The following is a 233,395-nucleotide window of genomic DNA, read 5'->3' as shown; positions in this document are numbered from 1 at the left end:
AGGCTAAGGGCAGAGAAAGCTTGTTGGACACTTTGTTGTAGAGCGTTTAACACAAAATCCGGGGAGGGGCCAGCTGAGAATAAGGCTGTATCATCTGCATATAATGGGTGAGAGGGCTTCCTACTGCCTGAGCTTTGTTGTTGATGTAAATTGAGAAGAGCGAGGGGCCTAGGATCGAGGCTTGGGGTACACCCTTGGTGACTGGCAGTGGCTGAGGCAGCAGATGTTCTGACATACACTGCATTCTTTGAGAGAGGTAATTAGCAAACCAAGCCAAAGTCCCCTCAGAGACACCAATACTCCTTTTCCGCCCCACAAGAATGGAATGGTCTACCATATTAAAAGCTTTGGCCAAGTCAATAAAAATAGCAGCTTAACATTGCTAAGAATCAATGGCAATGGTGAAACCATTAAGGTTGCAGTGACACATCCATAACCTGAGCGGAAACCAGATTGCATACCAGCAAGATTACTATAGCCAGTCAGTTGATTATTGACAAGTTTTTCCAACACTTGATAAACAGGGCAAAATAGAAATAGGCCTATTTCCGCTAGATGGCCAGCTGGAAAGTCAAATTTGGCTAGGGATAGCAATGTGGTTAAGGTTAGGGTTATGTTTAAAATCTGATTTAAGTCCTTGACCACTCTGCCGAGCTGCCTCCAGGGCAAGATTCATGACAACCTGTCTTGACAATAGGGTGGTTATGGTTTCTGAACTGACACCCCCACTCATTTTTAGCCTAATATTCCAAACATTGAATAATGTACAAAAATGTCAGGGGTGAACCATTAATTCAATTGATTAGAAACAGGGACATACAGTATGCAGAATATATGCAGTATGCTGTGTCTCTCATGCACCGGGTCGTAACTTGGAAGTAATTACTACACGTGATCCACACATCAGCATTCCCTGACACACAGCTTATGTATTGTATATGCTAAGAGTCAGGAATGTGAACTTCATAATGAGAAGAAGCAGATAAATAAATCAGGAGAAGCGTACTGATTGTGAACAAAACCAATACTGCCTGAAGACTGAGGCTACTGAGAGCTAAATAAAGTGGAAGTAATCAAGGTAATGGTGAAGTCCAGATGTGCATAACAATGCGGAACAGGTATGTGTAATGATGGCTGCCAGGTGTGCGTATTGTGGGTTGCCAGGACCGGTGGTTAGTAGATCGGCGATGTTGAGCGCTGGAGAGAGTGAAAGGGAGTACATGTGACAGTACCCCCCGACGTGTGGCTCCAGCCACAGGGGGATGTCGGCCAGGAGGACGGTCCCGTGGGCGAGGAGTGTGCCAGTCCAGATGGCAGAGATGGAAACCCAGACAATTTTGTGGTCCAGGATGTCGGCCGCCAGAACCCAACAGCGTTCCTCTGGGCCATACCCCTCTCAGTCCACCAGGTACTGAAGCCGACCCCCACAACGTTGGGAATCCAGTAGGGTCTTGACGGCATTGGCAGGGGACTCATCGAGGTTCAGGGGTGGATGAGGAGGATGGGTGTTGTGGGTGATGGCATCAGCAAGGGGACCAGGAACCACCAGCCTGAGGAAGGAAACATGAAAAGAGGGTGAGATCCGGTAGTTGATGGGGAGTTGTAAACAGTAAGTTACCTCATTAACCCTCCATAGGACCTTGAAGGGCCCAGCAAACCGACGGCTCAGCTTCCGGCAGGGTAGGCGGAGCTGGAGGTTCCTGGTGAAGTGCCAGACACAATCACCAGTGTGGAACACGGGAGCCTCACTGCGGTGGAGGTCCGCCTGATCCTTCTGACGGCGGACAGAGCGCTGGAACCTCACGTGGGTGATGTCGGAACCACTCGTCCACTGCAGGGGCATCGGTCTGATTCTGAATCCACGGCGCCAGGGCCGGCAGATATCCCAGGACTCCCAAGGGAGTCAGCCCAGTGGAGGAGTGAGTTCTTGGCGTATTCTTGGCGTATTCTGCCCAAGGAATGAACCGGGCCCACTCCCACTGCCGGTCCTGGCAGTAACTCAACAGCTCCTGGTTGGTCTTTTCCACCTGCCCATTGGACTGAGGGCAGTACCCGGATGTGAGGCTGACCATGGCCCCCAGCTTCTCCAAGGCTCTCCAGGCCCGCAACGTTAGAAACCACGGTCGGAAATTATGTCCTCTGGAAGGCCATAGTGCCAGAAGACCTGCTGGAATAGTGCCTCAGCAACCTAGAGAGTGGTAGGTAGACCAGAGAGAGGGATAAACGGCAGGATTTAGAGAATCTGTCAACAATGACCATAATAGTGACAAAGCCATCAGAAAGTGGGAGATCAGTTACAAAGTCTGTGGACAGATGTGACCAAGGTCGCTGAGGCATGAGAATGGGAAGGAGTTTCACTGCTGGAGCGTGCCGGGGAGATTTGCAATAGATACACACGATGAATGAATTGACATAGTAGGCAACGTCCTGCACCAAGGTGGGCCACCAGTATTTATCAGAGAGAGAGATTGGATGGTGCGGGTGATAGCTGTGTGTCCAGTGGCAAGGGATGTTTGTGTCCAGGTCAACAGTCAATCTCTCACCCCCTTGGGGATGTAGATGCGCTCTGGAGGGCAGATAGCAGGAGTGGGTTCCCTCTCCAGAGCCTGGCGTATGCCCACATCTACATCCAACACACAGGGCCAACGATTCGCGAGTACAACAACATTGATAGGCTGGAGTGCACTCACAGGACACTCCACCAACGTGGAACCACAGGATGCAGGAAAGCAGGACCTCCGGAATCCTGGTGCCCAGGTGGTGATTCTCACCCTCGACCAGGAGATGGTGGGGTTATGAAGTTGGAGCAACGGGAGGCTGAGGATGACTTTGCTTACGGGTGTGGTGGTGAAGGGAAGCTTTTCCTGGAGCATAGGTCCCACGGTGAGGGTGAGTGGTGCTCTGATGTGTGTAATTGTATCATATCCCAATGGTTGCATTTAAATCTTGGGAAATCTTTTTGTATCCAAATCCGGCTTTAAACTTCTTCACAACAGTATCTCGGACCTGCCTGGTGTGTTCCTTGTTCTTCATGATGCTCTCTGCGCTTTTAACGGACCTCTGAGACTATCACAGTGCAGGTGCATTTATACGGAGACTTGATTACACACAGGTGGATTGTATTTATCATCATTAGTCACTTAGGTCAACATTGGATCATTCAGAGATCCTCAATGAACTTCTGGAGAGAGTTTGCTGCACTGAAAGTTAAAGGGGCTGAATAATTTTGCACGCCCAATTTTTCAGTTTTTGATTTGTTAAAAAAGTTTTAAATATCCAATAAATGTCGTTCCACTTCATGATTGCGTCCCACTTGTTGTTAATTCTTCACAAAAAAATACAGTTTTATATCTTTATGTTTGAAGCCTGAAATTTGGCAAAAGGTCGCAAAGTTCAAGGGGGCCGAATACTTTCGCAAGGCACTGTATCTACAACACAAAATCCATGTATATGTGTGTATAGTGCGTATGTTATCATGTGTGTGTATGCATGTGTCTGTGCCTGTGTTTGTGTTGTTTCACAGTCTCCACTGTTCCATAAGGTCTATTTGATCTGTTTTTTAAAATCTAATTTGACTGCTTTCATCAGTTACTTGATGTGGAATAGAGTTCCATGTAGTCATGGCTCTATGTAGTACCGTACGCCTCCCATAGTCTGTTCTGGACTTGGGGACTGTGAAGAGACCTCTGGTGGCATGTCTTGTGGGGTATGCATGGGTATCCGAGTAGTTCAAACAGACAGCTCGTTGCATTCAACATGTCAATATCTCCTCCTCTGTGAGCCAGCAGAGATTGACATGCATATTATTAATGTTTGCTCTAATGTTTGCTCTATTTGCTCTATGTACCGTGCTGCCCTGTTCTGAGCCACTTCCAATTTTCCTAAGTCCCTGTTTGTGGCACCTGACCACACGACTGAACAGTAGTCCAGGTGCGACAAAACTAGGGCCTGTAGCACCTTCCTCGTTGATTGTGCTGTTAAGAAGGTAGAGTAACACTTTATTATGAACAGACTTCTCCCCATCTTAGCTACTGTTGTATCCATATGTTTTGACCATGGCAGTTGACAGTTCTGAGTTACTCCAAGCAGTTTAGTCACCTGAAACGTTACGTTTGATTTGTTAAAATATATCCCTAAATGAAAGAAAATACTTAGTGCAGTTACCCATGCATTCCAACGATCGTTCTGACAATACTGAAACATTAACTTTCTGTTGACCATAACTGTACCATGTCCGAATAATACAGTTATAATAATGACAAGACACCACAGATGCTGCATTGAACATTTTAAATAAATATTACAATTCACACTTAAAAATAAATCAAAAATAATTCAAATTACTACAGTAAGAATTGGTACAGTGTAACATTTGTAATTACAATATATTTATGTATATATGGCATATCTGTACACTTTTTTATAACCTTTACTTGATTTCCTCATAGTGGCCAGAATGACTGTTTGGGGACTGAAATTAGAAGTATTCCCGGAGAATGTCGTAAAAATCAAGCATGATTCAATCAGATTCGCCTTAACCTGCAATAGCCGACAGACTGCATTGCATATAATTATTTTTGTTTAGGCGATGTTACAGGTGTTCTGCGTTGGAGCTGTCAAATGGCGAATGGCTGCTCTTGAGGTCATTGTCACACCAGTCCCACCTGTGTTAGAAGTTCCGAATGTGAAAGTGTAGGCTATATAAAATAATACGGATTTATATCAGCCTAATCAAGGTGTAGATTACAACACACAACAGAAAAAAACAATGATATGCTATGCAATTGTCATTTATCATGGTTTAAGGCAGATCTGATCTGAATTTTGGCCTTTGTTTCTTGGCTCAGAAGAAAAATAGGAATGATGAAGATAAAATGTAAACTTGTGACTTGGAAATACATGTCACTATTCATAGGAAGATGCTTGACAGGTGGTAGAATGAACGTGGTTTCATATCCCATGATTTCATAAGTTAGAGACACCCATTTTACAAGCATTCATTCTCACAATGTTTTACATGTTCAGTTAATTACAGTTCTTATAAACAATACATTGTGCTACAAGTTCTTGTTAGAATGTGATTCTGTGGAAGCCACATTATAAATCACTGTGTCAGAAAGCCACACAATACAATTATTTGCCCTTTTCCCTAATCCCTACCCCTTCTGTGATGGCAAATCTGAAGACTGGAAAGGTGTAGGCAATAGGGGGATGGCTCCACCTAGCCTTCCAGTGAACTTAAGGTATAAAAAACACCTCTGGTTCTATCAGAATCTACAAGCATCAAATGGGTATGAGCAATTGGTTGGTTTCAGACCAGGCCATTGTTTCCAGGCACAAACCTGTGGCCAGGAGTTGGCCATTTCCATTCCTATCTTATTATGTTGATCCTTGATCTAGTCTTACTTTATTAATTTCTTACCATCTCAACACACATGATATCTCCTCCACAAAAACAGCCTTTTTTCAACCTCTCCTATCAACACACATTGTGTTAAATCTAAATGACATAGTAGTTACAACAGTGATCCTTCATAGAGGCACTACTTGTAAAAGATACCACCCTCCCCCTGCCTTGTAATTCCTAGTCAGGCACTACCTTTAAAACTACATCTCCCATCATGCATTTCCTATACACTTCACCTTTCATTTTCTTTTTGTGAGGGTCAGAGGTAATTCCCTTTTATGTTACCAGGGTAACAGATCAAATAAAATAAAATCTAGTTATATAGCCCTTTGTACATCAGCTGATATCTCAAAGTGCTGTACAGAAACCCAGCCTAAAACCCCAAACAGCAAGCAATGCAGGTGTTGAAGCATATTGGCTAGGAAAAACTCCCTAGAAAGGCCAAAACCTAGGAGGAAACCTAGAGAGGAACCAGGCTATGATGGGTGGCCAGTCCTCTTCTGGCTGTGCCGGGTGAAGATTATAAGAGAACATGGCCAAGATGTTCAAGTGTTCATAAATGACCAGCATGGTCAAATAATAATAATCACACTAGTTGTCGAGGGTGCAGCAAGTCAGCACCTCAAGAGTAAATGTCAGTTGGCTTTTCATAGCCGATCATTACTGTAGTATCTGGGATCTACATCTGTTTAGATTAGTTACTATGCTGTTACTAAGCAGTAATGTATTACAGCAGTGTTACCTCATTACACCTAATAGGAAATGCACATGCGCACTAGGGTGCCGGGAACTGTAGAGCACGAGGGGTTTTGACTAAACGAAAACTAACTGTACTCCCGTCTCCTGCCTGGTCATTTCTCCACAACACAAATATTACAATTAAAAGTATCTCTACCACTCCTGCTGTCTCTACAGCTTGAGTAAGCATCCTTATCCTATACCCAGTTATCTGAATGGCAACCCCATCTGAACTCTCAATATGAACTCTCATTTCATGTTGAAACTGAGCATGAGAAGAACTATGAGGCAGTCCACAGTGACCCTTCCTGCAAATTAGAAGACTAAAACTACCTTTAAAAGCAAGCCAAAGCGGTTGACTGGAAACTCTGTCGTCCATCTCCTTGTTTCTGGTAATATAATTACAATACAATACAATTATATTCAATTAAGGAGTGTACCCTTAATGATTTAACAAGAATCAGTCTTCCCACAAATCAAATAATATCTAGGGTCATGTTCAGAAAAAACAAACGGAAGCATTTTCAAACAGAAAACAGTGTGAGTGCTTTTATTGGTAGGAACCCCTGTTTCAAAAGTTTGCTCTTGATTCCTTAATGTGAATATATTTGAGGGTTCTGACAGTGTACCAGATAGATGTTAAAGACACTATTCCTGGTCAACAGTGTGACCCTAATGCTTACTTGTTTTTGGTTTAGGGGGAACAAACACATGGAAAATAAGTAACAGTGTGAGCCACTGATAATTTGCCAGATCATTTGTCATCCCCTTAATTGTAAAGGATGGGGTAGGGTAATCTGATTTTAGATCGTTAGTTACCTTAGACCACAGAACTCTCCAGTGAGGCCTTATCACCCTCCCCAAACACACTGCACCATTAGCTCATGGAGAATCACTGTTTTCCTCACACAATGTAGCACACCAACATTCGAGATTCCATAGAATTAGGGATTAGAATACTCAAATACTAGTAATTTAACAAGATCTTCATTCATTTATTGATTTATTTTCCCTGACCTCCATTTGCTTTTACCTTAGCGACTATTGGTCTTTCTTCGGTTCACCAAGTCCACAAAGCCCAGTGTTCTACCTGGGATTCAAGCTCTAAATTCACAAAGATTAGTCTTAGAATACTCCAGTTCAGGGGCCTCATTTATAAAACTGTGCGGATGATTCACGTCAAAAGGTGGCGTACGGAGAAACACAGAAAGTGCTTATGCGCAAAAATATTCAGATTTATACCACAATGCGCACGCACGTCCCACACCTGTTTCCCTGTATATATCACTATCAACTCGAAATTTGGCGCACGTGTGCGAGCGTCTTGTCCCACCCTTTTAACGCCCATGGTTGCCTATAAATAGTCAGTGAAACGTTCCTAATTAATATTAATCCATACTAACTGCATGACAACAATGACAACAAATCCTGACAGAAAGGCAAAAAAAAAAAAATTCATCCAGTGTGGAATGGAGATTCTTGTAGGGGAGGTTGAAGCAAGAAAACATATATTGTTTGGTGGACACAGTGTGGGAATTACAAATGCCAAAAAGGCGTTATAGTGGCAGCATATGGCGGACGCTGTGAATGCTGCTGGCTCAGAAGGTCGGGCTTTCTCAGAAATAAAAAAAGAAGTGGTCAGACATAGAAGTGGAGGCCAATCCCCTTGCTCCTTGATGAGCGACTTGCCAGTATTATAGGGATATCCCTCCTGAGTGGAGTAGTGACGGAGGGGGACACGGACATGCAAGACGCACCGGATGATCCAGGTACAGTGGGGCAAAAAAGTATTTCGTCAGCCACCAATTGTGCAAGTTCCCCCACTTAAAAAGACGAGAGAGGCCTGTAATTTTCCTAATAGGTACACTTCAACTATGACAGACAAAATGAGAAGAAGAAAAATCCAGAAAATCACATTGTAGGATTTTTTATGAATTTATTTGCAAATTATGGTGGAAAATAAGTATTTGGTCACCTACAAACAAGTAAGATTTCTGGCTCTCACAGACCTGTAACTTCTTCATTAAGAGGCTCCTCTGTCCTCCACTCGTTACCTGTATTAATGGCACCTATTTGGACTTGTTATCAGTATAAACGACACCTGTCCACAACCTCAAACAGTCAAACTCCACTATGGCCAAGACCAAAGAGCTGTCAAAGGACGCCAGAAACAAAATTGTAGACCTGCACCAGGCTGGGAAGACTGAATCTGCAATTGGTAAGCAGCTTGGTTTGAAGAAATCAACTGTGGGAGCAATTATTAGGAAATGGAAGACATACAAGACCACTGATAATCTCCCTCGATCTGGGGCTCCACGCAAGATCTCACCCCGTGGGGTCAAAATTATCACAAGAATGGTGAGCAAAAATCCTAGAACCACACGGGGGGACCTAGTGAATGACCTGCAGAGAGCTGGGACCAAAGTAACAAAGCCTACCATCAGTAACACACTACGCCGCCAGGAACTCAAATCCTGCAGTGTCAGACGTGTCCCCCTGCTTTAATAAGCCAGTACATGTCCAGGCCCGTCTGAAGTTTGCTTGAGAGCATTTGGATGATCCAGAATAAGATTGGGAGAATGTCATATGGTCAGATGAAACCAAAATATAACTTTTTGGTAAAACTCAACTCGTCGTGTTTGGAGGACAAAGAATGCTGAGTTGCATCCAAAGAACACCATACCTACTGTGAAGCATGGGGATGGAAACATCATGCTTTGGGGCTGTTCTTCTGCAAAGGGACCAGGACGACTGATCCATGTAAAGGAAAGAATGAATGGGGCCATGTATCATGAGATTTTGAGTGAAAACCTCCTTCCATCAGCAAGGGCAATGAAGATGAAACGTGGCTGGGTCTTTCAGCATGAAAATGATCCCAAACACACCGCCCGGGCAACGAAGGAGTGGCTTCGTAAGAAGTGTTTTAAGGTCCTGGAGTGGCCTAGCCAGTTTCCAGATCTCAACCCCATAGAAAATCTTTGGAGGGAGTTGAAAGTCCGTGTTGCCCAGCAACAGCCCCAAAACATCACTGCTCTAGAGGAGATCTGCAGGGAACAATGGGCCAAAATACCAGCAACACTGTGTGAAAACCTTGTGAAGACTTACAGAAAACGTTTGACCTCTCATTGCCAACAAAGGGAGATAAACGTTTGTTATTGACCAAATACTTTATTTATTTACACAAACAATTGTGACATTTTCGATTGTTTTTAGTCGCCGTTTGTCCCTGTGGGGTCGGTGGAGCTACAGCTGAGCAGGAGCTGAGTGCGACCAGCCTCAGCGTCTCCACTGTACCTCATGCGTCACAACCCTCCAGTGGCCATTTCCTCACAGATGCAGTCCTGCAAATGCGAAGAGACACCATCAACGCTATTAACGATGTTATCAAGGAGTTGATGTGGGACAGGCACGGCTTGGTTTCTGCAGGTGCTTCTCTGTAAAGCTGGGCCTACTACAGCACAGAGATCCAAGAGAACAGCTCTCGGTAATCAGAACCGGCTAATAAGCCACTCTTCATCATTTTCCAGTAAATCTGTCTGGTCTCTGAAAATTCACTCTCTCCGAATTCTTCCATTCGCCAAATCTTCCAACAGTGCCAAAGCAGCCAATGTGAGTCATTAAGCATTGGAATTGCATGCCTGTTTATACCCCCCCATTTGATTGTCAAAGCCACCCAATGGTGTAACACCTTCAGGTGTGGTAATTACCCTGATTGTAACTGACAATGACAGGGCCATTTTCACATTGACAGTTCTGTGCAACGAACATATGAACGCCGCAGCCCGTCTGGTGTTCAACCTTCCCAAGTTCTCTCACGTCACCCCGCTCCTCCGCTCTCTCCACTGGCTTCCAGTTGAAGCTCGCATCCGCTACAAGACCATGGTGCTTGCCTACGGAGCTGTGAGGGGAACGGCACCTCAGTACCTCCAGGCTCTGATCAGGCCCTACACCCAAACAAGGGCACTGCGTTCATCCACCTCTGGCCTGCTCGCCTCCCTACCACTGAGGAAGTACAGTTCCCGCTCAGCCCAGTCAAAACTGTTCGCTGCTCTGGCTCCCCAATGGTGGAACACACTCCCTCACGACGCCAGGACAGCGGAGTCAATCACCACCTTCCGGAGACACCTGAAACCCCACCTCTTTAAGGAATACCTAGGATAGGATAAAGTAATCCTTCTCACCCCCCCCCCTTAAAAGATTTAGATGCACTATTGTACAGTGGCTGTTCCACTGGATGCCATAAGGTGAATGCACCAATTTGTAAGTCGCTCTGGATAAGAGCGTCTGCTAAATGACTTAAATGTAATGTAAATATATGAAACTGTGCACTGGTATCTACCAGACTGAGGCATTGAAAACGGCATCAGTTTAAACGTAATTTGTCCTACTGTTCACCTTATTATTTATGAGAATACATTTCATAACATGCAAGTATTGTTTAATAATTACAGATCCAATTAAATATGATTCCCGATTAAACTATACAACATATTTGAGGGGTTATTTTGCAAAAACAGATATCTCTATTTGTATTTATTATCCTAAATCATGTTTTGTTTTTTTCCAGAGAACTCTTCATATATAAAACATGGGAGGTAATATTTCAATTTATTTTACACAATGGTATCAATTTTAAAGCATTTCTCGAGTTTCATCCTTCTGCCATCGGAGTCACAGTTTCTAATTTCTCCAGTTTATGTGCATACGTATGTGTCAAAGTGTCCATGGAGAACTGCACATTCTCCCGTCAAGTTTGTTTTTTAGAAATCCCAAAGTTTGCTTAGAAAGTGGTGTACGCCTTATTTTGTGTCTACGCAACGTTTATAAATGAGGCCCATGGTCACTATGATCTGAGCATTGTGCTTGAGTGGCACATTAATTCCCTCATCAGTGACTCCATTTTACATATTTTGGGACCCCCTCTTCAATATCTCCACTATGTTTCGATCAATGACATGTTCAATCTTCATACTGTTTAAAATCTTTGGACAAACATTAGTCACCAGTACCTCTCCTTCTTTCTCTCTCTCCATCTTTTTGTCAAATTTATTAGTTCACATTTGTTAGAATTGTTTTCTCTGTCATGCAACATTATGTTATGTTACACTGTAATGTACAAGGTTGTGGTGGAAGGCGGGGTTGGTGCTATTCCAGGTAAATATCCTCTGTCGGACAGGAGCAATCTACAAATTCCTTATAGTACAACTGGAAGGCTTTCCTGTAGAAGAGACAAGAGGGGAGAAAAGATCCGGGGGGTAGTTAATAAAAAATAAAGGTTATTCAATCACTCAGTTCCTTACCTGACAGGTATGACAACTCTGCAGAAACATACAGTTTATTAGGTTCACCCATCTAGTACCGGGTCGGAGCCCCTTTACCTCCAGAACAGCCTTAATTCTTTGAGGCATGGAAACATTGCTCAATTGGTATCAATGGCCCGAGCGTGTGCCACAAAAACATTCCACACACCATTGTACCACTGCTACCAGCCTGTACCGTTGACACCAGGCAGGATGGGGCCATGGACTCATGCTGCTTATGCCAAACCCTGACTGCCATCAGCATGATGCAACAGGAACCGGGATTCATTGTACCAGGTGATGTTTTTCCATTCCTCAATTGTCCAGTGTTGGTGATTGCGTGTGCTCTTGTTTTTAGCTGTTAGGAGTGGAACCCGATAGGGTATGGTTGTATGCTGCAATAACTAATTTGTGACAAAGACTGACAACTTGTGCACACCGAGATGCCGTTCTGCACACCACTGTTGTACTGAACCGTTATATGCCTGTGGCCCTCCTGTTAGCTTGCACGATTCTTGCCATTCTCCTTCAACCTCTCTCATCAATGAGCAGTTTTTCGCCCACAGCACTGCCGCTCACTGGGTGTTTTATCTTTGTCACACCATTCTCAGTAAAGCATAGATAGACACTGTTGTGCGTGAAAAGCCAAGGGGCCCGCAGTTTTTGAGATACTGGAACCGGCGCGCCTGGCACCGACGATCATACCACGCTCAAAGTAGCTTAGGTCACTCGTTTTTCCCATTCTAACATTCAATTAAACAGTAACTGAATGACTCAATGCCTGTCGGCCTGCTTTATAAAGTAAGCCATGTGACTCACTGTCTCGGCGCGAACCATTTTTGTGAATAGGGTGGTGTACCTAATAAACTGGCCTCTGAGTGTACTGGGCCAATTGCAACCAACAGGCAGAATTTAGCGCTGGATTTCTTAAAACACTACTAAGAGGAGATTACATGAATCTGCGTGTTAAAACACTTACTTGCAACCAAAAACACTATAATAAACTAGCAGATCAGTTGACATGATGTTGTTACTGTTTCAGTTAGATACCAGACAGTTGCGTTTAGGTTCTCTACTCTTGGCCCAATGAAATATCAGGAACATTGAAAATAGGGAGGCTGGTAATTAATAACAAACCCTTATTGTTAGAATATAGACCCAATTAATTTTAAGAAACTTGAGTACAGTAAACTCGAGCAGCGTATAGTTCAGTAGAGTACAGTAGAATACAGTACTCTACTGAAGTGAACTATACTGTACTGAACTCTACTTTCCTGTACTGTACTGAACTATACTTGAGCTTACTGTACAGTAGAGTACAGTATGCTATAGTACAGTAGAGCACAGACTGTACTGAACTCCACTCTCCTGTACTGAACTCTGCCTTTAAATCAAATTGTATTTTTCACATGCGCTGAATACAGCAGGTGCAGACTTTACTGTGAAATGCTTACTTATGAGCCATTTCCCAACAATGCATAGTTAAAAAGTAAGAACATTTGCAAAAAAATCAAATAAATAGTAACAATAAATAACAATAACGAGGCTTTATACAAGGCATACCGGTACCAAGTCAATGTTCAGGAGTATGAGGTAGTCGAGGTAATATGGACATGTATGTAGAGGTAAAAGTGACTAGGCAATCAGGAAACATAATGAACAGAGTAGCAGCAGTGTATGTGAAGACTGTGAAAGTGTGTGCCTGTGTGAGTGTACAGTATGTGTGTGTTAGACTATAAGTGTAAGTATGTTAGGGTAGAGTCCAGTGAGTGTGCATAGAGTCAGTGCAAGAGAGGGTCAATGCAAATAGTCTGGGTAGCCATTTGATTAACTGTTCAGCAGTCTTATGGCTTGGGGGTGGAAGCTGTTCAGGAGCCTTTTGGGCCCAAACATGGCTCCCCGGTACCGCTCCCCGGTAATATAATGGCCAATTGTGGTTGCAAATGAGATCAGTTGTTCTGGTGAATTTAGCGCATATTGGTGGTTTAACGAGAGATCGCCTCATGTTGAGACAGTGCTCAATGTTGGTTGTAATTGGCCCACTATGGCTAAGAACAGCTTGAATCCTCTGACAATATAAAAGCGAAGGACAAAGAGCAAAAGAGTGACATTATATTTATAAAGTTCTCAACCCTCACCCAACAGACTCTGCCAGGGGTTTAGTAGAATCTTCAGACACAAACACATGACAGGCAAATCTCTGGTCAGCTGGGTGTTTTGTGATGAAGCCAAAGTACCTAAGGGGAAACCATACAAACCACACATAGGTAAAAAAAGAAAAAATACAGGGGTAAGAGGAGTGAACCCCAAGGGGGAACCAGGTTCTGGGAGTAAAATAATTTTGAAATGTATAAATGCAGATTTTACAATGGAAGGTTCCCAAAGTGATTCTCTTTCTCCATTTCCTCCACTGCCTGCATAACGACTCCCAAAAAAGCACATTTTTATTTGAATACGGTGAGCATGACTGACAAAATGTCATCCTGGTGCAGGTACTTACTTGTTGTTCTTAGGGTGATATCCACAGAAGGAAACATTCTTCAACTGGAAGAAGTGGCTGCACTGGTTACTCTGTGATGACAGACAGACAGACAGACAGACAGACAGACAGACAGACAGACAGACATTGTATTATAAACTAGTACCGGATTTGCGTCCTTAAATTTTGGACTGACTTTCTTCATTTTGGGCTCAAAATATGCGTATTGTCTGGGACCATTCCACTGCATTTTATTTTTAAGGGGGGTCAGTAACATTGGGCAACTGTGATGTCACAATGAAATGCACACTACATACAGTATGAATGCATCATAATTATTTGGTACAAACCTCATTGGCCAAATTCTATGGCTCTGAAAAACAGGTGTTGGGGGTAAAAAAAAAAAAGTATCTACTCTCCAAGTCAACAACTGCGTTTTGTCATGGAATTTGCTATCTGCTTACACCACATCATCTGTAGGAGCTGTAGCTAGTGAACTTTATGATTGGTCAATTAGATATTAAAACAAATCATAGCCTTAATGTCAACAAAGAACCCACTGATGGTTACATAGCTTGACTTCAGTTTAGGTGGGCACCGCTATTGCCAGATTTAAATTCTCACTCTCCTCTATACAATACAACTGGATTATTATGTGTAGACTGCAATACACTTTAGTGCCCACACTGGAGTGTTATCAACCTTCTTTACTGGAAATATTCCCCTAGTGTGATCTTGCTGGTCAGAGGTTTGATTAAAAAGCCTCCATGTATCGAGTCTTGTCGTCGTACTTTGGTCCAAACTCAACTGCTGTCTTTATAAAATGCGCTGAAGGTGTGCCTGAAGAGGTGTGTGTGATGCAAATACATGTGTAGAGTGTGTACGTGTGTGTGCATAAATCTGAGTGTCTGTCTGTGTACCTGTCCTGTTTGTGTGTTGTGTGTGTGTGCGTGTATGTGTATGTGTACAATGTGTGTATTTTAGTGTGAAAGTCTTACTTTGTCAGAGGCATAGTAGTCATCCTGGACTAGGAGCTTCACGCCTTTCACGTTGATCTCAAGGATACAAGACGAAGGTGGGTTATACTGCACTGTCATCCTCCTATTGGTGGCAATCTGGTGGCAATCAAAACAGCATCATCATCCCTTGAAAAAAGCAGCAGCTGAAATGTCAAGCCTGGTTTAGATATTGAATGTATATGTAAAAACAACTTCTGCGCCCTTATTCTATAATTGGAATTTAAAACGTGAACAGGGAAAGAAGACATAGGAAAGATGTGGGTTATTAGTCTTAAAATTCTAGTGGCATCTCAGCTAGGAGCAACAACATCTCAGCCGCGAAGTGATAGGCCACACAAGCTCACATAACAGGACTGCTGTGTGTAAAAATCGTCTGTCCTCTGGAAGCAACGCCAGCACAAGAGCTTCATAAAATGGGTTTCCATGGGCGAGCAGCCGCACACAAGACTAAGATCACCATGCGCAATGCCAAGCATCAGTTGGAGTGGAATGAAGCTTGCCACCATTGGACTCTGGAGCAGTGGAAATGTGTTCTCTGGAGTGATGAATGACGCTTCACCATCTGGCAGTCCAACAGGCTAATCTAGGGTTGGTGGATGCCAGGAGAACGCTACCTGCCCCGATGCATAGTGCCAACTGTAAAGGTTTATGGAGGAGAAATAATGATCTCTGGCTGTTTTTCATGGTTCAGGCTAGGCCCCATAGTTCCAGTGAAGGGAAATCTTAATGGAACAGCAAACATGGACATTCTAGACGATTCTGTGCTTCCAACTTTGTGGCAACATTTTGGAGAATGTCCTTCCCTTGCCTGTTTCGGCATGACAATGTCCCCGTGCCCAAAGCAAGGTCCATACAGAAATGGTTTGTCGAGAAAAGGTTGTTGTTTTAATGATTTCCTGTCCAAACCTTTCTAATTTGTAATCTCAGATTCGTCTCCTGTCAATGCTTGTTTGTGTAATACAGGGTTGGGGTCAATTCTGAATTGAGATGCTCTTTAATTCCAATTCTATTCTTAAATTTTTATTTTGTTTTATTTGCCCACACCCTACAGGATATAGACTTTGAATTAGATTCTGAATTCCAACCCCAATCCTGGTGTAATAACACACTATTTTCAATAATATTTTTCTCCCCAATTATTTCCCATCTTCCTACTCACTCCATTTGTCTCTTCATCCATCTGTCTCTTCCCCCCCCCCCTCTCTCTCAGTTAAAGTTTATGGTCTTCTTTGGTAATGTGCCAGATGACATCTCTCTCATACTCTTTCTACCCTCTCTTTCTTTCACAAGAAAATGCACAGCACCGCCCATACCTTCTGCATAGCTGCACACAGAACATCGTTGCCTTTGTGGTAGGGTACTTGGACCGAGCCCAGGAATTTCATGTGGTACCGGTCTACCCAGTCACTGCTCTTCACTGTGTGGGGGAGGGGGGAAGGAGAGAGAGAGAGAAATATTAAATATGGATGTTACAGTACATTTAAAGGCGCAATATGTAGAAATATCTCTGCCATTTCCTGGTTTCTAATGACAAATGCAATATATAATGTAGAGAATAATTGTACCATCAATAACTGTCATGGACCGCATAAAGATTTATCCTAACCTGTTTTTGTATATTGCAGCTTAGTAACTAGCAACCACTTTAACTATCCTCGAGGTAGGCAACATTCCATCCTTCACCATCCTGTAACTAATCATTTGACATCTGTAAGTATTCATATTCTTTGTTAATGTGTGTTTATGTACTTATTATTTCACAATTTCTTACTTTGTATAATGTTAAAAAGATCGCTTGCTAAAACAGGTTCAGTTGATCCCATTGAAATGTATGGTGTTAAACTTGGACGTTAGCTAGCCTCATTGCTATTAATGTTTCTCTCTTTAATTGTCACGCTAAACAGTATGGATGTGTGTGTATGCAAATGTGTATTTGTGTTAGTATGCTCACCTGTGTCCCACCAGTTTTGTCTATTTTGGTTCATCCTGGATGTTCACCTCTCTGTAAATTGCCCCATCTACAAAGGACTATTGTAGCCTATACCTACCTTGTGAGACCTGTAAATCATTGTTCTCTCCTGCTGTTGTCCCAACATGTTATGTGTTACTCTTTAGCTTTGATACATCCAATTCTACATGTATCTATCTATATATGTGATAATATCATACTTACCTTTTGGCATGCTGTGCTTAGAGTTTTTGTGCGTACAGTTTTAGACTTCCCACCATTGCACATTGCAACAAATGGTAGGTTGGACCTCCCTTTATATGCGCAGAAAGATACATTTGTATATGTTCATCCACAAAGCCCTTTTGGGTAAACTCCTTCTTTACCTCTGTAGTCTGGTCTCCTTCATCACCAGGCAGTTGCCATACCCGGTCTGCTAGGTGGTTTTTACTTAACCTCCTCTGCGCACGGAACCCGGTAGCAGGACGAAATTCAACAACATACGGTGATCGCTACATAAATAGTCATATTAAACATTCATGAAAATACAAGTGTCTCACATGTTTTGAAAGCCTAGAATCTTGCTAATCCAACTGCATTGTCAGATTTAAAAAAGGATTTACTGCGAAAGAATACGATGTGATTATCTGAGGATAGAGCCCCATAAAAATATTTCAACCAGCACAGGTGTAACAAAATCACAAACTGCAATCCCAATGCTCATTGTTACACAAAGAAATGTCTATTGTTTGATCAAATACATTTTTATAGCCTAACACGAAACATTTTGTGAACCGCTTGTGTCTTGAATTCCGTCTCATTCCATTTTCGATGACACACTCGAGGTAAATACACACACAGAACGTGACTTTTTCATTCATGTTTGGATTCATTGCAATCAACTGGTTTGTTTGTAACACAACCAAACCTGATGGGTCATTTCGCAGGACGTATTGACTGAAAGAAAACAAGTAATGACATCATAGTGCATCAACGATTTGCCCGCTATTTCGTCGATTGACTGTATTTTAACCCAATGACCACTGATCGTCTTGAAATCTAGCTGGGTAGATAGCCAATGAGCTGAGGTAAACGGCAATATGTAATGTGTTGGAAGACCAACCCATGTAGTAAACTCTGGCGTAAAGAGGGTCATTTGCCATTGAAGTTTCATACCGGAAGGAGCAACGCATGTCGCGCAGAGCGTTGTTTTGGTAAAGCGCATATTCAGCTGTTTATATATCAATCAGTATGGCGACTAAGTCAGGGAAAGCTAAATCTAAGTATAGATACAGATGTACACACAATTTTAGAAGAAATTGATTGAGGACGATTAATTTAGCGATTCCCAAATAGAGGAATATTTTTTTAATGGAGAGGACATCATTTTGGACTGGTAGGTTCTTCTCATGCTAAAGCCGTTGTTTGAAATTAATAATATATATTTTTTTGTGTGAAATGAAAAAGCCTATTTGAGGCTGTTGGGGGGAGGGCATGCCCACAACAATGGACAAAGTGAAATGGAGACAGTAGATCTAGCTGGTCTGTCATAATATAATAGAGACAGTAGATCTAGCTGAAATGTCATAATATACATGAGACAGTAGATCTAGCAGGTGTATAACAATATATTCACCTTATGTTCCCAGTACTCTATATACTTTATATCTGTTTATTATACCTGTTGATACAGGGCTCATGTGTGAAACTATTCTAACTGAACATTTTCTTTCACAGTGACACTGACTCTGAATGGGAGCCCCCAGTGCCAAGGTGTCCATCCCCCACTGAAGCTGGTTCATCCAGCTCCTGCCACAAGTGGTGTTCATCTGCCCAAATGTATTTCTGCAGGCATGGCTGTGCCTCAGGGCCAAAAGGGCACAGCATGGAGGCGTTGCTGTGTTCTTTGCAAAATGAAGTCCTCCATCACCTGCACCACATGCTTGGTGACCCTCTGCTTTACAGCAGAAAGAGACTGCTATGGAACCTGGCATCAGCAGGAGCATAATATTGTGTGTAGAGGACTGAGGGTCTTCCAAATATTGAGTGTTATTTTGTAAATGTATTTTTTTCTTCATGTTTTTTCTCCATTTTATGGGGGGGGGTGTGTTAGAATACCATTTTGGTATTTTGTATAAAAACATGTATTATCTAAACCAGATCTATTGTGTTATATTCTCCTACATTCAATTCACATTTACAAACTTCAGAGTGTTTTCTTTCAAATGGTACCAAGAATATGCATATCCTTGGTTCTGTGCCTGAGCTACAGGCAGTTAGATGTGGGTATGTCTTCAGGCGGAAATGGAAAAAAGTAGGGGGGTAGCTCTAAGAGGTTTTAAAGTCCCCAGGACATTCACAGTGTTAGGCAAGACTGCTATATCTTTATATATCTATCTTCTTGTGCACCAGATGCATGGAATATTCTACAACCCATGCTTCATCTAGATGATATGTTAGTGCCACTGAATTAATTTAAAATATTGATGGGAGACTGTTACAGAGGAGTGTAAATGCTTTTTTTATGGCTGGATCATGTTGATGTGTTTTATTGTTGTATGTTGTAATTATGTCATGTATTAATTGTTGCTGCCTTCTTGGCCAGGTTTCCCTTGAAAAAGAGACTCTGGGTCTCGATGGGCTTTTCCTACATAAGAGACGCCGATGGCATTTGCTGTATGATTGATGAGGATCTCCATATTGCAAATGTACGGCCCCTTACTAGACGTCCGCAAATGTTTGTAAAATAGGCCGATGGCCTCAGGCCGTGCCCCAGGGACAGATCTTCCGGGAAGTCATCAAATGAAGTCTCTCGGACATTTGGTCTCCATTTTATAAAATGCAAAAATGTTGGTAATGTCCCCGCTGTTCTGGAAAATGAGTAATTGGCTGCTTATTGCAAATGCACAAAACATCACCAAAGTGACATGGCCATTTTGAAGACGAAACTCGGTGAGCACAGGTTTGGCCAAATGGGCTTTTAGCTCAGAAACAAGATGGCGTCGAGGCCTCAACGCTTTCTGAGTTAAGGCCCATTTTCTGGGATTAAAGGTAATAAAAGGTCATAGAGCGCTAATTTGACCGCTTCACGTCAAAGTACATAAGCCTACGGTGTCAGGAAAAAAAGAACCAGACAGTTATCTGTCGTAATTTATGAGAAATCGTACAATGTACAATTGGGGATAGTTAAAGAAATGTTTTTTTTCCCCAAAAAAACCTTATAGATCCAGTTGCAGAGTGTTCAGATGAATCAGTTAAGGTGGGTTTTGGAGCTCTACATGATTTGTGATTTTCTGAAATCACACAGTCAATGGGGAGTGACACAGTGTGGGGCTAATAGACACACAGACCCTGCAATAGTTACCTGCGTTCGAACTACCAAAGAACTGTCAAGCCTAGAGCTCTGAAACTTTATATACATGTTCTAGAGTTTAAGTCGACCGTGCACGGTGAGTTATGTGGCTCTAGAAGGTTCCCCGGCAGAGAAACAGCCTTGTACATTTGCAATGACTTCAATTCATTTTGACCATCTCAAAAATGATGACATTTAGAAAAGTCCCAGAGTCACAAGTCTATTGCATTGAAACCACCTTGGGCCATAGAGATGGACCCTAAAGTTTCTGTTCAAAAGCTCATTCAGCAACTCCCGGAAAAAGTGGATTTTCAGCACTAATTAAGGTCACTGCTCGGGCTCCGAATGACCTATCGAGCCGAAAGTTGGGATTTGGGGTAGGCCTACACATAATGTCAGAACTGACCCACAGCTAGAATTTTATGTGTTTTACATTTTTATTGTGGTTTAAACAGAAGGCTCTGTGAATTTTGGGCCTGCTATGAAATATGTGATAGTTGGCTTCTAAACATGTTGGACTAAGTGGGTTTGGTGTCAGTATGTATCAGTTTGGTGTAAAAAATTATATCTTATTGACTGATGGATGCTGACTTGATGGCTGACTTTTGTCCATTTGCAATAAGTCTAAATAGTGATGAAACATCACCAAATTGACATGCTGAAATCAACACCAACGAGCGATGGAGAGGAACCACTATCACTGCCATCCCAAGTTCAACGGGCCAGTCAATTGGGCATTTCTGCAATATATTAGAGCATGTCACATTCGTGATGGTAAATGCCCATTGAAAGACATTGCAAATGGACAGTACATGTTCAATGTTTTTAATGAGGGCTTTACCATCACTAAATGGACATGATGAAATCAACACAAGCGATGGAGAGGAACCACTATCACTGCCCGGCCATCCCAAGTTCAACGGGGCTGTCAATTGGGCATTTCTGCAGTATATTAGAGCATATCAAATTTGTGATGGTAAAGGCCCATTGTAAGACATTGCAAGTGGACAGCAGTGCACCTGGTGATCGGAACTGGTTACTAGGAGCAATGTTTTTGAATGGCTTTTAATGCCTTTAGAGGGGTGCAAGGGGTCCACGGCTGGGTAGGGAGTACCCCCCCCCACCCGTGCCCATCTAATAGGGGTCATTTTGGACCAAAACAAATATTTAAAAAAAAACAACAGACCCCCTTCTCTCTTTTCAAATATGATAAATAGACCTTCTAGGTTGATTCAGGGCTTAACATAGTGACATATATCATTTGGTCAGTATAAATGCCATTTGGACATGGTTCACAGACTTTTGGGTTCGGAAGCCGACTTCCTAGGATCATATATGGCAAATGGACATAACATCTTATTTGGTACTTTCAATACTTATGTATGGCATTTGGACATTTCTTATGCCATTTGGACATGGTTCACTGACTTTTGGGTTCGGAAACTGACTTCCTATGATCATATATGGCAAATGGACATAACATCCTGATTTGGTACGTTCAATACTTATGTATGGCATTTGGACATTTCTTATGACTTTTGGCCATGGTTCACTGACTTGTGACTTCCTATGGTCATATATTGTAAATGGACAAAACATAGGCCTTATAATTCAAAGGTATGTTCATATCGTTGTTATATATGTATTATTAACACACACACAAAAATATATATATTTGAAAAACGGTCCAGAAAGCACTTTTCTAGGAGTTCTATTTTTTAAAACATTTTAACATTTTCAAAATTTGACCCTTGGGTCTTGATTTCATGTCCATTTGCAATATGAAAATTTATGGTGGCGTGAACCCGCCATCTTTGGGATATTTTCTGTATGACACTTGGCATTTGCCATATGCCAGTTGCTATAAGCTTTGAATCAACTGCTTTGGTATTTGCGATTGTGAATATGTTTCGCCCAATGGCAATATGTTGCCATTCATTTTTGTCCATTTCATGGGGGTCTTCCCTTCTGGTTAAGTAAAGGTAAAAAAAATGTGACTTTACTTACAACGTCATGTGCTTGAATCATTTGGTTATGAGGATCAAACTATTTCATATTTGTGTTCCTTAAAGAGGCAATATGAAGTTGTTACATCTATTTTTAGACTTTTAATTTAATGATATACTGTAGGCCAATTGATTCTTGAAGAATATAACTTATACATTCACATTAGCTTAGTTTTTAACTATCAGCGTGTTTTACTCCGCTGTGTAAACATTTTAATTGTAAATATTCTCCAGTCCCATCCCTGTTTACCAAATCAGTGGCTGGGTGTTGGCTTTGTTATTGTTTGAACTACAGATTGCCCCTTTAAAGTGATACAAATACTAATTTAGCATTTCAGCACTGTGTAAATAAGCAGGGATCAAAGCACTGCACCTTTGAAGCTCTCTGGCTCCTTGGCGACCTCTATGGCGTAGTAAGCAGGGAAGATGCCGCAGGTGCCTGTACGCATGTTATAGCCTTCGTACCAGTAATCCTCTGCTTGTACCTCCACCAGTACAGGGTCATCAACCTCCAACTCCAGCTCATCATCATGGCGAGGGACAAACCTGTTGTCGTCACAGAAACAGGGACAAGCAGCCAGATATAACAACAAATCCGATTTTAGAACCTGTTCATGCTTACAGAAGCAATTTTTTAACGATATAATGTTCAAGTCCACACCTGTGTACTTTGGCTGGTAACAGATACAGAGCACTCAGCTTAGAAGATTCACAGATATTCTACTGAACTGCTTATAGTGGTCAAACACCATAGTTAACAAATATTCCTGTACTTACAATGTCATGTGCTTGAATAATTTGGTTATCAGGATCAAACTGTTTAATATTTGTCTTCCTCAAAGGGGCAATCTGCAGTTGCTACATACATTTTTTTTTACGTTTGAATTAATTATGCAGTTGTATACCCATTGATTCTTGAAGAATATAACTTGCGTCATGAGCTTATTTCTACTGTCATACCCCATCATAACCCAAAATATAAGCACGTTTTAATAACCTCTTGAAGCTAGGGGGCACTATTTTTTTGTTTGGAAAAATAACGTTCCCAAAGTAAACTGCCTATTTCTCAGGACCAGATGCTAGAATATGCATATAATTGAAATATTAGGATGGAAAACACTCTAAAGTTTCCAAAACTGTCAAAGTATTGTCTGTGAGTATACAGAACTGATATTGCAGGTGAAACCCTGAGGAAAATCAAACCAGGAAGTGGCTTCTATTTTGAAAACTCCATGTTCCATAGCCTGCCTTTGCTCCATTTAAAGGGATATCACTTCCTCAAGGTGTCAACCGTCTTTAGACATAGTTTCAGGCTTTTATTTTGAAAAATGAGCGAGACAGATAACATCACGTCATTGTATGGCCGGGTGCTAGCAGTGTGGGAAGCCATTTCCCTCTCCTACTGAAAACGACAGTTGCGGTTGATATATTATCGATTATATATTTTAAAAACAACCTAAGGATTGATTATAAGAAACGTTTGACATGTTTCTGTGGACATTACGGATACTATTTGGAATTTTTCTGCGTTGTCGTGACCGCTCTTTCCTGTGGATTTCTGAACATTACGCGCCAAACAAACGGAGGTATTTTGGACTTTAAAATAATCTTTACGGAACAAAAGGAACATTTATTGTGTAACTGGGAGTCTCGTGAGTGAAAACATCCGAAGATCATCAAAGGTAAACAATTCATTTGATTGCTTTTCTGATTTTTGTGACCGAGCTACTTGATGCTAGGTGTTCATAATGTTTTATGTCGATAAACTTACACAAACACTTGGATTGCTTTCGCTGTAAATCATATTTTCAAAATCTGACATGACAGGTGGATTAACAAAAGGCTAAGCTGTGTTTTGCTATATTGCATTTGTGATTTAATGAATATAAATATTTTTTGTAATATTATTTGAATGTGGCGCTATGCAATTGAAACATTTCTGTGGTAGTACTTCCATGAATTTCACTGTATTGTTGGTCTGTTGAACACAGACCAACAATACACCAAACAACCTGTATTGAGCAGCCCATTGGTTTTGCACATTCTGTGTCCAAATCAGTCAAACACACAATATTTATTGAAAATGTTATTTTGTTTTTTAACTTTCAGGGGGTCTGGGAAGTTTCCGAAGATCCTTGACCTGCCAAATAACATACATTTATTTAATTGTTTTTATGACTCCAGACTCCAGAATTTACCGGCTTGGGGATTCAATCCAGCAACCTTTTGGTTACTGGCCCAATGCTTAGTTTAAAGATAATTTACATTAGATCATCATAAGCTTAGCACAATTGCTGGAGGTCTACAGGTACAGTAGACCGCTCCTCTCAAAAGCATGGAAAAATACCTTCAAGCTACTCCAAAACTGGGCGTTTGGCACTTTCTATGTATTTTTACCAGTATATATAAACTATAATATTTCAATTCTATGTCACGGTCGTCATAAATAGGAGACCAAGGTGCAGTGTAGTAAGCGTACATTCTTCTTTAATAAAGAAAGAACACTGAACAAACTATCAAAACGAACCGTGAAGCTAATATGGCTAGTGCAGACAGGCAATTAAACATAGAATAAGAACCCACAAACTACCCAAGGAATATGGCTACGTAAATAGAGTCCCCATTCAGAGTCAACAATAAACAGCTGCCTCTGATTGAGAACCAATCTAGACAACCATAGACATAAACACCTAGACTACCAAAACCCCTGACATTCAAAAACACCTAGACAATACAAAACTAAACAAACCACGCTCGTCACACCCTGACCTAACCAAAATAATAAAGAAAACAAAGATAACTAAGGTCAGGGCGTGACATTCTAGTTGTTTTAAATGCAATTATACACATTTCATTCATCTGCCGTAGATGCAAGAAAAGGCTATGTGCAACCTCTCTCCATACAGCCAGCCAGCTGCGACAACAGGACACCGCTTCAGTTCTGAGCTAGATAGCTGTCCAATATAGTTTGTGAGTGTATTGTGAGAATTTATAAAATAAAAACTACTATATGGGACTATAAATTACCAACCAACCAGCTTTGGAATAGTTAGAAGGTATATTTCCCTGCTTTTGAAAGGAGCTGGTTACTGTACCTGGAGAATTCCAGCAATTGAGCTATGCTAACGATAAGCTAATGTCAATTACCTTCAAACTGCATGCAGAGACATAAAAATTATGTTGAATTCATCGGACTAGGTAAGTAGAATAAAGAGCTACTGTAAATCCCCAAATCTTGCAGTATCCCTTTAAAAAGAAATAGTTTCACCATATTAAAACAAGATTTCAGTTCACGTAACAGGGGTTGACCTTAACTTCACAATGATGGTGAAAACTATGAGAAATGTTGTGGTTAAGTGGGTTGAAATCTTCCTAGAAGTCAGAAAAACCTGGCTTCCAAAATGCAGAATTTTGGCACTTTATGAACAATGTATAGACTTGTCCATATGGTCTATATTAAAGAAAACTTCATTTTAATATATTGTAATAGTCTTTTAAAATGCAATATTTGTGCACAATCTCTACTTAACATATCAAAAGGACGCAAAATGTACTCTATTTGTGGAACGATGCAACTATGCATAGGTTTTTCTGCTCTACTGATACCAAGAGACCCATTTCGCCTGTCAAATCTATATGTCATGGAGCATAACTTACAAGTCACATTACTAAATGCTACAAAGCAAGGCAATGTGTAAATGGTCAATTACTTTAGTGGTTAAGATGACCTAAGTCATCTGAGTAGGTATGACGGGTTAGAGGTCTTTGCTTATTAATCAGTGTTAAGATATAGTTATGGGTTCAATTCCCACATCAGCTATATACTGAAAGTATGTGTTTTATAAGTATCTTTGTATAAATACTTGCCAAATTTCATTAGCAATAGTGCAGGTGACGTCGACGACAATGATGATGGTGACCAAGACAATGATGATGTGATGATGATAATAAAGGTGTATCTCACCTGTAGACGGCTCTGTGACTCTGTTCCCTCTCTTCCCCATTTATGAGGCAGGAGAACAAGCCAAACGGCTCTGCACCTGGAGAAGTCGGGAGGAAATTGTTTTTGTTTTTATTCTGAAGTATTGTTTCCAAAGTATACCTAACAGAATAAACACTGTACTTACAATAATCGCTTATTTTATTTATCCTTTATTTAATAAAAGGTATCCCGCAAGCGTCTACTCTGGGTTCAGTACTTTTTAATATCTACTGTGCCTTCAGAAAGTATTCATATACCCTTGACTTATTCCACATTCTGTTGTGTGTACAGCCTAGATGAAATTGATGTTCTCTTCCATCTACTCATAATACCCCATAATGACAAAGTGAAAAATATTTGAAGACATTTTTGCAAATGTATTGAACAGTAAATGCATAAGTATGGTGAATACATAAGTATTCACACCCCTGAGTCAATACTTTGTAGAAGCACCTTTGGCGGTGAATGCAGCGGTAAATCTTTTTGGTTAAGTCTAAGAGCTTTGCACACATGGATTGTACAATATTTGCCCATTATTCTTTTACAAATTCTTCAAGTTGATTGTTGGTCATTGGTCACAGCCATTTTCCAGTTTTGCCATAGAGTTCCAAACCAATTTAAATCAAAACTGTAACTAGGCCACTCTGGTACATTCAATGGCGTCTTGGTAAGCAACTCCAGTGTAGATCTGGCTTTGTGTTTTAGGTTATTGTCCTGCTGAATGTTGAATTAGTCTGCCAGTGTCTGTTTGTTTTCCCCTGCTTATAGCTGTTTTCCATTTATGCATTCCTTAAGCAATGGCTTTTTTCTGGACACTCTTCCGTAAAGCCCAGCTCTGTGGAGTGTATGGCTTAAAGTGGTTCTATGGACAGATACTCCAATCTTAGCTGTGGAGCTTTGCAGCTCCTTCAGTATTATCTTTGGTCTCTTTGTTGCCTCTCTGATTAATGCCCTCCGTGCCTGGTCCGTGAGTTTTGATGGGCGACCCTCTCTTGGCAGGTTTGTTGTGGTGCCATATTCTTTCCATTGTTTAATAATGGTTTTAACGGTGCTCTGTGGGTTCTTCAAAATTTCAGATATTTTTTAATAACCCAACCCTGATCTGTACTTCTCCACAACTTTGTCCCTGGCCTGTTTGGAGAGCTCCTTGGTCTTCACATGGTGCTGCTTGCTTGGTGGTACTTAGTGGTGTTGCAGACTGGGGCCTTTCAGAACAGGTGTATACAGTTGAAGTCAGACGTTTAAATGAACTTAGGTTGGAGTCATTAAAACTTGTTTTTTCAACCACTCCACAAATTTCTTGTTAACAAACTATAGTTTTGGCAAGTCTATCAGGACATCTACTTTGTGCATGACACAAATCATTTTTGTTTACAGACATATTAGTTCACTTATAATTCACTGTATCACAATTCCAGTGGGTGAGAAGTTTACATACACTAAGTTGACTGTGCCTTTAAGCAACTTGGAAAATTCCAGAAATTATGTCATGGCTTTAGGAGCTTCTGGTAGGCTAATTGACATAATTTGAATCAATTGTAGTTGTTCCTGTGGATGTATTTCAAGGCCTACCTTCAAACTCAGTGCCTATTGGCTTGACATCGTGGGAAAATCTAAATAAATCAGCCAAGACCTCAGAAAAAGATTTGTAGACCTCTACAAGTCTGATTCATTCTTGGGAGCAATTTACAAATGTCTGAAGGTACCACATTTGTAACGTTGTTCTTCGTTTGTAGAATGAGAGTCGGACCGAAATGCAGCGTAGTGGTTACCCATGACTTTAATAGAAAAAGTGACACATGAAATAACTATACAAAATACAAAACAACAAACGGAACGTGAAACCTAATTACAGCCTATCTGGTGAAACTACACAGAGACAGGAACAATCACCCACGGAATACAAAGCGAAACTCAGGCTACCTAAATATGGTTCCCAATCAGAGACAACGAGAATCACCTGACTCTGATTGAGAACCGCCTCAGGCAGCCAAGCCTATACAACACCCCTAATCAGCCGCGATCCCAAATACTACAAACCCCAATACGAAAATACAATAACATAAACCCATGTCACACCCTGGCCTGACCAAATAATAAAGAAAACACAAAATACTAAGACCAAGGCGTGACAGAACCCCCCTAAGGTGCAGACTCCCGGACGCACCTCAAAACCATAGGGAGGGTCCGAGTGGGCGTCTGTCCATAGTGGCGGTTCCGGCTCGGGACGTGGACCCCACTCCATTAATGTCCTAGTTCCTCCCCTTCGCGTCCTGGGATAATCCACCCTCGCCGCCGACCATGGCCAAATAGTCCTCACCCAGAACCCCACAGAACTGAGGAGCATATCGGGACTGAGGGGCATCTCGGGACTGAGGGACAGCTCGGGACTGAGGGGCAGCTCGGGACTGAGGGGCAGCTCGGGACTGAGGCAGCTCGGGACTGAGGGGAAGCTTGGGACTGAGGGGAAGCTTGGGACTGAGGGGAAGCTCGGGACTGAGGGGCAGCTCGGGACTGAGGGGCAGCTCAGGACTGAGGGGCAGCCCGGAACTGAGGGGCAGCCCAGAACTGAGGGGCAGCCCGGAACTGAGGGGCAGCCCGGAACTGAGGGGAAGCCCAGTACTGAGAGAAAGCCCAGTACTGAGAGGAAGCCCAGTACTGAGATGAAGCTCAGGCAGGTAGTAGGCTCCGGTAGATCCTGGCTGGCTGGCGGATCTGGAAGATTCTGGTTGACTGGCAGATCTGGAAGAGACTGGTTGACTGGCAGATCTGGAAGAGACTGGTTGACTGGCAGATCTAGAAGATCATGGCTGACAGGCGGATCTAGCTGCTCTATGCAGACTGACAGCTCCTTGCAGACTGACAGCTCTGGCAGCTCCATGCAGGCTGACAGCTCCTTGCAGACTGGCAGGTCTTTGCAGACTGACAGCTCTTTGCAGACTGACAGCTCTGGCTGCTTCATGCAGACTGACAGCTCTGGCTGCTTCGAACAGACTGACAGCTTTGACTGCTCCATGCAGGCTGACAGCTCTGGCTGCTTTATGCAGACTGATAGCTCTGACTGCTCCATGCAGGCTGACAGCACCCTGTAGACTGGTAGCTCCTTGCAGACTGACAGCTCCTTGCAGACTGGCAGCTCCTTGCAGACTGGCAGCTCTTTGCAGACTGACAGCTCTGGCTGCGTCATGCAGACTGACAGAAACTACCCAGAGACAGGAACAATCACCCACGGAATACAAAGCGAAACTCAGGCTACCTAAATACGGTTCCCAATCAGAGACAACAAGAATCACCTGACTCTGATTGAGAACCGCCTCAGGCAGCCAAGCCTATACAACACCCCTAATCAGCCGCATCCCAAATACTACAAACCCCAATACGAAAATACAATAACATAAACCCATGTCACACCCTGGCCTGACCAAATAATAAAGAAAACACAAAATACTAAGACCAAGGCGTGACAACATTCATCTGTACAAACAATAATACGCAAGTATAAACATCATGGGACCACACAGCCGTCATACCGCTCAGGAAGGAGATGCGTTCTGTCTCTTAGAGATGAACGTACTTTGGTGCGAAAAGTGCAAATCAATCCCAGAACAACAGCAAAGGATATTGTGATGATGCTGGAGGAAACAGGTACAAAAGTATCTATATCCACAGTAAAATGAGTCCTATATTGACATAACCTGAAAGGCCGTTCAGCAAGGAAGAAGCCACTGCTCCAAAACTGCCATAAAAAAAACAGACTACGGTTTGCAACTGCACATTTGGACAAAGATTGTCATTTTTGGTGAAATGTTCTCTGGTCTGATGAAACAAAAATAGAATTGTTTGGCCATAATCACCAGCGTTATGTTTGGATGAAAAAGAGGGAGGCTTGCAAGCCAAAGAACACGATCCCAACCGTGAAGCACGGGGGTGGCAGCATCCTTTTGTGAGGGTGCTTTGCTGCAGGAGGGGCTGGTGCACTTCACAAAATAGATGGCATCATGAGGGAGGAAAATTATGTGGATATATTGAAGCAATATCTCAAGACATCAGTCAGGAAGTTAAAGCTTGGTCACAAATGGGTCTTCCAAATGGACAATGACCCCAAGCATACTTCCAAAGTTGTGGCAAAATGGCTTAAGGACAACAAAGTCAAGGTGTTGGAGTGGCCATCACAAAGCCCTGACTTCAATCCTATAGAAAATGTGTGGGTAGAACTGAAATAGTGTGTGCGAGCAAGGAGACCTACAAACCTGACTCAGTTACACCAGCTCTGTCAGGAGGAATGGACAAGATTCACCCGAAATTGTGGGAAGCTTGTGGAAGGCTACCCAAAATGTTTGACCCAAGTTAAACAATTTAAAGGTAATGCTACCAAATAGTAATTGAGTGTATGTAAACTTCTGACCCACTGGGAATGTGATGAAAGAAATAAAAGCTTAAATAAATAATTCTCTCTGCTATTTTTCTGACATTTCACATTCTTAAAATAAAGTGGTGATCCTAACTGAACTAAGACAGGGAATTTTTACTAGGATTAAATGTCAGGAATTGTGAAAAACTGTATTTGGCTAAGATGTATGCAAACTTCCATTACAACTGTATATACTAAGATCATGTGACACTTAGATTGCACACAGGTGGAATTCATTTAACTAATTATGTGACTTCTGAAGGTAATTGGTTGCACCAGATCTTATTTAGGGGTTTATAGCAATGGGGGTGAATACATATGCATGTGCCACTTTTCTGTTATTTACATTTTTTTACAAGTCTTTACAAGTCTTTTTTTTCATTTCACTTCACCAATTTGGAATATTTTGTGTATGTCCATTACATGAAATCCAAATAAAAATACATTTAAATTACAGGTTTTAATGCAAAAAAAATAAGAAAAAAGCCAAGGGGATGAATACTTTTGCAAGGCACTGTATATATTTTGGAGAACTACGTTAGGCTTAAAGTTGCCCTTCAAGCCTAACGTAAGAAACTGCAGTGTCTGAACACAAGATGGTGTCATTGTGGTTCAGTGGTGGTACCTACTAGATGATCGTGACCGTCCGTTCATGAAGATGTTGAGGAACTTCTTAGAGAAGTGCAAGTTCGCCTCCGGGGTGGAGTCCTCTGACAGACAGGCGGGGGCTTCTCTCCTCACCCCTCCCACTCTCACTCTCTCCTCCTCCTCCTCCTCCTCCTCCTCCTCCACCTCCTCCTCCTCCTCCTCCACCTCCTCTTTCTCTTCTTCCTCTTCCTCCTTATACTTCTCCCCTATGGCCGACTCATACGGAGACGAGATGCAGTTGTCGTAGACGGTCGCAGAGTTGCTGTCGTCGCTGTAACATTGGTAACACTGCCTCAGACTTACCAGTTCAAGCTGCGCGTGCTCGTCCACAACGAGTGTGTACTTCACAGAGTCGTAAGACAGACCACTCGCTTCCGAGCTCATCAAAGTACTCGTGGGGGCACCACAGCCACCACGTCCCAAATACTGCCTGCCTCCCACAACCCTTACCCTCTCATCCTCACCCTCTACCCCAAATGTCTCATCTTGGGCATCTACATACTCCACCCCTGCCCCTGCCCTCACCATCGCCCCTGCTCCTCCTTCCCTCAGGCCGAGGTTCAGGGCTAAGCCTGGGGGTTCCATGGGGGGGGCGGTAGAGGGAGGGGTGAAGAGAGCCTCCACATAGGAGGTGTAGGAGGGAGGGGGCATGTAAACCTCATCCTCCTCACAAATGGAAGGGTTGGTCCGGTCGGGCAGAGGCTGGTAAGGGGGCGGGCCCTCGTTGTCAGAGCTGATTGACATGCGTCCGTGCTCTGGCTGCTGGGACAGGAATGGGTGGTCCTGCTCGGAACGGTGCACGGGAGTCAGATAGATCTCCTCGGTGGGTTCTAGGCGTACATCTGTGTGATAGCGGATCTTCTCTCTGTGTGTCCCTGGGGGGCCCAGAGGTGCGAGTGTGTAGTTTTGGGGAGGCGGGGGTGCTGGGGGCTTATCCGGCAGTTTGGAGCGTGTCCCCGCTGTGGAGCTCTCGGTGTGTCCAGAGGTGTGTTTGTATCTGCAGGGAGTGTCAGTGGATGTGCCGCGGTCCTTGGTCTGCGTCCCACCTCCGTGCTGCAGCTTGTCCTCGTCACTTAGACAGCTGTGCTCATGGGGAGAGATCAGCCCGCCTGGGGGAGGGAGACAGAGAGAGACCCAAGCATTCACAGATAGACATACAAGAAGACACAAAGACAGACATATCCACACATGTACACATTAACATAGAAAATACACAAACACATACAAGGGCACATAACATATATCCTAGTGGTTAGAGTGTTGGGCCAGTAACCAAAATGTTGCTAGATCGAATCCCTGAGCTGACATGGTAAAAATCTGTCGTTCAGCCCCTGAGCAAGGCAGTTAACCCACTGTTCCTAGGCCGTCATTGTAAGTAATACTTTTTTCTTAACTTACTTGCCTAGTTAAATGAAAAATAAAACAGATGGAAACGTATGGTGCAGTTCACATACAGTACACACAGTCAGTGCAAATACAGATCAACATGCACAGACAAACACACACAATTATCAGAAATGTCTAGTTGGTTAGGTAACACTGGGATTACACTCTTAATCCAGGTTACTCATCATATTCAGTGGGCAGCAAATAGAATGTGATTGACCTAGTACGTCATAATCCACTGTCTAATACATGCTTTGAGAGCAATGTATAAAAATATTTTAATAAATTAAGTTATAATTACAACCATTACTAATGATTGGGGGTGTGAAGCAATGAAGAGAGTCAGATACTGTCATTATAAGCAGACACATGTATCCCGGAGAGCATGTAGTTGGCCAATACAGACAATTGTACCAGGAAGTGCCATTGGAATGGAGAACTATATTTTTCAAGAGATATCTGATCAAGAAAACAGCAATATAAAGCATCAAACCAAATTGGTACTAGTGGACCTAAAGATGACACGGTTATATATTAGAGAGACATATGTAACTTCAAAAGAACGGTTTATGTGTATGTGCGTCAAGAATAAAAAGTCAACCATTTTCTATTTGATTTTGCTATCCTTTCTGTCCATGCACATTTAGTGACAGCTAGGGTAATATAAGCTTCATAGTTGTGCAGCACTGGCCATCTTTTTAACATCTGAGTCGGCGGTGCTAGTCGGTAACTCAACACACTCTCTGCTAGTTTTACATATACTGTAGTTCAGAGAGGCCATTCTAATTCATCCACAGACAGATTTTGGACAATGTTACAATGGATGAAAGGAAATATGTTTATAGTTCTAGGTGCAGTGGTTGATTCTGCAGTCACTGCTTTGTTAAAATCTACTAAATCAGCAAAATCAGCAACCCCCAAAAGATTAAAACTGGTGGTACGAGCCAGCAGTCTCCTGTAAAGTGAAGTGGTGGTGGAACAGCTCACCTGTTTTGAGGGGGGAGGATGAGAGCGAGACCTTCTCCTGCCAGCTGTACTTCTTACCAAATGAGTTGTTGTTTAATGTGTCCTGAAAGGGCAAGATAGAACGGTAAAAAAAAGAGAGATGAAGCGAGAGAGAATGACACGGCAAAAGAGAGGGAATGGAGAGATTGTGAGCGAGAGAGATTTGGATGCACAAAGTCAATGTGCACAATCTCTTTCTCTACCCTGCCACTCTCTCATTCACTGACTCACTCACTTTCACACAGACAAAGCTTTTATTCTGTTGAATGACCAGGGAGTCTTTTGTCTGTGCTCCGTGGTGTGCATTTAAAGGGACCCAATGTCCCTTTTCCAAGCTTGTGAAACACAAGCTGGGGGGCCAACAGCTCCCCTGTCTTACATCCAGAACCCCCACTGATTCTCCCCATCTGGTTTGGGGTAGAATATCTCTCTCTCTCTCTCGCTCTCTCTCTCAAACATTTAATTTTATGGCTATATGTGCTTATCTCCACTCCCCTCCAACTGGGGGTAGTTAAATACATTTTAAAAGGCGTTGCCCATTATCCCAGGTGCATTTATACCTGTGTTCTCGGTTTGTCTGTTGCCAGTTAGTCTTGTCTTGTCAAGCCTACCAGCGTGTTTTTTATTACTCCTATTTCCTTGAGTCCCTGTTTTCTAGTTTTCCCGTTATTTAATCAATCTGCCTGCCCTGAGCCTGCCTGCCGCTCTGTACCTTTCGGGCTCTGCCCTGGACTACGGACCCCTGCCTGCCCTTTGCCTGCCCCCTGTTTACATAGTAAACGTCCGTTATTCGAACGGTCTGCATCTGGGTCTTTTCCTGAGCCGTGATAGCTATATACTGAAAGATTATTGGAATCTCTGTGTGTAGCCGGAAAGGTAGGATGACTGACAATTAGTGAAGGTAAACAGGCGGTCATGGGTCAGGTGACTGAGAGGAATGGAGGAGACTGAGGCAGGAATTTACTGGATAGTATATTTTCCTGGATATTTTGTGTGTGCTGCATAACAAAGGAAACAGAATAACATGTACCAAATAAAATTCATGTTCACAAAAGTGAAATCATAACAATAATTCTCATGACTAACATAATTAGGTAATTCAGGAATTCAGTTCAATAGGAATTCAATATGAAGCATGATATAGTCATTTAGGATCATAAGGGTTCATCATAATCATGAGAATGCAAATAAATTAATCAGGTATCAATTATTCAATCAATTAATCAATTTAGGAAATATTAATTACGTTTCATACTATATACATATCAATGGCTTAATTGGCCAGTGATGATCTGTAGGGCCGTTGATTTGTGGATGCACAGAATATCTGGATTAGATGGAGTTGGGGGAGAGAAAGCAGAGAGGTCGGGCGGTGGTGATTTCCTCGTTTTAATGAATTGAGATCTCACCCAATAGATATGAGAGTTTATCAAAATTTGATTTGTTTTCAAATTCTTTATAACGTCTGTTTAATCTGAGGGAAATATGTGTCTAATATAGTCAAACATTTAGCAGGAGGTTAGGAAGTGCACCTCATTTTGTGGGTAGTGTGCACCTGTCTTCTCCTTTTTTGATAATTATTTCCAATGTGTCAAGTAATTATCTTTTAGTTTTCATATGAATTAGTTGAGTCTACATGTAATTGTGTTTCTGTCCTGGGGATCTGTGGGGTCTGTTTGTGTTTGTGAACAGAATCCAAGGACCAGCTTCCTTAGGGGACTCTTCACCAAGTTCATCTCTCTGTTCATCTCTCTGTAGGTAATGCATGTACAGAAGAATTAGTCCAATTACCGCTAATTATCAAAATCCAGAAAAGAGCCGTGAACAGGCATACCTACTCCGCCATGACCTCCGGATGAGGTCCTTTGTGTCCTACACCGCCTCGACGCCACTCGAGAGGTTTCACCTCCAACTAGTGGAGAGCCTCCTACCACGAGTCGTCTCAGCAAGCCAGCCCCCCAACCTACCCAGCAGTCCGCCCAGGGAGGCAATGCCCTGCTGTCCCTCCCGGACAAGTATTATGGGACTCCGGACTCCATCCAAATGCTGTGGCTTCCTACTCCAGTACTCCCTCTATTTCGGCCATCAGATGGGAGCCCCCACCACAAGAGGTCCAAGGTTGCCACAGTCAATTCCCTGCTGACCAGGCAGGCGTTAGAGTGGGCTACAGCCATCTGGGAGAGAGGCAAGAAAGAGCTGGGTTCCTACGAGAGGTTCATGGCTATGTTCAGGGCAGTCTTCGACAATCCACCGGAGGTCAGAGAGGGAGGTGAGCAACTATTCCAACTCCAACAGGGAGCCCAGACTGCTACTGAGTACACCCTCACCTTCCAGTCCGTGGCAGCCTCCAGTGGATGGAATGAACCAGTGCTCTGCACCCTATTTTGTATAGAGGACTACACGAGGAGGTCCAAACTGCCAGGAGTGGCACCAGCTTTAGCTGTGTCCGATGCTTCCCAACCCAGGGTCCACTGGGGCAGAGGGCCAAACCCTTCCTAGGTTCCATGACAGTTGAGAGTCCTGTAAGTGCCCTCCAGCCCATAATTCTGTCCTCCTGTATCGTTGGCCCCATGTTTTGGGATGTAGATGTGAACATCTGCCAGGATCTGGAGAGGGAACCCGCACCTGATACATGCTCTCCACAGGTGGTAAGAGACACTGGTGGGCACACACATCCCTCGCCGCTGGACATCCAGCTTTCACCTGTACCATTCAATTAATCTCTGCAAAGTACATGGCGCAGGTCATCGCCCACTTTTTCAACTCCTACTCTGTATATGCCCAAACCAAATCTCCCGGCATGCTTCAGCAGGAAAACTCATCCTTGGTCCCTTCTGTCCATAGATTTCTTACTGATCTCCATCCGTCTGGATGGTTTCACCATGGTTGTTGTGGACAACCGTTTTATCCTCTCTGGTCTCCTTACCACCCTCCAGGTCGCTGAGGCACTGTTCCAGCAGGTCTTCTGGTACTATGGAATCTGGAGGACTTGATCTCTGACCATGGTCACCAATTCTCGTTGCGGGTATGGAGAGGCTTCACGGAGAAGCTGGGGGCCATGGCCAGCCTCACATCCAGGTACTGGCCTCAGTCCAACAGGCTGGTGGAGAGGACCAACCAGGAGCAGATTCCAACCTCTCCACAATGGCCAAGACCAGAGAGCTGTGTCAGGACATCAGGGCTAAAATTGTAGACCTGCACAAGGCTGGGATGGGCTACAGGACAATAGGCAAGCAGCTTGGTGAGAAGGCAACAACTGTTGTCACAATTATTAGAAAATGGAAGAAGTTCAAGATGACTGTCAATCACCTTCGGTCTGGGGCTCCATGCAAGATCTTACCTCGTGGGGCATCAATGATCATGAGGAAGGTGAGGGATCAGCACAGAACTACATGGCAGGACCTGGTCAACGACCTGAAGAGAGCTGGGACCACAGTCTCAAAGAAAACCATTAGTAACACACTACGCCGCCATGGATTACAATCCTGCAGCGCACACAAGGTACCCCTGCTCAAGCCAGCGCATGTCCAGGCCCGTCTAAAGTTTGCCAATGACCACCTGGATGATCCAGAGGGGGAATGGGAGGAGGTCATGTGGTCTGATGAGACAAAAATTGAGCTTTTTGGTCTAAACTCCACTCGCCGTGTTTGGAGGAAGAAGAAGGATGAGTACAACCCCAAGAACACCATCCCACCCGTGAAGCATGGAGGTGGAAACATCATTCTTTGGGGATGCTTTTCTGAAAAGGGGACAGGACGACTGCACCATATTGAGGGGAGGATGGATGGGGCCATGTATCGCAAGATCTTGGCCAACAACCTCCATCCCTCAGTAAGAGCAATGAAAATGGGTCGTGGCTGGGTCTTCCAGCATGACAACGACCCGAAACACAGCCAGGGCAAGTAAGGAGTGGCTCCGTAAGGAGCATCTCAAGGTCCTGGAGTGGCCTAGCCAGTCTCCAGACCTGAACCCAATAGAAAATGTTTGAAAGTCCTGAAAGTCCGTATTGCCCTGCGACAGCCCCGAAACCTGAAGGATCTGGAGAAGGTCTGTAATGGAGGAGTGGGCCAAAATCTGCTGCAGTGTGTGCAAACCAGGTCAAGAACTACAGGAAACGTATGATCTCTGTAATTGCAAACAAAGGTTTCTGTACCAAATATTAAGTTCTGCTTTTCTGATGGATCAAATACTTATGTCATGCAATAAAATGCAAATTAATTACTTAAAAATCATACAATGTGATTTTCTGAATTTTTGGAGTTAATATCCAGTTTGTCTACGAACACATAATTTATATGTTGGATTCATATCTCCATCACCAAAAATATAAGTATAAGTTTCTAGTTATGACTTATAAAGTATCGATACATTTCATTTGCTCTGTTAAGCCTACCCATTGGAATGACTTTGACAGCAACAGTGAATCTTTCTCGTTATTAACTAGATGTTTCATAATCTCCATTAGCTATACATTTTGCTATCGCATAAAAAATGCATACAACAAAATCTCTCAATACATTTCATATTAGTCCAACATTTTTCTGACATTTGGCTTGTAGTTCTTGTGCATGAAAGAAGTGGATACCATTTTCAAGGACCACAACCCCTGGGTGTCACCGTATTCCCACAGATCAATAGTACTTGATGGAGTCCACCAGCTTGCTGCACTGGTGTAATGTTAATTTTACATATGATTTGTATATTAACATATCTATGATATTTTGGAGAAGACTTATGGATCTGTTTGACATGTAAACATTTCTGAGGTAAGGTAACAAAATGATAAATGGCAATCCTGGACAGATGGAAATACAATATACTTTGTGATATCAAATGCCTTATTTTCTCACACTTTAAAATGGGGGATGCAAGCATTCATGAAGACAAATTATCTTTAAGTATGTAGGCCCCTACCCGCTGAGTATAAAACATTATGGTTTTAATAAATACCCCAAAATCGACTGAATGGGCTTGTCATTCACACAGACATGAAAAATCAAGTGCATTTGATCTAAATATGGGTATACGAGGACATCTCGTGGTCACCAGGTTTTTCATCCTCGGTAACTAGCTATCATAAATGTGTGTCTCCTTCACAAGCTTGATGATGGGTGAGTCCCCTTTCCTAAGCAAAAAAAAACACAATTCCATATTTTATGCACTCGCATGGAATGAGATGTATTTCACGTAGATATTTACATTGCAACATGTATTGTCATTGACTAGAACAAAATATAATTGTATTAGCTATGCATTTGTGTACCAGTGTTTTTGTACCCCTCTACTATCTAGCTAGATGGAGCAGTCCTGACTCAGAGGCAGTCTGTTCATAGCTATCTTGCTAGCTAACTTAGCTCACCTACCAGTATTTTCTTTGCTATGTCTGCACAGTGCCACATATTAAAGCCTTGCATTTTGTATTTATTAAGGATCCCCATTAGCTGCTGCAAAGACAGCAGCCACTCTTCCTGGGGTCCAAACACATTAACCTCTTAAAGCCTAGGGGGCAGAAATCTGACTTTTGGATGAATAGCGCGCCCAATTTCAACTTCCTGCTACTCATGCCAAGAATATAAGATATGCATATTATTCATAGATAGAAAACACTCTGAAGTTTCTAAAACTGTTTGAATCATGTCTGTGAATATAACAGCAGGCAAAACCCTGAGGACTAACTGTTCAGATTTGTTTTCTTCCCATCTCTCTTCCCTATATTGTCTTTGCCATTGGAAATTTGATAGAAATATACTTTTAGTTCCTACATCTTCCACACGATGTCGCCAACATTTTTTCTGCAGTATTAGTAGCCATATAAGTTCAACATTAGCAAAACAACCAGTTTTCATAACTTCATAACTCTGAATATTCTTAAAATGTTTGCCAAACGGAAGAGGCATGCTTTCGCAAAAGGTTAGCACCTACATTTAGCAACAGACACAGGGTTTACGGATACTCCCGTAAAGCCCAGCTCATTGGCTATCGGAGCTAGCTTTGTTCGACCCCGATTGGTGCTTATTTGACAAGATACAGTCGTTCAAGTGAAGACGGCCCGCGTCACGGGCATGCCATGAAGGCGTCGCTCTCCGACCAAATATGGTGTCCTATAGGATATACTACACCCCTAATGATATAGTGAAGTCTTGTTGCGTTCTAGGATCTCTGAGGAATACATACAAATGTGATTTGACTCGTTGAAACAACGTTTAAGGTGATAGTTTTACAGATTCCTTTCCTTGCAAATTGAACGAGTGGAAATACAAAATGGATCGTGCATGCTATATGGACCTATTTAGGACATGAAAAATATTATATCTAACAAAACAACACTTAATGTTATCTCTGGGACCCTTTCCATGATGAATCAGGGAAAGATTTCAGAACGTAAGAACACATTTCACCTTCAGAGGTGAATTTATCAAACCTATCACGGTGAAAAAAAGTGTTTTATTGTTTGGAGCTCTCCTCAAACAGTAGCATGGCATTTTTTTCCCGCAGTAATAGCTACTGCAGAATGAACAGTTCAGTTATATTAAACACAATTTAAGCTTTCAGCCGATATAAGACACCCGTACTGTATGTAAGGGAATACCCCCCTGTATTGGACAAAAATGAATGGGATGTCATTGGCATCGGACAAACCATATACACATTGTCCAATACCACCCAATTCGGCGTTGATTCATGCAAAGTGTATTGCAAATGCCATATGGCAATTGCCAGTTGTAACACTTTAAAAATTCAACAGGTGGCGAATCCGCTCCACCATGGTTTTTCATATTGCAAATGTAACCCAAGTCAACCTCCAAAAGCAAAATGTTGAAAAAATGAATTTTTTGTCAAAAACTTCACACACCCTTAAAAAAAGTGCTATCTGGACCGTTTTTCGAAATTCTTTCTAATTTTTTTGTCAATTACACATGTGTAAGAACTGTATGAATACACTTTTGTCCAATTTTATTTATTTTTTTTTTTTTTTTTTTTTTTTTATCATGTTTGTGGTCCTTCTGTTTTTTTTTTTTTACATGCGTAGAATGTATGCATGATAAGTAATATGTTTTGTCCATTTTCAATATGATTTCATAGGAAGTCAAAAGTCAACATTTTGTAAAAAAAACTTCACACACCCTTAAAAAAGTGCTTTCTTGACCGTTTTTCGAAATTCCTTCAAATTTTGTGTCAATTACACACGTATAAGAACTGTATCAACATACTTTAGTTGTATTTTATTATCATATATTTTTTTTTTTACTTGTGCATAAGGAATATGATTTGTCCATTTACAATATGATTTCATAGGAAGTCAAAAGTCAAAGTCAAAAGTCACTTTTTTTGGGGCCAAATGCAATAAGAAATTTGACATGCTCAAAAATCCTGCAGAAATGCAACATTTACTGGCCTCATGAACTCGGGATGGCCGGGCAGTGATAGCTGTTCCTTTCCATCACTCGTTGTGTTGATTTCATCATGTCCATTTGTTTATATTTTCTTACTTTTGCAAAGTCACTGTGCATTTGCAATATGGTTCAATGGGCAGGTACCATCACGAATTTGTCATGCTATAAAAATCCTGCAGGAATGTGAAATTGACTGGCCCGATGAACTCGGGATGGCTGGGCAGTGATTCTGGTTCATCTCAATGGCTCATTCGGGTTGATTTCAGAATGTCACTTTGGTGATGGTACCTCACTGTTTAAACATATTGCAACTGGACAAGAGTCACCAGCAAGTCACCGTCCATCAGTCAATTAGATAACAAACTAATACAAACTGACACCAAACCCACTTTTTCCAACTCGTTTAGTAGCCAACTATCACATACATCAGAGCTGGCCCAAAATTCACAACGCCTTCGGTTCAAACCATAAAAAAAACATAAAACACGTAGTTACGTTTGAGCTGCGGGTCCATTTCTTATGTTACGTGTAGGCCTAGCTGAGGCGACCCCGAATCCCAAGTTTCGGCTCGATCGGTCATTTGGTGTCCGAGCAAAACCCTAATTGGTGCTGAAAATCCACTTTTTTCCATGACTTGCTACGGGGTCCTTGAATGAGCTATCGGACAGAAACGTTGGGGTCTGTCTATATGAGCCGAGACGGTCGCAATGCACCTAGTCTTGCGACTCTGGGACATTTCTAAATGTCGCCATTTTCGTGATGCAAAAATGAATTGAAGTCATTGCAAATGTACGAAGCTGTTTCTCGGTCCGAGAACCGTCTAGAGCCACATAACTCACCACGCACTATCGACCTGAGGTCTAGAACAGGATTCTAAAGTTTCGGAACTCTAGGTCTGACGGTTCTTTAAAAGTTCCAACAAGGTTAACTAATGCAGGCAGTGTATGTCGTTACGCACCCCAATGTGTCCCTACTTCCAAGCTATGTGTGTGTGTGTGTGATTTAGTTTTCCTTTGAAATTTTATGGGAAAAATGACTGATTTACAGTTCATGGGGGTTGCCTAATCACATATATGAAGTTTTGGAAATATCTGACTTTTTTAACCCCTCGAAACAGCCCAAGAAACACCAATTATGGCACTTCCGGTTGGCACAGGAAGCTATAAGTCAACACATATCCTCACTGGGGTATGCTTTTACAGAATCCTGAGTTTTAAGTCCTTACGTTAAGAATTGACTGATTTACACAGGGTTGAATGCACTATGTCTATCAAACTGCAGGCAGGGTATGGATAAACACTTTTAGGGTGATTTTAACCACTTCCGGTTGGTCCTTTACAGAATCCTGAGTTTTAAGTCTTTACGTTAAGAACTGAGTTATTTACAGAGGGTTTAGTGAGTGTGTTTTTTCAGAAAATCATAGAAAATCACAGAAATCTCGCAGAGCTCGGCAGCACACTTTAAAAAGATTCGTAAGAACACCCCGCAACTGGATCTGTAACCGTTGAAAAAAACAAACACCTATCCGTGAACATCACCAATCTGTCATCGTACGATTTCTCTTAAATGACGATAGATAAATGGCTGGTTCTTTTTTTATTGACACCGGAGGCTCCTTGACTTTGACGTGAAGTGGAAAAATAATTTCTCTATTTTCATTTTGGACCTTTAATCCCAGATAAATGGCCATAACTCAAAAACCGGTGAGGCCGAGACGCCATCTTGTTCGGGGCCAACTGCCCATTATGCCAAACCTACACTCACCGAGTTTCGGCTTCGAAATATTTTCCGTTTTCGAGATAAGGCCCCGTCGTGAATCGTGATGTTTTGTCCAATAGCAATATGATTGCTTATGCCCTCTTGTGGGATATTCCGGGACAGCGGAAAAATGACCAAAATCTTATTATTTTTGTAAAACGGAAACCGAATGTCCGACAAAGTTCATCTGATGACTTCCTGGTAGGTCCGGCCCTGCCGCTCGGCCCGACGCCGTCCGCGAATTTTACAAACGATGTTGGATGTCTAGTAAGGGACCGTGCATTTGCAATATGGACTTTCTCACTAACCATACAGCAACTGCCGAAATCTTCCCTTAAGGTATGTACCGACATTTGTTGTTTCTCTAAAATTTGCGATCTTGACATAAGGCGCTGCATGATTTACACTTTTCACAAAAACAAGTAGTGATGAAGTCAATCTCTCTTCCACTTTGAGCCATAAGAGATTGACATGCATATCATTAATGTTAGCTCCCCATGTACTTTTAAGGGCCAGCCGTGCTGCCCTGTTCTGAGCCGATTGTCATTTTTCTTTGTGGCCCTGACCACACTACTGAACTACTGTCCAGGTGCAACAAAACTAGGGCCTGTTGGACCTGCCTTGTTGATAGTGTTGTTAAGAAGGCAGAGAAGTGCTTTATTATGGACAGACTTCGCCCCATCTTAGCTACTCTTGTATCAATATGTTTACAGTGACAGTTTTACAATCCAGGGTTACTCCAAGCAATTTGCTCAATTTCCACATGAATTTCCACAACTTGCTCAATTTCCAATTTAATCATGACAATATTCAGTTGAGGGTTTAGTGAATGATTTGTCCTAAATGCAATGCCTTTTGAAATATTTAGGACTAATAATTTATTCCTGGCCACCCATTCTGAAACTAACTGCAGCCCTTTGTTAAGGTTTTCGACTCTGTCAATCACCATATTCTTATCGGCAGACTCAGTAGCCTCTGTTTTTCTAATGACTGCCTTGCCTGGTTCACCAACTACTTTGCAGACAGAGTTCAGTGTGTCAAATCGGAGGGCATGTTGTCCGGTCCTCTGGCAGTCTATGGGGGTGCCACAGGGTTCAATTCTCGGGCCGACTCTTTTCTCTGTATATATCAATGATGTTGCTCTTGCTGCGGGCGATTCCCTGATCCACCTCTACGCAGACGACACCATTCTGTATACTTCCGGCCCTTCCTCAGACACTGTGCTATCTAACCTCCAAACGAGCTTCAATGCCATACAACACTCCTTCCGTGGCCTCCAACTGGTCTTAAACGCTAGTAAAACCAAATGCATGCTTTTCAACCGTTCGCTGCCTGCCTCCCCACGCCCGACTAGCACCCGGGATGGTTCCGACCTAGAATGTGGACATCCATAAGTACCTAGGTGTCTGGCTAGACTGTAAACCCTCCTTCCTGACTCATATCAAACATCTTGCAATCTAAAATCAAATCTAGAGTCAGCGTTCTTTTTCGCAACAAAGCCTCCTTCACTCACGCCGCCAAACATACCCTAGTAAAACTGACTATCCTACTGATCCTCGACTTCGGCGATGTCATCTACAAAATAGCTTCCAATACTCTACTCAGCAAACTGGATGCAGTTTATCACAATGCCATCCGTTTTGTTACTAAAGCACCCTATACCACCCACCACTGCGACCTGTATGCTCTAGTCGGCTGGCCCTCGCTACATATTCGTCACCAGACCCACTGGCTCCACGTCATCTACAAGTCCATGCTAGGTAAAGCTCCGCCTTATCTCAGCACACTGGTCACGATGGCAACACCCACAATAGTAAACAAAGAGGGTAGCATATTTCAACCCTGCAGGCGCTACACAAAACGCAGAACTAAAATATAAAACATGCCTTACATTTGACGACCTTCTTTTGTTGGCACTCCAATATGTCCCATAAACATCACAATTGTTCCTTTTGTTCGATTAATTCTGTCCATATATCTCCAAAATGTCCATTTATTTGATGCATTTGATCCAGAAAAAAACAGCTTCCAAAATGCGCAACAAAATATTTTAAAAGTTGCCTATAAACTTTGCCAAAATATATCAAACTACTTTTTAATATAACTTTAGGTATTTTTAAACGTTAATAATCGATCAAATTGAAGACGGGTCTGTCTGTTTTCAATAGAGGATGAGAGGAAACTAACGCTACTTTTCATGTCTTGGCCAACTCTCAACAGTGTTACTCAGTTCCTTGATGGCATACTTATTCATTGCACAAATGAATAACCTCAACCAAATTCCAAAGACTGGTGACATCCAGTGGAAGCGGTAGGAACTGAAAACAGGTTGCTAACTAATATTATTTGCCAATGACAACTGACTGAACAGACATCGACCCCAAAAAATTCTGAACGGTTAAGTTATGTTATACTCACAGACATGATTCAAACAGTTTTAGAAACTTCAGAGTGTTTTCTTATCCAAATCTACTAATGATATGCATTTATTATATTCTTGGCATGAGTAGCAGGAAGTTGAAATTGGGCACGCTATTTATCCAAAAGTGAAAATGCTGCCCAAAATACCTTAAGAAGTTAAGTGTTGCAGTCATTTCAGTCGCTGTAGTAGCTGACGTGTATAGTGTTGAGTCATCTGCATACATAGACACACTGGCTTTACCCAAAGCCAATGGCATGTTGGAGGTAAAGATTTTTTTAAAAGTAAGAGGCCTAAGTCTTTATCCACAATATAGCAGGGGGTGTAAAGGAATAACACATACGTTTTTTCAGCAGCAGACTATGATTGATAATGTCAAAAGCCGCACTGAAGTCTAACAAAACAGTCTAACATTTTTCTCATCAATTTCTCTCAGCAAATCATCAATCATGTGTGTAAGTGCTTTGCTTGTTGAATGTTCTTCCCTATAAGCGTGCTGAAAGTCTGTTGTCAATTTGTTTACTGTAAAATAGCATTGTATCTTGTCATACAATTTTGTACAAAAGTTTACTAAGGGTTGGTAATAGGCTGATTGGTCGGCTGTTTGAGCCAGTAAAGGGGGCTTTACTATTCGTGGGTAGCGGAATAACTTCTGCTTCCTTCTAGGCCTGAGGGCACACACTTTCTAATATGCTTAAATTTAAAGGTATGTCAAATAGGAGTGGCAATACTGTCTGCTTTTTTCCTATCAGGTTGTCAGACCCTGGTGGCTGGTCATTGTTGATAAACAACAACAACAAAAAATCACCTCTTCCACACTCACTTTACGGAATTCAAAATTACAATGCTTGTCTATCATAATTTGGTAAAATCAAATCAAATTGGTCACATACACATGGTTTGCAGATGTTAATGCGAGTGCCGTGAAATTATTGTGCTTCTAGTTCCGACCATGCAGTAAAATCTATCAAGTAATCTAACAAATTCACAACAACTACCTTATACACACAAATGTAAAGGGATGAATAAGAATATGTACATATAAATATATGGATGAGCGATGGTCGTCCGGCATTGACGAGATGCAGTAGATGGTAAAGAATACAGTATATACATATGAGATGAGTAATGTAGGATATGTAAACATTATCAAAGTGGTGATGTGCTGTGCAGACCACACTACCCTCTGGAGAGCCTTGCGGTTGAGGGCGGTGCAATTGCCATACCAGGCGGTGATACAGCCCGACAGAATGCTCTCAATTGTGCATCTGTAAAAGTTTGTGAGTGCTTTAGGTGACAATCCACATTTATTCAGCCTACTGAGGTTGAAGAGGCACTGTTGTGCCTTCTTCACCACTCTGTCTGTGTGGGTTGACCATTTCAGTTTGTCTGTGATGTGTACACTGAGGAACTTAAAACTTTCCACCTTTGGGTGCTCCCTCTGCTGTTTCCTGAAGTCCACAATCATCTCCTTTGTTTTGTTGACATTGAGTGAGAGGTTATTATCCTGACACCACACTCCGAGGGACCTCACCTTCTTCCTGTAGGCCGTCTCGTCGTTGTTGGTAATCAGGCCTATCACTGTAGTGTCGTCTGCAAACTTGATGATTGAGTTGGAGGCGTGCATGACCATGCAGTCATGGCTGAACAGGGAGTACAGGAGAGGGCTAAGAACGCACCCTTGTGGGACCCCTGTGTTGAGGATCAGCGGGGTGGAGATGCTGTTTCCTACCTTCACCACCTGGAGGTGGCCCGTCAGAAAGTCCAGGACCCAGTTGCACAGGGTGCGGTTGAGCCCCAGGGTCTTGAGCTTAATGACGAGTTTGGAGGGTACTATGTTGTTAAATGTTGAGCTGTAGTCAATGAACAGCATTCTTACATAGGTATTCCTCTTGTCCAGATCAGATAGGGCAGTGTGCAGGCGATTGCAATGTCAGTGGACCTATTGGGACGGTAAGCAAATTGGAGTGGGTCTATGGTATCAGGCAGGGTGGTGGTGATATGATCCTTGACTAGTCTCTCAAAGAACTTCATGATGACAGAAGTGAGTGTAACGCAGCGATAGTCATTTAGTTCAGTTACCTTAGCTTTCTTGGGAACAGGAACAATGGTGGCCATCTTGAAGCATGTGGGGACAACAAATGGATAGGGATAAGGCTTGAATATGTCCGTAAACACACCAGTGAGCTGGTCTGCGCATGCTCTGAGGACGCGGCTAGGGATCGTCTGGGCCGACAGCCTTACGAGGGTTAACACGTTTAAATGTTTTACTCACATTGGCCACGGAGAAGGAGAGCCCTCAGGCTTTGGTAGCGGGCCATGTCAGTGGCACTGTATTGTCCTCAAATCGAGTAAAGAAGTTGTTTAATTTGTCTGGGAGCAAGACGTCGATGTCTGCGATAGGGCTGGTTTTCTTTTTGTAATCCGTGATTGACAGTAGACCCTGACACATACGTCTCGTGTTTGAGCCGTGTTTGAGCCATTGAACTCTACTACATCTATACTGATGCTTTGCTTGTTTGATTGCCTTGCAGAGCGAATAGATGAACTGTTTGTATTTGGTCATGTTTCCAATCACCTTGCCATGATTAAAAGCAGTGGTTGGAGCTTTCTTTTTTGCGCGAATGCTGCCATCAATCTACAGTTTCTGGTTAGGAAAGGTTTTAAGTGGGTACGACATCTCCAATGCACTTTCTAATAAACTCTCTCACTGAGTCAGCATATACATCAATGTTATTGTCTGAGGCTATCCGGAACATATCCTAGTCCACGTGATTGAAGCAATCTTGAAGCGTGGAATCCGATTGGTCAGACCAGCGTTGTATAGACCTTAGCACAGGCGTTTCCTGTTTTAGTTTCTGTCTACAGGGTAGGAGCAAAAAAATTGAGTTGTGAACAGATATGCCAAAGGCAGAGCGGGGGAGGGCTTTGTATACATCGCGGAAGTTAGAGTAGCAATAACCCAGAATGCTTCCAGCTCGTGTCGCACATTCAATATGCTGATAGAATTTAGTAGGTCTTGTTCTCTGTTTAGCTTTGTTAAAATCCCCAGCTACAATAAATGCAGCCTCAGGATGTATGGTATTCAGTTTACATAGAGTCCAGTGAAGTTCTTTCAAGGCCGATGAGGTATCTGCTTGGGGGATATATACGGCTGTGACTATAATCAAAGAGAATCCTCTTTGAATATAATGCGTTCAGCATTTGAGTGTAAGGAATTCTAGGTCAGGTGAACAAAAGGACTTGAGTTCCTGTATGTTGTTGTGATTACACCATGAGTCGTTAATCATAAATTATACACCCCGTCCTTCTTCTTGCCAGAGAGATGTTTGTTTCTGTTTGCGTGATGCATTAAGAAACCGGGTGGCTGTTCCGATTCTGACAACATATCCCGATTGAGCCATGTTCCCGTGAAACAGAGAATGTTAAAATCTCTAATGTCTCTCTGGAAGGCAACTCGTGCCCTAATTCCGTCCACCTTGTTTTCAAGAGATTGGACATTGGCAAGTAATATGCTCAGAAGTGGTGGATGATGTGCTCGCCTTCTGAGTCTGACCAGTAGGCCGCTCCATCTGCCTCTCCTGCGGCGACCGCATTGTTTTGGGTTGGCCTCTGGGATAAGATCCCACGTCCAGGGTGGAGGTCCGGACAAAGGATCCGCTTCGGGAAAGACGTATTCCTAGTCGTTACACACCACAGACCAGCAAATATTCTTGACATCATCAACATAATTATCACTGCAAAACGTATTGTATGACCACATATACATTATATTAGGCCCAGCGTTTGGAACTTTGGTTTTCCTAGATATGGCTACTATATTGTGATTGCTCCATCCTATGGATTTGGAAACTGCTTTAAAGAAAATTTTTGCAGCATTAGTAAATATATGATGAATACATGTTGATGTTTGTAACTACCCTGGTAGGTTGACTGATAACCCAAATCAAGTTTTTTTCTTGAGTGGGCAGCTTGATGAAAGCCAGTCAATATTCAAATCACCCAGAAAATAAACCTCTCTGTTGATATAACATACATTATCAAGCATTTCACACTTATAATCCAAATACTCACTTGGTGGTCTATAGCAGCTTCCCACAAGAATGGGCTTCAGGGGAGGCAGATGAACCTGTAGCCATATTACTTCAACAGTATTTAACATGAGATCCTCTCTAAGCTTTACAGGGATATAGTTCTGAAAATAGAACGCAACACCGCACCCATTGGCATTTCAGTAGATGTTATAACCATGTATTGCTACCAATGTATCATCAAATATATTAGCTAAGTGAGTTTCAGAGATAGTTAGAATATGAATGTCATCTCTTACAAGCAAGTTATTGACTTCATGAACCTTGTTTCTTGAGCTAAATACGTTGTTAAGGGCAATTTTTAGCACTTTTCTGGGTTGCTTGTTTGTTTTCAAATGCTTTCCCTTCTGTTCTTTATAGTCAACCCTGATTTCATCACAAAGAAAGAGCAACTTTTAAACAAAGTCCATCTGCTTGCTCATGATGCTCAACGCAAACTAAATACCAATTTTCATGAAGCCCTACTTTCTTGCGTTAATTCCTACTTTAAGCTTATCAGTTGACTTACTCATGTTATTTATATTGTAGCTGATAGTGATCCAACACTTCCCACACTGCCCCTACTCGGATGGTATCGCGCCGTCCCAACCTTCGCTCTCTCTCCCCCGCTACTCTCTCCTCTTCCATCCTATCATCTCTTCCCTCTGCTCAAACCTTCTCCAACCTATCTCCTGATTCTGCCTCCTCAACCCTCCTCTCCTCCCTTTCTGCATCCTTTGACTCTCTATGTCCCCTATCTTCCAGGCCGGCTCGGTCCTCCCCTCCCGCTCCGTGGCTCGACGACTCATTGCGAGCTCACAGAACAGGGCTCCGGGCAGCCGAGCGGAAATGTAGGAAAACTCGCCTCCCTGCGGACCTGGCATCCTTTCGCTCCCTCCTCTCTACATTTTCCTCCTCTGTCTCTGCTGCTAAAGCCACTTTCTACCACTCTAAATTCCAAGCATCTGCCTCTAACCATAGGAAGCTCTTTGCCACCTTCTCCTCCCTCCTGAATCCTCCTCCCCCTCCCCCCCCTCCTCCCTCTCTGCAGATGACTTCGTCAACCATTTTGAAAAGAAGGTCGACGACATCCGATCCTTGTTTGCTAAGTCAAACGACACCGCTGGTTCTGCTCACACTGCCCTACCCGGTGCTCTGACCTCTTTCTCCCCTCTCTCTCCAGATGAAATTTCGCGTCTTGTGACGGCCGGCCGCCCAACAACCTGCCCGCTCGACCCTATCCCCTCCTCTCTTCTCCAGACCATTTCCGGAGACCTTCTCCCTTACCTCACCTCGCTCATCAACTCATCCCTGACCGCTGGCTACGTCCCTTCCGTCTTCAAGAGAGCGAGAGTTGCACCCCTTCTGAAAAAACCTACACTCGATCCCTCCGATGTCAACAACTACAGACCAGTATCCCTTCTTTCTTTTCTCTCCAAAACTCTTGAACGTGCCGTCCTTGGCCAGCTCTCCCGCTATCTCTCTCAGAATGACCTTCTTGATCCAAATCAGTCAGGTTTCAAGACTAGTCATTCAACTGAGACTGCTCTTCTCTGTATCACGGAGGCGCTCCACACCACTAAAGCTAACTCTCTCTCCTCTGCTCTCATCCTTCTAGACCTATCGGCTGCCTTAGATACTGTGAACCATCAGATCCTCCTCTCCACCCTCTCCGAGTTGGGCATCTCCGGCGCGGCCCACGCTTGGATTGCGTCCTACCTGACAGGTCGCTCCTACCAGGTGGCGTGGCGAGAATCTGTCTCCTCACCACGCGCTCTCACCACTGGTGTCCCCCAGGGCTCTGTTCTAGGCCCTCTCCTATTCTCGCTATACACCAAGTCACTTGGCTCTGTCATAACCTCACATGGTCTCTCCTATCATTGCTATGCAGACGACACACAATTAATCTTCTCCTTTCCTCCTTCTGATGACCAGGTGGTGAATCGTATCTCTGCATGTCTGGCAGATATATCAGTGTGGATGACGGATCACCACCTCAAGCTGAACCTCGGCAAGACGGAGCTGCTCTTCCTCCCGGGAAGGACTGCCCGTTCCATGATCTCGCCATCACGGTTGACAACTCCATTGTGTCCTCCTCCCAGAGCGCTAAGAACCTTGGCGTGATCCTGGACAACACCCTGTCGTTCTCAACTAACATCAAGGCGGTGGCCCGTTCCTGTAGGTTCATGCTCTACAACATCCGCAGAGTACGACCCTGCCTCACACAGGAAGCGGCGCAGGTCCTAATCCAGGCACTTGTCACCTCCCGTCTGGATTACTGCAACTCGCTGTTGGCTGGGCTCCCTGCCTGTGCCATTAAACCCCTACAACTCATCCAGAATGCCGCAGCCCGTCTGGTGTTCAACCTTCCCAAGTTCTCTCACGTCACCCCGCTCCTCCGCTCTCTCCACTGGCTTCCAGTTGAAGCTCGCATCCGCTACAAGACCATGGTGCTTGCCTACGGAGCTGTGAGGGGAACGGCACCTCAGTACCTCCAGGCTCTGATCAGGCCCTACACCCAAACAAGGGCACTGCGTTCATCCACCTCTGGCCTGCTCGCCTCCCTACCACTGAGGAAGTACAGTTCCCGCTCAGCCCAGTCAAAACTGTTCGCTGCTCTGGCTCCCCAATGGTGGAACACACTCCCTCACGACGCCAGGACAGCGGAGTCAATCACCACCTTTCGGAGACACCTTAAACCCCACCTCTTTAAGGAATACCTAGGATAGGATAAAGTAATCCTTCTCACCCCCCTTAAAATATTTAGATGCACTATTGTAAAGTGGCTCTTCCACTGGATGTCATAAGGTGAATGCACCAATTTGTAAGTCGCTCTGAATAAGAACGTCTGCTAAATGACTTAAATGTAAATGTAATAGTGCACGGAGAGCTACACACAGTGGATTTCCTGCTAGGGCACACTGTCTTAGTGCATGCAGTGTGACTATAGTTCATATGCACATGATTATTGCATACAATAGCTGTAGGATTAGCAGAGGTATTCAGGGCAGTTAGGGGGACATAAATTAAAGCTTTTCAGGGATAGGTGGCAAGTTCGGATGACTGAGGTAACCAGAGTAAACTGCCTGTTATCCAGGCCCAGAAGCTAGAATATGCATATAATTGGTAGTATTGGCTAGAAAACACTCTATAGTTTTTATAGAAAATAATGTCTGTGAGTATAACAGAACTGATATGGCAGGCGAAAACCCGAGGAGAATCCATTTTATTTTTTGAGGTGACCACCCATTGAAATGCCTGTCTATGGGAAAATCAAAGGAAATCCTTCCAGATTGCGGTTCCTATGGCTTCCACTAGATGTCAACAGTCTTTAGAAAGGGTTTAAGTCTTGTTTTTTGAAAAAAAGAGCTAGAATTTGTAGATTTTCAAGGTGGCTGTCATTTTGACTGTAGTCTTATGGCGCGCGTGGATGAGGGCGCGCACTTCATTATTTATCTCCGGTATTGAACACACTATTCTCCATCTTAAATGTAATTGTAATTGTAATTTATTTACATATTAGGCTACCTGATGATTGATTAGAAATGTTGTTTGACTTGTTTGGACAAGGTTTATTGCTAACTTTTGGGATACCTTTGTATGCATATTGAACGAGGGGAACAGGTGGATTACTGAATCAAGCTCGCCAAAAAATCGACTTTTTTGGGATATAAAGAAGGACTTTATCGAACAAAATTACCATTTGTTATGTAGCTGTGACCCTTGAGATTGCAAACAGAGGAAGATCTTCAATGGTAAGTAATTTATTTTATTTTATCGCTTTTTCTGAATTTTGTGACGCCTCTGCTGGTTTGGAAAATGTTTTTAATGCTTTTGTATGCGGGGCTCTGTCCTCAGATAATAATATGGTATGCATTCGCCGTAAAGCCTTTTTGAAAGCTGAATAAGCGGCTGGATTAACAAGAAGTTACACTTTTAAATTACGTATGACACTTGTATTTTCATGAATGAATATTACGATATTTGTATTTAGAATTTTGCGCTCTGCATTTTCACCGGATGTTGGCGAGGTTGATCACTAAACTTTTTATTTGGATTTCATGTAATAGACACACACAAAATAGTCGGAAAAGTTGTGCGTGCATATGTATTCACCCACTTTGCTATGAAGCCCCTAAATAAGATATGGTGTAACCAATTAACTTCAGATGTCACATAATTAGTTAACTTCTTTGATATAGGGGGCGCTATTTTATTTTTTGAATGAAAAACTTTCCAGTTTTAAACAAGATATTTTGTCACGAAAAGATGCTCAACTATGCATATAATTGACAGCTTTGGAAAGAAAACACTCTGACGTCTCCAAAACTGCAAAGATATTGTCTGTGAACTGATGTTACAGAAAAAACCCAGATAAAAATCCAATCAGGAAGTGCCGCATTTTTTGAAACCGCCTCATGCCAATGACTCCTTATATGGCTGTGAATGGGCCACGAATGAGCTTAGGCTTTCTCTCGTTTCCCCAAGGTGTCGACAGCATTGTGATGTATTTGTAGGCATATCATTGGAAGATTGACCATAAGAGACTACATCTACCAGGTGGTCGCTTGGTGTCCTCCGTCACAATTATTGCGTAATCTCCAACTGCAGTATTTTTCCGTTTGCTTCTGATGAGAAGCCAACTGCCACCACTGATAGATTATCGAATAGATATGTGAAAAACACCTTGAGGATTGATTCTAAACAACGTTTGCCATGTTTCTGTCAATATTCTTGAGCTAATTTAGAAAAAAGTTTGGCGTTGTAAGTGACTGCATTTTCCAGTCTTTTTCTTAGCCAAACGTGATGAACAAAACGGAGCTATTTCGTCTACACAAATAATATTTTTGGAAAAAATGAACATTTGCTATCTAACTAAGAGTCTCGTCATTGAAAACACCCGAAGTTCTTCTAAGGTAAATTATTTTATTTGAATGCTTTTCTTGTTTTTGTGAAAATGTTGCCTGCTGAATGCTAGGCTTAATACTATGCTAGGCTATCAATACTCTTACACAAATGCTTGTGTAGCTTTGGTTGAAAAGCATATTTTGAAAATATGAGATGACAGTGTTGTTAACAAAAGGCTAAGCTTGTGTTTGAATATATTTATTTAATTTAATTTGCGATTTTCATGAATAGAAAACGTTGCGTTATGGTAATGAGCTTGAGGCTATGATTATGCTCCCGGATACGGGATTGCTCGTCGCTAGAGGTTAAATAAAGTCCACCTGTGTGAAATCTAAGTGGCACATGATCTGTCACATGATCTCAGTATATACAGTGGAAGTTGGAAGTTTACATACACTTAGCCAGATACATTTAATCTCAGTTTTCACAATTCCTGAATTTAATCCGAGTAAAAATTCCCTGTTTTAGGTCAGTTAGGATCACCACTTTATTTTAAGAATGTGAAATGTCAGAATAATAGTAGAGATAATTATTTATTTCAGCTAGTATTTCTTTTATCACATTCCCAGTGGGTCAGAAGTGTACATACACTCAATTAGTATTTGGTAGCATTGCCTTTAAATTTGCAAGACTTGGGTCAAATGTTTTGGGTAGCCTTCCACAAGCTTCCCACAACAAGTTGAGTGAATTTTGGCCCATTCCTCCTGACAGAGCTGGTGTAACTGAGTCAGGTTTGTAGGCCTCCTTGCTCGCACATGCTTTTTCAGTTCTTCCCACAGATGTTATATAGGATTGAGGTCAGGGCTTGTGATGGCCACTCCAATACCTTGACTTTGTTGTCCTTAAGCCATTTTGCCATGCTTGGGGTATGCTTGGGGTCATTGTCCATTTGGAAGACCCATTTGCGACCAAGCTTTAACTTCCTGACTGATGTCTTGAGATGTTGCTTCAATATATCCACATAATTTTCCTTCCTTCATGATGCCATCTATTTTGTGAAGTGCACCAGTCCCTCCTGCAGCAAAGCAACCCCACAACATGATGCTGCCACCCCCGTGCTTCAAGGTTGGGATGGTTTTCTTCGGCATGCAAGCATCCCTCTTTTTCCTCTAAACATAACGATGGTCATTATGGCCAAACAGTTCTATTTTTTTTTCATCAGACCAGAGGATATTTCTCCAAAAAGTACAATCTTTGTCCCCATGTGCAGTTGCAAACTGTAATCTGGAATTTTTTGGGCGGTATTGGAGGAGTGGCTTCTTCCTTGCTGAGCGGCCTTGCAGGTTATGTCGATATAGGACTCGTTTCATTGTGGATATAGACACTTTTGTACCTGTTTCCTCCAGCATCTTCACAAGGCCCTTTGCTGTTGTTTTGGGATTGATTTGCACTTTTCGCACCAAAGTACGTTCATCTCTTGGAGACAGAACCCGAGCGGTATGACGGCTGTGTGGTCCCATGGCGTTTATACTTGCATACTATTGTTTGTACAGATGAACGTGGTACCTTTAGGCGTTTGGAAATTGCTCCCAAGGATGAAGCAGACTTGTGGAGGTCTACAATTCCTTTTGAGGTCTTGGCTGATTTCTTTTGATTTTCCAATGATGTCAAGCAAAGAGGCACTGAGTTTGAAGGTAGGCCTTGAAATACATCCACATGTACACCTCCAATTGACTCAAATTATGTAAATTGCCCTCTCAGAAGCTTCTGAAGCCATGACACCATTTTCTGGAATTTTCTGGGAGTTGTTTAAAGGCACAGTTAACTTAGTGTATGTTAAATGTATAACTTAATTAATCTGTCTGTAAACAATTGTTGGAAAAATTACTTGTGTCATACACAACATATATGTCCTAACCAACTTGCCAAAACTATAGTTGGTTAACAAGACATTCGTGGAGTGGTTGAAAAACAAGTTTTAATGACTCCATCCTAAGTGTATGTAAACTTCTGACTTCAACTGTATACACCTGTTCTGAAAGGCCCCGGTCTGCAACACCACCAAGCAAGCGGCACTATGAAGACCAAGGAGCTCTCCAAACAGGTCAGGGACAAAGTTGTGGAAATCAGGGGTGGGATATAAATAAATAACAACTCACAGAGCACCGTTAAATCCATTATTAGAAAATGGAAAGAATATGGCACCACAACAAACATGCCAAGAGAGGGCCGCCCACCAAAACTAAAGGACCAGATAAGGAGGGCATTAATCAGAGAGAAAACAAAGAGACCAAAGATAACTCTGAAGGAGCTGCAAAGCTCCACAGCTGCGATTGGAGTATCTGTCCATATCTGACCACTTTAAGCCGTACACTCCACAGAACTGCCCTTACGGAAGAGTTGCCAGAAAAAAAGCAGCTGCTTTATTTAGGCCTCTCCATCCAGCTAGCTGGACAACTTCCGGTGAAACTGTAAGGCGCGCAATTCAAACAAATAATCATAAAAATTATGAATATTAGCATTTCGGTGCATTTAACTGTCTTATATCGGTTGAAAGCTTAAATTCCTGTTAATCTAACTGCACCGTATGACTTACAGTAGCTATTACACTGAAAGCATGACATGCGATTGGTTGAGGACGGTGCTCCTCAACAAAATATATTTCCATCGGCACAGATTTCATAAATTCATAAATAACAATGAAATATTTACTTACTTTTTGAAACTTTTCCTTTGATTTGTCATCCAAAGGGTTCCAGCTATAACATGTAGTGTCGTTTTGTTAGATAAAATCCTTCTTTATATCCCAAAAAGTCAGTTTAGTTGGCACCATCGATTTGAGTAATGCACCCGTTCATCATACAGAGAAAGGATTCTGAAAATCTACCCCTAAACTTTGTTTCAAGAGTCAAATTAAGTTTATATTTTCTCCTCAGATACCCTAAAATGTAATCAAACTCTAATATTTCTTATGGAAAGAAGTATGTTCAACATTTCTACAAACTTCAGTGTTTCTTTCCGATGGTAACAATTATATGCATATCCTGGCTTCAGGGCCTGAGCAATCGGCAGTTTACTTTGGGCACTTCATTCAGGCGGAAATTGAGAAAATGGGCCTAGCCCTAAGAAGTTAAAGAAAAAAATAAGCAAAGACGTTTGGTGTTCGCCAATAGGCATATGGAGGAAGGTTCTCTGGTCAGATGAGACTAAAATTGAGCTTTTTGGCCATCAAGGAAATCTCTATGTCTGGCGCAAACCCAACACCTCCCATCACCCCGAGAACACCATCCTGATAGTGAAGCATGGTGGTGGCATCATCATGCTGTGGGTTTGTATTCCATCGGCAGGGACTGGGAAACTAGTCAGAATTGAAGGAATGATGGATGGCGCTAAATACAGGGAAATTCTTGAGGGAAATCTGTTTGGCTTCCAGAGATTTGAGACTGGGACGGAGGTTCACCTTTCAGCAGGACAATGACCCTAAACATACTGCTAAATCAACACTCAAGTGGTTTAAAGGTGAAACATTTAAATGTCTTGGAATGGACTAGTCAAAGCCTAGACCTCAATCCAATTGAGAATCTGTGGTATGACAAAGATCGCTGTACACCAGCGGAACCCATCCAACTTGAAGGAGCTGAAGCAGTTTTGCCTTGAAGAATGGGCAAAAATCCCAGTGGCTAGATGTGCCAAGCTTATAGAGACATACCCCAAGAGACTTGCAGCTGTAATTGCTGCAAAATGTGGCTCTACAAAGTATTGCCTTTGGGGGGAGTGAATAATTATGCACGCTCAAGTCCTCTTTATTTGTATTATTTCTTTTTTTTTTCAGAATAAAAAATATGTTGCATCTTCAAGTGGTAGGAATGTTGTGTAAATCAAATGATACAAACCACCCAAAAGTCCATTTTAACTCCAGGTTGTTAAAATGGAGCAACACAATTGGAAAAATGCCAAGGGGGGTGAATACTTTCACAAGCCACTGTATGTAAGAATGATGTTCATAGACTATAGCTCAGCATTCAACACCATAGTACCCTCCAAGCTCATCATTAAGCTTGAGGCCCAGGGTCTGGACCCTGCCCTGTGCAACTGGCTCCTGGACATCCTGATGGCCCTCCCCCAGGTGGTCAAGGTAGGAAACAACACCTCCATTTTGCCGATCTTCAACACTGGGTCCCCAACAAGGGTGTGTGCTCAGCCCTCTCCTGTACTCCCTGTTCACCCATGACTGCATGGCCACGCACGCCTCCAACTCAATAATCACATTTTGCAGAACAGTAGTAGGCCTAATTACCAACCATGATGAGACATCCTAGAGGGAGGTGAGGGCCCTGGGAGTGTGGTGACAGGAAAATAACCTCTCACTCAACGTCAAAAAAATAAAGGAGCTGATCATGGACTTCAGGAAACAGCAGAGGGAGCACCCCCTATCCACATCGACTAGACCACAGTGGAGAAGGTGGAAAGCTTCAAGTTCCTCTGCGTACACATCACCGACAAGCTGAAATGGTCCATCCACACAGACAGTGTTGTGAAGAAGGCGCAACTGTGCCTCTTCAACCTCAGGAGGCTGAAGAAATTTGGCTTGTCACCGAAAACTAGAGGTCGACCTATTAGGATTTTCCTACGCCGATAACCGATACAAATTATTGGAGGACCAAAAAAAGCAGATGCCGATTAATCGGCCGATTTAAAAAAAATAAAAAAATAATTACAATTACAACAATACTGAATGAACACTTATTTTAACTTAATATAATACATCAATCCGGCTACCCGGATAAAGCACTAAATAAACTTCAGTTAGTGCTAAATACGGCTGCTAGAATCCTGACTAGAATAAAAAAAATTGATCATATTACTAGCCTCTCTACACTGGCTTCCTGTCAAAGCAAGGGCTGATTTCAAGGTTTTACTGCTAACCTACAAAGCATTACATGGGCTTGCTCCTACCTATCTCTCTGATTTGGTCCTGCCGTACATACCTACACGTACGCTACGGTCACAAGACGCAGGCCTCCTAATTGTCCCTAGAATTTCTAAGCAAACAGCTGGAGGCAGGGCTTTCTCCTATACCGGTCTGCCTACCCATGTCAGAGATGCAAACTCGGTCTCAACCTTTAAGTCTTTACTGAAGACTCATCTCTTCAGTGGGTCATATGATTGAGTGTAGTCTGGCCCAGGAGTGGGAAGGTGAACGGAAAGGCTCTGGAGCAACGAACCGCCCTTGCTGTCTCTGCCTGGCCGGTTTCCCTCTTTCCACTGGGATTCTCTGCCTCTAACCCTATTACAGGGGCTGAGTAACTGGCTTACTGGGGCTCTCTCATGCCGTCCCTGGAAGTGGTGCGTCACCTGAGTGGGTTGATTCACTGATGTGGTCATCCTGTCTGGGTTGGCGCCCCCCCTTGGGTTGTGCCATGGCGGAGATCTTTGTGGGCTATACTCAGCCTTGTCTCAGGATGGTAAGTTGGTGGTTGAAGATATTCCTCTAGTGGTGTGGGGGCTGTGCTTTGGCAAAGTGGGTGGGGTTATATCCTTCCTGTTTGGCCCTGTCCGGGGGTGTCCTCGGATGGGGCCACAGTGTCTCCTAACCCCTCCTGTCTCAGCCTCCAGTATTTATGCTGCAGTAGTTTATGTGGGGCTAGGGTCAGTTTGTTATATCTGGAGTACTTCTCCTGTCCTATTCGGTGTCCTGTGTGAATCTAAGTGTGCGTTCTCTAATTCTCTCCTTCTCTATTTCTTTCTCTCTCTCGGAGGACCTGAGCCCTAGGACCATGCCCCAGGACTACCTGACATGATGACTCCTTGCTGTCCCTCAGTCCATTTGACTGTGCTGCTGCTCCAGTTTCAACTGTTCTGCCTTATTATTATTCGACCATGCTGGTCATTTATGAACATTTGAACATCTTGGCCATGTTCTGTTATAATCTCCACCCGTCACAGCCAGAAGAGGACTGGCCACCCCACATAGCCTGGTTCCTCACTAGGTTTCTTTTGGCCTTTGTAGGGAGTTTTTCTAGCCACCGTGCTTCTACACCTGCATTGCTTGCTGTTTGGGGTTTTAGGCTGGGTTTCTGTACAGCACTTTGAGATATCAGCTGATGTACAAAGGGCTATATGAATACATTTGATTTGATTTTGATTTGATCAATAAAAATACATTTAGCCTCAAATAAATAATGAAACATGTTCAATTTGGTTTAAATAATGCAAAAACAAACTGTTGGAGAAGTAAAAGTGCAATATGTGCCATGTAATTAAGCTAACGTTTGAGTTCCTTGCTCAGAACAGGAGAACAAGCTGGTGGTTCCTTTTAACATGAGACTTCAATATTCCAAGGTAAGAGGTTTTAGGTTGTAGTTAATATAGTATTTATAGGACTATTTCTCTCTATACCATTTGTATTTATTTTACCTTCGACTATTGGATGTTCTTATAGGCACATAGTATTGCCAGTGTAACAGTATAGCTCCCGTCCCTCTCCTCGCCCCTACCTGAGCTCGAACCAGGAACACATCGACAACAGCCGCACTCGAAGTAGCGTTACCCATCTCCCTAAGTCTAAATATTCTTGTTGCATTGCACAACCTTCAATGTTATGTCATAATTACGTAAAATTCTGGCAAATGAGTTTGCAACGAGCCAGGCTGCCCAAACTGTTGCATATACCCGGACTCTGCGTGCAATGAACGCAAGAGAAATGACACAATGTCACCTGGTTAATATTGCCTGCTAACCTGGATTTCTTTTAGCTAAATATGCAGGTTTAAAAATATATACTTCTGTGTATTGATTTTAAGAAAGGCATTGGTGTTTATGGTTAGGTACAGTCGTCCAACGATTGTGCTTTTTTCGCAAATGCGCTTTTGTTAAATCATCCCCCAGCGTTGCATCAATTATATGCAACGCAGGACACGCTAGATAAACTAGTAATATCATCAACCATAACTAGTGATTTTGATTGATTGATTGATTGTTTTTTATAAGACATGTTTAATGCTAGCTAGCAACTTACCTTGGCTTCTACTGCATTCGCGTAACAGGCAGGCTCCTCGTGGAGTGCAACGAGAGGCAGGTGGTTAGAGCGTTGGACTAGTTAACTGTAAGGTTGCAAGATTGGATCCCCCGAGCTGACAAAGTAAAAATCTGTCGTTCTGCACCCGAACAGGGCAGTTATCCCACCGTTCCTAGGCGGTCATTGAAAATAAGAACGTGTTTTTAACTGTGTTGCCTAGTTAAATAAAGGTATACATTTTTTCTTTTTAAATCGGCAAAATCGGTACCCCAAAATACTGCTCTTCAAATCAAATCAAATCTAATCAAATTTATTTATATAGCCCTTCGTACATCAGCTGATATCTCAACGTGCTGTACAGAAACCCAGCCTAAAACCCCAAACAGCAAGCAATGCAGGTGTTGAAGCACATTGGCTAGGAAAAACTCCATAGAAAGGCCAAACCTAGGAAGAAACCTAGAGGAACGAGGCTATGAGGTGTGACCAGTCCTCTTCTGGCTGTGCCGGGTGGAGATTGTAACAGAACATGGCCAAGATGTTCAAATGTTCATAAATGACCAGCATGTTCAAATAATAGGTCTGGGACAGGTAACACGTCCGGTATACAGGTCAGGATTCCATAGCCGCAGGCAGAACAGTTGATCTTGGATCAGCTTTCTCCATTCAAATCTTTCCTTAACATTAGATGTTTTTCACAATACTGAGAACGGATCAAATTCTAGAGAGATATTTAGGTGGCTTATACTAATACCTACCCTATAATAAAACACAAAATCATTGCTTTGGCACTTCATTGCGCACATAATGAAATATGTTGAGACAAATTATAGACAGTAGTCTACAAGAAGCAAAATAGAACTCAATTGATTGAACATTAAATGTACAGTGCCTTCGGAAAGTATTCAGACCCCTTGACTTTTTCCACATTTTGCCTTATTCTAACAGCCTTATTCTAAAATTGATTACATTGATTTTCCCTCAATCTATACACAATAACCCATAATGACAAAGGAAAAACAGTTTTTTGAAATTTTTGCGAATTCATAAAAACTTTAAACCTGAAATATAACTTTTACATAAGTATTCAGACCCTTTACTCAGTACTTTGTTGAAGCACCTTTGGCAGCGATTTTACTGAGGAGTGGCTTCCATCTAATTGGTGGAGTGCTGCAGAGATGGTTGTCCTTCTGGAAGTTTCTCCCATCTCCACAGAGGAACTGTGGACTATCAGGTTCTTGGTCACCTCCCTGACCAAGGCCCTTCTCCCCCGATTTTTGCTCTGACATACACTGTCAACTGTGGGACCTTATATACACAGTTGTGTGCCTTTCCAAATCATGTCCACTCAATTGACTTTAACACAGGTGGACTCCAATCAAGTTGAAGAAACATCTCAAGGATGATCAATGGAAACAGGATGCACCTGAGCTCAATTTCGAGTCTCATAGCAAAGGGTCTGAAAACGTATGTAAATAATCTATTTTTGTTTTTTCGCTTTGTCATTATGGGTTATTGTATGTAGATTGCTGAGAAATTGTTTTATTGAATCATTTTTAGAATGAGGCTGTTATGTAACAAAACGTGGAAAAAGTCAAGGGGTCTGAATACTTTCCGAAGGCACTGTATTCAATATGATTGATATAGTTCTAAAGCATACTGTTTATTTTATTGCAATCATCTCGGCTTTCATTTTAAGCATATTTGTATGCGTTGCTTATTTGTGTCAATTGCAAAGCGATGGCAACTTTGTGTTTGTGGTCAACTTTGTTCTGAAGTTATTGAGAACACAGAGAGAAGGATAAACCATGTGATTCTATGTTTAGCGGAGATATTCTGTTTGTAAAGTGACGCGGGAAGGCAAAAAAACATCTAACAACGAACTTAGTAGTTCTATGAGTGGTCTAAGGCAGCTGTTAGATTTACAAGCATTTTCAAGTGCAACTTTAATTATGATGGTTTTGGGAAACAACTCAGAGATTTAAAGATGTTCCTACAAAGGTTCTAACGATAAACCATCTGTTTTCATATTTACTGTACTGCCATTTATCAAAGTGGAAATGAATGTGTGGTCTTTTGCTGGAGTTAGACAGCTGTGTACAGAATTTGTAGCTCAAGGATTTAGAGCACCTATCCAATGTCAGATTTGTAAATATGTATTCCTAAAAGTGTTTTGTACTTATCTAATGACTTTGTATTTTAGCAGGTGTTTCTCTGCAGTTTCTCATTTGTCACAGTATTTGTATCAGCAGTTACCAAAATTGCTATTGTTGAGTTATGCATGCTTTTTTGTTCAAGCCCAGTGCTACCACACCTGATTCTACTACTCAGCTTTTCATCAAGACATTGAATAGTATAATCAGGTGGACTGGGCATGAACAAGAAAGCCTGCAGAACACTGTAGCTCTTAAAGAGTTCATCCACCTCTGGCCTGCTCGCCTCCCTACCACTGAGGAAGTACAGTTCCCGCTCAGCCCAGTCAAAACTGTTCGCTGCTCTGGCCCCCCAATGGTGGAACAAACTCCCTCACGACGCCAGGACAGCGGAGTCAATCACCACCTTCCGGAGACACCTGAAACCCCACCTCTTTAAGGAATACCTAGGATAGGATAAGTAATCCTTCTCACCCCCCCCCCCCCTAAAAGATTTAGATGCACTATTGTAAAGTGGCTGTTCCACTGGATGTCATAAGGTGAATGCACCAATTTGTAAGTCGCTCTGGATAAGAGCGTCTGCTAAATGACTTAAATGAATGAAATGAAAGAGAAATTGTGGCCATAGTTAATGGGTACATGTTGATTATTTGTTTATTTTACAGGAGCTTTCTTGATTGTCTTGTTCAGAGATCAGGGAAATTCTTTGGCTTAAATGGGTTTCTGTTTTTTTGCGTCCCTCTGGAAAATCGGTTGTTAATATTAAATAAATATTAATAACTGCATAATTTTTTACATTTTTATTGTCTCATGGCTGCAACTCCCCAACGAGCTCGGGAGAGTCATGTGTCCTCCGAAACATGACCCACCTAACCGCGCTCCTTAACACTCGCCAGATTAACCTGGAAGCCAGCCGCACCAATGTGCCAAAGGAAACACCATTCAACTGGCAACCGGGGTCAGTCTGCAGGCACTCGGTCCGCCAGAAGGAGTCGCTAGGGAGTGGTGAGCCATGTAAAGCCCCTCCGGCCAAACCCTCCCCTAACCCAGACGACTCTCTGCCAATTGTGCGCCATCCTACGGGGCTCCCGGCCACGTCCGGTTGTGTCACAGCCCGGGATAATGAACTGATCTGAAGCCAAAAAAGGAAATTCACATGAGCACCACAAATGCATACTTCACCAATGCTCTACCTATGTTTTCTAACAGACAGCTTTGACCAACTACAGTAACTATGTTGGTTTATTGCACTTCCAACAATGTGTAGGCAGTTTGCTTAGGATTCAAACCTTTTCAAACAGCCTAATTCATACTCTTCTTTGTTTGTCTTTCAATAGTACTATTTGCCTGAAGAATGTAAAGACAGTTGACAGTTGACAAAGAATGTAAAGATGTTGACTGTTGCATTGGGAATATTCTGTCCAAACTGTTTTTTATACGATGACCTTTTCTTTGAATATCAAATGATGAAACCAAATATAACAGGGATATGAGAGGAGTTTGTCCAAGCATGGGCCTTGTACATACTCAGGTTGTATAACGGATGTACAACACATTTGACACAATGGTTATGATACAACATGCTTGTATAATTATTATTTTGTGCAGAAAAATGTATCACAACCATTCCATCGAATGCCTTTTAAATCAGCCTTCAAGGGATTGTGCAACAACGGAGCGCTCAGGGGCAATTATTACTTATGACAGCTCACAGACAGACAGACAGACAGACAGACAGACAGACAGACAGACAGACAGACAGACAGACAGACAGACAGACAGACAGACTTATTTCTGCTACTAATGAAAAAACACATACCTCACAAGCTCACATTATAGTGTGTCTCATGTGTGCACACACATCCACCCATAACCCCACATACTCATTATACTTCTTCCAACTGAAACAATAAATGCACAGGGTCATGACATGAATGTAAGTTAACTGAATTTACAGAAAACAAGAAACAAACATACACACACACTGTCACACATAGCCAGCAGTGGAGGTTCCTCAGATGAGAAAGGGGAGGACAATCATCAGCGAATTTAATAAAAATGTAAATAGTGGAACATTGAAAAAGTGATACTTTTTAGATAAAACTACACAAAATATATTAATGTCAATAAATTATTGATTAAAACACACTGTTTTCCAATGAAGGTCTACAGTAGCCTCAACAGCACTATGGATAGCACCATGGTGTAGCCAGAGGACAGCGAGTTTCCGTCCTCCTCTGGGTGCATTGGCTTCAATACATAACCTAGGAACGAAACTCATGGTTCTCACCACCTACGTGGTCCTTCTGTAGCTCAGTTGGTAGAGCATGGCGCTTGTAACGCCAGGGTAGTGGGTTCGATCCCCGGGACCACCCATACGTAGAATGTATGCACACATGACTGTAAGTCGCTTTGGATAAAAGCGTCTGCTAAATGGCATATATCATATATCATACCTACCATAGACTTACACAGTAATTCTGACAACTTCCGGAAGAAGTCCTACAACCTATCAGAGCTCTTGCAGCATGAACTGACCACCCAATCAAATGATCAGAGAATGAACCTACACTGAACATAAATCTAAATGCAACATGCAACAATTTCAAATATTTTACTAAGTTACAGTTCATATAAGGAAATCAGTCAATTGAAATAAATTCATGAGGTCCTAATCTATGGATTTCACATGAATAGGAATACAAGATGAGCATCTGTTGGTCACAGATACCTGAAAAAAAGGGTAGGGACGTGGATCAGAAAACCAGTCCAGTATCTGGTGTGACCACAATTTGCACTATGCAGCGCAACACATATCCTTCACTTAGAGCTGATCAGGCTGTTGATTGTGGCCTGTGGAATATTGTCCCACTCCTCTTCAATAGCTGTGCGATGTTGCTGGATATTGGTGGGAACTGGAACATGCCGGTGTAAGTACACTGTACATTGTAGCGGGTTTACTAAAGCATTAGTTACATAAAGCATTAGTTACATAACTATGTTGACTATGATGCTAGCTAATATGGTGACAATGTTGTAGGCTGTATTTAGTTGGTAGCAGTTATGATATGAAGGTTTGGCTTGGAAATGGATTTCTTTCTGGCCACAGATAGCTGATGTGTTGTGCACTGAAGTCCACAAGCAAAGGGAAAAGGTGAGAGGAGAAGAGTGTATAGACGCAAGAAGGAATCATACAATGAGCAAAGTGATCATGCTGTTTGTATCTGGACGCTATGAAAGTGAACTGTGTTTGAGTGTGATCTGGGGTGAATTCATTCCGCCAATTCTGTTGAAAAACCTTTCTTAAACGGAAGCAAATTAAACTTAATGGGGATAAACATATCTGGATTTGTCAAATAGAAACTCTCGTTTGCAACTGTTGGACTAATGATTACTCCCTAGATCAGCTCGATGCAGGCAAGGTGGTGTTGAGTGTGTCACCTTGATTGAAAAACTGTATCTCTATCTGTGTACCTACATTGTAAACTTTCATTCATAGGCTAGGTCAGGGTTTCCCAACCGAGGGTAGGCGTACCCCTAGGGATACATGGGCAGTCCCCAGGGGGTACATTGGTGGATTTTCAAAATTGTGAAGAAAAAAGTAGTTGGAAAAATATTATTCCCCAAAATATGTTCAAGTTATTTCAGTCTTTATAGGTAGGAAAACATTTACTGAGGTCACTGGTGTGAAATGTAGCTAGTTTATATTTATAGGCCTGTTTTTTTTACTTTGGGTGTGTGTGCATTTCTCTGTCTACCTGGCCTCTGTTCGCTCAATGGATGATCCTCTGCTCGCACAAAGTGCACGTGATCCTTTGCTCTGTGCACTAGAGTGCCTGCTGCTGTTATTCTAACAGAAACTATAATTGATAAGACAACAGCGGACGCACTGAAGATGGTACCATTTTCAAATAACATGATGTACTGTAGGATCAATGACATGATATCGTAGATCAAGTGGTGGAAAATGTAAAACAATTCTGGTCCATTTTCTCTGCTATTGGATGAAGCCACTGATGTCAGTAAGGTAGCCCAGTTGATTGCGTTTGTGTGATTCAAAGACATTTTGGAAATGAATGAGCATATTCTTGTCTGCAAGTTGATTTGCAGACAAGATTATGCTCATTCAGCCAATCTGTTGATTTCTGCGCTCTTCCAGATATATAGTATGAGTCTAGCCGCAATAAGAAAACACACTGAGGCAAGGCCAAACTCTTCTTTGCTAATACCTGGTGGTAAAATACACTGCTCAAAAAAATAAAGGGAACACTAAAATAACATCCTAGATCTGAATGAACAAAATATTCTTATTAAATACTTTTTTCTTTACATAGTTGAATGTGCTGACAACAAAATCACACAAAATGTATCGATGGAAATCAAATTTATCAACCCATGGAGGTCTGGATTTGGAGTCACACTCAAAATTAAAGTGGAAAACCACACTACAGGCTGATCCAACTTTGATGTAATGTCCTTAAAAGAAGTCAAAATGAGGCTCAGTAGTGTGTGTGGCCTCCACGTGCCTGTATGACCTCCCTACAATGCCTGGGCATGCTCCTGATGAGGTGGCGGATGGTCTCCCGAGGGATCTCCTCCCAGACCTGGACGAAAGCATCCACTAACTCCTGGACAGTCTGTGGTGCAACGTGGCGTTGGTGGATGGACGAGACATGATGTCCCAGATGTGCTCAATTGGATTCAGGTCTGGGGAACGGGCGGGCCAGTCCATAGCATCAATGCCTTCCTCTTGCAGGAACTGCTGACACACTCCAGCCACATGAGGTCTAGCATTATCTTGCATTAGGAGGAACCCAGGGCCAACCGCACCAGCATATGGTCTCACAAGGGGTCTGAGGATCTCATCTCGGTACCTAATGGCAGTCAGGCTACCTCTGGCGAGCACATGGAGGGCTGTGCAGCCCCCCAAAGAAATGCCACCCCACACCATGACTGACCCACCGCCAAACCGGTCATGCTGGAGGATGTTGCAGGCAGCAGAACGTTCTCCACGGCGTCTCCAGACTCTGTCACGTCTGTCACATGTGCTCAGTGCGAACCTGCTTTCATCTGTGAAGAGCACAGGACGCCAGTGGCGAATTTGCCAATCTTGGTGTTCTCTGGCAAATGCCAAACGTTCTGCACGGTGTTGGGCTGTAAGCACAACCCCCACCTGTGGACGTCGGGCCCTCATACCACCCTCATGGAGTCTGTTTCTGACCATTTGAGCAGACACATGCACTGAGAAGTGGTCTGTGGTCACCACCTGCAGAACCACTCCTTTATTGGGGGTGTCATGGTAATTGCCTATAATTTCCACCTGTTGTCTATTCCATTTGCACAACAGCATGTGAAATTTATTGTCAATCAGTGTTGCTTCCTAAGTGGACAGTTTGATTTCACAGAAGTGTGATTGACTTGGAGTTACATTGTGTTGTTTAAGTGTTCCCTTTATTTTTTTGAGCAGTGTAGATATATCCCCTAATAAGCAAAGGTGTGGGACCTCTGGGATAGGCTGTCCCACCCATTCCTCAAGCTTTTTAAGAACCTCCTTCAAAAAAGGGAGCACCTACATCACCCTTGCATTTCCAGCATAAACTATTTTGCAATAAACCCACTTAATGTAATCTAACTGGGGTCCAGTAGTATCTATGAACAATCATATAATGTACCCCTTGTATCCTTGGAACACCACCCTAAATCGGAAACAAAATTCCATACCTCCTACCTCAATGTCACAATTAACGTCCCTCTGCCAAATCAACCTTAAATTCTCACAGTTTCCATATTGTGCATATGAGACTCTTTTATAAAACACTGAAGCAGAGTGTGATATTTACATTTACATTTACATTTAAGTCATTTAGCAGACGCTCTTATCCAGAGCGACTTACAAATTGGTGCATTCACCTTATGACATCCAGTGGAACAGCCACTTTACAATAGTACATCTAAATCTTTTAAGGGGGGGTGAGAAGGATTACTTTATCCTATCCTAGGTATTCCTTAAAGAGGTGGGGTTTCAGGTGTCTCCGGAAGATATATATTCCAGGTAACATGAAATATTGTTCTAAAAACATTTAATCTCTCTGGAGGTTAATTCTCATAAGAGACCCCATGCTGCTCCTTAGTTGTAAGTATTTCCAGAAATATCCCTTATCTGGCAAATAACATTTTCCCTTCAGGTCCTGATAAGACATAAGCCCTCCTTTCTCATATACATCCCCTAGTACATGCAGGCCTTGTCTAAGCCATACCTCCCAGATAAATTAATGTTTTCCTATGCAAACCGATGGGTTGTGCCACATGGAAGAATATTTTTGTTTATACTGGGAAATGCCAAACATCTTATGACTCTTAACCCATACCTCTCGGGAATGTTGTAGAATTGTGATAATGCCTCAATAGGCTTAAACGGAGTTGTGATAGAATACCTCTCAATCTGAGTCCATCCCAAATGGGAATCATAATTGCCCCAGTGTCTGGCCAATTTGGCTACTTCAAATGATATGTTGTATAGTTCTACATTGGGAAATGCTAGTCCTCCTTTATCCCTTGGAGCATATAACTTGTTCACATTTATTCTGTTTTTTTCCCATCCCAAAGATAATTCTTAATCATTTGATTGTACTGCTTAAATGGTAAGGGAGAAATGGTCACAGGGATCATCATGGACACAAAATTAAAGTGTTGGACCAGAACCATTTGAATAGCATTGTAACGGTTTTCATCGTCTGAAGAAGAGGAATTGGACCAAAGCGCAGCGTGGTAAGTGTTCATGCTTTTTATTGAAACTGAACACTATAACAAAATAACAAAGAGAATAACTGAAACAGTCCTGTCAGGTGCAAAACACTAAACAGAAAATAACTACCCACAAAACATAGGTGGGAAAAAGCTACCTAAGTATGGTTCCCAATCAGAGACAAGGATAGTCAGCTGTCCTTGATTGAGAACCATACCCGGCCAAAACAAAGAAATTCAAAACATAGAAAAAGGAACATAGAATGCCCACCCAAATCACACCCCATAATGTAATATTAAGCAGCCTCCATTTATCAAGATCATTCTTTATTTTTTGTAGTAGTGGCATCATATTAATTTGCATGATATTCTGTGGTTCATTGCTCAATTTTATACCCAGGTATTTCATCCCTGATTACACTCATGTTATCTGTAATGAAGACATTTCAACAGGAGGACAGAATTTGGATACAGGCATAGCCTGTGGGGACTGCTGTTCTTGGATTGGAGTACAATACCTTAACTCACTTGATAAATCCTGTATTCCCACACCAAATGGCAATAAGTAAAAATAATAGAGAAGAAAAATAAATAAAACTGAAATTTTAGGAAAGTGGGAGAACAAAATGTTCTATGCAACCATATAATATCAGATCAATTAAAATAGGGTCAAGGTTGTTCGTTCCATCTACTTACTTTACCGACATCTTTCTCCTGTGGTATTGGTGCTAGGGTACGGTGAACCCGTTGAAGCTCGGATTCGTCCAGATTCCCCCCCAGAGTCTCCAAGATAATTTGTCTCACGCATTCCTGCGGCTTGCCATCCTCCAGACCTTCTTTGACTCCTAAAAGTCTTAAATTAAGGGGCCTGTCTCAGTTAGCTGCATCTTGCACGCTTCTGTAGACATCCTCATACAGTTTGGCGTTCTTCACAACGTTTTTAATCAGTCAATCGTTGTCATCCTCCAGCATTGATATCCAACCTTCTGACTCATTTAGCCTCTGTAATATGACCGATACATCTTCTTGCAAATCCATCTAAGATTGTTTGACCTAAGAAACATCTGATTCAAGAGATTCAAGAATGGTGCTGACTCTACCCATTTCTTCCATGGCCTTCTATAGGGATGATTGCAAGGCTGACAACGAGCTGGGTTCTATGTTCTGCCCTTTCAAAGTCATGCTTGCTGAATTGCTAGCAACAGAGCTAGCCTTGTTAACTGCGCTACATGTACGCGTTGAGGCTGAATTCAACGCAGACATTGTTGAAAAGCGTTGATAAAACAACTTAAATGAATTTCCCCTCCAAAAATGTTTTACTAAATGTTCTATTCTATCAAACTTCGGAGGATTTTATCGGAAGTCTCCTTTTAGACAACCATCTTGCTTTGCAGCATTACGTGACTCCAGACCACTTTACTTTTTCCACATTATTATACGTTACAGCCTTATTCTAAAATTGATTAACTTCTTGCGTCGAGCAATCCCGTATCCGGGATCGTAATCATAGCCTCAAGCTCATTATCATAACGCAACGTTAACTATTCATGAAAATCACAAATGAAATGAAATAAATATATTGTCTCACAATGCTTAGCCCTTTGTTAACAACACTGTCATCTCAGATTTTCAAAATATGCTTTTCAACCATAGCTACACAAGCATTTGTGTAAGAGTATTGATAGCTAGCATAGCATTAAGCCTAGCATTCAGCAGGCAACATTTTCACAAAAACAAGAAAAGCATTCAAATAAAATCATTTACCTTTGAAGAACTTCGGATGTTTTCAATGAGGAGACTCTCAGTTAGATAGCAAATGTTCAGTTTTTCCCAAAAGATTATTTGAGTAGGAGAAATCGCTCCGTTTTGTTCATCACGTTTGGCTAAGAAAACCCCCCGAAAATTCAAGATGGTCAATCTTCCAATGATATGCCTACAAATACGTCACAATGCTGCAGACACCTTGGGGAAACGACAGAAAGTGTAGGCTCATTCCTGGCGCATTCACAGCCATATAAGGAGACATTGGAACACAGCGCCTTCAAAATCTGGGCCATTTCCTGTTTGAAATGTCATCTTGGTTTCGCCTGTAGCATCAGTTCTGTGGCACTCACAGATAATATCTTTGCAGTTTTGGAAACGTGTTTTCTTTCCAAAGCTGTTAATTATATGCATAGTCAAGCATCTTTTCGGGAACGTTTTTTTAACCAAAAATTAAAAGAGCGCCCTCTATATCGAAGCAGTTGAATAAAACATTTCTCATCAATACCCCATAATGAAAAAGCAAAAACAGCTTTTTATCTTTTTTTGCAAATGTATTCAAAATAAAATCGGAAATACCTTATTTAAGTAAGTAACCAGACCCTTTGCTATAAGGCTTGAAATTGAGGTGCATCCTCTTTCCATTGATCATCCTTGAGATGTTTCTACAACTTGATTGGAGTCCACCTGTGGTAAATTAAATTGATTGGACATGATTTGAAAAGGCACACACCTGTATATGTAAGGTCCCACATTTGACAGTGCATGTCAGCCAAAAACCAAGCTATGAGGTCGAAGCAATTGTCCGGAGAGCTCCGAGACAGGATTGTGTCGAGAAACAGATCTGAGGAAGGGCACCAAAATTCTGCAGCATTTAATGTCCCTAAGAACACAGTTGCCTCCATCATTCTTAAATGGAAGAAGTTTGGAACCGGAAAGACTCATCCTAGAGCTGGCCGCCAGGCCAAACTGAGCAATCGGGGGAGAAGGGCCTTGGTCAGGGAGGTGAACAAAAACCTGATGGTCACTCTGACAGAGCTCCAGAGTTCCTCTGTGCAGATGGGAGAACCTTCTAGAAGGACAACCATCTCTGCAGCACTCCACAATCAGGTGTTAATGTTAGAGTGGCCTGACGGAAGCCACTCCTCAGTAAAAGGCACATGTACGCCCTCTTGGAGTATGCCAAAAGGCACCTAAAGGACTCTCAGACAATGAGAAACAAGACTCGCTGGTCTGATGAAACCAAGATTGAACTCTTTGGCCTGAATGCCAAGCGTCACTTCTGGAGGAGACCTGGCACCAGTTCTACGGTGAAGCATGGTGGTGGCAGGATCATGCTGTGGGGATGGTTTTCAGCGGCAGGGACTGGGAGACTAGCCAGGATCGAGGGAAAGATGAACAGAGCAAAGTACAGCGAGATCATTGATGAAAACCTGCTCCAGAGCGAACAGGTCCTCAGACTGGGGTGCATTTTTACCTTCCAACAGGACAACGACCCTAACCACACAGCCAAGACATGAGTGGCTTAGGCATGGCTTAGGGATCGGGTTCAATTCTGGCCTCTGGACCACCCAGACAAACATCTCTGGAGAGACCTGGAAATATCTGTGCAGCGACGCTCTTCATCCAACCTGACAAAGCTTGAGAGGATCTGCAAAGAAGAATGTGAGAAACTCCCCAAATACAGGTGTGCAAGCTCAACGCTTTAGTCGCTGCCATAGGTGCTTCAACAAAGTACTGAGTAAAGGGTCGGAATACTTATGTAAATGTGATATTTCATTTTTTTTTATACATTTGCAAAAATGTTATCAATTTTAGAGTAAGTCTGTAACATAACAACGTGGAAGAAGTCAAGGGGCCTGAACATACTTCTGTGAAGTGACATTTTCATCCATGACCCTAGCACAGGAACAGACTGGACTTGGAGAAAAGCCTGATCACTGCTGTTGCCACCCTGCCCCAAAATACTGACAGAGTATGAGTGAAAGACATGATCAAGTTTCTCACTGATTGGTGAGTCATCATGTGTCATACACAAGTCTAGAAATATGGGTTACATTTACTGGGAGAATGTGTGTAACATTTGATCTTTGTTTTTGTATAATTTTCTGGACACTTCAAGATGTGAATAAATCCTATAAAAATTATTAAACTGATGTTTGTATTTGTATTTATTATTGATTCCCATTACTCTTCCTGGGGTCAAGCAAAATTAAGGCAGTATACATTTTTTAAAACATTACAATACATTCACACAAGATTTTACAACATATTACGTGTGTGCTCTCAGGCCCCTACTCTACTAACACATATCCACAATACAAAATATGTGTGTATAGTGTGTGTTATTGTGTGTTTGTATTTATGTGTTTGTGCCTATGTTTGTGTTGCTTCACAGTCTCCGCTGTTCCATTAGATGTATTTTTATTGTTTTTTAAAATCTAATTTTACTGCTTGCATGTTAAGAGTACATGAGTGTTATTATAGTAACACATTATCCTCATTTGCAGTTAAATGACAGGCATAGACAAATAATATTGATTTTAAAATATTTTTTTTGTCTAATATAATATAGGAATCACTCCAGTACCCAAAAAAGGTTGGGAACCACTAGGCTAGATTGTAGCAACCTCATGATGGGCATAGGGAAACATGTTGTATCATGTAGTAGCCTAAACCTATCGATGTTACATTGAGCTGGGGGAATGGAATATGAATAACAGTCATCCAATATGCTGTAATAGAAATAAGGCTATGTTCGTTAAAAAAATATAATTCCTCCCTCATCTTAAATGGCACCGACCACCACTGATACAGTCACATGCCTCAGTCACACACATACACAGTTGTCACACACAAAAGGAGATGTGTACCACACTCTCTCTCCTGACAATCCCACCCATTGTTTCGACCAGCATAACACCCAGAGAAAAACAGACATGGTGTCTAGGGGGGTGATATCATCACAGCTTTGTCCCCACTGAATGTATACACACATATAGACTAGATACAGTACAGAATATCAGCTTTGTCCTCACATTCTCATACATTTTACTTTAATCATTTCAATCATCCACCCCTCCATTCTTCCAGCTATCAATATTCATTCAGCTGTCACAGAGGTTAACGAGGAAGAAAGAAAAGGGGACAGCGAGTGGGGTCAGCCAGCAGAAGGAAGGAGGTGGGTGAAAGGATGGGAAGAGTAATAAAGGGATAACGGAGGGTTCATTTGGACTCACCTGAGTGCGTGGCACCATGGGGAAAAGGTTAAGGGTCGTGGGTCTCTTTGGCCGGTATATATTCATGGTTACTAGAGGGGGGTCCTCGGTTACTGGCAGGGGTGCTGTGGAAGATGGCTTAGATGACTCCTTGTCATCGCGGTAACCATCGGCCCCGTCGATCAGATCCAAATGGAGCATCTCGGCCTGGAGCTGGCCGACAGCACCCAGCTCCTCCTTCCCCACCCCACTATTGGTCCCCTGCCTCACACAGCCCTGCAGGGATTGGAAGATACTCATGTCAGTCCAGAGAGAGAGAAAGGCAATGGGAGCTACAAGCAGAGACACACAAAGGGAGAAAGATTGAGAGAGACAGAGGAAATGGAACAAGATGAGAAGGTAGAGAGAGAGCAAAGGATGGAGGAAGGAGAGGGGGGAAGGGGGATTGAGTTGGCCAATTAGAGGCTGATCTGACATCAGCCTGCACACTGTCACTGCCAACGCTGAGCCACTTATAAAAGGGAGAGAAAGAGAGAGAGGGAAAGAGCCAAATGGAGAGATCAAGGCAGAGAGACTATTCATTGCAGCAGTTTGTTTACTGACTGTATCTACCTTAAGATATATAATGTTCATTTAATTATTGTTATTTGTAAACAATTAAGTTATAAAGCCTTATATTCTGGGTGATGATAAAGACAGTCATTAGGGTAACCTCATGAGGTATTAATTGGTTATATTCTTCAATAATGAATGGGAAAATATTAAGAATTGAAATGATGACTGAACAGCTTCTCAATTCCCAGACTGTAGCTCTAATGATACCAGAAAGAGACACCCAGGGCAGGTCTAATATGTTATGATGTGGACACTATTCTGCACCTACAATATATGCTCCTATCTCAGAGCTATATAAACTACATACACATATATGGTGCTTCTGAAAGCCACCTACATCTTCCAAAAAATCTGAACATAGTCCTTTAAAACCAAATAAAATCAAATGTATTTGTCACAAACACATGGTTAGTAGATGTTAATGCGAGTGTAGCGAAATGCTTGTGCTTCTAGTTCCGACAGTGCAGTAATAACGAACGAGTAATCTTACCTAACAATTTCAAAACTACTACCTTATACACACAAGTGTAAAGGGATAAAGAATATGTACATAAAGATATATGAATGAGTGATGGTACAGAACGGCATAGGCAAGATGCAGTATATGGTATTGAGTACAGTATATACATATGAGATGAGTAATGTAGGGTATGTAAACAAAGTGGCATAGTTTAAAGTGGCTAGTGATACATGTATTACATAAAGATTACAGTAGATAATATAGTGTACAGTGTATACATATACATATGAGATGAGTAATATAGGGTATGTAAACACTATATTAAGTAGCATTGTTTAAAGTGGCTAGTGATGTATTTTACATAAATTTCCATCAATTCCCATTGTGGCTGGAGTTGAGTCAGTGTGTTGGCAGCAGCCACTCAATGTTAGTGGTGGCTGTTCAACAGGCCTTGGGATAGAAGCTGTTTTTCAGTCTCTCGGTCCCTGCTTTGATGCACCTGTACTGACCTCGCCTTCTGGATGATAGTTGGGTGAACAGGCAGTGGCTCGGGTGGTTGTTGTCCTTGATGACAAGGTGGTCCTTGATGTGGCCTTCCTGTGACATCGGGTGGTGTAGGTGTCCTGGAGGGCAGGTAGTTTGCCCCCGGTGATGCGTTGTGCAGACCTCACTGCCCTCTGGAGAGCCTTACGGTTGTGGGCGGAGCAGTTGCCTTACCAGGCAGTGATACAGTCCGACAGGATGCTCTCGATTGTGCATCTGTAGAAGAGTGCTTTTGGTGACACGCCGAATTTCTTCAACCTCCTGAGGTGTAAGAGGCGCTGCTACGCCTTCTTCACGACGCTGTCTGTGTGGGTGGACCAATTCAGTTTGTCCATGATGTGTATGCTGAGGAACTTAAAACTTACTACCCTCTCCACTACTTTCCCATCGGTGTGGATGGGGGGTGCTTCCTCTGCGGTTTCCTGAAGTCCACAATCATCTCCTTGTTTTGTTGAAGTTGAGTGTGAGGTTAATTTCCTGACACCACACTCCGAGGGCCCTCACCTCCTCCCTGTAGGCCGCCTCATCGTTGTTGGTAATCAAGCCTACCACTGTAGTGCCGTCCGCAAACTTGATGATTGAGTTGGAGGCGTGCATGGCCACACAGTCGTGGGTGAACAAGGAGTACAGGAGAGGGCTCAAAACGCACCCTTGTGGGGCCCCAGTGTTAAGGATCAGCTGGATGGAGATGTTGTTACCTACCCTCACCACCTGGGGGCGGCCCGTCAGGAAGTCCAGTACCCAGTTGCACAGGGCGGGGTCGAGTGAGTGCTACGGGGTGGGGCGGTAGTCGTTTAGCTCAGTTACCTTAGCTTTCTTGGGAACAGGGACAATGGTGGCCCTCTTGGAGCATGTGGGAACAGCAGACTGGGATAAGGATTGATTGAATATATCCGTAAACACACCAGCCAGCTGGTCTGCGCATGCTCTGAGGACGCGACTGGGGATGCCGTCTGGGCCTGCAGCCTTGCGCGACATCCTGGTCCCTGCCACATACCTCTTGTGTCTGAGCCGTTGAATTGTGACTCTACTTTGTCTCTATACTGACGCTTAGCTTGTTTGATTGCTTTGCGGAGGGAATAGCTACACTGTTTGTATTCGGTCATGTTTCCGGTCACCTTGCCCTGGTTAAAAGCAGTGGTTCGCGCTTTCAGTTTCACGCGAATGCTGCCATCAATCCACGGGTTCTGGTTTGGGAATGTTTTAATCATTGCTATGGGAACGACATCGTCAGTGCACTTTCTAAGGAACTCGCTCACTGAATCAGCGTATTCGTCAATGTTGTTGTTGGAAGCAATATATATCCCAGTCCACGTGATCAAAGCAGTCCTGAAGCGTGGAATCAGATTGGTCGGACCAGCGTTGAACAGACCTGAGCGCGGGAGATTCTTGTTTTAGTTTTTGTCTGTAGGCAGGGAGCAACAAAATGGAGTCGTGGTCAGCTTTTCTGAAAGGAGGGCGGGGGAGGGCCTTATATGTGTCGCGGAAGTTAGAATAGCAATGATCCAAGGTTTTACCAGCCCTGGTTGCGCAATCGATATGCTGATACAATTTAGGGAGTCTTGTTTTCAGGTTAGCCTTGTTAAAATCCCCAGCTACAATGAATAGGATATGTGGTTTCCAGTTTGCAAAGAGTCAAATTAAGTTAGTTCAGGGCCATCGATGTGTCTGCTTGGGGGGGAATATATACGGCTGGGATTATAATCGAAGAGAATTCCCTTGGTAGATAATGCGGTCGACATTTGATTGTGAGGAATTTTAAGTCAGGTGAACAGAAGGACTTGAGTTCCTGTATGTTGTTGTCATCACATCACGTCTCGTTAATCATAAGACATACGCCCTGCCCCTCTTCTTACCAGAAAGATGTTTGTTTCTTTCGGCGCGATGCGTGAAGAAACAAGCTGGCTGCACCGATTCCGTTAGTGTCTCTCGAGTGAGCCATGTTTCCGTGAAGCAAAGAACGTTACAGTCTCTGATGTCTCTCTGGAATGCTTCCCTTGCTCGTACTTCATCAACCTTGTTGTCAAGAGACTGAACATTGGCGAGTAGTATGCTAGGCAGTGGTGCGCGATGTGCCCGTCTCTGATGCCTGACCAGTAGACCGCTTCGTTTGCCTCTTTTACGACGTCGTTGTTTTGGGTCACAGGCTAGGATCCATTCTGTTGTCCTGGGTGGAAGGCAGAACACAGGATCCGCTTCGCGAAAGTCATATTCCTGGTTGTACTGATGGTGAGTTGACGTTGCACTTATATTCAGTAGTTCTTCCCGACTGTCTGGCATGCGTCTGCAATGTAGTTGGGCAGGAACACCACCACAGCCTGAGGATCCTGATGCCTGGCATTGCATTGGCCAATCACCATTTTTTTGACACAGGCATACTAGACATGAACATAACATTTCTATGCACAAAAGTATGTTGACACCTGCTTGTCGAACATCTCATTCCAAAATCATGGGCATTAATATGGAGCTGGTCCCCCCCTTGCTGCTATAACAGCCTTCACTCTTCTGGGAATGCTTTTCACTAGATGTTGGAACTTTGCTGCGGGGACTTGGTCGGGCACTGATGTTGGGCGATTAGGCCTGGCTGACAGTCTGCGTTCCAATTCATCCCAAAGGTGTTAGATGGGGTTGAGTTCAGGGCTCTGTGCAGGCCAGTCAAGTTGTTCCACACTGATCTTGACAAACCACTTCTGTATGGACCTCGCTTTGTGCATGGGGGCATTGTCATTCTGAAACAGGAAAGGGCCTTCCCCAAACTGTTGCCACAAAGTTGGAAGCACAGAATCGTCTAGAATGTCATTTTATGCTGTAGCGTTAAGATTTCCTTTCACTGGAAGTAAGGGGCCTAGCCCGAACCATGAAAACAGCCCAAATGTTTGTCTATGGAGATTGCATGGCTGTGTGCCCGATTTTATACACCTGTCAGCAACGGGTGTGGCTGGAATAGCCGAATCCACTAATTTGACCACATACTTTTGTCCATATAATGTATCCTGTATATGTATGACCAAACACAAGCTACAAAAGGAAGGTTTATCTTCATAATGCTAGAAGGTTTTTGAAATAGAAGATACCAGTTCTATTATGAGCTGGCTGGTTTGATTCCTGAATGCTGCTTGGCTGACAGCCGTGGTATATCAGACCGTATACCATGGGTATGACAAAACATTTTTTTGTACTGCTGTAATTGCGTTGGTAACCAGTTTATAATAGCAATTAGGCATCTTGGGGGTTTGTGGTATGTGGCCAAGGGCTGTATCCAGGCACTCCGAGTTGCGTCGTACATAAGAAGCGTGTTCCAACGCTGCATATATTTTCAGCAATGAATCTGGCAGTAGTTGAGATAAAACTGTTGCCATGGAGATAGGTTTCCTTTTCCTCCTTGTCCGTGTTTTCGTTGGCTCATGCACACCCACACTCCACCGATATGCCCCCTTCCTCTCTCCTCCATCACCCCCCTCCCATGTCCCTCCTTCTCTTCATTTTCTCTGCTCCCTCCATCCTCCCTCCCTCATCTCCCCTCCCTTCATTTAGCTGTTTCTTCTAAAACAAAGAGGTCTCTTTGAGGAATAAAAAGTCAGCTGTTTGTCCTCTCAGCAGTGTGTGTGAGTGTGTGTGTGTGTGTGTGTGTGTGCGTGGTGTGTGTGTGTGAGTGTGTGTGTGTGTGTGTGTGTGTGTGTGTGTGTGTGTGTGTGTGCGTGTGTGTGTGTGTGGGGGCGTGCGTGCGTGCGTGTGTGTGTGTTCAGGAATAATGCAGAGAAAGTAAATGTCATTACTCTATCTCATAGCCCGATTCAGCCCTGACATTTTGTATTTTACTACATCCAAACAAATGACCGCAAATCAAATCCAATCACTCTTCACAGACATAGCATCGGGGACAAGGATGAGTGTGTGTGCGCATGTTTCTTTGTGTTGGTTGGATGTGTTTCAATTAAAAATATATATATTTATCCTTTATTTCAGTGGTACTCATTTCTTTGGACACTTTCTCACTCCAACTTATCAAACAAGAATTTATGCACAAATAAGTTAATTAAGCACCAAGAAGAATGATGAACTCCATAACAAATGCAAGCTCTCATTTGCTGTGTAGGCAACTTTTTGTTTTGCTACACTGCTAATATTGGCCCCTAGCTGTGTGATATATCCAGTAGATGAAGACGAAAACCCTGTTTTATGCGGGATGAAACAATAAGAAAATACTCAGTTATTGTAGCAGGATATATATGACAAGTAAAACTATTTGAAAGAAGGAGCCTAAAACAAGAATGCATTTTTTTCCTTTTTTTTTCTAGGCCGAATAGTTCAAATGGCTAGATTGAATGCAAAGCATTTTACAAATAGTGGCAAAGCATTTTACAAATAGTGACACATTTCTCTCCCAGAGACAGCAGGCTACCACATTTGTAACTGTAAGTAGGCCTTTTGTTGAATCTGTCTGATAAAATTAATTAAGCAGCCAATATTAGCAGTAAGTATGCAGCGATACACCATCGCATCTGGTTTCAGCTTATTGGGACTATAATTTGTTTTTCAACAGGACAATGACCCAACACACCTCCAGGCTGTGTAAGGGCTATTTGACCAAGAAGGAGAGTGATGGAGTGCTGCATCCTCCAACTCAACCCAATTGAGATGGTTTGGGATGAGTCGGACTGCAGAGTGAAGGAAATGCAGCCAACAAGTGCTCAGCATATGTGGGAACTCCTTCAAGATTGTTGGAAAAGCATGCCAGATGAAGCTGGTTGAGAGAATGCCAAGAGTGTGCAAAGCAGTCATCAAATCAAAGGGTGGATATTTGAAGAATATAAAATATAAAATATATTTACATTTGTTTAACACTTTTTTGGTTCCTACATGATTTCATATGTGTTATTTCATAGTATTGATGTCTTCACTATTATTCTACAATGTAGAAAATAGTACAAATAAAGAAAAGCCCTTGAATGAGTAGGTGTTCTAAAACTTTTGACCAGTAGTGTATATACTGTATATACAGTGCATTCGGAAAGTATTCTGAACCCTTCATTTTTTCCACATTCTGTTACGATGCAACCTTATTCTAAAATGGACAAAAAAACTCAGTCTATGCACAATACCCCACATTTTTGCCAATTTATAAAACATTACAAACAGAAATAGCTTATTTACATAAGTATTCAGACCCTTTATTGCTTTATTTATACAGGTTATCCTTTACATAGTCAGGGTATAGTTTATCGTCCAGTCATGTCCATGTGGCCTGTGTTTCTATAATAGTGTAGATACTATAATGAAATAATATGATTATCCAGCAGTCTTCACTTCTTCGTGTGTGATCCAGTTGGTGTTTCTCAAAATGCATACTACCATGCTCCAAGCATGCAAATGGTTGGAGTATGAATCCAAATCAAATTATGCTAGACTGAGCACGAAGGGCACTTCTTGGATGAGTACTTAATTTCTACACACTTTGAAGAATGAATCGATGGCATCCATTGTCGAGCTGAAGGGAGGAAATAAACTCAGACGTTGGAATGAAATGTTGCCAATTCACATCTTATATGTAAAAAAATACATGATGTGTTTATTTACGCATGCAAAGCCTTTTTGAAATCTGACACAGCAGTTGCATTAAGGAGAAGTTTATCTTTATTCGTATTTTTAACACTTGTATCGTTTATCAATGTTTATAATGAGTATTTCTGTAATTTGATGTGGCTTTCTGCACTTTCACCGGATGTTTGTTTGAGACAATGCATTTCTGAATATAACGCGCCAATGTAAACTGAGATTTTTGGATATAACTATGAACTTTATCGAACAAAAAAGGAACATTTGCTATCTAACTGGGAGTCTCCTGAGTGAAAGCATCTGAAGTTCTTCAAAGGTAAATGATTTAATTTGGTTGCTTTCTTATTTTTGTGAAAATGTTACCTGCTGCCAGCATTATGCCATGCTAAACTTACACAAATGCTTGTCTAGCGTTGGCTGTAACGCATATTTTGAAAATCTGAGATGACACAGTGTTGTTAACAAAAGGCTAAGCTTGTGTTTGAATATATTTATTTCATTTAATTTGCGATTTTCATAAATAGGAATCGTTGTGTTATGGTAATGTCCTTGAGGCTATGATTACGCTCCCGGATACGGGATTGCTCATCGCTAGAGGTTAATTATGGGACTTCTGTTGTTCTGAATTTGGCGCCCTGCAATTTCACTGGCAGTTGTCGAGGTGGGACGCTAGTGTCCCAATTGTACCAGAGAAGTTAACCTGTTAGTCCTCTAGGGGCATTATTTCATTTTTGGATAAAAAGACGTGCCCATTTTAAGAGCAATATTTTGTCACGAAAAGATGCTCGACTATGCTTGGAATTGATAGTTTTGGAAAGAAGACACTCTTACGCTTCCAGAACTGCAAAGATTTTCACTGTGAGTGCCTTATAACAAAAGCTTCAGGCAAAACCAAGATGTTTGAGCGACCAGGAAATGAACAGGATTCCTGAAGGTACGTTTTCCATGATCGCCTTATATGGCTGTGAATGCGACAGGAATGAACGGACACTTTCTAGCGTTTCCCCAAGGTGTCTGCAGCATTGTGACGTATTTGTAGGCATATCATTGGAAGATTGACCATAAGAGACTACAATTGCCAAGTGTCCCGCACGGTGTCTGCGTGGAAATTGATGCATAGTAACAAAACGGAACGATGTGTCCTACACAAGAATCTTTCAGGAAAAACTGGACATCTGCTATGTAACTGAGAGTCTCCTCATTGAAACATCTGAAGTTCTTCAAAGGTAAATTATTTTATTTGATCCCTTTGCTGGTTTTTGTGAATATGTTGCGTGCTAAATGCTAACGCTAAATGCTAAGCTCGCTATCACCACTCTTACACAAATTATTGATTTTCTCTGGTTCTAAAGCATATTTTGAAAATCTGAGACGACAGGATTGTTAAGAAAAGGATAAGCTTGAGAGCAGGCATATTTATTTCATTTCATTTGCGATTTTTAGAAATCGCTAACGTTGCGTTATGGTAATGAGCTTGAGGCTGTAGTAACGCGACCGCATGCCGGATGGGGCGGACTATGAGGTTAAAATTAAAATGAGCTTGATAGAAGATAAGCAGGTACAGAAAGTGCTTGTTAATCAATTTACTAACATGACTTATACAGTTGAAGTCGGAAGTTTACATACACCTTAGCCAAATACATTTAAACTCAGTTTTGACATTTAATCCAAGTAACAATTCCCTGTCTGAGGTCAGTTAGGATCACCACTTTATTTTAAGAATGTAACATTTCAGAATAATAGTACAGAGAATGATTTATATCAACTTTTATGCGTTATGGTAATGAGCTTGAGGCTGTAGTAACGCGACCGCATGCGGGATGGGGCGGACTATGAGGTTAAAGAAAAAAATAAGCAAACACATTTGGTGTTCGCCAAACATATGGAAGAAGGTACTCTGGTCAGATTACTAAAATTGAGATTTTTGGTCATTAAGAAAAACAAGATGTCTGACACAAACCCAACACCTCTCATCACCCCGAGAATACCATCCCCACAGTGAAGAATGGTTGTGGCAGCATCATGCTCTATGGATATTTTCCATTAGCAGGGACTGGGAAACTGGCCAGAATTGAAGGAATGATGGATGGCGAAAAATCCAGGGAAACCTGTCTTCCAGAGATTTGAGACTGGGACCGAAGTTCACCTTCCAGCAGGACAATGCCCCTAAGCATACTGCTAAAGCAACACTCGAGTGGTTTAAGAGGAAACATTTAAATGTCTTGGAATGGCCTAGTCAAAGCTTAGACCTCAATCCAATTGAGAATCTGTGGTATGACTTAAAGATTGCTGTACACCAGCGGAACTCATCCAACTTGAAGGAGCTGGAGCAGTTTTGCCTTGAAGAATGGCGAAAAATCCCAGTGGCTAGATGTGCCAAGCTTATAGAGACATACCCCAAGAGGCTTGCAGATGTAATTGCTGAAAAAGGTGGCTCTACAAAGTATTGACTTGGGGGGGTTGAATAGCTATGCATGCTATGCAAGTTTTCTGTTTTTTTGTATATTTCTTGTTAGTTTCACAATAAAAAATATTTTGCATCTTCAAGTGGTAGGCATGTTGTGTAAATCAAATGATACAACCCCCCCCCAAAAAAATCTATTTTATCTCCAACAAAATTTTAAAATGCCAAGGCACTGTACCCCATAATAACGAAGTGAAAACATGTTTTTAGATATTTTTGCAAATGTATTAAAAATACAAAACCAGAAATAACTTATATACATAAGTATTTAGACCCTTTGCTGTGAGACTCGTAATTGAGCTCAGGCGCATCCTGCTTCTATTGATCATCCTTGAGATGTTTCTACAATTTGATTGGAGCCCACCTGTGGTAAATGCAATTGATTGGACCTGATTGGACCTGATTTGTCTATATGAGGTCGCACAGTTGACAGTGCATATCAGAGCAGAAATTAAGCCAAAAGTTGAAGGAATTGTCCGTAGAGCTCCAAGTCAGGACTGTGTCATGGTACAGATCTGGAGAAGGGTACCAAAAAATGTCTGCAACATTGAAAGACCCAAGAACACTGTTGCCTCCATTGTTCTTAAATGAAAGAAGTTTGGAACCACCAAGACTCTTCCTCGAGCTGGCGGCCAGGTCAAACTGAGCATTTGGGGGAGAAGGGCCTTGGACAGGGAGGTGACCAAGATCCCGATGACCACTCTGACAGAGCTACAGACTTAATCTGTGGAGATGGGTGAACCTTCCAGAAGGACAACCATCTCTGCAGCACTCCACTAATCAAGCCTTTATTGTAGTGGCCAAATGGAAGCCACTCCCAATAAAAGGCCCAAAAGAGCCAGCTTGGAGTTTGCCAAAAGGTATCTAAAGGATTCTCAGAGCATGAGAAACAAGACTCTCTGGTCTGATGAAACCAAGATTGAACTCTTTACCCTGAATGCCAAGCGTCACGTCTGGAGTAAACCTGACTCCATCTGCATAGCGAAGAATGGTGGTGGCAGCATCATGCTGTGGGGATGTTTTTCAGCTGCAGGGACTGATGAACGGAGCAAATTACAGAGAGAACCTTGCTGAAAACCTGCTCGAGAGCACTCAGGTCCTCAGACTGGCGTGAAAGTTCACCTTCCAACAGGGCAACGACCCCAAGCACACAGCCAAGACAACGCAGTCTTCGGTACAAGTCTCTGAGTGTCCTTGAGTGGCCCAGCCAGAACCCGGACTTGAGCCCAACATCTCGATTGAGGAGAAAAGGCACCTTTCAATCGTTCTCATACAAAACCATCTCTAATCACAACCCTGTACAACCAAACCCCTTCCTCATCTCAAAGACCCATCTGTACATCTCCCCTAGCCTTTTGACTTTGACAAATCATTCTCGTCAAGAGTAGCCCTTGGTGGTTGATTTTTCTATGTGTGTATTTGTATTGTGTTTGGAGAATCTGCAGAGAGAAGAATGCGGTGGTGGTCTACTTTTGTAGTCTTGATTTGATATATTTCAGTTTCCCTTGCTAGTTTCTGTCCCACAGTTAGGTTATTTAACTTCTTAAGTTATAGGGGGCAGCATTTTCACTTTTTGATAAATAGCATGCCCAATTTCAACTTCCTGCTACTCATGCCAAGAATTTAAAATATGCATATTATTAGCAGGTTTGGATAGAAAACACTCTTAAGTTTATAAAACTGTTTGAATCATGTCTGTGAGTATAACAGAACTTATGTAGCAGGCAAAACCCAGAGGACTAACCATTCAGAATGTGTTTTTTTGAGGTCTGTCTGTTCAGTGTGTTCTCATTGGGAAACAATATTTCGTAGGCACTTGTTTTCAGTTCCTGCATCTTCCACTGGATGTCACCAGTCTTTTGAATTTGGTTGAGGTTATTCCTTTGTGCAATGAAGAAGTACGGCCATCTAGGAAATGGGTAACACTGTTGAGAGTTGCGCAGGACTTAAAAGTAGAGTTAGTTTCCTCTCGTCCTCTATTGAAAACAGATAGACCCATCTTCAATTTGATCGATTATTAACACTTAAAAATACCTTGTATTACATAAGTAGTTTGAAATGTTTTGGCAAAGTTTACAGGCAACTTTTGAAATATTTTGTAGTGACGTTGCGCAATTTTTGAAGCTGTTTTTTTCTGGATCAAACGCGCCAAATAAATGGACATTTTGGATATATATGGACGGAATTAATCGAACAAAATGACCAATTGTGATGTTTATGGGACATATTAGAGTGCCACCAAAAGAAGCTTGTCAAAGGTAAGGCATGTTTTACTTTTTATTTTTGCGTTTTGTGTAGCGCCTGCAGGGTTGAAATATGCTACTCTCTTTGTTTACTGTTGTGCTATCATCAGCTAATAGCTTCTTATGCTTTCGCCGAAAAGCCTTTTAAAAATCTGACATGTTGGCTGGATTCACAACGAGTGTAGCTTTAATTGAGTATCTTACATGTGTGATTTAATGAAAGTTAGATTTTTATATCATTTTATTTGAATTTGCCGCGCTGCATTTTCCCTGGCTTTCGGCCAAGTGGGACGCAAGCGTCCCCTATACCATAAGAAGTTAACAGTAAGGTTTGTCCCCTCCCTCATGGTCATGTACACAAAATGCTGTTGTGGGGTATTTTTCAGCAGGGCACTGTGAGTTTACAAGATGAAAAGGAGTAGATTAAATTGCTTACATGGTCTGGAAGGTACTCTGTGGTCCTCAGGCTACATCTAACCACCTGTAACCGCATTACACAAACCCATACAAACACTAACTGGCACGTGTCTTTGTTTTAGTTTGGTCAGGGAGTGAGTTGGGGTGGGTAGTCTATGTTCTTTTTTCTATGTTGTGTTTATGTCTTTGGCCTGGTATGGTTCGCAATCAGAGGCAGGTGTCGTTCCTTGTCTCTGATTGAGAATCATACTTAGGTAGCCTTTTCCCAACTGTGTTTTGTGGGTGATTATTGTCTGTCTGGGGTTTTTGGGACCTTTCAGGACTGTTTCGGTTTTAGTTTATTTCGCGTTGTTATTTTGTATTTTCAGTGTTCAGTCAGTAAACATCATGAACACATACCACGCTGCGCATTGGTCCGACATTTCTTACTCCTCTTCAGAGGAGAACAAAGAATATCGTTATACTACCAAATTCATGTTTATGCCATTATTACTGTAAATGTATTGTGCATCTGTAAAAGTTTGTGAATGTTTTAGGTGAAAAGCCAAATTTCTTCAGCCTCCTGAGGTTGAAGAGACGCTGTTGTGCCTTCTTCACCACACTGTCTGTGTGGGTGGACCATTTCAGTTTGTCCATGATGTGTACGCAGAGGAACTTAATTCATTTAAAAATCATGTGAATCTCTAAACTGTAAATACACATAGATGAAGTCCATTCAACATATTTTGTGACTTATTAAGTCATTTCTGTTCCTTGAACCTATCTTGCCATATAGCAATATATATAATATAATAATATATAATAATATAATAATATATATATGCCATTTAGCAGACGCTTTTATCCAAAGCAACTTACAGTCATGTGTGCATACATTCTACGTATGGGTGGTCCCGGGGATCGAACCCACTACCCTGGCATTACAAGCGCCATGCTCTACCAACTGAGCTACAGAAGGACCACTGAGCTACAGAAGGACCAGCAAAGGGTTCATATACTTATTCACACAATACATTTCCACTTTCTACAGAAGCGCTGACACCCAAGGAAAAAAAAAAGTTAAAAAACGTACACTCTTGGATTTTCTCGTTTGAACGACTTTTATTTTTTAGTATCTTGTTTGAACTATCTCATTTGAGCGACTTAACCCATTACAGTCAAAGCCTTGCCTAAACAGGGGAGTCTACTAAGATATAAATTATTTTTAAGAAGGTCAAATCAAGTATCATTTTGCTATTTAATTTAGAATTTTAAGACCCCCTTGAAGTATAAAAAATAAAATGATATGAAATAATATATATTTTTTAAGTGTATTTGACCTTATTGCTATTAGCCAATACAAATGCATTGAATAACAGATGCACTTACATACAGTGCATTCGGTAAGTATTCACTCCCCTTGACTTTTTCCACATTTTGCAAATGGGTCTGAATAAATAAAAAACTGTTTTCATTTTGTCATTATGGGGTATTGTGTGTAGATTGATGCGAAAAAAAAGCCAATAATCAATTTACAATAAGGCTGTAAGTCAACAAAATGTGGAAAAAGTCAAGGGGTCTGAATAATGTCTGAATGCACTGTAGAATAACAGAGAGTCCTCCCCCAAAGAAAATCGAAATTAAGATTGTTCTGAAGTGTCTGTCCTATATCTGAGAGATATAAGAAAGATCAGGAAACGTTGTTTTGTATTTAACCCCTTATTTTTGGCACTAAACAGTCTCCATACACTCTATATAGAAAAGTTTGTGGACACATACAAGTTAGTGGATTCAGCTATTTCAACCACACCCGTCACTGATAGGTGTATAAAATTGAGCACACAGCCATGCATCTCCATAGACAGACATTGGCCCATAGAATGGCTCGTACTGAAGAGCTCAGTGACTTTCAATGTGGCACCGTCATAGGATGCCACCTTTCCAACAAGTCAGTTTGTTAAATTTTGCTAGAGCTGCTCCGGTCAACTGTAAGTGCTATTATTGGGAAGTGGAAACGTCTAGGAGCAACAATGGCTCAGTCACAGAGTGGTAGGCTACACAAGCGCACAGAACGTGACCGCCGAGTGCTGAAGCGCGTAGCGTATAGAAATCGTTTGTAACCCTCACAACCGAGTTCCACACTGCTTCTGGAAGCAACTTCAGCACAATAACTGTTTGTCTGGAGTTTCGGGAAATGGGTTTCCTTGGCCGAGCAGCCGCATACAGTGGGGCAAAAAAGTATTTAGTCAGCCACCAATTGTGCAAGTTCTCAATTTGGTCTACAATTTGTTTCTGGTGTCCTGTGACAGCTCTTTGGTCTTGGCCATAGTGGAGTTTGGAGTGTGACTGTTTGAGGTTGTGGACAGGTGTCTTTTATACTGATAACAAGTTCAAACAGGTGCCATTAATACAGGAAACGAGTGCGGGACAGAGGAGCCTCTTAAAGAAGAAGTTACAAGTCTGTGAGAGCCAGAAATCTTGCTTGTTTGTAGGTGACCAAATACTTATTTTCCACCATAATTTGCATATAAATTCATAAAAAATCCTACAATGTGAATTTCTGGATTCTTTTTCTTCTCATTTTGTCTGTCATAGTGGAAGTGTACCTATGATGAAAATTACAGGCCTCTCTCATCTTTTTAAGTGGGATAACTTGCACAATTGGTGGCTGACTAAATACGTTTTTTTGCCCCACTGTACAAGCCTACGATCAACATGCCAAGCGTCAGCTGGAGTGGTGTAAAGCTCGCCGCCACTGGACTCTGGAGCAGTGGAAACATATTCTCTGGAGTGATAACTCACGCTTTACCATCTGGCAGTCCGATGGAATAATCTGGGTTTGGCGGATGCCAGGAGAAGGCTACCTGCCCGAATGAATAGTGCCAACTGTAAAGTTTGGTGGAAGAATAATGGTCTGGGGCTGTTTTTCATGGTTCGGGCTAGGCCCCTTAGATATCCTATTTCCAATAGCACCGATGATCGCAACCTAGTAATTTTAAGCCAAAGCAACAACAAAAAATATATTTGAAAGCATCCTCGAAAAGGGTCGCTGGAGACTGAGAACCATGCGTAGTGAATGGATTTGGCGGACAGGTTGCAAAATAAATCCTTGCATCGCAGGGATCAACTTGCTGTGGCAGATTTATAGCCTCATGCAGTAGAAATAATAATAATAATAATAATAATAATAATAATAATTAAAGCTGCAAGCAGCGTTGCCGATGTTCAGTTGTGTGCCCACTGTGCCACTATCAGGACACATTGGACACATTGCCCTAAAATGAGCAATTGGTGTCAGCTAAAGGGGATTTTGACATAGAAACACCAGATTTTCAGCAGTTGATAATGTTGATTAATAACTATGAAACTATGAAAAATATTAATAACCATTTGACAGCAGGAAAGGGCTACATGTTTCCTAATCCAGGACTGCTGACACAGACCGATTCGGCTATTTCAAAAACTTCAAGCCAATCAACTGGGTAAAACAAATTCTGAGGTGCGCACAGATTATCTAGACAATATTGTTGTGTGGAGTTGTTTTTATTCGCGGGAAGTATTTAAACTTAAAACTGTGTTTTAACTCTCCAGATCATTATGCGTGCGCGTGTGTGTGTGTGTGTGTGTGTGTGTGTGTGTGTGTGTGTGTGTGTGTGTGTGTGTGTGTGTGTGTGTGTGTGTGTGTGTGTGTGTGTGTGTGTGTGTGTGTGTGTGTGTGTGTGTGTGTGTGTGTGTGTGTGTGTGTTTGTGACTGTCATAAAGCAACTGCAGGTTTGAAGTGCTACTTTTTACCTTAATCTCTAGGCCCATATAGTTGAGACTCATCCCACACTCATCTGTGATCTCAGTGATCTCAGACAAGTCGTCATCTTCAAACTCATTCAGGCTGATGTCATGGGTCAACCTGGGGAGAGAAGGAGAGTGGAAGGAGATTGGGAAGGGGGTGGGATAGAATAAGAAGACACAGGGAGAGGAAATGTTAAACTCTCTGAACCCTCCAAAGCGCAATATATTTCTGTACAATCTGTCTGATCAATCTAACTGATCTTTGACATCTTCATTGACAGCAACTGTCGCTAACCCCCATGATGGACGATGTTGTTTAAAAACAATTGCCATCTATGATGTCTATGACAAAACTGAGAGTTAACATAAGATTAAAATAAATAAAATAAAGTGCAGAGCGTGTTGGAATATTTTTCAAATATTATTACTAACCATTGACACTATTATTTGACCATTGACACTATTAAAAAATATATTACTGTTGGCAAAGAAACAAGGTGGCTCTCACTCTGTGACGTTTTCTAAATGTGGGACATTGTTAGAAACTAAATAACTCACACTTTTATCCAGTTAATTTTGGGCACTATAATGCAACATTGTGAATGTCACATGTATACAGTCAGCAACATGTTCATATTACATTTTTAATACAGTAAAAAAAATGTTAACATGACATCATACAATGTGAGAATGTTTGGCTTGGATGTTCTGGATAATAACAAGGAACGTATCCAGTAAATTCGTGTTTTTGCCCATTCTTATAGCCAAACATACTGTAACTCAGGGAACTTCTGAAACATTTAGGCAAGTGGTCTGTGGAAAATATGCATAGTCAGTTTGGGAGAATTTGTGTTGATAGTCGGTCCTTCTGTAGCTCAGTTGGTAGAGCATGGCGCTTGTAACGCCAGGCTAGTGGGTTCGATTCCCGGGACCACCCATACGTAGAATGTATGCACACATGACTGTAAGTCGCTTTGGATAAAAGCGTCTGCTAAATGGCATATTTTTTTATAATTTTTTTTTTATAGTCCATATGTTGCCAAATGGCAATTGCATAAAGCACAGATTGAGCCCAGATGGTACTAGAAATGTTGTTACTTTTGTTATTTCTGTCAAATGTGTCTCACAGATCAACTCTGTCTATCTGCGCAGCTGATGTCCCCCCTATAATGCTGCACAGAAGTTAACACACTTGAATAATGCGACACGGCATGTAACAATGTTGAAACTGTTCGCAGAACTATGCTCATACAGGCTAGGACACTTTACAATGCAAGAAGATACTGGTAGCTTCCAGCTTTGTAGGCTAACTGTTCTTGCTGACTTACAGCTGAAGCTATAATCAATTCACTAACCAGGTACTATGTTTCTAATAATATGCAAACCATAACGCAAAATATGCTGATTGCCACTAAAACTTTATTAATTCACTTAATCAGTCTCTATCTCATGTCTCTCCCACAAATAATCTATTTCCTCAGCGAAGTTACTCAGGGCGCACCCCCTCTTGCCTTGTGAATGACGTCATTACTAGAACCGCCATAGGCCAACGTCCACTGATGTCCTTATTTATCCAAAATTTTATATCAAGTACAGAAAAGTATTTAGAGCCATTTTTAACACACATCACAACAGGAGAGACACAACACTACATAAAGAGAGACCAAAGTGAACAACATAACAAGGCAGCAACACATGACAACACAGCATGGTAGCAACACAACGTGACAACACCACGGTAGCAACGCAACATGGTAGCAGCACAAAAACATAGTACAAGAATTATTGGCCAAAGTCAACAGCACAAAGGTCAAGAAGGTAGAGACAGCAATACATCATACAAAGCAGCCACAACTGTCAGTAAGAGTGTCCATGATTGAGTCTTTGAATGAAGAGATTGAGATAAAACTGTCCAGTTTGAGGTGTTTGTTGCAGCTTGTTCCAGTTGCTAGCTGCAGCGAACTGAAAAGAGGAGCGACCCAGCGATGTGTGTGCTTTGGGGACCTTGAACAGAATGTGACTGGCAGAACTAGTGTTGTATGTGGAGAATGAGGGCTGCAGTAGATATCTCAGATAGGGGGGAGTGAGGCCTAAGAGGGTTTTCTAAATAAGCATCAACCAGTGGGTCTTGCGACGGGTACACAGAGATGACCAGTTTACAGAGGAGTATAGAGTGCAGTGATGTGTCCTATATGGAGCATTGGTGGCAAATCTGATGGCCGAATGGTATAGAACATCTAGCCGCTCGAGAGCACCCTTACCTGCTGACCTATAAATTATGTCTCCATAATCTAGCATGGGTAGGATGGTCATCTGAATCAGGGTTAGTTTGGCAGCTGGGGTGAAAGAGGAGCGATTACGATAGAGGAAACCAAGTATAGATTTAATTTAGCCTGCAGCTTTGATATGTTACTTAGAGAAAGACAGTGCACCGTCTAGCCATACTCCCAAGAAGCTCTAAACCCTCAGAGAAGAGCGTGGGGCCTAGGATCTAGCCTTGGGGTAATCCCTTAGTGACAGGCAGTGACTGAGACAGCAGATTTTCTGACTTTATACACTGCACTCTTTCAGAGATGAAGTTAGCAAACCAGGCTAAAGACCCAATGTATAGCAGCCAACCGGCATGCACCAATCCCATGCAATGAATGTGCTTGCTGAAAGCGAGACCTGTCTAGAACTCTTCCATACTCATATTATTTGACTTCTTCTGCTGGCTCTAGCGCTTAAACAGTTTCAGCTATCAACATAAACCAACTTTCAAATGTGCATTCTGCCCTAACTTAGATTCATTATTTTTTAAATATTATTTATACTTTTTATATGACAACCACATTTGCAGAAAACCATTCATTTCAAAGTCCAAAGACTAGAATGGTAAAACATCATTAAATTCTAGACGGTACTATGCTTTAACCGTTTAAGCTATCAATTCCAAACTAAGGCTGAAGTGTGCAGACGGACTCAACTTATTGTGCTTGCATTCAGATTTGTTATACTACTCATTATGAACTAAACTAAGAAAAAAAAGAAACATTCCTTTTTCAGGACCATGTCTTTCAAAGATAATTCATAAAAATCCAAATATCTTCACAGGTCTTCAGAGTTTAAACACTGTTTCCCATGCTTGTTCAATGAAACATAAACAATTAATGAACATGCACCTGTGGAATGGTCATTAAGACACTAACAGCTTACAGATAGTAGGCAATTAAGGTGAAAGTTCTGAAAACTTAGGACACTAAAGAAGCCTTTCTACTGACTCTGAAAAACACAAAAATAAAGATGCCCAGGGTCCCTGCTCATCTGCGTGAATGTGCCTTAGGCATGCTGCAAGGAGGCATAAGGACTGCAGATGTGGCCAGGGCAATAAATTGCAATGTCCGTACTGTGAGACGCCTAAGACAGAGCTACAGGGAGACAGGATGGACAGCTGATCGTCCTCACAGTGGCAGACCACGTATAACAACACCTGCACAGGATCGGTACATCCAAACATCACAGGTACAGAATGATACAGGTACAGGTACAGAATGACAACAAAAACTGCCTGAGTTACACCAGGAATGCACAATCCCTCCATCCGTGCTCAGACTGTCCGCCATAGGCTGAGAGAGGCTGGACTGAGGGCTTGTAGGCCTGTTATAAGGCAGGTTCTCACCAGACATCACCGGCAACAACGTTACCTATGGGCACAAACCCACCATCGCTGGACCAGACAGGACTGGCAAAAAGTGCTCTTCACTGACGAGTCCCGGTTTTGTCTCACCAGGGGTGATGGTCCGATTCACGTTTATCGTCGAAGGAATGAGCGTTACACCGAGGCCTATCCTCTGGAGTGGGATCGATTTGGAGGTGGAGGTTCTGTCATGGTCTGGGCCAGTTTGTCACAGTATCATCGGACTGAGCTTGGTGTCATTGCAGGAAGACATCCTCCTCCCTCATGTGGTACCCTTCCTGCAGGCTCATCCTGACATGACCCTCTAACATGACAATGCCACCAGCTATACTGCCCGTTCTGTGCGTGATTTCCTGCGAGACAGGAAAGTCCTTGTTCCGCCATGGCAGCGAAGAGCCCCGATCTCAATCCCATTGGGCCTGTCTGGGACCTGTTGGAATCGGAGGGTGAGGGCTAGGGCCATTCCCCCCAGAAATGTCAGGGAACTTGCAGGTGCCTTGGTGGTAGAGTGGAGTAACATCTCACAGCAAGAACTGGCAAGTCTGGTGCAGTGCATGAGGAGGAGATGCACTGCAGTACTTAATGCAGCTGGTGGCCACACCAGATACTGACTGTTACTTTAGATTTTGATCCCCCCTTTGTTCAGGGACACATTATTTCATTTCTGTTAGTCACATGTCAGTGGGATTTGTTCAGTTTATGTCTCAGTTTTTGAATCTTAAGTTCATAAAAATATTTACTAATGTTTATGTTCATACAATCTTGTTATGTTCATACAAATATTTAAATTTGCTGAAAATAAACGCAGCTGAGATAACGTTTATTTTTTTTTGTTGAGTTTTTAAGAATTCTAAATATGCATAAAATAACATTGGTTTGAATGAGGACCATAAGAATACAGTGGTATCTATTAAAAATGGTCGTGTTCCTTGAAAGTTGAAGCTCCTTGGGTGGCACATAGCCTAGCGGTTAGCACGTTGGGCCAGTAGCTGCAAGGTTGCTAGTTCAACTTCTGAGCTGACAAAGGGAGAAATCTGTTGATGTGTCCTTGAGCAAGAATTTCTCTTAACTTGTTTTTGCTTTGTCATTATAGGATATTGTATGTAGATTGATGAGGGGAAAAAACGATTTGATACATTTTGGAATAGGCTGTAACTTAATAACAACATTTGGAAAAAGTCAAGAGGTCTGAATACTTTCCTAATGCACTGTAGAACCATGACCCCACTTGGCCTGTTCTACCACTGGCCAGCTGCTTTTGGACCGTACTGCAACTCCCCACTAGTCAAGCTCCTGTTTATTTCAGGCCCTTGTTTGATCTGGCTGCTAAGTCTACCAATGTTTCCCAAACTCGGTCCTGGGGACCACAAGGGGTGGACTTTTTGGGGTTATACCCAAGCACGACTACACAGCTGATTCAGATAATCAACTCATAATCAAGCTTTGATTGTTCGAATTAGCTGTGTATTGAAGTTTTAAAAAACTGCACCCCTTTGGCGTCCCCAGAATCGAGTTTTGGAATCGCTGATCTAAAAAATATGGTGGTTCAGCATATAACTTTCAGGGATGTTTTGCTCATTGTGTGAAGGGTGGGCACAGTCAGAAAGGAGGATTCCCCACTTTCAAGACAAACCAGTAAAAACACTATTTTAACTCCAATCTCCAACTCAGGAAAGACCTGAAAGAAACAGGAGTTTGATTAGTGTGGATTTGCAGTAGGGTCCAAAAGCAGCTGATAATTGTAACCATTTATAGACTATTTAAGCCACCTGAGCTGTTTTTATCTGAACTGTCCTCATTAATGGGCTCCCGAGAGGCGCAGCGGTCTAAGGCACTGCATCTCAGTGCTAGAGACGGCACTACAGACACCCTGGTTTGATTCCAGGCTATATTACAACTGGCATTGATTTGATGTTCTATAGGGCGGCGGACAATTGGCCCAGCGTCGTCCGGGTTTGGCCGGTGTAGGCCGTACTTGTAAATAAGAATTTGTTCTTAACTGGCTTGCCTGGTAAAATAAAAAATATTAAATTAACGATGTCTGTGCCATGTCTCCGAATGTACTGTTAGATGATTTTAATATCCACGTTGACGCTATTGCAAAATGTACTTTTGCTACTGTTATTACTCTATGGTCTTGATATCTTTCAAAATGTTACAGGTCACATTTCGATTTAGTCTGCTCCGCTGGTATATATTGCTCCTTGCAATATAACTGATGTTGAGCTCCCCATCTCTGATCACAAAGCCCCCTTTTCCAAGCAAAATGTCCAACTCACCATTTCCTTTAGACATTTTTAAAACAGAAAACCCATTGATCTCATGAGCCTTATTAATACATACCCCAGTCCTGATTCCCAGTCCCCTTCTGACCTCATCACTCAAATCAATGACTGCCTTTGCTCTGCCCTGGATATTAAATCAAATTACATTTTATGTGTTACACACGCTGAATACAACAGTGAAATGCTTACTAACAAGCCCTTAACCAACAATGTAGTCTTAAGAAAAATAAGTGTTAAGAAAGTTTTTACAAAAAAAAGTAATAAATAAATAAAAAATAAAAATAACAGTAGCGAGACTATATACAGGGGGTACCGGTACAGAGTCAACGTGCGTGGGCACAGGTTAGTCAATGTAATTAAAGTATTATGTACATGTAGGTATAGGTAAAGTGACTATGCATAGATAATACACAGAGAGTAGCCGCTGCATAGAAATAGGGAGGGGGGTTCAATGCAAATAGTCCGGGTAGCCAACGATGTTAAGATGAAACAGTCAGAGGTCTTCAGTGTGTAAATCAGCTCGAAAGATATTGGCATCGAGTAATTGTCTCTGGCCCCCTCCCAGTTAGGGGGACTGATTAGCTCTACAGCAGAGTCTCACATCTCAATCGCTGGTTGAAAACTGTTTTCTGCCCCTCGCAAAATAATTTCTAGAAAAATGGCCCTCTTTCTGGGACTCACCCACAAACAGGACCAAGCCTGGCCTGCTGAGGAGTGACGGACTCTATCCTAGCTGGAAGGGTGCTCTCATCTTAACTATGAACATAGACAGGGCTCGAACTCCTCTAGCTCCACAATGAGATAGGGTGCAGGCCAGGAATCTGCCACTAGCACAGGCAGTGTAGTCAGCTCAGCTATCCCCATTGAAACCATGTCTGTGCCTCAATCAAAGTTGGGCAAATCTAACCATGGTATTTTTAGCCTTTGCAATCTCACTGGAATAAAGACCTCCCCCATTTCTGTCATTAATGAAAGAGATTGTGATATCTCACATCTCAAAATAGGGCTACTTAATGTTAGATCCCAGACTTCCAAGGCAGATATCGTCAATGAACATAATCTTGATGTGATTGGCCTGACTGAAACATGGCTTAAGTCTGATGAATTTACTGTGTTAAATGAGGCCTCTCCTCCTGGTTACACTAGTGAACATATGCCCCGCGTATCCCGCAAAGGCGGAGGTGTTGCTAACATTTAAGATGGCAAATTTCAATTTACAAAAAACAAAATGACTGTGTTTTAGTCTTTTGAGCCTCTAATCATGGAATCTATGCAGCCTACTCAATCAGTTGTTATAAAGGTAATCTCCTCGTAGCTGCTGTTTACAGGCCTCCTGGGTCGTATACAGCATTCCTCACTGAGTTCCCTGAATTCCTACCTTGTAGTAATGGCAGATAATATTCAAATTTTTGGTGACTTTAATATTCACATGGAAAAGTCTACAGACCCACTCCAAAAGGCTTTCGGAGCCATCATCGAATCAGTGGGTTGTCTCTGAACCTAACCACTGGTACAGTCATACTCTGGACCTAATACATATTGTAGATCTTAACGTTTTCCCTCATCATCCTTGACCATCAGACCACCAATTGATTACATTTGTAATTGCAACAAAACCCCAAACAAGGATCATCAAAAGCCGTGCTATAAAATCCAGACCAACCCAAAGATTCCTAGATGCCCTTCCAGACACCCTCCACCTACCCAAGGACGTCGGAGTACAAAAATCGGTTAACAACCTAACCTTGCGTAATACCCAAGATGCAGTCGCACACATAAAAACAAAAAACATTTGTAATAAGAAACTAGCTCTCTGGTATGCAGACAATATCCAAGCCCTGAAGCAAGGTTCCAGAAAAAATTGGAACGGAAATGGCGCCCCACCAAACTGGAAGTCTTCCGACTAGCTTGGGAAGACAGTACCGTACAATATCGAAGAGCACTCACTGTTGCTCGATCATCCTATTTTTCCAACTTAATTGAGGATAATAAGAACAATCCAAAATCGAATCTTAAATTCCTCTCAAACAGTTTTGAAAAAGCTAACTGCCTTCCTGAAGACAAACATATACAAAGAATGTATATGAAACGCTTCAGTCTGGTTTTAGACCCCATCATAGGACTGAGATTGTACTCGTGAAGGTAGTAAATTACTTTTTAATGGCGTCAGACCAAGGCTCTGCATCTGTCCTCGTGCTTCTAGACCTCAGTGCTGCTTTTGACACCATCGATCATGACATTATTTTGGAGAGATTGGAAACCCAAATTGGTCTACACAGACAAGTTCTGGCCTGGTTTAGATCTTATCTGTCGGAAAGATAGTGTCTCTGTGGATGGTTTGTCCTCTGACAAATCAATTGTAAGTTTCAGTGTTATTCAAGGCTCCGTTTTAGGACCACTATAGTTTTCTCTATATATTCTACCTCTTGGTGATGTCATTCTGAAACATAAAGTTAACTTTTAATGCTATGCAGATGAAGCACAGCTGTACATTCTGAGGAAACATGGTGAAGCTCCAAAATTTCCCTCCCGGGAAACCTGTGTTTCAGACATAAGGAAGTGGATGGCAGCAAATGTTTAACTTTTAAACTTGGACAAAACAGAGATCCTAGTCCTGTGTCCCAAGAAACAAAGAGATCTTCTGTTGAATCTGACAATTAATCTTGATACAGTTGTCTCAAATAAAAGAGTGAACGACCTGGTGTTACTCTTGGCCCTGATCTCTCTTTTGACAAACATGTCAAACAGCTTTTTTCCACCATCAAAACATTGCAAAAATCTGAAACTTTCTGTACAAAAATGACGCAGGAAAGTTCATCCATGTTTTTGTCACTTCTAGATTAGACTACTGCAATGTTCTACTGTACTTTCCGGCTACCCGGATAAAGCACTAAATAAACTTCAGTTAGTGCTAAACACAGCTGCTAGAATATTGACTAGAACAAAATAATTTGATCATATTACTCCAGTGCTAGCCTCTCTACACTGGCTTCCTGTAAAGGCTAGGGCTGATTTCAAGGATTTACTAATAACCTACAAAGCATTACATGGACTTGCTCCTACCCATCTCTCCGATTTGGTCCTGCCGTACATACTTACACGTACGCTACGGTCACACAATGCAGGCCTCCTTATTGTCTCTAGAATTTCTAAATAAACAGCTGGAGGCACGGATTTCTCCCATAGAGCTCAATTTTTATGGAATGGTCTGCCTAGCCATGTGGCATATGCAGACTCCGTCTCGACTTTTAAGTATTTATTGAAGACTCATCTCTTCAGTAGGTCCAATTATTGAGTGTAGTCTGGCCCAGGGAAGGTGAACGGAAAGGCACTGGAGCAACGAACCGCCCTTGTCTCGGCCAGTTGTCCTCTCTCCACCGGGATTCTCTGCCTCTAACCCTATTACGGGGGCTGAGTAGCTGGCTTTCTTGTGCTCTCTTCCATCCTGTCCCTAGGAGGGATGCTTCACTTGAGTGGGTTGAGTCACAGACGTAATCTTCATGTCTGGGTTTGGCACCCCTCTCGGGTTTGTGCCATAGGGGAGATCTTTGTGGGCTATACTCAGCCTTGTTTCAGGGTAGTAAGTTGGTGTTTTTAACCTCTTGATACTACCCATCCCGGGTCCGGGAGCATAATCATCAACTGACACTAATTAGCATAACGCAACGGACATAAATATTACTAGAAAATATTCCTTTTCATGAAATCACAAGTGAAATATATTGAAACACAGCTTAGCCTTTTGTTAATCACCCTGTCCTCTCAGATTTTGAAAATATGCTTTACAGCCAAAGCAAGACAAGCATTTGTGTAAGTTTATTGATAGCCTAGCATAGCATTATGACTAGCTAGCAGCAGGCAACCTGGTCACGAAAATCAGAAAAGTAATCAAATGAAATCGTTTACATTTGATTAGCTTCAGATGTTTTCACTCACGAGACTCCCAGTTAGATAGCAAATGTTAATTTTTTCCAAAAATATTATTTTTGTAGGCCAAATAGCTCCGTTTGCTCTTCACGTTTGGCTGAGAAATCGACCGGAAATTGCGGTCACTACAACTCCAAAAAATATTCCAAATGAGCTCCATAATAACGACAGAAACATGGCAAATGTTGTTTATAATCAATCCTCAAGGTGTTTTTCAAATATCTATTCGATAATATATCAACCGGGACTGGTGGCTTCTTAGTAGGATAGAGAGAAACAATGGACCACTGACATTTGTACATTCTTATAAAAGCCTGAACAAAACACTCTGAGAGACTTCACTGCTGACCACTGACAGAATGTTGACCTTCACTTTGGGGACGTTATTTTTGGGGACGTTATTTTTCCAAAAATGAAAATAGTGCCCCCTAGATTCAAGAGGTTGATATCCCACTAGTGGTGTGAGGGCTGTGCTTTGGCAAAGTGGGTGGGGTTATATCCTACCTGATTGTGTCTCCCGACCCCTCCTGTCTCATCCTTCAGTATTTATGCATTGGGGGGCTAGGGTCAGTCTGTTATGGCTGGAGTATTACTCCTATCTTATCCGGTGTCCTGTGTGAATTTAAGTATGCTCCCTCTAATTCTCTCTCTCTCCCTCTAACTCCCCTACATAAGGGACGCCGATGGCATTTCCCGTATGATTGATGAGGATCTCCATATTGCAAATCTACGGCCTCTTACTAGACGTCCGCAAATGTTTTAAAAATAGTCCAACAGCCTCAGGTCATGCCCCAGAGTCAGATCTTCCGGGAAATCATCAAAGAAAGCCTCTTGGACACTTGGTTTCCGCTTTATTACATTTTTAATTTTTGGTCATTTTTCCGCTGTTCCAGAAAATTCCACCAGATGGTGAATGGCTGCTTATTGCAAATGGACAAAACATCACAAAAGTGACACGGCCATTTCTCCTAAACGGAAAAGACTTTGAAGACGAAAGGTCACATCTTTCCAAAAATTAATATGTGTGATTAGGCAACCCTCATGAACTGTAAATCAGTCATTTCTCCCATCAGATGTCCAAGAAAAACTCACACACGCACATCGCCAGGATGGAGTAACACAGTGTTGGGCTTAAAGACCTACAGAGCCTGCAATAGTTACCTGCGTTTGAACTATCAAAAAACCATCAGACCTAGAGCTATGAAACTTAAATGATAAACCATCACCAAATTGACATGCTGAAATCAACACCAACGAGCGATGGAAAGGAACCACTATCACTGCCCGTCCATCCCGAGTTCAACGGGTCAGTCAATTGGGCATTTCTGCAGTATATTAGAGAATGTCAAATTTGTGAGGGTAAATGCCCATTGTAAGACATTGCTCGGAACGGGTTACCAGGAGTACATTTTTTAGATGGCTCTTAGTACCTTTAGGGGGGTGCAAGGGGTCCATGGCCGGGTAGGGAGCACACCCCACTCATGCCCATCCAATAGGGGGTGGTCATTTTGGACTTTTTTCAAAAAAATCCCACTGCTCTCATTGCATCAAATTCTTACTTCCTAATACTTCATATGATCAAACATGACAAATAGACCTTCTAGGTTGATTCAGGGATTAACATAGTGACAGTAACATATCATTTGGTCTGTATAAACGCCATTTGGACATTTGTTATGCCATTTGGACATGGTTCACTGACTTTTGGGTTCGGAAACCGACCACTTATGATCATATTTGGTAAATGGACTAAACATAGGCCTTATGGACAAACTCAATAAAATAAGACAAATGTAGGTTCATACGGTTATTATATATGTATTATTGACAAAAAAAAATTTATTTGATTGAAAAACGGTCCAGAAAGCACCTTGACCTTTGAGTCTTGATTTAGTGACCATTTGCGATATGAAACTACAATGGAGCGAACACGTCATCTTTGGGAATTTTGGGGTTTGACAAATGGCATTTGTCATGTTTCACTTGCAATATGGTTTGGATGAACTGCCATCCATTTGATTGGTATTTGCGATTGTGTATCGCCCAATGGCAATAAGTTGCCATTCATTTTTGTCCATTTCAGGGGGGTCTTCCCTTACCTCCCGGAGGATCTGATCCCTGGGACCATGCCTCAGGACTACCTGGCCTGATGACTCCTTGCTGTCCCCAGTCGACCTGGTCATGCTGCTGCTCCAGTTTCAACATTTCTGCTTGCAGCTATGGAACCCTGACCTGTTCGCCGGACGTGCTACCTTGTCATGCACCTGCTGTCTCAAACACTGATCTGAATGATCGGCTATGAAAAGCCAACTGACATTTACTCCTGAGGTGCTTACCTGTTGCACCCGCTACAACCACTGTAATTAATATTATTATTTGACCCTGCTGGTCATCTATGGACATTTGAACATCTTGGCCATGTACTGTTATAATCTCAACCCGGCACAGCCAAAAGAGTACTGACCACCTCTCAAAGTCTGGTTCCTCTCTAGGTTTCTTCCTAGGTTCCGGCCTTTCTAGGGAGTTATTCCTCGCCACCGTGTTTCTATATCTGCACTGCTTGCTGTTTGAGTTTTTTGGCTGGGTTTCTGTATAGCACTTTGTGATATCGGATGATGTAATAAGGGCTTTATAAATACATTTGATTGATTGATTTGATTAGCTGTTCAGGAGTCTTTACGGCTTGGGGGTAGAAGCTGTTAAGACACCTTTTGGATGTAGACTTGACGCTTCAGTACTGCTTGCCTTTCCGGTAGCAGAGAAAACAGTCCATGACAAGGGTGTCTGGGGTCTTTGGCAATTTATAGGGCCTTCCTCCGACACCGCCTGGTATAGAGGTCCTGGATGGCAGGAAGCTTGGCTCCAGTGATGTACTGGGTCGTACGCACTACCCTCTGTTATGCTATGCAGTCGTAGCCCGAGCAGTTGCCATTCCAGGTAGTGATGCAACTAGTCTGGATGCTCTCGATTGAGCAGCTGTCAAACTTTTGTGGATCTGAGGACCCATGCCAAATATTTTCAGGCCCCTGAGGGGGAATAGGCATTGCTGTGCCCTCTTCACGACTGACTTCATGGGTTTGAACCATAATAGTTTGTTAGCTATGTGGACACCAAGGAACTTGAACCTCTCAACCTGCTCCCCTTCAGGCCCGTCGATGAGGATGGGGGCATGCTCGATCCTCCTTTTCCTGTAGTCCACGATCACCTCCTGTGTCTCCTGTGTGATCAATTTGAGGGAGAGGTTGTTATCTTGGCACCACACTGCCAGGTCTCCTCGTTGTTGGTGATCAGGACCACCTGCTACCTGTTGGGTCGTTGGCTAAATGAATGATGTTGTTGGAGTCGTGCTTGGCCATGCAGTCATGGGTGAACAGGTAGTACAGAAGGGTACTTAGCACGCACCCCCGAGGGGCCTCCGTGTTGAGGATCATTGTGGCAGATGTGTTGTTACCTACCCTTACCACCTGGGTGCGGCACGTCAGGAAGTCCAGGATCCAATTGCAGAGGGAGGTGTTTAGTCCTAGGGCTTTTAGCTTTGAGGGCACTATGGGGTTGACCACTGAGCTGCAGTCAATGAACAGCATTCTCATGTATGTGTTCCTTTTTTCCAGGTGGGAAAGGGCAGTGTGGAGTGCAATAGATATTGTGCCATCTGTGGATCTGTAGTGGTGGAATGGACATTGTAGTGGGTCTAGGCTTTCTGGGATAATGGTGTTGATGTGAGCCATGACCAGCCTTTCAAAGCACTTCATGGCTATAGGCGCGGGTTCTATGGGTCTTTAGTCATTTAGGCAGGTTACCTTGGTGTTCTTGGGCACAGTGACTATGGTGGTCTGCTTGAAACATGTTGGTATTAAAGACTCTGTCAGGGACAGGTTGAAAATGTCAGTGAAGGCACTTGCCAGTTGGTCAGTGCATGCTCGGATTACATGTCTTGGTAATCGGTCTGGCCATGCGGCCTTGTGAATGTAGACCTGTTTAAAGGTCTTACTCACATCAGCTACAAAGAGCGTGATCACACAGTTGTCCGGAACATCTTGTGCTCTCTTGCATGCTTCAGTGCTGCTTGCCTCGAAGCGATCATTGAAGTTAGTCTGGTAGGCTCGTATCACTGGGCAGCTCCAGGCCGTCCTTCCCTTGGTAGTCCGTAATATTTGCAAGCCTAGCCACATCCGACAAGCATCGGAGCCGGTGTAGGCTTAGTCCTGTATTGAATCTTATTCCTGTATTGACACTATCTGTTTGATGGTTCATTGGAGGGCATAGCGCGATTTCTTATAAGCGTCCGCTTTGAGTTCCGCTCTTTGAAACGCGGCAGCTTTACACTTTAGCTCAGTGCGGATTTTGCCTGTAATCCATGGGTTCTGGTTAGGGGTTGTGCGTACGGTCATTGTGGGGACGATGTCATTGATGAAGCCAGTGATTGATGTGGTGTACTGCTCAATGCCATCAGAACAATCCCAGAACTTATTCCAGTCTGTGCAAAAGACTCGTGTGCAACTGAAAAATCACAGATCAGTGTGCGTGACCTACCCCTGGGAAAGATGCAACATCAAAGTTCACTTCCATTGCAATGCAGATGACACCAAGATGACACCTCCCAACAAACCCACCACTCCCCTCCCTCACACCTCCCTCATCAGCTGCCTTCAAGACATCCAGAGCTGGATGAGAATGAACCTCCTAAAATTTAACAGAAGAGGTCATGCTCATCGGCTCCAAATCCAACCTCTCCAAACAGTACAACCTCAGCATCACCATAGATGGTTTCCCAGTACCTCTGTCAACACAAGTTAAAAGCCTCTGTGTCACCCTGAAAAGTTCCCTCTCATTTGAACCCCACATAAAAACCATCACCAGGATATAATTTTCACTAAATACTCTTTCAAACACACACGGTCACGTTGTACTGTGCAATTATGGCTATTAGCAGGTCGCTGGAAAATAGACTTGCCTAGAAGGAGGGTATGGGGAGAATTCTATCGTCAAATGTATTTCTAAGTTAGGTTGGCTGTATCACGTAATTTCAGTTTAATCCACCAGAAAAGACAAAACAAATAATACCACAAACAGCATTATTATATATTATCAAGTTGATGGCACAGTCATATAGCTGGCACCTACATAAAGCTGAGTGACTCATTCATTCATGGCTTTGGATCTAAATAAATAAGTACCAACATTCTTTCTGATAGTCTTAACTTCTTGAAACGAGCAATCCCGTATCCGGGATTGTAATTATAGCCTCAAGCTCATGAAAATCGCAAATGAAATGAAAAAAATATATTGGCTCTCAAGCTTAGCCTTTTGTTAACAACACTGTCATCTCAGATTTTCAAAATATGCTTTTCAACCATAGCAAAACAAGCATTTGTGTAAGAGTATTGATAGCTAGCATAGCATTAAGCCTAGCATTCAGCAGGCAACATTTTCACAAAAACAAGAAAAGCATTCAAATAAAATCATTTACCTTTGAAGAACTTCAGATGTTTGCAATGATGAGCCTCTCAGTTAGATAGCAAATGTTCAGTTTTTCCCAAAAGATTATTTGTGTAGAAGAAATCGCTCCGTTTTGTTCATCACGTTTGGCTAAGAAAAAAACCTGAAAATTCAGTCATCAAAACGCCAAACTTTTTTCCAAATTAACTCCATAATATCGACAGAAACATGGCAAACGTTGTTTAGAATCAATCCTCAAGGTGTTTTTCACATATCTATTCGATGATATATCATTCGTGGAAGTTTGGTTTCTCCTCTGAATCACATGGAAAAATACATGCAGCTGGAGATTACGCACCAATTTCGACGGAGGACACCAGGCGGACACCTGATAAATGTAGTCTCTTATGGTCAATCTTCCAATGATATGCCTACAAATACATCACAATGCTGCAGACACCTTGGGGAAACGACAGAAAGTGTAGGCTCGTTCCTGGCGCATTCACAGCCATATAAGGAGACATTGGAACACAGCGCCTCAAAAATCTGGCTCACTTCCTGTTTGAAGTTTCATCTTGATTTCGCCTGTAGCATTAGTTCTGTGACACTCACAGACAATATCTTTGCCGTTTTGGAAACGTCAGTGTGTTTTCTTTTCAAAGCTGTCAATTATATGCATAGTCGAGCATCTTTTCGTGACAAAATATATTGTTTAAAACGGGAACGTTTTTCATCCAAAAATGAAATACTGCCCCCAGAGGTTCAAGAGGTTAAATAAATACATGTTTTGGTTATCCTGACCGGGACATTATGGGCTATTAGCAGGACAATATACCTTTACCAACACCTCACTGTATTTTGATACTTTGTGACTTTGTGGATGGGGGCTCCGGAGTGGATGGGAGCTCCCGCAGTGCAAACAGATGCAGGTTCGATACTCGTGCCGGCCTCTATATGTAATTATTGGTGGAGAGTCATGTCATATTTTTCGATATACTGTAGGCCTACTGTAGTCTCACTAGTGTTGAGCAATGTGATGTTAAAAGTGGTGTAGGTATTATTTATTTAAAGAGCATATTGAAGTTAGAAGCAATAGGATTTGAAGCAATGGCCTGCAACTCTTTTAGCACCGCAGCAAGGGTACAAAAAAGTAGGCCCAAAATGAATCCTGACCTAAATTTGAGGTGGTTTTGGGTGACAGCGGCAAAACCGTTGAGGCTAGAAACACAATTCAATCCCAGGAACGTTCCTAAGGTCTTCCCGGTCTGTGCATGCCTACCCTTGACCATGTTGAACTAACCCTTAACAGTGAAAACAGTGAGTATTTCTTCTAACAGTAGACATTGACATCTCTCTCCATAGGAAAACATTGCCTGCTGCCATAACTTCAACCTGATGCCTATGTGGATTATGATTGCCATATCAATCGTCTTCAATAACAATCCATCAGGCCACTATAAGGATGTCCTGTGTTGATTTTAAGATTCCTGGATTAACCGGAAGTGGTTAAATTGACCTCGACATTACTTTTTTATTTTTTATTTCACCTTTATTTAACCAGGTAGGCCAGTTGAGAACAAGTTTTCATGTACAACTGTGACCTGGCCAAGATAAAGCAAAGAAATGTGACAAAAACAACAACACAGAGTTACTTATAAACAAACGCACAGTCAAATAACACAATAGAAAAATCCATGTACAGTGTGTGCAGATGTAGAAGAGTAGAGAGGTAAGGCAGTAAATAGGCCATAGAGGCAAAAAAATCAATTTAACATTAACACTTAGGGATAGATGATGAGTGTGCAAGTAGAGATACTGGGGTGCAAAAGACCAAGAGGATAAGTAACAATATGGGGATGAGGTAGTTCGGTGTGCTTTTTATAGATTGGCTGTGTACAGGTACAGTGATTGGTAAGCTGCTCTGACAGCTAATGCTTAAAGTTAGAGAGGGAGATATAAGACTCCAGCTTCAGTGATATTTGCAATCAGTTCCAGTCACTGGCAGCAGAGAACTGGAAGGAAAGGCGGCCAAAGTAAATGTTGGCTTTGGGAATGACCAGTGAAATATACCTGCTGGAGCGCGTGATACCAGTGGGTGTTGCTATGGTGACCATGAGAACTGAGATAAGGCGGGGCTTTACTTAGCATATACTTATAGATGGAGCCAGTGGGTTTGGCGACGAATATGTAGTGAGGGCCAGACAACAAGAGCATACAGCTCGCAGTGGTGGGTAGTATATTGGGCTTTGGTGACAAAATTGATGGCACTGTGATAGACTACATCCAATTTGCTGACTAGAGTGTTGGAGGCTATTTTGTAAATGACATCGCCAAAGTCAAGGATCGGTAGGATAGTCAATTTTACGAGGGTATGTTTGGCAGCATGAGTGAAGGAGGCTTTGTTGCGAAATAGGATGCCGATTTTAGATTTAATTTTGGATTGGAAATGCTTAATGAGTCTGGAAGGAGAGTTTACAGTTTAAGTTCTTATGGTACAGGGGACGCTTGCGTCCCACTTGAAAAAAAAACAGGGAAAATGCAGCGCGGCAAATTCAAATAATTATAAAATCAAACGTTCAGATATGCATTAGGGGGTGCTATTAAAATTTTTGGATGAAAAACGTTCCCGTTTTAAACAAGATATTTTGTCACGAAAATATGCTCGACTATGCATATAATTGACAGCTTTGGAAAGAAAACACTCTGACGTGTTGTGCCACAGAACTGATGTTACAGGCGAAACCCAGATAAAAATCCAACCACGAAGTGCTGCATTTTTAAAAACCTTCCCATGCCAATGACTCCTTATATGGCTGTGAATGAGCTACGAATGAGCTTACGTTTTCCACGTATACCCCAAGGTGTCTACAGCATTGTGACGTATTTTTAGGCATTTCCATTGAAGAATGGCTGTAAGGGACCATATATAGCATGTGGTCACATGGTGTCTCCCGCAGAAAATCTTGCGTAAAATACTGAGGTAGCCATTTTTCCAATCGCTTCTTATGAGAAACCAATTGCCTCGACGGATATATTATTGAATATATATGTTAAAAACACCTTGAGGATGGATCTTATTAAACAACGTTTGCCGTGTTTCTGTCGATATTATGGAGCAAATTTAGAAAAAAGTTTGGCGTTATAGTTGCAGAATTTTCCGGTTGATTTCTCAGCAAAGCATGATGAAGAAACGGGAGCTATTTTGCCTACAAAAATAATATTTTTGGGAAAAAAAGGAGCATTTGCTATCTAACTGGGAGTCTCCTGAGTGAAAGCATCTGAAGTTATTCAAAGGTAAATGATTTAATTTGGTTGCTTTTCTTATTTTCGTGAAATGTTGCCTGCTGCCAGCAGAGCTAGCATAGCATTATGCCATGATAAACTTACACAAATGCTTGTCTAGCGTTGGCTGTAACGGATATTTTGAAAATCTGAGATGACAGTGTTGTTAACAAAAGGCTAAGCTTGTGTTTGAATATATTTATTTCATTTCCTTTGCAATTTTCATGAATAGGAAAAGTTTCTAGGGGTATTTATGTCCGCTGCGTTATCCTAATGCGTTTGAGGCTATGATTACGCTCCCGGATACGGGTTTGCTCGTCGCAAGAGGTTAAATCACACATGTAAGATACTCAATTAAAGCTACACTCGTTGTGAATCCAGCCAACATGTCAGATTTTGATAGCACAATGTCAATAAAGAGGGTAGCATATTTCAAACCTGCAGGCGCTACACAAAACGCTGAAATAAAATATAAATTACCTTTGACAAGCTTCTTTTGTTGGCACTCCAATATGTCCCATAAACATCACAATTGGTCCTTTTTTTCGATTAATTCCGTCCGTATATATCCAAAATGTCCATTTATTTGATGCGTTTGATCCAGAAAAAAACAGCTGACAAAAACACAACGTCACGACAAAACATTTCAAAAGTTGGCTATAAACTTTGCTAAAATATTTCAAACTACTTTTGTAATACAACTTTAGGTATTTTAAAACATTAATAATCTATCAAATTGTAGACGGGGCAATCTGTATTCAATACAGCAAGAAAACAAACCATACAACTTTTTACGTCTTGCGCAACTCTCAATAGTGTAACGTTGTTCCAGGATGTGCTTCTTCTTCGTTGCACAAATGAATAACCTCAACCAAATTCCAAAGACTGGTGACTTCCAGTGGAAGTGGTAGGAACTGAAAAATGGTTCCTATCAAATATCCCTTGGCAAAGACAACTGAGGGAGCAGTCAGAGGCAAACAAATAAAATAATTCTGAACGGTTAGTCCTCTGGGTTTTGCCTGCTACATAAGTTCTGTAATACTCACAGACATGATTTAAACAATTTTAGAAACTTCAGAGTGTTTTCTATCCACATCTACTAATAATGTGCATATCTTATATTCCTGGCATGAGTAGCAGGAAGTTGAAATTGGGCATGCTATTTATCCAAAAGTGAAAATGCTGACCCTATACCTTAAAAGGCTAACCAGACACCAAGGCACTTGTAGTTGTCCACATATTCTATGTCAGAACCGTCCAGAGCAGTGATGCTAGTCAGACGGGAGGGTGCGGGCAGCAATCGGTTGAAAAGCAAAAGAGCACTTAGTTTAACTTATCGTAAGAGTAGGGGTGGCTAAATTCCCAATCTGGCCCTCGTGCCATCATGGTCACCTAATAATCCCCAGTTTACAATTGGCTCATTCATCCCCCTCCTCTCCCCTGTCGTTGCTGTAAATGAGAACGTCTTCTCAGGCAATTTACCTGGTAAAATAACAGATTAAAAATATATTTAAAAAAAACTAACATTTAAAAGAAGTTGGAGGCCATGGAAGGAGTGGTGTATGGCACTCAAGCTCGCTTGGAGGTTTGTTAGCACAGTCTCCAAAGAAGGGCCAGATGTATACAGGATGGTGTCGTCTGCTTAGAGGTGGATCAGAGAATCACCAGCAGCAAGTGCGACGGGGTTTGGAACTCACAACCTTCCGGTTTGTCCAACATCATTGCAAGTCATATACGGCCTGGGAACAGTGGGTTACTGCCTGTTCAGCGAAAAGATTTGTACCTTGTCCCGGGGTTTGAAACAATACTGAACCCTGTGGCACCCCCATAGAGACTGCCAGAGGACAACAGGCCCTCCAATTTGACACACTGAACTCCATCTGAGAAGTAGTTGGTGAACCAGGCGAGGGAGTCATTTGAGAAGCCACGGCTATTGAGTCTGTCGATAAGAATACGGTGATTGACAGAGTAGAAAGCCTTAACCAGGTCGATAAAGACGCCTGCGCAGTACTGTCTTTTATCGATGGTGGTTATAATATAGTTTAGGACATTGAGAGTGGTTGAGGTGCACCCATAACCAGCTCGGAAACCAGATTACATTAGTGGAAAAGGGACGGTGGGATTTGAAATGGTCAGTGATCTGTTTGTTAACTTGGCTTTCAAAGATTTTAGAAAGGCAGTGCAGGATGGATATAGGTCTATAACAGTTTGGGTCTAAATTGTCTCCCCCTTTGAAGAGGGGGATGACCATGGCAGATTTCTAACTGTTGGGGATCTCAGACGATACAAAAGAAAAGTTGAATAGGCGAGTAATAGGGGTTGCAACAATTTCGGCAGATCATTTTAGAAAGAGAGGGTCTAGCCCAGCTGATTTGTAGGGATCCAGATTTTGCAGCTCTTTTAGAACATCTGCTGTCTGGATTAGGGTAAGTTGCGGCAGAAGGTGCTGACATATTGGCTGGGGTAGGGGTGGCCAGGTGGGAAACACGGCCAGCCGTAGAAAAATGCTTATTGAAATGATCGATTATCATAGCTTTATCAGTGGTGACAGTGTTTCCTATCCTCAGTGCAGTGGGCAGCTGGAGGAGGTGCTTTTATTCTCCATCGACTTTACAGTGCCCCAACACTTTTTTTAAGGCAGGATATATGCCATTTGCACATGGTTCACTGACTTTTGGGTTTGGAAGCCAACTTCTGATGATCATATATGGCAAATGGACATAACATCCTGATTTAGTACGTTCAATATTTATATAAGCCTTTTGGACATTTCACATGCCATTTGGACATGGTTCTGTTACTTTTGTGTTAGGAACCCTATGATCATGTATGGCAAATGGACATAACACCATGATTTAGTACTTTCAATACTTTGTGGCATACAGCAGGTCAGCCACCAGGGGGAGACTCATCAAGGCCTGGTGACAGACAGAGTATACATCACTAGGCGATGACTCCCTCTGCTGGACATGCCAGGTCTCGTCGGGCTCTCCAGCCAAGGCTATTTGGGGTTCATTGGGGTTGGTGAGTAATCAAGGGCGGATTTCTCACCAGCTGTATGAGTCCCATAAAGCTGCCAAAAGGGCAGTGCACAGGGGAGAGACTGGGGGAAGAAAGGTCTCCCGTAAAGTTGGGGATGATTACAGACATAACAGGAGGGAGTTCAGGATACAGGATACGGCAAGAGGATACGGCACAGGATACGGCAAGACCCGGAGCCCAGAAGATGGTATCCCAGAGAGGGTCTCATGGGGGAGACCTATTCTTTTCTTTTTAACCATTGGTTTAATAAACACCTTTGAAACTGAGCTAATCTTAATCTGTCCGTGTCTAATCCGTGTAAACGTTTTCACCCAACCCCCTGGTCTGCCACAACTTATATATGCCATTTGGACATTTCCTATGCCAGTTGGACATAGTTCTGTGACTTTTGGGTTCAGAACCCGACTTCCTTTGTATCCTTTATATGGCAAATGGACAAAACATAGGCCTTATGACAAACTCGCATAAAATAAGACAAATCTATGTCCATGCAGTTCCTACATATGTATAATTGACTAAACAATTAATTTAAAAAACGGTCCAAAACACACGTTTTACGAGGTTTTAACATTTTGAAACACTTTGAAGATTTCACACTTGAGACCTGACTTTCAGACCATTTCACATATGAAACCCTACAGTGGAGTGCGCTCGCCCCCTTTTGGATTTTTGGTTTATAACACCGAGCATCTGACATGTTCCATTTGCTATATGGTTTTGACCAACTGCCGCCCAATTGAATGGTATTTGCGATTGTGTATATGGTTGGCCCAATGCCAATAATATGCCATTCATTTGGTCCATTTCATATTACCTTCCTTCCTGGTAGGGTTAGAGTTACAGTTTTGGCCCTACCTGGCAGGTGTAAAGTGTCCAGACTGAGTGTCCTGCCCCTCATGTAGGTCCAGTTTATTCTGCCTCTCATGTAGGTCCAGTTTATTCTGCCTCCATGGTAGGTTTAGAGTTCCCATCCTTCCAGGTAGGGTTACAGTTCCCCTTCTTCCCGGGTAAGGTCAGAGTTCCCTTCTTTCCTTGTAGGGTCAGAGTTCCCTTCATTTCAAGTAGGGTCATGTTTTGAGTTCCCTGCCTTCCAAGTAAGCCAAGTATGTCATGACCCTCAAGTAGGTCTAATATATCCTGCCCTGCATGGACCGCAGACCCCCTCCTTATTGGGTACGCAGCATCCTAGCCTGCCAGGCTTAGAGCCCCCTGCGATGCTAGGCCAAAAGTTAGCTTGTTAGCCCCATCTGCAGTTCTGCAGTCTCATGCCCTGCTTAGATCTCAGCACCCTGCACAACATATTTCTTGGCTAGCTAGCAAGCAAGCCTAAATGGAGCAAAAAACAGCTAGCTGAATTTCAACAAAAAAATAAACAGATAATGATACAAATTCTTACCTCCACACCAATCGGGAAAGAGGGATTTGTCCTGCCAAAGCATCTATTGCCCTGTTTAGTCCCTGAAAGAAAACAAGTTGAAAAATAAAATTTCAAATCAAAATCAAATCACATGTTATTTGCCACATGCGCCGAATACAGTGAAATGCGTATTTACAAGCCCTTAACCAACAATGCAGTTAAGAAAATATTTACCAAAAAACTAAAGTGAATTAAAGCAAATTAAAATAACACAACAAAACTACATAACAATAACAAGGCTATACACAGGGTGTACCGGTAGCGAGTCAATGTGTGGGGGGGTACAGCATAGTCGAGGGAATTTGTAAAGTGATTATGGGTAGATTATAAACAGCGAGTAGCAGCAGTGTAAAAGTAAAATGTCATTGTGAATAATCAGGATGGCCATTTGATTAATTGTTCAGCGATCATATGGCTTGGGGGTTGAAGCTGTTAAGGAGCCTTTTGGTCCTCGACTCCGGTACCGCTTGCCGTGCGGTAGCAGAGGGAACAGTCTATGAATTGGTGGACTGGAGTCCTTAATCTTTTGGGCCATGCTCTGACACCGGCTAGTGTATACAGTTGAAGTCGGAAGTCAACATACACCTTAGCCAAATACATTTGAAGTCGTAAGTTTACATACACTTAGGTTGGAGTCATTAAAACTTGTTTTTAACCCACTCCACAAATGTCTTGTTAACAAACTATAGTTTTGGAAAGTTGGTTAAGACATTTTTCCACAATTGTTTACAGACAGATTATTTCACTTATAATTCACTGTATCACAATTACAGTGGGTCAGAAGTTTACATAAACTAAGTTGACTGTGACTCTAAATAGCTTGGAAAATTACATAAATTTATGTCATGGCTTTAGGAGCTTCTGATAGGTTAATTGACATAATTTGAGTCAATTGGAAGTGTACCTGAGGATGTATTTCAAGGCCTACCTTCGAACTCAGTGCCTCTTTGCTTGACATCATGGGAAAATCAAAAGAAAACAGCCAAGACCTCAGAAAATAAATTGTAGACCTCCACAAGTCTTGTTCATCTTTGGGAGCAATTTCCAAACACCTGAAGTTACCATGTTCATCTGTACAAACAATAGTACGCAAGCATAAACACCATGGGTCCACGCAGGCGTCATACCACTCAGGAAGGAGACTCGTTCTGTCTCCTGGAGATGAACGTACTTAGGTGCGAAAAGTGCAAATCAATCCCAGAGCAACAGCAATGGACCTTGGGAAGATTCTGGAGGAAACAGGCACAAAAGTATCTATATCCACAGTAAAACGAGTCCTATATCGACATAACCTCAAAGGCCGATCAGCAAGTAAGAAGCCACTGCTCCAAAACCGCCATATAAAAGCCAGACTACGGTTTGCAACTGCACATGGGACAAATATCGTACTTTTTGGAGAAATGTCCTCTGGTCTGATGAAACAAAAATAGAATTGTATGGCCATAATGACCATCGTTATGTTTGGAGGAAAAAGGGGGAGGCTTGCAAGCCGAAGAACACCATCCCAACCATGAAGCATGGGGGTGGCAGCATCATGTTGTGTGGGTGATTTGCTGCAGGAAGGACTGGTGCACTTCACAAAATAGATGGCTTCATGAGGAAGGACAATTATGTAGATATATTGAAGCAACATCTCAAGACATGAGTCAGGAAGTTGGTTGCAAATTGGTCTTACCATTTAAACTGAGTTTAAATGTATTTGGCTAAGGTGTATGCAAACTTTCGACATCCACTGTTTATGTAAACTCGGCAGTACAGAACAGCAGTCTCTGGTAAGACAACGGGTGACAGTCTATGTATATTTGTAATCAACAGCTGGTGCACGATATTGAAGGAAGTCTCAAGGTTTTGCTTGCTTGAGGTAGAGTATCTCATGATAAGCTGTAGACCACACTATCTACCTATTTTTTGTAGCTGTTTTGCTAGCACAGACTTGAATAAGTTCCAGGATTCTTCCGATAGCATTGAGGCGTACACCACATCAGTTACTGGCTTCATTAATAAGTGCATCGATGACGTCGTCCCCACAGTGACTGTACGTACATACCCCAACCAGATCCCATGGATTACAGGCAACATCCCCACTGAGCTAAAGGGTAGAGCTGCCACTTTCAAGGAGCAGGTCTCAAACCCAGAAGCTTATAAGAAATCCCGATATGCCCTCCTACGAACCATCAATCAGGCAAAGCGCCAATACAGGACTAAGATTGTATCGAACTACACCGGCTCCAACGCTCGTCAGATGTGGCAATGCCTGCAAAGGGAAGCAACCGAGAGCTGCCCAGTGACACGAGCATAGCAGACGAGCTAAATAACCTCTATGCTTGCTTTGAGGAAAGTAACACTGAATCATGCATGAGAGCATCAGCTGTTCCGGACGACTGTGTGATAACGCTCTTCACAGCCGATGTGAGCAAGACCTTTAAACAGGTCAACATTCACATGGCCAAAGGCCCAGGTGGATTACCAAGACGTGTACTCCGAGCATGTGCTGACCAACTGGCAAGTGTCTTCACTGACATTTTCAACCTCTGCCTGTCATAACATGTTTCAAGCAGACCACCATAGTCCCTGTGCCCAACAACACTAAGGTCACCTGCCTAAACGTCTACCAACCCGTAGCACTCATGTCTTTATCCATGAAGTGCTTTGAAAGGCTGTTCATGGCTCACATCAACACCATTATCCCAGAAACACTTGACCCAATCCAATTTGCATTACCACCCTAACAGATCCACAAATGATGCAATATCTATTGCACTCCACACTGCCCTTTCCCACCTGGACAAAAGGAACACCTATGTGAGAATGATATTCATTGACTGCAGCTCAGCATTCAACCCCATAGTGCCCTCAAAGCTCATCACTAAGCTAAGGACCCAGGGACTAAACATCTCCCTCTGCAACTGGATCCTGGACTTCCTGATGGGCCACCCCCAGGTGGTAAGGGTAGGTAACAACACATCCGGCACGCTGATCCTCAACACAGATACCCCTCAGGGTTGTGTGCTCAGTCCTCTCCTGTACTCTCTGTTCACTCATGACTGCATGGCCAGGCACGACTCCAACACCATCATTATGTTTGCCAATGACACAACAGTGGTAGGCCTGATCACCGACAACAACGAGACTGCCTATAGGGAGGAGGTCAGAGACCTGGTAGTGTGGTGCCAGGACAGCAACCTCTCCCTCAACGTGATCAAGACAAAGGAAATGATTATGGACTACAGGAAAAGGACGACCTAGCATGCCCCCATTCTCATTGACGGGGCTGTAGTGGAGCAGGTTGAGAGCTTCAAGTTCTTTGGTGTCCACATCACCAACAAACATGTTCCAAGCACGCCAAGACAGTCGTGAAGAGGGTAGGACAAAACCTATTCCCCCTCAGGAGACAGAACATATATGGCATGGGTCATCAGATCCTCAAAATGTTCTACAGCTGCACCATGGAGAGCATCCTGACTGGTTGTGTCACTGTAAAGTATGGCAACTGCTTGGCCTCCGACCACAAGGTACTACAGAGGGTAGAGCGTGCAGCCCAGTACATCACTTGGGCCAAGCTTCATGCCATCCAGGACCTCTATACCAGGCGGTGTCAGGAAGGCCCTATAAATTGTCAGACTCCAGCCACCCTAGTTATAGGCTGTTCTCTCTGCTACCGTATTTCAAGCAGTAATGAAGTGCCAAGTCTAGGTTCAAGAGGCTTCTAATCAGTGTCTACCCCCAAGCCATTAGATTCCTGAACATCTAATCAAATGGCTACCCAGACTATTTGCATTGCCCCCCCCTCACATATTACCTAAATTACCTCGACTTTCATTTCTCAATCTTGTTTTTTTTGTTATTTTTTAAAACTGCATTGTTGTTTGGGGCTTTTAAGTAAGCATTTCATTGCAAGGTCTACACATGTTGTATTCAGCACATGTGACAAATAAAATGTGATTTGATTTGATTTTGTTCTGACCTGTTGCACCCTCTACAACCACTGGGATTATTATTATTGGACCCTGCTGATCATCTATGAACATTTGAATATCTTGGCCATGTTTTGTTATAATCTCCGCCTGGCACAGCCAGAAGAGGTGTCATGTTCTGAACTTAGTTCCTTTGTTTTGTCTTTGTTTTAGTATGGTCAGGGCGTGAGTTGGGGTGTGCAGTCTATGTTCCTTTTTCTATAATTTGGGATTTCTGTGTTTGGCCTGGTATGGTTCTCAATCAGAGGCAGCTGTCAATCGTTGTCCCTGATTGAGAACCATACTTAGGTAGCCTGGTTTTACCTTTGAGTTGTGGGTGATTATTTTTCCGTTTCAGTGTTTGCACCATTCGGGACTGTTTCGGTTTTCATTTTGATTCATGGCACCGGTCCCCGGTTCGCCAGCACAGCCCAGTGCGGTCGATTCCACCTCGCTGCACTAGCCTGGCTACGGGGAGCGTCCAGTCAGGTAGGGTTGGGCAGGCTTGGTGCTCGAGACCTCCAGTGCGCCTCCACGGTCTGGTCCATCCGGTGCCTCCTACACACACCAAGCCTACGGTGGCAGCCCCACGCACCAGGCTGTCTCTCCGTCTCCTCCCTACAGAGTCTCCCATCTGTCCTGAGCTGCCAGAGTCGCCCGTCTGTCCTGAGCTGCCAGAGTCGCCCGTCTGTCCTGAGCTGCCAGAGTCGCCCGTCTGTCCTGAGCTGCCAGAGTCGCCCGTCTGTCCTGAGCTGCCAGAGTCATCCGTCTGTCCTGAGCTGCCAGAGTCGCCCGTCTGTCCTGAGCTGCCAGAGTCGTCCGCCTGTCCTGAGCTGCCAGAGTCGCCCGTCTGTCCTGAGCTGTCAGAGTCGCCCGTCAGTCAGGAGCTGCCAGAGCTGTCCGTTAATCCGGTGCTACCGGAATCGCCCTTCACTCCGGAGCTGCCGGAATCGCACGTCACTCCGGTGCAGCCTGAATCGCCCTTCACTCCGGAGATGCCGGAGTCTCCCGTCCGTCCGGTGCTGCCGGAGTCTCCCGTCCATTCGGGACCCGTGGCTAGGGTCCCCAGTCCGAGGGTTTCCGCTCTAAAGAGGCCACGGAGGCGGGTTAAGAGGAGGACAAAGACTATGGTGGAGTGGGGTCCATGTCCCGCACCAGAGCCGCCACCACAGACAGACGCCCTCCTAGACACTCCCCTATAGGTTCAGGTGTTGCGGCCAGAGTCCGCACCTTTGGGGGGGAGGTACTGTCACGTTCTGACCTTAATTCCTTTTGTTTTGTCTTTGTTTTAGTATGGTCAGGGCGTGAGTTGGGGTGGGCAGTCTATGTTCCTTTTTCTATAATTTGGGATTTCTGTGTTTGGCCTGGTATGGTTCTCAATCAGAGGCAGCTGTCAATCGTTGTCCCTGATTGAGAACCATACTTAGGTAGCCTGCTTTCACCTTTGAGTTGTGGGTGATTATTTTTCCGTTTCAGTGTTTGCACCATTCGGGTCTGTTTCGGTTTTCATTTTGATTCTCTTGTTCTTTTGTATTTTGTATTCATTTTCCATTAAATCACATTATGGATACATACCACGCTGCATTTTGGTCCTCCGATCCTTCCTACTACTCCTCCTCAGAGGAGGAAGAAGAAACCTGTTACAAGAGGATTGGCCACCCCTCAGAGCCTGGTTCCTCTCCAGGTTTATTCCTGCGTTCTGGCTTTTCTAGGGAGTTTTTCCTATCCACCATACTTCTACACCTGCATTGCTTGATCACAATGCAGTAGCCATATCTAGAAAAATGAAAGTTCCAAAGGCTAGTTCTAATATAGTGTATGAGAGTGTCATACAAGAAGTTTTGCAATGATTCCTAAGTTGATGATGTAAAGAATATTTGTTTGCATGTGGTGTGTAATGAGAAGCAACCAGACACTGCACTTGACACATTTATGAAATTGCTTCTTCCAGTTACTAATAAGCATGCACCCATTAGAAAAAGACTACACAAACTGTTAAATCCTCATGGATTGATGAGGAATTGAAAAATTGTATGGTTGAGCGGGATGAGGCAAAATAAATGGCAAACAGGTCTGGCTGCACAACCGATTGGTAAACATACTGCAAATTGAGAATTCATGTGACTAAACAGAATAAAACAAAACTATACTATGAAACAAAGATCAATTATATAAAGAATTATAGTAAAAATGCTTTGGAGCACCTTAAAAATAATGTTGGACAAAAAGGCCAACTCAGCTCCACCATTCATTGAGTCAGATGGCTAATACATTACAAAAACCCAGTGATATTGCAAACTATTTTAATATTTTTTTCATTGGCAAGGTTAGCAAACTTTAGGCATGACGTTCCACCAACAAGTGCCTACCCTACTGTCCCTCTTGGGTGAGGATCATAGGCTCCAGATCAGGCCCCCCCTCCCCTCTCTCTCTTCCACCAGAGTTTTATGACTTAACATCTCTCTCTCCCACTCTGCAGAAATGGAAGTTAAAAATCCCTTTTTTACCACAAAGAGATACTTTGCAATACTGTAACATAAAAAGGTTGGACATTTCTTACGTAAATAATGTGGTAAATGGTTCGTGGGGCTCGAGACAATAATCACGTAAAATAAGTCGTTGTTTATGATATCATTAAGGATGGTACAACCAAATAATGGTAACTCCACAAATGTATATGCCCCAGTTATCAGATTTACACTACCGTTCAAAAGTTTGGGGTCACTTAGAATTGTCCTTGCTTTTTAAAGAAAAGCCATTTTTCGGCCATTAACATAACATAAAATTGATCAGAAATGCATTGGAGACATTGTTCATGTTGTAAATGACTATTGTAGCTGGAAATGGCTGATTTGTTATAGAATATCTACATAGACGTACAGAGGCCCATTATCAACAACCATAATTCCTGTGTTCCAATGGCACGTTATGTTAGCTAATCCAAGTTTATCATTTTAAAAGACTAATTGATCATTAGAAAACCATTTTGCAATTATGTTAGCACAGCTGAAAACTGTTGTTCTGATTAAAGAAGCAATAAAACTGTCCTTCTTTAGACTAGTTCTGTATCTGGAGCATCAGCATTTGTGGGTTCGATTACAGGCTCAAAAAGACCAGAAGCAAAGACTTTTCATCAGTCTATTCTTGTTCTGAGAAATGAAGGCTATTCCATGCGAGAACATGCCAAGAAAATCTCGTACAACGCTGTGTACTACTCCCTTCACAGAACAGCTCAAACTGGCCTAACCAGAATAGAAAGAGTGGGAGGCACCAGTGCACAACTGAGCAAGAGGAAAAGTACATTAGAGTGTCTAGTTTGAGAAACAAACGCCTAACAAGTCCTGAACTGGCAGCTTCATTAAATAGTACCCTCAAAACACCAGTCTCAAGTCAACAGTGAAGAGGCGATTCTGGGATGCTGGCCTTCTAGGTAGTGTTCCTCTGTCCAGTGTCTGTTCTCTTTTGCCCATCTTAATGTTTTTTTCCTGGCCAGTCTGAGATATGGCTTTCTCTTTGCAACTCTGCCTTCTTTCTTTGCGACACTGTATTTCTGATCAATTTGATGTTTTTTTCAATGGACAAAAAATATGCTTTTCTTTCAAAAACAAGGACATTTCTAGGTGATCCCGAACTTTTGAACAGTAGTGTACATCTAAATGTTGTGGAACTTATATAATTAAATATGAAACTGTTTGTGAGAAGATGAAATGTGATTTTATCCTTCTAAATGAGATAATACCATAACATCAAAATACTTTTGCCAAGTCAGTAACCACGCCCACGTGAGCACAGACATTGTGACAACAGGATGGAACCGACCTCCAAGGCGAGTGCTTAAAAGAACTTGCTGAAAAATTAACATATTAGACCAGAAAACATCCACACGTTGAAATGGTTAGACTCTACTAGACCAGACAGCGTGAAGCGGTGGCTACACAGATGGGAAATGGTTTTAAACTAAAGACCAGCGTGACCGACAGCGTGAGATAAAAGGTACGAAATGGTTAGCAACTCTGAAACTCTCTCGAAGAAGAAAAAGACTACACAGGAACATTCAGTCTGCAGTTGTTTATGCACTGTTCGCCTAGGAAACTTGACCGAAGACGAGAGACAAATAACTATTTCCTTTCACCCCTATAGATACCTCTAGGGTATCTAGTCTAAACAAACTGAGTGAAGGATAAGGCCCGCTGAACACCGCGTGGTATTGTTGGGGTAGGTTCCTTGTTCCTTGTCAATCATTTGCTTATTGGTGAAATCAGCATTAAGACAATATCTTTAAGTATATCAATCAAAAACCTTTATTAATGCAATTGCAGACAGAAGTTGACAATGGGAACATAGCACGCATGTTTCCGAGTAAGTTCTGCAAAATAGGAAAGGGTCCAAGTTGCTTTAATATGCTTTCAGTCAACCCCTAGTGATGTAACTGCCTACGTCAACACCTTCTACTCATCAGACCAATCCCATGCATATACAGTTATACAAACTTGCAGAAGAGACAATAGTTCCAGTGTTTTCTAAGGGCTCAGCAGTAATTTTCCACTCCCCAAGTTACTTTATGTCTGACTAGTCTCTTATCTCTTATCTCTTATATCTATTTCACTCCCCTGTAGGGTTCTGTGTCTATTAATATCTTTTAGCCTTGAGTATCTTTCTCACAGACACCCTGTTTTGACTGCTATAACTCACACATCTCTCAGACTGTTTCTTATAAGAAGCAGAGACTAGAAAATAACTGTGGAACAATATTAAACCTTATAATGCATATATATTGCTAATCTGTAGTCCAGGACCCTATAAATGTAGTGGGGGAGGGGTCTTATAGCCCTTCCCCTTCTATTAATACAACATAATCATAATCCATTTTTATAATACATCAATCATTTGGTGCAGCCCCTTTCATGGCACCAAGGTGACCCCCCATCATTCTCCCCTTTGACTAATTAGTCTCACACCTTCAATCATAATATTCTCCTCTGAAATCAAACAGATTTGGCAAATCCCCTGGATCCATTTCATTACAGGGATGGCCTGTAAAGGGAGAAACAACTCCTGAGGTTCCTGGAATGCTGTTAGGGTGGGGTGAGTCTGTCTATACTCCCATTCCTCCTGAGTCCTGGGAAGAACCGCACGAGTTGGATAGACAATGGGATTAAGAGAAACCAGAAATACACCAGTCTCACCTTCAATACGATTTGTATCAGCTTCCGCCAACATGATCACTCCAGCATGTTCAAGAGCAGTTAGTCATTTTCTTACAAATATAAACAGTAGCCAAAATCACCAAGCCTCCTTCAAGTGTAGGAGTAAACACTGAAAACAAAGTCAACATAACTTTCTCCATTACATTTCCAAATTTAGCATTAAACCAGTCACCAATTTTGTCAAAAACAGATTTTTCAGATTTTGAGAGAGTTTTACTAAGATCAGCAATCTTATCAATTATCGTAGTCATATTCTCAGAGGAATCAGGGAGGAACATAACACAATTATCAGAATCAACAATACCTAGTACATTACAGTGTCCTCCTCTAAAGCCAATTTATGGCAGCTGACCACTGCTTTCAGATTTTGGACATCTAATTATAGTTGGCTAAATCCTCGGATTGTTAAATTCATATGGGCCTGTAAAGAGTAGGTTAAATTGTTTACCCACTTTCCTAGGACAGTCACACCGCAGGAGGGTATGACTGACATACCAAAAATCTCACACGGGTGTAGGACATAACCATAGGCTTCCTGATTGTCTGGGATGAGTCGTTTGGCGCGCTTCAGTTCCCCAGAGTTGGTTTTACCTGTCTCATTGAAAAGATTGGTGACCGGAATTCTTAACATGTAGATTTCTGTTCTCCCCAAATAACAACACCCCCCCCCCCATCCAGGAGGTAAAGTGAGGTACCCCTTGTCACTGCATACCCAAATCTATCCAAAAGGTGCTCCCATGCCTTCCTCTACCCTGGAAAGTTTTACACCTGTCACCTGTTGCTGTGAGTCTAACACACTAAAATCCACTTTAGCATAGTTTCTCCTATCACTATACTCTTCTCTCAGTTGACTCATATATACATGACAAGCTCTAGTATCTCCCATATCTTCCTTCCTTTCCATCATTACAAAGACACAGGGCAAGGGTTGACATCGAGCTTAGGGAGGTCAGTATGGGATTGATGCTCAAGCTTCCATTTCCTAACATTTCTATACACAGGTGGGTGCTGGGATAATTACACCGTACAGAGTGGATAGTTCTTACCGTTGAAACCTGACTCACCTCACCTGAGGTGAGTTGTAGGCCATAGAGGGATCTGCCTGCTTCTTTCTACCACATTAAGTATGTTTGCTCCCTTCTTGTGACCACCCCAACATACATGTGTCCCATGATACCTGGCTAACTTCTCAGTTCTACTCCCAAAGAACAGTCCTTTGGTCTCCCTTCGCCTATTAGGTTGTTTCTCATTACCTCTCTGCATAAAGTATTTTAAAAAACACATTCAAACTCTGTCCTTCTCATAGGCTCAAACTGACAACTCAGTGGTTGATGTAGGCTTTCTAAATACTCAAATCTGGGTTCCTGGCCTGTTATTCTGATATCCCAAAATATTTTCACCGTTTGTATCCATTTGTTGTTTTCCTCAGATCCCTCAGGGGATCCTGTGGCTACGCCAGTAAGGAGACCCATGGGAAGGATGATGGGGAAAACAAACCACCAGACCCAGTGTAGTCTATGTTTCACAGTTATAGAACCTGAGTGTGAGTGTGAAATGATGTCTCCTTCTTCTGCTCGTTGGCTAGAGCCTTCTTTTTCATCTTTCTTTCCGGCCTTTTGGTCTGGGCCCTCTGCTTCTGTTCTTTGGCTTGGACCTTCTTCCTTCTTCAGATGTTCTCGGGGCCCTGCCCTCCCTCCCTCCAGTCGCTCATCCATGGCTTCCACTCTGGGAGGTGGTTGCAGTGGGACAGATATTGCCAGCCGGACCTCTCCCCTACCCGGATTGCAGTTGGTGTTGCCATGGTCACCTGGAAGGGTCCCATCCATCTTGGCTGGTTTCATTTCCTTTTATGGACTTGAAGTTCCACTCAGTCTCATACGCAGATGGTCAGAGCATCTGGATCCTCACCTGGGTTTGGTTCTGTTGCTTTCCTAGTGCGAGAGTGGAAAAACTGACAATAGAGGTTAGTTCTTTCATGTTCTCTATATGATCACACTGTGTCTCAGTTATGTATATCTGTCGGTCAGTCATAGGTCTCGAACACCTGGTGTGTTCATGGGTCGTCTTGTTAACATCTCGTGAGGTGTACATCCAATACCTTTGTTAAGGTAATTAACAATAGTTTCTAATTACTGTAGTTGATGACCACACTCCCGGATCCGGGATGGGTAGTTACAAGATTAACGTGCTGATTCAAATTTGGGCAAAACCATTGGGCCGAAATCTTCTCCTCCACCATATAAATCTTCTCCTCCACCATATCCCCCCTTGACGAATGGCTCACTCCATGAGCCAATCGGCAAACAGTAGAAATCATGGTTGACGGTAAACAGGGCATGCCAGACAAAAGATGTAGCCATAAGCCAGACCTAGGACAGAGAGCACACCCTCACACTTGGTGATTGAGAATATCAGCCTGCTGCTGTTTCTCAAGATCAGCAGCTTCAGATGACACAAACAACTAAAAATAGAATGCATGTGTGTGGCAACGGGAAGCAGCCAATTTGTCCACCACATTAGCTATGCTGTTACCGATACTAGCATAATCACTCCTACCTGTGTGTGCCTCAACCTTAACAATAGCCAATTTGTTAGGTTTTCGCATATGTTGAACAGTTGATTTAAACTAAGGTCTGTTTTTAATAGGTATGGCTGTGGTATTAGTAAACCCTCTTGCTCTCCAAACCCCACACCAGGACAGACAAACCCCAATAGCATATGTTGAGTCTGTGTAGACAGTAAGGGTCTTCCCTTCCCCCATTTCACAAGCTGTTTTCAGAGCTAATAAATCTGCCTGTTGTTCTGGTAGGGGCTGTATAACCTCAATATCACCTTCACATCAACTACAGCAAATCCTATATGTTTCTTCCCTGTGCTTTGATCTATATAAGCAGAACCATCAACGAACAGCACCATGTCAGAGTCAAGCAAAGGTTCATCAAACAAGTCTTTGTCCGATACACATTCCTAGGCTGTCCCGATGCCCCTTATTATTGTTATTGTTATTGTTACTGATGATTTGCTCAGGGAAACCCGAACAACTTGTCCAGGTTTGCCTAAACAGGAACAGTGAGCTCCAGTGTCTATTAGAAATGGTAGGTGATGTCCATTAACATTAAGAGTAACCATTGGTTCTTCTCTTTCATCATTGAATTCATACTGGGAACACTGGAGCAGGGGAGTCGGGTGCCTTCATTGTTGACTCAGAGGGAAATAAGAACTGTTGGTGTTCTGATTTCCCATTGGCCACGGCTGTCCTCTGTCATTAATTTGTCCTCCTTGTCCATAGGGTATAGGTGGCCCCTTTGGAGCATTTTCAGCTCCGTGCGAGTGGTACTGTGGTTGAGGAGCCTATTGTTGCCATGGTGGGTAGTACACTCCGGGATGTGCATTATTAAAGGTTCCTCTTCCTCTGCCAGGCCCAAAGTTTCCTCTGTCGCTGTTGTAACCTCTTCCTCTTTCATTTCCCCCACACTGCGAACTCACATACCCCAACTGCCCACAGGTCCAGCATTGAGTGTTGCTCCAGTCACGAAGGGCTCTGGCGGGGCCACCTCCTCTTCCAGTCCATGTTTGTGGGTCACCATAATGCTGAGTGGTGAAAAGCACATACCCTGCAGGCACCGGGTTCACAGGTGTGACTGATGTGACTCTGGGGGAGCTCCAGACTGTGGTTGTGGTGAGCCAGTAGAATCAACTTGAGCAGCCATCATATTGTGAGTAAAATCACCACTTTCTTTCTCGATCTGTGCAAGCTGGGCCTTCTTCAGTGCAGTGTCTAGTCCTCCTTTCACACTATTCTATCTCCCTCTGGTATTGTCTTTACCATATCCATGGCTTGTCTGACCTCCTATTTTAGCTTCTTACTTTCGTCCACATCATCTTTGTCCATTGTCTCCTTAATCTTGTTAGCAATTAGCACCTGCAGATCTTCGATCAACTTGCCCTTCTCTTTTTGTAATGTATACAACTTATTATTTTCCTTCACTCTCTCTTTCTTCCCTTTCTCTCTGGTCTCTGAATAGGTCACCCATAGATGGTAACAATTTCTATTTTTCTTTTACTTCTTTAGTAGTTAGTTTGTTTCTACAGGCGGCCATATGTCTAGGGTCTTCCAGTCTGTTCCTTTTTGTGGAGTGAGTTGGAGTGCCGAGGGAAACTCCCTCCAGGAACTGTGCCTCCTTTTTTCATCCAATTCTATTGTTCTCATGCTGCTTGTTGCTGCTGCTGCTGTGGTTGCTTCTCCATTTTCTTCTGTCAGTGGTATTAGAGGGTAGATCTATGTATAGTCACCCGGGGGACCTCTGGGTTGATTCTCATACGGCGGCAGGGCTGTGGCTTAAGTTTGGTCACAGTAGGTCACCTTGTTCATGAAGAGCTGTCCTTCCAGCATCATTATTCCTATCACAGTTTCTGATACAAGAGTACTTTTCTTCATCCCCTTCTCCTTGTCCATTTTTCTTGTCTGAATTATCTCCTTGACTAAATCCAAACTAGTCTTGTTGAATGAACCATCCATTGGATATCAATTTTCTCCTGCCATCTCTGCCCAAACATGCCATTTCTTAAAAGTGAATGTAAATTCCACAGCGGGAAACTTATTTTGCATATATTCGACAGGCGTGACAGGCTTCATTGCTCCTATCTCCTCATTCTGGTTTGACTGTGCCATGGTGCTACGGCTTTTAATTTAGATAGTCTGCATGTAATGTGTTTCCCAATTTCTATAGGGTTATCCTAAAGTGGGTGTAACATGTAGATATATGCCTATATACATTATTTTCTATCTCCTTTCAGTGAGTGATACTGTAATCCTAATTCTACTCTCACTTAGTCCAGGCTATAGCAAATGGTTCTACTAAACTCAAATATATTTCACACACGGGCCTCACAGAGACAACCGCATGATAGACTTCAATTCCTAATATTATAATATCTTAAGGGTGTAGAGTAACAGTAATATGTCATAGGGGGTAGCCTAGTGGTTAGAGCGTTGGACTAGTAACCGGAAGGTTGCCAAATCCCCGAGCTGACAAGGTACAAATCCGTCGTTCTGCCCCTGAACAGGCAGTTAACCCACTGTTCCTAGGCCATCATTGAAAATAAGAATTTGTTCTTAACTGACTTGCCTAGTTAAATAAAGGTAATAATAAATAATAAACACCAGTTCCCCCTGGTGATAGAATCACAAAGTAATTTTCTATGAAAATCTCTACAGAACTTCCTTGTAATAATTTTACTGGTATACTAAGGGTTGTACATTTCCTATAATGTCCCATGGTAGGAAAGTTTCACTAACAAATATGTTCAACCTTTTATTCAAATAACTTCTGTCCTACTCCTAACTTTTTATTCCACCATTGGGCTATTACCCAATAAACCCTGCCATAATCCACAGACAAACAAACACATGAAACATATGCACTTTTCATAAACAACTCAACTCAGTCACTGGGTAAATTTCACACAGAATTACAACAATTCATAAAGAACTCAACTCATTCACTGGGTAAATGTCACACAGAATTACTTTTACAAAAATAAAAAATAAACAACCCTCCTATAGGTCAAGGTGGCCTGGGTAATTGTCGCTAAATTACCTAAAAAATAACTAGTATTCAGTAATGGTCGCTGCATTACTACCCAAAGTAAAAATAGATTATTCTGAATCACCTCTGCAAAACTATTCTGAGTACTCAGCAATGGTCGCTGCACCACCTCTCCAAAATAAAATAACTAGCATTCAGGAATGGTCGCTTGCATTACCACCAAAAATAAAATAGAAGAGATTAATATTACTGAACCACCTCTCCAAAACCAAAATAACTAGTATTCAGTATTGGTCTCCGCATTACCACTCGAAATAAAATAGATGATTATTACTGAATCACCTCGCAAAAAAAATAATAACTAGTATTCAGTAATGGTAGCTACATTACCACACGAAATGAAAATGAAAATGATCAATCATTAATTTCACTCATCATATATTGAAATCATGCATTTCACCAATAGCCGTTATGTAATTTCTCCAATCCAGAATTTGACTATGTCATATTCAAAGTGTATGTATAGATTTTAGAGTGAGTGAGCTGTCACTTACTTGTTAGAGGGAAACCACACCAGTGAATGTCAATTAATTACAGACTTAGATTAAACAGGTGTCTGCTTAGCTTCTTTAATTTGGAGCTCTGGCACCATGGTGTAGAATCTCCTCCAACCAGGGTGGACACTCACTCCCGACAAGCTCACCAAATGTTTGTGTAGGTTCGTGTTCCTTGTCAATCATTGCTTATTGGTGAAATCAGCAATCAGACAATATCTTTAAGTAAATCAATCAAAAACCTTTATTAATGCAATTGCAGACAGAAGTTGACAATGGGAACATAGCTCGCATGTTTTCTGAGTAAGTTCTGCAAAATAGGAAAGGGTCCAAGTTGCTTGCAGTCAACCCCTAGTGATGTAACTGCCTACGTCAACACCTTCTACTCATCAGACCAATCCCATGCATAGACATTTCTACAAACTTGCAGAAGTGACAATAGTTCCAGTGTTTTCTAAAGGCTCAGCAGTAATATTGCACTGCCCAAGTTGCTTTATAGTGGTATGTCTGACTAGTCTTATCTTTTTCACTCCCTGCAGGGTTCTATGTCTATTAATCTCTTTTAGCCTTGAGGCGCTTTCTCACAGACACCCTGTTTTGACTGCAATAACTCACACATCTCTCAGACTGTTTCTTATAAGAAGCAGAGACTAGAAAAGAACTGTGAACAATATTAAACCTTATAATACATATACATATTGCTAATCTGTAGTCCAGGACCCTATACATGTTGTGGGGTAGGTGTCTTATAGCCCTTCCCCTTCTATTAATACAACATAATCATAATAAATTATTCTAATACATGAATCATTTGGTGCAACCCCTATCATGACCCCAAGGTGACCCCCCCCATCAATACACCTCGGGAAGAACTGTTCTGACACTCTGAGACCAACTTACTCCAACTGCAAAGGGCATGGTGACCTCTGGTGGACAACCAGAGACTTACACAACCAGAGATGTTCTTTTGAATTACTCCACATAGATGGATCTAGTGTTTTCAAGAGAGCGAGACAACAAAGACATACATGCGTAAATATGTGTGGCATTTATAAATCTGACTGAGCGGTTGTCAGGGTGCTAAATATCCATATATATGATGAGCGTATTATTCAACTGTATGCACGATAATTCCTTTGTCTCTTCTTCTCCCGCTCTTTCTCCCCCCTTTCATTGTGTAACAAGCCGTCATATCGGGTTAGTCCACTAGGGACTTTTCATTGCATCATGTTAGTAACCAATGTATAATCTATCCTGTGTGTGTGTTTATGTAATTATATGTGATTATTGACAAGCCCCCTGGGTTTGACAACTTGGATGGAAAATTACAGGGGATATTGCCACTCCACCTTCAATCTAAGCCTACACGACAGTGTGTGCCCTCAGGCCTGGAGGGAAGCAAAAGTCATTCTACTAACCAAGAATAGTAAAGCCCCCTTTACTGGCTCAAATAGCCAACCAATCAGCCTGTTACCAACCCTTAGTAAACTTTTGGAAAATAAATAGTTTGACCAGATACAAATCTATTTTACAGTAAACAAATTGACAACAGACTCTCAGCACGCTTATATGGAAGAGTATTCATCATGAATGGCACTTAAACAAATGACTGATGATTGGATGAGAGATATTGATGATAAAACGATTGTGGGAGCTGTTTTGTTAGACTTCAATGCGGCTTTGAAATCGTCTGCTGCTGGAAAAACATTTGTGTTATGGTTTTACACCCCCTGCTATATTATGGATAAAGAGTTACATGTCTAACAGAGTTAGTTGTTCTTTAATGAACGCCTCTCCAACATAATCCAGGTAGAATCAGACATTCCCCCGGGCAGCTGTCTAGGCCCTTTACTTTTTTCAATCTTTACTAATGACATGCCACTCACTGGCTTTGACTAACCCTGTGGCAGGGTTTGAAAAATGTTACAGACTACGAAGGGAAACCCAGCCGCAAGCTGCCCAGTGACGTGAGCCTACCAGACGAGCTAAATATCTTTTATGCTCGCATTGAGGCAAGCAACACTGAAACATGCATGAGAGCACCAGCTGTTCCAGATGAATGTGTGATAACCCTCTCCGTAGATGAGCAAGACCTTTAAACAGGTCACGGGCCAGACGGATTACCAGGATGTGTACTCGAATCAAAGCATGCGAGGACCAACTGGCAAGTGTCTTTACTGACATTTTCAGCCTCTCTCTGACCGATTATGTAATACCTACATGTTTCGAAAAAGGCCACCATAGTCCTTGTGCCCAAGAAAGCGGGCACAATGCTGTTCATTGACTACAGATCAGCGTTCAACACTATAGTGCCCACATGAAGCTAAGGACCCTGGGACTAAACATCTCCATCTGCAACTGGATCCCGGACTTTCTGACGGGCCGCCCCCAGGTGGTAAGGGCAGCCAACATCACATCTGCCAAGCTAATCCTCAACACTGGGGAGTCTCAGTTGTGCGTGGTTTATTCCCTTCTATACTCCCTGTTAATAATATTAATAATATAATAATATATATATAATATATGCCATTTAGCAGACGCTTTTATCCAAAGCGACTTACAGTCATGTGTGCATACATTCTACGTATGGGTGGTCCCGGGAATCGAACCCACTACCCTGGCGTTACAAGCGCCATGCTCTACCAACTGTGCTACAGAAGGACTACAGACTACCACGACTGCGTGGCCAAGCACGACTCCAGCACCATCATTAAGTTTGCTAATGACACAACAGTGGTATGTCTGATCACCGACAGTGATGAGACAGCCTATAGGGAGGAGGTCGGAGACCTGGCTGTGTGGTGGCAGGACAACAAAATCTCTCAATGTGATTAAGACAAAGGATCTGATTATGGACTATAGGAAAAGGAGGGCCGAACAGTCCCCCATTAACATTGACGGGGTTGAAGTGGATCTTGTCGACAGTTTCAAGTTCCTTGGTGTCCACATCACCAACGAACTATCATGGCCCAAAAACACCAAGACAGTTGTGAAGAGGGCACGACAACACCTTTTCCCCCCAGGAGACTTGTCATGGGTCCCCAAAAGATTTGTCATCTTCTAAAAGTTCTACAACTGCTCCATCGAGAGCATCCAGACCAGTTGCATCACCGCCTGGTATGGTAACTGATCGGCATCTGACCATAAGGTGCTGCAGAGGGTAATGCGTACAGTCCAGTACATCACTGGGGCAAAGCTTCCTGACATCCAGGACCTATATACTAGGTGTGTCAGAGGAAGGCTCCAAAAATTGTCAAAGTCTCCAGTCACCCAGGTCATAGACTGTTCTCTCTGCTATCACACTGCAAGCAGTACCAGAGCGCCAAGTCTCGGACCAAATGGCTCTTTAACAGCTTCTACCCCCAACCATTAAGACTGCTGAACAATTAATAAAATGGCCACCCCGGATTATTTACATTGACTCCCCCTCCCACCTTTTTGTTTTTACAATGCTGCCACTGTTTATAGTCACTTTACAAATTACCTTGACTAACCTGTACCCCCGCACATTGTACTCGGTACTGTATATATCCTCGTTATTGCTATGTAATTTTCTTGTTACTTTTGAATTATTGTTTTAATACCTTTTTTCTCTTTAGTTTATTTAGTAAATATTTTTTTAACTGTATTCAAATCAAATCAAATTGTATTTGTCACAGACACATGTTTAGCAGATGTTATTGCGGGTGTAGCAAAATGCTTATTTCTTGAACTGCATTGTTGTTTAAGGGCTTGTAGTAAGCATTTCACGGTAAGGTGTACACTCCATTAACCCTGACCTTCATGCCACCTACAAAACTGTGTGTGTTTGTTTGTCATATTCTATTGAACACAGAAGGTGTATCAAGCACCATGCATATTGTTTAAATATGAAATGTTGTGTAAATATTGTGCTAGAAGCAGGAGCAGCATATTATTCTGATTTGAACACATCCTGACCAATGAGGATAATTCCAATCAGGGCCAGCCACGCCCAAACAGAACCAACCTCGAAATGGAAAATTTAATCGAACACGAAATCAAGCAAAACCCCTAAGCCTGTAAGATTTATAATAAACCATAACACAGTCAAGAGGATCAGTGAATCTGCTTAGGGTGATTTATTGAATTACCCAATTACTGACATTATACTGTATATGGCTGTGAATCTTCCTTCATTTGCTGATTAAATTATCCCACTTATGGCTTCTCCATCTTAAGCATTAGACACATGATTGATTCATTAATACAGTCACATCAGCCTGCCTCTCTCTCCTGCTAATTTACATCTTAATTCCAAATCAGGCATACCGTTCATTCATCAACCTTTGCTGCTTACATTTGGTGTGCATCGTAAGGACAGTCCCATCTAATGGGTCACCTTTACATCCAACACCGTACAACAACAAACACAGAGTCAGCAAGTCTGCACTTTCAACATACCAGCATCCTGGTGATATCATCATATTCCGTATTCTTATTCTCCCAAGAGTTAAATTACATGTGTCTTATATGATAAAAGCTACTACATCTACCTATAATGCAACCTCCACTCTCTCGCTTTCTTCTATCTCTCCTATGCATCTCGCCTCTCTCCTATGCATCCGCTCTACTTCAAGGGCATCCCTGTCCTATGCTGCAACACTGAGCGAAGCATAGGGAGTGACAGATTTTCAGCAGTTACATAAACACACAAGATCACCCAGCTCTCTACTAGGTTTCTGCCAGTGTGGTAAGGACCTAGGATAGGAAAGAGAGATGTTGTGTTGCCCTACCATTTCTCCCACTGGTCTTCCATCCACCCTTCCTCTCTTTCCCCTGCGGAGTCCATGCTGCAAGTGAGTGCATTCACAGAGGAGAGGAGGTGTGCTCAGCTGGGTCGATAGGTTAGGCATATGATTCAAAGCCCTGCTCTGGTTATTCCTTCCTCCTGTCGCGCTAAATGTTCCTGAGCCCAGAAATGGAATATAGGAGTATCGTCGTTAGCAGCGGCAGGAGCAGCCAGCGCAAAGTTATATTAGATAACCGACTCCTCTCTACCCCTCTCCCACTGAGAGCCTTTTTCGAGTCATCAGTGTTTACACTGTCCCGGATGTACATCAGATTTACTATGCGAGAGGTGCACTGCAGGAAACTGCTGCCCTGTGTCACAAGCAGGAGTAGAAAGAGAAATCATTGTAGGAGAGCTGGGCTTGGCTGGGCTGAGAACAGAACTCTCCAAAACACATCTCTCTTCAATTATTCATGGAGCAGATCGATCATGCTTGGGTTATTCTCATCTTCTCTCCCTTTCCTTTTTTCCTCCTCTCTCCCTTTTGCTCTAAACAAGATGGATGAAAGGAGACAGGAGGATCTGCTTCATCTCCTGATAGGGGGGGGTTGTACACTCCATTAACCCTGACTTTCATGTCACCTTCATTCCTTCTACAAAACTCTGTGTGTGTGTGTGTGTGTGTGTGTGTGTGTGTGTGTGTGTGTGTGTGTGTGTGTGTGTGTGTGTGTGTGTGTGTGTGTGTGTGTGTGTGTGTGTGTGTGTGTGTGTGTGTGTGTGTGTGTGTTAGTCATATTTTATTGAACAATGGAATACCAAGCACCATGTATATTGTTGAAATATTAAATGTTGTGTATATGTACCTGCTTCCTAGCTAGAAGCAGGAGCAGCATATTATGTTGACAATATAATTTCACATAATCTATTGTGTGATCTAAGTTAATCAGAGAATACTTTGGTTTGGTTATTTAAAGGAAGAAAATCACCTGTTGTATTCGGCGCATGTGACAAATAAAATGTGATTTGATTATCTTTTAGTTGTTGGACAAGTCTAAGAGCTTTGAGGTACATCACTTCAGCAGACAATGCTCTCAGTAGACCTTACAGGGGACTTAGTTAGCTCATGTTCATATTTTGACAGAGAAACCAAGGACAAAGGCAAAATCATTGAATGTATTTACCTCTCAAAGCAAGATGCCATGATTGGAAGCTACAGTAAGGTGACCATGAATACATTTGTGAATATAATGTCTATCTAAACGTCTACTTCATTCTAATAACCCCCTGTAACTGCTTTATACAATGTATGTAATATATTATGTTTGGAAAATGAACTGTTAGTACTAGTGAGCCAGTCACTGAGACTCAGGCAGAAGTTCTTGAGAAGGAGAAGACCAGCAGAGAGACAGTGGTAAGCAATGAGTCTTATTATTATGAGTATTATTAGCAATGCATAAGGTCTTTAACCTTTATTTAACTAGGCAAGTCAGTTAAGAACAAATTCTTATTTACAATGACGGCCTAGGAACAGTGGGTTGTTCAGGGGCAGAACAACAGATTTTTTACCTTGGCAGCTTGAGGATTATATCTAGCAACCTTTCGGTTATTGGCCCAACGCTCTAACCACTAGGCTACTTGCCAACCTACATACAGTATTGCCCCAATTACCTTGACTAACCCGTAGCCCTGTATATTGACTACGGGTACCCCTTGTATATAGCCTCGTTATTGTTATTTTATTGTGTTACTATTCTTCCTTTAGTTTATTTAGAACATCTTTCTTACTTACTTTTTAAAAACTCTTTTTAAACTCTTTTTGGTAAAGGGCTTGTAAATAAACATTTCACGGTAAGGTATTCGCCGCATGTGAAAAATACAATTTTATCATATTCGACATAGTGGATTATTTCACACTTGACATTGGTGATTATGTCACACAGTTAGGCCACATTTATGAACCCTTTAAAAAGCATGACATACAGTTATAGATGCTTTGTAGCACATTTATGTAGTGCTCATGAAGGCATTATGAAGGCTTTATGAAGCATTTATAAGCTGAATGTTAATTAAAGCAGATCATTTTATTTTTGCAAACTTACATTTAAATGTTTTATTTATAAAATAAAGGCAAATGGCATGGACAACGTTATTGGCAGCCTGCTGCTAGTACTGGGTTTCACAGCCTTTGGCCAAGATAACTGCAGACAAAATCTTTTTGTAGCCATCATTGAGCTTGCTGCACCTTTCTGCTGGCAATTTGGCCCACTTCTCAGCAGCAAACGTGACTAACTTTTCAATGTTTTAGGGATGCCCTCCACCAACTGCTGTTTTCAGATCTCACCATACAGTCTCAGAAAATGAAGGTTTCGAAGTGTTCCTAACATGGTACAAATGCTTGCCACTGTCATGGTTCCCTGTAAGGTTTGTACATTTGTACATTTATACCAGTGTAGGCTCCTCAGAGGAGGACCATCCTCCTCAGTGAAATACATAAAAATGTAAATGTAAAACATTTTAAAAGGTTTTTAGATAAAACTGTGTTAAATATAATTACATTGCCTAATAGCTGATTAAAACACACTATTTTGCAAAGAAGGTCTACAGTATCCTCAACAGCACTCTGTAGGGTAGCACCATGGTATAGCCGGAGGACAGCTAGCTTCCGTCCTCCTCTGGGTACATTGACTTCAATACAAAACCTTGGAGGCTCATGGTTCTCACCCCCCTCCATGGACTTACACAGCAGGCTATCAGAGCTCTTGCAGCATGAACTGACATGTTGTCCACCCAATCAAAGGAGCAGAGACTTAATCTAGTACTGAAAGCATACGCTACAGGTAGCTAGCACTGCAATGTATAAAATGTGGTGAGTAATTGACTCAGAGAGAAAGACAAATTAATTTATTCCAAAATGAAGGAGAAGCAAGCAAATGCAGCTATCTAGTTTAGCCTACTGGAACACCCCCACACTCAAACAGAGGGAAGCTATGTTAGCTAGCTGGCTATGACTTTCCAACACAACACTGGAACTCTTTCAAGTCAAGGTAAGCTTTTGGTATTACAACTTTTGCGACTGGGGACCGCCGGTGTCACTGCTTATTGACTGTACACTAAAGTTACTGCATGATTGTAGGGGTTTACTAATGTGTTAGTTCTATTAGCTATGCTGACTATGACCTTACTTTAAATAATATGGTGTCAACGATGTAGGCTGTGTGTAGCGTTTGTTTTCTTTTTTTCTTTTCGTTTGGTCACATACAGCTGATGTCCACAAGCGAAGAGAAGGGAAGGAATACAATGTGGCTGTTATGAGAGTGACCTCTGTTTATGCATGATCAAGGGTGTATTCTTTCTGCCTTTTCTGTTGAAAAACGGAAGCAAATGGAACAAAACGGGGATAAACATGCCTGAATTTGTCCAATAGAAACTCTCGCTTGCAACTGTTGGACAAATGATTACACCCTATATCAGCTAGATGCAGGCAAGAGTGTGCAAGGCGGTATTGAAAGTCACTGTCTGTGACCTCAAATTTGTCGCTCGACCTGACATACGTTGTAAACTTTCATTCATAGGCTAGGTTGTAGCAACCTCATGATGGGTATAGTGAAAACTTGAGTATCGTGGAGTAGCCTAAACCTATAGCTCATAAATTGAACTTGGTGAATGGAATATGAATGAGTCATCCAATATGCTGTAATAGAAATAAGGCCATGCTCATGAAAAATAAATTGTCGTCCCTCATCTTAAACAGCACTGACCACCACTCATTTATACTGAACAAAACCATAAATGCATCTCCAAACAATTTCAATGATTTTAATGAGTTACAGTTCATATAAGGAAATCAGTCAATTTAAATAAATGTATTTAAAAGGACTGGGAATACAGATAGGCATCTGCTGGTCACAGATAAAGTGCTTTCGTAAAGTATTTAGACTCTTTGAGTTTATCCAAATTCTGTTACGGTACAGCCTTATTTGAAAATGTATTAAATAATACATTTTCCTCAGCAATCTACACACAATAACCCATAAGGACAAAGCAAAAACAGGTTTACATTTTTTTTAGCAAATGTATTAAAAAACACTAACAGTAATACCTTATTTACAAAAGTATTCAGACACTTTGTAATGAGACTCGAAATTGAGCTCAGGTGCATCCTGTTTCCATTGTTCATCCTTGAGATGTTTCTACAACTTGATTGGAGTCCACCTGTGGTAAATTCAATTGATTGGACATGATTTGGAAAGGCACACAACTGTCTATAAAAGGTCCCACAATTGAAGGTGCATGTCAGAGCAAAATCCAAGCCATGAGGTTGAAGGAATTGTCTGTAGAGCTGTGGAAAAAGTCAAGGGTTCTGAATACTTTCCCGAGGGCACTGTACCTTTTTTTTAATCAATCAAATGTACTTATAAAGCTCTTCTTAGATCAGCTGATGTCAAAAAGTGCTGTACAGAAACCCAGCCTAAAACCCCAAACAGCAAGCAATGCTGGTGTAGAAGCACAGTGGCTAGGAAAAACTCCATAGAAAGGCCAGAACCTAGGAAAAAACCTAGAACCTAACCTAGCCAGGCTATGAGGGGTGGCCAGTCCTCTTCTGGCTGTGCCAGTTGGAGTTTATAACAGAACATGGCCAAGATGTTCAAATGTTCATAGATGACCAGCAGGGTCAAATAATAATAATCACAGTGGTTGTCGAGGGTGCAACAGGTCACAGCACCTCGGGAGTAAATGTCAGCTGGCTTTTCATAGCCGATCATTCATAGTTTCTGGAACCAGTCCGTATCTGGTGTGACCACCATTTGCCTCATGCAGTGCGTCACATCTCCTTTGCATAAAGTTGATCAGGCTGTTGATTGTGGCCTCCTCTTCAATGGCTGAGTGAAGTTGCTGGATATTGGTGGAAACTCGAACACACTGTCGTATGCGTTGATCCAGAGCTTCCCAAACATGCTCAATGGGTGACATCTTCTGAGTATGCAGGCCATTGAAGAACTGGGACATTGTCAGCTTCCAGGAATAGTGTACAGATCCTTGCGCCATGCATTATCATGCTGAAACATGAGGTGATGGCGGCAGATAAATGGCATGACAATGGGCCTCAGGATTTCGTCACAGTATCTCTGTGCATTCAAATCAAATCAAATGTATGTATATAGCCCTTAATACATCAGCTGATATATCAAAGTGCTGTACAGAAACCCAGCCTAAAACCCCAAACAGCAAGCAATGCAGGTGTAGAAGCACTCAAATTGCCGTCGTTAAAATGCAAGTATTTTGTTATCCGCAGATTATGCCTGCCCATACCATAATTCCATACTCCTCTCAGATTAAATCTGAGAGGAGGAGGGACATTTATGACGAAATGTGAGGTATATAGACCAATGTACAGGAAATTAAAGGCAGATCTCTCTAAAAAAACATTCCTGACAATCATTTTTTTGGACCTTTTATTTCAGTTTATGAAACATGGGACCAACACTTTACATGTTGCTTTTATGTTTGTTCATTGTAGTTATAGGTACATAATTGTACTCTTGCAGTTTGTACCTTAAAATAGTCAATAGTATACCTCAGAGGACAAGATAGTACAGGTACAAAAGCATACCTTTTGTTTGGATGAGATACTAATTTGCCTTTTAGGGTACCACCACAGTGACAAAGTCATTTGTTCATTTTAACACTAGAACCTCCAAAGCAGTCATTTGGACTGCACATGAATTTAAAAAATGTAATTACTCTGCCATTCTTTAAGTAATGCCCCCCTCCATTCTTAACTTTACCTAAATAAGTCTATACTGATTGTAAAAACCTTTAGGAACACCTATTCTATCCATGAGAAAGACTGACCAGGTGAAAGCTATGATCCCTTATCGATGCCACATGTTAAATCCACTTCAATCAGTGTAGATGAAGGGATAGAGACAGATTAAAGAAGGATTTTTAAGCCTGAAGACACTCATTCAGTATGTTTAGTTGTATGATTATTGTCAGTTAAGAAAAGTGTGCCTCTCTCTTTTAGATCTGCCACCCCCAGCAGTTCAGCTGCAGTCATAGTAGTCCTCTGCTGTTGTATTTAATTCACCGGCTGCACCAGTTCCTACTACACTGGCCATGAAGGGAGTTACTTTTGAGGATTCCCAGATGGATACAGGTAATTCAGAATTATATTACATACACATATGCTCACTCGAACCAACAGATGTGCACACAAACATGTTGTGGAACTGTATACTTACTGTCACTTTGTGCAGCTCTCTTTCAGATCTGCCATGCACTCCACCACTGCCCGACAACCTCACCCAGAAGTGCATGCACTGGGCCTATCAATACTGACAAAGCAGAGATGGGTGGCTGACAAGGAAAAGTAAACACAACATGCACACACAGTCCCTCTCATCATCCCCAATGTAAATCGATTGTAATTACTTATTTTATGAATGCTCCATTTTATTTAAGGATTGGAGATATCTACACCTACATATCCATTATCAATATCTATCTAATTACGCTAAATATATATCCAATCAAAGTGTGATCGATAATATTGCATACAACTATTGCATAATTTGTACAGTTTGAGAAAATTCTGAGTGCTTTTTTCTGAGTTGAAAAACATGCCTCCTCACACACACACACACATTAGACCCTATGTAAATACATTGTTTATTTTATGTATGATCCATTTTATTTGAGGATTGTGCTCAATAAAATACACACACAGTTAAAACAGTTTGGTTTATTAAATATTTCTCTGATTACAAATTAATGACCAAAAGGAAGTCGGCAGACCTGCAAACCACAAGGGCGGCAGGCACCCTCGTGCTTAGAGAGTTGGGCCAGTAACCAAAAGCTTGCTAGATTGAATCCCCAAACTGACAAGGTAAAAATCTGTTGTTCTGCCCCTGAACAAGGCAGTTCACCCACTGTTCCTAGGCCATAATTGAAATAAGAATTTGTTCTAAACTGACTTGCCTAGTTAAATAAAACAACTCTGGGAATGTGTGTAGGTTTTGTCATCTGGAGCTGAATCAGGGCCCCAACAACCCTCACATATGCACAGGGCTCCCAGGAGTGGCAAGCAAATATGTTTATTGTCCTGCAAAGAAAATATGTACCAAAGCCATTCCCTGGCTACCCATCCACATCGCTCAGGCCAAACTGACAATTGTTATCCATAATGAATGTATGTAGCGATACAATTCAAGGTGAGCCATCAGGCAACCAAGGCCAAGGAATGGAGAGAGATGGCCTGAAGGGAGTTCCAGACCTCATTTTTTAATGAAGCAGAAATGCTCCATTTTATTTTAGGATTGGGGATATATAGGCCTACAGATTGTGTTATCTATTTCCCACAACGGAAATGTGTAGTTGTGCTTACTCACAGTTGGCGGAGAGGTCATGGTTAGGAGAGATGGTGGCTGACAATGAAAAATAAAATACAACATGCACACACTCTTACTCTCTCTCTGCCACACAAGTCTGTGTCCTTGTGTCTGTTACAAAACTTGAATCTCTCACAAACCCACATTAGACCCAATATAAATAAATTGTAAAACTAGTTTAATTTATGTATGCTCCATTTTATTTGAGGAAAATATATGCAATAAAGTACATTCACAGTTAAATCAATGTCTTACTGCCTGTAGCTCAGGACCTGAAGCAAGGATATTAATATTATTGATACCATTTGAAAGGAAATAAAGTTGTGTAAATGTTAAATTAAATTAATGTAGGAGAATAACACATAGATTTGGTAAAAGATAATAAATAATTAAAAAAACATGCGTCTTTTCTTTTCTCCCCACCCTCAATTTATACATTTAAGTACATAACTATAGAGAACATGCAAAAATGATATGGTAAGTTTACAAACTCCCAGGAATGTCATACATGATGGATCATTAGCTTATACACTGACTTTCACACATCTAGATGGTCGGGCAGGGTGGGTGTGGAGCCAGAGACAGCAGGGGTTCAAACTTTAGAACCCTGTAAAAAATATATATTTTATCAAACAAAACTGCTCAATTTTATATCAGGGACGCTCAGGATGACAAATCAGAGCAAGATTACTGGATGTAAGTACATTATTTACCTTCAGAGGTGAAAGTATCAAACCAGTTGCCATGATACTTTTTTTGTTGTTGTGCACTCTCCTCAAACAATAGCATGGTATTTGTTCACTGTAATAGCTACTCTAAATTGGGCAGAACAGTTAGATTAACAAGAATTTAAGTGTTCTGCCCATATAAGACATGTCTATGTCCTGGAAAGTTTGCTGTTACTTACAACGTCATGCCAATCATATTAGCGCACATCAGCTTAACCGTCCCAGTATAGGGACATCGATCCCGTAGTTAAAGGTTTATAATTAATAACTGACACAATTCTATAATGAATACATATTAGAATAATAATACATAGTGACCAACAGCTTTGCACACTCTTGGTATTCTCTCAACCAGCTTCATGAGGTAGTCACCTGGAATGTGCCTTCTTAAAAGTTCATTTGTGGAATTTCTTTCCTTCATAATGCATTTGAGACAATCGGTTGTGTTGTGACAAGGTAGGGGTGGTATACAGAAATTACATTTCATTTGTCACAAGAGTGTCTCCCGATCCCTCCTGTCTCACCCTCCAGTATTTATGCTGCAATTTTTTTTAACCTTTATTTAACTAGGCAAGTCAGTTAAGAACAATTTCTTATTTTCAATGACATCCTAGGAACAGTGGGTTGACTGCCTTGTTCAGGGGCAGAACAACAGATTTTTACCTTGGGGATTTGAACTTGCAACCTTTCGGTTACTAGTCCAACTCTCTAAGCACTAGGCTACCCTGCCGCCCAACACACAATGGTTTGTGTGTTGGGGGGCCAAGATCTTGTGTGACTGTAAGTAAGTAAGTAAGTCCCTCCCTCCCCTAGGACCATGCCTCAGGACTACCTGGCCTGAAGAGTCCTTGTTGTCCCCAGTCCACCTGACCATGCTGCTGCTCCAGTTTCAACTGTTCTGCCTGCGTATAACACTCACCTGTTCACCGGACGTGCTACCTTGTCCGAGACCTGCTGTTTTCAACTCTCTTGAGACAGCAGGTGCGGTAGAGATACTCAATGATCGGCTATGAAATGCCAACTGACATTTACGCCTGAGGTGCTGACCAGTTGTACAACCACTGATTATTATTATTATTGTCATCATCATCTGACCCTGCTGGTAATCTATGAACATTTGAACAACTTGCCTATGTTCTGCAGCCAGAAGAGGACTGGCCACCCCTCAGAGCCTGGTTCCTCTCTAGGTTTCTTCCTAGGTTCCGGCCTTTCTAGGGAGTTTTCCCTAGCCACCGTGCTTCTACACCTTTATTGCTTGCTGTTTGGGGTTTTAGGCTGTGTTTCTGTACAGCACTTTGTGACATCAGGTGATGTAAGAAGGGCTTTATAAATACATTTGATTGATTGAGGTGTAACCTTACAGTTGTCGTGTCTTTGGTTATGCCGGATTAAGTGATATGACATGCTATTCTATAAAATCCTTTCTCTGTAATGAATATTTTCTTAATATTTTCGACTCTCTCTACCGCACCTGCTGTCTCAGACTCTAAATGCTTGGCTATGAAAAGCCAGCTGACATTTACTCCTGAGATGCTGACCTGTTGCACACTCTACAACCACTGATGATAATAATAATAATACATAAATAAATAAGACCCTGCAGGTCATCTATGAACGTTTGATTATCTTGGCCATGTACTGTTATAATATCAACCCAGCACAGCCAGAAGAGGACTGGCCATCCCAGAGCCTGGTTCCTCTCTAGGTTTCTTCCTAGATTCCTGCCTTTCCTTTTTTCCTAGCCACCATGATTCTACATCTGCATTTCTAGCTGTTTGGGGTTTTAGGCTGGGTTGCTGTATTGCACTTTGTGACATCAGCTGACGTAAATAGGGCTTCATAAAAACACTTGATTGATTGATTGATTGATTGATTGATTGATTGATTGAATAGCATTCTCACATTGGTGTTCCTTTTGTCCAGGTCAGAAATGTGGATCTGTTGGGACGGTATGCAAATTGGAGTGTCTAGGGTTTCTGGGATAATGGTCTTGATGTGAGCCATGACCAGCATTTCAAAGTATTTCATGGCTACAGATGTGAGTGCTACGGGTTGTTAGTAATTTAGGCAGGTTACCTTGGGTACAGGGACTATGGTGGTCTGCTTGAAACATGTTGGTATTAGACTCAGTCAGGGACAGATGGAAAGTGTCAGTGAAGACACTTGCCAGTTGGTCAGCGGATGCTCGGAGTACACGTCCTGGTAATCCAGCTGGCCCGTGGCCTTGTGAATGTTAACCTGTTTAAAGGTCTTACTCACGTCGGCTACGGAGAGTGTTATCACACAGTCGTCCAGAACATCTTGTGCATTCTTGCATGCTTCAGTGTTACTAGCCTCGAAGCGAGCATAGAAGTAATTTAGCTTATCTGGTTGGCTCGTGTGTCACTGGGCGGCTCGCGGCTGTGCTTCCCTTTGTAGTCTGTAATAGTTTGCAAGCACTGCCACATTCGACGAGTGTCGGAGCCAGTGTAGTACGATTCAATCTTAGTCCTGTATTGATGCTTTGCCTGTTTGATGGTTTGGAGGGCACAGCGGGATTTCTTATAAGCTTCCGGGTTAGAGTCCTGCTCCTTGAAAGCTGCAGCTTTACCCTTTTTCTCATTGCTGATGTTGCCTGTAATCCATGGCTCCTTGTTTGGGTATGTAATTACAGTCACTGTGTGGACGACGTCATCGATGCACTTATTGATGAAGCCAGTGATTGATGTGGTGTATAATGCCATCGGAATAATCCTGGGACATATCCCAGTCTGTGATAGCAAAACAGTCCTGTAATTTAACATCTGCTTCATCTGACCACTTTTTTATTGACCGAGTCACTGGTGCTTCCTGCTTTAGTTTTGTTTCTTAGGATAGAATTGTGTTCAGATCTTCCAAATGGAGGGCGAGGGAGAGGGAGAGCTTTGTATGCGTCTTTGTGTGTGGAGTTTTTTCCCCCTTTGGTTGCACATTTAACATGCTGGTAGAAATGAGGTAAAACAGATTGAAGTGTTTTCCTGTTTGCTTATGGCCGTATATACAGCTCATTGAGTGCAGTCTTAATGCCAGCATCGAGTTTGTGTTGGTAAATAGACAGCATCGAAGAACATAGATGAAAACTCTTGTAAATAGTGTGGTCTACAGGTTATCATGAGATACTCTACCTCAGGCGAAAGAAACCGAGACTTCGTGCACCAGCTTGTTTACAAGTATACATAGACCATCACCCCTTGTCTTAACAGACACTCCTGTTCCATCATGCCAAAATAGCGTAAAACCCGCCAGCTGTATGTTATTCATGTCGTCGTTCAGCCTCGGTGAAACATAAGATATTCGTTTTTAATGTCCCGTTGGTAGGTCATATGTGATCGTAGTTCATCTATTTTATTATTTTATTATTTTATTCATCTATTTTATCAATTTTTATTTTATCCATTTATTATATTTTGTCTAATAGGACCGATGGTAAAGGCAGATTACCCACTCGCTGTCGGATCCTTACAAGGCACTCAGACCTACGTCCTAGATATCTCGGTAACTTTCGCATGCTAATGACGGGGATGACGGCCCTGTCGGGTGTCTGGAGTAAATCCTTTGCGTCCGAATCGTTAATGAATAAATATTTTTACAGAACGGGGTGAGTAATCTCTGTCCAGATATCTAGAAGCTTTTTCGGTCATAAGAGATGGTGGCAGAAATAAGTTACAAATAATGCAAAAAACTCCACAAAATAGCACAATTGGTTAGGGGACTGTAAAACGGCAGCCATCTCCTCTGGCACCATTAGCCCTATTTGGTCAAATACCAAGTGAATATTACGGCAGGAACACCTCAAATAACCAACTAGAAATGACAATCCATCATTACTTTAAGACATGAAGGTCAGTCAATCAGGAACTTTGAAAGTTTCTTCAAGAGCAGTCGCAAAAACCATCAAACGCTAAGATGAAACTGGCACTCATTAAGACCGCCACAGGAATGGATGACCCAGAGTTCCCTCGGCTGCAGAGGTTAAGTTAGTTGGAGTTACCAGGCTCAGAAATTGCAGCCCAAATAAATGCTTCACTGAGTTCAAGTAACAGACACATCTCAACATCAACTGTTCAGAGGAGACTGCATGAATCAGGCCTTCATGGTCGAATTACTGCTAAGAAACCACTAACCCAGGACAGGAATAAGAAGAAGACACATGCTTGGGCCAAGAATCTCGAGCAATGGACATTAGACCATTGAGTCCAAATTTGAGATTTTTAGTTCCAACCGCCGTGTGTTTGTGAGACGCAGAGTAGGTGAACGGATGATTTCGGCATGTGTGGTTCCCACTGTGAAGCATGGAGGAGGTGTGATAGTGTGGGGGTGCTTTGCTAGTGACACTGCATGTGATTTATTTAGAATTCAAGGCATACTTAACCAGTATGGCTACCACAACATTCTGCAGTGATACGCCATTTATCTGGTTTGCGCTTAGTGGGACTATCATTTGTTTTTCCACAGGACAATGAACACATCTCCAGGCTGTGTAAGGGCTATTAAACCAAGAAGAAGAGTGATGGAGTGCTACATCAGATTAACTGGCCTTCACAAATCACCCAACCTCAACCCAATTGAGATTGTTTGGGATGAGTTGGACTGCAGAGTGAAGGAAAAGCAGCCTACAAGTGCTCAGCATATGTGGGAACTCCTTCAAGACTGTTGGAAAAGCATTCCAGGTGAAGCTGGTTGAGAGAATGCCAAGAGTCTGCAAAGCTGTCAAGGCAAAGAGTGGACATTTGAAGAATCTCAAGTATAAAATATATTTAGATTTGTTTCAAACCTCTTAGGGCTAGGCCCCTTTTTTCTCCACTTCCTATCTCAATGACGTGCCCAAAAGTTAACTGCCTGTAGCTCAGGCCCTGAAGCCAGGATATGCCTATAATATAATCCAAAGCAAAACCAGTATTTTGAGAGAGACCATCCTCAAAAGAGAAAGGTCATATTGAAAATTACATTTACATTTACTTTTAAGTCATTTAGCAGACGCTTTTATCCAGAGCGACTTACAAATTGGTGCATTCACCTTATGACATTCAGTGGAACAGCCACTTTACAATAGTGCATCTAAATCTTTTAAGGGGGGTGAGAAGCATTACTTTATCCTATCCTAGGTATTCCTTAAAGAGGTGGGGTTTCAGGTGTCTCCGGAAGGTGGTGATTGACTCCGCTGTCCTGGCGTCGTGAGGGAGTTTGTTCCACCATTGGGGGGCCAGAGCAGCGAACAGTTTTGACTGGGCTGAGCGGGAACTGTACTTCCTCAGTGGTAGGGAGGCGAGCAGGCCAGAGGTGGATGAACGCAGTGCCCTTGTTTGGGTGTAGGGCCTGATCAGAGCCTGAAGGTACTGAGGTGCCGTTCCCCTCACAGCTCCGTAGGCAAGCACCATGGTCTTGTAGCGGATGCGAGCTTCAACTGGAAGCCAGTGGAGAGAGCGGAGGAGCGGGGTGACGTGAGAGAACTTGGGAAGGTTGAACACCAGATGGGATGCGGCGTTCTGGATGAGTTGTAGGGGTTTAATGGCACAGGCAGGGAGCCCAGCCAACAGCGAGTTGCAGTAATCCAGACGGGAGATGACAAGTGCCTGGATTAGGACCTGCTCCGCTTCCTGTGTGAGGCAGGGTCGTACTCTGCGGATGTTGTAGAGCATGAACCTACAGGAACGGGCCACCGCCTTGATGTTAGTTGAGAACGACAGGGTGTTGTCCAGGATCACGCCAAGGTTCTTAGCGCTCTGGGAGGAGGACACAATGGAGTTGTCAACCGTGATGGCGAGATCATGGAACGGGCAGTCCTTCCCCGGGAGGAAGAACAGCTCCGTCTTGCCGAGGTTCAGCTTGAGGTGGTGATCCGTCATCCACACTGATATGTCTGCCAGACATGCAGAGATGCGATTAGCCACCTGGTCATCAGAAGGGGGACAGGAGAAGATTAATTGTGTGTCGTCTGCATAGCAATGATAGGAGAGACCATGTGAGGTTATGACAGAGCCAAGTGACTTGGTGTATAGCGAGAATAGGAGAGGGCCTAGAACAGAGCCCTGGGGGACACCAGTGGTGAGAGCGCGTGGTGAGGAGACAGATCCTCGCCACGCCACCTGGTAGGGGCGACCTGTCAGGTAGGACGCAATCCAAGCGTGGGTCGCGCCGGAGATGCCCAACTCGGAGAGGGTGGAGAGGAGGATTTGATGGTTCACAGTATCGAAGGCAGCCGATAGGTCTAGAAGGATGAGAGCAGAGGAGAGAGAGTTAGCTTTGGCAGTGCAGAGCGCCTCCGTGATACAGAGAAGAGCAGTCTCAGTTGAATGACTAGTCTTGAAACCTGACTGATTTGGATCAAGAAGGTCATTCTGAGAGAGATAGCGGGAGAGCTGGCCAAGGACGGCACGTTCAAGGGTTTTGGAGAGAAAAGAAAGAAGGGATACTGGTCTGTAGTTGTTGACATCGGAGGGATCGAGTGTAGGTTTTTTCAGAAGGGGTGCAACTCTCGCTCTCTTGAAGACGGAAGGGACGTAGCCAGCGGTCAGGGATGAGTTGATGAGCGAGGTGAGGTAAGGGAGAAGGTCTCCGGAAATGGTCTGGAGAAGAGAGGAGGGGATAGGGTCAAGTGGGCAGGTTGTTGGGCGGCCGGCCGTCACAAGACGCGAGATTTCATCTGGAGAGAGAGGGGAGAAAGAGGTCAGAGCACAGGGTAGGGCAGTGTGAGCAGAACCAGCGGTGTCGTTTGACTTAGCAAACGAGGATCGGATGTCGTCGACCTTCTTTTCAAAATGGTTGACGAAGTCATCTGCAGAGAGGGAGGAGGGGGGGAGGGGGAGGAGGATTCAGGAGGGAGGAGAAGGTGGCAAAGAGCTTCCTAGGGTTAGAGGCAGATGCTTGGAATTTAGAGTGGTAGAAAGTGGCTTTAGCAGCAGAGACAGAGGATGAGAATGTAGAGAGGAGGGAGTGAAAGGATGCCAGATCCGCAGGGAGGCGAGTTTTCCTCCATTTCCGCTCGGCTGCCCGGAGCCCTGTTCTGTGAGCTCGCAATGAGTCGTCGAGCCACGGAGCGGGAGGGGAGGACCGAGCCGGCCTGGAGGATAGGGGACATAGAGAGTCAAAGGATGCAGAAAGGGAGGAGAGGAGGGTTGAGGAGGCAGAATCAGGAGAGATAGGTTTGAGCAGAGGGAAGAGATGATAGGATGGAAGAGGAGAGAGTAGCGGGGGAGAGAGAGCGAACGTTGGGACGGCGCGATACCATCCGAGTAGGGGCAGTGTGGGAAGTGTTGGATGAGAGCGAGAGGGAAAAGGATACAAGGTAGTGGTCGGAGACTTGGAGGGGAGTTGCAATGAGGTTAGTGGAAGAACAGCATCTGGTAAAGATGAGGTCGAGTGTATTGCCTGCCTTGTGAGTAGGGGGGGAAGGTGAGAGGGTGAGGTCAAAAGAGGAGAGGAGTGGAAAGAAGGAGGCAGAGAGGAATGAGTCAAAGGTAGACGTGGGGAGGTTAAAGTCGCCCAGAACTGTGAGAGGTGAGCCGTCCTCAGGAAAGGAGCTTATCAAGGCATCAAGCTCATTGATGAACTCTCCGAGGGAACCTGGAGGGCGATAAATGATAAGGATGTTAAGCTTGAAAGGGCTGGTAACTGTGACAGCATGGAATTCAAAGGAGGCGATAGACAGATGGGTAAGGGGAGAAAGAGAGAATGACCACTTGGGAGAGATGAGGATCCCGGTGCCACCACCCCGCTGACCAGAAGCTCTCGGGGTGTGCGAGAACACGTGGGCGGACGAAGAGAGAGCAGTAGGAGTAGCAGTATTATCTGTGGTGATCCATGTTTCCGTCAGTGCCAAGAAGTCGAGGGACTGGAGGGAGGCATAGGCTGAGATGAACTCTGCCTTGTTGGCCGCAGATCGGCAGTTCCAGAGGCTACCGGAGACCTGGAACTCCACGTGGGTCATGCGTGCTGGGACCACCTGATTAGGGTGGCCGCGGCCACGCGGTGTGGAGCGTTTGTATGGTCTGTGCAGAGAGGAGAGAACAGGGATAGACAGACACATAGTTGCCAGGCTACAGAAGAGGCTACGCTAATGCAAGGAGATTGGAATGACAAGTGGACTACACGTCTCGAATGTTCAGAAAGTTAAGCTTACGTAGCAAGAATCTTTTGACTAAAATTATTAAAATGATACAGTACTGCTGAAGTAGGCTAGCTGGCAGTGGCTGCGTTGTTGGCTTTGTAGGCTAGCTGGCAGTGGCTGCGTTGTTGACACTACACTAATCAAGTCGTTCCGTTGAGTGTAATAGTTTCTACAGTGCTGCTATTCGGGGGCTAGCTGGCTAGCTAGCAGTGTTGATTACGTTACGTTGCATTAAAAGAACGACAATAGCTGGGTAGCTAACCTAGAAAATCGCTCTAGACTACACAATTATCTTTGATACAAAGACGGCTATGTAGCTAGCTATGTAGCTAGCTACGATCAAACAAATCAAACCGTTGTGCTGTAATGAAATGAAATGAAAATGTGATACTACCTGTGGAGCGAAGCGGAATGCGACCGGGTAGTTGAGTGCGGAAGTTCTATTCGGTAGACGTTGGCTAGCTGTTGGCTAGCTCGCAGTGTCTCCTACGTTAAGGACGACAAATAGCTGGCTAGCTAACCTCGGTAAATTAAGATAATCACTCTAAGACTACACACTCTAAACTACACAATTATCTTGGATACGAAGACAGCAAAGACAACTATGTAGCTAGCTAACACTACACTAATCAAGTCGATTCAGTTGAGTGTAATCGTTTCTACAGTGCTGCTATTCGGTAGACGGTGGACGTTTGCTAGCTGGCTAGCTGCTGGGCAGATAGCAGTGTAGACTACGTTAGGACGACGAAATACGATAATTACGCAATTATTTTTGATACAAAGACGGCCATGTAGCTAGGTAAGAAGAAATTGCTAAGATTAGACAAATCAAACCGTTGTACTATAATGAAATGTAATGAAATGTAATGAAAAGTTATACTACCTGCGGACCGAAGTGCGGATGCGACCGCTCGCTCATACCCATGACAGAGGGTATCACATCTGCTGCAGATGCATTTGATTAGCTCATTTGAGTCGGTTGTTGGATTTGGCACTAGGAACATGTTAATGTTTCCAAATTAAACGTTCTCAAATGCCATCGAAATGGCAGCAGTGGTATGAGAACCAGCACTTTCTTGAGCGAGCAATACAGCTTTCCTCTGTACGAAATCTTCATCGACCCACTGTGCCAGACTCAGCATGCTCATGGGGCTGATGTCGCTGGTCCAAATGTCAGCCGTGAAGCGAATAGCAGTGACGCCCATAGATGCACCGTATTGTTGAAATGCACAACTCCAGTAGGAAAACATCTGGAAAATAGAACCTACTTTGTAGTGTGTACCGGGGCTCGAGGTGCTCGACCAGTCGGTGGAAGCCAACATCATCCATGACAGAACAGTTGATTGTAAAAGGGCAATGAATCTCATCATCTTGGCGTTAATGGATTTCGCCTTTGAGTTCTCACTGAAGTTCTTACTCTTTCAAATGACTGCTCAACTTGAACTTGTTAGAAGTGTGCGCCTAGCATTTCTGCTTTTGTTCTGGTTAGCACTATTTTTCATGGCATCATCTACCGACATTATATAGGTATGCACCTAAGCTTTGATGCCGGGCCGATGCTGGCATTTTCTGCCAATAATCGGGCGATTACGATATATCGTGCATCCCTAGTAAATAAGGAACTTAATAAAATATGTAAAATCACATTTGCAAAACATTACTAAAAACCTGTTTTCGCTTTTATTATAGGGCATGGTGTAGACTAACGAGGAAAAATAACTATCCATTTTGGATAAAGTCAGTCTGAATTACTATCCCAATCTCCTGTACACAGAGAGAACAATAGAAAGGCAACAATTTCAAAGATTTGACCAAGTTACAGTTCATAAAGGACGTCAGTAAATTTAAACATACTGAACAAATATGAAATGCAACTTGTAAAGTGTTAAGCAGTGCTTCATTTGTCAAATCGTGAGGTGCCAGCCCAAAGTGCACATGAGGGGAGGGGGGGTGACCTGGGGAGTAAAATGTTTATCAGCTTTATAATAAAGCATTGAATGCATAGTCACATTTGCGTCATGGTATAGATCAGTAGAGGGACTTACAGATGTGGCACAAATGAGAGTGTTTTTAGTAGCCTAGGGTCCAGGAAAAATGTGTTCTTTTATAAACGCAATTCGACATCATTTTACATGACTGGAGACTTTGGCAGAATCTTTAATACCGCACAAATGATCGGAATGGCAGGGTACTTTGACACTGTCAAACAGATCAATAAAAACGACCACGCCTCGATTCCATCAATAGCCTACGTGTATGGATATTTATTGTAGCCTACAGTACAAGGGGGAAATTAAGCTGTAAACCATTTTTTAGGATTACCCAATGATGGGCAGCTCACTCGCTGGTGATTGTCAAAGCTCTCGTGCCAAAAGCCTCTCGTTAAACAATATTTGAAAGTGGATCAAATATTTTAGTAGCCTACAGCATACTCTTCCCATTACAACGCGTTTTCCCTTAATTGTATTTGAAATCTTGCGAATGGGCTGTTGTCCACATTGTTTTCACTGACAGATATGCCACACATTCCTGACTGTAGGCTAATTCCTTGTTATTGGACTACAATACAGCTAGACCATTTCCAAAGAATATATCTATTAATCCCCTGCGGCTAAATTATAGGCCTCATGGTGTAGTAGGCTATTCTGAATGATTTAATTTCTGAACAGACAGCAGTAATTCTATAACTTTGGCAAATGTGTTTACAATTATCAGGGGTGCTGCAGTTCTTTCAGAACCCGTCACATGGCTATCATTCTATAAGGAAATGCAACATTAAAGAGATGAGTTGCAGGCTCACGTCTAGCAGAGTAGAGAAATCATAGAATGTTAATTTCATTCTAGTTCTGAGACATACTGTAGTGCTTCACACAGCCACGCGTTGGTCTCAAACACAAGTTACAATGTTGTGCAAATCAACCCAAATAAACTTAGAATATTGGGCCCAGCTTGAAAAAAAAAAATCATTCTCAGGTGATTTGAGTGTGTGTATTAATTAGAGGCAACTCAAATGAGCTTTTTTTTAGAATCGACATATTGCAAAAAGTGAAAATTATTCTTCATGCAACGAGAGGATCTGGCCAAATGCAGAACAAAACATCCCCAAACTGAAAGGTGCCAGATCCTGTTCCAGCAGGATCCGGCTCATATTTAAGCACTGGTCCCATGGTTCAAACTGAAATATTCCCAGAAAAGTTCCCAGAAATGTTCAATATGCATGAAGCGGTAATTGCTCTCAAATTCTGTGCATAAATGTGATAATCCACCCACCTGACAGGTGTGGAATATCAAGAAGCCTACCAAACAGCATGGGGACAATATAAGGCCAATAAAATGTGCAGTTGCCACAAAATGCCACAGATGTGTCAAGACTTTAAGGGAGCGTACAACCGGCATGCTGACTGCAGGAAAGTCCACCAGAGAAATCCACATTCAAGTCTTTGGCAACAGCTCTGATGGCCATACCTGCAGTCAGCACGCCAAATGCACACTCCTGCAACTTGAGACATCTGTGGACAAAACTGCACATTTTAGAGTGGCCTTTTGTTGTCCTCAGCATAAGCTTCACCTGTGTAATGATCATGGGTTAGGGTTAGGGTTAGGGTTATGATCAAAGCCGCTCATTTGGCTACCCGTTTTGCATATTGCTACTACTGCTTTTTTAAACTAAAAACAATTTCTCTGCAGATAAGTTATAAAATAATTATCTAGAGTGGGAATCCACACTGCAGAAAGAATAAATAGTGGGAGAGCGCTTCAAACTATTTTATATACATTGATCAAAGTTCTTAATGCTATGCTAGCTATCAATACTCGTACACAAATGCTTGTGTAGCTATGGTTGACAAGCATATTTTGAAAGTCGGAGATGACAGTGTTGTTAACAAAAGGCTAAGCTTGTGAGTGAATATATTTATTTAATTTCATTTGCGATTATCATGAATAGTTAACATTGCCATAGTCTTATTAATTCCTTTACACTTGTGTGTATAAGGTAGTTGTTGTGAAATTGTTAGATATTACTGCACAGTCGGGAACTAGAAGCACAAGCATTTTGCTACACCCGCATTAACATCTGCTAACCATGTGTATGTGACCAATAAAATTTGATTTGAAGCACAGGAGTGGCATTATCATGTTGTGGGGGTGCTTTGCTGCAGTAGGGACTGGTGCACTTCACAAAATAGATGGCGTCATGAGGAAGGAAAATGTTGTGGATAAATTGAAGCAACATCTCAAGACATCAGTCAGGAAGTTAACCTCTTGCGACGAGCAATCCCGTATCTGGGAGCGTAATCATAGCCTCAAACGCATTAGCATAACGCAGCGGACATAGATACCCCTAGAAACTTTTCCTATTCATGAAAATCGCAAATGAATTAAATAAATATATTCAAACACAAGCTTAGCCTTTTGTTAATCACACTGTCATCTAATATTTTCAAAATATGCGTTACAGCCAACGCTAGACAAGCATTTGTGTAAGTTTATCATGGCATAATGCTATGCTAGCTCTGCTGGAAGCAGGCAATATTTTCACGAAAATAAGAAAAGCAACCAAATTAAATAATTTACCTTTGATGAACTTTGGATGCTTTCACTCAGGAGACTCCCAGTTAGATCGCACATGTTGTAGGCGAAATAGCTCCCGTTTCTTCATCATGCTTGGCTGAGAAATCGACCGGAAAATGCTACAACTATAACTGCAAACTTTTTTCAAAATTTGCTCCATAATATCGACAGAAACACGGCAAACGTTGTTTAGAATCCATCCTCAAGGTGTTTTTAACATATATATTCGCTAATATATCCGTCGAGGCAATTGGTTTCTCATAAGAAGCGATTGGAAAAATGGCTACCTCAGTTTTTACGCAAGATTTTCTGCGGGAGACACCATGTGACCACATGCTATATATGGTCCCTTACGGCCATTCAATGGAAATGCCTAAAAATACATCACAATGCTGTAGACACTTTGGGGAATACGTGGAAAACGTAAGCTCATTCGTAGCTCATTCACAGCCATATAAGGAGTCATTGGCATGAGGAGGTTTAAAAAAATGCGGCACTTCCTGGTTGGATTCTTATCTGGGTTTCGCCTGTAACATCAGTTCTGTGGCACTCACAGACAATATCTTTGCAGTTTTGGAAACGTCAGAGTGTTTTCTTTCCAAAGCTGTCAATTATATGCATAGCATCTTTGTGTCAAAATATCTTGTTTAAAACGGGAACGTTTTTCATCCCAAAATTATAACGCATAGCTTGGTCACAAATGGGTCTTCCAAATGGACAATGACCCCAAGCATATTTCCACAGTTGTGGCAAAATGGCTTAAGGACAACAAAGTCAAGGTATTGGAATGAGTGACGCCCAGTGTGTCTCAATGAGAATTTCTGATACTGTATCTAACTGCTGTGTCACTTGTTTTTTAAAGCAGGTACAGCATAGTGATGCATGAATAGGTTAGTTGTATGTTTATTTCACAACCAACTAAAATATCAAAACATATTGTATTTTAAAAATTGTGTGATAAATGTGAACATGAACTTAAATTAACACTTACCCTCACAGCTGCTGTTGCGATAGACATGTTAAACCCTTATGATAATATTAGTAGAACACAAGCATAAGAACATAGAGTTAGTTGAACAAGGCTTGAACGCGACCAAAAAAAGAAACATGGGTATTTACGCTTCCAGATGTTGAAGAATAATTCTGTTGGTCACAGAATTATCCTCTCAAACGGATGGAGTAAAATCTCTGTATGTAGACACTAGAGGTTGACCGATTAATCGGAATGGCCGATTATTTAGGGCCGGTTTCAAGTTTTCATAACAATCGGAAATCGGTATTTTTGCACGCCGATTTGCCTTTTTTTACACCTTTATTTAATCTTTATTTAACTCGGCAAGTCAGTTAAGAACACATTCTTATTTTCAATGACGGCCTTGGAACTGTCTATTAACTGCCTCGATCAGGGGCAGAAAGACAGATTTTCACCTTGTCAGCTCGGGGGATCCAATCTTGCAACCGTACAGTTGACTAGTCCAACACAATAACGACCTGCCTCTCTCTCGTTGCACTCCACAAGGAGACTGCCTGTTACGCAAATGCAGTAAGCCAAGGTTTTGTTGCTAGCTAGCATTAAACTTATCTTAAACAATCAATCATAATCACTAGTTAACATAATCACTAGTTACTAGATATTATCTACCATGTCCTGTGTTGCATATAATCTGACTGAGCATACAAGTATCTAAGTATCTGACTGAGCAGTGGTAGGCAGAAGCAGGCACGTAAACATTCATTCAAACAGCACCTTTGTGCGTTTTGCCAGCAGCTCTTCGTTGTGTGTCAAGCATTGCGCTGTTTATGACTTCAAACCTATCAACTCCCGAAATGAGGCTGGTGTGACCGAAGTGAAATGGCTGGCTAGTTAGCGAGCACTAATAGCGTTTCAAACTTCACTCACTCTGAGCCTTGGGGTGGTTGTTTCCCTTGCTCTGCATGGGTAACGCTGCTTCGATGTTTTGGTTTCTGTTGTCATTGTGTTGCTGGTTCGAGCCCAGGGAGGATCGAGGAGAGGGACGGAGGCTATACTGTTACACTGGCAATACTAAAGTGCCTATAAGGACATCCAATCCAATCCAACATCCAAAGGTTAATGAAATACAAATGGTATAGAGGGAAATAGTCCTATAATAACTACAACGAAAACTTCTTACCTGGGAATATTGAAGACTCATGTTAAAAGAAACCACCAGCTTTCATATGTTCTCATGTTCTGAGCAAGGAACTGAAATGTTAGCTTTCTTACATAGCACATATTGCACTGTTACGTTCTTCTCCAACACTTTATTTTTGCATTATTTAAACCAAATTGAACATGTTTCATTATCTACTTGAGGCTAAATTGATTTTATTTATGTATTATATTAAGTTAAATTAAGTGTTAATTCAGTATTGTTGTAATTGTCATTATAAAAATAAAAAACATTTAATCGGCCAATTAATCGGTATTGGCTTTTTTGGTCCTCCAATAATCGGTATTGGCGTTGAAAAATCATAATCTGTCGACCTCTAGTAGACACAGTTGGGTCTCTGACTGCTGTGGATGGTGGTGAATCTGGAAGTACATTGAACACATGCACTTTATCATTGCAATCAGAAAATCTTAATAGTAAACATATCTGGAGGCTGTCATGGTGTGAAAAGTGATGTTAAGAGTTAAGATAATTATGAGTTTACTCACAGGGCTGGATGTGGTATATTGCTTTCTCCAAGTCCTCATCATCCTCACCCATGACTATGAGATAAAACAGAAAATATTAGAACTAACACATCATTTAACCATTATTTTTAAGAAGTTGAAGTTGAGAGACAGGGGTGGAGGGAGTTGGTGTTGGTGCAGCCACAGCAGGCAATGTAGAGGTTGATGGGACTGGATTTGCCTGGCGTTGCTTCAACAGGTACTTTTGTAATTTGTCCATTGCTGTACCCGAGGTACAAACCTGTGCCATATTATAGGCAGCATATCCATCTGCTCTCCTCACGAAGGTGACTTGGATCCAGCCGGGGAAAAATATGGCCATGGCTCACCTGTGCAAGATCAAGAAGAGAATATACTTTGAATAATTCAATAAAGTAATGTTCATGCACTATGCAGGAAGTTACATCACAATTAATGACACATAGACCTTATTACAACGTGTTATAACAGTATCATCCCCAATCTCAGTTAGATATTTGTAAATTAATGAGACAATGTGTTTAATCTGATTCAGAATTGCAGATGATGTATTCACTTTGTTTAAATCAGGTAGCTATCTAATGTAGACATCATAATGCATTTGAATTTAATTGCTTTTATTAGCCAATTCCCTAATGTCCAGGGCAAATCAATGACAGTAGGTATTGGTAGGACAGTTACAGTGCTTGACTTTGGCAGGCGTTTACAGTAATTAACAGTAACGTTACTGGTAAAATGCGGTACCTCACCCAGGCTACAGATTTGGATAGAAATCACTCTGAGTTTTCTAAAACTGTTTGAATGATGTCTGAGTATAACAGAACTCATATGGCAGGCAAAACTCCAACCAGGAAATGGGAAATCTGAGATTTGTAGTTTTTCAACTCAACCCCCATTGAAGATACAGTGGGATATTAGTTATGTTTCTCTTCCCAAGGCTTCCCCTAGATGTCAACAGTATTTAGAACCTGTTTTGAGGATTCTACTCTAAAGGAGGGGCTCATAAGAGCTCTTAGAGTGAGTGGTACAGACAAAGGAATTGTCCGGTTGGAACATTAATGAAGTTTTAAGTTAAAAAAAACATCCTAAAGATTGATTCCATACTTAGTTTGACATGTTTCTACGGGCTGTATCAGAACTTGTTAAAGTTTTTGTCCGACGTTCGGCGCGTCCTGAACGCGCTTTTGGATTTGTTAACCACAAGCCTTAACAAAATAAGATATTTGGACATAACTGATGGACATTATCGAACAAATCAAACAGTTATGGTGGAACTGGGATTCCTGGGAGTGCATTCTGATGAAGTGAATATTTAAAATGCTATTTCTAAGTAATGTTGACTACCCAATATGGCGGTTATCTTTTTGGCTGCTTTGTTGTCTAAAGGCTGCACTCAGATTATTGCATGGTTTGCTTTCTCCGTAAAGTTTTTGAAATCTGACACAGCGGTTGCATTAAGGAGAAGTTTATCTAAAGTTCCATGTATAATAGTCTTATCTTTATCAATGTTCATTATGAGTATTTCTGTAAATTGATGTGGCTCTCTGCACAATCACTGCATGTTTGAGAACTACTGAACGTAACGCGCCAATGTAAACTCAGATTGTTTTTACATAAATATGAATTTATCAAACAAAACATACATGTATTGTGTAACTTTAAGTCCTATGAGTGTCATCTGATGAAGAACATCAAAGGTTAGTGATTAATTTTATCTCTATTTCTGTTTTTTGTGACTCCTCTCTTTGGCTGAAAAAATGGCTGTGTTTTTCTGTGGCTTGGTGGTGACCTAACATAATCGTTTGTGGTGCTTTTGCTGTAAATCCTTTTTGAGATCAGAAGCTGTGGCTGGATTAACTAGATTGTTATCTTCAAAATGGTGTAAAATACTTGTATGCTTGAGGAATTTCAATTCTGAGATTTTTGTTGTATTGAATTTGGCGCCCTGCAATTTTACTGGCTGTTGCAGGGGGGGATAATAGAATATGCATATAATTGACAGCTTAGGATAGAACACACTCTAAAGTTTCCAAAACTATAAAAATATTGTCTGTGAGTATAACAGAACTGAAATTGCAGGCGAAAGCCTGAGAAAAATCCAATCAGGAAGTGACTCTTATTTAGAAACCTCTGCGTTCCTATGAGTCCCTATTGAGCAGTGAAAGGGATATCAACCAGATTCCCTTTTCTATGGCTTCCCTAATGTGTCTAGTGTCACAAGACATAGTTTCAGGCTTTTATTTAGAAAATGAGCGTGATCGACAACATTGCGTCAGTGGTCAGCTGGTGGCTCTCAGAGTGATATGTGCATAATAGACAAATGCGGCCATTGTTTCTATCGCTCCTACTAAGAAGCCAACCGACCCGGTTGATATATTATCGAATAGATATTTGAAAAACACCTTGAGGATGGACTATAAAAAACGTTTGCCATGTTTCTGTTGATATTACGGATTTAATTTGAAATATTTTTCAGGGTTGTCGTGACCGTCGTGACACTTTCCGATAGATTTCTCAGCCAAACGTGAAGAACAAACTGAGCTATTTCGGCTATAAAAATAATCTTTATGGAAAAAAGGAACATTTGCTATCTAACTGGGAGTCTCGTGAGGGAAAACATCCGAAGCTCATCAAATGTAAACGATTTCATTTGATTGCTTTTCTGATTTTCGTGACCAAGCTGCCTGCTGCTCGCAAGGCATAATGCTATGCTAGGCTATCGATAAACTTACACAAATGATTATCTTGCTTTGGCTGTAAAGCATCATTTCAAAATATGAGATGACAGGGTTATTAACAAAAGGCTACGCTGTGTTTCAATATATTTCACTTGTGATTTCATGAATATGAATATTTTCTAGTAATATTTTTTTCCGTTGCGTTATGCTAATTAGTGTCAGTTGACAATTCTCCCGGATCCGGGAGCGGTAGTTCCAAGAGGTTTTAAACATTAACATTAACATTAATACAGGTAACGAGTGGAGGACAGAAGAGCCTCTTGAAGAAGAAGTTACAGGTCTGTGAGAGGTAGAAATCTTGCTTGTTTGTAGGTGACCAAATACTTATTTTCCACCATAATTTGCTAATAAATTCATTAAAAATCCTACAATGTGATTTTCTGGATTTTTTTTCCTCATTTTGTCTGTCATTGGTGAAGTGTACCTATGATGAAAATTACAGGCCTCTCATCTTTTTAAGTGGGAGAACTTGCTCAATTGGTGGCTGACTAAATACTTTTTTGCCCAACTGTATCTCCCTTGCATATCACATCATTTATGCAACGGCATACAAGACATTTTTAGACTCATCTTGGCGCAGCGGTCCTTTGTGGTCAAATTTTGTTGCCAAACTTTTCCTTAAATTCTAGCATTCTCTGGATTTGAACTCTGAAAAAAAAACACAGCCACTCCATTGAATACATTTACATTTACATTTAAGTCATTTAGCAGACGCTCTTATCCAGAGCGACTTACAAATTGGAACATTCACCTTGTGACATCCAGTGGAACAGCCACTTTACAATAGTGCATCTAAATCTTTTAAGGGGGAGAAGGATTCCTTTATCCTATCCTAGGTATTCCTTAAAGAGGTGGGGTTTCAGGTGTCTCCGGAAGGTGGCGTGATCCTGGACAACACCCTGTCGTTCTCAACTAACATCAAGGCGGTGTCCCGTTCCTGTAGGTTCATGCTCTACAACATCCGCAGAGTACGACCCTGCCTCACACAGGAAGCGGCGCAGGTCCTAATCCAGGCACTTGTCATCTCCCGTCTTGATTACTGCAACTCGCTGTTGGCTGGGCTCCCTGCCTGTGCCATTAAACCCCTACAACTCATCCAGAACGCCGCAGCCCGTCTGGTGTTCAACCTTCCCAAGTTCTCTCACGTCACCCCGCTCCTCCGCTCTCTCCACTGGCTTCCAGTTGAAGCTCGCATCCGCTACAAGACCATGGTGCTTGCCTACGGAGCTGTGAGGGGAACGGCACCTCAGTACCTCCAGGCTCTGATCAGGCCCTACACCCAAACAAGGGCACTGCGTTCATCCACCTCTGGCCTGCTCGCCTCCCTACCACTGAGGAAGTACAGTTCCCGCTCAGCCCAGTCAAAACTGTTCGCTGCTCTGGCCCCCAATGGTGGAACAAACTCCCTCACGACGCCAGGACAGCGGAGTCAATCACCACCTTCCGGAGACACCTGAAACCCCACCTCTTCAAGGAATACCTAGGATAGGGTAAGTAATCCTTCTCACCCCCCTAAAAATATTTAGATGCACTATTGTAAAGTGGCTGTTCCACTGGATGTCATAAGGTGTATGCACCAATTTGTAAGTCGCTCTGGATAAGAGCGTCTGCTAAATGACTTAAATGTAAATGTAAATGTGGTGATTGACTCCGCTGTCCTGGCGTCGTGAGGGAGTGTGTTCCACCATTGGGGAGCCAGAGCAGCAAACCGTTTTGACTGAGCTGAATAGCAGACTAACGTTAGTAGTTGCTTTGCAATGCTTGCAGTTAGGCACGGATTCCTTCCAAATGACTCATTTTTGAATTTGAGATTTCCAATTTGTGTAATCTTTATGTCCAATGATACATTTTATCTATAATTTCTCTTCATTATTTCTCTTCATATGACAAGGATTAAAAAGGAGGTGACTTGTCGTTCGCAAAAGCATGCAAGTCTGATGTGAAAAGCATCCAATCAAGATTCTCTGGATGTAATTTGGCGCCTAATCAGGACGTGAAACGACCAGGATCATGTTCCAGTTCATTTAAATAAAGGTAAACCTTTAATAAACTCTAAATTAAGCATAAAACAGTATCAACAATTAAAGTGATTTAATACTATCAATGTTAAATGCCACAAAGCAAGGGAATCCGACTATGCTCACTGATTAAATTAGCTTAGATAGCTAATCATGCAGCTTGCTCCTACTACTGTTGCAGCTGCTTGCTTGACTGTGTTAGCTGGCATATCAAGTGACTAGTGCCCTCTACCCCCTTCCAGGCAGCACCTGTTCTTCTGGCGGAGTGTGTAGTTGACTTACCAGCAGGGTCGACGATGTAGCTAGGTAGCTAGCTAGAAACCATTGCTGGATCATTGACAGTGTCTACTTGAGTTGCTTGTAAACAAGGTGGCATATTGCTTGCTTTGATGTTTTTTGGTTGGCCCCTCAAGTTAATAATACTGAAGTCGGACTTGATAGCCCACAATGTTACGCTACCTGTGACAGAAAGCAACAAGCAAGTCTGTTTGAAACACATCAGTCAGAAAAATTATTCAGATTTCTCTAGCGATGAGGAAGATGACCAGCAAGAAGTTGTGGAAGTACAAGACAGCCAGGACTGCGTGAGTAGTACTCATGGGTCGTTCGAACAGCTCTTCTTGAATTAATATTTTTGGTGAACGTCGAAACTGAATGGCATCGGTGAAAAAGCCGTTCATTTGGCTACCCGTTTTGCATATTGCTACTACTGCTTTTTTAAACTAAAAACAATTTCTCTGCAGATAAGTTATAAAATAATTATCTAGAGTGGGAATCCTCACTGCAGAAACAATAAATAGTGGGAGAGAGCTTCAAACTATTTTATATACATTGTTGCAGATTTGTGTTCTTCTGATCTAGATCAATAGAGTTTTCTATATCCAGTCCTCACAATCTATTTGGGAATAGCAATAAAAACCATATGCATATCAACTCTGATCGTAAGTCACTTATCAGTGTTTATTATTGTGTCCACCCTCCTTTCTTCAGAGTTATTACACCATTCATCATGCTAACTACTTTAGCGCATATTGACGATAGTATCTTCTGAATGGGGGAGTTTTGTTGAGAGCCCTGAGGCTTGCTCTAAACATTAACAGGTATCGCTGTGATAAAGTGCGTCTCGGTGAGAGGTGTAGGAGTCAGGCGCAGGAGAGCAGGGATTTTTTTGAGAAGCGTGTTTAATGTAGAGACCTGTAGAAATAGTCCACCAATACAAAATTGGCCCAGATGAATGGCCAAACAACGTGCTCGAAGGAATGCAAACTCGTGTCAGTACATGGAGGAACAACCACAGTTCCGACACTACCTACACATGCGTCAATGCGAAAACAATAAACAGCATAGAATACTGACCGCTAATACTCACAAACTTAATCCTGCACGAATTACGGCAGGTAACAGGTGCCCTATATACCCACAAAAATCAAAGCAATTGAACCCAGGTGTGAAAAGGAACACAGACAAAACAACCAGAAAAAGAAAAAGGGATCGGTAGAGGCTAGTAAACCGGTGACGCCGAGCGCCGCCTGAACAGGGAGAGGAGTTACCTTCGGTAGAAGTTGTGACAATCGCCTGCGGTAGGGTTTTGGAAACATAAGGAACGTATCTTTCATATCAGCAAGAAGTCATTAAACAAAAAGTAAATTACTCCACACCTTTTTATACGGTCAGTGTTCCCACGGCCATATCTCCATGTTACAGCGCTTGTTTACGGAAGACATACAGAAGATATGGACCCCACCTGTGCTAATTAGCTATCTAGCGTGCTGGGTTGGGTAGGTTACTTTCTAAATGTATGTCACGAATATTACCGAAGGGGACTCCCCTTCTTGTTCGGGTGGCGCTCGGCGGTCGTCGTCGCTGGTCTACTAGCTATCGCCGATCCGTTGTTCTGTGTTCCTTTAATTCTGTCTAATTGGTATCACCTGTTTCTTGTTTGGTTGTTAGGGTAGGGTTATATATAGTTTGTTCAGCCCGCTTCTGTTTCGTGCGGGCTTGTTCGTCTGTTTTGTTGTTTGAGTGTATTTTTGTTTGCATTTGGGTTTCACGCTGTCCGTTTATATTTCTGATCATTTGTTTTCGTACTTTTGTTCATGTTATGTTTCCGGGACATTAAAGCGTGTTTTTTCCCACATCTTCTGCTCTCTGTGCCTGACTCCACACCTTCTCACTCATTTATTGTAACAATGTAATCCTTCACTAGTTACCTGACCAAAATTTCCATCAGTAACGTTAACATTTGGATTACTTAAACTCAGAAGCAATATTGGATTATTTTCAGTAACTTTTTGATTACCCTTTCATGGGTTTCCAGGAATTTCACATTAATTTACAAGCAGCTTGGTGGCAAGTAAAATTCTGTATTTCATATTACAGTATAATTCCTATAATATAAATATGGTATCAAAGCAAATGCTGTGTAATGACACACAGTAAGCCTACAATACTGTAAAATGTACTGTATTATACTGTTAAAGGTACATTTTACTGTAATTGGCATGAATAAATGGATGAATTAATTACATTTGTTGAGGGGACGGTTTTGTATTTTACTGTAATTACAAGGGATTGGTGTAAGCAGGTTGGCTGCTTGGTAAAGTGTTTGTAAATTACAGCATATTAATACATATTTTGTGTTTTTTATATCACTTGCACTTCTAAAGGCCTTAACAAAGTCTTCCAAACTGGCAGCAACTATAGGGCAAAACAGACCATAAGGACATGGCAAAATAATCAACCATTTAAGGTTTAAGACTTGCTGCCACTCCGATCTTTCCCCAAAAACTTTTTCAATTGATGGGGCACTATAACCACATATGAGTTGAATTGGTACAACGTTCTCACTCACGGGTGAAACAAATATAGCCTCTTACAACGCACGCCTCTATGTTAATGAAACAGAAACAACAATACCATGCACCCACTACTGTATTCTGTGGGGTGGAATTACAGTACCATTTGAAATACAGCAATTTTACCACAAAGCACAATAATTTACGGTATGCTACAGTTGAACTTTTCAGAGTTTTTTTTACTGTTGGAAATACATTTTTTTTAAACAACACAAAAAGGATCCAACAAACGCTTGTGGTGAGACTCGCTCAGTTGGAACAAACTTAAACGTGTACCCTTTTTCAATGCTGAATAGAAGGTCATTGAGAAAACAGAAAGGTCATGTTTTTTGTTGTTGCAAACATCCCTTTTCAATTGAAAGGTAATCCAAGAAGTAATCATACAGTTTTTCAAAAGTATCTGTAATCTCTTTACAATATTTTTAGCTGGTAATGTAACAATTGTTTTGTAATCAGATTACATGTAACTGATTACATGTAGTCAGCTACTCCCCAGCCCTGCAAGTGTGCCAAAGAACACCTGTGTGTAAGATAACCGTGCAGGAAGAGTAGTTCATCAACTGGAGGCACACACAGTGTATGGATCTGTGCAAAATTGCTTCAGTAAGTGTATCTTTTTTAATAAAAAGATTCTTTCTCGCTGACTTGAAAGATAAGGGACATATCAGCATATGTTTAGAAACTGTTTTGTAAGCAACAATTATTGACCTTTCTAAACGTTAATAAAACCCAGGGTCAGAATTGTAGTTTACACAGAGCCAAATGTGGGTGAATGTAATGGCTGACAACCCTACATACGGAAAAGTGTTTTCAAAAGTACAGAGTCATGTACTCAACAAAATATGTTCAAATGGTTTTAGCTTAGCTATTACTATACTTTACTGTACTTTACTAAAATGTTGTATGCATTGTTTAAATAATTATTTCATGGTGCATGGGGCAGATCTTCTGGTAAATGAAGTTAAATATGTTATTGACACTGTCACGGGGTGACTGCCTAAAGTGAAGGGAGCACACAGGGTGGCATGCAGCTGTTGTAGCCCCATATCAACTGATACCCTGAACTCTGCAAGGTCAGCTATATAGTTGGCCTAACTGACTAGACTGCAAGAGGAGGGCAGGGAGGAGCCCATGGAGGGGGTGAGGGGATTGGGGGTGAGGGGGAGTGGCTGTCTTCCAGAACTGGGTTGCCAATGCCATGCCATCATTCAGTATGGTTTCACACTTAGTTAGAGCTTAGTGCTTTACTGCTTTACACCAGACGGTTGTATTTCTATATTTACATTTGAGAATGTATTACAAAGAAGGATAGCAAACTGGCACATCAGAGTCATGCTGATCTCTTCTTCTCACACCTGTTTATATACACTCACTGATCAGTTTATTAGGTACACCCACCCAACTAGTACCTGGTAGGACCTCCCTTTGCCTTCAGAACAGCCTGAATTATTCGGGGCATTCTACAAGGTGTCGGAAATGTTCCACAGTGACGTTGGTCCATGCTGACGCGATGGCATCACACGGTTGCTGCTGATTGGATGGCGGTACATTAATTCTTAGAACAGCCTTTTCCATCTCATCTCAAAGATGCTATACTGGGTTGAGGTCTGGGGACTGCGCAGGCCACTCAAGTAACCTGAACTCGATGTCATGTTCTTGGCAATGTTTTTCCACTCCTCAATTGTCCAGTGTTGGTGATCGAATGCCCATTGGAGCTGCTTCTTGTTTTTAGCTGAACACCGGTTTGGTCATCTGCTGCAATAGCCCATCCATGACAAGGATCAACAAGTTGTGCATTCCGATGTGCCGTTCTGCACACCACTATTGTACTGTGCCGTTATTTGTCTGTTTGTGGCCCCCCTGTTAGCTTGCACGATTCTTACAATTTTCCTTGGACCTCTCTCATCAACGAGGAGTTTTCGCTCACAGGACTGCCGGTGACTGGATGTTTTTTTTGTTGCACCATTCTCTGTAAGCCCTAGACACTGCCGTACGTGAAAAGCACAGGAGGGCGGCTATTTCTGAGACACTGGATCCAGCGTGCCTGGCACCGACGATCATACCACACTCAGTCGCTTAGGTCACTCGTTTTTGCCCATTGGTCAATCGAACATTAACTGAATGCCTCGATGCCCGTCTACCTGCTTTATATAGCAAGCCACGGCCATGTGACTCACTGTCTGTAAGAGCAATCAATTTCTTTGTGAACGGGATGATGTACCTAATAAACTGTATGTGTATATGGGCTCTGTTCTGCTCAAACACATGCTTGATGCTTTCAAAGAATGCACCTGATTTTGTCTTCTTTTCAACTTACTATTGTAAGTCAGCTAGCCTGTCAATGAGGGTATATGGACACTGAATCATTTCCAGAATAAGGACTAGCACCAAGCCTTATGTATAAGTTGCATTGCATACAAAACAGGGTGTCTTCTATAGAAGCTGTATAGGAGGTGGAATTTGAAATGCTGTAAAACCCAGCACTTTGTGCAACTTGCTCTTATATTGATTATTAATGTTTTGCTGAAACAGCTAGCTTATTATCTTGATGTTTTGATCAGCATTCAATTGTCCTTATTTTCATTATAGTAGTCATGATTGTGTCTAGCATTAAAATCAACATGACTGTGTTTACCCTGTCCAGTTAGTCATGCTCCGTGGTCTGAAATTCGTTTTTAAAAGACACTTCTCAGTTATGGTAAAAGTTGTGTCAAGGGATTTCAGTGAGTTTCAATCATACCTGGTCATTTCCTGTCCCCACAGGAAGAAGAGAATAAGGAAGATCCAGAGCTGACTGACCCATGTGGACTTACGGATGATGAACTCAAGGCCACACTGCTCAAATATTTAGTCGAAGCTAGACCCATTGTAGGTGAGACTACTGAAGACTACATTTATTAAAGACGTTACATTTAAAGCGGCAATCAGCAGTTGAAACAGTAAAGCTAAAAAGCTGAGTGCTGGGGCTGGAGAAATGGCACCACTCTCAAATTCATAGACCACCCTATGGATGCAAGGACTGGCCATCCAGGATATCAAAATCATAGTTTTAACCATGTTTTGAGGCTACGCAGTGTTTGTTTTTATTTGCTTTGATTACAAACATCGGAGTAAAACAAGCTTATTTTGGGTTCTGATGGGGTACGACAGTTGAACTAAACTTATGAGGAATTTATACGTTTATACGTATTCTTCAAGAATCAACGGGTTCATATCTTAAATGTATGTCCAAAAATGGATGTAGCTACTGATGATTGCCCCTTTTAATCTCTGTATTTGATCTGTCTGTACTTGCTAATACAACATTTCCATATGGTACTTTGTACAATGTCTTTAGTTTGAAATGGATCTCTTCATGTGTGTATGTTTGTGATAGCCACCACCAGGTCTATCTATAAGAGGAAGTAAAAGGATACTAGAACCTCCCCAGCCCAGACAGAATGGTGGCACAGGATATGCAAACCAGTACTATGACAGTGAAGAAGAGGAGGAAGAGTGGGGGATAATCATTCAGATTTGTTACTACCATTTGTGATATATAGATGCAGATGTGGATTCAATATGCTAAAATGGATGACAAAATGGTGTCCTCAAACAAGGATGTGTTTACCTCTGATTCTGTAGGTTCAGAACAAAGAAGACCAGAGCAGTGGAGGAATATCAGCATGCTAATGATCAGGTGAGTGAGTTCATACTATGATCTTATTTTGAGACTTTGACCAATGAATAGTGAAATTCTTATGCAGCTATGTCATTCTCCTCAAGTAAGGAAAAATGTTGCCTGCAGTGCCACCTTGTGACAGTAGATAGGTATTTATGTTCTACAGTGCCTTGCGAAAGTATTCGGCCCCCTTGAACTTTGCGACCTTTTGCCACATTTCAGGCTTCAAACATAAAGATATAAAACTGTATTTTTTTGTGAAGAATCAACAACAAGTTGGACACAATCATGAAGTGGAAAGACATTTATTGGATATTTCAAACTTTTTTAACAAATCAAAAACTGAACAATTGGGCGTGCAAAATTATTCAGCCCCTTTACTTTCAGTGCAGCAAACTCTCTCCAGAAGTTCAGTGAGGATCTCTGAATGATCCAATGTTGACCTAAATGACTAATGATGATAAATACAATCCACCTGTGTGTAATCAAGTCTCCGTATAAATGCACCTGCACTGTGATAGTCTCAGAGGTCCGTTAAAAGCGCAGAGAGCATCATGAAGAACAAGGAACACACCAGGCTGGTCCGAGATACTGTTGTGAAGAAGTTTAAAGCCAGATTTGGATACAAAAAGAATTCCCAAGCTTTAAACATCCCAAGGAGCACTGTGCAAGCGATAATATTGAAATGGAAGGAGTATCAGACCACTGCAAATCTACCAAGACCTGGCCGTCCCTCTAAACGTTCAGCTCAAACAAGGAGAAGACTGATCAGAGATGCAGCCAAGAGGCCCATGATCACTCTGGATGAACTGCAGAGATCTACAGCTGAGGTGGGAAACTCTGTCCATAGGACAACAATCAGTCGTATATTGCACAAATCTGGCCTTTATGGAAGAGTGGCAAGAAGAAAGCCATTTCTTAAAGATATCCATAAAAAGTGTTGTTTAAAGTTTGCCACAAGCCACCTTGGAGACACACCAAACATGTGGAAAAAGGTGCTCTGGTCAGATGAAACCAAAATTGAACTTTTTGGCAACAATGCAAAACGTTATGTTTGGCGTAAAAGCAACACAGCTCATCACCCTGAACACCACTTCCCCACTGTCAAACATGGTGGTGGCAGCATCATGGTTTGGGCCTGCTTTTCATCAGCAGGGACAGGGAAGATGGTTAAAATTGATGGGAAGATGGATGGAGCCAAATACAGGACCATTCTGGAAGAAAACCTGATGGAGTCTGCAAAAGACCTGAGACTGGGACGGAGATTTGTCTTCCAACAAGACAATGATCCAAAACATAAAGCAAAATCTACAATGGAATGGTTCAAAAATAAACATATCCAGGTGTTAGAATGGCCAAGTCAAAGTCCAGACCTGAATCCAATCGAGAATCTGTGGAAAGAACTGAAAACTGCTGTTCACAAATGCTCTCCATCCAACCTCACTGAGCTCGAGCTGTTTTGCAAGGAGGAATGGGGAAAAAATTCAGTCTCTCGATGTGCAAAACTGATAGAGACATTACCCCAAGCGACTTACGGCTGTAATCGCAGCAAAAGGTGGCGCTACAAAGTATTAACTTAAGGAGGCTGAATAATTTTGCACGCCCAATTTTTCCGTTTTTGAATTGTTAAAAAAGTTTGAAATATCCAATAAATGTCGTTCCACTTCATGATTGTGTCCCACTTGTTGTTGATTCTTCACAAAAAAATACAGTTTTATATCTTTATGTTTGAAGCCTGAAATGTGGCAAAAGGTCGCAAAGTTCAAGGGGGCCGAATACTTGCGCAAGGCACTGTAATTGTTGGGTCTCAATGTCAAAAGAAGTTGTTACATTTTAGGATTGGTTCTCAGCTCAGTTATTTCTTACTTTTAGCAGATGGTATGGAATAATAAAAACATCAGTGTTTTATGCCATCGTCGAGAATGGTAAATCTGAGAACTACTTTGACCACCAGCACCCTTACTTATGAATTATTCATAATTTAAAATGCGTGATAATTTCTGGAGTGTGATGCTTTTGTGTAATGGGATAATAATGATGCTACCCTGGCAGCGGGTCTGGAGAGCTCCAGGCCACTATGAATTAAATCCCAAATGGAATGCAGGGAATCATAGGAATGTGGCTGAGTCTTCCAACAGCAAAGGGGAGGCACCGGGGGCAGTTGCCCCTTCGCCTGTTACTCCTGGGTACGGAGCTGGACTGATTAGAACATCCTCTCTGCTAGGACATACCACAGGACCAGTGGTATCCCTTCTAGAAAAACTCACTCATTAACTCTTTAATGGGAATGGGATCTCTGCTCTTCTACTTGCAATTTTTTTCATCTCACACTCTAAAGCTGGTGCATATTTTGGGTTTTAAGGGACAACTTAAGGGATCAAGCAAGCTGTTGGAGCATATTTTTGGATAACCTGTTATCGGCTGTGGCTCTGAACAACAGTCTTACTTTGAACCCATGCAGATGCAGCCTCTGTCTGTATCTCTGGGAGGTGGTGGTGATGATTTCTCCTATTCAAATCAAATCATTTTTTTTATATAGCCCTTCGTACATCAGCTGATATCTCAAAGTGCTGTACAGAAACCCAGCCTAACCTATTCCTCTTCTCAAAGCTTCTCAGAGCTTCAGCATTACTGAGATGGTAGAGGAGGGAAGTTTGTTTTTATCAGGTTTTTGTTAACTAATCTTGACGATCACATCAACAACCTAAATATCTAATCCCCACTAAAGTTTTGACCAATGAGTGATATGCTGTATTAACATTTTCCTCTGGATCCACAAATTGAGAGTCAAAGCCCTCTCTCCAGTAGTAGAACACAGAAGCACAATAGGAGTAAAATTCTGGTTTCTTGGCCAAGGCCCCACCAGGTCAGTAGTACTCACAAACACTTCAGTAATCTTATCAGTGACACACTGTTGTTGTTGGTGGTGACAGGGTGGATGTTGTTAGGTTCTAAATAAACAGAGTAAAAACTCACAGACAACTATGAAAAGCTCAAACCAAGTTTATTCACCAAATGGGTCAGACAGCTGAACAAGACCAAGACATATTCACACACGCACTGGTATTTAAACCTTCCTCCCATGCTGAGTCTCCTCCTTACACACCTGGACAGCCAAGCCACTTCATGTGACCTGACCTTGGCCCAAATTCCTCACTCCTCCCCAACTCATGGCTGTTCTGTTAACTTGTACCAAACTGTGGCCCTTCTCCTTTCCATAGGATACCTGATGTCTAACAGTAACATGTTCTGACAATGTAAATGTTCTGCATTCCCCCCTCGCCCCCCCAGTAACATGAACAAGGATATTTCAAGTTTAGAAGTCAGAACCCATCAATGTGATTCACTGGGCTGTGGTTAAGTAGAGGGGATGTGGAATATACACTTCCGGTCAAAAGTTTTAGAACACCTACTCCTTCAAGGGTTTTTCTTTATTTTTACTATTTTCTACATTGTAGAATAATAGTGAAGACATCAACACTATGAAATAACACATGGAATTATGTAGTATCCAAAAAAGTGTTAAACAAATCAAAATATATTTGAAATTCTTCAAATAGCCACCCTTTGACTTGATGACAGCTTTGCACACTCTTGGCATTCTCTCAACCAGCTTCATGAGGTGTGCCTTCTTAAAAGTTAACTTGTGGAATTTCTTTCCTTAATACGTTTAAGCCAATCAATTGAGTTGTGACAAGGTAGGGGGGGTATACAGAAGATACCCCTAATTGGTAAAAGACCAAGTCCTTATTATGGCAAGAAGAGCTCAAATAAGCAAAGATAAACGACTGTCCATGATTATTTTAAGACATGAAGGTCAGTCAATCAGGAATATTTCAAGAACTTTGAAAGTTTCTTCAAGAGCAGTCGCAAAAACCATCAAGTGCTATGATGAAACTGGCACTCATGAGGACCGCCACAGGACTGAAAGACCCAGAGTTCCCTCTGCTGCAGAGGACAAGTTAATTAGAGTTACCAGCCTCTGAAATTGCAGCCCAAATAAATGCTTCATAGAGTTCAAGTAACACACATCTCAACATCAACTGTTCAGAGGAGACTGTGTGAATCAGTCCTTCATGGTTGAATTGCTGCAAAGAAACCACTTCTGAAGGACACCAATAAGAAGAAGACTTGCTTGGGCCAAGAAACACGAGGAATGGACATTAGACCGGTGGAAATTTGTCCTTTTGATCTGGAGTCAAAATTGTAGATTTTTAGTTCCAACTTCTGTGTCTTTGTGAGACGCGGTGTGGGTGAACTGATGATCTCCGCATTTGTATTTCCCACCGTAAAGCGTGGTGGGGCTGCTTTGCTGGTAACACTGTCTATGATTTATTTAGAATTCAAGGCACACTTAACCAGCATGGCTACCACAGCATTCTGCAGCGATACGCCATCCCATCTGGTTTGCGCTTAGTGGGACTACCATTTGTTTTTCAACAGGACAGCCTGTGTAAGGGATATTTGACCCCCGGAGAGTGATGGAGTACTGCATCAGATGACTTGGCCTCCACAATTCCCCGACCTCAATCAAATTGAGATGGTTTGGGATGAGTCGAACTGCAGAGTGAAGGAAAAGCAGCCAACAAGTGCTCCGCATATGTGGGAACTCCTTCAAGACTGTTGGAAAAGCTTTCCTCTTGAAACTAGTTGAGAGAATGCCAAGAGTGTGCAAAGCTGTCATCAAGGCAAAGGGTGGCTATTTTACGAATCTCAAATATAAAATATATTTAGATTTGTTAACACTTTTTTGGTTACTACATGATTACATGTGTTATTTCATAGTTTGGATGTCTTCACTATTATTCTACAATCTAGAAAATAGTCAAATTTAAAAAAAACTTGAATGTGTCTGTGTTCTAAAACTTTTGGCCAGTAGTGTACATTTAATGAGTTGTTTCTCACTTCTTCCTTCAGGACATGGCGATTGTGGACATGGCGATCACCCCAAAGACCTCCTTTTTCAAACAGCTTAACAATACACTTACATTAGCTTGTTTAGTTGTCTTTCAGATTCATTCCTATCTTTTCACTCTTTCAACAGTTCATACACTAGAGCTACGGTGTATATGCAGGTCTACACTGTATACTTTATTATCCTGTTAATGGTTTTACCATCACTGTAAGTTTGATTGGGTTGTCCATGTGTACAACCAAGCTACTGCATTAATCAAAGTGTTCATTCATACCTAAATTAATGTTTTACAGAGAAAAGTGTAGCTCCCTTCAGTAACCACGAGCACAACCGTTCCTTGATTTTAACTGGCGGCTTTATTCTGTAGTTCTAGTCAGAATTATCACCTTCAGTGAGAACTATAAAGTAAATGAAACATACAGTTAAGCACACTCTTACAACCTTATCTTACGAGTGACTTATTAGCTTGGTATAACTCTGAAGTGCTTCCATACATAACAGTTTAACCGGCGTTATAACGGGTTCAGATTAAACACATGAATAAAGGAACAAATACCTCATTGGCTGCTTATTACAGAAGGGAGGAAATCAAACTTCACGCTTATTATTCCTGGCATGAATTCACACTTCATCCTAACATACACTCTTCAACCTTTATGAACTACACCCAATGACATGAAAACTAATGCAGCGCAGGATTGCCTTCCCTCCAAAAGTGTGTTGCTACAATAAGGATCCCCGTTACAACAGTATTAGCTACGTAGTTCCGCTTGTATTATCATTTCCCCCGCACAGCGGACACATAAACAATTCAAACAAAAGACAACGACATAACCTGTAAGTCTAACTGTCAGTTACACTCCCACCAATCACCGGTGATTTCTGTGAAAGGGGTCTGCAGGTTTCTTGATCGGCTTCCAGGAGGGTGACTGTCTTATGGATGGGCCTCTCCAGATAGGTGGGTTTGGTGATGCGTTTACCTCTCTCATCTAGGGTTGAGTCGCTGATCAGTAACTTGAATCTTCTCACCCGGCCATCCTGTCCCGGGTATACTTCTGTAACCTTTGCCAATTTCCACTGGTTGCGTGGTGCAGTATCATCTTGCAAAATGACAATGTCATTAATCCTTGCGTTTCTTCTGTCTTTACTCCATTTCTGTCTGTTGGAGGTTTAGGAGGTACTCTTTCTTCCACCTTGTCCAGAATTCATTAGCTAAGAATTGTACTCTGCACCATCTCTTGCGGAGATAAAGATCTTCCTTGATGAACTGTCCAGGTGGCGGTAAGATAACTGTGGACTTCATTGTTAAGATGTGATTTGGCGTGAGAGGTTCTGGACCTAATTGATCATTCAGATATTCCGTAGTTAGGGGCCTACTATTTAAAATCGCCATGACTTCATAGAGAAAGGTATGCAGAGAAGCGGTGTCGAGTCTTCCGTCTGACTGATCAAGAGTGGATGTTAAGACACTTCGTATCGTGCGGATTTGCCTTTCCCAAACACCACCCATGTGACTTGAAGAAGGGGTGTTCATGATAATCTCACATCCAAGTTCCTTCAGTCGTGTTTGATCCATTTCTTTCAGGGCGTCCACAAACTCGCGTCTTGCGCCAATGAAGTTGCTGCCTTGATCACATCTGATTTGACGAACATTACCACGTATGGCAATGAATGAACGCAGGGAATTGATAAAAGCGTCCCATAAAGCCCATAACGCTTTAACTCTCTTCTTCTGTCCTTGGCATAGAATGGTCCAAAGCAGTCCATCCCGCAGTATGTGAAGGGAGGCGCGGTCTCCATGCGTTCCTTCGGAAGATCTGCCATCCTTTGCCCTTCTGTACATCTTCTGAATTTCCTGCATTTCACACATTTGTAGATGTGAGAGGAAACTGCATTGCTGCAGTTGGATCGCAGCTCATTGATCGTCATTCCACGTCCCTGGTGTCGTACTCTTTCATGATAGTGCTTGACGAGCAGCACTGACAAGTGGCTATCTCTTGGCAGGATTGCGGGATGCTTCACATGGGAATGAAGAGTTGCATGAACCAAGCGACCTCCCACCCTGAGGATACCTTGCTCATCCAGAAATGGACTCAATTTATGCAACGTGCTTGCTTTATCTTTGGTCTTGATGTCTTTCTGGTGCCTAAGGTTGTGTATCTCATGGGAGATGGCTTCTTCTTGAACCATCTTTATAATGGTGAGCTCTGCCTCTCTCCTTTCTTCTATGCTTGTAGCTTCACTGGACCTCAATTTTAAGCCTATGGCTTCCTTGACACGTCGTTTGAGCCTGGCAATAGCTTTTACCACTCTTGCCCAGTCTGAGAACTTATGAAGGTGATCTAGTAATGATCTTTCTTCCTTTGCTTTGGTATCATGGACCAGGGATTTCAGCTCTGGATCATTGTCTGAGAACTCTTCCCCCATGACTTGTCCTTTGGGAAGTTCTTCATGCCAAAGAAAGTCTGGACCTGTGAACCATTTGGAAGCCATGAGCTGTTCTGATGTGAGACCTCTGGAAGCATGATCCGCAGGATTCTCTTCAGAGGTCACATATCTCCATTGTTCGGGATCTGTGCTTTGCTTAATGCGTTGAACATGGTTAGCTACAAAGACGTGGAATCTTCTGGCTTCATTGTTGATGTAGCCAAGAACTACCTTCGAGTCTGTCCAGAAGTATTCCTGTAGACCTTGTATCTCTAGCTCCTTTTTGAGCATGTCACTTGTTCGAACAGCTACCACCGCTGCTGAAAGTTCCAGTCGTGGTATGGTCGTAACCTTGGAGGGGGCGACTCTCGACTTCCCCATAACTAGGGAGCAATGAACTTCTCCTGCGGTGCTGATTGTTCTGAGGTATGAGCAATCTCCATAACCTGAGGTACTAGCGTCAGAGAAGTGATGGAGCTCATAACTCTGCACCTCCTTGAAACTTGATGGCAAGTAGCTTCGTTGGATCCTTACCTCAGACAAGTTTTGTAGACCTTGGAGCCAGAATTCCCACTGGGAATGTAGGTCATCTGGAAGGGGGTCATCCCAGTCGATTTTGTCACGACACATCCGCTGCAAGATCTGCTTCCCCGCCAGGACAAAGGGTGCCACAAACCCAAGCGGATCATATACAGAGGCTACTGTAGACAACACTCCTCTTCTTGTGAGTGGGCGTTCCTTGACAACTACTCTAAACTGGAACTCGTCTGATGCGACACACCACAGTACACCAAGCGCTCTCTCCATGTGTGGTTCACCCAGAGCCATATCCAGGTCTTTGGCACCCTTGGCACGTTCTTCCTTGGGAATTGTGGCTATAACTTCCTTGCTGTTAGAGATAAACTTGTGCAACCGAAGTTTGCCGATGCTGCAAAGCTCTCTTGCTTCTTTCACCAGCTAGGCCGCTTCAGCTTCAGACGATACGCTCGTCAACCCATCATCAACATAAAATTTCCTTTCTATGAACTGGATAGACTTCTCGCTGAAGCTTCCTCGTCCTTCGGCAGCAAGATGTTTGAGACCATAGTTGGCAAACCAGGAGATGAAGCTGCGCCGAACAAGTGGACCTTCATACGATACACTGAGGGTTGAGACTCTAGATCTCCGTTCTCCCACCAAAGGAACCGTAGATAATCTTGGTCTTCTGCTTTCACATGAAACTGGTGGAACATGCGCTCTACGACACACATGATTTTAACTGGACCCTTACAAAAACGACAAAGGACGCCCAGCAATGTGTTTGTCAACTCTGGACCGGTAAGGAGATGATCATTCAAGGACGTCTCTCGAAACGTAGCTGAGCAGTCAAAGACGACTCGTATCTTCCCAGGCTTTTGTGGGTGATAAACCCCATGGTGCGGGATGTACCATGCTGGATGCTTGTTAATTTCCTCTTTAGAGAACTTCTCAGCATCTCCACAAGCTATAGTCTCTTCCATGAATGCTGTGTAGTCCTTGTAGTACTGCTTGTCTCTCCTTAGCCTCCTTTCCAGGCACTTGAGTCGGTGAACTGCACATGTTTTATTGTTCGGCAGATTGGGTCTTTCTTCCTTAAACGGCAGCGGCATCTCATAATGTCCATTGTCCTTACGTCTGATGCCCTCTTTCATTTTCTTCAGGAACCGGATATCCTCTTGAGATAAGAGGTCCTCTTCCGCAGCTCTCTCGTTGAAGTCAGATTCAAGCGTCTTGATAATGTCCAGTGTTGTGATTACCTCTCTTACACGTGTTCTACAAACATAGTGTACTTGATTTGTGAGGTTGGAAGAAGATTGACGGCTTGGCATCACCTGTCTAACGATAACCCGATGACTCACTCCAATAGGGTCGCCATAGTCGATACATGGATTTCCATAGCCGACTATGCTCCAGCCAAGATCTGTTCTCTGAGCAAAAGGCTGATTTCCCTTACAAGACACAATTTCTCTTGGAAGGAGAGCCTGGGAGCAGTTGTAGCCAACTAAGAGACCGACATCACAGCTCTGTTGAGGAGCAATCTCCTCTGCAATGTGTTCAAGATGAGACCATGCTCTTGCAGTCTCTGGAGTAGGAATATGATCTCTGTTTGCAGGAATAAACTCTCTCGAGTAGGTCGTTGGCAGAGGGATTTTCTTCTCCAAGTAAAGCCCTCTAACCTGCAAACCAGACAGCTTCTGGCAGGGCACAATGGTATTCCTTGAAGCCATTGTAGAGAGTTTCAGTTGGACTGGCTCCTTCCTTGTATTGAGAGCCTTTGTTGTCTCTTCAAGGATAAAAGTAGTGTCGCTCTGGGTGTCAAGAAGTGCATACACAAGAACTTCACGATCTGGCTCACTTGTAGTTGACACCCATACTGGAATGATTGTGGAGGTGTGAGTGTTGTTAATGTCCCTTACGATGTCCCTTAGATATGGCCTCACTTGACGCTCTTGTCCACTTATCTTGTGAGGTCTTCCTATCACTTAACCTTTCTTTAGTACGGTCTTCGTGCAGGCAGGATGGATGCCTCCTCTGACACGTGTCGCAGGTGTTCCTGTTATCACAATCTTCAGAGCGATGCCCAGGCCTTAAATAGCCAAAGCACAATTTATTCTCTTGAACAAACTTCTGTCGCTCTGCGGTGGGCTTATCCATGAACTTCCAGAATTTGTGGAGACTGTGACCTGACTTCTCACAGAAGACACAACTAGTAACAGTATCTTTCCCATCAGAGTTAGTCGCTAATACCCTTGCTCCGGGGCTTTGAATCCTTGGCGTCTTAGGTTTTCCATCTTCGCTTGGTTTCAAAGCATGAAGGGATGTCACAGGATTGCAAGCGATCTTTGCTTCTCTCGTGAGAAACTTCACAAACTGACTGAAGCTTGGAAAGATCTCAGTTTCTTCTAAGATGTCTATGACCTTTCTATTCCATCTTGAAGTTAGCCAATCTGGAAGTTTAGCGAGGATCTTTTGGTTTTCATTACAGTCATTAAGCACCTCCAGGCCCTTATTCTGAGACATAGCAGCCTCACAGCTGCGAAGAAAGTCTGCAAGGTCTCTAAGTTCAAGACTGTCCTTGGATCCTATCTTAGGCCATGCATTGAGCTTATCTCTGAAGGACTTGACGATGAGGAATTTGTTTCCGTACCTTTCTTCAAGAATGGTCCATGCAGCATAGTAGGCTGACTCTGTTCCTAACATAAAGTAACTTTCGATGGCTTTCTTGGCAGGCCCACCAATACATTTTCTCAAGTAATATATCTTCTCAGTTGCTGGTATGTTCTTCCTGTCTATCAGAGTCTGAAAAGAGACCTTCCAGTCAGTGAACGAAAGTGGTTCTCCATTGAATGTTACTGGTTCTGGTATGGGGAGGCGGCTTTCACTGATTGATTCCGCTAGTAACCTGAACATGGTCTTGGTGCCATCTTCTTGCTGTGTGCTTGTCACAACATTGTGGTGAGAGACTGTGAAATGAGCCACTTCTGTGCGTGACTTCTTTCACAGATTTGCAGTTAGAGAGTAGTTCTCTCTCTCGTCCTCTGAGTTTTCATCTTGCTCATACACTTGCATTCGCGCCTTGGCAGCATTTAGTTTCTTGAGCACTTCTAGGCGCTCTAGCTCTCTACGCTTGTCTTCTTGTGTCCTTCGTCTGGCAGCATTTTCTACCTCTAACTTGACTCGCAGCCTAGCTTCTTCTAAGCTGTGTTTCACAGCCTCAGCTTCTTTCTCCGCTGTCCTCTTCTTATCTTCATCTTCGAGTCGCTGAAGCTCTTCTAGTTGGTGTTCTTGCTTAACCATTACTTCTAAAGCTGCTTGGTTAGCAGCAACTTCCGCCGCAGCCTCTTGTCTCTTGACAGATGACACGCTTGAGCGTCTGGAGTTGACCTTTGAGTTGCTTTGAGACTGGGAGGAAGCACTTGATAGTTGAGACTTGACTTATGTGAGAGTTCGGACATGCACAAGGAATTGCTGTCCTTCCAGTGCAACTCTATCTGGTTACTTTGACCTTCTTCCCTGCCTTTTAAATGACACCTTACAGTCTTGATAATAGACATTGTAACTGCTTCACAAGTATCAACTCTGCGTCGTATATCGTTGTCGGGAATGTCGATTTGACGCAAATGTACATAGACAAGGTTTAGCTCTGTAGAGGTATGGCTAATCTTGTTTAAGAGGTCTTCTAGTAGGTCTTCAGAGCAACAGCCTGTCAGTGACAGTTTTGCTTCCTTTACCAGAGCCTTCCACTTCTCATAGCTGACCCTGAAACGATGTTCGAGCTGTCTCCACCTTTCGTCGCGCAGTTCTCTGCCCTTTTCAGTTAACCTGCGGACCCTCTCACCTTTTCGTGGCTCTTGTTGTGCTATCTCATTAGCAGCTTCTGTATCATCATTCACTGGCCGAAGTGACTCCACACCAGTCTGGGCCTCTTCCTGCTGTTCTGTTTGTTCTGATGAAGGCTCGAAGTATGCGAGGTGTTGCTGCAGCTGCTCAACTTGATCCACCCCATCTCTATCACCTTTAGTGAAACTACCTCTTTCTGACATTCTAAATCAAGTCAAATCAATTCTAGCTAAGGTTTGGATAAGTGAGTAGGTCATTTATACTCTAATTCACTGTAATTTAAACCCCAGTACGTGGTATAAACATGTATAATGATTGAAACAAAGGCTTGAACAAACACCTTACCAAACAATTACACTATTAACTTACAGGTGAAAATAGAATTAATAGGTGTACGCTGACCTTTAATGTTTGTGACTATATATATATTTTTAGTAAGTATCAAATAATATTTTTCAGTAATACACATACCAGCGATACATTAAGATAGAAAGAGCAAATGCATAATACCAGAGTCTTTAGGAAATAGACAACTATCTCCAGTCCTTACGAATTGTAATCTTAAAGTCTCTTATTAGCTGTTCAGAAGGCTAGGACCACCTTCAAACACCTTGACTTGTACTTGCGTGTCTGACTTTCCTGTTAGTCTTGACCTTATGTTGCCTCACGATGCTTCCTTCTGTGGAGATTTTCTTCTTAGTTTGCAGGTAGGTGCAAAACTCTTATCTGGCAGATGACAGGGTCTACCAGGATTTGGGAATCTTGTAGGCGTTTTACAGCTGGATGAGATTCTTCTTTCTCTCTTGCTCGTGAAGAGCATTGAGTTCTCACTGTAGCTCCCTTCAGTAACCACGAGCACAACCGTTCCTTGATTTTAACTGGCGGCTTTATTCTGTAGTTTTAGTCAGAATTATCACCTTCCGTGAGAACTATAAAGTAAATGAAAAATACAGTTAAGCACACTCTTACAACCTTATCTTACGAGTGACTTTGTCGCGCCTTGGTCATTGTATTTTGTGTTTTCGTTATATATTTGGTCAGGCCAGGGTGTGACATGGGTTTATATATTGTATTTTCGTATTGGGGTTTGTAGTATTTGGGATTGCGGCTGAGTAGGGATGTTGTATAGGCTTGGCTGCCTGAGGCGGTTCTTAATCAGAGTCAGGTGATTCTCGTTGTCTCTGATTGGGAACCGTATTTAGGTAGCCAGGGTTTCACTGTGTATTTCGTGGGTGATTGTTCCTGTCTCTGTGTAGTTTCACCAGATAGGCTGTAATTAGGTTTCACGTTCCGTTTGTTGTTTTGTATTTGTATAGTTATTTCATGTGTCACTTTTTTCATTTAAGTCATGAGTAACCACCACGCTGCATTTCGGTCCGACTCTCTTTCTACAAACGAAGAACGCCGTTACAGACTTATTAGCTTGGTATAACTCTGAAGTGCTTCCATACATAACAGTTTAACCGGCGTTATAACGGGTTCAGATTAAACACATGAATAAAGGAACAAATACCTCATTGGCTGCTTATTACAGAAGGGAGGAAATCAAACTTCACGCTTATTATTCCTGGCATGAATTCACACTTCATCCTAACATACACTCTTCAATCTTTATGAACTACACCCGATGACATGAAAACTTAGCTAACGCAGCGCAGGATTGCCTTCCCTCCAAAAGTGTGTTGCTACAATAAGGATCCCCATTACAACAGTATTAGCTACGTAGTTCCGCTTGTATTATAATTTCCCCCGCACAGCGGACACATAAACAATTCAAACAAAAGACAACGACATAACCTGTAAGTCTAACTGTCAGTTACAAAAAGGTTTGGGGATAATGTCTTGGTTCACTGTACTGTCACTTCAGGACTTTGAACCTAAGGTCTTGCACAATAACCACAAGTGGCTTTATGACTTTCCCCTAACCATTTATCTCTTTCCTCTCATCTCTTTTGGTTTGGGTCAGACAGTCTGATTTTGTTCCTCTATATGTTTTACTTCTTCAGGAGCAGGTCACAGCTATGTGTCCTGATTCTCCACCCTTCTCTTAAAGGGAGAAATATTTTCTTGCATGGATTTAATAATGGATAAAACTTAATCCAGCCAATGCTTATACCAATCCTAAACTTTCAAATACGTGATGAGAAGTAGTGCACACTTCGGGAAAAAGATGGACATTCGGGATACTCCACAAATTGTTTTTGTTGTTGTGAGGCTATTAATTTGGTCACCGTAATTCACCTTTACTCTCTGGATTAAGTCACTCTTAACCAAGCAAGATAGCCATTATAATACTGTTGGTTGGAAAATGTTCAGGTGAAACTACTGTTCAAATATATACTGTGATGGTGGAAGTGCAGAAAATAAAATGTAATTGAGGCTAATTTAGAGTAATAATAACATTTTGAGATTTGTCTAACTTAATGGAAGATGTTTCTGTATTTAATTACAAGTATGTATCAATGAAAAATGAATGGAGTTACAGCTACAATTTACACGTTGGTTCGGTTGGGGTCCAGTCTGTGTTAGAGCCAGTGGCGATGTTAGCATGTAAATCTTGGTAGGGCAAAGAAACTACACTACAAAACACAACACTAAACAATCTGGGATGCAAACTAGTCACCTTGTGGCGTAATTTGCCGTTTTGAATCCAAAATAGGTGACCTACGGGATTTGTGTACATCCGATGAGAAAAGTTTGGGGGGGGGGGGTAGGTTTGGATCACCACTCGTTCGCTTGCAGCAAGTTATGCACGTTTGGATCAATACTGGCTGTATCCAAGGCTCAGCCAATTGTTTACATAATAACAGAAGAGCAGGTGACTGAAGAAAGAAGAGACTCAAGATGATTTGAAACTCTTGGCCTTCCATATAGACAACTAATTTATTAGTTACAGTATCAACGCGCAGTCTGGAAAGTCAGCTTGCCAGTTACTGCAGCACGTCCCCTGAACGATAACGAAGTGGTAACGTTAGGTGAGAAGCCAGAAAAGTGTCACCTTTTTGGGCCCTCAGCAGTTTGCATCCCTGACCTCCCATACATGCACAAATATTCCCAAACCACACCCAGCAACACAGCATTACGATTTATCATTGCATTTGGCTTGTTAAAGCAGAGCCCACATGGCACAAATGTGCATTTATATGGAGATATGATCATGGGCATCAATGCACTTGTTAGCATCCTTGTGAACTCCTACAAATGTTAGCTGTGTGAGTGAGCCAGAAAGTGGGTCTACTGCAGGTGCCTTTCCTCAGCTGACAAATTACTTCACATTATGTGAAAATAAAAGTCTTGCTTGTGCTCCACTTATGTGCAAGCAAGCCATGCTTGTGGGAGAATTTTATTAGTGGGCCAGGCATGATAGCTGAAATGCACTTTTTAGGAAAATAAGAAGAAAAAGACAAACAAGCCTACAGGGATTACATTCAGGTGGAGACAAAGGGATGAGAGAGGACAGATTGTTCCTCAAGCCGAGGCCCCTGTGGTGGACAATTGGTTTCGGCACGCTGAGGAGACCTGGGAGGCAGCCCACGTCCACCTTCAGCGTGCCATAAGGCGCCAGAAAATTGGCGCAGACCGTTGCCGCAGTGAGGCCCCAGTGTTCGCACCAGGGGACAGGGTCTGGCTCTCGACCCGAAACCTGCCCCTTCACCTGCTCTGCCGGAAGCTGGGTCCGCGGTTTGTGGGGCCGTTTAAAGTCCTGAGGAGAGTGAACGAGGTATGTTATAGGTTACAACTACCCACTCATTACCGTATTAACCCCTCGTTCCATGTGTCTCTCCTCAGGCCGATGGTGGCTGGCCCGCTCCAGGAGGCTGAAGTGCGTAATGTTCCTCCGCCTCCTCTAGACATCGAGGGGGTTCCGGCGTACTTGGTTCGATCCATTTTGGATTCGAGACGTCGGGCGAGGGGCCTTCAGTACCTCGTGGACTGGGAGGGGTACGGGCCGGAGGAGAGATGCTGGGTTCCGGTGGAGGACGTGTTAGATCCTTCCATGTTATCGCAGCTGGAGCCGCGCGTCAGGGGGGGTACTGTCACGACTTCTGCCGAAGTCGTTGCATCTCCTTGTTCGGGCGGTGCTCGGCGTTCGACGTCACCGGTCTTCTAGCCATCATTGATCCTTTTTTCATTTTCCATTGGTTTTGTCTTGTCTTCCCACACACCTGTTTTCTATCCCATTCATTACCTGTTGTGTATTTAACCCTCTGTTTCCCCTCATGTCTTTGTCAGAGATTGTTTTATTGTCAGTGTAGTGTGATTGTTGTATAGGTGCGCGTCGGGTCCTCGTACCCATGTTTGTTTGTTTATGTACATTTAGTGTTATGGAGCACACTCCGTGGACTTTATTAAAAGACTCCATTTTACACTCAATTTGACTCTCCTGCGCCTGACTTCCCTGCCACCTATTACACCTATGCATGACACCGGGAAGGCAACTACATCCACTTCTCTTGGTAAGTTTCATCCCGTCTAGGTGTTTTAATTTTATTCGTCCTTGATCTGACTTTTTCCTTTCAAACATACTGTATCATAGCATATCAAACGTTTGTTGCCGTGCCATCGGTCGGTCTAGTGCCATCTACCCATAACACATAATAGATTACATGCAAATCTGATCCCACCTTTCCCTGTCTCTAACTGTTCTTGTCTGTCTCCAAGGAAAATACATATTTAATGAAAGCAGAGTCAGGACTCCAGCAAATCCTTTGAACTAAAAACATTATTATAAATATTTTTTCCAGCTCCAAGGGCCAGTACATCAAGAGCCAGACCAGTGCAAACTTTTGGGCCATTCACTGAGGAGGAAGGATCCAGTATTGGTGAGCGATTGAATAGATTCATCCATGCAGTTCCTTGTTATTCAGTGGCCTTGTAATTCATTTGTTGTATATAGTTTTTTATTAAAGCTGTTGAAACAATAACAAAGCACACTATCCTCCCCTATTTTGGTAAAAAGCTGAGTGATTGGTTTGGGGACATGTAACCACTTTCAATTTATGGATGCAAGAACTTACCATCAATGATATTAAAATAATAGTTTTAACCATGTTTTAAAGAGTTTTTTTTACATTACTTTGCAAACATTTTACTAAAACTAGCTTATAGTTCTGATGGGGTACAACAGTTGAACTAAACTCGTGAGACGGTAATTAGTTATAACATTCAAGAATCAATGGGTACATATCCTAATATAAGTCCAAAAATGGCTGTATCAACTTCTGAATATTCCTTTAATTCCCAACCTTATTTGCATATCTTATTCTAGAGACAAGGACCGGTTGATTGGAATCCACTCCAGTGTTCAGCATTGATAAAGATATAGGTAAGTTTAAATAGTTTCACTGTCAATATTGGGGTCATCTTGGTGTTACTGAATTATTCTCCACTACATATTTTTGACAGTGATTAAATATGGCTCTATTCTCCAGAATTTTGGATTTGAGACCAAATGTTTCATATAAGTTTACAGTACAGAATATTTTAGTGTATTTTCATATATATCTGATTTACCATTTAGAAATGAATGGACTTTATATGTATATTCACCATTCCGTTCCTATTGGGCACAATATAATCTGAAACACAACTAAAACAAGCTGTAAATGTATCCAACAAGTTTGTAGATTCACAAGCTTTATGTAGTCATTGTTTTCTAGGAATATGGGCCCAAATACTACATTTCTGACAACATTAATACATACACGAAATGTGTCTAAAAACTTATGACATCGTCATGGTTGAGCTAGTTGCAAATTTTATTAGTCGTATGTACAGGATACTCATGGTAACGCCATCCAATGAAATGCTTACTTGCAGATTCCTTCTCAACAATGCAATTCAAAATGCTGGAATATAGAGACAAATTCAACATTTTAGCATCATTGTCCAAATACTTCTGTAGGGGAGTGCAATAACAAAATCCTGGCAGAGTTTTTTTCTGCACATTTCCTTTTAATATGAAGCAATCTGCCATTCCACATTATGTAATTAATCTTGGTTGAATTCATTCAAATCCACTATTAGAATGTTTACACAGTGTCTTGCCTTTTGCAGGCACTGTCTGTAATTGTGGAAGCCGGAAGCATGTGCCTTTGAGGAGAGTTTACTCTGTAGTCGAAATACAATGAGTGTACAAAACATTCCTAATATTGAGATGCGCTTCTTTTTGCCCCCAGAACAGCCTCAATTCGTCAGGGCATGGTCTCTACAAGGTGTCGAAAGCGTTCCACAGGGATGCAGGCCCATGTTGACTCAAATGCTTCCCATAGTTGTGTCAAGTTGGCTGGGTATACACGGGAAACTGTTGATCGTGAAAACCCCAGCAGCGTTGCAGTTCTTGACACAAACCGGTGAATCTGGCATCTACTATCATACCCCGTTCAAAGGCACTTAAATGTTTTGTCTTTCCCATTCACACTCTAAATAGCACACGTTCACAATCCATGTTTCAATTATTTCAAGGCTTAAACATCCTTCTTTATCCTCCTCCCCTTCATCTACACTGAAGTGGATTTCACAAGTGCTATTAATAAGGGATCATAGTTTTAACCTGGTCAGTCTGTCAAGGAAAGAATGTTTTGTACACTCATTGTGTTTTTATCTATTTGATGATGGGATCAAGTTCTATTGTGTGATATTCCATTTTATACTTAATATTTTGGTCTGCCCTGCAATTTAATTTACTGTGGAATCAAAGTTGAGGTTTTTGGCTTGTCAAACCATAGATTGTGCAGAGATATATTTGCTGTCACCTACAGCCCTATGTGCGATTTAATAGATTAATTATATAATGTTGCTCATTTAATTATTTTCCTGTTTTTATTGTGTTTTCAAAAAAGCAATACTTCATAGTGGAATTAACATCCTCGTAGCTAACTTAAAAGAGGGATTCTACATGCCCCTTCCTCCAACAGAAGCCATATCTCTCCAAAGTGAAGGCAAATATGCACTTCATGGACAGGTTGTGTTTTTATTTTATTTTATGCAGCTGAAATAATTATATTAATGTTCAAATTTATTGTTGTATAAAATATTGTCCCTAGATCATTTCTTACCATTGGGCGTACCAGAGGTGATATGTGGTTGCCCAACAAACACAATCCATGTTGGCCCTGGGAAACATATCATCCCCGTAGGAATAAATGGTACGTGCAATATCTACAAGAACCAGTGATGTAGCAAAGCAATGTAAAACAACATTAATTCAGACTGTACATTTTTTTCCCCTCAAGGTCGCTAGAATAGAATGTCACAGTACCTGTGCTGACCTGCACAACCTGTCTTAGCACATTGACGGCAAACTTGATAGATCTGATAAAGAGTGGGTACTGGTCTTCCACTGTCAACTGTGACACCATATACCAGGTAGATCTGTTCAGCTCTTTTGAGGTGCTGAAAGTGTCAGCCCAAGGAATGTTCCGTTGGGTGTTATGTGGATTTTGGAGCAGCGAACTGACTTCTTTGGCAGGGTAACAATAAATTATACTCCACTCTACCAATGTACATCAACTATGTTAAAAGTTTAGGTCCCTCACTACTGTATGGGTTAGCCTCCTGCACCAATGTCCTGCCATGCCCCCCTTGCATCCAATATTTCCTGCTCTTTACAACATAAATACTCTTTCTAATTTTGCGTTGGCTTTTACATGCTTTGCTGACAACAGTATGCACTGGCCCTACTTTAACTCAAACATAGTCAGCCATAGTGAATTATGATCTCAATGTTCATAAACCCAATTGAATTAATTACTCAGCCTGAAACCCAGAATTTGTAAGAAACTGGTTGAAATTAATCAGACGGAGGCCCAGCTACAATAGTCAGAAAATGTATTTACGAGAGCGCGCTGCTCTATTGTACAAAACAATTCATTTTATACTGGCTTCTCACGCGCACACACATTCACACAAACATACACACACACATTCACAGTAACATATGCACACACATTCACACTAACATAGTGTCCTGCTACCCAACCGACAAAGATAAGGGGATTCCGTGAGACTTATTCCCCCTCCTCCCTTAAGATATAGAGACTGGGATGTACTCTGTGGCCGCAGCCAAGGTCGGCACTGAATCTTGCTCAGAAAGTCTGTCTGTTATTCAAATAAGGTTTATAGACATTGTACAGACTATGGTCATACATAATTCTAATCAATTTCATACTCATACGAATATTCGGCTTCGGGGTTCAGAGTGGATTATTCCAGTCATTCATATACATTCCATCAACACATCCACTAAATAATACACACTGATACCTCATTTACTATAAGGAAATATAAATGGTATCCAGGAATAATTCAAACCAATACATGTATGTACATTCGATATTCATCAATGACTGTTATAGGCCTATCCGATCATAATGCTTCCTAGATTTTTATTATAATCTCCATAAAAATACAGTCTTAACCCTCAAAAACAGTCTCATCCAACATGGGCTCCTCGTAGTAAAAAGAAACGGAGCTCCTAGGCTTGGAGGCCCGTATTCTTCATCACCCTGGGCGGAGCTCGAAATCGGTCTCTACCTCACCACCTGTTGCGTCAATGACCTCTCCAGAGTCCTGGTGAGCAAACCTTTCACACAGGGGACCAAACAACATCTACACAGAACCAAAACACTCATACAGGTGAAAGTTGCCCACAACACAGTGATTATGACCTTTTTCAATTTCCCAAACACACTATTAAACCAATTTGTTAGAGCATTATTGACCCCAGAGTTCTCTACCAATTCATGAGCTAATGTCGTTAACCAAGCCAGGGCCTTGGTCACTGATCCGTCTGGAGCTGTGTTATCGGGGATGAAAGTACAACATTCTGCTCCGAACCTCATACACCCCCCACCCTTTTCAGCCAGTAACATATCCAAGGCTATTCAATTCTGACATCCCATCAACCTAGTTGCAGCTGTTACCACCAGAACTCATCAGGTACCCCCCTTTGTACTCCAAAGCTATCAATGACATCTAGTGGAAAAAGATCCTGACAGAGCACTCCTTCTCTCTCTTCTACCTGGCTCTAGGTCTTTGTGTTTGATAAGGGTGAAGGGAATTCCTAACTGCACTAGTGCACAACTACCGGTCCAATTGGTAGGCCGGTTAGGCCACAGCATCACACCTCCACAAACCACCAGACATCCGCTCTAGGCCTTATTATCTTACTAAAGTCCTCGGAACTCAACCACCCAGTCAGGTCCCTCATTGTCTTGTCTGTGGTACCATTCTCTGTCCTATTGCATGTTCTTACTTCCCCTAAGTCCCAACCGTGTGTGATGTAGGGAGCCATACAATAATAATGTCCTCCTGCAAAAGGGAGAAATCTGGATATAACGGGAACATGGGGATACAGATAATGCAGATCAATGCAACTGTCATTGTTTGGCTTCCCTGACTTCACGAACAGCTTTACCATACAGCCCATTCCTCTGGGTGTATCAATTCCATTAAATGGAAAGGGAATGGTTGTCAACTGAGGTTTTGCTGTGGCGCAGGCATAACATCGCTCTTTCGCTACTGATCTGGCTGTATACTGAATCCATTCTAACCATAGGTTAGAATCGCCATGACCAGTTTCCACCTCAATCACTTTCTTAACTTATTTGGGGTAGGGGACAGTATTGGGTAGCTTGGATGAAAAATGTGCCCAAATTAAGCTGCCTGCTACTCAGCCGTAAAAGCTAGAATATGCAAATAATTGTACATTTGGATAGAAAACACCCCGAAGTTTCTAAAACTGTTTGAATGATGTCTGTGAGTATAACAGAACTCATATGGCAGGCAAAAACCTGAGAAAAAAATCCAACCAGGAAGTGGGAAATCTGAGATTTGTGGTTTTTCAACTCACCCCCAATTGAAAATACAGTGGGACATTAGTTATCTTTCACTTCCCAAGGCTTCCACTAGATGTAAACAGTATTTAGAACCTGTTTTGAGAATTCTACTCTAAAGGAGGGGCTCATAAGAGCTCTTTGAGTGAGTGGTCTGGCAGAGTGCCACAGCCTCGGTCTGGCGCGCTCACGTGAAAGGTAGCTACGTTCCACTTCTTTTGTACAGACAAAGGAATTGTCCGGTTGGAACATTAATGAAGTTTTATGTTAAAATCATCCTAAAGATTGATTCCATACTTAGTTTGGCATGTTTCTACGGGCTGTAACGGAACTTTTTGTCTGACGTTCGACGCGACCTGAACGCGCTTTTGGATTTGTTTATCAAACGCCTCAACAAAATAAGATATTTGGTCATAACTGATGGACATTATCAAACAAATCAAATATTTATGGTGGAACTGGGATTCCTGGGAGTGCATTCTGATGAAGATCATCAAAGGCAAGTGAATATTTAAAATGCTATTTCTGAGTAATGTTGACTACCCAATATGGTGGGTATCTTTTTGGCTGCTTTGTTGTCTAAAGGCTGTACTCAGATTATTGCATGGTTTGCGTTCTCCGTAAAGCTTTTTTGAAATCTGACAAAGCGGTTGCATTAAGGAGAAGTTTATCTAAAGTTCCATGTATAATAGTCGTATCTTTATCAATGTTTATTATAAGTATTTCTGTAAATTGATGTGGCTCTCTGCACAATCACCGCATGTTTTAGAACTACTGAACGTAACGCGCCAATGTAAACTCAGTTTTTTTATATAAATATGAACTTTATTTAACAAAAACACTTAAGTTTTCATTTTTCATGCACAACGCATAAGATGAACACTTCACACATGTAGTGGGTATACTTTCCAAGTTACAGTATTTCCTTTATGATTTTTTAATGACATCACAACATAACAAACAAAACTACATTAGTGTTCTTTAGATCACCTCTGACCATTCCCCACGTTCTATGTAAAAAATATAGTTCCAGTATTCGCTTTTGAATGTGTCGGGAAAAAGTATCTTGAAACAAAGTCACATTCCTTCTGTGAATTTGGAGAGGGATCCCTGAATCTTCGACATTGATTTACTATAGGGCGTGAGTTTACCCCCACCAGTTCCCTCCTCATCCCCTCTGCGGGTGAGAGGGGGTCTAGTAAAAGTTATTCATTCCAAACCTGATCTGACCTATTTGGATCCTCACAGGATAGTCATGACACCTTTTACACCCATTGCTCCAGCAGCTATGGTCCGAAACCTTGATATAAAATAAATAAATAATGTAGGACAGAAAAACAGCACACAGTAAAATGGAATACTCATGGTGGTTGTCGGAGAATATATTCAGTTCACGAAATCAAACTAGGGAAAGTGCTCCATAATCCCTGCGTTAGCTGAGCAGTGAAAGACACAAGAGAAGCCATTCGGAGAAAGCTCTCTATAATGGTGAGGATTACCACTGGTTGCCAGGCGTGAAACCTAAAATCCCTGCTATGGTCATAGCTAACTCAGAGCATGTGTTGAGTTCACACTTCGTAACCATTTTAAATCCCAGGGTGCAGGCCACCTTCTCACACCTGCTCCCAGATAGCACTCACGCTCACAGGCACACGCGCACACAAGCACACACACACAATCATGTCTGATTACAGTCTTCGTGTGTCGGTGTTGTCCTCTGTAATGGAGTGGTCTGGCTCATACTGTAGGTGGAACTGTTTTAAACCACCTTGCTGACACCCATCAAACCAGATTTTCGAGGGTGAGTCAGTGAGGCTGAGCACCAAATGTAGCCAAATCCTAGAAGCACCTCTCACCTCACTGACTCTCAAAAATCTGGTTGGATAGGGGTGTCAACAAGGTAGTTTCAAGCAGTTAAACCTATGAACCAGCCTGCTCCATTACAGTCCACTCCAATAATAGACCAACAATTACTTGGCTACTCTGACAACACAACCCCTTGTCTTGTATGCAACCAATACGAAACAAAGAGGGTAGACACAGATTGAACAGTAGCCTATGACATCCATCTGAAGGCGTGTTTTCCTTTTCCTCATTTGAACCAGAATAGAAGAAGCCAGACCCTCAGCCATGCCTTGCTATTTTTGCCAAAAAACAACACTGAACCACATAATCACATAATCACATAATAATCACATAATTCACTTGGGTGAATTTTTTTTCATGTGTGTTTTTTTTGGGAGCATATTCGAATTCATGCACTGCCTGACTCAGTACAGAAATGTACAAGTACCATCTAGGAATTAATTGATGGGCTTTCAATGCATGCTCAACATTCAGGTGAATTGTCCAACTGCACCTTACTAGCCTTGAAAAAGATATTGTCTTTTAAAAAAAATTGCCAGCAGCACTATGATAAATAGTGAATATGTGCACTCACCGGGGATATGGCCCAACAAGCTCCCCTTCAAAACCATACTTGGTAGGCTTCTCCGGTTGTAAAAAGGTGCTGTTTGCGCAATATAGGGAGTTGAGATAGTTTTGGAAAGATGAGGTTCTCCTCTTTCACTAGGCCTAGCCAATTGCTTTCTAAACTGTTTTCCAACTATTGTAATTTGGAGTGTTGCAAAAGGTCTATTGTAGTTGCTGCTCACTAACAGCTGCAACTCAATAATCAGCTGTTTATAAAAGTTAAATGCTCCTCCCTTCTGAATGCGGTTGTGATTAAAAAAAATAAAGCTAATGATCCTCTATGGATAACAATGCTCTCCTATTTTGAATGGTTATATTTATCTCTGTAAATTAATGTAATGCATATCAGGATGGTGTGTGAGATGAAAGTGAATTATGGCTTTGGGACTGAAGCGCTGAAAGTCCAGGTCTAACGCCTATGGGTCAGAGGGAGGGGAGTAGCAGAGTTTTGGGCTCAATAGTCTAAATTAGCTTCCCCTCTTGTCCTTGAATTGCACTGAAAGCAAAATGGCAGACACCTACTGAGAATTTAGCTTTCACCTGTCACTTCACATTAGCTCAGATTACAGGAGGAGATAAGGAGGGCAGGCTACTGTAGACTTGAAAATCGCAACGCATCATCGGTTGGACCTCTACCTCTTTCAGCCTGGTTCTCCCTCCCACTCTGACTGAACCATTAATCTCCTCTGGTGGCTGTAATGAGCGGCACCTCCCCATTTGGACCAGCCCGACAGAGAGAGATGTTCTGAGTGCCTTATATGGTACACCATCTATGCACACAATGACAATGATTTAGCACACTGCATAAAATTATTGATTACATTCAAACACACTTGGCAACAATCATGTTTTATGTATTTTCAATATTTTATTGGGATAAAATTTTAAGCAAACAATAATTCAGAATTCTGATGCTATAGGCTGCACAGACAATGAGGTTAGTGCGAGAGAACTGTTGAAATATCAATTGATTGTCACTTCTGAGGAGAGTAGGCCTACTGTGTAGCTGTGAACTTACCAGCAGTAGACGTCAGTTCCTACCTGTTACCAGCAGATGACAGTATTTACCTATCTACTCCCATTCCCAATGTTGAGGAGCTGGTCTAGCGGTAAATCAACACATACCTGTCGGCATGTATAGATAGATTTATTGCATAATACATAGTTAAATTTAAACATGCACATGTATAGAAAAGAAACACCACCATTTACAATCTAGTTTGAAGATGACGTATTCCTGCATAGCCTCATCAGATAACACACACAATCTTCTAAAAAATGTAACATGGTAACGTAATGATCATGTGTACACAAATAGATATACTAAAAGTGATACATATCTTTATATACAAAACTACCATGTGAATTTTCACAGACACAGTCCTAAATATATCAACATCTATACAGACAAACCAGGACAGATAATGAAATATTCAGATTTTAGTGTTTTCTCTGTCCAAAAGAGACAGCAGCCATTGATGCCTGTAACATTCACAGATCTTTTAGTGTACACTCAAGCTTGCACAGACGCACAAACCCACTTGTACTGAATAGCACATAGACTCATTTTCTCTCTCTCCCCTACTCTCTCTCACACACACACCCCTCTCTCCTCTCTTGCTCATCCTTCTTTTGTTGAGAGAAGAAATGTATGCTGCACAGACAATCATGTACCCCACAGACATACCACTACTATTTGGTTGTTACAGACACAAACAATCTCTTTAAAACAATAGTCCATCTGTAGATGCTCCACCAGTAACATTTCAACTAAATATCTACTAACACTAACGTTAGCCCTTATCCTAACCCTAAACTTAACCCTTACCCTAACCCTTATTCTACACCTAACCATAACCTTAGCAAGCAGCATCTACAGATGGAATATCCAAATAAAGTGTGACTGATATATTTATTTATCAGAAGCTGCATTCACACGTTTTGTGTTTTGGTTTAGATTGAAATAACACCCTCTTTCCTATTTGTAGAGAACAGAAACAAAAACTATTTTAGGTTTGCTTAGTTGATTGCCACCGAGTCCCAATCCATGCATCAACAGGGCTAATAATGAATGTTGATAAACTACAAAGACCCGTTTAATCATGACAGATCACTTTGCGCTGGTAGAAAATGTCAGAGGAGCCAACACAGCTGCTCAGAGAAATCCAATATTGATTGTCTGAAGTAATGTGCTGCATATTCCTTACTATGTCCCTGGAGCAATACTGTATTCATGCATCACACATTAATGAAGATAATTTGATTAAAATTACTTTTTATTGGAATTGGATCAGAGGTCTGTAACCGTATTCATTATCAATCAATCAAATGTATTTGTAAAGCCCTTTTTACATCAGCCGATGTCACAAAATGCTATATAGAGACCCAGCCTAAAACCCCAAACAGCAAGCAATGCAGATGTAGAAGCACGGTGGCCTGGATAAACTCGTTAGAAAGGCAGGAACCTAGGAAGAAACCTAGAGAGGAACCAGGCTCTGAGGGGTGGCCAGTCATCTTCTGGCTGTGCCAGGTGGAGATTTTAACACTACATGGCCAAGATGTTCAAACATTCATAGATGACCAGCAGGGTAAAATAATAATAATCACAGAGGTTGTATAGGGTGCAACAGGTCAGCAGCTCAGGAGTAAATGAAGGTTTGCTTTTAATAGTTGAGCATTCAGAGTTCGAGACAGAGAGAGTCGAACCTCAGGTCCAGGACAAGGTAGCACGTCCAGTGAACAGGTCAAAGTTCCATAGCTGCAGGCAGAACAGTTGAAACTGGAGAAGCAGTACGAACAGGTGGACTGGGGACAGCAAGGAGTCATCAGGCTAGGTAGTCCTGGGAGATGGTCCTAGAGCTCAGGTCCTCCGGGGGGAGAATTAGAGGGATGCTTAAATTCACACATTACACCAGATATAGCAGACTGACCCTAGCCCCCCGACATATAAACTATTGCAGCATAGTTACTGGAGGCTGAGACAGGAGAGGTGGGAGACATTGCGTCTCATAGTAAGAGTGACGATTTTAGAATAAGTTCCCCCTTCTTATTCATTACAATATAAAAGACACGACTGATCCTAGATCATCATACTCTGAAACACATTGGGCCTGACTCAAATCTATTTATTTTCTATGTGTTTGTTGTTGATATTCAGACTTAGCTACTGTATGCAGGTGTGTAAAGGGCTTTGCAGGTGTGGCTCCCTTGCGCACACTGAATACATTTAATTCAACCACTGAAAACCCTCCCACTTGCTGGCCAACAAATTTTATCATGGAGTTTTTATTCAATATGGTTTTCAGTACATTTATCTAAAGCCATCTCTTTAAATTTGGTGTACCTTTTAATTTGAACCAAGTTGTTGTCAACCGTACAGGTTTAGGGTCCAGGTTTAAAATAGACCGTTGAAGTCGGAAGTTTGCATACACTTAGATTGGAGTCAATGAAACGTTTTTCAACCACACCACAAATGACATTATAACAAACTATAGTTTTGGCAAATCGGTAAGGACATCTACTATTATTCTGACATTTCACAATCTTAAAATAAAGTGGTGATCCTAACTGACTGACCTAAGACAGGGAATTCTTACTCTGACTAAATTTCAGAAATGGTGAAAAACTGAGTTTAAATGTACTTGGCTAAGGTGTATGTAAACTTCTGACTTCAGCTGTATCTTCAACTCGCAATCTGTGGATTCTATTCAATTATATAGAAATTGTATGTTAAACATCTCTGCATAGTTGAAAGATTTGGAGTACCGTTCAAAAGTTTGGTGGTCACTTAGAAATGTCCTTGTTTTTTTAAATTAAAGCACATTTTTTTGTCCATTAAAATAACATCAAATTGATCATTAATACAGTGTACTATTGTAGCTGGAAATGGCAGATTTTTTAATGTAATGTCTACATAGGCGTACAGAGGCCCATTATTAGCAACCATCACGCCTGTGTTCCAATGGCACGTTGTGTTAGCTAATCAAAGTTTAACATTTTAAAAGGCTAATTGATCATTAGAAAATTATTTTGCAATTATGTTATCACATAATAAAACTGGTCTTTAGACTAGTTGAGTATCTGGAGCATCAGCATTTGTGGTTTTGATTATATAGGCTCAAAATAGCCAGAAACACAGAACTTTCTTCTAAAAATCAGTCTATTCTTATTCTGAGAATTTGCCAAGAAACTGAAGATCTCGTACAACGATGTGTACTACTCCCTTCACAGAACAGTGCAAACTGGCTCTAACCAGAATAGAAAGAGGAGTGGGAGGCCCCGGTGCACAACTGAGCAAGAGGGCAAGTATCTTAGAGTGTCTAGTTTGAGAAACAGATGCCTCACGACTACTCAACTTGCAGTTTCATTAAATAGTACCCCGCAAAACACCAGTCTCAACGTCAACAGTGAAGAGGCGACTCCGTGTTGCTGGCCTTCTAGGCAGAGTTTCTCTGTCCAGTGTCTGTTGTTTTGCCCATCTTAATCTTTTATTTTTATTGGCCAGTCTGAGATATGGCTTTTTCTTTGCAACTCTGCCTAGACGGCCAGCATCCCAGAATCATTTCTTCACTGTTGATGTTGAGACTGGTGTTTTGGAGAAGTGGGAGTGGAGTTGCATAGAATGATGGTCAAAGATAAAGTATAAAAAATAAAGTCAAAATAAAAAGTATGTTTGCTAATGCCGGTTTGCCTGAGGCCTGAGGCTGATGCCTTGCAGGTGTTTGTGTACATGCATATACACACACTCTCATTCAAATAAACACATACACGGACACACATCCAGTGCCTTGCAAAAGTATTCACCCCCCTTTGCATTTTTCCTATTTTAATGCTTCACAACCTATAATTTAAATTGATTTTTATTTGGATGTCATGTAATGGACAAACAAAAAATAGTCCAAATTGGTGAAGTGAAATGAAAAATAACTTGTTTAAAAAAATTCAAAAAAATAACAAACGGAAAAGTGGTGCATGCATATGTATTCTCCCCCTTTGCTATGAAGCCCCTAAAAAAAGCCCTGGTGCAACCAATTACCTTCAGAAGTAACATAATTATTTAAATAAGAAAGTCCACCTGTGTGCAATCTAAGTGTGACGTACAGACCAGGGTTGGATAATTTTTTTAAATCTGAAACTTTGAACATTCCACAGAGCACAATTAAATCCATTATTAAAAAATGTAAGGGAATACCCCCCTGTATTGGAGAAAAATGAATGGGAAGTAATTGGCATCGGACAAACCATATACACATTGTCCAATACCACCCAATTTGGCGTTGATTCATGCAAAGTGTATTGCAAATGCCATATGGCAATTGCCAGTTGTAACACTTTAAAAATCCAACAGGTGGCGAATGCGTTCCACCTTGGTTTTTCATATTGGAAATGTAACCCAAGTCAACATCCAAAAGCAAAATTTAGAAAAAATGATTTTTTTTGTGTCAATTACACACGTATAAGAACTGTATCAACATACTTTAGTCGTATTTTATTATCATAATTATTTATTTATTTTTTTACTTGTGCATAAGGCATATGTTTTGTCCATTTACAATATGATTTCATAGGAAGTCAAAAGTCAAAGTCAAAAGTCTATTTTTTGGGGGGCCAAATGCCATAAGAAATTTGACATGCTCAAAAATCCTGCAGAAATGCTAAATTGACTGGCCAGATCAACTCGGGATGGCCGGGCAGTGATAGTTGTACCTTTCCATCACTCGTTGTGTTGATTTCATCATGTCCATTTGTTTATGTTTTCTCACTTTTGCAAAGTCACTGTGCATTTGCAATATGGTTCAATTGGCATGTACCATCACGAATTTGTCATGCTATAAAAATCCTGCAGGAATGCGAAATTGACTGGCCTGATGAACACAGGATGGCCTGGCAGTGATAGTTGCTCCTTTCCAACGCTCGTTGTGTTGACTTCATCATGTCCATTTGGTGATGTTTTTTCACTGTTGAATCATATTGCAAGTGCACGTGCATTTGCAATATGGTTCAATGGGCATTTACCATAAGAAATTTGACATGCTCAAAAATCCTGCAGAAATGCAAAATTGACTGGCCTGATGAACACAGGATGGCCTGGCAGTGATAGTTGCTCCTTTCCATCGCTCGTTGTTTTGATTTCAGAATGTCCATTTGGTGATGTTTTTTCACTATAGAATCATATTGCAAATGCACGTGCATTGTTGTGCAACTGGTAACCCAAAAATAAAAATATGGTGATTTCATTATGTCCATTTGTTTATGTTTTCTTACTTTTGCAAAGTCACTGTGCATTTGCAATATGGTTCAATGGGCAGGTACCATCATGAATTTGTCATGCTATAAAAATCCTGCAGGAGTGTGAAATCGACTGGCCCGGTGAACTCGGGATGGCTGGGCAGTGATTCTGGTTCATCTCAATCGCTCGTTAGGGTTGATTTCAGACTGTCACTTTGGTGATGGTACCTCACTGTTTAAACATATTGCAAATGGACAAGAGTCACCAGCAAGTCACCGTCCATCAGTCAATTACATATCATTCTGACACCAAACTGATACAAACTGACACCAAACCCACTTTTTCCAACTCGTTTAGTAGCCAACTATCACATACTTCAGAGCTGGCCCAAAATTCACAACGCCTTCGGTTCAAACCATAAAAAAAACATAAAACACATAGTTACGTTCTAGCTGCGGGTCCATTTCTTATGTTATGTGTAGGCCTAGCTGAGGCGACCCCGAATCCCAAGTTTCGGCTCGATCGGTCATTTGGTGTCCGAGCAAAACCCTAATTGGTGCTGAAAATCCACTTTTTTTCCATGACTTGCTACGGGGTCCTTGAATGAGCCGGACAGAAACGTTGGGGTCTGTCTATATGGGCCGAGACGGTCGCGATGCACCTAGTCTTGCGAGTCTGGGACATTTCTAAATGTCGTCATTTTCGTGATGCAAAAATGAATTGAAGTCATTGCAAATGTACGATGCTTTTTCTCCGTCCGAGAAACTTTCTATTGCCAGGTAACTCACCACGCACTATCGCCCTGAGGTCTAGAACAGGATTCTAAAGTTTCGGAACTCTAGGTCTGACGGTTCTTTAAACGTTCCAACGAGGTTAACTAATGCAGGCAGTGTATGTCTCGACGCACCCCAATGGGTCCCTACTTCCAAGCTGTGTGTGTGTGATTTAGTTTTCCTTTGAAATTTTATGGGAAAAATGACTGATTTACAGTTCATGGGGGTTGCCTAATCACATATGAAGTTTTGGAAAGATCTGATTTTTTTAACCCCTCGAAACAGCCCCTGAGACACCAATTATGGTACTTCCGGTTGGCACTGGAAGCTATAAGTCAACACATATCCTCACTGGGGTATGCTTTTATAGAATCCTGAGTTTTAAGTCCTTACGTTAACTGCAGGCAGGGTATGGATAAACACTTTTAGGGTGATTTTAACCACTTCCGGTTGGTCCAGGAAGCTTAGAATAAACACAGGTAGACCTCATACTGGCCTGATGGACTGTTACCAAAGACAGGTTCATACGGCATTCATAACCCATATAGGCTTCAGGTTGAATTTAGGGGTGTATTCCTATGGGGAGTGAAGTCAATGCAAACTCTTTGAAGTAAACACCTTCTTTTAACTATTAAGGGTTAATGCCACACGGTCAAGGTTAGGCTTGCACGGATCGGGAGGACCTTAGGAACGTACCTGAGGTTGAATTGTGCTTCTCACCCTAACGGTTCTCTCTCTGTCACCCAAAAGCAAATGACGTTGTGGGGCAGGCTTCATTTTGAGCCTACTTTTCTCATGGTCGCTGCGCTCAGACCGAGCGAGCTACGGTCAAGCGGGATATCTCGTTGAACTCGGCACGGCCTAGAGAATATGGAAATGCCATTGCAGGCTTTGTGTGTCTTTAAGCACCGCACTTTTTCACTCCATCCTTGCTGTGTGTGTGTTTCTGTGTGTGTGTGTGTGAGAGAGAGCTTTTCTTTGACATCAGTTGGGAGAAATGACTGACTTACAGTTGATGGGGGTTGCCTAATCACACATACGAAGTTTTGAAAAGATCTGACCTTTTTAACCCTTGGAAACTGCCACTGTGACACAATTTAAGGCACTTCCGGTTGGCACAGGAAGCTATAAATAAACTCATATCCTGATTGGGGTATGCCTTTACAGAATCCTGAGTTTTAAGTCTTTACGTTAAGAACTGAGTTATTTACGGAGGGTTTAGTGAGTGTGTGTTATTTCAGAAAATCATAGAAAATCACAGAAATCTTGCAGAGCTCCGCAGCACACTTTAAAAATATTCGTATGAACACCCTGCAAACACCTATCTTTGAACATCACCAATCTGTCATTGTACGATTTCTCTTAAATTACGATAGATAAATGGCTGGTTCTTTTTTTATTGACACCGGAGGCTCCTTGACTTTGACGTGAAGTGGAAAAATAATTTCTCTATTTTCATTTTGGACCTTTAATCCCAGATAAATGGCCATAACTCAAAATCCGTTGAGGCCTAGACGCCATCTTGTTCGGGGCCAACTGCCCATTATGCCAAACCTACGCTCACCAAGTTTCAGCTTCAAAATATTTTCCGTTTTCGAGATAAGGCCCCGTCGTGATGTTTTGTCCAATAGCAATATGATTGCTTATGCCCTCTTGTGGGATTTTCCGGGACAGCGGAAAAATGACCAAAATTTGATTATTTTATAAAACGGAAACCGAATGTCTGACAACGCCGTCCGCAAATTTTACAAACGTTTTTGGACGTCTAGTAAGGGACCGTACATTTGCAATATGGACTTTCTCACTAACCATACAGCAAATGCCGAAATGTTCCCTTAAGGTATGGAAAGAATATGGCACCACAACAAACCTGCCAAGACAGGGCTGCCCACCAAAATTCAAGGACCAGTCAAGGGCATTAATCAGAGAGGCAAAAAAGCGACCAAAGTTAACACTGAAGGAGATGCAAAGCTCCACAGGTGAGATTGGAGTATCGGTCCATAGGACCACTTTAAGCCGTACAGTCCACAGAGCTGGGCTTTACGGAAGAGTGGCCAGAAAAAGCCATTGCTTTAGGAATTTTTGGGGGGTGTTCACCAAAAGGAATGTGGGCGACTCCCCAAACATATGGAAGAAGGTTCTCTGCTCAGATGACTAAAATTGAGTTTTATGGCCATTAACTTCTTGGATATAGGGGGCGCTATTTAAATTTTTGGATGAAAAACGTTCCCTTTTTAAACAAGATATTTTGTCACGAAAAGATGCTCGACTATGCATATAATTAACAGCTTTGGAAAGAAAACACTCTGACGTTTCCAAAACTGCAAAGATATTGTCTGTGAGTGCCACAGAACTGAAGTTACAGGCGAACCCCAGATAAAAATCCAATCGGGAAGTGCCGCATCTTTTGAAACCGCCTCATGCCAATGACTCCTTATATGGCTGTGAATGGGCCACGAATGAGCTTAGGCTTTCTGTCGCTTCCCCAAGGTGTCGACAGCATTGTGACGTATTTGTAGGCATATCATTGAAGATTGACCATAAAGTGTCCTCCGTCGCAATTATTGCGTAATCTCCAGCTGCAGTATTTTTCCGTTCGCTTCTGATGAGAAATCAACTGTCACGACTGATATATTATCGAATAGATATGTGAAAAACACCTTGAGGATTGATTCTAAACAAAGTTTGGCGTTGTAGTGACTGCATTTTCCGGTCTTTTTCTTAGCCAAACGTGATGAACAAAACGGAGCTATTTCTCCGACACAAATAATCTTTTTGGAAAAAATGAACATTTGCTATCTAACTGAGAGTCTCGTCATTGAAATCATCCGAAGTTCTTCAAAGGTAAATGATTTTATTTGAACGCTTTTCTTGTTTTTGTGAAAATGTTGCCTGCTGAATGCTAGGCTTAATGCTATGCTAGGCTATCAATACTCTTACACAAATGCTTGTGTAGCTTTGGTTGAAAAGCATATTTTGAAAATCTGAGATGACAGTGTTGTTACCAAAAGGCTAAGCATGTGTTTCAATATATTTATTTCATTTCATTTGCGATTTTCATGAATAGGAAACGTTGCGGTATGGTAATGCGCTTGAGGCTATGATTACGCTCCCGGATACGGGATTGCTTGTTGCTAGAGGTTAAGGAAAATGCTGTGTCTGACGCAAACCCAACACCCCTCATCACCCCTAGAACAACATCCCCACAGTGAAGCATGGTGGTGGCAGCATAATGCTGTGGGGATGTTGATAATCGGCAGGGACTGGGAAACTGGTCAGAATTGAAGGAATTATGGATGGCACTAAATATAGGGAAATTCTTGAGGGATACCAGTTTCAGTCTTCCAGAGATTTGAGACTGGGACGGAGGTTCACCTTCCAGCATGACAATGACCCTAAGCCTACTGCTATAGCAACACTCGAGTGGTTTAAGAGGAAACATTTAAATGTATTGGACATACCCCAAGAGACTTGTAGCTGTAATTGCTGCAAAAGTTAGCTCTACAAAGTATTGACTTAGGGGGGGAATAGTTATGCACTCTCAAGTTCTCTTTTTTTGGTCTTATTTCTTGTTTGTTTCACTATAAAAAATAGTTTGCATCTTCAAAGTGGTGTGCATGTTGTGTAAATCAAATGATACAAAAATCCATTTTAATTACAGGTTGTAAGGCAACAACATAGGAAAAATGCCAAGGGGGGTGAACACTTTCGCAAGCCACTCTAACTAATGTCAGAGCAAAGCATTGTTCTGTGGTTACAGTTTACCTTACATTTTATGTAGTTAAGTTAGCATAGATAGCTATTTTCCTAAAAAAAAAATATTTCTGTAAATATATTCAGAGGTCAAGGCCAATGGACAATTTTGAAAATTATATGTTGAATGAAGGGAACCTTGCCTATTTGATTCCAAAGTTTGAGGGTAATTAAAACTAAGAAATTATTTTTTGAGATTGAGGTGACAGCTTTGTGGGGAAAATGTAGAGATTTCGATTGACTCTGTGTAAAACAACCTCTACGTCTTCAACATTGTCCTTGATAACCAGTAGCGCAACCTTAAACTCTTGAAGCTAGGGGGCACTATTTTTACGTTTGGAAAAATAATATTCCCAAAGTAAACGGCCTATTTCTCAGGACCAGATGCTAGAATATGCATATAATTGACAGACTGGGATAGAAAACACTCTAAAGTTTCCAAAACTGTCAAAAATGTGTCTGTGAGTTAAACAGAACTGATATTGCAGGCGAAACCCTGAGAAAAATCAAACCAGGAAGTGGCTTCTATTTTGAAAAACCCATGTTCCATAGCCTCTCATTGCTCCGGGGATATCAACCAGATTCCTTTTCCTATCGCTTCCTCAAGGTGTCAACAGTCTTCAGACATAGTTTCAGGTTTTTATTTTGAAGAATGAGCGTGAACGACCACATTGCGTAAGTGGATAGGTGGGGGCTCTCAGAGTGAGTTGTGTGCAAAAGAGAAAGGTGGCCATTGTTACTCCCGGTCCTAGTGAAAAGCCAACTGTCCCGGTTAATATATTATCGAATAGATATTTGAAAAACACCCTGAGAATTGATTATAAAAAAACGTTTGACATTTTTCTGTGTACATTATGGATATAATTTTACATTTTTGTCTGCGTTGTCGTGACCGCTCTTTCCGGTGGATTCCTGGGCATAAACGCACCAAACCAACGGAGGTATTTGGATATAAAAAATAACTTTATGGAACAAAAGGAACATTCGTTGTCTAACTGGGAGTCTCGTGAGTGAAAACATCCGAAGATCATCAAAGGTAAACGATTAATTTGATTGCTTTTTTGATTTTCGTGACCAAGTCACCTGATGCTAAGTGTACTTATTGTTTTGTCGAGCAATCAATAAACTTACACAAACGCTTGTATTGCTTTCTCTGTAAAGCATAATTTCAAAATCTGAGACGACAGGTGGATTAACAAAAGGCTAAGCTGTGTTTTGCAATATTGCACCTGTGATTTCATGAATATTAATATTTTCTAGTAATATTATTTGATTGTGGCGCTATGCTATTCAGCGCTGCTGATGACAATTATACCGGATCCGGGAAGGGTGGTTCAGAGATGTTAATAGAAACTAAGAGACCAGAGCTTAGAACCATGCAGTCACTTTGAGACTAGATACACTATATTGACAAAAGTATGTGGACAACTGCTCGTCAAAAATCTCATTCCAAAATCATTGGCATTAATATGGAGTTGATCCCCCCGTTGCTACTGTAACAGCCTCCACTCTTCTGGGATGGCTTTCCACTAGATGTTGGAACATTGCTGTAGGGACTTGCTTCCATTCAGCCACGAGCATTAGTGAGGTCGGGCACTGATGTTGGGTGATTTGGCCTGGCTCGCAGTTGGCATTTCAATGCATCCCATAGGTTTTCGATGGGGTTGTGGTCAGGGCTCAAGTTCTCAACACCGATCTCGACAAATGATTTCTGTATGGACCTCGCTTTGTGTATGGGGGCATTGCCATGTTGAAACATGAAAGGGTCTTCCCCAAACTGTAGCCACAAAGTTGGTAGCACAGAATTGGCTAGAATGTCATTGTATGCTAGCATTAAGATGTCCCTTCACTGGAACTAAGGGTCTAAGGGGCTTAGCCCGAAATGTGAAAAACAGCCCCAGACCATTATTCCTCCTACACCAAACTTTACAGTTGGCACTATGCATTCGGGACGGTAGCATTCTCCTCGAATCCTCCAAACCCAGATTCTTTCGTCAGACTACCAGACGGTGAATAATGATTCATCACGCCAGAAAACGCGTTTCCACTGCTCTAGAGTCCAATGTTGGTGAGCTTTACACCACTCCAGCCAATGCTTGGCATTGTGCATGGTGGTCTTAGGCTTGTGTGCAGCTGCTCGGCCATGGAAACCCAGTTCATGAAGCTCCTGATGAACAGTTATTGTGCTGACATTGCTTCCAGAGGAAGCTTGGTAGTGGGTGTTGCAACCGAGGACAGACCATTTTTACACGCTTGTGAGCTTCTGTGGCTGTACCAGTTCACAGGTGAGCCAATGTTACTCCTAGCAGTTTCCACAATAAAAGCACTTACAGTTGACTGGGGAAATTTCTAGAAGTGCATAATTTTGACGAACTGACTTGCTGGAAAGTTTGGCATATTATGACGGTATCACGTTGAGTGTGACTGAGCTCTTCAGTACGGGCCATTCTACTGCCAATGTTTGTCTATGGAGATTTCATGGCTATGTGCTCTATTGTGTACACCTGTCAGCAATGGGTGTGGCTGAAATCAACTTGCAGGGATGTCCACATACTTTTGTCAATGTAGTATATCTACAGGGGTGGTAGGTAGCTTAGTCATTAGAGCGTTGAGCTAGTATCCGAAATGTTGCTGGATCGAATCCCTGAGCTGACAAGGTAAAAATCTGTCGTTCTGCCCCTGAACAAAGTCAGTTAACCCACTGTTCCTCGGTAGGCCGTAATTGTAAATAAGAATTTGTTCTTAACGGACTTGCCTAGTTAAATAAATGTTACATTTAAAATGTACTCTTGAATGTAGTGTGAGAAGTGACGGGAGCACATGTTTATGTTCCTGTGAATTAATAGATCAATGGTTGGATGAGCCATGAGTGTCTCTCTGATTTAGAGTGGTTGGGTTACAAGCGGAAGATACATTTTGGTTGAATGCATTCCCATAGGTGTTCGATGGGGTGTTCCCCTTCATATAGGTGTTCCCCTTCATATTCCAATGCTAATATGCTCTTAAAACCTCTTGGTGTTAGGGGGCAGTATTTTCATTTTATGAAAAAAAAAACGTTCCCGTTTTAAATGGGATATTTTGTCAGGAAAAGATGCTAGAATATGCATATAATTGACAGCTTTGGATAGAAAACACGCTAATGTTTCCAAAACTGTAAAGATATTGTCTGTGAGTATAACATAACTGATGTTGCAGGCAAAAGCCTGAGAAAAATCCAATCCGGAAGTGCCCCAGGTTTTGAAAGCGCTGCGTTCCAATGACTCCCTATATGGCTGTGAATGTACCATAAACGAGCTTACGCTTTCTACGTATTCCCCAAGGTGTCTACAGCATTGTGACGTAGTTTTACGCATTTCTGTTGAAGAATAGCCGTATGGGGGCACATTGCGTAAGTGGTCACATGGTGGCTCCGAGAGAGATTCTCACGTAAAGTGCAGAGGTAGCCATTACTCCAATCGGTCCTAGAGAAAAAGGAATTGTCCCGACGTATATATTATCGGATAGATATTAGAAAAACACCTTGAGGATGGATTTTGAACAACGTTTGCCATGTTTCTGTCGATATTATGGAGCTATGGAGCTTTGGAATATTTGGAGCTTTGGAATATGGAGCTTTGGAATATTTTTCGGCGTTGTGGTGACCGCAATTTCCGGACGATTTCTCAGCCAAACGTGAAGAACAAACAGAGCTATTTCGCCTACAAAAATAATATTTTTGAAAAAATGAACTAGGGCTGTCTACCTGGGAGTCTCGTGAGTGAAAACATCCGAAGTTCATCAAAGGTAAACGATTTAATTTGATTGCTTTTCTGATTTCCGTGACAAGTTTGCCTGCTGCTAGCAAGGCATAATGCTATGCTAGGCTATGATAAACTTACACAAATGCTTGTCTAGCGTTGGCTGTAAAGCATATTTTGAAAATCTGAGATGACGGTGATTAACAAAAGGCTAAGCTGTGTTTCAATATATTTCACTTGTGATTGTCATGAATAGAAATATTTTCTAGGAACATTTATGTCCATTGTGTTATGCTAATTAGTGTCAGATGATGATAACGGTCCCGTTCACGGGCTGGGCATCACCACAGGTTAAGGCACTTTATAGCTTTGTTAAATGTTTTAATGCATTTTTTGCCAACTGTACGGCATGTGTATGTGCTTTTTGCCTTTAGTCAAATTCTGTTGCACATAAATATTTATTTACTGTATTTGTATTATTATATGACATTTTATGTTCATGCTGGGCTGAATTGCATTCTGGTCCACTTTCATTCTCTCACAATTGTTGTGTTGGGGGATTTTGGGGATTGTGAAAAGTGCTCTATGTATTAAATACTTTTACAACTTAAGTAATGACCGTCATTAGTCCATGTCCTTAATAGAGTGACCTTCAAACGTAACTGTGGCAGAGCCTGGGAAGAGGCCACTGTCATGTACCGAAGCTAAAACGATCTCAGGCTACAGAGGCTCAGTGAGGCAGAGTAAACATTTAAAATTTAGGCTTTAGTACGTAATGTACCAACAGAAAGGATTACAAATAAGGAACTTAAAGTATAACTTCAGCACCAAGGGTTACCTGAAACTTTAGCCCCAAACTCAACTGTTGGGGCCGATTGTCCAGCCAATCACAAACTCGATTGACTAATTAACCTCAGCTGGGCTCCATTAGCCTCCCAACTGAGATGGTGCCTGGAAGGAACTGGGAAGGTGTGGAGTCCCCCACAGCATGACAGGGCAGCCAGTTGACTGCTTCAATGGGGGAAGTTGGGCTGGAGACCGGCGATGGCTCGATCTCCGCCGGGCTGGACAGCGGCGATGGCTCGGCCTCAGCAGGGCTGGAGAAGGGCTGGGAGTTTGAAACATGTAGCTAAGCCTCCTCAGGGCTGGAGGGTGGCATCAGATCGGCATCCATTGGGCTGGTCACTAAATGGCGCCGGAGAGGGTGGCTGACGTTTTACGTGCTCCTAACCACTGTGCTATTTTGTTCGTATTTTTGCATTCTTTGTAAGTTGTTTTTTAAAAACTTATTTTGTACATAATGTTGCTGCTACCATCTCTTATGACCGAAAATAAGTTCTGTGAGGACGATGTCATCCTCACAGTGACCGTACGTACATATCCCAACCATAAGCCATGGATTACAGACAACATCTGCATTGAGCTAAAGGCTAGAGCTGTCGCTTCCAAGGAGCGGGCCACTAATCTGGACGCTTATAAGAAATCCTGCTATGCCCTCAGACAAACCATCAAACAAGCAAAGCGTCAATACAGGACTAAGATTGAATCCTACTACACTGGCTTTGAAGCTTGTCAGATGTGGCATGGCTTGAAAACTACAATGAAATACAAGGGGAAACCCAGCCGCGAGCTGCCCAGTAATGCGAGCCTACCAGTTGAGCAAAATACCTTTTATGCTCGCTTTGAGGCAAGCAACACTGAAGCATGCACGAGAGCACCAGCTATTCTGGATGACTGTGTGATAACACTCTAGTTAGCCGATGTGAGAAAGACCTTTAAACAGGTCAACATTCACAAAGCTGTGGGGGCAGATGGATTACCAGGACGTGTACTCAAAGCATGTGCGGACCAACTGGCAAGTGTCTTCTGACATTTTCAACCTCTCCCTGACCGAGTCTGTAAGATCAGCATGTTTCAAGCAGACCACCATAGTCCCTGTGCCCAAGGAAATGAAGGTAACCTGCCTAAATGATTGCCGCCCCGTAGCACTCACGTCAGCCGCCATGAAGTTCTTTCAAAGGCTGGTCATGGCTTACATCAACACCATTATGCCAGAAACCCTAGACCCACTCCAATTTGCACACCGCCCCAACAGATCCACAGATGATGCAATTCCTTTGTGTCCACATTACCAACAAACGAATATGTTCCAAGCACACCAAGACAGTCGTGAAGAGGGCACAACAAAACCTATTCCCCCTCAGGAGACTGAAAATATTTGGCATGGGTCCTCAGATCCTCAATGTTCTACAGCTGCACCATGGAGAGCATCCTGACTGGTTGCATCCCTGCCTAGTATGGCAACTGCTCGGCCATCCTATGGCAAGGCACTACTGAGGGTAGTGCGTACGGCCCAATACATCACTAGGGCCAAGCTCCCTGCCACCCAGGACTTCTATACCAGGCAGTGTTAGAGGAAGGCCCAAACATTGGTCAAATACTCTAGCCACCCGAGTCATAGACTGTTCTCTCTGATTAGAAGCCTCTTAGAGCCTTCCGCTTGCCGTGAAGCCTCCAAGAGGCTTCTAAGCAGATTCTACCCCCAAGCCATAAGAATACTGGACATCTAATCAAATGGCTACCCATACTACTGCATTGCCCCACCCCCCCTCTTTTACGCTGCTTCTACTCTCTGTTAGTATCTATGCATAAGTCATTTTAGTAACTCCACCTACCTACCTATGTATATATTGCCTCAATTTCTCGACTAACCGGTGCCCCGCACATAGACTATGGACCAGTACCCCCTGTTTATAGCCTCACTATTGTTATTTTACTTAGTTATTTGTAACTTTATTTCTTAGTTTTTAGGTATTTTTCTTAAAACTGCATTGTTGTTTAAGGGCTTGTAAGTAAGCATTTCACTGTAATACACCTGTTGTGTTCGGCACGTGACAAATAAAATGTGATTTTATTTTATTTGATATAAACAGTGCTGGAGACAAAGCGAGGGAAAGAGAGAGGAAGAGAAACATAGAAATGGACAGGGAAGGACAGGGAAGAGATTTGTGATACAGGCAGATGGAAAACATGGAGAGAGCCAGAGACAAACAGGAGGAGGGAGAGAGAGAGAGAGAGAAGACCCGTGTATATACCTGGTTCTAACATGCATCCTTTGTCCTGATATTGTCTACGTTCTGATTGTGACCAAATTGTCACACAGATGTAGACGATCAAAAGACACATTATGATCTGATCTTCCTGGCCACCTCCGGAAATAGTCAGCTATGTATTAGTTCTGGATATCTTATATATCTAAGTGTAGACTTATTTTTAATTTTTTATTTAACGAGGCAGTTAAAATCTTATTTTACAATGACTGCCTACCTTAGCCAAACTCTCCCCTAACCCGGATGACACTGGGCCAATTGTGCACCCCCGTATGGGACTCTCAATCATGCCGGTTGTGATACAGCCCAGAATCGAACCAGAGTCATTAGTGACACCTCTAGCACTGAGATGCAGTGCCTTAGACCACTGCGCTACTCGGGAGCCAGTGAAACAATTTTAAATCATCATTATCCATCCCACCTTCAAAAATTATTGACAGGCACCATTGAGTTTTGGCATTAATATTTGTCTTAAAATTAATAAATATTATTTTGAAAGAATAGCTGTCAAATAATTAGCATACAGGGATGGACCAGAACATCTGGTCACAATGCAGACACAGTGGCGGATATGACAGACATTTTAATACCATGTGTAGACATATTTCTGAAAATGTGGGCACAATCGGAATGTGGACAAGATCACGACAAAGGACGCATGTTAGCGCCAGGTGTAAACCAATGCTAGAGAGAAATTAGTGCTGAGGCTCAGAGCAGACGTTAGTGTTGATGATGATAGATACTGGCTGTTGGGATGTAGAGTTAATATGATAGTCACCCTGAGGCTCCACACACGCCATTTCTCCTAGGTGTGAATCGTGTGTGTGTGTGCGTGTACTCAACATCCTTCACCACCATTTGTCAATAACATAGCTCCAAATATACAGCCCTACTTTTTTCGCTTACTTTATTCTCTCTCTTTCTCACTCAGTGAGAAGAGGATGTATGTAAGTGAGTGTTGGTTCAAAGAAACACATGGAAGTGTCTTGTTTGTCCGTCCATCAGTCTCTCTAAACCCAACCCAGTAATTACAACATTCTTCTCCCTTAACTCTCATTTAAGACAGTAACATTCTCAGGCAGGAGCCACATATCACTGAGATACCACATACACCCCCCCCCACACACACACACACACACACACACACACACACACACACACACACACACACACACACACACACACACACAGCAGGTGCCTGGTATCTGAATGGGGTTTCCCCAGCAGTAGCCTGCTCTACACTAACTAAACAAAAGGTACAGAAGAGAGACATGTCAGTAATTGATTGCTAATTGGTTGCTTTAATGTCCTCCATTGTGCCCTAGAAGACCTACTCCCCGGGCTATCTATTTGCTGCCAATCTCTGACCTCTGCATCAAGCCATGTCTCTAAAAAATAATATATATATAATATATACTCCCTCCTTGTTTTCAGTCACTCATGTGATTTTATTTTGCAACATTTTGACTGGAAGAACCTTGTCAGGCATATTGCCATATCCTCATTTTCTGGGTAACCATATTCCCTATAGTAGGTTACCATACTGTAAATTTAAAATGTATTTATATTGTAGATTACTATGTCCACTTAGATCAGGTTCATCCAGGTCGTTCAAGTTGATGTCAAAATTGGACCTCTGTCCATGTCCTGAGGATGTTGGTAAATGCCTTCAAAACAAGCCATTAGGGACAACAGTGGGCACTAGTGCCATCAAGTAGGCTTGGATTTTGCTAAAGCGTTGTGGATGTGGGTGGCATAATCCCATGACTCTGGATAAGAAGGATGTGGTCAATCCCAGTTGTGGACACAGTTTTTTATTTTTGTTTTGTTTTAACTCTATCCCAAACCTTAGCCCTTACCTTAACCATTCAAAATAAGTGCCTGAACTTAACCATTAACTTTTCAATTTGATGTTTGGAAAGATGGAATGGCACAGAGCAGCATGAGCAACAAAAACACTTCAAAGTTTGATGTTTGGAGAACGTGGATGAACGTTGAATTCTGCAGTGAGAATGTGAGAGTATTTGAGAAGGTTACCATATCCCCAGTAGTAGATTACCATTTCCCCATGCATAGAGTAGCCTACTATTTACTTTGGGTAGTTACCACATACCATTGTTTCTCTCTCATCAGTGCATGAGAAACTATCTAATGAGGAATGGGTCACCCATTTCCACAAACTCATTAACCCGTGAGCGAGTGAGACTAATTGCAGCACTTTGGTAATGTGATTTCACATCTGTTACTGCAGCACAGGAATTAGGGGTGCAGCGGCACCCACTGATAAAAAATAATTTATACATATATACAGTGCCAGTCAAATGTTTGGACACACGTACTCATTCAAGGGTTTTTCTTCATTTATATTATTTTCTACATTGTAGAATAATAGTGAAGACATCAAAACTATGAAATAACACACATGGAATCATGTAGTAACCAAAAAAGTTTTAAACAAATGAAAACATATTTTATGACAACATCTTTTGACACATTTCTGTTGAAGAATAGCCGTATGGGGGAACATTGCGTAAGTGGTCACATGGTGGCTCCGAGAGAGATTCTCGCGTAAAGTACAGAGGTAGCCATTACTCCAATCGGTCCTAGAGAAAAAGGAATTGTCCCGACTGATATATTATCGAATAGATATTAGAAAAACACCTTGAGGATGGATTCTAAACAACGTTTGCCATGTTTCTGGCGATATTATGGAGCTAATTTGGAAAGAAATGCGGCGTTGTGGTGACTGCAATTTCCGGGCGATTTCTCAGCCAAACGTGAAGAACAAACAGCTGTTTCGCCTACAAAAATAATGTTTTGGGAAAAAATGAACTTTGGCTATCTAACTGGGAGTCTCAGAAAACATCCGAAGTTCATCAAAGGTAAACAATTTAATTTGATTGCTTTTCTGAATTCCGTGACAAGGTTGCCTGCTGCTAGCAAGGCATAATGCTATGCTAGGCTATTATAAACTTACACAAATGCTTGTCTAGCATTGGCTGTAAAGCATATTTTGAAAATCTGAGATGACAGGGTGATTAACAAAAGGCTAAGCTGTGTCTCAATATATTTCATTTGTGATTTTCATGCATAGGAACATTTTCTAGGGATATCTATGTCAGCTGCGTTATGCTAATTAGTTTCAGGCGATGATTACGCTCCCGCATGCGGGTTTGGGCGTCGCTAGAGGTTAAAAGTTGTGTAGGTCTTATTTATTTAAAGAGAATATTGAAGTAAGAAGCAATAGGATTTGAAGCACAGCTTACAACTATTTTCGCCCCGTTTCAAGCTGCCCTGAGACGAGCATGGGGACTGGTCTTGATTATTCAATGAGATTTCTATTCTGACTGAATCTCCATGTGGGTATTGATTAGACTACTATTATACAATTAGGGTGTAGAAATGTTATGTTCTTAGTGTAAACTTTATTTAACTAGACAAGTCAAATTCTTATTTACAAGGACAGTCTACCCCTTCCTCCCCATCGGGGAGTCTCACAGGTCTCTCACGTGGCAGCATGACACAGGGATTCTTAGCTAAATAGCCCAGTACTGAAGCCTACTCCCGACCATCACGTTTTACAGTGCCATATTTTCCTTTCGATCCTAAAGGAAACCCATAGTTTTTTGTTTTTCTTGGAATAAAAACACCATAATATCAATAAAATTAATCCCAAACTCTAAAAGTAATTGGAAAGGTAAATATTTGTAACATTGTAGTTACAATAAAGAATGTAAACAAGATGTAAACAAGATACTGTGTTTTTTTTTTACAGTCGTGATGGATAGCTGCTGGCATTATGAAAACATTTTTTTACTTCTCTAGGGTAGGGGGCAGCATTGGGAATTTTGGATGAAAAGCATGCCCAAATGAAACTGCTTGCTACTCAAATACGAATACGCATATAATTAGTCGATTTGGATAGAAAAATATCTGAAGTTTCTAAAACTGTTTGAATGATGTCTGTGGGTATAACAGAACTCATATGGCAGGTAAAAATCTGAGAAAAAATCCAACCAGGAAGTGGGAAATCTGAGGTTTGTAGTTTTTCGACTCTTGCCCTATCGAATACACAGTGTCTATGGGATCATGTTGCATTTCCTAAGGCTTCCACTAGATGTTACATTCTTTATAACTTTGTTTGAGGCTTCTACTGTGAAGTGGGGCCGAATGAGAGGAGAATGAGTCAGAGGTCTGCCAGCAGCCACGAGCTCAGTCTCGTGCGTTCACGTGAGAGCGACCTGCGTTCCATTGCTTTTCTACAGACACAGGAATTCTCCGGTTGGAACATTATTGAAGATTTATGTTAAAAACAGCCTAAAGATTGATTCTATACATAGTTTGACATGTTTCTACGAACTGTAACGGAACTTTTGGACTTCGTCTGCTCGTGCGTCATGAAGTTGGATTACTGGGCTGAACACGCTAACAACAAGGAGGAATTTGGGCATAAATTATGGACATTATCGAGCAAAACAAAACATTTATTGTGGAACTGAGATTACTGGGAGTGCATTCTGATGAAGATCATCAAAGGTATGTGAATATTTATAATGCTATTTCTGTCTTCTGTTGACTCCAACATGGCGGATATCAAATTGGCTTGATTTGTCGTCTGAGCGCTGTACTCAGATTATTACATGGTTTGCTTTTTCTGTAAAGGTTTTTTGAAATCTGACACAGCGGTTGCATTAAGGAGAAGTATATCGTTAATTCTGTGAATAACACTTGTATCGTTTATCAATGTTTATTATAAGTATTTCTGTAAATTGATGTGGCTCTCTGCAAAATCACCACATGTTTTGCAACCTCTGAACATAACGTGCCAATTTAAACTCAGATTTTGGGATATAAATATGAACTTACATACATGTATTGTGTAACATGAAGTCCTATGAGTGTCCTCTGATGAAGATCATCAAAGGTTAGTGATTCATTTTATCTATATTTCTGCTTTTTGTGACTCCTCTCTTTGGCTGGAAAAATGTGTTTTTCTGTGACTTGGCTCTGACCTAACATAATCGTTTGGTTTGTTTTTGTCGTAAAGCCTTTTTGAAATCGGACACTGTGGCTGGATTTACAATGAGTATCTTTAAAGTGGTGTAAAATACATGTATGTTTGAGGAATTTTAATAATGGGATTTCTGTTGTTTTGAATTTTGCGCCCTGCAGTTTCACTGGCTGTTGAAGAGGTGGGACGTTACCGTCCCACGTACCCTAGAGAGGTTCAAACACTTGTAGCCCAATTAACAGGACAATAGTCTCTTTATAGCCTAGCTACTCTAGGTATGAACATCCCCCTACCTGCAATCACTTCAAAGTACTCTGAAGTGTTACATTTCAAAATCAAAACAGCAGTACAGTACTTCTTCATCAACATGTTTATGTTTTTGTTAATACAATAATTAGAAAAAAGACATTCAAAATGCAGATGGTTATTTAACCTAGATTTTAGTTGTACTTCCACCCAGCTCCACGACCACTGGTAAAATCTTGCTGAGATGATCATTATATTTGTTGCACTGTAGTATTGTCAATATCTCTAACCAGAACGTCTTGATGGCCTTGACCAGCTCATCTTTGCTTGTAGGCTTGTCAGAGATACGGATGGATGTTTTCAGTTGATGTCAAACAAGTTTAAATCTGGAGACCTACATGTAGAGAGTAAAAAAACATTTTTACATATAGTGTAGGACTACCGTAGGTGTTGTAGGTCTTTTATTAATTTATATTTATTTAACCTTAGGCCAACATTAGGTACAATACTAGAAATATACATGTACATAGGCCTAAACATAACAAAATGTTGCTATAATCCTATCTTGAAAGAGAAGATGTGGTCCCAGAAACACCTCTCTGACATAGTGTCTAGCATATATCTTGATGATTTCTTCCTCAAAGAAATCTCTAGCCATGATGCCTGAAAAATGAACTATTGTGGAACACATAGCAGTCTGTGTGGTGTAAGGCTACAATATATCATATACCTTTTGATTTGTAAAAAGCTAAACTTTTTCTGTAGCAATTTTGATCAAATTGATCAAGGGCCATGGTTGATTCGTCTGTGAAGATAGCATCGATGAATGTCTCTCTAGATTTTATCCATGCCTGGGCCTGCATGACGTGAAGGTCTTTGTTTGTCAGACGAATCATCGGGTCGAAACTACAGAAGAGTACAAAACAAGCGAACACAGATGGTTAATGTTCTGAAGAAATATATACATATATATAAAACATGTCTAACCGAGCCTCTCCATAAGTCCACACAAGTTTTTTCAACTGTCTTCTGACTGTGATTAGCTTTTTCAAACAGAAAGTTGCATCCTGTAGCACAAGCTCAAAATAGTTCTGGGACACTGTAAAGTCCATGGAGAAAAAGAGCACCTCCTCCCAGCTGCCGACTGCACTGAGGCTAAACACTGTCACCCCCGATAAATCCATTATAATTCAGTATTTCAATAAGCATTTTTTTTACGGCTAGCAATGCTTTCCTCCTGGCTACCCCTACCCCGGTCAACTGCCGTGCACCCCCAACAGCAACTCGCCCAAGCCTCCCCATTTCTCCTTCACCCAAATCCAGATAGCTGATATTCTGAAAGAGCTGCAAAATCTGGACCCCTACAAATCAGCCGGGCTAGACAATCTGCACCCTTGTCGCAACCCCTATCACTAGCCTGTTCAACCTCTCTTTCATATCATCTGAGATTCCAAAAGATTGGAAATCTGCCGCGACCATCCCCCTTTTCAAAGTGGGAGACACTCTAGACCCAAACTGCTACAGACCTATATCTATCCTACCCTGCCTTTCTAAGGTCTTCAAAAGCCAAGTTAACAAACAGATTACCGATCATTTCGAATCCCACCGTACCTTGTCCGCTATACAATCTGGTTTCAGAGCTGGTCATGGGGGATCCTCAGCCACGCTCAAGGTCATAAACGATATCATAACCGCCATCGATAAGAGACAATACTGTGCAGCCGTATTCCTGGCCAAGGATTTCGACTCTGTCAATCACCACATTCTTATTGGCAGACTCATCAGCCTTGGTTTCGCAAATGACTGCCTCACCTGGTTCACCAACTACTTCTCTGTTAGAGTTCAGCATGTCAAATAGGAGGGCCTGTTGTCCGGACCTCTGTACACATCAATGATGTCGCTCTTGCTACTGGTGATTCTCTGATCCACCACTATGCAGACGACACCATTCTGTATACTTATGGCCCTTCTTTGGACACTGTGTAAACTAAACTGCAGACGAGCTTCAATGCCATACAACTCTCCTTCCGTGGCCTCCAACTGCTCTTAAATGCAAATAAAACTAAAAGCATGCTCTTCAACCGATCGCTGCCTGCACCTGCCCGCATCACTGCCCTGGACGGCTCCGACTTAAAATATGTGGACAACTACAAATACCTAGGTGTCTGGTTAGACTGTAAACTCTCCTTCCAGACTCACATTAAGCATCTCCAATCCAAAATTAAATCTAGAATCGGCTTCCTATTTCGCAACAAAGCATCCTTCACTCATGCTGCCAAACATACCCTCATAAAACTGACCATCCTGACGATCCTCGACTTCGGCGATGTCATTTACAAAATAGCCTGCAACACTCCACTCAATAAATTAGATGCAGTCTATCACAGTGCCATCCGTTTTGTCACCAAAGTCCCTTATACTACCCACCACTACGACCTGTACACTCTTGTTGGCTGGCCATCGCTTCATACTCGTCGCCAAACTCACTGGCTCCAGGTCATCTACAAGTCTTTGCGTTTTATCTCAGCTCACTGGTCACCATAGCAGCACCCACCCATAGCACGCACTCCAGCAGGTATATCTCATTGGTCACCCCCAAATCCAATTCCTCCTCTGGCTGCCTTTCCTTCCAGTTCTCTACCGCCAATGACTGGAACGAAATGCAAAAATCACTGAAGCTGGAGGCTCATATCTCCCTCACTAGCTTTAAGCACCAGCTGTCAGAGCTGTACATAGCCCTTCTGTAAATAGCCCATCCAACTACCTCATCCCCATACTGTCACGACTTCTTCCGAAGTCGTTGCCTCTCCTTGTTCGGGCGGTGTTCGGCGTTCGACGTCTCCGGTCTTCTAGCCATCATTGATCCATTTTTCATTTTCCATTGGTTTTGTCTTGTCTTCCCACACACCTGTTTTCAATCCCATTCATTACCTGTTGTGTATTTAACCCTCTGTCTCCCCTCATGTCTTTGTCAGAGATTGTTTTATTGTCAGTGTTGTTTAATTGTTGTGTTGATGCGCGACGGGTCCTCGTACCCATGTTTTTTCATGTCTGTACTTTTTAGTGTTATGGAGCATGTTCTGTGGACATTTATTAAAAGACTCCATTTACACTCAATCTTGACTCCCCTGCGCCTGACTTCCCTGCCACCTATACACACGGCGCTGACACATACTGTATTTATTTATTTATCTTGCTCTTTTGCACCCCAGTATCTCTACTTGCACATTAATCTTCTGCACATCTATCACTCGCGGGGTTTAATTGCTATATTGTAATTACTTCGCTACCATGGCCTATTTCTAGACTTTTTCTACTGCATTATTGACTGTATGTTTGTTTATTCCATGTGTAACTCTGTGTTGTTGTATGTTTCGAACTGCTTTGCTTTATCTTGGCCAGGCCCCAGTTGTAAATGAGAACTTGTTCTCACCTAGCCTACCTGGTTAAATAAAGGTGAAATAAAAAAATAAAAAAATTAGAGTGATGTTGATGTTGTGCTGTGATACCAGCAGATTCCAGATTGGCAAAGGCAATCTTCAACCATCAGCGAGTCGATGGCTTGAATTGTCTCGCTGGAAATGGAATACAATCTAAAAATGTGCAGCATACAGTTAAGACCAGCAGCATTATTATCATTATTAGCAAAGTAGCATTATTAGGGCTAATTTACAGTATTGTCGCATACTGTACCTGTTCATTGGTCACTGTAATCGATGGGGGATCAGGGCGGTACCATTCTGCTCATCTGATGAAGGTGGATCAAATTCAAACGTTGAAGACCGAGATCGAGTCATTGAAGGCAGACCAGCAGAAAGAGAAACATTATCTGAGGGATACGGGCGACAACTGATGCATTGGTTCAGAGCCAGCGCTGCCAGAGTTTCCCTCCTGTCCAGCGCTGCCAGAGCCGCCTGTCAGTCAGGTGCTGCCAGAGCCGCCCGTCACTCCTGCTCTGCCAGAATCCCCCTTCACTCCGGCGCTGCCATAGTCGCCCTTCACGCCGGCGCTCCCGGAGTCTCTGCATGTTCAGCACTGCTGTAAGGGTCCCCAGTCCGAGGTCGGCGGCGAGAGTCGCCGCTCCAAAGGTGCCACTTAAGTGGGCCAAGACTATGGTGGAGTGGGGTCCACGTCCCGCGCCAGAGCCGCCACCGCGGACAGTTGCCCACCCAGACCCTCACCTATGGGTTTAGGTTTCACAGTCTCACATTCGAACTCATTAGTCCAAAGGACAGATTTCCACCGGTCTAATATCCATTGCTCTTGTTTCTTGGAACAAGCAAGTCTCTTCTTATTATTGGTGTTTTTAGTTGTGTTTTCTTTGTAGAAATTCGACAATGAAAGCCTGATTCATGTAGTGTCCTCTGAACAGTTGATGTTGAGATGTGTATGTTACTTGAACTCCGAGAAACCTTTATTTGTCCTGAGGCTAGTAACTGTAATGAGGTAACTCTGGGTCTTCCTTTCCTGTGGTGGTCCTCATGAGAGTCAGTTTCATCATAGCACTTAATGGTTTTTGTGACTGCACTTGAAGAAACTTTCAAAGTTCTTGAAATTATCCGCATTGACTGGACTGCATGTCTTAAAGTTATGATGGACTGTTGTTTCTTTTTGCTTATTTGAGCTGTTCTTGCCATAATATGGTTTTGATTGTTTATCAAATAGAGCTATCTTCTGTATACAAACCCTACCTTGTCACAACACAACACGACTGATTGGCTTAAACACATTAACAGCACATTACTCAACACTAGTGAGACTCATGTCGTCTACAGTAGGCCTACAGTATATAAAAAAATATGACGTGACTCTTTGCCAATAATTACAGTGGGGAGAACAAGTATTTAATACACTGCCGATTTTGCAGGTTTTCCTACAAAGCATATAGAGGTCTGTAATTTTTATCATAGGTACACTTCAACGGTGAGAGACGGAATCTAAAACAAAAATCCAGAAAATAACATTTGTCTGATTTTTAAGTAATTCATTTGCATTTTATTGCATGACATAAGTATTTGATCAACTACCAACCAGTAAGAATTCTGGCTCTCACAGACCTGTTAGTTTTTCTTTAAGAAGCCCTCCTGTTCTCCACTCATTACCTGTATTAACTCATTACCTGTATTAACTGCAAATTGTAGACCTGCACAAGACTGGGATGGGCTACAGGACAATAGGCAAGCAGCTTGGTGAGAAGGCAACAACTGTTGGCGCAATTTTCAGAAAAAGGAAGAATTTCAAGATGACGGTCAATCACCCTACCCTCGGTCTGGGGCTCCATGCAAGATCACACCTCGTGGGGCATCAATGATCATGAGGAAGGTGAGGGATTAGCCCAGAACTACGTGGCAGGACCTGGTCAATGACCTGAAGAGAGCTGGGACCACAGTCTCAAAGAAAACCTTTAGTAACACACTACGCCGTCATGGATTAAAATCCTGCAGCACACGCAAGGTCCCCCTGGTCAAGCCAGCGCATGTCCAGGCCCGTCTGAAGTTTGCCAATGACCATCTGGATGATCCAGAGGAGGAATGGGAGAAGGTAATGTGGTCTGATGAGACAAAATAGAGCTTTTTGGTCTAAACTCCACTCGCCGTGTTTGGAGGAAGAAGAAGGATGAGTACAACCCCAAGAACATCATCCCAACCGTGAAGCATGGAGGTGGAAACATTTAGGGATACTTTTCTGCAAAGGGGACAGGACGACTGCACCGTATTGAGGGGAGGATGGATGGGGCCATGTATTGCGAGATCTTGGCCAACAACCTCCTTCCCTCAGTAAGAGCATTGAAGGTGGGTCGTGGCTGGGTCTTCCAGCATGACAACGACCCAAAACGCACAGCCAGGGCAACTAAGGAGTGGCTCCGTAAGAAGCATCTCAATGTCCTGGAGTGGCCTAGCCAGACTCCAGACCTGAACCCAATAGAGCATCTTTGGAGGGAGCTGAAAGTCCGTATTGCCCAGCGACAGCCCCGAAACCTGAAGGATCTGGAGAAGGTCTGTATGGAGGAGTGGGCCAAAATCCCTGCTGCAGTGTGTGCAAACCTGGTCAAGAACTACAGGAAACGTATGATCTCTGTAATTGCAAACAAAGGTTACTGTACCAAATATTAAGTTTGGCTTTTCTGATGTATCAAATACGTATGTCATGCAATAAAATGCAAATGAATAACTTAAAAATGTGATTTTCTGGATTTTTGTTTTAGATTCCATCTCTCACAGTTGAAGTGTACCTATGATAAATATTACAGACCTCTACATGCTTTGTAAATTGGAAAACCTGCAAAATCGGCAGCGTATCAAATACTTGTTCTCCCCACTGTACGTATAGAGGATTGGAGGATATTTCTGTACTTCAGTGATATTTTATTTCATAGTAATTCGTTATGGATCCATAACTAAATAAATATCTGCATTTTGAAATACTTTATCATTATTTTATTAACGAAAGCATAAAGATGCAATTATTAGTTATATTGTTTTAGTCTCCCTTCCTCCTCCATGGGCTAGGTCTGTCTTCTGTGTGCGGCTCTACGGCCCATCACGTGCCCCCTGCCCTCGTGCCTTGAACCTCGCACGCTTTCAGCGGATACAGCTGGAGAACTGCAAGGCAATACAATTGTGCGCCACTCGGGAGCCATGACCAATATATACTGTATTGTCATGCTAATAACAGGGTTAATAATATATCTGTGAGATTATCCAAGGGGCTTTCATATCATTCTAAATTATTAATAATAATAATAATAATAATAATCGCTTTGTTTAAAAAATAACAATATTTGGGGGATGATTTCCTTTTCAAATAACATAAAATCAGCGAGAAAAAGGCTAATCCTGAAAATGGGGTGAGATATTGTTACTAATTTGTAAATAAAGCCAGTTTGTTATTTAGAAATATTTATGTTTTTATAGGGTGAGAAACCACAAACCTACAGTAATCTCATGGGTCTCCCAGTTGAGGCTGGCACAGGTATTGAACCAGCATCTATAGCAACAAATTATGCACTGCTATGCAGTGTCTTAGACCGATGCTGTCACGCCTTGGTCTTAGTATTTTGTGTTTTCTTTATTTATTTGGTCAGGCCAGGGTGTGACATGGGTTTATTTTGTGGTGTGTTTTGTATTGGGGTTTTAGTAGGTACTGGGATTGTGGCTGAGTAGGGTTGTCTAGGAAAGTCTATGGTTGCCTGAGGCAGTTCTTAATCAGAGGCAGGTGATTATCGTTGTCTCTGATTGGGAACCATATTTAGGCAGCCATATTCTTTGAGTGTTTCGTGGGTGATTGTTCCTGTCTCTGTGTTTGTAGTCACCAGATAGGCTGTATAGGTTTTCATGTTCCGTTTGTTGTTTTGTAATGTCTGTGTTTTTTTCGTGCAATAAACATGTATGGAAATTACCACGCTGCATTTTGGTTCGCTCCTCTTTCAACGGAAGAAAACCGTAACAGATGCACCACTCAGGCACTGTACAAAGTGATTGTTCGGGAGTGGGCTACACTACTACAGTAAGAGCAAATTAATCCTATCAAAATAAAATAAAATAAACCTGTAGCAACCGTTTTAGTAAGTAATACTGAAGTCGTGCACAATTATCAGTTATCAGTTTCTATTTAGGTTTATGTCGCCCATTCATTGTCAATTAGGGACATAGTAGGACCCAAAAGCGTTTGTCTGGAGCAATGAAGTGGTGACGCAGGGTACCGTACTAAACCACAAATTACCTCTAAGTACCTCAGCATAATCGCAAAACTTTTAGTGGAGCAACCACTGTATCAAGAATGGTCCACCACCCAAACTACATCCAGCCAACGGCAGGCAAGTGGTGGAAAATTGGTAATTGATGTGAAGAGGACAAAGGAGACTGACACGAATTGTGCAGAGCAACAGACTGGCTACTGTTAGTCAACTGACAGTCCAGTACAACACTGGTGCCTAAGAATGCACAACTCGTCGTACCTTGACACGAATGGGCTATGGCAGCCGACGACCTTGCAGAGTTCCACTTCTTTCAGCAAAAACAAGAAACTTCAGTTGCAGTGGGCTCAGGAATGGAAACCCTGATCACAGGAGAATTGGAAAAACATTGCCTGATCTGATGAATCTTGGTTCCCGCTGTTTCGCGTTAATGGGAGGCCTAGGGTATGGACAAAACCATGAGTACATGCATCCATCATGCCTGGTGTAAACATTGTAGACTGGTGGTGTGAGGGTGTGTGTTGTGTTTTCATGGTACACATTGGGCCTCATTATAAAAGTGGAGCTACTTTTGAATGCCACAGGATATCTGAACAACACAGCCAATCAGGTGCATCCCTTCATGGCAGCAGTGTATCCATCTGCAAATGGATGTTTTCAGCAGGATAATGCCACAAGGCTAGGATTGTCCAGGAGTGGTTCCATAAACAGTGAATTCAGCTTAGTGGCCTGATCAGTCATCATATCTCAATGAGCATATGTGGAATGAGATGAAATGAGCTAGTCAGACTAGAGATCCACTACCTGCCAACTGACACAACTGTGAGAAGCATTGGAGTCAACATGGGCCAGCATCAGTGTGGAACGCTTTTAACACCTTGTAGAGTCCATGCCCGACGAATTGAGATGGACCTGAGGGCAAAAAGGGGGCGAAACTCAATATAGCCAACAAAAGACTCTAATTTTGACAAAGACTTTCATTTCAAGTTAGTGTACTTTTAGCTATCTAGCTAGCTAGCTAGTGTTAGCTGGCTGTCTTGCAAACGTCATACGATGGGATTCATTGTTTACCTATCTAGCTACATTTCACAACAAAAGACCCTCATCTTAGTGTGCCAGAGCGCAGAATAACTGATGAATTTCTGAACGCTCAACACCTGTTGAAAATGTCCGGTGTCAGGAAATGTCGGTTGGCAACAAAGCGTAATTAAATTTCTGCCAGCAGCACAGTTAGTCACCAACGCTCTGGATAACAGAACAGCCTAACCATCTCTGCTAGGACGAGTAATGTTCTGTGAGCTGTTCTCTCTTAGATGTCTGGAAGTAGCTGGCAAGTTAGTACAGAATGGTCGGATCAACCCTTAACTTCTTATGGCTGGGGGGCAGTATTGAGTAACTTGGATGAATAAGTTACACAAAGTAATCGGCCTGCTCCTCAGTCTCAGTTGCTAATATACGCATATTATTAGCAATGTTGGATAGAAAACACTAAAGTTTCTAAAACTGTTTGAATGATGTCTGTGAGTATAACATAACTCATATGGCAGGCAGAATCCTGAGGAGAAATACAAACAGGAAGTGAGAAATCTGAGCTTTGTATGTATTCACCAGAGTCCCCAATGAAATCCCCTTGAGATATTAATGATGTTGCACTGCCTAGGGGTTCCACTAGATGTCAACCATCAATAGACATTTTAATGAGACTTCTATGGTGTTATGGGAGTGAATGATAGCAGAATCTATCAGATGTCTGGCAGTCAGCCATTTTCTGATCATGCGCATTCCTCATGGTATTCACTTTGCGTTCCATTGCTCATGAAGACACAAAGGAATACTCCGGTTGGAACTTTATTGAAGCTATATGTTAAAAACATCCTTATGATTGATTCTGTACTTAGTTTGAAATGTTTCTTCGACCTGTAATATAACTTTTTGAAGTTGTTGTCTGATGTAACGCTGAACAGAATGAGCGTTTGGAAATGTATACCAAACGCGCTAACAAAAGAAGGTATTTGGACATAAAAACGGACATTATCGAACAAAACAAACATTTATTGTGGACCTGTAATTCCTGGAGTGCTTTCTGATGTAGATCATCAAAGGTAAGGGAATATTTATCATGTCATTTCTTGTTTATGTTGACACCAACATGGCGGCTATTGTGACAAAGTTTTCTTAGCGCCGTCTCAGATTATTGCGTGGCTGGCTTATTCCATAAAGTTTTCTTGAAATCAGACACAGCGGTTGCATTAAGGAGAGGTATATCTATAATTACATGTGTATAACTTGTATTATCATCTACATTTATGATGAGTATTTCTGTTGAATGATGTCGCTATGCAAAATCACTGGATGTTTTTGGAACTAGTGAATGTAATGCGCCAATGTAAACTCATATTTTGATAAATATGAACTTTATCAAACAAAACATACATGTATTGTGTAACATGAAGTCCTATTAGTGTCATCTGATGAAGATCATCAAAGGTTAGTGATTAATTGTACCTCTATTTGTGCTTTTTGAAACCCCTCTCTTTGGCTGGAAAAAAAATGGCTGTGTTTTTCTGTGGCTATGTGGTCACCTAACATAATCGTTTGTCGTGCTTTTGCTGTAAAGCAAATTTGAAATCGGACACTGTGGTGGGATTACCAACGAGAATAGCTTTAAAATGGTATGAGATACGTGTATGTTTGAGGAATTTTAATTATGAGATTTTTGATGTTTTGAAAATGGCGGCCGATACTTTGACTGGCTGTTGTCATATCGCTCCCGTTAACGGGATTGCAGCCAATAGAACTTAAAGAGATGGGTGGGGCTAAGGCTTAAGAGGGTATGAACAGCTGGTTAGGCTGGTTAGGTTTGTGCCATGGGGGAGATCTTTGTGGGTTATACTCTGCCTTGTCTCAGTGTAGTAAGTTGGTGGTTTAAGATATTCCTGTAGTGTTGTGGGGGCTGTGCTTTGGCAAAGTGGGTGGGATTATATCCTGCCTGGCTGGCCCTTTCTGGGGGTATTGTCGGACGGGGACACTGTCTCCCAACCCTTCCTGTCTCAGCCTCCAGTAATTATGCTGCAATAGTTTGTGTCGGGGGTCAGTATGTTTTATCTGGAGTATTTCCCCTGTCTTATCCGGTGTCCTGTGTGAATTTAAGTATTCTTTCTCTCTTTCTCTCTCTTTCTCTTCTCTCGGAGGACCTGAGCCCAAGGACTATGCCTCAGGACTACCTGGCCTGATGACTCCTTGCTGTCCCCAGTCCACCTGGTCGTGCTGCTGCTCCAGTTAACTGTTCTGCCTGCAACTTCATCAGACATGCTACCTTGTCCCGAACATGCTGTTTTCGACTCTCTCTCGCTAACTATGAATGATCAGCTATGAAAGGCAACTGACACTTCCTCCTGAGGTGCTGACCGGTTGCACCCTCTACAATCACTGTGATTATTATTATTTGACCCTGCTGGTCATCTGTGCACGTTTGAACATCTTGGCCATGTACTGTTATAATCTCCACCCGGCACAGCCAGAAGGGGACCGGCCACCCCTCAGAGCCTGGTTCCTCTCTAGGTTTCTTCCTAGGTTCCCGCAATTCTAGTTTTTCCTATCAACTGTGCTTCTACATCTGCATTGCTTGCTGTTTGGGGTTTTAGGCTGGGTTTCTGTATAGCACTTTGTGACATTGGCTGATGTAAAAAGGGCTTCATAAATACATTTGATTGATTGAACAATGTTGAATGGGTGAAAACAAAGAAGGGCTCTCCAATAGTAGTACCAAAACATTGAAAGACAGTTCTCAAAAGTGAGTTTACAAGTTGATCAACTTTCACAGCAGAATTAGTTTCCCATTGTTTCCTCAAATGCAGTGTATGATATACAATTTTGTAGCTCTGAGTCTCTACTTTATATCCAGTGTAAAAAACAGAAATGTAAATGTTGCTACATCTGACTGAATCCAGGTGGTGAGTCACACAAGTATTTCTATTGTATGAATGTGAAATACATTTTGGTTTTCATGTGAAGTCATACAGTAAGACAAGGTATTTGTGGAACATTTTTTAATTCTGCTTTAGGTAAATTTCATGCATGTTGTGTAATTTAAAGTGTACACTTGTTTGATGTGAATGTTTTAAAAGTATGACTATACTATATGGAATTGTTTTAAAAAGGTCATACCAATGATAATTTTGCAATTTGATTTAGAATTTTAAGACTCTTTCAAGTATAACAAATATACACTACCTCTTCAAAGGTTTGGGGCCACTTAGAAATGTCCTTGTTTTTGAAAGAAAAGCACATTTTTTTGTCCATTAAAATAACATCAAATTGATCAGAAATGTATGCATATATTAGCAACTGAGACCGAGGAGCAGGCCGTTTACTTTGGGAAACTTATTCATCCAAGCTACTCAATACTGCCTCCCAGCCATAAGAAGTTAACCAGCATCACGACCACAGCATTATGCAGTGACACGCCATCCCATTTGGTTTGCGTTTAGTGGGACTATCATCTGTTTTCAACAGTACAATGACCCAACACACTCCCAGGCTGTGTAAGGGCTATTTGACCAATAATGGAGTGCTGCATCAGATGACCTGGCCTCTACAATCACCCAACCTCAACCCAATTGAGATGGTTTGGGATGAGTAGGACTGCAGAAAAGCAGCCAACAAGTGTTCAGGATATGTGGAAACTCCTTCAAAACTGTTGGAAAAGCATTCCAGGTGAAGCTGGTTGAAATAATGCCAAAAGTGTGCAAAGCTGTCGTCAAGGCAAAGGGTGGCTACTTTGAAGAATCTAAAATGTATAATATATATTCATTTTTTAACACTATTTTGGTTACTACATGATTCCATATGTGCTATTTAATAGTTTCTACAATGTAGAAAATAGTAAAAAATAAAGAAAAACCCTGGAATGAGTAGGTGTTTCCAAACTTTTGACTGGTACTGTACATGACGTCAGAGAATGTACAAAAAATACATATTTTTAAGTAGCATTTTGAAACAAAACCCTATTGTTTTACATATGTATTATTTCACAAGATAAGATTTTATAAGATATGATTGATTATTAGAATGTATTCATATTATTATTACATGAACCAAACAGTCCAAACAGACTAAAACCAGTTGAACTTGATGTGCACACTCATATTGCAATCTCAGAAAAACAAAGCATCTGTGTGTGTGACACTGTCTGTCAAACGTGGTATTACCATAGATCTGTCTATCAGATAGTGCCAGAGCTAATCAATAGATATTCACATTCACTGCACACTTCGGCTATCTTAGGTGACAGCACACATACATATACCATGCTGTTTTGCCATACAATAATAGTCTACATTTGGGTCGAGTTAAAACATTGTGTAAAGAAGTGTAAAATATTTGAAGGTCACTCTATTAAGGACATGGACTAATAACTAATTTCTTAACTGTATTTCATTCATAAAGCACTTTTCACAACCCCCACAATGTAACATTTGTATTTAAAATAAATAGATGTGGAGACCCTCTACTGGGTCTGATGCACCTTCCGGTCTGTTGCATGTAGAATGTTCACATCTCAGGAAATTGTTTGCGAGCTATTGATATTTGATGGCCTGAAAGTCATGCCAATTTTCCCACGTTTTTCAACAAGCTTTTGTTTTTGAACATTTTTATCTGCTGTACCATGCACCTGTCGGGTAAGTTTGAATGCTTCCTCTCCTACTCAGCCTCCCAAAAAAAGCTTATCCCAAGCGGGTGTGACACCTACTCCCATTGCCTGCTGCCTTAATTTTGCTGGACACCAAGAAGAGTAGCTGTCTAGCAGCAGCAAATGGGGATCCATAATAAAAACAAATACGGCTGATCCCACCTGGCGTTCTGTTCCCCATCTGCCCTGGCCTATCTCCCCCTGTCTGGTATAGGTACCCCTCCACACTCCCCCCGCTCTCCCGAGCTTTCGCTCGCCTCCAGCACACATGCACATATACACACCAAAGACTTTGGAGTGATCAGAATTGTATGTAGGCTAATTAACTTGTGACGCTTATTATGTGAGTTTTAATTACCTAGTGTAGGCCTACTGGACTCATAGATAGCTACTTACTGAAGTTCTCTTGTTGAGGCGAGTGACTCTTTGAACTTACAATGGCTAGCCCCAAGTCATAAAAAAATGATCTTGTGCTTTGCCCCATGACTCCTGCGTGCTATGTTGATTATGAACTTACTCGTTTTCCCGACCATGGGACAGACAATGTTTTTTTCCCACACTTGTGACTCTCTCTTAGTTACACAGACGCTTGGCTTCCCATCCTATTCTAACCACCTCTCGCCGGCTTCATATGTATGTTACGTGATGAAATTGCTGTACAATATTATCTTGTTACCATGTGATGCGCATTCAAATGTCATAAAAAAATCCACACTGCAGAGCTCTCTCTGTCCTCTGCTGTGCCCTGATTGTATTACTGCTGATGATATCTGGAAATGTACATGTACAACCTGGCTGATCTACTGTTGCTAGCCCCAATTCTGACTTGTGCTCTGATTTCTGCTTCACTGATTTCTGCTCTCGTAAAAGCCTGGGTTTTCTGCCTCTTGAAGCAAGGGGGCACTATTTTTATGTTTGGAAAAATAACGTTCCCAAAGTAAATGGCCTATTTCTCAGGACCAGATGCTAGAATGTGCATATAATTGACAGATTATGATAGCAAACACTCTAAAGTTTCAAAACTGTCCAAATATTGTCTGTGAGTATACCAGAACTGATATTGCAGGCGAAACCCTGAGGAAAATCAAAACAGGAAGTGGCTTCTATTTGGTAAACTCCATGTTCCGATAACATCGCGTCAAGTGGTCACATGAGCTTTGCTCTCGCAACAGAGCTTGGATAGGTATTGCTTTTCCCTCTCCTACTGTGAAAGACATTTGCGGTTGAAATATTATCGATTATATATTTTAATAACAACCTGAGGATTGATTATAAAAAACGTTTGACATTGGTTTCTCATAAGAAGCGATTGGAAAAATGGCTACCTAAGATTTTCTGCGGGAGACACCATGTGACCACTTGCTAAATATGGTCCCTTATGGCTATTCTTCAACGGAAATGCGTAAAAAGACGTCACAATGCTGTAGACACCTTGGGGAATACGTAGAAAACAATAAGCTCATTCGTATCTCATTCACAGCCATATTAGGAGTCATTGGCATGAGGCGGTTTCAAAAAATATGGCACTTCCTGATTGGATTTTTATCTGGGTTTTGCCTGTAACATCAGTTCTGTTGCACTCACAGACAATATCTTTGCAGTTTTTGGAAACGTCAGAGTGTTTTCTATCCAAAGCTGTCAATTATATGCACAGTCGAGCATCTTTTCGTAACAAAATATCTTGTTTAAAACGGGAACGTTTTTCATCCAAAAACTAAAATATCCCCCCCTAGTCGCAAGAAGTTAACCTTGCTCTGAACACCTTCAAAACAACAAGGTTTTGTGCTTCAGTAAGAAGAATGCCCCTCCCAACGGCTGTGATTACTACCTCTGAGGGTTTAGAGCTTGAGGTAGTCACCTCATACAAGTACTTGGGAGTATGGCTAGATGATACACTGTCCTTCTCTCAGTACATATCTAAGCTACAGGTTAATTCTAGACTTTGTTTCCTCTATCATAATTGCACCTCTTTCACCCCAGCTGCCAAACAAACCCTGATTCAGATGACCATCCTGCCCATGCTAGATTACGGAGACATAATTTATAGATTGGCAGATAATGGTGCTTTAGTGGCAAGATGTATTTTACCATTCGGCCATCAGATTTGCCACCAATGCTCCTTGTAGGACACAACACTGCACTCTTTACTCCTCTGTAAACTGGTCATCTCGGTATACCCCAAGGCTCCACGAGCGGAAGTAGACGTGACAGTTCCTTCTTTCACGGACGGAGCACTGGAGCCTCACGTGAGCATTGTTCCACATCTCTTCTGTGCGCCTGTCCACTGCAGGAGCTTCGGTCTGGATTGTAGTCCACGGGGCCAGGGCTGGCTAGTAACCCAGAACACACTGGAAGCGAGTCAGCCTGGTGGAGGAATGACGCAATGAATTCTGGGCATATTCCACCTAAGGAAGGCAGTGACTCCTCAAGAACCTCCGCAGCAACTGGTTCATCCTCCTCACCTGCCCGTTAGACTGAGGCCGGTCCCTGGAAGTGAGGCTGACCATGATCCCAGCTTCTCCATGAAGGTTTCCATACCTGTGACGTGAATCAGGTGCCACGGTCTGAGCCCATATCCTCCGGAAGCCTATCCACTATTTATTAAACTTACAGTCTGCAAATCAATGAAGGACTTTCTGGTCTCATTGAAGCTGGGTCAGAATGTCTTCCTGCCTATCTTGTAGACTGGTGGTGGGAGAACCACTGGCAGAATTCTTAAAGACAAATCAGCTTGTGTATCTGGAGAGAAGAATGTTTTGTGAATAACTTGATTGTTTCAGTCTAAAAATAAATGAGCATCTGAGGCACCACCAGCAGGGTAATTTCAAACTATACCTGCACTTCGAAGAGAAGATCTACTTGTCCTTGAAGACCGTGGTCCAGTGAGTTTCCCCGAGCGGTCTGGGTTTAAAATGTGGAAATGATGGGCAATCTGTCGTAAAGCAGACAATTACCTTTTCTGGACTATTTTATTTTACTTTTTGTAAAATAAAACATAGATGAGAAAAACAATAGACAACATAACATTTACATAGATATCCCCCAAAAATGTATGACATCACACTTTGTCAGATCCACATATTCCCACACACAATTTGGTTTCTAATGCTTGTGAGACTGCCACATATGACTTCAAATTATATGTTGTAGCTAGACAAACAATTAATTTTCCATTGCAGTTAATCACTGGTCTGGCTAACACATAATTCTCAAACTATTCAGAGTCTGGAATGACTCTGATGTTGTCAGCACAATGTGTCAATAAGGAAGGGGCTTTGCTTTTACTGGTTGGCATTTAAAGTAATCCACAATTGTGCACAGGAATACATGTCAGACATGCTTTTGCATTACACTAAAAGTATATGGACACCTGCTTGTCAAATATCTCATTCCATTAATATGGATTTGGTCCCCTCTTTGCTACTATAACAGCCTCCACCCTTCTCTGAAGGCTTTCCACTAGATGTTGGAACATTGCTGTAGGGACTTGCTTTCATTCAGCCACAAGAGCATTAGTGAGGTCAGGCACTAATGTTGGGCGATTAGGCCTGGCTCGGCGTTCCAATTCATCCCAAAGGTATTCGATGGAGTTAAGGTCAAGGCTCTGTGCAGGCCAGTCAAGTTCTTCCACACTGATCTCGAGAAACCATTTCTGTATGGACCTCATTTTGTGCACGGCGGCATAGTCATGCTGAAACAGGAAAAGGCCTTTCCCAAACTGCTGGCACAAAGTTGAAAGCACATAATCGTCTAGAATGCCATTGTATACTGTAGTAAGGAGTCACATAGAAACTTGGTGTTCGATGCTTGGCTGCCATTTGACAAATACAAATAATATCGCTCTTATCTATAATAGTCTCATAATGTAGATAGCCTACCCCCACTGTATGTGCGAGCAGTTGGCTAGAGCATGTGCCAAGACCACAGTGCAATTGCTTTATAACGCAACACTTTGTGACAAAACCAACATTAGAGTTGAAAATACGATGGAAACCCATTTAACTTGTTGTTTTTATTCAGTACATTGGAATTTAATGGCAAAAGTCATTTTTTATTTGCACCATGTCATCACACATAATTTTTGTAATTTTGGTAGGTTTGGTGGAAACATCTCCAGTGGGAAAATGAACATAATGTTTTATGCAGATTTTAGAATATTCACATGAAAA

At 42.0% G+C, this 233,395-nt stretch overlaps 1 protein-coding gene and 2 long non-coding RNA genes across 4 annotated transcripts; 2 read left to right on the top strand and 1 right to left on the bottom strand.

Annotated features, from left to right (window-relative positions):
- Nucleotides 1–4,275: 4,275 nt before the first annotated feature.
- Nucleotides 4,276–134,715, bottom strand: LOC118394119 (C-Jun-amino-terminal kinase-interacting protein 1-like). 2 transcript variants are annotated; one of them, XM_052461917.1, is made up of 13 exons: nucleotides 134,213–134,715; nucleotides 114,175–114,236; nucleotides 91,134–91,245; nucleotides 75,083–75,337; nucleotides 33,664–33,745; nucleotides 31,272–32,399; nucleotides 26,214–26,289; nucleotides 22,623–22,795; nucleotides 16,257–16,360; nucleotides 14,923–15,039; nucleotides 13,946–14,016; nucleotides 13,584–13,682; nucleotides 4,276–11,363 (listed from the first exon to the last, which is right to left on the bottom strand). In XM_052461917.1, the coding sequence occupies exons 1-13, from the start codon at nucleotides 134,330–134,332 to the stop codon at nucleotides 11,291–11,293; spliced, it is 2,472 nt and encodes an 823-aa protein (XP_052317877.1). In that variant the 5' UTR covers nucleotides 134,333–134,715; the 3' UTR covers nucleotides 4,276–11,290. The 2 variants fall into 2 exon arrangements, with proteins under 2 accessions (XP_052317877.1, XP_052317878.1); XM_052461918.1 differs by lacking the exon at nucleotides 114,175–114,236.
- On the top strand, nucleotides 126,711–141,905 carry LOC127907310 (uncharacterized). Its single transcript, XR_008064111.1, has 3 exons — nucleotides 126,711–127,071; nucleotides 140,234–140,365; nucleotides 140,466–141,905. It is a non-coding gene; the product is annotated as an uncharacterized LOC127907310 (long non-coding RNA).
- Nucleotides 141,906–184,725: 42,820 nt separating this feature from the next.
- LOC118394290 (uncharacterized) lies at nucleotides 184,726–188,155 on the top strand. Its single transcript, XR_004827724.2, has 4 exons — nucleotides 184,726–185,128; nucleotides 185,417–185,494; nucleotides 185,941–185,997; nucleotides 187,718–188,155. It is a non-coding gene; the product is annotated as an uncharacterized LOC118394290 (long non-coding RNA).
- Nucleotides 188,156–233,395: the final 45,240 nt, after the last annotated feature.

This window comes from Oncorhynchus keta, chromosome 14, assembly GCF_023373465.1.
Source record: "Oncorhynchus keta strain PuntledgeMale-10-30-2019 chromosome 14, Oket_V2, whole genome shotgun sequence".
NCBI lineage: Eukaryota > Metazoa > Chordata > Actinopteri > Salmoniformes > Salmonidae > Oncorhynchus > Oncorhynchus keta.
This window is presented reverse-complemented; position numbering and strand designations above follow the sequence as displayed.

Coding starts and splice junctions, on each gene's coding strand:
- LOC118394119 (XM_052461917.1), bottom strand. CDS start 134,332: ATGCCTAACCTATCGACCCAGCTGAGCACACCTCCTCTCCTCTGTGAA. Junction 75,338..91,133: donor ATATGGGCCTAGAGATTAAG/GTAAAAAGTAGC, acceptor CAATCCCTGCAG/GGCTGTGTGAGGCAGGGGAC. Junction 26,290..31,271: donor CGGACGGTCACGATCATCTA/GTAGGTACCACC, acceptor CGACTTCTCCAG/GTGCAGAGCCGTTTGGCTTG.